Source organism: Petromyzon marinus, chromosome 53, assembly GCF_048934315.1.
Source record: "Petromyzon marinus isolate PM22_M1 ecotype Great Lakes invasive population chromosome 53, UKy_Petmar_22M1.pri1.0, whole genome shotgun sequence".
NCBI lineage: Eukaryota > Metazoa > Chordata > Hyperoartia > Petromyzontiformes > Petromyzontidae > Petromyzon > Petromyzon marinus.
In genome coordinates this window covers 3,152,866-3,388,732 of record NC_133719.1, presented here as the reverse complement: position 1 = coordinate 3,388,732, position 235,867 = coordinate 3,152,866, and the positions used below count along the sequence as shown (strand labels likewise).

General features: G+C 47.6%; 6 protein-coding genes across 13 annotated transcripts; 2 read left to right on the top strand and 4 right to left on the bottom strand.

Annotated features, from left to right (window-relative positions):
* The first annotated feature begins 19,481 nt into the window (after window positions 1-19,481).
* Window positions 19,482-35,174, top strand: LOC142905372 (uncharacterized). Its single transcript, XM_076051877.1, has 7 exons — window positions 19,482-20,056; window positions 23,463-23,571; window positions 26,780-26,982; window positions 29,761-29,848; window positions 30,633-30,702; window positions 32,561-34,774; window positions 34,866-35,174. Exons 1-7 carry the CDS (start codon window positions 19,597-19,599, stop codon window positions 35,172-35,174), a joined length of 3,453 nt encoding a protein of 1,150 aa, XP_075907992.1. The 5' UTR covers window positions 19,482-19,596.
* Window positions 34,750-54,110, top strand: LOC116953958 (synaptotagmin-like protein 2). 2 transcript variants are annotated; one of them, XM_032974300.2, is made up of 12 exons: window positions 34,750-35,217; window positions 36,783-36,886; window positions 39,051-39,155; window positions 39,633-39,709; window positions 40,335-40,454; window positions 40,779-40,954; window positions 41,528-41,630; window positions 42,451-42,612; window positions 43,681-43,759; window positions 48,273-48,372; window positions 49,120-49,328; window positions 50,730-54,110. In XM_032974300.2, exons 2-12 carry the CDS (start codon window positions 36,844-36,846, stop codon window positions 50,876-50,878), a joined length of 1,323 nt encoding a protein of 440 aa, XP_032830191.2. In that variant the 5' UTR covers window positions 34,750-35,217; window positions 36,783-36,843; the 3' UTR covers window positions 50,879-54,110. The 2 variants fall into 2 exon arrangements, with proteins under 2 accessions (XP_032830191.2, XP_075908039.1); XM_076051924.1 differs by lacking the exon at window positions 34,750-35,217 and having other exon boundaries at window positions 36,176-36,886.
* Window positions 54,111-55,733: 1,623 nt separating this feature from the next.
* LOC116953956 (centrosomal protein of 85 kDa-like) lies at window positions 55,734-69,429 on the bottom strand. Of its 3 annotated transcripts, none has more exons than XM_032974295.2 (10): window positions 68,817-69,427; window positions 66,300-67,211; window positions 64,697-64,825; window positions 63,502-63,654; window positions 62,614-62,747; window positions 62,067-62,163; window positions 61,108-61,170; window positions 59,977-60,084; window positions 57,739-57,964; window positions 55,734-56,479 (listed from the first exon to the last, which is right to left on the bottom strand). In XM_032974295.2, exons 2-10 carry the CDS (start codon window positions 67,137-67,139, stop codon window positions 56,289-56,291), a joined length of 1,941 nt encoding a protein of 646 aa, XP_032830186.1. In that variant the 5' UTR covers window positions 67,140-67,211; window positions 68,817-69,427; the 3' UTR covers window positions 55,734-56,288. The 3 variants fall into 3 exon arrangements, with proteins under 3 accessions (XP_032830186.1, XP_075908038.1, XP_032830188.1); XM_076051923.1 differs by lacking the exon at window positions 68,817-69,427 and adding an exon at window positions 68,763-68,785; XM_032974297.2 differs by lacking the exons at window positions 55,734-56,479; window positions 57,739-57,964 and adding an exon at window positions 58,207-58,254 and having other exon boundaries at window positions 68,817-69,429.
* Window positions 69,430-70,448: 1,019 nt separating this feature from the next.
* LOC116953957 (carboxypeptidase inhibitor SmCI-like) lies at window positions 70,449-93,922 on the bottom strand. Of its 2 annotated transcripts, XM_032974298.2 has the most exons (8): window positions 93,757-93,922; window positions 82,856-83,032; window positions 80,025-80,069; window positions 78,338-78,505; window positions 75,618-75,671; window positions 74,882-75,055; window positions 72,664-72,708; window positions 70,449-71,984 (listed from the first exon to the last, which is right to left on the bottom strand). In XM_032974298.2, the coding sequence occupies exons 1-8, from the start codon at window positions 93,824-93,826 to the stop codon at window positions 71,809-71,811; spliced, it is 909 nt and encodes a 302-aa protein (XP_032830189.1). In that variant the 5' UTR covers window positions 93,827-93,922; the 3' UTR covers window positions 70,449-71,808. The 2 variants fall into 2 exon arrangements, with proteins under 2 accessions (XP_032830189.1, XP_032830190.1); XM_032974299.2 differs by lacking the exon at window positions 78,338-78,505.
* Window positions 93,923-100,670: 6,748 nt separating this feature from the next.
* LOC116953889 (uncharacterized) lies at window positions 100,671-123,514 on the bottom strand. Of its 4 annotated transcripts, none has more exons than XM_032974178.2 (21): window positions 123,383-123,514; window positions 120,101-120,302; window positions 119,575-119,662; window positions 118,340-118,459; window positions 117,584-117,725; window positions 116,505-116,631; window positions 115,709-115,883; window positions 113,888-114,066; window positions 113,232-113,405; window positions 112,594-112,755; window positions 111,583-111,689; window positions 110,471-110,603; window positions 109,717-109,921; window positions 108,809-108,990; window positions 107,905-108,061; window positions 106,788-106,949; window positions 106,148-106,314; window positions 105,608-105,774; window positions 105,162-105,219; window positions 104,562-104,717; window positions 100,671-104,220 (listed from the first exon to the last, which is right to left on the bottom strand). In XM_032974178.2, the coding sequence occupies exons 2-21, from the start codon at window positions 120,248-120,250 to the stop codon at window positions 104,173-104,175; spliced, it is 2,859 nt and encodes a 952-aa protein (XP_032830069.1). In that variant the 5' UTR covers window positions 120,251-120,302; window positions 123,383-123,514; the 3' UTR covers window positions 100,671-104,172. The 4 variants fall into 4 exon arrangements, with proteins under 4 accessions (XP_032830069.1, XP_032830068.1, XP_032830070.1 ...); XM_032974177.2 differs by lacking the exon at window positions 123,383-123,514 and adding an exon at window positions 122,443-123,376; XM_032974179.2 differs by lacking the exon at window positions 123,383-123,514 and adding an exon at window positions 122,443-123,376 and having other exon boundaries at window positions 113,888-114,063.
* A 4,054-nt stretch (window positions 123,515-127,568) lies between these two features.
* On the bottom strand, window positions 127,569-141,096 carry LOC116953873 (uncharacterized). Its single transcript, XM_076051876.1, has 4 exons — window positions 141,091-141,096; window positions 140,734-140,896; window positions 133,472-140,625; window positions 127,569-132,866 (listed from the first exon to the last, which is right to left on the bottom strand). Exons 1-3 carry the CDS (start codon window positions 141,094-141,096, stop codon window positions 133,514-133,516), a joined length of 7,281 nt encoding a protein of 2,426 aa, XP_075907991.1. The 3' UTR covers window positions 127,569-132,866; window positions 133,472-133,513.
* Between the last annotated feature and the right edge of the window lie 94,771 nt (window positions 141,097-235,867).

The following is a 235,867-nucleotide window of genomic DNA, read 5'->3' as shown; positions in this document are numbered from 1 at the left end:
AAGTGATCGGAGATAGGTGAGCGTTTGGTGAGTATTGGTCAGTGTCTGGTAAGCGAAAGTGATCGGAGATTGGTGAGCGTTTGGTGAGTATTGGTGCGTGTCTGGTAAGCGAGTGCTCAGAGATTGTCGAGCGAGTCTGTGCTGTTTGTGGTGTCTCCAGCTGTTGGCACAACATCACCCTTGGCTGCCAATCTCACAGATAACGCGCGCCACGGGGTGCGGCGGCCGGGTGGTGGGGGAGGAGGTTCTAGAGCCCAGCCCCCTCCCCCACTGCCGCCCCCCCCCCCCCCCCCATCAGCAGGAGAGCCACCCGGCTCGGGTCGCGACCGATCGTCGGCGGCGTTGGCTGGGCACAAATAAAAGCGAGGGCTCAAGGGGACCCCGGATTTATGGAGAGTAAAAATACATAGCGCCACAGTGGCTGAGATGTTAACTCCCTCGCATGGTATGCAGGAGGTCGTGGGTTCAATCCTGACCCTGACCGCTGCTGCTGTAAATTTGGAGTTTGCGTGTCTCTCTCATCATCATCCTCATCACGGTGGCTAGGAGATATTAACTACCTCGCCTGATACGCAGGAGGTCGTGGGATCAATCCTGGCCCTGACGCCTGCTGCTGTATATTTGGAGTTTGCGTCTCTCTGTCCCTGTGGTCGCGTGGATTATTCTCCGGGTCCACGCTGTGTTTTCCCTCCACATTCAGAATAATGCATTGAGTAGTTGGCTGCTGCTACTGTACTTTTGCCACGCGGTGATGATCAGCCAGCCACTTCGTCGAGCTCTCATTTGTGGCCAGGTCGCTTCTGAAAAAAAGCCACGTGGCTCAGTGGGGCTTTCCCTGGTCAAATAAAAACAAGTTTAGTTTTTGTTTAATTTGCTGCTGCTGCGTTGGCAGTGTGCACAATCACAACACAGACACCCAACACATTCGTCAGTAACACTGTGCCCTGAAAAAACAAATGACGTTTTAGGCAATGGCCCTTCTGTGAAACGCAATGAAGGGCCATTGCCCGAAACGTCAAATATATCAGCTCGAATTCAGACGAATAAACAACGAGCGAGACGGCGAATCTCCCTCGTCTATCTCATCCTCTACACCTCGTCTCGCCTCCCTGTCAACATCTCTGTCTCAGCAACATCTTTCACCGACCTCCCCCCGTGTCTCCTGGCTTCACCTCTCATCTCACAAACAGCTGTCTCGTGTCCACAATCATCTCACGACATCTCTCTCTTACCGTGTGTATCTCTTCTGTTATCTCACTCCGATCTTATGAATTGAAGTGGGTGGCAGATGGGGGGGGGAGGGGGGGGTGTATTTTAAGGGCCCCCCTCCAATGCACCAGCCCCCACCACACTGCCGCAATGTCCCGCGGCCCCACGCGGATACCACCACGTGGCGGCGCGCGCATCCGGAGCTGCGGAGTGGTGGAAATTCCACATTATCATGACGGGAAACTAGTTCGGAAAACGCGGCTTAAGCGCTGTGGAATTCAACGCAGTGATGTTAGTTTTTTATCCACCCCGGATGGGTGCGATGATGATTGGTGTTTGTTGGAAGCGGATCGCGCAGTTGTTCGCCCCATGCGCTTACGAACGAACCTCGGCCCACCACACCTAGGTTTGACTCACGGCCACGGCCAACAATCGGCGGTGCGTGAAAGCAGTATCAATCGTGTGCCTCCTCTAGGTCGACTCGGCCTTCGTGGAACATGTCGGGCGATGTGTCAACATTAGCGATGTTGGGGGGGACGGGGGGGGACAGAAAGGCGGGTTCCTAGCGTGGTGTTCACCCCTTCTTTGTGCGGCCGTTCCTGCCTTCCATGAGGTGCTTGCTAACAGCACTTTACTCAACTGTCCGTCGAGACTACATGGCGGATCTTTGTCTTTGTTGCGGAAGTTCTCGTTACCACGGTGGGGGGGGGGGGGGGACGACCCAAGGCGCTATCGGCGAGTTTTAATCTGAAATAAAAGCGGACACTCAGACGCAGCTTAATAGAAAACTGTAAAAAATCTTCTTTATAGGCATATCACACGTTTTTGAAATGGCGAATCAACATAGCAGTCTCGTCTAGTGTCGTAATAGACTGACTGTAAAAAAAAATCTCATTAAAAACTCCTTTAGCTCCGTGTACGGAATGTTAAATCTGAAATAAAAGCGGGACATTTTCAAGATGGCGGCTACGAGTTGACACGCCCCCCTCCCCCCCCCACTTTGACGTCACAACACCAGATCCGGGCAAAGACACGCCCACGCTCCCCGAGTGTCCGCTCACATTCCGCGTCCGCTTTTGGTCGTAGAACAGCGCGCGGAACGCCACGGACATCTCGCGGCACAAAACGAGACAGACCCGTGCAGGCTCAAGCCTCCCTTTAAACGGGACAACGGGGGATCCCGGCAGTTGTTCCTTTGATCCAGTCGGGTAAATCCGCCGTCGAAATGCCCGGGTGTCGAGCTTGTAGCCTGCACTTCCGCGAATGTGTAACTTATAGTTCAACGACGACGACAAAACCCCCCCATGCAAATGCCTGAGGCGTGGGTGGTACTGACCGCCCCGGCCGCACCTCAATAGGTGCTCAATGCAGTGCGTGGCCCGAAGCCGTGTAAATCTCCACCCCCCCCAACTCACTAACCCATACACGGAGTCACGAGTCGGCATCTTCCAAGAAACTCACCAGGCGAAAGCCACTGATGCTCGCCGTGGCCGGGAGTCGAACTGAGGGCCGATGGAGTTCCTATCTATCTATCCAGCGTCCTCTATCGTGGCTTTAATTTCGAGTGTGTGACCGTGTCGTGCGCGTGAGCGAGTTGTGGTCTCGCCGACGACTTGATACCAGCGGTGTCAAGATCGGCGTCTGTGGAGGAGGAGGCTCGTGAAGGACGCTGCTGCTGCTGGGTAGTTAGGAGGCAGTCGCCCTCCAGCACCGACGGAGGGGCAGAGGAGCGACGCTCACAACAACGAGCGGAGCGCCGGGCGTATAAAACGGGTGGTGCATCGGCCAGCCGTCTCAAGTCAGTCAGCAACGTGGTCAATAACCACACGACAAACCCCCCCCCCCCCCCCAGCGGAGCGGATTGACCCCACGGCAGAGCAGTCCCCGGTCTGAAATAGCCACACGGGCGCGCATTGCGGCCCCCCCCACCTCACCACACGAATTCGCCACCGCCTCTCCCGGTGTTGAACCTGTTCGTCCGGTCCCACAGAGGCGCGGGAGTGTCCCGCGGGCTCAGGGAGGCCGCGTGGGTGCGACCTGACGACTGCTCGGACGCTTTCGATCCCCACTCCCCACCCCACGTGACGGGGGAGGGAGCTCCTCTTCAGGCGGGGGGGGGGGGGGAGTCGGCAGCCTGAGGCTCTGGAGCCGCATGCGGCTCGATTAAGAACACTGGTTTGGTTGGCGGCCCCTGAGCATGGGAGTCCAGTTTACCATGGGAGTCCAGTCTACAATGGCAGTCCAGTTTACCATGCGAGTCCAGTTTACCGTGGAAGTCCAGTTTACCATGGGAGTCCAGTTTAACATGCGAGTCCAGTTTACCATGCGAGTCCAGTCTACAATGGCAGTCCAGTTTACCATGGCAGTCCAGTTAACCATGGCAGTCCAGTTTACCATGCGAGTCCAGTTAACCGTGGGCAGGAGTCGGCAACCCGCGGCTGCCCGCGGCTCTTGCACTGTTGACTTGTTGCCTTGTTGTGTTGGTTGCGGCTCGCCTCCCACGAGGCAACTTGAACCGCCCACGTGACGCGGCGCCCGACGGGAAGAGCTCGCGGCATTCGCCAGGACCTCGGGGAAGCTCAGCAGGTGGATTTCTTTTTTGGAGCCTGGCGAGCACTCGGATGGGTGGAGCAGAGGACGCCGCGGCTAAGGTTCACTGTTGGTCCGTACCCTCTCCCCACCAAAGACAAAGCCCCCCCGTGTAGCCTGTAACAGACTGCCGGGGCAAGTGCTGTCGTTAGCGAGTAGCGCCGACGTAGGCCCGCACGGCACACGAGGGGGTGGGTCGGTCAGCACCACGCCCGGCCGCCTTTGTCTCCCCGGGTGGCGATGTTTACACACCGCACCGGGTACTCATTTGAGGCTGAGTCGACCTAGGGGAGGATCCGGTTCAGATAATCGTCACTGGGCGTTGCCCGTGAGCGGGAATCGAACTCGGGTCGCCGGGTTCGTAGCGCCTCGCACTGACCGCTACTGCACCACCGCTCCCCACCAGCACCTTCACCGCATTGACCAGCGTGGTGAAGTATGGTCATTTAACCCCCGACGGCCCGCGCGGCCGTGGGGTGGCCCTGGTCAAGCAGTGGAGCGACAAAGCGGGCGTTTTTGACCATACTTCGCCACGCAGGTCAGTGCGGATTGGCTAATGGAGTGACGTGCCGGGCCAGGATCAGCTGGGGAGTCACTCGCCACTGGCGTTCGCCGTGGCCGGGAATCGAACTCGGGTGACCGGTTCTGAGCGCAGTGCGCTAACCATTGCGCCCACCGCTCCACCCAAGCGCCCCTATCACCGTTCCCATCGTCGTCAGCCTGGCGTCCTTTTCCCTGGTTGGTGTAAACTATAAAATATCAACACAATCATTTGCACGTTCGGTCTTAAAAGTTACAAAAATATATAATAATGGGTGACGTTTCGGGCAATGGGTCTTCTTCGGGCAATGGTCGGTCAATTCAGCCCCATCACTATCAGAATTTTTATCAGAATATTTATTTACACTGCAGGAGGAATCCGATGAGCTATAAAGCTCTTTTGTTACACGTGTCCAGTAGGGGCAAGGGGTAGGAACGTGACAACGACAAACGCAGCACGGAACCACGATAGGAGTGCAGAGTACAAGAGACGTAAACAAACCTCCCAAACACAAACAAATACAACAACTAAACCATCCCCATCCTGCCAGGCAAAGCCCACTGAGGTATTATAACTTATTGTTCAAAAGCGACCTGGCCACAACTGAATAGCTCAACAAAGTGGCTTCTCGTTTGGACATTTATAGCAGCAAAATAATACAAAAAAAGTCAAACAATCATCGCTGCCCTGCCGTTAAAAACAAATGTCACCCTACAGGAAGTCAGGCGGCGCTTGCCTTAAGGACATACCCGTCCGTGCCATACTAACGTGAAATGTCCACCACCGGTTCGGAGATAGAGATGCGCAACTGAGTTCGGGCGTCTGTGTCTAGCCGTATCTCTGACGGCCCGGCCAAATGTATCTCCCCACGTGCTGCCGTGGACCCCGTCCTGTGCCTCCCTCCCTCTCACCCTCCCCCGTGCCCTCTACCCGCACATCCCCTCGCCTGGGCTCAGGCGGACGGAGCCGGAGAGGTGGCCGGAACCGGTTCGATTCCGAGCCCTGACGAAGCCAGACCCAGACCGCTCCGCTCGGGGTTCTAATGCCTCCCACGGGGTCAGTCGGGGCTACCCAGGGCCAGGGGTCCCACGTGGTCAGTCGGGGATACGCATGGCTATGGGGTCCCACGTGGTCAGTCGGGGATACGCATGGCTATGGGGTCCCACGTGGTCAGTCGGGGCTACGCATGGCTAGGGGGTCCCACGTGGTCAGTCGGGGCTACGCATGGCTAGGGGGTCCCACGTGGTCAGTCGGGGCTACCTAGGGCCAGGGGGTCCCACGGGGACCAGGAAAGATCCTTGATCCCGGCCATGCCACTGTAGAGTGGCCAGGACACAGGGGGAATGGGTGACTGATGAAGCGTAGACATCCGTGCCCAGGCCCAAAGGCCCAGAACGTCAAACGGCCAGCAACAAACAGCACTATTCAAGTCGCAAAAAACTCAACACATTCGTCAATAACACTGTGGCCTTAATGGAGAGGTACTGTAGCGTACACGAGGTGACGTTTCGGACGTTGGTTGCGCATCACCGCACCTCCGATTAGCACGGTTGGTTACGTACGGTGCGAAAGAAGTTCCAAAACACGTACCTACTGCCAACACAGCAGCAGCGGCATCACCAGATGGAATTTTAACACGTCGGCTTTCGCGACCAATATTATTCATAATAAAGTGTTTTGGGTTAGATCGCGTTGAGTATAAATGTGTCGTCACCCTCCACCACCCAACACAGCCAGTAAGGTTTGTCACGTAAACAGGACGCGCCAATTAGTTACTACTTCAGCCCACCGGTGTGTTGGAGAGTAAAACCACAACATTTACAAGTTGTGCACCGTACGTTTCGCAGGGTAATTCCATCCAGCATCATCGGGCCGATATGCCAGAATAGTGAAGCAATCCACCTGGGTTGAAGTAGTAAACTGATTGGCGTGTTGCTTACGTGACAAACCTTACTGGCCGTGTCGGGCGGTGGAGGTGTTACGACACAACATTTATACTTACAGCGATCTAACCCAAAAACCTTGATTATCAGATGGGCTTTGTCCATCAGAGTGGATCGGAGATAGAAATGCACTCAACTATTCAGGATGGTCCTGCCGCAGCCACCGCTTGTCGCGACGTTGGGGTTTTATTTGGAGCTGTTCCCAGGCACTTGGTGACGAGCCGTGTTCACTGTTCACGTTAGGAGGCGGGGAAAACCGAGCAAGCGGAGAATGCGCAACGCCCTTGCGCGAGGGGGCAACGCGCTATTCCCCCGTGCAGATGGAATAAACAGACGGCGACGTGTCCACTTGCCGCACCGCCTGCTCGCGGCGAGCCAGGGTATGGGACCTCCAAGACAACCACGGGTAGAAGGGGAGTTTCGCAACCCATCGGCGCGTGAGCCACCAACCCTCGCCGCTACCTCTACAGCGCTGGATGTATGTTGGACTTATTTCGCACCGTGCGTAGCCAACCGTGCTGCTCACGTGCATAGCCACCGCCACCCCCGCTCACTGCCCAACTCAACCACTCATCACACTGTGAGGCCAGGCAACGTGTGTGAGTTTGAGTTCGATTCCCGGCCACGGCAGTTACATCGGTGGCGAGTGATGTACCGGAACCCGGGGGTTCTGAGCCCCCCCGCCCGCCCGCACCCTCTCCCCTAGGTCCACTCAGCCTTAAATGAGTCCCTTGTACGGTGTGTGAACATCGCTACGTGGGAGACAAAGACGGCCGGGCGTGGTGCTGGCCACCCACCCCCTCGTGTGCCGTGCCGGCCTTCATAGGTGCTGCTCGCTAACAGCACTTGCCCCTACAGTCTGTTAAGGCTACACGGGGGATCTTTGTCTTTGTGTGTCCACCCCCACTACACTACCGCTGGTGGGGAGCGGTAGTGTAGTGGTGAGCTGCGCTGCGCTACGAACCCGGCGGACCTGAGAGGTTCGATTCCGGGCCACGGCTAACATCAGTGGCGGGTAAGAGCAGAGCCAGTGCCGGGCTCGCTCGCACTCCGAGGTCTACTAGGCCTGATGTGGCGGGGAAAATCAACATCGCTACCGTGGATACAAAGGCGGCCGCACGTGCGTGCGCGCGCGCTCGTGCGTGGGATCTGCAGCCCCCCGACTCCACCGCCACCTTCCCTCACATTGGCACGCGTGCTACGCCGCCCTTAATAGATGCTCGCTAACAGCGGCGGGTGGCGGCAGCGTCCCCACGCTCATAACATTGACACGGTCACTCATTCATCCTAGGGAGCGGGGGGTGGGGGCTCTACCCCCCGCGGTGTTTGCACTTCCCCCCCTCCCCTCCCACCCACCACGGCCCGCACCCTGCAGAGAACCCAGGTGGAGAGCGCTCAGGAGTGTGGGGGGGTGGACCGGACGCAGTGATCACAGGGCCTAGGTAACCACACCTGGGGCTAGGTACCACACCTGGGGCTAGGTACCACACCTGGGCCTAGGTAACCACACCTGGGGCTAGGTACCACACCTGGGGCTAGGTACCACACCTGGGTCTAGGTACCACACCTGGGCCTAGGTAACCACACCTGGGGCTAGGTACCACACCTGGGGCTAGGCACCACACCTGGGGCTAGGTATCACACCTGGGGCTAGGTACCACACCTGGGGCTAGGTATCACACCTGGGGCTAGGTAACCACACCTGGGACTAGGCACCGCACCTGGGGCTAGGTACCACACCTGGGCCTAGGCACCTCACCTGGGGCTAGGTACCACACCTGAGGCTAGGTAACCACACCTGGGGCTAGGTACCACACCTGGGGCTAGGTACCACACCTGGGGCTAGGTATCACACCTGGGCCTAGGTAACCACACCTGGGCCTAGGTAACCACACCTGGAACTAGGTACCACACCTGGGGCTAGGCACCACACCTGGGGCTAGGCACCACACCTGGGGCTAGGTACCACACCTGGGGCTAGGCACCACACCTGGAACTAGGCACCGCACCTGGGGCTTGGCACCTCACCTGGGACTAGGTACAACACCTGGGGCTAAATACCTCCCCTGGGTCTAGGTTCTACACCTGGAACTAGGCACCGCACCTGGGTCTAGGTTCCACACCTGGGACTAGGCACCACACCTGGGGCTAGGCACCTCACCTGGGACTAGGTACCACACCTGGGGCTAAATACCTCCCCTGGATTTAGGTTCCACACCTGGGACTAGGCACCGCACCTGGGGCTAGGCACCACACCTGGGGCTAGGCACCACACCTGGGGCTAGGCACCACACCTGGCCGTGCCAATCACGCACATTGAAAAGTGTCAACCAGGTAAGGTACAGGTGAGGTGCATGTGAGGTGCAGGTGAGGTACGAGGTGATATGTCAGCGAGGTGAGATGAGGTGAGTTACCGGTCAATGAGGTGAGGTGCAGGTGAAATGTAGTGCAGGAGGGGTGAGGTTGCAAGTCAAAGAGGTGAGGTGCAGGTTAAACAGGTGAGATGATATGCAGGTTAGATGAGGTGCAGATGAGGTACAGGTAAGGTGCAGGTGAGGAGCGAGCCAGGCCTGGGAGGATCCGGCCGCTACCGTCAGCTCCGGGTGGGAGGAGGCGGCGCCTCACCCCCCGCCTCACCTCTCTCACCTGGTGAAGCTGCACCGCGTGTTGTGACAACCCGCATGGCGAGGGGGAGGAGGAAGAGGAGGAGGAGGGAGATATAAGGTGCGATGTCTGGAGACACGGACAGCGCGGCGACTTGCAGCAGCAGTGGCCGCAACAGGTGAGTGGGTTGGGACAGGTGAGCGGGACAGGTGAGCGGGACAGGTGAGCGGGACAGGTGAGCGGGACAGGTGAGTGGGACAGGTGAGTGAGATAGATGAGTTGGGACAGGTGAGTAGGACAGGTGAGTAGAACAGGTGAGTGAGACAGGTGAGTGAGATAGATGAGTTGGGACAGGTGAGTAGAACAGGTGAGTGAGACAGGTGAGTGGGTTGGGACAGGTGAGTGGGACAGGTGAGTGAGACAGGTGAGTGAGATAGATGAGTTGGAACAGGTGAGTGGGACAGGTCAGTGGGTTGGGACAGGTGAGTGGGACAGGTGAGTTGGGACAGGTGAGTGGGACAGGTGAGTGAGATAGATGAGTTGGGACAGGTGAGTGGGACAGGTGAGTGGGACAGGTGAGTGAGATAGATGAGTTGGGACAGGTGAGTGAGATAGATGAGTTGGGAAAGGTGAGTGAGATAGATGAGTTGGGACAGGTGAGTGAGATAGGTGAGTTTGGACAGGTGAGTGGGATAGCTCATCTGCCTGGTTGGTCTGTGCGTGCGTGCACAGGTGTGCGCGCGCGTGTGTATTAATAGATGCTGCTCGCTAACAGCACTTGCCTCAACAGTCTGTTAAGGCTATACGGGTGATCTGTCTCTTTGTGTGTAGTACGTGTGTTGCACATCGTGTTGTGTGTTGGCTGTGTTATGTGTGCAGTAAGTGTTGCGTGTTTCTTTGTGTATGTATAGGTGCGTATGTGTGTTGCATGTGTGTGGTGTATGCATATTATGTGTGTGTGTTGTATGCGTGCGCGCTGTGTATAAAAGTGTATATGTGTGTACGTCTATGTTCTGGGTGTATGATTGCATGTGTGCGCACAAGTATGTGTTGTGTGACTGTGTGTGAGTGTTGTGTGTCTATGTTTGTGTGTATCTGTGTGTTTGTTTGTGTATGTGTGTAGGTGTATGCATATGTATCTGTGTGAGTGTTTCTGCGAGTGATTCCGTGCACACGTGTCGTGTGACTGTGAATGAGTGTTGCGTATGTGTGTGTGGGGAGCGGTAGTGCAGTGGTCAGTCAGTATGCCGCGCTACGAACCTGACGTATCGAGTTCGATTCCTACTCACGACCAATAACAGTGGCAGCGAATATTTGAACCGGTCCTGGGCATCCCTTAGGTGGGCTCAGCCTCAAATGAGTACCTGGCGCGATGTGCAAACATACTCACTATTGAGCTAAAGACGACCGGGCGTGGTGCTGGCCACCCACCCCCTCGTGTGCCGTGCCGGCATTCATAGGTGCTCACAAACAGCACTTGCCCATAAAGTATGGTAAGGTTATACGGGGGATCTTTGACTTTGTGTGTACCTGTATTCACACTGACTCACGCGTCTGTTGTGGGGTGACACGGTGAACGGTGCCATGGTATTTGTTATGGTATTTGACATCATAATATACACACACACCATTCAAACAAAAACACACAAACACAGAACATCGGTGTAGCCATGTAATAGACTGCTGGGGTAAGACAGCATAAGTAACGAATATCTCTGAACCGCACTTGGGCTTACCCCTCGGTCGACTCAAACTAGTAGTTGGTGCAGTGTTTAAAGCATCAGCAGGCGAGAGACAAAGGCGGCCGGGCGTGGTGCTGGCCACCCACCCCCTCGTGTGCCGTGCCGGCATGAATAGGTGCTACTCGCGAACAGCACTTGCCCCAAGTCTTTCAAAAGGCTATACGGGGGATCTTTGTCTTTGGCACTGGTCAACCCACCCCCACGTGTTCCGTGCCGGCCTTCATATGTACTCGCTTACAGCACTTGCCCCGAAAGTCTGTTATGCCCGTATTTTGTAATGTATTTGTTGGTTGAGCAGTGCTTAGCGCGATGGATTACAAAACCGGCGAACCCAAGTTCGGTTCCCGCCCACGACAAATAAAAGTGGCGTACATTTTAACCGGGGTTGGTGGGCCTAGCCCCCCACCCTAGGTCGACTCAGCCTTAAATGAGCACTGTATCTGGTACGTTGTGTAAAGATGAGCACTTGGGGATACAAAGGCGGCCACCCCATCACTCCGTGAGCCGTGCCGGCCTTCATAAATGCTACTCGCTTACAGCACTTGACCCAACAGTCTGTTAAAGGCTATGCGTGTGTGTGGGGTGTCTTTGTCTTTGATGTTGTTGAATCAGGTGGGTGAGGTGTGCACAGATGGACACGGAGGAGCTCGCCTCTGATCGCCGGCAGGTTAAGTGGTTCTGAATACTTCAACAGTTCTAAAGCGAAATTGTGAAATGTTCAGGACCACTTGACCTGGCGCGCGCAATGACCTTCGATTTCAAGACCGGCGAGCCAGACCCCCAGCGAGAGAGCCTCCGAGATTTATCCACGGTAACTCCACGTTCCCATGACCAGGTCCAGTTCGTTTCGTAAGGCGACAATTGTGATTTGAAGTCGAGTTCACGCGTTTGACTCGCGATGCTAACACCAATGAAGGAAGCGCTATGAAGAAGGGTCATTGTTTTTTTATAGTCACCTGTTATTTACAGGGGCGGAGCCAGGATTTTCAGCCCGGGGTGACATTCAACAAATGTTAATTTCAAGAATGATTAGAGAGTCAGGCTGTTGAACTAGACGCCATCGGTTGGCGACACACTCTGACAATGCAGTTGCACGAAGTCCGCCAGACCGAGTGTCGTACACTTATACGCAGAATGTTTCAGATTTTCGATTTTTTATTTTTTTCGGGGGTGACAATTGTCTACCCTGTCACCCTCCTGGCTCCGCCCCTGGTTATTTACATAGTATTTTCCTTTTAAGGCCACAGTCCTAATTGAGCAATGCGTTGAGATGATTTTTGTTGTTGTAAGGGAAGTGGGGGAAAGCAAGTGTGGTCGTCCTAATAACGCACTGCCCCCAGCATGCGAACGTGGAATCTTTACCGCTGGCCCGAATCATGTTTGACGCCACGGGGGGGCGGAGATGAGGGGAGGGAGGCAGGGACACGTGGCTCCGTCCACCTTCACCAAGCCGGCCAATCACTCGCGTCCGTCGAGCCCACTGCCCTGCACGTGCGCGCCAGCCAACCAACCGGCGCGGCGGTCGTGGCCGCGAATGAGGAGGGAGAGCGCGCGGCCATCGGATTGGCCGAGTTCCCAACTGGAGACACGTGTAACATTAGTCAACGTCTCCGTCGATTGCAGTCTCATTGAAGACTTTTCGGCCGAAACCTTGACTAACTTTGTACGTGTTTTCACCAGCATGTTGTGCGTGCGCATTTTTCGTTACATTTATTTATTCTATACGCGGATTAAAGCAAAACAAACATTCAGCCTTAAGTTGTGTTTGACAAGAATGACCCCGCGGAGGAAGCTTGGTGAACGAAAGGCAGCTTACGGAAACGAATGAATCAGAAGATTGCAGATACCGAGGAGCAAACACACATTCAAGTCGTGCAACATTCAAGTAACACTGGCAGGAGGTAACACAAAGATAACGCAAACTCGCGGCCGGCCGAGTCGAGCCCTGCACTCCACACTCCCTGCTACCGCGGTCTCCACTGCAGCAGTCTGTCTTCGAACTCCACGCTACGGCAGTCTCTATTGCTGTATCGACGAGTACAGAACTACAGCAGTATTCACTGTTGTAGCTACAGTAGTCTTACAGCGGTCTCCACTGCTGTACCTTCAGCCGTTTCCACTGCTGTAGTTCCGCGAGGTGGAGACGCGATTGGAGCGATGCTTCCTTATTGAGCTTCGGGAGCGAGACTTTCCTGTTTTATTGCAAGTCCCCCAAACCGCCACCGCGTTATAAGTGGGACACGCTATATAATTATCGGTCCACGCTATTTCAAACGTCTAACGGCATTGTTCTGCTTTCCGCTCCCGGTGTTGTGGCATTCCCTCCGACGCGTAACGTCTCCCCAAAACTCGACGACCGTGACTTTCTGTTGCGCGTGATTTGGACCAGTGCATGAGGTGGGGTTGGGGCGGCGGGGTCATAATAAAACTGTTATACTGGAAGACGAACAAAAAGGGTCCCGTGTCTCCCTCCGCATGCACCGAGATACACTCAAACCCCGGCATTATGCATCGCAACGGAAGGCATGCCGTCAGCTATTCGCGGCGGTGACGATACACGAAGATGGGTGCCTACTACAGTAACTACTACTTCCACCATACAGCGGGGGGGTCCATGATTATCGTGAATGAGCCCCGACCCAGCTGAACTGAGTCCACGGCTTGATGACCCAAGGTATCAGAAGCTACGTGGGTTTTTAAGAGACCTGGATAATAAACAATAACTTCAACGTGGAACGCGCCCGATGACCCCTCGCTGTCTTGGAGAGAGGATGACGACCCACGAGGGGACCACAGATGAGGAGCGGGCGGGCAGCAGCAGCCACCAACAAATTGCCCAAGCTCTGCGATCCTCTAGGCAATAAGCCAGACCCTCTTGTACGATAGGCATTTTCCGCATCATCGAACGTGATGACCCGTAGGGCAAAAGTATGCCTACGGACACTTGTTAGTCGTGGTTGCTAAGCAATGAACGGAGACGTCGCCATATCGAATGTTCCTCCGGATGCTGCGATCCCATTGCCCATCGCCAGGCCCAGAGCCGGATTAAGGTTCTTGTAGGCCCCGGAAGACCCAGAGAAAAACTCCACGCGACCACGGCGAGAGTGAGACAGGCAAACTCCAAATATACAGCAGGCGTCGGGATCGGGATCAAACCCCCGACCTCCCGCATACCAGGCGAGGGAGTTAACATCACACCACAGTTGCGCCCCTTAAATAAACAAAGTATACAAGTTCAAATTGCATTATCAATTCCCAAGCTTTGGAAAGGGCAGTAAAACCACAGCAGTCACAGACCACACCAAGACAAACACAGTAGTCCCTCAATATAAAGTGCACATTCAAATATAAATCTCAGTACGTTGTGTTAGGGATTGCCGACCATTTCACGTTCCACCTGGCCAGCAGTGCGCGTTTCAGATATTTTTTTCGAGCAAAAAAAACTTTATTTCAGCTGCGTCTGTCTGCGGCGTCACCGGCTCGGAATATACCTGGTCGTCGCTTTGGGCTGTGGGCTGCCCGTAACGTGCCACCGTCTACTGCCGTGTATAAACTACAGCAGATTATCGGTTATCTGGCTGCTTCCAAAGTTACCCTGCGGTCCCGGGGCCGATCCGGCGAAATCGGCATAACCGCTCCAAAGGCTGTAAACAGGTCCGGCGATCGGCACCACGTGCGTGACAAATAATAAGTAGCTACGCTTGATTTCAGGGTCTAATATAATATACACTACATTATACACTACATACAACTTAATGCAAATACTTCACGTGTATACACATCACCCCATGCAGAGTCTTCGTGCTTGGAGTGGTAAGAACGGTGCAGTAAATAGTCACTTTTTAAAGTAGGATATTTTTGTTTGTCCATTTGTCTGTTTATTTATGCCAATTTCATATCGTAAACAAAACAAAAACATAAACACAACACCTCCAAACATAATTTCATACAAGAATGTGCAAAAATAATCTATTTTAATTATTGATGATTCGCGATTATCCGGCGCCCCATCCCCGCCGGATAATCGATTATCTAGGGGCACTCATTTATGGAGTTGACCCAATATTACAATTGCAAGACCACGGAGCTTGGGCAATTGTTTGGTTTGTGTATTTAACCCGTGGCTTTTTTTGGTTTTATGAGCACCCTACAAATCATTGTCCCGAGGGTAGTTAGACCTGATCAGCTCGCGTGACGAATCCAGTGGAAGGAACCCAGGTGCCACACAAAGCGACCAGCGCCTGCTTTGTCCACGTCCGAGCCAGCCAATTGCCCAACGAGGCCATTGAACGGCGCCTCCGGAGTGATCGTAACAAACCAATCGCACGGCTGGACAAATGCGCCACGTGGCGAAGAAGTACGTCACTTACGAGCCGTTGAGCCGACCACCTGAAGGTAGAATTACAAAGTAGAGACCTGTATTACCACGCCCGGCCGCCTTTGTCTCCCCAGCGGCGATGGTTACACGTCACGCCGGCTACTCATTTGAGCACGAATGTCGACCTCGGGGAGGTCATTTGAGATCATCGTCACCGGTGTCTGTGGCCGAGAACAGGAATCGAACTCTGGTCTCGGGCAGGTTCCGCAGCGCTAACCGCTCCACTAGCGCTCCCCACAAAGACAAAGGAGCCCCTTCTCCCCCGTATAGCATTAACAGACTGTTGGGGCAAGTGGTGTTAGCAAGCACCGCTGCACACACGCACACACCAACACGCGACACACACACACCGACAAGCACACACCGACACACGACACGCACACACCGACACGCACACACTGACACACGACACGCACACACCGACACGCACACACCGACACAGGACACGCACACACCGACACGCGACACGTACACACCGACACACACAACAACAACCGCCATTCGCCACTAAGTGGCGGTGACGTCACCACGACGCTTGTGCCAGGCTATGTGCACCTTGAGGCCACGTGAAGTGTCGAACGCCCGGGGGCAGGAGGTCACGGGGCAGACCCAGGTGCCACGGGTCGACTGACTGAGATGACTGGCTGGTGCACCACCTGTGCCCCCTACTGTGCCAACCTGCTGTGCTTTAGCCACCCGGCGCTCCGCTCGTTGTTGTGAGCGTCGCTCCTCCGCCTTCCGTTGTTGTTGGAGGGCGACTGCCTCCAACTGCCCAGTAGCGTCCTTCACGAGCCTCCTCCACAGAGGCCGATCTTGACACCGCTGGTACCAGTCATCGGCAAGTCCACTCAGCTCCACGTCCTCCTGTACCACGTCACTCCATCTCTTCTCTAGCCCGTGCCGCGCCCGTTTAGCCCCCTCTATCCGGCCGAACAAAAGCTGTTTAGGCATGCGGTGGCTGGGCATGCGGGCTACATGACCCAGCCAACGCAGACTTGCCTGCCGGAGGAGCTCACCGATGGGACCTTGCCCAGATCTTTCAAAGATTTGTGAGCTCCTCACACAATCCAGCCTGGTTAAACACAGGATGGATCGTAGGCAGGCTAGCCTAAATGTTTCTAACCGGCGAAGATGTTCCATTAGGGGGGGTCCACGTTTCACATGCGTAGAGAAGGGAGGGAATGACCGTGGCCGAGAAGATTGGAAGCTTAGTGCGGAGCGACAGACCAGGTAGCTTTCACACAGCGTTATGCAACCGATGAAAAGATATTGCCGCTCTACTGATTCGGAGTGAGACCTCTGCTGTTAAACTGGAGCCGGTCATAAGCACACTGCCCAGGTATGGGAAACTCTCCACTGTCTCCACAACTACCCCATCACCGATTGGGAGTTGTGGGGGTGGAGTGTCCGATGATACAAAATACCCAGGCAGGTGCTTAGTTTTGGTGGGGCTGATGGTAAGGTCCCATCTCTTAGTGGCACGCTCCAGTCTCAGCAGCAGCGTCTCCAACTCCTCCTCTGAATGAGCAGCTATTACCAAATCATCGGCATACATAACGTGGTTGAACAATAGGGAGCTATCTCTTGACCGCACCCGGGCATCGATCAGCCTCCCATAATATCTATACCATATGGAGATTCCCCCGGTACAGCTATTGAAGGCTTCACGAACTACGTGGTCAAAATAGATGTTAAATAATGTGGGAGCCAGAGGACAACCCTGTCGCACCCCAAGGTGTACAGGGAATGGCTCTGACTCCCGGCCACGTAGTTTTACCCGGGCCCGCTCACCATCATGAAGGTCCTTAATGATCGTGAGCAGAGGGTCAGGTACTCCAAAAGCACGAAGAGCAACCCAGAGCCCAGGCCTACTGATGGTATCATAGGCCTTGACCAGGTCAATAAAGCAGAGATGTAGGTCTTGCTGGAATTCCCTACACCTCTGCTGTAGCAGACGGACTGAAAATATGGCATCTGTGCAGGACCGCCCTTTCCTGAAACCGCATTGGGGCTCCGTAAGCCTCTCCTCAGCGTGCCTGGCAAGGCGATGTTGAATAATCCTTGCCAGGACCTTTCCCGGCACACTGAGGAGTGAGATGCTCCTGTAGTTGTTACAGTCTGTGCGGTCCCCCTTCTTAAAGAGGGGGACCACCAGGGCATCCTTCCAATCCTGCGGAACCCGTCCAGTGGTCCAGACTGTTGTTATGATGTCATATAGGGTAGTCTGCACAAACGCCACCCTCCCTCAGCATTTCGCTTGGGAGATCATCTCTGCCCGCTGCCTTTCCTGGTCTCAGACTCCGGATCGCCTTCAGTACTTCCTCAACAGATGGCACTTCAGCCAGCCACTCACAGGGGGTGACTTCTTCCAATATTTGAGGCACCACAGCCTCAGCAGGGTCATCCTCACTTTGTGCCACGATGTTTTCCTGGCTGAGGGTTTTTCCCTCCCCCAGGACTTCACAGAAATGCTCAGCAAATCTGTAAACCTGTTCCTGGAGGTCGGAGATTGGATCACCGTTTTTTCCCTAATGATGGTAATAGGTGTGGTGCTGCAGGTTACTTTTTTGATGGAGTTAAATTGAGATTTGTGATCGCGGGCCACTGCGGCAGACTCCATCACTTCAGCAACCCGCGACCACCACCCATCCTTGCAGCGCCTCACGGCTCGCCGAACCTCCGAGCGAAGGCTGCGACACACGACACGCACACACCGACACACGACACACACACACCGACACACGACACGCACACACCGACACACGACACGCACACACCGACACGCGACACGCACACACTGACACGCGACACGCACACACCGACACGCGACACGCACACACCGACACACGACAAGCACACACCGACACACGACACGCACACACTGATACGCGACGCGCATACACCGACACGTGACACGCACACACCGACACGCACACACCGACACGCACACACGACACGCACACACCGACACGCACACACCGACACGCACACACCGACACACAACACGCACACACTGACACACACACACACCGACACTCGACACACACACACCGACACACAACACGCACACACTGACACACACACACCGACACGCGACACGCACACACCGACACGCACACACCGACACACAACACGCACACACTGACACACACACACCGACACTCGACACACACACACCGACACACAACACGCACACACTGACACACACACACCGACACGCGACACGCACACACCGACACGCACACACCGACACACAACACGCACACACTGACACACACACACCGACACTCGACACACACACACCGACACACAACACGCACACACTGACACACACACCGACACGCGACACACACACACTGACACGTGACACGCACACACTGACACGCACACACCGACACGCACACACCGACACGCGACACGCACACACCGACACACACCGACACGCGACACACCGACACGCAAATACCAACACGCACAGGGGCAGCAATCAGTTCCAGCTGACGTGGTAACAGATACCAATCGTCATCCCATAGTCTGTCAACGCCTTGTCAGTGCCCTACCTTATTACAGACCAATTCAGACCTTACTGGTCACCCCGTGCTCTTTATAAATCTCAACGTTCATCCTACAAAGTCCCATCACAAGGAATAAAACACGATCACATAGACAAAACAATCAAATCGTTGCCGGTATTGAAACATACTCTTTGGTTCTTTCGGTAAAGTCACGTAGGCATCAAATAAAATAAATCACGACGTTTCGGGCGCTTATGTTGCGCCCGAAACGTCGTGATTTAATTTATTTTATTTTCTACCCACGTGAATTTACCGAAAGAACCAAGGAGTATAGATCCCTGCAGTCACGAAAACTCCAAATTTTCGATTGATATTGAAACGGCTGCACGCCGTATGGACCTGAACACTCAATTTCCCTGCATAAGAATACGGCGTTAAGCCGCATGGGTTGTTGCCACGGTATGAAGTCGTGACGGACGCAGTCACTCGGCTCAATACTTGTCAACTACACACAGCCCTCGAAAAACCCGGCCTCATCACGGGAGTGCCTCTCGCCATCATCATCGTTACAACTTCTATCGCTGTTATCAGTGTCGGATGACCCTAGCAGCAAAAGTAGCTACATATGTAGTAGCTAAGGGCCCCGCGCTAAATGCTTCCAAGCCATCAATTCCGGTTCAGTGATTCTGCACTTGCTCTATTACCATAGTACTATACTGCCTTCAATTTTTATGAACGACTGACTGGGTGTTTAAGGTTAGCGATTTGTCGTATTATCTTGCTCTGTAGCAAATGGAAAAAAAAAACAATGGCTTTAATACGCAAGTTAAAAATGTTGTTTTAATATTTATGTTTAAAACTAAAAAATAAAAATTGGGCCCCTTTATAACAACATATGCTCCAGGCCCCGCACTCGCTTCATCCGGCACTGGCTGTTATCGGCCACCTAAAGAGAGTCCGGGGGGAGCGAGCGCAGAAGCCTCCGTCGCGTTTGAGTCGAAGCCACTTGCGAGGCGCAGTCACCTGGGAAGAGGGCGCAGCCGCGGGGCGTCGTCCTCGGCCGTTGTCGTCGCCGATGACGTCCGCGGCAGAGGCGCGCACCTGGACGGGGCGAGGCCGTGACGTCATCGCTCACCTGTCCCCGCCCCCTCCGACACCGCCACCAGCGCACGGCTGCGCAGATTTCTTCCTGTCGCACAGGTGCGCGGCGCCTCCTCCGCCAGAAGCCATCACCCCGTCTCTCTCTCCCCTACCCCCTCCGTCTCCCCCCGTGTGTCCGTGTCTGTGTGTGTGTGTGTCTCACCCTGTGTGTGTGTCTCACCCTGTGTCTCTATCTCCGTGTGTGTGTCCGTGTCTCTCTCGCTCTCTCTGTGTGCCCGTGTCTCTCTGTGTGTGTGTCACCGTGCGTCTTACCGTGTGTTGTCAGTGTTCTCCCTCTGTGTCCGTGTCTCTGTGTGTGTGTGTCTCACCCTGTGTGCGTGTCTCACCCTGTGTGTCTGCGTCTCGTCTCCGCGTCTCCATGTCTAAACGCCGAGGTGAGACATTGTTACGCAGCCAGGGCCACTCACGAGATGTAAATGTTTGATGATGATGGTGTTGACGAGGTTGATGTTTGCCGTTCACGTCTCGTCAGAGCTAATTCCGGGCTGTCATCATCGTCAACATCATACGCAGCATTACCTTGTTCACTGTCTAACATTATCATTACCTTGTTCCCTGGCTAAAATCATGATTACATTGTTCACTGTCTAATATCGTCATTACCTTGTTCACTGTCTAACATCAACATTACCTTGTTCACTGTCTAAAATCATCATTACCTTGTTCACTGTCTAAAATCATCATTACCTTGTTCACTGTCTAACATCATCGTTACCTTGTTCACTGTCTAACATCATTACCTTGTTCACTGTCTAACATCATCATTACCTTGTTCACTATCTAACATCGTCATTACCTTGTTCACTGTCTAAAATCATCATTACCTTGTTCACTGTCTAACATCATCATTACCTTGTTCACTATCTAACATCATCATTACCATGTTCACTGTCTCACATCGTCATTACCTTGTTCACTGTCTAACATCATCATTACCATGTTCACTGTCTAACATCATCATTACCTTGTTCACTGTCTAACATCGTCATTACCTTGTTCACTGTCTAAAATCGTCATTACCTTGTTCACTGGCTAACATCATCATTACCTTGTTCACTGTCTAACATCATCATTACCTTGTTCACTGGCTAACATCATTACTTTGTTCACTGTCTAAGATTGGCATTACCTTGTTCACTGGCTAACATCATCATTACCTTGTTCACTGGCTAACATCGTCATTACCATGTTCACTGTCTAACATCGTCATTACCATGTTCACTGTATAACATCATCATTACCTTGTTCACTGGCTAACATCATCATTACCTTGTTCACTGGCTAAAATCATCATTACCTTGTTCACTGTCTAACATCGTCATTACCTTGTTCACTGTCTAACATCATCATTACCTTGTTCACTGTCTAACATCATCATTACCTTGTTCACTGTCTAACATCATCATTACCTTGTTCACTGTCTAACATCATCGTTACCTTGTTCACTGTCTAACATCATCATTACCTTGTTCACTGTCTAACATCGTCATTACTTTGTTCACTGTCTAACATCGTTATTACCTTGTTCACTGTCTAACATCATTACGTTGTTCACTGGCTAACATCATCATTACGTTGTTCACTGTCTAACATCATCATTACCATGTTGACTGGCTAATAACATCAACATCAACTGTATTACCATGTTGACTGACTAATAACATCAACATCAGTTGCATTACCACGTTGACTGGCTAATAACATCAACATCAGTTGCATTACCATGTTGACTGGCTAATAACATTAACATCAGCTGCATTACCATGTTGACTGTCTAATAATATCAACATCAGCTGCATTACCATGTTGACTGGCTAATAACATCAACATCAACTGTATTACCATGTTGACTGCCTAATAACATCAACATCAGCTGCATTACCATGTTGACTGGCTAATAACATCAACATCAGCTGCATTACCATGTTTACTGGCTAATAACATCAACATCAGCTGCATTACCATGTTGACTGGCTAATAACATCAACATCAGCTGCATTACCATGTTTACTGGCTAATAACATCAACATCAGCTGCATTACCATGTTGACTGGCTAATAACATCAACATCAGCTGCATTACCATGTTTACTGGATAATAACATCAACATCAGCTGCATTACCATGTTGACTGGATAATAACATCAACATCAGCTGCATTACCATGTTGACTGTCTAATAACATCAACATCAACTGTATTACCATGTTGACTGGCTAATAACGTCAACATCAGCTGCATTACCATGTTGACTGGATAATAACATCAACATCACCTGCATTACCATGTTGACTGGCTAATAACATCAACATCAGCTGCATTACCATGTTTACTGGCTAATAACATCAACATCAGCTGCATTACCATGTTGACTGCCTAATAACATCAACATCAGCTGCATTACCATGTTGACTGGCTAATAACATCAACATCAGCTGCATTACCATGTTTACTGGCTAATAACATCAACATCAGCTGCATTACCATGTTGACTGGCTAATAACATCAACATCAGCTGCACTACCATGTTTACTGGCTAATAACATCAACATCAGCTGCATTACCATGTTGACTGGCTAATAACATCAACATCAGCTGCATTACCATGTTGACTGGATAATAACATCAACATCAGCTGCATTACCATGTTGACTGGATAATAACATCAACATCAGCTGCATTACCATGTTGACTGGCCAATAACATCAACATCAGCTGCATTACCATGTTAACTGGATAATAACATCAACATCAGCTGCATTACCATGTTGACTGGATAATAACATCAACATCAGCTGCATTACCATGTTGACTGGCTAATAACATCAACATCAGCTGCATTACCATGTTTACTGACTAATAACATCAACATCAGCTGCATTACCATGTTGACTGGCTAATAACATCAACATCAGCTGCATTACCATGTTTACTGACTAATAACACCAACATCAGCTGCATTACCATGTTGACTGGCTAATAACATCAACATCAGCTGCATTACCATGTTGACTGGCTAATAGCATCAACATCAGCTGCATTACCATGTTGACTGTCTAATAACATCAACATCAGCTGCATTACCATGTTGACTGGCTAATAGCATCAACATCAGCTGCATTACCATGTTGACTGGCTAATAGCATCAACATCAGCTGCATTACCATGTTGACTGGCTAATAACATCAACATCAGCTGCATTACCATGTTGACTGGCTAATAACATCAACATCAGCTGCATTACCATGTTGACTGGCTAATAGCATCAACATCAGCTGCATTACCATGTTGACTGGCTAATAACATCAACATCAGCTGCATTACCATGTTGACTGGCTAACAACATCAACATCAGCTGCATTACCATGTTTACTGGATAATAACATCATCAGCACCACGCACGAGCGCCTTTGTCTCCCCAGTGGCAATATTTTTACACCGCCCCGCAGTGCGGTGGTGTCGGGCGGAAACGCAGACGCCAGCCCGCCGTTGTCATCCGCGCTGTGGATGATGTTTCTTGTTGTTGTGGTGGTGGTTATGGTGGGTGATGGTGGTGGCAGTGGTAGATGGTGGTGATCTCAGTGGTGATGGTGGCCTATCCAGAAGAGGACAACCAAATATATATTTTATTATTTTGTTGTTTCTCTTCAACGTGACTTTACCGAAAAAACTAAGAATATGAATAGGACAACCACTGTTAACGTCCTCACAAAGTGGTGATCATTTGATCTTGTAAACCCCTAATACCAGGATTCTGGTGTGCCCCCCCTCCCCCATTGCAGGCTCAGCGATGCTCGACCTGAGCTTCCTGTCGGAAGAGGAGCGGGCGGTCATCCTGGAGGTGCTCCATCGCGACGCGGAGCTCAGGAAACGGGAGGAGGAGAGGGTCCGGTGTGTAACCGCGTCGACGGTGCCGGCCGTGATCTATCCACTGCTGAATGAAGGACCCCCTTCCCTCCTCCACCCCCCCCTTCCCGATTCGTCGCTGTGTTCCGTGGCTCCATCTCCGTGCTGTTCCCCCTCCTTTGGCCGCCCTCCACCGTCGCCGGTGGTCTCGACTGCTGCCACCCTTCCAAGCCGTGCTGCGTCCTGCCCAAGGCCCATTTTTAGTTTTGCTCACACGCAGTGCGGTTGTCCCGAAGATGGCGTACGGCCTCTAAATCCACGCGCACTCCTCCCTCTCTCTTACTCCAGTCTCAATTCCCAGCGTGCGCCTCTCCTCCCGTTCCACTTCTGCAACCTTCTTCAGCTTTTGATCCACCTTCCTTGTCGGCGCCTCGTGTTTCCTGCGTCCATATCCCAGCGAACGTTACGCCGACGTCGGAGCAACATTGCCGCGCCCACTGGAAGAAGTCGCCACGGGGAACGACTCTGCACGGATAATTAAAAAACCCTCTTGTTTAGGCCCGTTGGCAGGTCACCAATGTAATTCCGAGCAGCGGCGACGTTTTGATAGTTTGCGCAACGTCACGAATAAAACTGCGTTAATCATTACAGAAATGTATTGCGCGAGAGGGGCAATGAATGAAGCGCTTGAAGAGCGAGTTCACGGGGAAGGTAATAGAGAAAGTTCATGGGGAAGGTGAGAGTTCATGGGGAAGGTGAGAAAGAGAGAGTTAATGAGTAAGGTGATGGGGAGTTCACGAGGAAGGTGAGAGAGTGAGTTCATAGGGAAGGTGAGAGAGAGAGTTCATGGGGAAGGTGAGAGAGAGAGTTCATGGGGAAGGTGAGAGAAAATTCGTGTGGAAGGTGAGAGAGTTCATAGGGAAGGTGAGAGAGAGAGTTCATGGGGAAGGTGAGAGAGAGTTCATGGGGAAGGTGAGAGAGAGAGTTCATGGGGAAGGTGAGAGAGAGTTCATGGGGAATGTGAGGGAGTTCACGGGGATGGTGAGAGAGAGAGTTCATGGGGGAAGGTGAGAGAGAGTTCACGGGGAAGGTGAGAGAGAGTTCATGGGGATGGTGAGAGATGGAGAAAGAGTTCATGGGGAAGGTGAGAAAGATCACAGGGAAAGTGAGAGAGAGTTCATGGGGATGGTGAGAGAGAGTTCACGGGGAAGGTGAGAGAGAGTTCATGGGGATGGTGAGAGATGGAGAAAGAGTTCATGGGGAAGGTGAGAAAGATCACAGGGAAAGTGAGAGAGAGTTCATGGGGATGGTGAGAGAGAGTTCACGGGGAAGATGAGAGAGAGTTCATGGGGAAGGTGAGAAAGATCACAGGGAAAGTGAGAGAGAGTTATTTGGGAAGTTGAGAGAGAGAGAAAGTTCACGGGGAAGGTCTTCTTCTTCGTGTCTCCTGTCCAACCTATATCGTCTTTTCCCAATAGTCTGCACAGGCCACCGCTCCTGGTGTTGGCATTGCCAAATTTTGACGAGTGTATTGTGGGTACTGCAGCGCATCTCAGGAGATGATCCACGGTTTGCGTCTCCTGACAAGTGCACATTATTCGCTTGCGAAGAATCACCCCCCCCCCGCCCGCCCATGATTTCATGAAGAGAGTTGCATCTTGCCGAAACCCACTCTCAGTCGGTGTAGGCTCTGTCACGTGAGCCATTAGGAATTGGAGCCAGGGGCGAGCTTGATGTTTCCCATTCTTTTTGTCAGAGGGAAGTTCGGGCAGATTCCGGTGATGTGGTGTCAGTGGTGCGGTGGAAACATAAGAAGCTGTTTCTCGATATGACAGACGACGACGGTGGTGGTGCTGGCCGATGACCACCACGTAGCGGATGACGATCGTGGTCACCTGCTACCCTCCTGCTGATGCTAGGGGGCGCTGTGCCAGATAGTTGCCAGATAGGCAGGGAACAGGGGTTGCTCTCGGGCACCCTGACACGATTCTGCACGTGTCGATTAGGGCGGTGTCGACACGTTTACTGTGGGTTGAGCGTCCCCAGGTGGAGCATGCATATTCAGACACAGATATACAACGTGCTAATGCCGTGGTGTGTAGAGTGGATAGATATGCTCCCCACTTGGGATTTTTGTGAGCTTTCGCAGAATGTTGTTTCATGTATTCACCTTGGCTTTGGGGTTTAAAGTGTGCCTTTTGTCGCCGAGTATACAAACCAGTGTTTACCCCGAGGTACACTGCGTGACGGGGAAGGTGACAGAGAGTGTTCACGGGGAAGGCCAGTGATAGAGAGTTCACAGGGAAGGTGAGAGAGAGTTCACGGCGAAGATGTGAGAGAGTTCATAGGGAAGGTGGGAGAGAGACTTCATGGGCACGGTGAGCGAGAGAGAGTTAATGGGGAAGATGTGAGAGAGTTCATGGGGAAGGTGGGAGAGAGACTTCATGGGGAAGGTGAGCGAGAGAGAGTTAATGGGGAAGATGAGAGAGAGTTAATGGTGAAGGTGAGCGAGAGAGACTTCATGGGGAAGGTGAGCGAGAGAGAGTTAATGGGGAAGGTAAGCGAGAGAGAGTTAATGGGGAAGATGAGAGAGAGTTCATGGGGAAGGTGAGCGAGAGAGAGTTCACGGCGAAGATGTGAGAGAGTTCATGGGGAAGGTGAGAGAGATACTTAATGGGGAAGGAGAGCGAGAGAGAGTTCATGGGGAAGATGAGAGAGAGTCCATGGGGAAGGAGAGCGATAGAGAGAGAGTCCACAGCCACTTAGCAAGGTTTGTCACGTCAACAAAATGTAACAGTTAGTTGCCAACAACATTTACAATTCAAGCACCGCGTTTCGCCAGTGATTACAACAACCACCAGCTTCGTCAGGCGATTTGCCAGAATATTTAAATGGAGCAAGCTGGTGGCATCACTGTGTGCTGATCGGGTGCGAAGATCAGAGGCGGGCGGGGGTTGATGTAATGATATAAATTGGTCCATAAGAGATTTTTTGGGTTCGATCGCGTAAATATAAATGTGTTCGTTAAACCCGCCACCACCCGGCACAGCCAATTAGTAATGGTTTGTTACCTAAACAGAACTTACCAATTCGTTCCTAGTACAGCACTCTCGGAGCTAAATTGGTGTTGCTGCTGCCACTGCTACCCCTGCCGCTGCCACCGCTGCTGCCACCGCTGCCACCACTGCCGCCGCTGCTGCCACCGCTGCTGCCGCCGCTGTTGCCGCTGTCGCTACCGCCGTCGCTGCTGCAGGCAACAGCAAGGGCGGCTTGCCAGCTGGAAAGAGCGATGGAAGGTGAGCGGCGACTGGTTCAGTGTCACCAAGTCCCGGCACCACCCCCTCGACCAGACGCCCTCCACGGACCTCGTCCAGGTCTCTCTGCAGCATGACGCCGCCGCCACCACTGCCGCCACCGCCGCCACCACTGCCGCCACCGCCGCCGCCTCCTCACCCGGTGAGAGAGTGTGGACTGCAAGGGGGGAGCCGCACATTTTCACCTTTTGGCAAAAAAATCGGTGGTGGTGGGGGGGGGGAGAGGGAACTGGGGGGTTGACGGGAGAATGCATGTGTGTGTGCGCGCGTGCGTGTGCGCGTGTGCATGTGTGTGCGTGTGTGCGCATGTATGCACGTGTGTGTATGCATGCATATGTGCGCATGTGCGTGCGTGTGCATGTGTGCGCATATGCGTTTGTGTGTGCGCGTGTCTGGAAAAAATAACCCCCTACCTCCTCGTGGTGCCGGATGGCAACGCTGTGGTGGGCAGTGCCATGGGAGGAGGGCCAATTTAGATTGACCATTCCCCTCATGGCGTTTGTAACCACCACAAAGGCCACATGGAGGCTCTGGATGGGTGCCAGGGGCTGGTAACCCCTCCACCTTCAATTCATTACCACAAAACCACGTATAAAATATCTAATTAATAAGCTTGTGCCGGAGGCTCTGGGGGGACAGGCGTCTATGACGTTTGCTGGCCAAACCCCATTTGGCGGAGCCAGGAGATTGAATCTTTACCCTCGGGGTTCCTCCAGAAACAACAAAAAGCCATTTCGGATGGCCACGTGGAATGTTCGAATGCTCACTGCAGAGGAGAGGCTGCCACTCCTCTGTCGGGAGCTGGACCAGTACCGCCTGAAACTCTCTGTGGTATTCAGGAGGTCTGGTGGACCGGCTCTGGCTCCTGCCACCATGAGGGGTGGATAGTCCTCTACTCGGGGCAGGAGACTGCCAAACAACAGGGTGTGACTCTTCTGAACAAAAGAATGAAGGGGGTGTGGGAGCATGGCGGTGAGGTGTGGGAAGCGGTGAGCCCAGACTACTTTGGGCTCGCCTTCCCATCAACCGGAGGCGAGGAGTTGTGGTCGTGGTTACTTATGCCCCCACCAAAGACGAACATCTGTGTAGGGATGCAGGCAAGGCCGATGAGTCAGATGGCTTCTATGACCCCCTGTCACAGGTGCTAGCTAAAGTGGCCCCTCGGGATAGAGTCATCTTGTTGGGCGACTTCAATACCTGAGTTGGTCATGATGCTGGCACCTGGGCTGGAGTGATTGGAAGGCATGGGCCAGATCAGCTTAATAACAACGGAAGGAGGCTGCTAGATTTTTGTGCAGCCCATGGGCTTATAATTAGCAACACGCTGTTCTGGCATCGGCACATCCGGGTCCAAGCAAGAACATCTGCTGGACTACGTAGTGATGGAACAGCAGATGCAGGCCCATGTCCTTGACACCAGGACCTACCGTGGAGCTGATCTGCCCACTGAACATCAACTTGTTATCTGTAAGATGCACCTGCCATTCTTCCACTCTGGTGGTGGGTATACACACAGGACCCCATTCAAACCCAAGGTGGCCTGGTCTCAGCTAGCTGATGAAAGTTGCACGCGAGAAATGTAGTCATCGCTTGTGGCTGGGATTGGCTTTGTCCCCCATTCCTCCAGATGTCGAGGGGAAATGGGCGAGGTTTAGGACTGTGGCTCATGCAGCTGCAATGGCTGCTTTGGGTACACGGTCCAGACCTCCCCAGAGACCCTGGCTGATGGAGGAGGTGTTTAGGCTGGCTGAGAAAAAGCGAAAGGCCCACTCTCATCATCAGACCCAATTGGTGTTGGGACAGTTGTGGAGAGAGTGGAGAGTTTCCCATACCTGGGCAGTGTGCTCATGACGGGCTCCGGTTTGACAGCAGAGGTCTCACTCCGAATCAGTCGAGCGGCATTATTTATTCATTGGTTGCGTAACGCTGTGTGGAAGCTTCCTGGGCTGTAGCTCCGCACGAAGCTTCAGGTCTTCTCGGCCACCTCTTCGCTGGTTAGAAACATTTAGGCTGGCCTGCCTATGATCCATCCTGGGTTCAACTCGGCTGGGTTGTGTGAGGAGCTCACAAATCCTTGAAAGATCTGGGCAAAGTCCCATCGGGGAGCTCCTCCAGCAGGCAAGGCTGCGTTGGCTGGGTCATGTCGCCCGCATGCCCAGTCACCACATGCCTAAACAGCTTTTGTTTGGCCGGATAGAGGGGGCTAAACGGGCTTGGCATGAGCTAGAGAAGAGATGGAGTGATGTGGTCCAGGAGGATGTGGAGCTGAGTGGACTTGCCAGCGGTGTCAAGATCGGTCTCTGTGAAGGAGGCTCGTGAAGGACGCTACTAGGCAGTTGGAGGTAGTCGCCCTCCAACAACAACGGAGGGCGGAGGAGCAACGCTCACAACAACGAGCGGAGCGCCGGGTGGCTAAAGCACAGCAGGTTGGCACACGTGACGAAGGGTGACGATGTGTGATGATGATGCATGACGATGCGTGGTTACGTGTGGTGACACATGACGATGCGTGGTGACACATGACGACGCGTGGTGACACGTGGCCTTAGGGTGCACATAGCCTGGCACAAGCGTCGTGGTGACATCACCGCCACTTAGTGGTGAATGGCGGTTGTTGTTGTTGCCCCCCCTTGTGGGAGACCGGTAGTGTAGTAGTGGTTAGCGCGCTGCGCTATGAACCCAGTTACCCGAGTTCGATTCCTGCTCACGGCCAACACCGGTGACGATTGTCTGAACCGGTCATGGGCCTCCCCTAGGTCGACTCGGCCTCAAACGAGTGCCTGGTGCGGTGTGTAAAAACATCGCCACTTGGAAGACAAAGGCGGTCGGGCCTGGTGCTGGCACTTGCCCCAACAGTCTGTTAAGGCAACACGGGGGATCTTTGCCTTGTGTGTGTGCGCGTGCCTCCTCGTGTCCCCAGGAGGAGCCCAGCGTCGTGGAGACGGAACGGCAGTCAGTGACGTTCCACGACACAGGAAGCCGGCTCCTCGCAAGGCTGCCGATGGACCGTAAGCTCCCCGCCCAATCATAGAGATCTATTGTAATTTATGACTACTCACAAGTGACGACATCACATTTATCCCCCACAAATATTTGAGGCCTGAAACAAAGGAGAAGAATTTACCCACAACCCTGGCTGTCGCCCGATGATGCTGGTGGTTTTGGTTGATGTAATTACCGGCGAAACGTCACGGTACTCGAAATGTAAATGTTGTAAAGGGTTTACTCTCAAACACAACAACTGGTTAGTGCTGAACTAGTAACGAATCGGCATGTTTTGTTTGCTTGGCAAACCTCACTAATTTCCGGTGGTGGCGGGTTTAATGACACATTTATATGTTATGCAATCTAACCCGAAAACAAACATCTTATGGATAATATTGGTCGTGAAACCCTCCTACTGCTACTAAACTTGGCGCTAGCGTTGTTATCCCGTCGGTTGCCGTGGTGGCGGTGTCGTGGCCTCCGCTCCGCACCGGTTGTCAACCGGCGAGCAACTCGCTCGGCCTCACCAGGGTCATGCAAGCTTGGCGGAGCTGAACCTGGGTGGTCGTGCACTGGGCAGGTGGCCAGAATTGAACGCATGTGTGTGTGTGTGCGTGCGTGTGTGTGTGCGTGTGTGCGTGCGTGTGTGTGTGTGTGTGGGTGTGTGTGTGTGTGGGTGTGCGTGCGTGTGTGTGTGTGCATGCGTGTGTGCGTGCGTTTGTGCGTTTGTGCGTGTGTGCGTGTGTGTGTGCGTGTGTGTGCATGCGTGCGTATGTGTGTGACGAGCTGTGCTGCGTTTCCCAACAGATCCATCGCGACAAAAACAAAGCGGGATGCGGGGCATCCCATCATCGTGAGCGATCCCATTGCCGTACAGGTAAACGCGTGGCGACGACACGCGGTGGTGACACGTGACGAACCTGTGACGACGCGTGACGACGCGTGGCGACGTGACGACGGGTGACGATGTGTGATGATGATGCATGACGATGCGTGGTTACGTGTGGTGACACATGACGACGCGTGGTGACACGTGTGACGACGTGTGACGACGTGTGGTGACACGTGACGACGCGTGGTGACACGTGATGACGTGTGACGGCGCATGACGATGCTTGACGATGACGCGTGGTGACACGTGACAATGTGTGATGACGTGGGGTGACACGTGATGACGCGGGGTGACACGTGATGATGCGTGGTGACACGTGACGAACGTGTGGCGACGTGTGGCAATGTGTGACGATGTGTGACGACGTTTGACGATGTGTGGTGACACGTGACGAACGTGTGGCGATGCGTGACGATGCGTGACGATGCGTGACGTCGTGTGACGATGCGTGACGACGCGTGACGATGTGTGGTGACACGTGACTGACGTGTGTTGACACGTGACGAACGTGTGGCGACGCGTAGTGACACGTGACGAACGTGTGCTGACGCGGGACGACGCGTGACGACGACGCGTGACGACACCTGATAATGTGTGACGATGCGTGGCGACGTGTGACGACGGGTGACGATGTGTGGCGATGATGCATGACGACGTGTGGTGACATGTGGTGACGCGTGGTGATGCGTAGTGACACGTGACAATGCATGACGATGCGTGGTGACACGTGACGACATGTGACGACGCGTGACGATGTGTGATGACGCGTGACAATAACGCATGATGACGCGTGGTGACATGTGATGACGTGTGGTGACACGTGACAACGCGTGGTGACACGTGACGACCTATGACGACCTTTAACTACGTGTGACGACATGTGGCGACGCGTGACGACGTGTGACGACGGCGCATGACAATGACGCGAGATGACGACGAGATAGCGACACGTGACGGCTACGCGTGACGGCGACGCGTGGCGAAGCGCGTCTGCGCCCCGGTGGCCACAGCGTGACGACGTTACACATGTCCCCTCTCACAAAACCAACGGCCGTTTTCCGCCAAGTGGCGGTGACAACACCGCAGTGCTTTTGTGGCCAGGTCGCTTTTAAAAGAGAGCTACAATAGCTTAGTGAGTGTGGGGCCTTACCTGGTAAAATAAAAAAAATAACAAATTTGTATTCATCACATTAGGGTGAGGAGGTGAGGTGTTGAGGTGGGGTGATGGTGACGAGGCGTGGGGAGCGATCGGAAGGCTGCTGGTATAGAGGAGCAACACGGAGTCCGTGCAGAAAACAGGTTCCCTGAACAGACGGAAATAATCGAGGGTGGACGCCCCCTGGGCACCTGTTGAGCAGGTGAGGTGAGAGTAGGGCAAGAGGGGGGGGGGGAAAGGAGGTTTTGGGGAGAATTAAATTTGATAATGAGCAGCAGCATTCCGGTGATCGTGCCACGTTGGCCGCACGTCGCCGAGAGAAGCGTGCTGACAACCGCGGCCGATGGCGGGAGGGACACGCATGCGGCCACAGAACCGGCGTGGAGCGGGAGTATCTCATCGGCTTGAGGACGAGCTACACCTGGGCAGGGCCGCATCATCGGAAGCGATGGTGGTTTTTTCGTCCACTCCAGAGATGGAGCGGCGGAATCAGCTCGTGTAGCATTGAGAGGCCTTCATCTAGCAGTGGATTTGCAAATGCAAATTATCGCCTTCGCATATTTACATTTTCTTTCCCGACCACGTTGATGTGTCAGTCGAGTAGCGGGGCTGCCGTTTGGTTGAGCAACAATGACCTTGAGGTTGGTCTGTCCTGCGTGCGTGGTGACTGCGACGTCTGGCGTGTAGATGAGAAGCAATCCGTTTGATGGAATTGTAGCGTCCAGTTTCTCGGAAGATGACGCCGGCGAGGTCCCGCCACCATCACGGCCTTCGTCAGAAGCATCCAGGACGTCGGAACCATCGCCGCGGGCCGCCACCGCCGCCGCCAAACTTCCGGAGAGCAACGACGGGAAGACTCCGCAAAAACATCGGACAGGGGCGAGCCGCAAAGAGGGAGAAAATACTCAGCCGAGTCGACCACCTTCTGGCGGGCAGCTTCCTGTCAGAGACAAACATCCACCACTCGCACAGGCGGCAGCAAAGTCGGAGGCGTTCAAGAAACGCGAAACCGGTCTGGGCGAATCGTCACCCGGTCGTTCCGATGAGCGAGGCTTTACCGCCGCCTCTGATCCTTCAGCAAATGCCACAGGCGACGGAGCCGGCGACTCCGAGCGCAATCACCTGCGAGCCGCCAGTAAGCCGTCGGCAGATCGCGAGGATGCCAGCATGGGGAGCGTCATCCCCAGCGTTCCCACGCGCCGAGAACGCGGGAAGTCTCCCCATGAAGCTGCGGGGACTTCCTTCAGTCGTGGAGGTTTGACGGAGGAGGAGGAGGGTGGGCACTCGCCAGCAGAGCCGGCATTGCCAGATCTGCGCCACCGCGAGCGAACCAGACAAACATCAAGCGAGAAGCATCGATCCTCTCCGAGACAACAGCGGGACCATTCTCGCTCGGACGAGCCTTGCCGCGTCGAAAGCAAAACGCGTGCGCAAGATATAGTCGGACATCCTGACGAAGCCGACGCTGCACATCGGTTCCCTGATGCGACGCCCCATTTGAACAAATCTCTGCCGTCGCCGCCCAGCGGCACAATGGACGACGCCGCCGCGCGGCCGAAGCCGACGGCCCCGGTGCCGCGGCCTCGTCGGCCTCGCGATGAAGTGTCGGGAGGAGACGTCTCCAGCGGTCAACTGAGATCACCGGCGGCGACGGAGAGCGGGGAGCCCGATGCCACAGACGACGGCCGAGTGGAGGGTGTGACGCGACCGCAGGTCGACTGTCATCGAGAGGCGCGTGCAGTGCGGGCAGCGGCGGAGGAGGATGAACATCGCTCCGAGGCTCCGCAGGCGGCGCCAAAAGGTGGCGTCGCCGGTGTTTCGCTGGCGCGGCAGAGGCACGGAGATTATTACAATGGAGAAACGAAACGCGCTGACGACAGGCGTCAGGAAGGTGGGTCACGTTGGGCTTCCACCGCTAACGAAGAGGTGGAAGAAGAACAAGGAGATGGGGAAAATTATCCGAAAGAAATGCAGGTGGTGGTGGCCGATGATGATGATCATTCCGGAAAGTATCCACGAAAGGAGCCTTTGAAAGCAGAACGAAAATCCAAACTGCCAGCACGAGGTGATTCCGGGGGAATAAAGGAGAGCGAGACAACGACTGATATCATGGGTTCTAAAGCAAGATCATCGCAGTCCCGTGCCAAGACGCTTGTAGAAAGCGACTTGAGGGTTGAGGCGATATCACCTGCAGTCGAGTACGAGGTGGAGCGCAGGTCACGCCAAAGCAATGATGACGTGCATCCCGCCAGTGACGCGCGTCCCACCAGCGACGCGCGTCCCGCCAGCGACGCGCGTCCCACCAGCGACGCGCGTCCCGCCAGCGACGCGCGTCCCACCAGCGACGCGCGTCCCGCCAGCGACGCGCGTCCATCCAGCGTCGCGCGTCCCACCAGTGACGCGCGTCCATCCAGCGACGCGCGTCCATCCAGCGACGTGCGTCCCACCAGCGACGCGCGTCCGTCCAGCGACGCGCGTCCCATCAGTGACGCGCGTCCCGCCAGCGGGAGCATCCGGAGCGATGCCTTCGGTGGGAATTCTCATTCCGGCTCCCTGAGGAAGGGCGCGCTCGGGCAAGACGGGGAGCCGGTCGCTCGGAACGTTAAACGCAGGACAGCGGCGGCTCCGGCTCCGCTCGTGCCCAAGATGATTTCCAAAAACGTCGAATCTCTCCTGGACAAGGTGGAAGTGATGATGGCGAAGGCGATTCTGGACGCGCCGAGCATCGGGAGCGGGAATTCTCCAAAAGGCAAGCGTGCCATGTCTCCAGACGACGGAGGAGTTTTCGTCTTGGAGGAGGAGGTGGAGGAGGAGGTGGAAGAGGTGGAGAAGGAGGTGGAGGAGGTGGAGGAGGAGGTGGAGGATGAGGAGGAGGGGGTGGAGGAGGAGGTGGATGGTACGGTGAGGGGCGGCGGCGCGACGAGGACGAGCGATGCAGCGAGGAGCACCGTCTTGCGGCAGGCCCACGACCCTCGTCGAGCGCCCTCACCAGGTGGCAGTGTTGAGGAGCACGACGCGACAATTAACACTCGGGGGAAGAGATCAGAACGTCGTGACGACGTCGAGGTCGCCCGTTACGACCAAGATGGCGGCGGTGATCACGACGATCGCGGTGATCACGATGGCGGCGGTGATCACGATGGCGGCGGTGATCACGATGGCGGCGGTGATCACGATGGCGGCGGTGATCACGATGACGGCGGTGATCACGATGGCGGCGGTGATCACGATGGCGGCGGTGATCACGATGGCGGCGGTGATCACGGCGATCGCCGCTGTCGTGTGCCGGAAATCACGGTGAGCAGCGCCAAGGAGACTCCTCCGCAGGCTTCTCCTGCGTCCAGGTAAAGAGCGGCCACGTTGAGACCGCCGACACCGACAGCGCCCGTCACCACTCCGCTGCCACGAACGCCACCGCTGCTGCTGCTGTTGTCACTGCTGCTGATGCTGCTGCCGCCGCTGGTGCCGCCGCTGCTGCTCACATCAGCCACATTGAGGCAGTGCCATCGCTCATCCCAGATTTATCTCATTTGCAGCCCCTCTACAGCCAATTAGTGGAAATTCCACATTCCTATTGTGGGATCTAGTTACTACGCCACTGATAATGTAGTGACTACGCCACTGATAATGTAGTTACTACGCCACTGGTAATGTAGTTACTATGCCGCTGATAATGTAGTGACTACGCCACTGATAATGTAGTTACTACGCCACCGGTAATGTAGTTACTATGCCACTGATAATGTAGTGACTACGCCACTGGTAATGTAGTTACTATACCACTGATAATGTAGTGACTACGCCACTGATAATGTAGTTACTACGCCACTGGTAATGTAGTTACTACGCCACTGATAATGTAGTGACTACGCCACTGATAATGTAGTTACTACACCACTGATAATGTAGTTACTACGCCACTGGTAATGTAGTGACTGCGCCACTGATAATGCAGTTACTACGCCACTGATAATGTAGTCACTACACCACTGATAATGTAGTCACTACACCACTGATAATGTAGTTACTACGCCACTAATAATGCAGTTACTACACCACTGATAATGTAGTGACTACGCCACTGATAATGTAGTCACTACACCACTGATAATGTAGTTACAGCACCACTGATAATGTAGTCACTACACCACTGATAATGTAGTGACTACGCCACTAATAATGCAGTTACTACACCACTGATAATGTAGTGACTACGCCACTGATAATGTAGTCACTACACCACTGATAATGTAGTTACTACACCACTGATAGTGTAGTTAGTACACCACTGATAATGTAGTTACTACACCACTGATAATGTAGTGACTACGCCACTGATAATGTAGTTGCTACGCCACTGATAATGTAGTTACTAAGCCACTGATAATGTAGTTACTAAGCCACTGATAATATAGTTACTACGCCACTGATAATGTAGTTACTACGCCACTGATAATGCAGTCACTACGCCACTGATAATGTAGTTACTAAGCCACTGATAATATAGTTACTACGCCACTGATAATGTAGTTACTACACCACTGATAATGTAGTTACTAAGCCACTGATAATGTAGTTACTACGCCACTGATAATGTAGTTACTACACCACTGATAATGTAGTTACTACACCACTGATAATGTAGTTATTACACCACTGATAATGTAGTTACTACACCACTGATAATGTAGTTACTAAGCCACTGATAATGTAGTTACTACACCACTGATAATGTAGTTACTATGCCACTGATAATCTAGTTACTATGCCACTGATAATGTAGTTGCCACGCCACTGATAATATAGCGACTATGCCACAGATGATTTTCTTACGACACTACTGGCGCAGCCCCCTCGCTCATGCCAAGAGAAATGTGATGCTTTTTGAAGAAACTGTCAACCACCACAGATTGCCTGGAGATGCGTCGGACAATGACGACGACCTGGCAGCGCCGGGGAGGCCGGGATGTATGCCAGGAGCGGGCGCCCTGGACATTGGCAGCGCCGTCATGGGTGAGTGGACCGGTCGAGATGTCCGGTGAGGCTGACCGAGCGAATGAGTCTGTGACTGTGGCGATACTGTGGCGACACTGTGGCATGACCGGGGTGGCAGGGTGGCACTGAACGAGACGGTGACCCAGGTGGCACCATGGCACCGAGTGAATCGGTGACCGGGGCGGCACCGTGGCATGACCGGGGTGGCAGGGTGGCACCGAATGAGTCTGTGACCCCGGGTGGCACTGTGGCACTGAATGAGATGGTGACCGGGGTGGCACCGTCGCATGACCAGGGCAGCAGGGTGGCATCATGGTACTGAATGAGTCGGTGACCAGGGCGGCACTGTGGCATGACCGGGGCGGCAGGGTGGCACCGAATGAGACGGTGACCCGGGTTTCAATCCCAACTCCCGCGACCTTCCTGTGTGGTGCGTGCACGTTCTCCGCCAGTTCTCCGCCAGTTCTCCGCCAGTTCACCGGTTCTGCAGAGTGAGTGCGAGGGACCCAAGTTTAATTCCCACTCTCATCTAACACCGGTGACAAATGTCTGACCCGATCCTGCGCCTAGCCCTAGGTCGGACTCAGCCTGGTTCATCCACCCCCTCGTGTGCCGTGCCAGCAGGCTTCATACAGTAGGTGCTCACTATAACAGCACTTGTCCCAACAGTCTGTGAAAAGGATTGTTGACTCCACTCTCTCCTTACCCCCTGTTCTCCAGTATGAATGAGGTGTGTGTGTGCGCGCGATTGAGTGAGGTGTAAGAGTGTGGAGTTTGTATTCTCTTCCCCCTGTTCAGCATAGGTTTTCCTCCGGATTCTCCAGTTTCATCCTATCATGAACAAAAAATCCCCCCTCAAAAGCATTTGACTAAACCATTTGTTTTTTTTACCAGGTAAGGCCCTATTGAGCGGTGTAGCTCTTTTTCAGAAGTGACCTGGCTATCACAAATGATAGCACAATGAAGCGGCTTATCACGGGAAAATGTATAGCAGCCAAACACTCTAAATGCATGTTGACTCTAAATGTGGAGGGGAAAACTGGAGGGCCCGGAAAAAAATCCACGTGACCACGGGGGGAGAGACACCGCAAACTCCAAATACAAAGCAGGCATCAGAGTCGGGATCGAACCCACAACCTCCTGTATACCAGGCGAGGTAGTTACATCTCCTAGCCACCGTGGTGCCCCAAACCACATCGCAACGCCGAGAGATGATCTGCAAACTTGCGCAACTGGGATCGCACTAGCGCAGCAGCAAACAGGATATCTCGATAACGAAGAGTCTTTGAGACTGGCCGAGGCTTTGCCGGGCAGGGCGAGCGTCGGTAAGAAACAGCGCTGCCGGCCGAAATAACCGTTAGACGGAGTTAACGGAACGTCGTTATTACACTGCCCCCCTCCCCCCCCAAATATCGGCTGGGGGCCCGCGGAGTGTCCCGGTGTCTCCACGGAGGCCTTGTTGCGCTTTAGTATGTACCATGTATGTTGAACTTCTTTCGCACCGTATGTAGCCAACCGTGTTAATTGGAAGTTTGGGGGAAGGACAACAAACTATGGGTCTCTGTGTGAGTATGGGTCTGTGTGAGTATGGGTCTGTGTGAGTCTATGGGTCTCTGTGTGAGTCTATGGGTCTGTGTGAGTCTATGGGTCTCTGTGTGAGTCTATGGGTCTGTTTATGTTTGTGTGTGTTGAACTTTTTTCGCACCATACGTAGCCAACCGTGCTAATTGGAGGTGCGCGGAAAGGACAACAAACTAAACAAAAAAAGCAGTTCTAAAGAAATGAGTTTGTAAATCCCGATTATTTAAAAGTACATGGCCCTCAAGTGGCTTCCCAACATTCGGAAGGGAAGAGCGTTCCAGACCGCCGCGGAAGCGCATCCGAAAGCGCTCGCGACGCGGTGACCACTGTCTTCGTTCGGTGGTCAGCCAAAAGCCGCCGCATTTCTCGACGGCCATTCACGCCGCCGCTGTGTCCGCTGCGCCGGCGTCTCGGTGGAGCTGAGAGCTTCCCGACATGCACAATCCCGGATCGCGCAAGGCACCCTACGGCTTCGTGGCTGTGCTCCGGCGGCGACCCTTATCGCCGTTGAGACACGTCCGCTTGCCACAGCCTGTGTTGAGGATCTGTGCGAGCTTAGCCTCGAGTTGATGCCGCGTCCGTTGTGTGCGCTACGCCGCAGGGAACGGCATGAGCCCCGTCGCGAGGATGCTCGCTCGGGCGAACAAGAGCAACAACAACAAGCAGATGCTGTCGCATAGCGTGGAGGAGCTGTCGGCCGCCACGGGTGAGCACGGCGCTGGGCGCGCCACGATCAGCGCGGTTGGCTACGTGCGGTGCGAAAGAAGTTCAACGCGTATGCGCGCACACACGCAGATACGTCGACAGCCGTGCGAGGAACGTGGCCGTGCGCGAAACAGAGCGGAACGAAAGCTGAAACGAGATGCACTGCCTTCATCCAGCAGTGGATTGACCATGGCCAAAAATGATGATGACGATGATGACGGCAGCGATGATGATGATGACGATCATGATGACTATGACAACGAAGACACTGATGATGATAATGATAATGACAGCGACGATGATGATGACGATGATGAAAGCAACGATGATGACGATGATAACGATGATGACAATGATAACGACGATGATGATGATGATGACAGCGACGATGATGATGATGACTATGATAACGATGACGATGACGCCAGTGACCATGATGATGACGGTAATATAAGTGTCTCGTTATTTCGCATTTCAGGTAACGGCCAAGACCCGGAGCCTGCGGAATCGGTGAATTTGAGCCGATCTGTGCCAGATCTGTTGGCATCGGACGAGGTAAGACTCGTTGGGAACGGCTGAAACTTGTCTTCCCAAATGACAACTCGCGGACAAATGCCCAGCGTGCAATGTGGAAAACGAATATTGGGATGTGCTAAATGTCGCCAAGCGGTTCTTGCGGCAGCTCCGTTAACCGCAAACCCCTACATCCACCATCTGCTGTGCAGCGGCGGACGTCAGTGTCCCAGCAAAGCCGTTGGAAAAGAGTCGGCGATCGTGCATCGGCATCTTGGTGCTGGGTTGGACCCTGAGTGGCACGGGGGAGAGATCGTACGTCCGTCCATCTTTCTGTCTGTCCGAGTGAGCAGCGAGATTTCTGCCTTGCCTGTAACTCCCAAAATGTCGCGGCACACCGGGTACTTTGCCACGGCAGCACACCGGTGTGAAGTCACCGCGGTGTATGCCGGTCACGAAGCTCGTGGACGAGACAACGCACCCAGGTTTAAAACAACCGGACGCGCGCCGCTGGCCGCGATGACGGAGTGGCGGCCTAGCGGACGCCCCCCGCGGAGGTAGAGTGATGAAGATGGGAGGTGGCGACGGCGGCGTGGGGGAGGCCTTCACCCAGCAGTGGATTAACCATGGCTGATGGTGACGGCGGTGATTGTGTGTTCGTTCCCAGAGTGAAAAGGAGGACGAGACTGACTCCATGACGGAGAACTACAACTTCCGACTTCACCGGAAGACCGGCAGCACCGTGACGAGCCACACCGTGTCCAGCTTCACGTCGTCGTCAGCGTCGGTGAGACGCACGCAGTGTGGCACGGGCTGTGACGCGGGCTGTGACGCGGGGTGTGACGCGGGGTGTGACGCGCGGTGTGACGCGCGGTGTGACGCGCGGTGTGACGCGCGGTGTGAATGAGGTCGCCGCCTTCTCTGAACCGGCAGTAGCGCGATCGGCCGCTCGTCGCAGAGGTTCGTGGTTCGAATCTGGCAGGGCTCCCAGGTTCATACTGCGGTGTCAATATCATCATCACACATCATTAACCGCAGCATAAAAATAACGAATCATAATTCATAATTACGATGAAGCTGAGATCGTGTGCGGTGCGCTCGCGGTGTGCAGGTGAGCAGCAGCATGATGAGCCTGTACAGCGAGGCGGGCGACTTTGGGAGCGTGAGCGTGACGGGCGAGGTGGAGTTCTCGCTCTCCTACGAGGACCGCCGCGGTGAGCTGCTTGTCCACGTGAACCGCTGCCGTGGCCTGGCAGCCGCACACGGCAAGAAGAACCGCTCCGACCCGTGAGCACCAACACCACCACCTACGTGACCGCCACTGCCACCGCCACCACTGTCACAGCCACCACCACTACCACCACCGCCACTGCCACCACAACTACCACCACTGTAACTGCCGCTGCCACGACCACTGCCACCACCGCCACTGCCACCACCACCGCTGCCGCCACCACCGTCACCACAACCAAATGAGCAAAATCACAATAACGGTACTCACTGCTGAATAAAATAAACATTCACTTCATAGGAGCAGTGAATAAATATAATTATTACACTCTTCTCCAAACATTGGCTGGGGCAGGGTGCCCTGGTGTTTTCATGGAGTCAGCGTGGCTACGGTCGTGTGGTTAATGTGAGCCAATCCACGGCATCCGTGGTGGTGGCTGAGTGGAGCAGTCCGCTTGTTCCACCAGAACATGCGTGGTTGTATTGGGGTAGCTGAGTGGAGTAGTCCGCTTACTAGAATCACGTTTGGCTGGACCCTCGTGAAAAAGAGTCTTGAGACTCGGCGAGACTTGGTAAGCCACAACAAGAGGAACAATGAGATGCCTCTTCCCTCTCCCCCCTTGCCAACAGCTACGTGAAGATTTACCTCCTGCCAGACAAATCCCGGCAGAGCAAACGCAAGACGATGGTGAAAAAGAAAACCCTGGAGCCCATGTACAGCGAAGTTCTGCGCGTGCGTAACCACCGCCACCACCACAACAACCTCTACCACCACCACAACAGCCACCTCTACCACTACAACCACCACATTTCCCCCCGTATTCTACAGTAAAAGTTTGGGATGTGTCTTACAATCAATAGCGATGTGCATGCGTGCATGCATGCGTGTGTGTGCATGTGTGTGCGTGTATGTGTCCGTGCGTGTGTGTGTGCGTGTGTGTGTGCGTGCATCCTGGGTTTAACTAGGCTGGATTGTGTGAGGAGCTTACAAATCCTTGAAAAATCTGAACACATTCCCATCAGTGAGCTCCTCCAGCAGGCAAGGCCTCATTTGGCTGGGTCACGTAGCCCGCATGCCCAGCCACCGCAAGCCCAAGCAGCTTCTGTTTGGCCGCATAGAGGGGGCTAAACAGGCACGACACGGGCTGGAGAAGATGTGGAGTGATGTGGGACGGGAGGATGTGGAGCTGAGTGGACTTGCCGACGACTAGTTCCAGTGGTGTCAACATCGGCCTCTGTGGAGGAGGCTCGTGAAGGACGCTACTGGGAAGTTGGAGGCAGTCACCCTCCAGCAACAACGGAGGGCAGAGAAGTGATGCTCACAACAACGTGTGGAGCGCCGAGCGGAAAAAATACAACAAGTTGGCACAGTACAGATAACCCGCTGCGTGGCTGCTGCTGCTGCTGCATCTCCGCTCGTCTGTGGGTGGTTGGGTGAGTGAATGAGTGGGTGGGTGACTGAATGAGTGGGTGGGTGGGTGAGGTTCCGCCTCCTGGCGCAGGAGGTCGCGGGTTTGATCCCGACCCTGCCACTGTGCGTGACCCTGTGCCAGTACAAGGTGGACAGAACGGAGCTGAGGAAGCGGGTGCTGAACCTGTCGGTGTGGCACAACGACACGTTCGGCAGGAACATCTTCCTGGGGGAGGTCAACCTCATCCTCAACAGCTGGGACTGGGCCAACCACGTAATGAACTGGTACACGCTGCAGCCAAAGGTGAGGCGTGGTGGCGCGGGTGTGTGTGCATGCATGTGTGCGTGCGTGTGCGTGCGTGCGCCACCACGAGACATAAGCGGCCCTCCGGGTTTTTGCGCGCATTTCATCCTCTCCGTGGCATCTGGCTGACCACCGAACAAAGATGGTCACCGCATCGCAAGCACTTTCGGATGCGCTTCCGCGGCCGTCTGGAACGCGCTCTACCTTCCCGATGTTAGAACTGCATTTAGTGTTTAGTTTGTCATCCTTCCCCTCCCTGCACACCTCTAATTAGCACGGTTGGCTATGTACAGTGCGAAAGAAGTTCAACGTACATACACACACACGTGCTATGGTCAAAGGTCGAGTCGGTGATGCCCTGCCATTCAAATGAGCCACATCGAGGCATTGGTTTACAACCCTGCTGCAGAGCCAGTGATGGAAATTCCACATTCCTATGGTGGGGGGGGGGGGGTGAGCCTATCTTCCTCACCCTGGAGGGATGATGTGGGCTGAGTCAACCCACCTCCCCTAACCAGGGTTGGTAAGATGAATATGTAGAGGGCATTGATGAGGATGGTCGGCTCTGCCTCAACCGAGTACCTGGTAAAGTGTGTAAACATTTCCACTCGGGATACAAAGGCGGCCAGGCGTGGTGGTGCTGGCCACCCACCATTTCGTGTGGCGCGCCAGCCTTGTGAGTACGTATGTTGAACTTCTTTCGCACCCTACGTAGCCAACCGTACTCATCGGAGGTTCGGCCCTTCATGGAGGCCGCTCCCTCAACAGCACATACCCAAAACAGTCCGTTTTAGGCCGCACGGTGGATCTTTGTCTTCCTTCGATGATGACAGTGAGCAGAGCGATGTTCCCGCAAGAGGTTTTTGGGGTTTGATCACGTAAAAAAAAAGTGTCGTTAAACCCGCCACACACCCGACACAGCCAATTAGTAAGGGTTTGTCACGTAAACAAAACGTGCCGATTCGTTACTAGTGCAGCACTAAACTGGTTATGTTTTGGAGAGTAAAACCCACTACAACATTTACAAAGCCTACATGTTAAACAGTGACGTTGCCTTGTCCATTTCAGGACTTCACAAGCACAGAGCCGGCACAGACCAGGGGCCAGATCCTCATTGGGCTCAAGTTCATTCCGGCAAATTCTATCGGTGAGCACTCAATCCGCGACCCGCACTGAAACCATTCCAACGGAGAATCGACAGCAGCAGCACCAGGTGGCGGACGGCTCGGGCAGGCCTTTGTCCAGCAGTGGATAGATCATGGCTGACGACGACGATGATGATGATGACGCCTCTCCAGTGTTACCGCTTATTTGAAGTAGAGAGACCAAGTACTACGAAAGCACTTGCAAATGGCAACATCACCCCTCGCACTCTCCTGTTTTTTCGCCAGCCAGCCCAGGCCTTCCAGCATACTGGAGCTGGCTTCTCATTATTGCTGGGGACGTCGAATTTAATCCAGGCCCGTTTTTCCTTGTGGGGGCTGCGGCAAGAACGTCAATGCAAATTCTATCAAATGCAACGGTTGTAAAGCTTGGTAACCACAAACGCTGCACTACTTTAGCCCGCATCCCCAGTTCAAATTCCAGCTGGTTCTGCAAATATTGTACATCATCCACTCCAACAACTCCTACTTGCACAACCACACTAGCACCACCACCTCATCCACTGCAACCACCGTTTCAACCACAATAAAACGTCCACATCTAAAACGACATACAAATCCTTCAACTAAACATCAACGGCATCAACAACAAATATCTTGAACTCAGCACCTTCCTACAACAAAACTCCATTAAAATAGCCGCCATCCAAGAAACAAACTTAAAATCCACTTCTCACCCACCCAACTTTCAAAATTTCACTTTCCTCCATCGAGACCGACCTGGTGGCGGTCTAGCTTTCCTCATCTATAACAGCATTACATTTGAAGAAATTAAAATCCCAATGCCTCCTTCTGATATCACTACAGAAGTCTTAAGCATCCGTATCAAATCCCATCTAGGCCCATTCACTATAACCAACGTCTACATCCCACCGACCAGGTATTGCCCTCACAACTATCAGTTCAATATAAATCGACCAAACAACGACTCAATTGTTATTGGAGATTTCAATGCCCACAACAAACTTTGGAACTCTTCCCTTTCAAATACACGTGGCGACCTCTTTGCCGATATCTTGAACGGCTCCCCCTATGGGGTGCTCAATGAAAAGAATCAAACCAGAGTTCCGTCATCTGGCCTTTCATATTCACCAGATATCTCAATAGCGTCAGGAAACCTCCTTTCATCAATCGACTGGCAAGTCATTACGGCCCTTGGATCCGACCAATGCCGCCAAGCCTTCACAAACTCCTAAAAACCGCTTGTATTATAACTTTAAAAAGCCAATTGGCCACTTTTTACTTCAGAATTAGAAGCATTATTCGCCGACAACATCAACCATATCCACACATCCGCAAATAACTGAAAAGATTTTCAGAAACATCATCGCGACTACCACCAAGCACACCATCCCGGCGGGTTGCTACAAGCAACACCTTCCCTGCTTCCCTAAAGAAGCTTCAACGCTAATAAACCAAACTGTAAATGTTGTGGATTCACTCTTCAACACACCGGTGGGCTAAAGTAGTGAACTAATTGTCCTTTGTCAGCGTGACACTTTTTTGCAGATTGGCCGTGTCGGGTGGTGGAGGGTTACGACACATTTATAAATAACGCGATCTAACCCAAAAACCTTTATTTTGAAACCAAAGAAACACTATTAGGAATAAAAATCCTACATCACCACAAATCCCAGCCTTCAATATTGACATCACAAAGCTAATCAATCAAGCTAAAATAGAACGCTGGCATGAGTTTGAATATTTTGACCACCGCCAAAACTCATCAAAACTTTGGAAGACTATCAAAGCCTTAGACGGACACTCCAAACCGCCACCCAATTGTGCAATCACTTTCAACAACAAATCCGTCATAAACAACTTCAACAAAGTTTTCTCATCAGTCGTCCCACACTCTTCCAATAAATCCACCCGTCAAAAAATCCGTCAAATCAAGGAACTACCTCTAAACGACGCCCCCCAATTTAGCCTTGAAGAGGTGAAACTAGCTATCAAAAAAAGCCAAAAATTATTCCGCAATTGGCCCGATGGCATAGCTATGCCCCACCTCAAACACCTCGGCCCCCTTGACATAAAGTTTCTCGCCTCCACCGTTAATGCCTCACTCCAATGCAACCTCATTCCGGCCATCTGTAAATCATCGACAATCATTCTACTTCCAAACCCAGCAAAGACCTAAATCAAGCAACGTCCTACAAGCCAATTTCCCTACTTTGCCCATCAATCAAGATTTTAGAGGCCCTTATCCTTCCAATCATCACCACCAACTTACCTCCATCATTCCACCAACATGGCTTTCGCCCTGCACACTCAACAACAACAGCTCTTCTCAACCTAACCACCCAAATTCCAAACGGTTTCAATGAGAAAAAGCCCCCATCCCACACTATCGTCGCTTCCCTTGCCCTTACAAAGGCTTTCGACACCGTTAACCACCTCACGCTCATTGAAATCATCCAGGGTTCTACGCTACCATCAGGCCTTGTTTGCTGGCTTACAAATTACCTAAGGGGCCGCCAATCACGCACTCTCTTTCGTGATATTCAATCCTCCTCACGAAACATTCATGCAGGAGTACCACAAGGTTCCATAATATCCCCAGCCTTGTTCAACGCCTACCTCCATGATCTACCAACTCCTCCAAAAGGCGTACAAGTAGTCAGCTATGCCGACGACACCACAGTTTACACTACTAATCAAACTATACCCAAAATGGAAAACTCCATCAACTCCTATCTAAATCGGCTTAGCACTTTCCTAGCCAATTGATCGCTTCAACTCTCAACATCCAAATAAATAGTCGTCACCCTTTTGACACCTGATCCTCATCAAGCCAACTTACATCCCAACGTCATACTAAACAACCAACGCCTCCCACTAGCAAGAACCCCGAAAATTCTAGGTGTAATCTTTGACACAATGTTCAGCTTCGCTCACACGGCAGAAACGTCCATGCAAAAGTTAACAAACGAAATTACATTTTACAAGCTTTAGCCAGCACATCTTGGAGTCAACAAAAGGATACTTTACTCCTAACCTACAAAGCCATTGGATGTCCCAATCTCAATTATGCCAGTCCCATTTGGTGCCCAAACCTCTCCTCAACAGGTTACCAAAAGCTCCAAACCGCCCAAAACCAAGCACTTCGCCTAGCCACAGGATGCCACCTCATGGCGCCCATTGACCATCTCCACCAAGAAACCAAACTTCTTCCTATTCAAGAACACTGCAAGCTTCTCACCGATCAATATCTGGCTTCATGCCACTCGACAACGCATCCTTGCACAAAGCTACTCAAAGCCCCCCTGCACCTGCTAGGAAAATGAAATCCACCTTGCTTTCCCCTTCAGCTCTGCCGACGTGCAATCGACTTTAAACGCTCTTCCACCAAATCGCACCAAATCAATTTTGAACCACTTGCACACCACTGCTACCATGCACTGCCTGAACGTGCTAGGGGGTTGGCCCCCACCCATAGCAGATGACGAAAAATCCCAGACCCGGGCAACTCGCACAAAACTGGCTCAACTCCGTTCAGGTTACTGCTGCTCCATGCTAGCCGATTACCAAAATCGAATCGACCCAAACGCCCCAAACTGCTGCTGCGCTTTGTGCCAAGCAAGGCCAGAAGACTTCTTCCATTTTCTCAGTTGCCCAAAACGCAGACCTAAAATTAAATCTATTGATCTCTGGCTAAACCCTTCCAAAGTGGTGACACAATGCCACCTATAAACAGAAAGTGCGAGGAAAACAACAACAACAACATGATGACGCATTAGCTCTACACTCTGGGGACTGTTGTCGATTTGCCCATTGTTCAACCGGTGACGGTCTTAACGTGTCTGGGAGCAGGGACCGTGGCATTTGCCGTGCTTCGAAAGACCCGACGAGGTTTAAGAGGGAGAGACACGTGGTTGAGCTCGTGTGCCGATGGAATTACAATTCCATACCATTTCTTGTTTGGGGAAAAGAAAAAAAACAATCGCACTCCTGAGGGGAAAATAAAAAAATAATTTATAAAGTGCCCTCAAACAATCGTTCTCAGAGCGCTGAGAACGATACAATTAAGCGACGGTCCAGGCAATCGTCTGGGCCCTTCTTAAGAGGGCACATGTTGCGAAGGAGGTCTGGGAAATCCGTACCCCCAGCCACCCCCCCAACCTACTCTTGTTTCCCCTTTGTTGTATGGCAGCTGCCACCGCACCGTGTAACCGTCAGCAGCGCTGCTTTCACTCCCATCTCCCAGCGTGGCAGTCGAGACAACAGCGGCGAGTTTCTTAAATCCCCCCCCCTGCCCCAACGCCTTTGTCCACCCAGCAGTGTCAAAACAAATGGGTTCATTGTAGTTAGGTCGACAGGCAGCTCGCGCGTGGTGGGGTGAAGTGTGGGAACTCCCACCTCTTCTTCCAAGAAGGTACTGACCAGCGTGGCAGACTAGGCCCAAAAAATATCCTCTGCCGGCCAGCAGCGGCGTGAGCCGGGATAATTGCAGGGCCCTGGCGCCTTCACTTTTAACCGTTCCTCCCTCGGCGACAGGTGGCCAGAGTCCACCCACGGGCGAGATCCACATCTGGATCAAGCAGGCCAACAACGTGCTCCCCCACCGAGCGCAGGGGGTCGACTCGTTCGTCAAGTGGTGAGTCCCGACGCGCACGGCCGGTTAGTGCGCCGACATTACGCCCTCCGCCCTCACCCGCCCCGTGCCCTCCGCCCCAGCCGTGTGTCCACACACAATTGTGCTGGATATTCCTAGCGTGTTTATCGCATCAAATGGCACACTGCCGTACATCCTAATTTTGTAAGACGAGGGAAAGCAGAGCACCCAAAGAAAACCCGTACAGATGGAAACAGATGGCGATTATATTCATATTCTTAGCTCTTTCGGTAAAGTCACGTTGAAGGGAAACAATAAAATAATAAAATATATATAAAACAATAAAAATTCTCACGACGTTTCGACCATAACACAAACGGTTGTCATCAGGTGTGTCGGTTTGCATAAATTTATGTGGGTTTGCATATGAGAATTTTTATTGTTTTATATATATTTTATTATTTTATTGTTTCCCTTCAACGTGACTTTACCGAAAGAGCTAAGAATATGAATTACTGCAGTCACGAAAGCTTTAAATCAAAAGATGGCGATTAATCCGCTTGCGGTACCACCTTCTCCTAGTGAGCCAGGGGTATGGGCATCTCCTAAGACCCTCACGGGGAGTTTCACGTCATTGGTGTGGCGATCTGGCAACCCCCTCGCCTCCAGACTTGCCGACCCAACGACGGACGCGTATTTTTCACTTGTTGATTTTAAGCTTCGAATCTTCAACAACAACAAAAAGTTGAATTTACCCTAACGTGCGCTCTCTCTCTTGCTGACGTTCAGCTACATCCTTCCGGACACGAGCCGGAAGAGCCGCCAGAAGACGCGGGTGATCCGCAAGTCGATAAACCCGGAGTACAACCACACGATGGTGTACGACGGCTTCCGCGACCAGGACGTGCTGCAGGCGTGCGTGGAGCTCACCGTCTGGGACCACGAGAGGTTCTCCACCAACCAGTTCCTGGGCGGCGTGCGGCTCGGCAACGGAACCGGTGAGCGCCGGGCCCTCCCTCCCTCCCTCCCGCCCGCCCGCACACCCATCCTTTTAAGGGTGGGGGGGGGTCACGCTCGCAAATAACAATAATACAGTTGAAGGAGCGAAACAGGGGGACTTCTCCACAAATGTGGCTGTCGCCTGATGAAGCTAGTTGTAATTACTGGCGAAACGTCGTACTCTGATTGTGAATGTTGTGGCTTGGCTCTCCAACACACCAGTGTGCTGTACCAGTGACGACTTGGCACGTTCTGTTTACGTGACAAACCTTACTAATTGGCTGTCAGGTGGTGGCAGGTTTAACGGCACATTTATATATTTATATAAATCCGGCGCCTCCTCCCCCACCCCCCGAAGCCGCAAGATGAATCGACGATTGACTGTAGTAGTAATATTGTCCGCTTGTGACGCACTTGTTACGTATGCGTGTATGCTGAACCTCTTTCGCACCGTGCGTTGGCTACCGTGCTATTTTGGAGGTGCGGGGGAAGGATCGACAAACTAAACACAGAGAAGTTCTAAAGACATTCGTTTTACATCCTAGAGGGGCGGGGGGGGGGAACCACAGACAAGCGGGAAGGTGGCAGCCACTCGGTGATCCGGCGTCAATAATCGCCAAGGCTCTGTGGCCCTCCCTATAGAGGGTGCTTCAAAGCAATGTTAACACTTACATGGGACTATCGTTTGTAATGGAAAAAGAATGGATAATAATACACTGCAACGTGATAATAAATGTAACGTTAATAGCTTAAAAAAGTCAGTCTCTACTTGTTGGCCATCATTGTCAACACATTGCCTGGAATCTTCTCCAGGTGGTTTCCAGAGCCCGGAAGCACATTTCTCGTGGTATTGTTGCAAATTCTCGGAAGTGAGGAAATCGGAGCGGCCCGGAGGAGGAGCCATTTCATCCCACACAGATGCAACGTTTGTGCGATCCACCAACTCTCGCTTGCCTCCACAGCGCTGGGTGACCGGCGTGCGTAGCCAGCGGGTTACCAATGAATGGCGTCGCTCCGGCACATGCCACAGCGGTGTCACGGGTAACACGCCGGACTTCGCCGGTTCAATTCCATCTCCTGACGCGGCAGTTGCCGCAAGGGCACGGGACTCCAAATTCCCCAGTGGGTACGTGGCAGCCGATCGGGGAGGTCGCGTGCTCTAGGCTGTAGTGTGGGGGTACTCTTGCGAGAGACATCCGGCCGGCGTGGAAAGAGAGGAGTAGGCCTCTTGAGCGGGGCTGGGGCCTTTCCCTGTTCACCCGCGAGCCACCGATACCGATGGCTGCGTGGCCGGCCGATGACCGCGTGGTTGTGCGTTGACCACGTGGTTGTGCGTTGACCACGTGGTTGTGCAATCACATCGTGGTTGTGCGGTTGTCGCCTGTGCCGACGCTTGGCAGGCATGAGCTACGGGCAGCTCGTGGAGTGGATGGACTCGCGCGGGGAGGAGAGGCGCCTCTTCGAGGAGATGGTGTCTCGGCCCGGCGAGTGGGTGGAGGGCGTCCTTCCCCTGCGCACCAACATGGCCACCACCCAGGACTTGAAGTGATTCTCGGGAGGCGAGACTCTGCAATCCACGGAGGCCGGCGACGTCCGACTCCGCTTGCCACGTTGGCACGGGACGGGCGCTTCGGATGCGTCGCAAGCGTTTCAGATTTCATTTTTTGTCAGACAATTGGATTGTTGAGGACCATTCTTGTTTGGGGGAAACTTAAAATTGGTGAAGAACGCGCGCTCGAACAAAGGCGGCGCCGCCCCCCAATGGTGTGTCGCTTTCGGGTGGAAAAGTGTGCGGAAGCAACGCCAACAACAACAACGACGTTGTTTTCTGGGCCCGGTTCTCAGATCAATCTAAGAATCAGATCTCGAATCCAGTCTTTGTAAAAAAAAAAAACACTTACTTTTTTAAAAAGACACTTATTTTTTGACAATTTTCTAACCATCCTCTAAGGCTGCAATAACACGTCACAGGCTTCTTACGGTGCACTTATGAACAGAACGCCGCTGAAAGTTTTAAAAAAGTTTTTAAAAGCACATATGGCTACGTACGGTGCAAAAGAAGTCCATCGAACAAAGATGGCGACTGCATCGCGCACTTTGAGATGTGCTTCTGCGGCCGTCTGGAATGCTCTTCCTTCCGATTTTAGGAAGCCGCTGGGGCTTATGCACTTTTAAATAATCGTCATTTAGATTGACAAACTCATTTCTTGATAACTGATTTTCGTGTTTACTTTGTCCTTCCGCCGCACCTTCGATTAGCATGGTTGGCTACCTATGGTGCGAGAGAAGTTCAACATGCGTACAACATGCATACGTGATTATCTTGTTTAACACGTAGGCTTTCGCGACCAGTATCATCCATGATGCAGGTTCATATGTATTCATGAATCCCCCCCCTCCTCCCACTTGACGCAGGAAGGGCACACACGTGATAATCATCACATCTCTTCCTCTATTTCAGGAACGAAACAGGAGGATCTCTCCACAAATTTGGCTTGTTGCCTGATGAAGCTAGTTGTAATTACTGGCAAAACGTCGAACTCGGATTATAAATGTTGTGGCTTTGCTCTCGAACAGACCGGTGTGCTGTACTTGTAACGAATTGGCACGTTCTGTTTACGTGACAAACCTCACTAATTGGCTGTGTCGGGTGGTGGTGGGTTTAAAGGCACATTTATATGTTTACGCGATCGAACACAAAAAAACAACCTGTATTATGGATAATTATCTTCTGCTCTTGAGATATCGTGTACAGCTGTCAGTACGCCGCACGCTTCATGTGGTCACGTTCATGGTACTTGGCATTTCGACATCGGCCGGTCACGTTCGGGGTGAATCCACCAACCGCCACCGCCTCTTCCAATTGGCATATATTGCTCCTGCTGTTGCTATTATCAGAAACTGGAAAACTTAACAACAAACCTTTCTTAACATTCAATATTTTAATGTAAAAAAACTTTTCATCGAAGTAGGATAAATGCATTTTGCAGATGTCCAAGGGATCCCTTTAATGAAAAAATAATACCATTGTTTATAGGATAAGCATAGGAATTGTTATTTAACATGGAATGTAATGTTTATTACGCAGTTACGTCGTCTTAACTGAACGCCACACACAGTTGGATCTTATTTGCAAACAGTCTGAAATTGAAGAATAACAATCATATTTACGGCCCTTTGTCAATCCACTGCCAGACGAAGGCCTCCCCACACAGTCTGTCACAGGGATCGTTTAACCATACTTCCCCACGCTGGTCAGTGTGGATTTATTCAAGTCTGGTTGTCATCCCCTAACGGGTTCACAGGTCCCACTCGCCCTACCCATACTGGCCGCGGCTTGGAGTCGAACGCAGGTCGCCGGGTTCGTGGCGCCCTGTGGCTGCCCCACCTATGGGACCTTTCTTGCCAGTATCAAAATTACCTTTTAACATGTCAACACCTACAGAGTTTTAATATTTTTCTCGTAATTTTGATTCCGGCAAAAAAGGGACCCATCGATTTAACTGCTCAAGTTTGTAGGGAATAATGGCCATTTTCTATACTTTTTAGGCATAAGCATTTAGGAAATAACACTTACTACCCAGGAACAAAAATTGTGTTACATAGTGTTATTATCAGAGCATGTTTGTTTTGTTTTTGCCACAAGTAATGTGTGGTTAATGTAGACTTGATGCCATGCAGTCTGTATCCATTTGGCGTTTGAACATCTTAACACCTGTTTCATTGCCAGAAAGGGTAAAACCTATTATTTTTTTCATCACTGTGCCACCGCTCCCCACCCGGCCGGACTCTGAGTGCCGTGAGGTTCATCTTTGGCGCGACTCAAGAGGATTCCTACCGTGACGGTTTATGCTCGCGGCCACCTGCACTACGGAATACCAACCGCACAGCAATGTACTCAACCGGGCACACACCACATCCAGTATACCCCACCCGTTTGCCACGGTCGTGGCTACTAAGAGCACTCCGAGCGGGCACGACCCAGCAAACATTTCGGCCCGGAAAACATTTCTGCGACGCAGACGATGCCAATTTTCGGCCAGGAACGGGGGGCGTTTCATCCTCCTCCAGGGATGCCCTCTTGCTTGCTGCTCACGAGCAGGGCTCTCCCTCCTGCCACGGGATGTTGATGCTGTGTCTGCACTTATCTGCTCCGCTTGTGACCACGTGGACTTAAAAGTGTCTTTCTTAAATAAGGTCACAAAGTGACTACAATTTGTTCTTTTTTAAAATCTTCTTTTGAATGTTTTTTTTTAACGTGACATTGTGTAAAGATTTGTAATGTATCGGTTGTAATTTGTTGTGTGTAAATACGTTTACAACTCCCAAAACATTTACACTCGCAATCTGTAACCATACACGGTGCGTCGTCAGGTCACAGGGCCCATTCCACGGACCCGTGATGGAATTCACTCCTCCACATGACAGTGGTTCCTGCTCGCGGGCACACCGGGAACCGGTGCGTGCGAGAATCTGTGATTAAGAGTTGCGCAAGTGAGTTGTGTTTGACATTTCGAGGTCAACGGAACAAACGGAAACGCCGAGACAAAAATGAGAACACGGTGCGACGGTGAAAAAGGTCGCCGATTTAGAAGAAAAAGAAAACTGGCGGTCCAGGCGACTGTGCCGACACCGGAGTAGCCGCACAGGGAGCTCGCTGCGGCTGGACAAATCTGTTATCGTCTCTCTTTCTATCCTCTATTGGTTGTAAATCTACGGTTCAGTTTTTGCACCACATTTACAGAGTATATACACAAATTAAAACAACTGCGGAGACGACGGATGTTTGTTTCGCTGGGTTATTGTAACGACTTGGCAAAAAAAAACCCTCCTTTGACGGTCGGTAACGCTGTGATGGCTGTGAGCGATCCCATTGGGGAGGAGGCCGATCCCAACCAGCAGTGACCCTCACGGCCACCACAGTGGCCAATAGGGGCTCTGGAAGGGTGTGAAGGTGGGGTGGTGACCCCTTCACCTGCAACTCAATTGCTGGACCTCTGTGAAAAAAGGCTTTACAGCTCATTGGATTCCTCCAGTATGAATATTCAGATTCTGAATTGCAATAATACCTCGATTTGTTTTTCCCCCTTTTACGTCGTTTCACAGATACGTGGTCAGTTCATTAATAAGTACCACTACCAGGTATGCGTCGTATTAACCCACGCTCACGTTGCCGATGGTGGGCAGACCCGGGTAAAGCTGCGTGATCCGGGAGTGAACAGCCATTCCCTGTTCACCTTCGGTACAAACAGAGATGTCCTCTGACTCCTACATTATTGAACATCTTTTTTTGACCGCGCAGTTCCAGAAGCCTTCCATGGGTGTACCAGAGGTATTTCCATCTGGTACCAATACAGTGGGAGGGCTGATCGATGCCTGGGGTGAATCGAAAGCGTGCCATGAAGAGGTGGGGAGCAGGGGGCTACCATCAGCCCTACCAAAAATGAAACACCTTCCCCTAAATATTTTACGTAATAGAAAAAAACTCCACCCCCTCAACTCGCCACAAGCGATGGGGGCAGTCGTGGAGAGAGCGGAGAAGTTTCCATGGCTGGGGGCAGTGTGCTTACGAGCAGCTCGAAGTGCAGCGAGTCGGCAAGAGAGGGGGGGGGTATCCCCCCCCCACCGCGGCTGGTGCTGGACTACCAGGAGAGACACCTCCAGGCGGACCAGAGCCAGATGAAGGTTCTTGTCGGCCCGAGGCATTTCTGCTTCGTCGGCCTTCAGTGATAAACTTTATACAGTTGGTACTGCCGCTCTTAATCCGCTTGTTTCTGACGCGGTACTTTGTCCAGCCACTGGACGTCATCACTGCTATGTTCCTTATTTAGTCTGTGCCCTAATTAGATGGGAGCGCGCTGTGACCCGCAGACAAGGATATTTAATTTAAAATTATTGAAAAAAAGAAAGCCTAAACATTTAAGCGAAAATGTCAACTTTTTTTACTATAATTGGATGACAGCTTTAAAAGGATGGCGTTCATTTTCACTGATTACATTCAACAACAAAAAACACGGGCAAAATTAGCTTTCGTAGGCCCCTTTAGTTTCCGTAGGCCCAAGGCAGTACCGGGGCTTATTGGATAATACGGCCCTGGGGTAGCCACAAACGCAAGCGCGTCCACCGCTGGGATGGCGTCAACACGGGCGACGTGGGCAGAAGCTAGGATGTAAGTCACCCATCCCGACTGGACGTCTGTGGAAAAAAAGCTCCATCGCTCATGGGATTCCGTCCGGTATCAATGAACATTCCGATTCTTAAGCTGCACGTGGTGCCGTCGCCGTCACCATATCAACCCGGGGCACGGCCGTTCGCAGCCACCGGAGGGTTGGGGCCCCTCCCCAAATATTGGCGGCAAATTATGAGTCGCAGATGCATTCAGTGACGGTGCAGCACTCCAGCAACAGTGTTAAATCGTACGAACGCACTTCTTTATTGTCGATATTCTGCAAAAGCAGTTACTTAAATACGCAACGCAAAACGTCAGCGACTTCCCGCTACTCAAACGAGCACCGGTGCTCACCTGCTTATTGCCCTGTAGAGCCAGTGACGTTGGAAATTCCACACTCCTATAGCAGGGGCTATGTTGATCCAGAGGACACATACACTTAACTTCGCCACATTGTGCTACTCATTTTGATGACCCCAGAGGGATGATGATGGGCTGCGTCAGACCCCCAACCAGGAGTCGAACCCGCAGCCTTTCCGCTGACGAGCGGCTCGCTTGACCGCTGAGCTTCCACCGGGGCAGGATGAAATGCAGGGTGAAATCTTAGTAAGGAAATCGGGGGATTATTAAATCACTAAAATAAGGTGCAAACAAAGACTAAAACACAATATTTTTTAATCCAAATGATAATTTCTCCAAACGTTCTTAATTAAAAGCACCCCTTCGCTCGTCCCAACGCCCGTCTGGCAGGCGTTGGGACGCACCGGCATGGTGGCACCGGCGTTGGTGCCTACTGCACGGCGCAGTTCTCCCCCACGTCCTCGGCGTAGCGCTCCGACAGCACGGCTCGCGCTTCGTCCAGTTCGCACCGCAGCTGCCGCACGCCGTCCAGCGTGGACGCGAGCGGCATGGGCGGGGAGCTCGCCGAGCGACGGTTGGCGCCACCGTCACCGCCAGCGTCCCTCTCATCGTGCGCGAGGCCTGGGAGGGGAGGGTGAGAGAACACGCACGTCCCGTGAAGAGGAGCCGCCAATCGCAAACCACGATGGCCACATGTAACGAGGTCCCCCAGTTCCAGGACCGACGACAAACTGGGGGCGCTGCCACAGTGGAGGAACGGGAGTTCCAAGCCCACCGTGCTGCTAGCCAGCAGCACACCGGGCTTGCAACTCAGAGGTCACCGGTTCGATCCCATCTCCCGGCGTGGCAGCCGAGACAACGGTGCCAAGTTTCTTAAATCTCCCCCCCCTCCGCCTCCAACTCCCCCTCACTGCCGCCTCTGTCCACCCAGCGGTGTACACGGGTTCATCGCTGTTAGCCGATCCGCAGGTCGCATCTCGGTGGGCTAAAGTGTGGGTATACTCCCTCCTCTTCTGAGACGTCCGGCCCAGCGTGCAACAGCAGGCCCGGCTAACTACCTCCAGCTAAACGCCGCCTCAACTGAAGTCCTCCCATATCGCCACAACCGTCTACATTTGGCGAAATCGCCGGTTTTAGTGTTCACCGCCGCAGACGTCACACGCCGGCACGGAGCAACCGCCACCTCGAAGCGGCCACTGGTGCAGAGCTCCCGTGCTCTCTGCAAGCGTCTTGACTCCGCAGGTCCTGGGTACATAAAGACCCCTCCTCCCCACTCCCCTGTAGCCGTAACAGACTGTTGGGGCAAGTGTTGTTAGCGAGCACCTGTTAAGGCCGGCACAGGACACGAGGGGGTGGGTGGCCAGCACCATGCCCGGCCGCTTTTGTCTCCCCAGTGGCGATGTTTTTTACAAAGTGCACCAGGTACTCATTTGAGGCTGAGTCGATCTAGGGTGGGCCCAGGACTGGTTCAGATAATCGTCAACGGTGTTGGCTGTGAGCAGGAATCGAACTCGGGTCGCCGGCTTTGTAGCGCAGCTAACCACTACCGCTCCCCTACACTGCTGCTCCCGGGTACAAAGACAGACAAAGACAAAGATCCCCCGTATAGCCTTAACAGGTTGTAGCAGCAAGTGCTTTTAGCAAGCACCTATGAAGGCCGACCAATGCACGCGAAGGGGGGTGGATGGCCAGCACCAACAAAAAAAGACAAAGATCCTCCATATAGCCTGAACAGACTAAAGGAGCAAGTGCTCTTAGCGAGCAACCGATGAAGGCCAGCACGGCACACAAGGGGGTGGGGGGTGACCAGCCACCTACCACACACACAGACACACGGACGGGCCCCCCGCCGCTGCGTACGCTCCCCTCCGGGCACTCACTCTGAATCCCGAGCAGCAGCGACAGGTTTGGATCGTGCCCGTGGACTCGCTGGCACACCACCCGGCACAGCGACCGCAGCTCGCCAAAGCAGTGGCTCAGCTGCACTTGGAGTTCGCTGCCGACTTGGCTCAGCCGATCGTGATCGCGCGACGCATCCATCGTCTCCTGCAGCTCTTCCTTCAGGCTTAAGTGCCCGTCCAGCAGCTTCTGGTTTTGAGCCGCGAGCTGGCAACGCACACGCGTGTGGTGACGACGACGACGACGACAACACAACACCACCAACAATAACTACGACAAAAGCTTCTGGTTTTGAGCCGCGAGCTGACAACACACACGCGTGAGATGATGACAACAACGACAACACAAACAACACCACCAACAATAACTACGACAAAAGCTTCTGGTTTTGAGCCGCGAGCTGACAACACACACGCGTGAGATGATGACAACAACGACAACACAAACAACACCACCAACAATAACTACGACAAAAGCTTCTGGTTTTGAGCCGCGAGCTGGCAACGCACACGCGTGAGATGACGACAACGACGACGACAACACAAACAACACCACCAACAATAACTATGACAAAAGCACGTGGGTTTTCACAGCCAAGACTACGATTCGCTGTTGAGTCCTTTGGGGGTTAGGCCAAACATGAGGAAGTCATAACGGGAATCCTGGAGAAGCTGTCCTGACGATGCCCGGGCAGAGTGGCAAGTGAAACGTCTTGTATCTAAACGAGTGGTTCTTCTTAACCTTTACTGCAGCCTGCACCCCCTTTGGTTCTCAACAGGAAGAAAAATGTATAATGTCAATACATAGGTTCGATGAAACAAAGTACAGTAAAACCTTGGATTGCGAGTAACTTGGTCTGCGAGTGTTTTGCAAGACGAGCAAATTTTTTGTAAATAAATATTAATTTGATAAACGAGCGAGGTCTTGCAATACGAGTAGTATGTATACGCTTTGTCTGCCGAGCGTCACGTGATCACAACTGATATACGAGTGCTTTGATATACGAGTGCTTTGGATTACAAACACGTTTCCGGAACGAATTATGCTCGCAATCCAAGGTTTTACTGTAGTTGAAACTTACGTGCCTGTGCTTAATTTGTGTTTTCGATTATTTACCTTGTCTCGCACCCCTAGAAAGGGCATCTGGCACCACCAGGGGGTGCATGCACCCCAAGTTAAGAACCACCGATCTAAACGGAGCTAAATCTGGCTCGTGAGAACTGCTCTTCAACTCACCAGTGAGGGAGCTGAAGCAATAATAATTAGCGCGTTGTTAAACTCTTTGTACACGCGCGCCCATTTAATTTGTTTGGCAGTGTCGGGTGGTCAAGGGGTCTAAACGACACAAAACTGATCCAGATCATGAACGTGGCCTAATCCAAAATTTCGTTACAAATCAAAAACACGAACATCATGAAGAGGAAAGCAGGCCATGTGTGCTGCCGTCACCGGTCCAAATAAAAAAAAAATCACTTTCAAATTACTCAACGGAGAAACACCAGGTAGCAACATCAGGTAGCAACATCAGGTAGCAACATCGCCTTCCTTCTGGCCGAAGATACCCATCTGTGAAACACAGCGCATTCGTTCGTAGCAGCCCAGCGATATGTGAGTGGAACGAATACCGAATGTACTAAAGACCTAGAATTATTAAGCAACGCATCTCCAAAGGCATCGTCCCTCGGTGGCGGAGAAAGTTGATATTTATTCACTGGAACAGGACTGCCAACTGAGCAGAGAGACACTCCCAGTTGTTTGACTTGCAGCTGGCCTAGGTGAGTTCACTGACCCAGCGTAGCACGGTGGAAATATTTTGAAAGGGATTGAGAGCAAGCGAAGCAATTTGATGCAAAACAACAACAACAACAACACAACGGCAATCACGAGGCCTCCCATCTCGACTACCACTGTGGCTACGTGGCCTGCGGATGCTTCAAGGCGCAGCGGATCGTCACATGCGTGCGACGATGACACCGCTGGCACGATGGCACGATGACACGACACGATGGGCCGACGCCAACGATGACACGACAGCGCGATAGAACAATGGAATGGCGGCACAATGGAAAATGACAAGATGGAAAAAGAGCACGATGGAACGATAGCACGATGGAACGATAGCATAATGGCACAATGGAGAGATGACAGCGGCACGATGCAACGGCGGAACAACGACACGACGGCACGACGACGCGACGGCGAGCTGTAAATTCACGCACCTCCTTGACGGCGCTCTGCAGGGCCTGCAGGCCGCTGTCTCTCTCCCCGAGCGCATCTCTTAGAGCCGCATTCTCCTCCTCCTCGTGCACCACTTGCTCTTCTAAGAGCTAGAGAGCGCGCACACAAGGCCGCAGCAGTGAATAATTATCGGTCGGGCCGACGTGACCCGCCGCACTCATTCGTAGTGGTTCATATCTGGCTTAAATCCGATTGGTTGTTCCTACGTGTTAAACAAGTTGCTCTTGTAAAATTATGGCACCAATTTTAAAAAGCCGGGTCAGGTGAGATGGCTATTCCGACTTTTTGGATTCTATCCTGATGACGCTTGAAGTAAAGTCGTATATTCAAGTGCTAAATGTGGCCATGAGAATCACTATGTAAATCACCGGTCGGGGAGGGTCTTACAAACCACATTTGACCAGATCATTTTAGCCCAAACCCAAAGGGCAATATGAATCGTATTGGCTGCTAAATCATTGCGCGTTAAGTTGACTGTCACTGAGCATCCGCCGATGTCCAACGTTTCGCCCCACGAGCCGGGAGCTTCTTTAGCGATGGCGACCTCAATGCCAACAAGGGAGTTCCAATAAAGTGTGTGTGTGATCCACCAACGCTCACCTCTATAGAGCCTGGCTTTATTTCCATTAGCATTGCGGTTAACACTAGCATTTGCATGCCACTGCAGAACAAAGACAGACCCAAAGATCCCCCATATCACCTGAAAAAGACTGTTGGGGCAAGTGCTGTTTGTGAGCACCTATGAAGGCCGGCACAGCACACGAGGGGGTGGGTGGCCAGCACCACGCCCAGTCAACTTTGTTGTCTCCCCAGTGGCGATGTTTACACACCGCACCCGGTACTCATTTGAGGCTGAGTCGACCTGGGGGAGGCCCAGGACCAGTTCACATAATCGTCACCGGTATTGACCGTGAGCCGGAATCGAACTCGGATCGCTGGGTTTGTAGCGCAGCTCACTAACCTCTCCAGTACAAGCAAAGACAAAGATCCCCCCCATATAGCCTTAACAGAGTGTTGGGGCAAGTGCTGTTAGTGAGCAAACTACAGTACACACACACGCACTCTGAACACACGCACTTGCAGGGTAAAGCCACGAGGTGGAAAACACGCACCCTGATTTTATCTCCATGCTCTTCGGTGAGGGCTTCGAGCTTCTTCTTTAAAATGTTTATGATCTGGCAAACAAAACACGGCGGGTTAGCGCGTAGCAGCATCCACCGCCGCCACGGCAACACAGCTGCATCGCGCCGCAGGTGCCAGCGGCCGCACGCTGCGCACGCACGGCGCCACCGCCAATTCGCTGCCGGATGAGGGCCGTACTCCACCACGGAAGTCGGCGCGGTTTGCCGTTGGCGGGGGATTGTAGAGGCGAGGGCTGTAGGGAGTGCAGCGCTGTCCACAGAGTGTCGCCTCCCAGCAGCGGACACAATATGGGGCCACCCATCCACCCGCTATCCAGGCTCAAAATCCCGCTCAGCTTCCGGCAGAGCTGAGAGTGGTCGGAGGAGGCCAGCCTTGACCAACGTTTTCCATTCTCACTCGCTTACAAACAACCAAGACGATTGCAAACACAGCCGTCACACACGACAATCTCCTGCCAGGGAACGTGGCACTGGCGTTGTACTTTCACCTGAATATCCACACCACGCGTGACGGCACCGACCCTTTTGCGAAAGGGCCAGGTCCAACATCGGAGCCATCAGCTGGTTGCATGCAAATCGGTTGATGCAACTGAACCGCTCGTGTGTGGACGTCTGTCTCTGTAACCGGTTGCGAGCAGTTGCACGCAACCGGTTGCTGCTCGCAGTGGAGACAGACTCTGCTGTCAAGCCTCCATCTGCTCGGCGACGCTTGTGCGTCATCATGTGACACATTCGCGTGCGCTGCGATTGGCCGATTAATTTCCTTGTCGCCCCGCTGGCTCGGACGTGGACAAAGCGCTTGCGGGCGACGATTGAACTGCGCGATTGCGCGGGAGATGCGGTCACGTGACCCAGAATCAGGCCGCAGGCTTCGATCGCGTCCACGACGTGAGAGACGCACGAAGGTGACGTACAAGGGGAACACGAACCTTCTTTAAGTTGCAGTTCTCCTGCCGTAGCTGCGTCACGTCCACCCCAGACGGGGGACTCTTTGACTGCTCGAGTGAGTCCAGCTTGTGCTGAAGGCTGCAGGTTTGCAAAACACACATGTGAAGCGCAAAGCACTCATCGTGTTACTTAAAGAACTGTAACAGCAAACAGACCTTCGTCAATAAACTGCTACGCACCACCCCTCTTCACCAACCCGTACTGACCGGCATGGTGCAGTATCGTCAAATAACCCCCCCCACGAAGCGCACTTCATGGGGAGGCCCTCATCCAGCAGCTGATTAATGAGCTTTGGCGAGGACTATTTTCTGCCAAACGAAATCATCATCAGCCATGGTCAATCCACTGCTGGACGGAAGGCCTCTCCCAAGCCGCTGCCAGTACCACCCCTACGCGATACTGTGGCGCAACGGCCCACCCAGGCGCCTGCGGCCGAGCCAACTTCTGACCGTTGTGGCTCTTTCTCTGCTCCTCGGTGGCGGACGGACGAACGTCCTCTCTCTCTCTCTCTCTCCGAGCGGCGCGTACCTTTGCACTGTGGCCATGAGCTCCTCCTCCTTGGTTTTTCGGTCCAGGATTTCGCGATCCCTGTCGCGCAGCCTTCCCTCCAGGGCCTCCACCCTGTGTTGCAAACTCGACCTCAACGTTTCCAGCTCCGTCATCTGTTTGGCGATGAAAACGAACGCGACGCCGAGGGGGGCACGTTCAAAACGTCGGCGACGCAAGCCGAGCGGGCGGCTTTTGCGTAACTGCCGCCGACGCGTGGCTACGCACGGTGACCCCCCTCCTCTCTCTCCCTCTCTCTCTCCAGGCACAGGCGCAGCCTACGCAGGCGCTATCACACGCAGATGCTAGCTCACGCCACTGCTGGCAGAAATTTCTCCCTCCAGAGGGTATTTTTGCCGACTCTTCCACGCTTGGAAGAGGTGGGGAGTTACCCGCACTTCACCCCCACCGTACGACACCTCCGATGAGCGTGGTTGAAAACCCTTCTGCCGTTTGCCCCTAGAGAGGAGTTTTAAGTAGCAGGGTGGAGGCGGCGAAGAGGAATCAACTCGCCGACCAAGGGGCCCTGGGTTCGATTCCAAAGTTCGAGTGCCTTTCCAGGTGTCGTTTCCATGTTCTCCCCCTGTTCTGAATGGGCTTCCTCCGGGTTCTGGAATTTCCTGTTATAGCTTGCTAAAAATATATATAAATATATACAAACCCGTACAATGTAACTGGTATGGCCGAGACATCCCAATGCTGAAAAGTAAACCTACAAATGGCTCAATTGGTATCACACAGGGCACGAACATATCCCCCTACTGCTGCGAAGACTTGGCCGAAATAGTCTTGCGAGGTTTCCATGGGTAAACGAGCAAATAAGCGACGATAGCTCTGATCGTTTTAAACATCCCTAATTGTCCAGCTGACCTGCTGAAGGTTTCGCTGGTGATCCTCCATGGTGGGCAACGCCGAGAGGTATCTGTCCATGCTCTGGAGTTTCCGCTCCTTCTCGTCACGCTCCTCCGTGCTCTTCTGGCAGCGCTTCTTCAGGGACTCCATGTGCTTGTCTCTGTTCTTAATCTGTTGGGAGCACATGCACTTGTTCACGCGGGCCAAGCAAGGCCTAAGCTGCACACAGAAAACCAGTGAGGTTTAGCGTTTGCCGCGAAGAGCCCTCCAAGTGAAAAACAGATAAAATTGCATTGTGGGCGCATTTGGGTATCGATTCATAATCGATTGGTTAGGCCACTGCGGTCATCCAGAACAGACCGTACAATGTATAATGATGCAATACCCGATCCACAAATACAAAGGAGACATTAGAGCAGTGGTTCTTAACCTGAGGTGCATGCACTCCCTGGGGGTGCGATATGCCCTTCCTGGAGGTGCGATATGCCCTTCCTGGAGTTGCGAGACATGGCCAGATTTCTTGAGAAGGTAAATCATCAAAACACAAATTAAGCACGGGCACGTAAGTTACAACTACTTTTTTTAACCAAACCCTATGTATTTATTAACATATATTTTTTTTAAGATTGAGAACCAAAGGGGTGCAAGGCTGCAGTACAAGTTAAGAACCACTACACTAAAGGTACACTCAGGCTGCTCCTGCTGACGCGGTTGTCTGTGGCTTGACCAACTGAATGTGAAATTGCAGTCGTTGTCTCTGCATCTACGTCAGCAGCCGTACGACAAGAAGAAGGTGAGGACCACGTAATAATCTGACCACATTCGTGTCGTTAGGAACTGCTTTTGGCCAACACGGTCAAACGAATCAAGCGCCACGTGTACGAGTGTTTAAAACGCGGCAGTTATTATAGCTTAAGCTTCCCTCGCCGGTGAGTTGAATGGAAATTCTCAAAGCCAAATTCAGCCGATCGCATACGGCGTGTCGCTTGAAGCTGCGTCGAGCACCTTCAGGCACGACTAAGTGGGTGCGATGGACACAAAGTGATTGAATGAATTGGAAGGAGAATCCAGGAAGTGAGCATAACCCAAAATAAATCAATCATAGTAACCCTGGCTGCTGAAAACAAAAAAACCCGCCGGGCGTTAACTTTAAACAAAAACCCGACGCCACTAAAATCGCTCTGCAAACGTTTCCTCGGTAAATGCGCGCCACCTTCTCCTCCATCTTCTTGAGCTGCGCCGAGTGATCGTTCTGGACCTTCAGGAGGGAATCTCTGAGGGTCCTGACCTCCAGCTCCGCGGCGCCCAATTTTCTCTTGAGGTCCGCAGTCGCTTCGTCGCCCTACGAAGAGCAACGAAGGGTATTTCACACAAACTGCGAAGGAGTTTACCCTGTGCCTTTGTTTCCGGCGACAACCCAGCCACCAACCGACACCTCAACAACGTCATCTCGCCGCCGCTCGACTCAATTCCCCAATCCCCCTTTCTGGGATCGTGCTTTTCCAACCCCCCCCCCCCCCCCCCCAGAATCTCGCCCAGCTCCGGAAGAACGCTGGAGAACAGTGGAACGCGGGAGTCCGGAATCAACGCCTCGTTCGACACACAAACATCGTTTAACCTCCTGGCTTTGACGTTCCTCCTCGAAGGCACTGGTGGAATCCACAACCGCATCGGAAAATGTACAAACCGGTGTGCACACCTCCTTAACGAATGGAAAATTCAAGACAAGCCAATAGCAGTGCGCTTGTGGCCATGCAACCCAAGCTGTGGACCATACACGAAACCCACTGGAGTCTGCGCTTGTTCAACGGAGGAGCAAACCTACAGGAACTCTCTCCTGAAGCCATCTCGTGGCCAGTAGGCTTCGACTTTTGTCATTAAGCTCCCGAACACGCTGATGCTGCTGCTGCTACTATCGCCATGGCAAAGAGTAGCACTCGGTTCTACTTTTCACAATTACTGTAGTATGCATGCTTGTGAGCATGCACCCTCAGATAAACACCGTTTCAACATGCACAGACTGTTCATCACGAGGGCCAACATTCACTCACATTTTCCGTGTCATAAACTGGTGCAGTTTTATTTCTATCCCGATTGTCCGATAGCGGCATCGCTAGACCAAGAACCCGTTCGGATCTGTCACGCAGCGGTGCGTGTCACTTCATGTTAAGAGAACGGCCCACGGAAGCGGACATCACAGAGCTACCTCTGAGATCCCTCCTTCAAGTGACCTCTATTCCACACACTATAACGGGCAGCACTTTCCCACCAGCTCTGCCATATGAGAGTAATGCTCGTCACATGACACCCGAACGAATACTGTACAGTATTTTAATTCTCAGAGATGGAATTTAGCCAAATAAGTACAGAACACCTCCGATTAGCACCTTTGCTTAGCACGGTTGGCTATGGACGGTGCGAAATAAATTCAACATACATATGTACAACAAAAGGTAATGACTCCGGTTATCACAGTTGACTACGTATGGTGCAAAAGAAGTTCAACATATATATACGTAAAACAAAATGTAATGAAAGTTTGTATCTTTTGAACAGTCATTGGTGACCAGATTGAGACCATCAACTCGCGACGCTTGAGAACCCGGGTTGACCACAGGCAGCGGCTGAACCCCTGAATGAAACCGAGGGTCTCAGCTGTGCCGCCTCAACGCTCTGACCTCTGAGCCACCGGGCCTCCTCTGCGCTTTTGGATTCTGAAATTCACGTAATTCTGCCCCCAGTAAAACTCATCACCGACAGGAACCAACAACGTAAGGGCTGCGGGAAGGCGATCACACAACCACGGTTACTCTCACCTTCGGGTACATCAACAGCTGATGACCGGCACTCTGAAGCGGATGACTTTGCCACATCTCCAAGTCACACGACCGGCTGCCGCTACCCGCCGCCCTCGCTTTCGGCTCGTAGTGTGAAAAGGGCGGCACGTTGGTCGCCCTGCTGGCATGCGAGGTGAAGCCGGCGCTCCCGGGGTATGCCGGCACGTTCTCACGGTTCTCTACGCTCGTGCCGTAGGCGTTCGGGAAGACCAGGCGATTCGTGCCATGCGGGTGCAAGCCGAATGGAAAACCGGCAATGACCTGCTGGCCGCCGGGAAAACCGCACGTCATCCTGGCGGCGCCGTTGGATATCGCTCTCAGGGGTTCGGCGTTGTAGCCGGTGACATAGCCCCGAGCATCGTACGGAGCTTGAGCAGCTTTGTAATTTATATCGGCGGAGCGCATAACGGCCAGGTAATCGGCTGCGTCGGCATTGGCCGACTTGGGGACGCGATGCAGGCCAGGAATATTATCGGCGACGTTTGAGCCATGGGGCAAAGCCACGTAGGTGACATCTTCACCCGGGCCGGCCGTGTCAACGTGATGGTTGGCGGTGCTCGAGAGGCAGCCGCCGATGTCGTTGTCCTTCATGCCGCGGAGGATGTTGGTCTGGTTGAGCGTCGGCTCGATCCCAGGGTAGTCGAACGTCTTCGTGTCGTCGAGAGGAAAAGACGTCCCGAGTTTGGCGAACGTGGGCGGGCAGGCGGAGGCGTTGCGATGCGGCGGTGGCGGCTCAGCATTCGCATCCTGCTCGCGCTCTCGCCTCACGAGGGTCGAGTCGGACACCGTGGGATGATCGCCGCGCATAGCCAGCTCCATGCTCGCGGCGACGACGCGCCACTCTCAGCAGGGACGGGGAGAACACGGCACGCGCGAGGGTCACCCAAATGCCTGCGAGAAACAACAACATGCATTTGCGTTAAGACTGCAGCTGCAACATTCGGAATCAGAATATTTATTTGCACTGGAGGAGGAATCCGCTTGGGCTATGAAGCTCTTTTTACACAGATGTCCCAGTAGGGGGCGGGTCAGAATGTTACAACGAATAAACAGCAAAAACACGACAGGGGTGCAAAGTGTAGGAAAGGTGAACAAATAACTTTAAAAAATATACAAATAAAATTAAACCATTTTGGTATCTTACCAGGTAAAGCCCACTGAGCTAAGAGCTTATTTTTCAGAAGCAATCTGGTCACAAGTGATAGCTCAACGGAGGCGGTAATCACGTGGAAATGTATAGCTAAATAATCTCAATGCAAGCTTCTAAATGTACACAGTGTGCTGGGAGATGTTGGTGACTCACACAATCTGCGTGCAGAATTTTAAGACTTTTTGATGGGAGTCGGGAGGATTAAGTGGAGTGATTATTCAATACGGGCAACACAAAAAGTGTGGATTTTTTCATCTATTTGCTTGTGTTTCTCTCCTTGTAATGAGACTCTGTAGGATGAACGTTGAGATTTATAAGAACACGAGGTAACCAATAAGGTCTAAATTAGTCTGTAATAAGATAGGGCACTGCTGATAAGGGGTTAACAGCTATTGAAACGCAATGAAGAAAGGATGAAGCAGCCTTTTCTTCAATGTGCCATGAAGAAGGGCCGTTGCTCGAAACGTCGCCAGTTCTACGATTCGCCTTTTAATGCCGGTGTTATTGACAAATGTGTTCCGAGTGGTGTTGTTAACCGATGTCAGCTGTGCGCCAATGCACCTGCAGTAGCTCATTTGCCCGAAACGTCGCCTATTACAGTACATGGACCCTGCTGAAGGTCCCGGCACCATGCTGTTGACGCGTGTGTTGGGAGGTGGCTGTTGTTGTAGCTGTTGTTGCTGTTGTTGTAGCTGTTGTTGTACCTGTTGTAGCTGTTGTTGTAGCTGCTGTTGTACCTGTTGTAGCTGTTGTTGTACCTGTTGTAGCTGTTGTTGTACCTGTTGTAGCTGTTGTTGTAGCTGCTGTTGTACCTGTTGTAGCTGTTGTTGTACCTGTTGTAGCTGTTGCTGTCGTAGCTGTTGTTGTTGTTGTAGCTGTTGTTGTACCTGTTGTAGCTGTTGTTGTACCTGTTGTAGCTGTTGTTGTATCTGTTGTAGCTGTTGTTGCTGCTGTTGTTGTTGTAGCTGTTGTACCTGTTGTAGCTGTTGCTGCTGTTGTTGTTGTACCTGTTGTTGTACCTGTTGTAGCTGTTGTTGTACCTGTTGCTGCAGCTTTTGTTGTTATAGCTGTTGTTGTACCTGTAGCTGTTGTTGCAGCTGTTGTTGTAGCTGTTGTTGTACCTGTTGCTGTTGTAGCTGTTATAGCTGTTGTTGTAGCTTTTGTTGTACCTGTTGTAGCTGTTGTTGTACCTGTTGCTGCAGCTTTTGTTGTTGTACCTGTTGCTGTTGTAGCTGTTATAGCTGTTGTTGTTGTTGTTGCTGCTGTTGTTGTACCTGTACCTGTTGTTGTACCTGTTGTTGTTGCTGCTGCTGCTGTTGTACCTGTACCTGTTGTTGTTGTTGTACCTGTTGTTGTTGCTGCTGCTGCTTGTAGACACCGCGCACGGGGGGAGCGAAGCCGCGCAGGGAGCGCGCGGGGCGAGCGACACGGAGCCAGCCCTCACCGACTTCACCCTCGCCCCGTGTGTTTGTGTTAACTCTCCCCGTGTGTGTTAACTCTCCCCTTGTCAACTCTCACCCTCCATGTGTGTGTTAACTCTCACCCTCCGTGTTGGACTCTCACCCTCCGTGTTTGACTCTCTCCCCGTGTGTGTTAACTCTCTCCGTGTGTCTCTCCCCGTGTGTTTGACTCTCCCCTCGTCAACTCTCACCCTCCGTGTTTAACTCTCCCCGTGTGTGTGTTTGACTCTCCCCGTGTCTCTCCCCTTGTCAACTCTCACCCTCCGTGTTTAACTCTCCCCGTGTGTGTGTTTGACCCTCCCCTTGTCAACTCTCACCCTCCGTGTTTAACTCTCCCCGTGTCTCTAACTCTCGCCCTCCGTGTTTAACTCTGGCGCTCAACGGTCGCGGGAAAGGCGGCACGTGACAGGAAGTTCCGGGCACGTTTGGAGCACGTGACCGGATCTCGCCAATCGCGGGGTATCCCTACGCCATGCAGCGGGGGTCGAGCGTGCGGTGACGCCATCTTGCCTGGGGGTTAAGGGTCACGTGGAACGCGTGTCACGTGGCCTTAATACATCACGTGGACGTTAAATTCACTCATTCGGCCAGTGCAAACGTAACGACTGAAACGTGTTACAGTATTTATAATTGCAACCGGCAAGTTTGCAAAATAAAGCCCCGTTTGCAGCCGAATCTCGGAACGCGTGTTTAGCGTTAATTTTATTAAACGCCGCTGTTTTTAAAAGGGCATCATACTCACTGCAGGCAACTGGAGCGACACAACCGCACTCTATGGCAGCTGGGCGCCAAACTGTGCCACTCGCCCAATTTAAAGGAAAAACCGATGAAGTATGTCGTCAGAATGGGAAAGGGCTAAAAGTAGAGGTGACACGTGGACCACTTATTACAGTTTCGCAGCTCGGTTCTGGTGGGCCGCCCTGGTTAACACTGCGATGCGCATTTACCATACTACAACACGCAGTCCGCTTCGCTCAGTGGACGTCAAAGATTCAGTGACGTGTTTTTAAAACCGTCGAGTTGGCAGCACCGTTCCTGTTAAACCCAGGCACACACCTCGAGAGGACCATCTGCACCCAGCCTCTTCGCCGTGCCTCTCTCCATCGCAGGCGTTGAATCACTGCTGCCGCGCGTTCATCTGGGCATGATGCGCACGTGTCGGAGGCCCAGAACAGATTCTGATTCAGTTGAAGTGCGCAGGCTTTCGTATGCCATCACATTCGTTGCCGCTCGATTCTTCCAACAGGTTTAATTTTCGACAATATCTTTCAATCTTATTTAGTACACCGTAGCTTAAATCATAAGGTTCGTGTTAAAGGGACCCCTTCAAGGATAAGAATGGAGTGGCGGGCCAAGGAAAGGAAAGTGTCCTAGAGGACATCCGCCAATGAGATGGAGCGATTAAATGAGTGCGTATTCAGGGAGCGAGATGGATCATTGCAGCGCAAGATTGTTAGATGGCAGCTGCTTGGGGAAGCCTTTATCCAGCAGTGGATTGATCACAGCCCCGGGCACACATTTTCCCATTTTAATTCCAATTTTATTAAACATTTGACGCACAAGAAAGTAGAAAATACTCGACCCATGACAGCTAATAAAATCCTTATTCGATACCCAACAGAAAGTTTTAATTCAATTTAACAATAACATTCATTGTCCTCTCTCGCGCTCTCCCGCTCTCCCCCCTTGCCAAATACGCTTAGAAAACATACAAAACAAGGTGCAGGCCCTTGGTCCAAAACATCAACAAAGGTTCTACAAAAAGCTTTAAAAATGAGCATCGATATGCATTGCTTAAAGGGCGACGACAACGACAGCTCAACACACCTCTTCTACACCAGTGATCGCTAGCGAGTAAGTCGCATTTTAAAACGTGCCGGACATTCCGCTTGTGCCGGTTTGCTTTCGGATTGCACCGCGGGCGGCTTGCGTGCCGTTCGGTCGGATGTCCCGAAGTTTTCCGCATTCCAGTTCCTGAAGAAGCTCCCAAGCTCACGGGAGCGAAACGTCGGATGTCGTGCCGAATGGCACGCGGCACAACGCGAAAACGCAGCGCGGAGCGAAAGACATTACAAACATAATTTCCTGGTGGTATCCAGAAAAAGCATTTTCGTGCAAATATCTTTCCAGCATCATTTTAAACGAGATGCGTACAGACCTGATTATACCCATCTTGGTGTGCATTAGGATCAACTTCATAACCAAAACACTAAGTCCCTTGTACCAAATAAGCTAAATATTTTATTGCAATTATACCACAAATGAGAAAGGTTTGTCTGTGAAAATTCAATCAATAAAAAAAATCAACAGTTTATATAGCAGTATAGGCCACAATCAACATTGAAAACGAAACGACTTGATATTCATTAATTACCGTTCCGTGCGAAAACTCACTGGACGTGCCAGGAGGATAGAGCGACGCCTCTAGTGGTGTTCGTTAAGAAGGCACGAGGGGGGAAGCGCCCAGCGGCTGGGGTTATTCGCACCCTGCGCTCTACTGGACATTGTGAAAAAGAGCTTTATAGCTCATCGGATTCCTCCAGTATGTAGACTCTGATTCTGTTACCATTGGGGGCTGTGCACGGGTGGGGGGGGGGGAACCTCAAGCTCGTTCAGAACAACACGCGCGTTTTAAAGCAGGGTTTCTCAAATTCCAATCTTCCAAGCTTAACCAATTCACCCAAAATAAAGTGCACAATAGAACCAAATGGAATGATGCGATGGGTTGCTTTTTGGTTCAGTAACTGGTGACCGGTGGGGGGTTTCCACGTGAACCGGAAGGGCGGTCCCTGCTTTAGAGGGGGAGAGCGCGCCACGGTGCGATGCCGGTCGAGTGGCTGACGAGAGACACCGCCACCCGCCACCACCAGCGACACGCTCAGGAAGCGATGTTGGGGATCAGGTACTCGGTGTCGTCCTGCTTGGGGTTGTTGGGCCGCACCACCGTGAACACCTCGGGGAGGTGGGTCTGCCGCTGGCGGAGGCGTTGCATCCACAGGAACAGCAGCACGAGCACCACGAGCGAGGCCAGCACAGCGACCAGCACGCCCAGCACTGTCGTGGGGAAGCACCAGGAGACCGCACAAGTGCCAGGAGTCAACACATACGCAACGGTGAAAGCGGACGCGTACGGCGCGTTAGTTTCGTACTCCCGATAGTGCAGGGCGATCGTCACGCGGTGAAGTGGGAAAAAAAATAATGCTGTGGTTTTCCCACCTGATGATGATTGCGTGTGTTGCAATCAAAACATCGTGATTTATTTTTATTTCATTTTATTCACCGCCCCACCCCCCCCCCCCCTAAACATCAAGCAACGAAACTCGAGTAAAGGGGAGACGCTGCCACAGTGGGGACCGATGGCCTCGCTACGCTAGACTCGCAATGCAGAGGCCGTGCCGGTTTGAAGTTTATTAAATTCCCGTGCCGAGATCTGCCCAACCCGGCAGTGTTAACGGATGCAACCAGCACAGGCAGGCGAGCGGCAGGCCGCGTGCGGTGGGGGTGGTAGCGCAAGTCACTAGCGGCCAAGCCTGTGGCCACCACCCCGCGGCATCCGAGAACGCGGTTTCACCGCGAGCGGCTGCCGGGAGTCGAGCGCAGAGCCTCGGCGCTGTCGGCTCGGCGCCCGGCACCCCATGGGTGAACCGAGAGGGGGCTCGTCGGACTCGAACTACACGCAGGAAACGTTCTGCTGGACGACGCGAGAGAGGACCGGAGGAGCTCTTGACCTCACCGTGCACGAACAAGTCGTTATGACGTTCCTCGTGGGGCTGGTTTTCTGAAAAACACGACACGGGACAATTCTCAAAATCAAACCGACACACACACCACAACACGCGCCCCGCCCCCCCCCCCCTGCCATCACCGCCGACCGTAACATTACCTGCTCACGGTCACATCAGGTCAATAGCACGACTTCTGGAGGGGGGCTGTCGGAGCTCCTCTACCGTGCTCCACAGCCTCCAGGTGGAGTCAATGGGCGGCTGCCATCGGCCGGGTTCATGTTGTGGGGCAGCAGAGTGCCATACTTCATCTATTTAATTTATTTATTTTACCAGGTAAGGTCCACTGAACTACAAAGCTATTTTTCAGTTTAAGAAGCGACCAGGCCACAAATGATAGCTCAACAAAGTGGATTATCGTCCTCGTGTGGAAATTGATAACAGCTAAATACCCTAAAGGCGTGGATGCCGATTCTTAACGTGGAGGGGAAAAACCGGAGGATACAGAGAAAAATCCACACGACCATGGGGAAATAAACACGCAAACTCTAAATATATAGCAGGCGTAATGGTTGGGATTGAACCCAAGACCTCTTGTATAGCAGGCGAGGGAGATAACATCTCCCTTAGCCACCGTGGTAGCCCACTCAGTGCCTTCAACAAACCAGTGGGGTGGGAGGGGACAAACACCCTTGACGACCCGCACAGCCGCCGGGGAGGGCCCTTATCCAGCGGTGAACTCACGGAAGCCCGTGCGGTTATTCTTGTTTCTCCCGCTTGCTCTCCCAGAAAAGCGTCACAGGATCTCGAGACTCTCTTTTTGCCTACCAAGTTGTGCGCAGTAGAGGTCGCCATTGCCATGTGTATGTGTGTGTCATCCCGTTTTTGTATTATTTTGTTGTTGTTGACCCGCCAGCTCTCAGTGCTGTGGGTCAGCTCGAGAGAGAGGGGACCCCCCCGGTGGTGCTGGGCTGACCTCCACGAGACGCCTCCAAGGCGGCGAGCCGGGCGGACCAGGGCCTGATTCAGGTTTTTGCAGGCCCTAGGCATTTATTCCGTAGGCCTTCAGTGATAACTTTGTATAGTTGCTACTGCTGCCCCATGGTACTACCGCCACCGTCACTCTGCTTGTTGCTGACGCGGGACTTCGTCCAGCTGCTGGACAGATGCTGTGACTGATACATTCATTATACTGGTAGGAACCTCCTCGTTACACCAGCCCACAGGGGATTATTGTGTCTGTCCGTCCGTCGTGCATCCAAAAATGGGAGGGGTGGGGCTGGGTGGAGAGGGGAGGGTGGGGAGGGGCTGGGTGGAGAGGGGAGGGACTGGGTGGGGAGGGGCTGGGTGGAGAGGGGAGGGTGGAGAGGGGCTGGGTGGGGAGGGGCTGGGTGGAGAGGGGAGGGTGGGGAGGGGCTGGGTGGGGCTGGGTGGGGCTGGGTGGGGAGGGGCTGGTCACCCCGTGGTGCCCTTATGAAACTCAACGTTTAACCTACTCACGCCGGCTTGTGCCCGCCCTCACAGTCGGGCATATTTGCGGAATACACCACGTCACCGTTGACCCTGGCCATTGACCGAGCAACCCAACGTTCCTACCACCTCCCTCCGCAGGAATGTGTTAGTCTGTGCCCTAATTCGATGGGGAGCATGCTGTGTGCTGCAGATAGTCAGATTTAATTTGAAATGATAAAAAAACAAGGTAAGCCAAAAAATATTATAAGCAAAAATGTCTTCAACTTTTTCTTACTATTATATCGGATGAAGGCAGCTTTAAAAAGATAAAATTCATTTTCATCGATAACATTCAACAAAAATAACATTGTCAAAATGAGTTTTCGTAGGCACCTTTAGTTTTCGTAGGACTGAGGCACAGTGCCTACTGTGGCCTTTTGGATAATACGGCCCTGGGGCGGCCACAAACGCAAGCGCTTCGACAGCTGGGATGGCGCCAACACGGGCGACGTAGGCAGAGGGTAGGATGTTAGTTACCCGCCCCGACTGGGTTACACCGCCATTTTTTTCTATTTAGCTCTGGAGAGGAAAGCCTGGAGAGCCTCGGATGGAACACATGCAGACAGAACAGTGGGGGAGAAAACTCCTCACAGAGAGGCGCCCAAATCGGGAATCGAACTTTGGCTCTTCTTGCCGCGAGAGTCACCGCTGTACTGCCGCCACCAACCACCAACCACCGTCGCTCTACGTATGGGCACGGATGCAGGGACCGGTTACCTCCAGCGGGTGCGGAGCAGACGGCCGCGCAATCCTGCTGGCTCTCGAAGTTGTTGCCGTTGGCATGGCAGCCGCCGTAGATGAACTCCTTGCAGGTGGCGTCGTCCGGACTGTAGAACCACCGTCGCAGCGAGGCGCGGCACGGGCCCTCGAACGGCGGAGCGGTGCACACGCCTGCTCACACCGCACGACACCCACCCACGGCACCCACGCACGCACGCACCAGAGCAACGAAGGAGTTCACTCCCACGAATGAGACTCTTATCCTGCCCTCACCTGGTTCTCACCTCGTTACACAAATAACACTCGAGCTTGAACTGAACGGGACCCGTCAGGCGTGTCGTCGCCCAAGTCTTTGACTTTTGCATCGGCAAAAAAGACAAACCTCTTCGTTCTTGGGAGTCTCTCGTGCCCGAGTACGATGGTCACTCCAGCATGGCACAGGGCCTCCAGGATTGACGGCGGACGCCGAGTTGGAGAATCAGGCTCTCCAGTCCCAGTGGAGACGCGCCGTAGATTACGAGTCTAGCACTGGAGATTGGTGCTGCTACTGCTGCAGTAGTTGCCGTCTGCCGCCGTACACTACCCGAGCCCGATCCGTCGACGCAAGTGGGAAACGGCAGCAGCTGCGCCCCGCTATGATTCTGCTCGCAGTTTTGTATCGCCAAGCCTACTTGCATAAAACGCGAATGACGGAAACGTAAAGAGAAAAAGAAGTGAAGGCTGCGTCCAGCACCTTGCAGTGGTTGCTCAAACTGAATGGGCATCCTCTGGCTCTTGACGGCACGATCTGCACGCACGCACGGACAGACGCAACGCGCGCGCATTCACACACGGGCAGCAGCAACGGTTACAACACCACGTCTCGGGTCTCGTGGTCCATCGATTTTGCTTTCACAAGGTCAGAACGACAAGATTAAAAACTAAACTATTTTTTATTCCTATTCTTTGGGTCTTTCGGTAAAGTCACGTAGATAGGTTCAAAGAAAATAACAAAAAAAACTACGACGTTTCGATCGCAACACAAGCAGTCGTGTGACTTTACCGAAAGACCCAAAGAATATGAATTCCTGCGGTTACGAAAGCTTTAGGTCAAGATTTAAACTATTTTTTTATTTCACCAGGTAAGGCCCCACTGAGCTACGTAGCTCTTTTATCAGACGTGACCTGGCTATCAACTAAGCGGCTAATCACGTGGAAATTTATAGCAGCCAAATATTCTAAACGCGCGACGCCGATTCTAACTGTGGAGGCGGAAAAGGAGGACCTGGAGAAAAAATAAAAATCACGTGACCATAGGGAGAGAGACGAAAACTCCAAACATACAGCAAGCGTCAGAGTCGGGATTGAATCCACGACCTCCTACATACCAGGCGAGGGAGATAACATTTCGCCCCCGCAGTGCCCTACTCTCGTTTCCAAGAGTGACTGAACTCAAGTCACCAAAATGACAAAAGCGAAAACATGAAAACCCAGTACAACAAATAATCAAACCCAAAATCAGAGCAAAAACAACCATGGTACACATTGATTGAGCACAGTGTAAAATCGGATTCGAACTGTTGTTCTCGTTGCTCAAGAGCTGAAGAGACGTTACCCACTACACTACAACGTCGTAGTGGTAAACAAATTCTGCATTGGCGATGCAGCTACGCTTCGCAGCGGTGCAAAAGTACAACTAAACAAAATGTGTGGGCGTAATAAATGTATGGTGGGGCAATGGCCCTTTCTTCACGTAGCGCGGGAAATCAACTTCAAAACGGGACGTGTTTAGAAAATTCCTTCCAGCTCGTCTCTACAATTGTTGTCGCCCCCCCCACAGATTGCCTGCACGACGGCCCCAAATTATTCACCCCCTTCCACCCACCCACTCCGCCGACTGGTCAACACGAGCCGACAAGGTGAAGCCGCAGGTGCTCGTTTGAATCCCGTGGCCTTTCCGGCCTATGCCGCTAATCCTGCCCGTCGTTCACGTGGGGGTGGGGGCTTCGGCTCGTCACGTTCGAGAAGTCTGCGGTGTGCGGTCGTGACAATTATCGAGCTTTACACCATAAACTAGGCCACGTCACCCGTGACAAAACAGCTGGCCGCGACAAAACAGGTTTTTTTATTTTGACACCGAACCAAAAGTTCGGGGCACGTCCCATAATTCAGAGAACACGGTCCCCACACGCACGCGTGGCCGAGTTGCAAGCTGCCATGGTGAGGGCGCCCCAACTTCACAACCACGATTTCCTCCGGTTCAATTCCGTGCCCCAGCACGGTGGCCCTTACACTAAAGACGCATTACCTAAATTATCAACAGAAGGTGTATATCGGATTAATTGTTTATGTGGCAGATGCTATATTGGACAGACGGGACGTAACATCAGCATAAGACTAAAAGAACATCAAAGAAATATTAAATTATCTCAAACACAACTGCCGGCAGTGGCAGAACATGCTTGTCAACAAGGACACTCAATTGATTTTGATAACGTTGAAGTGTTGTGTAAAACTAATTATTACTGGCAAAGACTAATTAGAGAATCCATTGAAATTGAGAGGAATGGAAATAACTTTAATTGCTCTGACAGCTACAGGCTTAGTGCGGCTTGGAAGCGTATTATTAAATAATACATATTACAATTCCTTATAGGGGAAACATACTAATTAACGGATTATTAACGAAGCATACAATCACAATAACACACATTACAACTAATTACTAATCTACAACTCATTACTAATCATAACCATTGCCATTGACTGATTACCAATCGATTACATAATTACAATACCCCCCCTCCGCCTCAAATCACTGCACCTGAATGAGTTAAATGATGACGTCACCCTGCTGCTCTATTTAAGACCGGGAGCAAGCGAGGGCTTTACCATTCTGGCGAATTGCCCGATGATGCTGGATGTAATTACCAGCTAAACGTCGTACTCAAACTGTAAATGTTGTGGATTCACTCTTCAACACACCGGTGGGCTAAAGTAGTGAACTATTTGTCTTTTGTCAACGTGGCACTTTTTTTGCTGATTGGCCGTGTCGGGTGGTGGAGGGTTACGACACATTTATAAATAACGCGATCTAACCCAAAAACCTTTATGAATAATATTGGTCGCGAAAGCCTACGTGTTAAACTGACAGTGGCCCAAACAACGGTGACAAAGTTTATTTCAATCCACCAGCCCAGCGGCGTATAAACGGGCGTGATCGCGGTTAATCTGATCGGCAAGTCGCATGCAGCGAGTTAAAGTGCGCGTAGTCCCACCTCTTCTGTGTCCGGTCAACGTGGGAAAAGTAGGCCAAAATACCCTTTCAAAATCAGCTTTGGCACAGGCCCTTCCGGCCAGCAGTGGTGCGCGATTGGTGTAAGGCACCGGCAACGAGCCAACGATGCCCGAGGCGCTCAAAACGAGCGTGGAGGAGCGAGCGCAGAGCGAGCGCAGAGCAAGCGCCAAGCGTACCGGTGGAACAGGCCTTCATGCATTCCGCGCTGCTCTCAAAGTTGTTCTTGTTGCCATGGCAGCCTCCGTACGTGAACTCTCGGCACGCCTGGCTCTCCGCATCGTAGAACCACCGCAGGAAGGCGGCCAAGCAAGGGCCCTCGACCATCGGCGCCGTGCACGTGTCGTCTTTGGACAGCGGCCCACACACGCACCGCACCGTCAGAGACGGTGACCCGGGCCATCGTCCGGCGACGGGGGCAATCGCCGCCACCTCCCCTCCCCAAAAAAAAAAAAAACATCCAGCTCCCCTCCAGACCCCGATAATCGGGGCTGGCACTCGGGGAGTTGCTAGTGGGTTCTACACAATCCAAACCTCCCCTTAGTGTCCTGCTCTAGGCCACGTCCACGCTCCCCTTTAGCAGTGAATCATTGTGGTGGGCCCCCCCACCAGTGCTGGATTATCCTAGTAGCAAAAGTAGTTACATATGCTACGGGTTCCGCACTCAAGGGCCCGGTGCGAAATGCCTTCAAGCTATCAATTCCGGTTCAGTGATTCTGCACTTGCTCTATTGCTATAGTACTATACTGCCTTCAACTTTTATGAACGACTGGGTGTTTAAGTTTAGAGATTTGTCGTATTATCTGGCTGTATAGCAAACGAAAACATACAATAACCTTACTATGCAAGTTAAAATGTGTTTTAATATTTGTGTTTTTTATTTTTATTTAGAGCACTTTTATAACATGTTACAGGCCCCGCACTAGCTTAATCAGGTACTGCCCCCCACACGACAGCGGGTATCGTAGAACTACCACCGAGTTTCCTTCAAGTGACCTTCGGTCGACACAGCAGGAGGCAGCGCTTTTCGTATAGGCCCCGCGAACAGACAGCCACGTTTATTGGACAGGCAAATCGATACTTGTTTTCAGTCCTTGAATGAGCGAGATTAAGTACAGAACACCAAGTTGAACGTTGGGAAGACACTGGTGACCAGGCCAAGACCACCGAATCACTTGAGAATGCGGTTTAATCATGGGCGGAGATGAAACCTGGATTCGAACCGACGACCACAGCGGTGCCCGGGTCGTGCTCTACCCCCCCTGCCCCTCCGAGAGCCGCCTGCTAAAGCTTGGTTTAATTTGACGTCCAGCTCTGGCCACAAACGATGCGGTGTTTGTGCACCTTGGCGATGAACAGGTTACGCAGGACTGCCCCTTTTACACGCGTACGAAATGCAAGCATTAAGGGAGGCTTTACATTTTCCGTGAGATGATGGTAATGAACGTGACACGGCTGCCTGTGATCCAGCGCTGTGGAGACGAGCAGCGAGGGTTGGTGGATTTGCTCCGTAAACGTGGCTGAAAAACTCCCTTGTCGCGAGCGTCGAAGAGGCGCCTGCACCCTGGCTCGCCAGGCGAAGGCCGGAAGAGGAAAAGGGTCCGTCCATATGGGGCCAAGCGTTTCCCCCCCGTCGCACGGGTAGGTTTTTCTCGGGGAGCTTCCGTTTCTTCACGCATGTAAAAAAAAAACTCGATTGGTTGAAAACACCTTCATATTTAGGGGGCCACAGAACTTGCCCAATTTCCTGACGCCGATTGATGGCGCGGCTGCCTTTCGGACCTCAGTTGTTTGTTCTCTACGGGAGTGAATACCGTGCGGCACATTATTGCTTTTATTGTTGTTGTTGTTGTCGAGCGTCATTACCTGTTGGACCTTCCATCCTTGCTTCCTGGGTGATGTTATTCTCGCCTGGAAGACAAAAACGATGCAAAATGAAAAACAAATCCTCGCACACGGTACCAAACAAAACAAGGGTTCCTCGTCGCGACAACACGAAACGCCCAGGGGCAATCGTGTGGCCCTGCCTACCATCTTGAAGCAAAGTACAAATACTCCTATAAGTGTTGGCAAACAAATCAGTCTACAGTTATCTGTATAATATTTTTAGCGTAAGAGTGATAGTAATAATACGTTTAACACGTAGACTTTCGCGACCAATATTATTCATAATAAAGGTTTATGGGTTAGATCGCGTTATTTATATGTGTCGTAACCCTCCACCACCCGACACGGCCAAACAGTAAAAAATGTGTCACGTTTACAAAAGACAAATAGTTCACTACGTTAGACCACCGGTGTGTTGAGTGAATCAACATCATTTACAATTTTGAATACGACGTTTCGCTGGTAATTACATTCAGCATCATCAGGCAATTTGCCAGAATGGTGAAGCCTTCCACTTGCTCCCGGTCTTAAATAGAGCTATTACTCAAACCATGAAGAAGGACCCTCTTGAGGAGCCTTTCAAAACCATCACTTTACCCTACATTGCAGGGATCACAAAAAAGATCTCCAAAATCTTGAATAAACACAAGATCCAGGTCCGTTTCAACACATTACATAAAATCCGTGATCTGGTTCCGTCTGTAAAAGATGTGATTCCGGACATACAGTACCCTGGTGTCTACAAACTAAGTTGTCTCTGTGGTAGTAGTTACATTGGAGAAACCAAACGACATGTCTCGGACCGCATTCGTGAACACAAAGCAGACCTTAAACACGGTAGGACCAACACCTCGGCCGTGGCAAATCACTGTTATAATTCAGTAGGCTCACATGACATTAACTTCTCCAAGACAGAGGTTCTTTGCAAGCCATCTGGCTACCATGAGAGATTTGTTCATGAGGCTATCCACATATACAAACAGACAATTTCAACCGAGAAGATGGATTCTGGCTTAGCAATCATTGGAAGGATTTGATAAACCATTTCGGGTCTTAATTGATTGTTCACGCTTACAGTGGCTTTCAGACGGCATACATTAATTTTTCGTCTCCCCCCTCCTCTTTTCCGAACATAGATGGACTCGTCCATATAAACAAATTGTCAAATCGCTATCCGTGGTGCTAACGTTTAAAAACAAATAAATACAAACCGCCACTTATTTCAAATGTTCTTGCCGTTGGTTTTCACACCTGATGATGACTGCTTGTGTTGCAGTCGAAACGTCGCGAGAATTTTATTGTTTTATATACATTTTATTATTTTATTGTTTCCCTTCAACGTTACTTTACCGAAAGAACCAAGAATACTATTCTTATTTTTTTAATCGAATTTTTAAACTTACATTATCATAAGATCCCTGCGCCACCCGTTCCAAGTCTAGGCTCAAGGCCTTCCCGTTGTCCTCTCTGCCTACGACCGAATGCTCCCGTAACCAATAAAACCGTGCCCACTGCTCCCGTCCGTACAGCGCGTTGGCAAGGATGCAGTTGCATTTCGCTGTCGCTATAAAATCCAAATTGCATTGTATCGCACACCCCAATCATCGCCGATGAGCCTCCACCTCCCCGATCATAACTCATCGCTACCCATTTTTCTGCATCGCCGCCGGGATACAACAGCTGCTTCCGACAGTAAAGGACAGTTCCAACGTGATTATACTAATTACACCAGACCACAGCAGCGACGTCGACACTACTCGCCAATTTACATCCTGCAGCGGAACGGGATGGCGGGGAGGGGACGCTACTATAGCGGGGCAGAGACGCGTCTCGCGTGTTCCTCAACGTCAGAGATTTCCCTGCTGCTCAGATGAGCCACATTGAAGCATAGAGTCCTGACCTCTCGTTCACGGCCCTGCACGGCAAATGGTGGAAACAATTTGGGGGGGGGGGAAGGGGAAAGTCTATAGAGAACAATCAATGTTGACTTAATTCAAAAAGTGGTACCCTATTTCAACCAACCCAACCAGGATTTGAACTCCTCACGACCTTCCAATTAATAATGAAAATATATAATGCGCATTCCATCCTAGAATCCCAGTACGCAATGAATAAAAAGCAGGAAACAAAACGTGAACCAGGGGCAACCGACCAAACTGAAGAGGGAAGGATCAGTCAATGAAGTCGCCCACCGATGCTGTTGTGTACAGGCAGAGCTGTTCTGTTATTCCACTAAGGACGGAGGAGGCCTTGCGGGTCCTGGGGGGGGTTCTCATTAGCCAACCCCAACCTCCCCCCCCACTCTGTTTCACACTGTGCCCCCGTGTAAAAACCCCACTGCAAGATTATACCGATTACCCACATCGCTCATCATCATCATCATCCTGCCACGGTCAGTCCACTGCTGGTCGAAGGCCTCCCCAAAGTTGCCACAACCCGTAACACGGTTCGCGACGCAATGACCCGTCCAAGCAAGCAACCCCACGCACGAGCCGCCGACTTCCGTCGACTTCCTCTCTCCCCTCCCCCCCGCCCGGCAGATGTCCTATCAAGCCGATGTTTCGGGCAACAGGCCCTTCTTATTGTTCTCCCCTCCGCCAACGAAAGAGGGGGGGGGGGGGCCGCGTTTCCGAAACGTCACCGATTAACGTGCCGCACGTTTGACCCTCGGGGCCACGGGTGCCGTCGGCGAACGGCGCGCCCCGGTTTTGTTGTCGGGACTTTTTAATAAAAATGACAAAACAAAAATCGCTACGACGAGCGCTCCCCCCCCCCCCCCCCCCCCAGGAGTGCGCCCACCCCCCCCTCACCCGCGTCGGCGAGGCACCGTTCCTCGCACTCCTGCTGCGTGGAGAACTTGTTGTCGTTCCCTCCGCAGCCACCGTAGTTGAAGGACCTGCACTCGGAGGCGGCCGCGTCGTAGTACCACTTGGGGATCAGCGCCCGGCACAAGCCCACCTCCGGCGGCGCCAGGCACAGCTCGGGAACTGCCAAAGGAGACGAATGCCGCACCCGAACCCATTTAGCTGAGCATAACACGGGGGGGCTCAAACAACGTCCACTCGGATGACAATCGACATGCAGATGTATTAGTGTGATTATTATTTTCGTTGTGTAATCCGGTGCTCTAACCGTGTAAACTTCAATAATAAAAAGGGGAAATTTCGATTTAAAGCTTTCGTGACTGCAATGATTCATCTTCTTTGGTTCTTTCGGTAAAGTCACGTAGAATGAGAATAAAATAATAAATTGATAAAATAAAATAACACAATAATATTCTCACGACGTTTCGGCCACAACACAAGCGGGGTTTTAACCTTTTTTCTGGTAACAAAACTGAAAACGTTTCACAAGGAATCATGTGTGCATTGAGATGAGGCTCAAAAGAAAGCTGTCTCTGGTGTGGACCAATCAGTTTCAAGGACAATGCATACATTAGTGTTTTTTGTTTGCATTTTGACCACAAGCAGTGGTTAACGCACACATGATTCCTTGTAAAAAGGTTTAAGTTTTGTTGCCAGCAAAAAGGGGAAAAACCCTATTATTATATCTTGGTACTGGCAGAGGAGATCTAATGACGTGTAAAAAAAAATCATTCGTATAATATAAGTAAAACAAAAAAGTTGAGAATCTTAAAGTAAACAAAAATTCCATCAATTAAATTCACTTGGCCACCAATAGTATTAATAATGGAGCAGCCACTATGGCAGCGTAGGTCAGCAATGCACTGGACTTGCAACCAAGAGGTCGCAGGTTGAATTCCATCTCCTGGCGCGGCAGGTGAAACGGCGGTTCAAGTTTCTTACTCCCTCCCCACCTCCCACACGCTGCCTCTGTCCACTCAGCAGAATAAAGGGGGTGAATCGCAGTGAGCTAATGGGCAGGTGGCGTGTGGTGGTGGGGTAAAAGTCTGGGTGGGTACTCCCACCTCTATCCAAAACGCGTGGCTCTGCCTGGAAGAGCAGACCAAGACACACTGTCGCTGCTCCCTCTAATGGAGGCCCCCCTTTCGCTAGCATTAGTAGTGAATTAATAATACCACAAAGCAATCGACGGGCCGCAACCCTCTGTCTCGCACGTGCTGTTCCCGCTCTACGCGAACAATGTTTCCCGCATCCAAGTTCGCATTCTCAACCAAACACGATCTTATTTTTCCTCTTTCAAAAAGACTAATTTAACAAAAGTCATTCGGTTTGTTCTGGGTATCATTCAGATTTTCCCACAAATTTTGTCCTTGGCCATTGTAGGCGCCTAACCCCCCCCCCACCCCACCACAACAAACGTTTGAAGGTTCGGAACAAAACGTTCGATTTCTCGACTGGCAGAATATTTATTTCAGATAACAAAAAAGTGTTATTACCCGGGGAGAACGCGCACTCGAGATGGCAGCAGCTTTCCGCTTCACACCGCACAAAACACGGGAATTACCGCCGCCACCGCTTCTTCCTTTGAGGAGTTTCCCAGCATTCATTGGCGCTGGGGTGAGCCTCACCCACCCCCCCCAATAGCTTACATCATACCACTCCTCCGACCAGCAACGGTTGGCTACGTGCGGCGCGAAAGAAGTCCAACATACGTACATTCGTTAATACGCACACCACGAGCGCGGGAATTAACCGTCACACGATGGATGTATCGTTTGGCGCATTTGGTTTCAACGCTATCATTTGTAGGGCGCGAGGCTGTGGTCGCGAAGGCAGAGGAACTAGCACCGGCACAGGGACTCGTCTAAACGAGTTAGGTTCCAGGTCTGCGTTCGCAAGTCGCTTGACTTAAGTAAATTCCAAAGGTGTTGAACTTTGGAATTTGTGTACACTGAACACGGGGAATAGCTTTCTTGGCATAAAGAGTACGCACTCAAGGAATAACCAAAAACTTTTGAAGTATCATTGTGCCCACTACCACATTTCGACGCAGTATAAGTCACACTGCACGCATGACCGTGGTATAATATGAGGGCGGTAGCTTTTAAGGTCAGAAGCTATTTAAAAAAAAAAGGCGTACCAACTGAATATTGTGTTTATTTTAAAGTCTATGTAATAATAATTTCAACTTGTAATGCTGTTACAGACAAAGGCCAAAGTAAAAAAAGTATATCTTCTTTGGTTCTTTCGGTAAAGTCACGTAGAATGAGAATAAAATAATAAAATAAAACAATAAAATTCTCGCGATGTTTCGGCCACAACACAAGTGGCCTTCTTCAGGCGAAAGGAAAAAAAGTATATATTATATATTATAATCAGTAAATTTTAGGGAAAAACACCATGCTATTTACAAAAAATGAAGCGGCTACGCTGAATTTGTACTGCAAAAGTAACAAAAATACATATTGGTACAGAAACCAGCCAAGGGGACACTTTCAACAAAAAATTAGTGAAGAGCTTAATAAAGAGGGCGGTAAATTTACAAATGATCTCCTGTAGATGTAAATGCCACTGGTTCTTCATGTTCTGCAGATGTAGATGCCACTGGTTCTACATGTGGCATCTACATGACATACGGACGGGTTTGTTCGCATCTCTAAACGTCCGTAAGTCGAATGTTCGTTAGTAGGAGTCCCTGTATATAGACATAGGTATGTAGACAAAGATCCCCCGTTTAGCCTTAACAGACAATTGGGGCAAATGTCGTGAGAGTAGCACCTACGACGGCCGGAACGGCATGAGGTGTGTGGTCACACCGCACCAGAAGCCCAGTCGACCTAGGGGAGGCCCGGGACCGGTTCAGATAATCGTCACTGGTGTTGGCCGTGAGCGGGAATCGAACCCGGGTCGCCAGGTTCATAGCGCAGCGCGCTAACCGCTGCACTACCGCTCCCCACACACAGGTAATATAAACACTGGTAATATAAACACAGGCAATATAGACACGGGTAATATAAACACAGGCAAAGCAACCGCTTTGCGGAGTCATCTGGTGCGTTTCCCAACGGTCAAGAGGCGAGTTTCTTTAAAACGTTCATTTCATTGCGTCGGGCAAATACAAAACCTACAAAAAGAGCACAGCACAGACGGCTGCGTTACGAAACGCCGTACAGTCGAAAACATTGTCACCGCACCCCCAAGACGCGGTCTAACCGGCCTGACCCCAGCCCGTTGTTGCCGCACCCCGGCCACGTTCTGGTTTTTCCAGATTCTTCTCTGCTCTCGTACGCAAAACATTCAAACAAACGCCACCACGCTTCCCGAGCTCACCAACCACGGTACAGTTGGGGCACCCAGGGCAAACGCGCACCCGCGCCCTGGAGCACCTTGGGGCCACAAAGACAAAGATCTCCCGTGTAGCCTTAACACAAGACTGTTGGGGGCAAGTGGTGTTAGAGAGCACCTGTGAAGGCTGGCACGGCACGCGAGGGGGTGGGTGTCTAGCACCACGACCGGCCGCCTTTGTCTCCCGAGTCGCGATGTTTTTACACACCGCACCAGGTACTCATTTGAGGCCGAGTCAACCTAGGGGAGGCCCAGGACCGGTTCAGATAACCGTCACTGCGTGTTGGTGGCCGTGAGCGATAACCAAACTCGGGTTACTGCTGGGTTCGTAGCGCAGCGGCGCTAACCGCTGCACCACCGCTCCCCACAATCCCCCCCCCTCCAATGCCTGCAACCACTGAACGAAAAATATCAGCAGATGCGGACACCTGAAACTGATGTTGATGCACAAATAGGAGATGTACAAACTCGGGGAGCGTGCGCCGGAGACTGTTGTCGCCCACCCATCACAGAACCACGGTGGACGTAGAGAGCGACTCCCACGTCTCCGATTCACAATTCACAGACACGGAGGATGAAGAGGCGGACATCATCACAGCGATTCGCCACTCCCGAGGCCATCGTCACGTCTCAGGGGGCACCTCAACATAACATCACGGGGATGCTGCCCCACGCCTACCTCGGCAGCGCAGCACTAAATCATAATAGCGAACTCCAGCCGTTCTCAATCTACCGCTGGATGAAATGCTCCCCACAACGGTGTCCGTCACGGGGCGGGCAGGCGGGGTCTGTGACCATACTTCACCACGCTCGTCAGTGTGGTTTGGTGAATTGGAAGCGGGAGGGCAGGACCGCTCCCGATATCACTCACCACCGTGTGCTAACCGCTCGGGGCCAATGCCACAGTCGAAACCAGTGGTTCTTAACCTTTACCACTGCCTTGCCACCCCAACCCCCCCTTTGGTTCTCAATTGTAAAAAAAAACTAATTATGTTAATAAATACATCGATTTAATTATGCAAAGTAGTTGTAACTTACGTGCCCGTGCGTAATTGGTGTTTTCAATGATTTATCTTCGAGAAAAATCTGGCCATGTCTCGCACCCCCAGAAAGGCCCAGATGGTGCGTGCATTCCAGGTTAAGAAGAACCACCCATCTCGACACCAACCGCCCAGTCAATGAACAACCCACATGGAACGTCAATGAGGCTAAGCGGCAGCTTCTGCTTGCTCAAGCGTGTCATGGCCGAAGGACCACTAATAACACCTACACAGCCCATTGGTAATCCACTGTTGGATGAAAGCCTCCCCACGGCATGTCGGGTGAGAATGGAGGTCACGTGACTATACTTCACATTGGTCACTGGCTAGGAGTCGGGTGGGGGGTGCGCGTCCTGTGACCGGTTCAGATGTCACTCGTCATTGACGTTAGCCGTGGGTTCATAGTCGCAGTGTGTGCCAACCATTGTGCCACCGCTCCACTCTTAAAACGAACGTGCCAGCAGCACATGGGGCGCTAATTAATTGTCCATCGAACCGTGGTGGCAACTCGGGCTGGTTTCTAGGGCTTGGCCGTTTAGATGGGGGTCAGACCCGCAAAAAACAACCCAACCCACGTCCCGTCCGGCTCTGCCAGCGTGGCCATCTGCAGGGGAACATTTGGCAAATGTTAGCCACGTTATCAAAATACTGTTCACAGGGCCCCTTGGTGTGGAGCGCAATCTACGGTAAAACTATTACCCACTCTCTCTCTCTGGCCTCTACGTGCTATGAAGAAGGGCCATTGCCCGTAACGTGACCCTGTATATATATTTTTTCCCCTGCAAGGCCACAGTGCGACTGGACGAACGTGTTCAGTTTTTTGTCGAAGTTTGTCCGTCACTGCCAACGCAGCAACGGCAAGCAACATCACCGTTCGTCATTTGTCAAAATTGGACCGCCCTCAGGTGAGCCAGCGAATACTCAACAACGCTGCAATACAAACATGACCAGGCCATAAAATGCCGGTGTGTGGGCCACTTCTAAGACGCATAACAACACAAGTTCCGATGCGATTAAGATTTATAGGGCTATGCAAGGTTTCCTGGATAAACAAATTACTTAACTGTTATTGTCCCTGTCATAAGGTGGCGGTGGTGGGGGCATTAAAATTACTTCCGTCACAAACCCCAGCAGGAGTGACAGTGTCACGCTGGCCGTGCCATACCACGCCGGACGTGTCCGTGTCACACCAGGTGTGCCGCACCTGACGTGTCCGTGCCACACCAGGTGTGCCACACCAGACGTGTCCGTGCCACACCAGGTGTGCCACACCAGACGTGTCCGTGCCACACCAGGTGTGCCACACCAGACGTGTCCGTGCCACACCAGGTGTGCCACACCAGACGTGTCCGTGCCACACCAGGTGTGCCACACCAGACGTGTCCGTGCCACACCAGGTGTGCCACACCGGACGTTTCCGTGCCACACCAGGTGTGCCGTACCGGACGTGTCCGTGGCACACCAGGTGTGCCGCACCTTGACAGTATTGCGACAGCGTGACATTTTTCAAGATGATGTCACCACCACCACCACCAACCATCCACCAACCACCCGTAGACCCCCGATTGTCTGAAGCTGCCCCAAAAGCTTATCATCTCTCAACGCATCTGCCATTCTACTTTTAAAAATCAGCTACGTGGAAATGTACAGAACGGCCTTGGGATAACATCCCATTCACTTACACCGGATTTCATTCCGACCTGCCAGATATCTACGGCAAAAGGTGAAAGCTCGCAGAATCGTAGCCACCGATAAACACAAGACGAGCGGTGGATCACCGGCACTCATGCGACTGTGGTCATACAGAACAGCTCATATAACCAATGCCCGATCCGCAAATACGACGGAGACATCACAGCCATATATATTCTGCTACTCCTGACGAGGTTATCTGCTGGCTTTATGTACGCCGGATTTAATTTCGACCTTACTCTTTGGTTCTATTGGGTAAAGTCACGTAGGTAAAAAATAAAAGAACAAAAATCACGTTTCGGCCACAACACAAGCGGCCTTCATCAGGTGAAGGGACGAGACTGTCTGGAGGACAGCGCTGTCCTCCAGACAGTCTTGTCCCTTCACCTGATGAAGGCCGCTTGTGTTGTGGCCGAAACGTCGTGATTTTTGTCATTTTATTTTTTTACCTACGTGACTTTACCCAATAGAACCAAAGAATATGGATCCTTGCAGTCACGAAAGCTTTAAATCACTAATTTCGACCTGCCAGATATCTGCGGCAAAAGGTGTCAATGAAGTTCGCCGAATCGTTGCCACCGATGAACACAAATCGAGCGGTGGATCACCGGAAAACTAGTGCAACTGTGGTCATCCAGAACATACGCAATGATGCCCGATCCACAAATACGAAGAAGAATAAGACATCATCACGGCGATACACTCCGCTACTGTTCCTGCTGACGCGGCCATCTGCTGGCTTGCCCATCCTGAATGTGCGACTGTAAAGTTGTTGTCTCTCTGCATCCACATCAGCGGCCGCACGAGAAGTAGAAGACCGACCCGGTGGCCAAGTTGACGGCAGCCCAACCGCTGGCCCGGTGGGACAACCGAGGCAGCGGAGGCGAAGCCACAGACAAATGGCCAACGATTAAAAACATTACGGCCATCAACACCGCAAAGGCGAGGGGCTCGGTCCTCAAGTTGACGCGGCGACTGAAGTTGGGGGCAGCTTGTGTTAGTGTCGTTATTACACAGAGCCAGCCCGTGTGGGCCGATTATTCCGGGTTGTGGATTTACACCGTGCTCGTGAAAAAAAAATAAACTGTAAATATCTCTCGTGTTACAGAGTATCTCTTTGGTGAGATCGTGCAAGCATATTGGCGAATCATTTTTTCGTTTTACATTCTAGATGCGCTACGATTCTCTCAGCCAGCTGGCTCTTAACCAGGGGGGTGGGAGATGCCCTTTCTGGGGGTGCTAAATATGCCCAGATTTGTTTAGAAAGTACATAATCGAAAACACAAATTAATCAAACGGGCACGTTAAGTAACCACTGTTTCATCAAACCCCTATGTATTTATTAACATATATATTTAACGAGTGAACACAAAAAAGAGGGTGCAAGGCTGCAGTCGACGTGAAGAACCACTTGCTCTAACCCAACAGAGGGGGGGTCATAATGCAGCTACGTCATCACCATGTCCCCAGCTAGTGCCCAGTCATGTTTTCGTTACACGGGGTCACAAAAAGTCAGACCCCCCCTCAAATGACGTCACAAAGCTCTGCCCCCCCCCCCCCAAAAAAAAATGCTTCAAATCGCTTTAAACTATTGTCATTGTAGTGCGTATTTAATGTGGCGCTGCACTCTGATGTTGTAGGAGAAAACATTTATTAAAAAGTCTATTTAAGTAGAACGTGTTGTCTATATTTAAAGTTGCGCATTTTTATGCGACGTCACATTTCTCAACCCCCCCCCCCACCTCGTCACACATCGTCACAATTGTCTGACACCCCCCCCTCCCCCTAGGTGCGTGACGTCATTTATGGACGGCCCCAAAAGTGACTACAGTCACACCAGTTTTGTTTTAAATCCGATTGTATTGACCGTGGGAAGTGGCGTGACATCGCATTCGCTAAACAAAATAAACCAATTATGAATGTTTACTATTGGCCGTTTTACACCAGCACCACCACCCATGATATAAAATGTTTTACTCACTCTGCAGCTCGGCTCTTCTTGTGGGAGGCCACCACACTCAAGTCAGCTGTGGAACTACAAGCGGCAGGGATTGCGGGGACAACTGGGAGTGGGGTAGCCCGCGACTTCACCACAACAACAATCGCCACGTCAGCACGGCGGCTCGTGCCAGGCTACGTGCACCTCCAAGGAGAGATGGAGGCTCGCTCACTGGCTCGGGCTGCCCGGCTTGTTACGGCCTTGTAAGAATGCTCACATCTCCGAGGCTGCTGCTGCTGCTACAATCACTACGGTGCTGATGTGTTCAATGATACCACCGCTGCTGCTGCTGTTGTTGTTGTCGACAAGAGCTGGCGTCGCTGTGCTCCTGTGCGACAAGTTATTACGGCGGGGAGCCGTGGCGCAGCAGTTAGCGCAGAGTTCCAATTTCAACAAACATAAACCCCACCACCTGTATCCGAACCCGGTCCTGGGCCTCTCCCTAGGCAGGACTCCGACTTAACTCCAGTAGCTGGTGTAGCGGTGTGTAGTAAACATCGCCACTGGGGAGACAAAGGCGGCCGGGCGTGGTGTGAACCACCCACCCCTTCATGTGCCGTCCCGGCCTTCGTAGGTGCTCGCTAACAGCACTTGCCCCTACAGTCTGTTATAGGCTACACGGGGGACCTTTGTGTGTGTCAGGGTCGGTGTGTGTCAGGGTCGGTGTGTGTGTGTGTGTCAGGGTCGGTGTGTGTGTCAGGGTCGGTGTGTGTGTCAGGTTGTGTCACGGTGTGTGTGTGTCAGTGTGTGTGTGTCAGTGTGTGTGTCAGTGTGTGTGTGTGTGTGGGTGTCAGTGTGTGTGTGTGGGTGTCAGTGTGTGTGTGTGGGTGTCAGTGTGTGTGTGTGGGTGTCAGTGTGTGTGTGGGTGTCAGTGTGTGTGTGGGTGTGTGGGTGTCAGTGTGTGTGTCAGTGTGTGTGTCAGTGTGGGTGTCAGTGTGGGTGTCAGTGTGTGTGTCAGTGTGTGTGTCAGTGTGTGTGTGTCAGTGTGTGTGTGTGGGTGTGTGGGTGTCAGTGTGTGTGTGTGGGTGTCAGTGTGTGTGTGTGGGTGTCAGTGTGTGTGTGGGTGTGTGGGTGTCAGTGTGTGTGTGGGTGTGTGGGTGTCAGTGTGTGTGTGGGTGTCAGTGTGTGTGTGGGTGTGTGGGTGTCAGTGTGTGTGTGGGTGTGTGTGTGTCAGTGTGTGTGTGTGTCAGTGTGTGTGTCAGTGTGTGTCAGTGTCAGTGTGTGTCAGTGTCAGTGTGTGTGTCAGTGTCAGTGTGTGTGTCAGTGTGTGTGTCAGTGTCAGTGTGTGTCAGTGTCAGTGTGTGTGTGTGTCAGTGTGTGTGTCAGTGTGTGTGCCAGTGTGTGTGTGTCAGTGTGTGTGTGTCAGTGTGTGTGTGTCAGTGTGTGTGTGTGTCAGTGTGTGTGTGTCAGTGTGTGTCAGTGTGTGTGTGTCAGTGTGTGTGTGTCAGTGTGTGTGTCAGTGTGTGTGTGTGTCAGTGTGTGTGTGTGTCAGTGTGTGTGTGTCAGTGTGTGTCAGTGTGTGTGTCAGTGTGTGTGTCAGTGTGTGTGTGTCAGTGTGTGTGTGTCAGTGTGTGTGTGTGTGTCAGTGTGTGTGTGTCAGTGTGTGTGTGTGTCAGTGTGTGTGTGTGTCAGTGTGTGTGTGTGTCAGTGTGTGTGTGTGTCAGTGTGTGTGTGTGTCAGTGTGTGTGTGTGTCAGTGTGTGTGTGTGTCAGTGTGTGTGTGTGTCAGTGTGTGTGTGTCAGTGTGTGTGTGTCAGTGTGTGTGTGTCAGTGTGTGTGTGTCAGTGTGTGTGTGTGTCAGTGTGTGTGTGTCAGTGTGTGTGTGTCAGTGTGTGTGTGTCAGTGTGTGTGTGTGTCAGTGTGTGTGTGTGTGTGTCAGTGTGTGTGTGTCAGTGTGTGTGTGTGTCAGTGTGTGTGTGTCAGTGTGTGTGTGTGTCAGTGTGTGTGTGTGTCAGTGTGTGTGTCAGTGTGTGTGTCAGTGTGTGTGTGTGTCAGTGTGTGTGTGTCAGTGTGTGTGTGTGTCAGTGTGTGTGTCAGTGTGTGTGTCAGTGTGTGTGTGTGTCAGTGTGTGTGTCAGTGTGTGTGTCAGTGTGTGTGTGTGTCAGTGTGTGTGTGTGTCAGTGTGTGTGTGTCAGTGTGTGTGTGTCAGTGTGTGTGTGTCTCCCACACGGCACTCGTGTGCCGCTCCCGGGGCCTTAACGACGGGGCGCGCTGCCCGCTCGCTGCCCCTGGGGCTCCCGATAGTCTGTGGGAGGCTCCGGCGGGCGATCTTCGTTGTGATACGAAGAGGAGGAAGGTGGAAGGAGGAGTGGAGATCCCAGTGTTGTTACAAATCATTGGGTCCTGGCGGGGATGTTGGTTCAAGGCGAACTAACGATGGGGGTTGTTGTTGTTCGGTCATGGTGGTGCTGGTTATTGTGATTGTGTTGATATCCACCCCGCGAGGTGAGCGACTGATGATGATGAGACGAGAGCGAGGCGTGGAGACGAGGTAGGGGGAGACGAGGTGGGGGGAGACGAGAGCTGGAGGGAGACGAGAGCTGGAGGGAGACGAGAGCTGGAGGGAGACGAGGTGGGGGGAGACGAGAGCTGAAGGGAGACGAGGTGGGGGGAGAGGAGAGCTGAAGGGAGACGAGGTGGGGGGAGAGGAGAGCTGGAAGGAGACGAGGTGGGGGGAGAGGAGAGCTGGAAGGAGACGAGGTGGGGGAGACGAGGTGGGGGGAGAGGAGAGCTGGAAGGAGACGAGGTGTGGAGGGACGTCGCGCCTCTCACCTCGTCGCTCCCCGCTCGCCGCCGCTACCGTAATGGCGGCGCACATCAAGACGAGGATCTCCATCTTCATGGTGGCGATGATGGCGATGCTGCTGCTGCTGCTGCTGCTCCTCACTGCTCCTCAATCCGCGTCTCGCGACTACAATCACCGCCGCCCCCTCCGCCGTCGCTATTTCTGGCCCCGCTCGGCCACCCCCGCCCCCTGCGTCCCCTCCCCCTGCGTCTCCGCCCCCTGCGCCCCCGCCCCCTCCCCCTGCGCCCCCTCCCCCTGTGCCCCCGCCCCCTCCCCCTGCGTCTCCGCCCCCTCCCCCTGCGTCTCCGCCCCCTCCCCTGCCTCTCCGCCCCCTGCGCCCCCGCCCCCCCTCCCCCTGCGCCCCCTCCCTCTGCGTCTCCGCCCCATCGCCACGGCGACCCGCGGGGGGAGGAGCTGGGGACGAGGAGGAGGGCAGAAGCAGTGGCCCGGCCGCCCGCCGCTGCTGTCCCGATTATAAGACCCCCCCCCACCACATCGGAAAGTAAGATGCACCCCCCCCCACCACATCGGAAAGTAAGACGCACCCCACCCACCACATCGGAAAGTAAGACGCACCCCACCCACCACATCGGAAAGTAAGACGCACCCCCCCCACACACACACCGGAAAGTAAGATGCACGCACCCCCCCCCCCACACACACTGGAAAGTAAGACGCACGCACCCCCCCCCGCACACACACCGGAAAGTAAGACGCACCCCCCACACACGCACCGGAAAGTAAGACGCACCCCCCCCCCCCCCCCACAAAGCATCGGAAAGCAAGACGCACCCCACACACACCGGAAAGTAAGACGGACCCCACCCATACACACACCGGAAAGTAAGACACACCCCCCCTACACACACCGGAAAGTAAGACGCACCCCCCACACACACCGGAAAGTAAGACGCACCCCGCACCCCACCCACACACACCGAAAAGTAAGACGCACGCCCCCACACACACACCGGAGAGTAAGGCGAACCCCCCCACCCACACGCCGGAAAGTAAGACGCACCCCCCCCCCCCCCACGCTCGTGTTCGGTTTCCGCAAAATTATTCAAATCCGGTCTCGCACATCCCTACCGGATTATAAGCCGCGCACCGAATGAAGTTGTGCACATCTCTCGTCACAATGCGGACCATGAGACGCGCAACAAATCACGTCATTACCGGATTATAAGACGCAGCCAGAAGAGGACAAGTCTGGTCACACGCGTTCCGTATTATAAGACGCGCGGTCTGAAGTTTTTTTTTTATTATTACACGCTTTCTTTTAACTCACTGTTGTTGTCATTGTTGTATCCTCAAATCTTGGAACTCAATTTTAACCCACTTCCCAAATGTGGTATCGACTGCAAACTTGGTATACTTATGTATTACTGATGACAATACTATATTCTTTTCTAGATTTGAAGCTTTCCTGACTGCAAGGATCCATACTCTTTGGTTTTATTCGGTAAAGTCACGTAGGTAAAAAAATAGAACAAAAAATCACGACGTTTTCTGCCACAACACAAGTGGCCTTCATCAGGTGAAGGGACCGGACTGTCCAGAGGACAGCACTGGAGTGAACACAGCCAAGCCCAGACCGCGTCCTCTGGACAGTCCGGTCCCTTCACCTGATGAAGGCCACTTGTGTTGTGGCCGAAACGTGGTGATTTTTTGTAATTTTATTTTTTACCTACGTGACTTTACCGAATAAAACCAAAGATTATGAATACTATATTCTAAAAAATATATATAAAACATTTTTTAAACATTCTTTTTTATATGTTATGTTTCGGCTTGGGTCTAATTGTCCACGCTCAACTGACGTTGGCTGTAATTGCCCACGGCCCCTTACGTCGTGGCAAGCTTCGGGGCCACTTCCTAGAGTCGTGGAGCTCTGCCATTACTAGTACATTTAATAAAAGCGTGTTTAAAAAAAAGTTGTTTTAAATATTACTTATTTAAGTGGCGCTCGCATTCACCATAGCAAGTGCCGTTCCTGGGTTGGTGGCATCAGTGAGCGTGAGTTGTAACCGCACGCCAAAACCGGCAAGAAAACCGGTTAGTACGGACAATTTTGTGTGTGTGTGCAGAAAACCAGTGCATACAGAATTGCCAGGAGCAACAAACACAACTTTGTGCAGTTTTAAAACTTGAACAATGAAGGTGGTGCGATGATGGTGTGACGGGTGAGATGTCTCGCTGGACTTTTCAAGCCATACGGTCGCTGTTGAGTCGATCTGCAGGGCGCGTGCGGTGGGGTAAAATGTGGGTAACGCCCGCTTCGTCAACGTGTAAGAGTGTCCAGGGACTCCTCTACTTACGAACGAGTTAGGTTCCAGAGGTCTGTCCGTAAGTCGATTTGTTCGTAAGTCCATCTTTACTCCTGTCGATTCCAAACATGTTGCACGGCGTGTACACTAAACACGGGGAATAGCTTTACAAGTTTAATCATCTGTAGATGTAGATGCCACTGGGTCTTCATATTCTGCAGATGTAGATGTCACTGGTTCTTCATGTTCTGCAAATGTAGATAACACTGGTTCTTAGTGTTCTACAGATGTAGAAGCCACTAGTTCCTCACGTTCTGCAGATGTAGGTGCTACTGGTTCATGGTCTGCAGATGTACAGTGAGGGAAAAAAGTATTTGATCCCCTGCTGATTTTGTACGTTTGCCCACTGACAAAGAAATGATCAGTCTATAATTTTAATGGTATGTTTATTTGAACAGTGAGAGACAGAATAACAACAACAAAATCCAGAAAAACGCATGTCAAAAATGTTATAAATTGATTTGCATTTTAATGAGGGAAATAAGTATTTGACCCCTCTGCAAAACATGACTTAGTACTTGGTGGCAAAACCCTTGTTGGCAATCACAAAGGTCAGACGTTTCTTGTAGTTGGCCACTGGGTTTGTACACATCTCAGGAGGGATTTTGTCCCACTCCTCTTTGCAAATCTTCTCTAAGTCATTAAGGTTTCGAGGCTGACGTTTGGCAACTCGAACCTTCAGCTCCCTCTACAGATTTTCTATGGGATTAAGGTCTGGAGACTGGCTAGGCCACTCCAGGACCTTAATGTGCTTCTTCTTGAGCCACTCCTTTGTTGCCTTGGCCGTGTGTTTTGGGTCATTGTCATGCTGGAATACCCATCCACGACCCATTTTCAATGCCCTGGCTGAGGGAAGGAGGTTCTCACCCAAGATTTGATGGTACATTGCCCCGTCCATCGTCCCTTTGATGCGGTGAAGTTGTCCTGTCCCCTTAGCAGAAAAACACCCCCAAAGCATAATGTTTCCACCTCCATGTTTGACGGTGGGGATGGTGTTCTCGGGGTCATAGGCAGCATTCCTCCTCCTCCAAACACGGCGAGTTGAGTTGATGCCAAAGAGCTCCATTTTGGTCTCATCTGACCACAACACTTTCATCCAATTGTCCTCTGAATCATTCAGATGTTCATTAGCCAACTTCAGACGGGCATGTATATGTGCTTTTTTGAGCAGGGGGACCTTGCGGGCACTGCAGGATTTCAGTCCTTCACGGCGTAGTGTGTTATCAATTGTTTTCTTGGTGACTATGATCCCGGCTGCCTTGAGATTATTGACAAGATCCTCCCGTGTAGTTCTGGGCTGATTCCTCACCGTTCTCATGATCATTGCAACTCCACGAGGTGAGATCTTGCATGGAGCCCCAGGCCGAGGGAGATTTACAGTTCTTTTGTGTTTCTTCCATTTGTGAATAATCGCACCAACTGTTGTCACCTTCTCACTAAGCTGCTTGGCAATGGTCTTGTAGCCCATTCCAGCCTTGTGTAGGTCTACAATCTTGTCCTTGACATTCTTGGAGAGCTCTTTGGTCTTGGCCATGGTGGAGAGTTTGGAATCTGATTGATTGCTTCTGTGGACACGTGGGAGCCATAAATCTTTATGATTGAGAGGGGGTCAAATACGTATTTCCCTCATTAAAATGCAAATCAATTTATAAAATGTTTTACATGCGTTTTTCTGGATTTTTTTGTTGTTATTCTGTCTCTCACTGTTCAAATAAACCTACCATTAAAATTATAGACTGATAATTTCTTTGTCAGTGGACAAACGTACAAAATCAGCAGGGGATCAAATACTTTTTTCCCTCACTGTAGATGCCACTGGTTCTTCACGTTCTGCAGATGTAGATGCCACTGGTTCTTCAGGTTCTGCAGATGTAGATGCCACTGGTTCTTCACGCTCTACAGATGTAGATGCCACTGGTTCTTCACGTTCTGCAGATGTAGATGCAACCACCGCCATCTATTGCACGGCGGTTGAACTTATGACTCTTGGTCCGAACAGGCAACTGGACATACGGACAGGTTTGTTCGTTACTCTGAAAGTTCCTAAGTCCCTGTAGATTAAATACCCGACTACTCTAGTTACCCCCTCTTGTGAAGGCCCCATTGGTTAGCAGTGGCTCGAACAAGTAATTTGCACGGCCGTATCATTTATACATTTAAACCGAGACGCGAGGGCGATCGGTGAATTAATTCAATAAAAAAAACACCGCGGGAATTTGGTTACCGGTTCATGATTTCCCGATCCGGTAACCGACTCTAAAAACCGGTTAGCGGTTTCCCGGTTAACAAATCCTGGTAATAAGTCGGTAAGCACGTGTGACCATAAACCTGCCGCACGACGAAACCACCAGCCGTTGTCACGCGCGCCGCCCCATGACCGCCGACCCGCCGGTCACTGACCCCCACCACCCAGTGTGTCCTCCCGATGACGCATTCACAATGATGACAAAACAAAGACAAACATCCCCCGTATAGCCTTGAACAGACTTGCTGCAAGTGCTGTTAGCGAGTAGCAACTATGAAGGCCGGAACGGCACACGAGGGGGTGGGTGGCCAGCACCACGCTCGACCGCCTTTGTCTCCCCAGTGGCGATGTTTACACACCGCACCAAGTACTCATTTGAGGCTGAGTCGACCTAGGGGAGGTCCAGGACCGGTTCCTTTAATCGTCACTGGTGCTAGTGGCCGTGAGCGGGACTCGAATTCGGGTGGCCGGGTTCGTAGCGCTGCGTAGTGCTAACTGCTGCACCACAACTCCCGACTGATCCACTGCGCACTCACACACACGCTGCGATTCTGTTCGGCCACCACCAGTCCGGAACCCCGGCTCCGAGCCAGGTGACTCAGCGGTCACGAGTTCAAATTCTGGTAGGGGTGGGTTGACTCCGCACATCATTATTGTCATCATCTCCACCCCAGGGCTCGATAACATGAGTGCCACTTTGTGGGGAAGTCAACACTGATGGTTGTCCTCTGGGGAGACTCGCCTCCTGTTATAGGAATGTGGAATTTCCACCACTGGCTCAGGGGCTGTGAACGGGAGATAGCACCGATGCTTCAGCAGCCACTTGAGCAGGAAAAAATCATTTTGACTTTTCTGTTCTGGATAGGCGTCGCCTTGTGCTGTCGTGGCAGTGCCTTATGCCGATAAAGCCTTGCTACAATAAAGCCTTGCTACAATAAAGCCTTGCTACAATTCCAGCCTAGCAGGGTTCCTGAAAATATCGAGTGAGAGATGAAGCTCTGAGTGTATATATGGCCTGATTTGACAAGATAAAAACATCGTAGACAGGATCACCAGTTCACTCGATCACATGTTCATTGTGAATGAACAAATTGGTTAGTGTTATACACCAGTGAGTAGGCCTCGGCAAGGTAAGGTAAAAGCAACGAGCCTACCTTTACCCTACCTTTTACACTTACCCCATACAAATTACCCGATTACCGGGTAATAACTAACCCTAACTCGTTTAATTTTTTCATGGTAGGGCTATCCACTATGCAACACTTACCTTTGACTAAAGCACTGCTGAATAAACCACTCACACTAAAATTGTACATGTTATCACGTTCTAAATGATTATAATTGTTTGTACAATGAAACGACAATGTTTGAAGTGGGCGCACTTTGTTTACCGTAATACTTTCAGTGGCTGTAGGGGGGTGCGAAAGTTTCAGCTGAGGCTATGGATTGCACAATGGGAAGGGCCTTAACAAGCGTCTACAAGACGCGGAATCATAATTTCTGAGTCCCTTAGGCCGCTGCTATTGGCTGAGCACTATACAGTCGCGACCATGAGCTTTGTTTCAAACTTCCAATGCCTTTGTTGCCAGGAGGCAATGGCGTTACCGTAGTGCCGTTATTGTCTGCGCAGTGCGCAATCTATCAGTGCTAAAACTGTACAGGGGTAACTACCGGTCCAGTAGCTGTAATATGATGAGGTAGAATGCTGGTAAGCCAAACAGTACGCTTACTTATCTACCAGTTATGTTATTTATTTATTGGATATTTACTTTTGTTACTTATTTACTGTTATAAGTTCACTCGTTTCCGGTTAGTTTGTTTTCTTTGTGCACGTTATGATTTTAATGTTAACAATTGATAGGGGGCCGTCCATAAATGACGTCACGCACCTGGGGGGGGGGGCAGAGCTTTGTGACGTCATATTTGAGGGGAGGGGTCTGACTTTTTGAGACGCTGTATGACGAGGGGGGGGGGGGGTCAAAAATCGTCCAAAATCGCGTGACGTCATTTATGGACGGCCCCTAGTGAATGTATTACAAATGTAAACTTTGTATTAATATGATGGAATTAAGCTGCGGTAACGACGTTCAAGATATGAATGCATGTGGGATATATGGAGGTGCGGGCTATCTGAAATTTGTTTTACACAAAACGCTATTTTTGCGGGGTATATGCGTATGCGGGCTACAGTGAGGGAAAAAAGTATTTGATCCCCTGCTGATTTTGTACGGTTGCCCACTGACGAAGAAATGATCAGTCTATAATTTTAATGGTAGGTTTATTTGAACAGTGAGAGACAGAATAACAACAACAAATCCAGAAAAACGCATGTCAAAATTGTTATAAATTTATTTGCATTTTAATGAGGGAAATAAGTATTTGACCCCCTCTCAATCAGAAAGATTTCTGGCTCCCAGGTGTCTTTGATACAGGTAACGAGCTGAGATTAGGAGCACACTCTTAAAGGGAGTGCTCCTAATCTCAGTTTGTTACCTGTATAAAAGACACCTATCCACAGAAGCAATCAATCAATCAGATTCCAAACTCTCCACCATGGCCAAGACCAAAGAGCTCTCCAAGGATGTCAGGGACAAGATTGTAGACCTACACAAGGCTGGAATGGGCTACAAGACCATTGCCAAGCAGCTTGGTGAGAAGGTGACAACGGTTGGTGCGATTATTCGCAAATGGAAGAAACACAAAAGAACTGTCAACCTCCCTCGGCCTGGGGCTCCATGCAAGATCTCACCTCGTGGAGTTGCAATGATCATGAGAACGGTGAGGAATCAGCCCAGAACTACACGGGAGGATCTTGGCAATGATCTCAAGGCAGCTGAGACCAGAGTCACCAAGAAAACAATTGGTAACACACTACGCCGTGAAGGACTGAAATCCTGCAGCACCCGCAAGGTTCCCCTGCTCAAGAAAGCACATATACATGCCCGTCTGAAGTTTGCCAATGAACATCTGAATGCTTCAGAGGACAACTGGGTGAAAGTGTTGTGGTCAGATGAGACCAAAATGGAGCTCTTTGGCATCAACTCAACTCGCCGTGTTTGGAGGAGAAGGAATGCTGCCTATGACCCCAAGAACACCATCCCCACCGTCAAACATGGAGGTGGAAACATGCTTTGGGGGTGTTTTTCTGCTAAGGGGACAGAACAACTTCACAGCATCAAAGGGACGATGAACGGGGCAATGTACCATCAAATCTTGGGTGAGAACCTCCTTCCCTCAGCCAGGCCATTGAAAATGGGTAGTGGATGGGTATTCCAGCATGACAATGACCCAAAACACACGGCCAAGGCAACAAAGGAGTGGCTCAAGAAGAAGCACATTAAGGTCCTGGAGTGGCCTAGTCAGTCTCCAGACCTTAATCCCATAGAAAATCTGTGGAGGGAGCTGAAGGTTCGAGTTGCCAAACGTCAGCCTCGAAACCTTAATGACTTGGAGAAGATCTGCAAAGAGGAGTGGGACAAAATCCCTCCTGAGATGTGTGCAAACCTGGTGGCCAACTACAAGAAACGTCTGACCTCTGTGATTGCCAACAAGGGTTTTGCCACCAAGTACTAAGTCATGTTTTGCAGAGGGGTCAAATACTTATTTCCCTCATTAAAATGCAAATCAATTTATAACATTTTTGACTGCGTTTTTCTGGATTTTTTTGTTGTTATTCTGTCTCTCACTTCAAATAAACCTACCATTAAAATGATAGACTGATCATTTCTTTGTCAGTGGGCAAACGTACAAAATCAGCAGGGGATCAAATACTTTTTTCCCTCACTGTCTATGCAGGAAAATACGGTGTTTACCGGGTAATACTTCGCGCGACCTTTACCCTACTGGGTAATTCTTTCGAGCTACCTTAACCCTACCCGTTACCTTACCCCTTGGCATGTCGACACCTTTACCCTTTACCTTTACCCTTTTACCCTGTAAAAAGGGTAAATTACTTTACCTTGCCGAGGCCTACCAGTGAGACTGCAGAAGAGTCTGAATTTGTGTTCATTATAACTGAAGGTGACCAGGGTGAAATTTGTAAGGTAACAAAGCGGTGCGGTAACAAACGTTGGACATTGAGCAGCAGGACCTGAACGCATGTGGGAGAGCTGTACGGCAGCACAACCACGATAGCATACGCATACTCCAAACCCAGACTCCAAACCCAGACTCCAAACCCAGACTCCAAACTCAGACTCCAAACCCAGAGTCCAAACCCAGACTCCAAACTCAGACTCCAAACCCAGACTCCAAACCCAGAGTCCAAACTCTGACTCCAAACCCAGACTCCAAACTCTGACTCCAAACCCAGACTCCAAACCCAGACTCCAAACCCAGACTCCAAACTCAGACTCCAAACCCAGAGTCCAAACCCAGACTCCAAACTTAGACTCCAAACCCAGACTCCAAACCCAGACTCCAAACTCAGACTCCAAACCCAGACTCCAAACCCAGACTCCAAATGCAGACTTCAAACCCAGACTCCAAACCCAGACTCCAATCCCAGACTCCAAGTGCAGACTTCAAACCCAGAGTCCAAACCCAGAGTCCAAACCCAGACTCCCAATCGCAGCCAAAACTGGCAGTAGCATTAACTTAAAGCATTATCATCCAAGCTTGAGACTTCAACAAATGTATTGCCAAACATTTCATGGTTTTTACATGTATTTAAGAGAAAGTTAAATTTTAGTCAAAGCAAAACCTCCTCTTAGCACGGTTGGCTACGTACGGGGCGAAATAAGTTCAACATACATACGTACAAAACAATTACACAATGCTAAAACTCCACAAAATCAGCTTCATCGTCATCATCACGATCATCAGCCATGGCCAAGACATTGTCGGATGAAGGCCTCCCCAAGCCCCTGCCGGCTCTCACGACCCTGCGACGTAAGAATCCACTCAGCACAAAAAAGTAACAAAAATCTGGCCGGGTGGCTCACCTGCAGAGCGAGAGGCTCGCAATCCGAAGTTCAAATCCTGGTCAGTGGGTTGACAATCTGTAATTACTCCCTCCGAGGTGGATTAAATGAGTTCCACTTTGTGGGGAAGTCAACAGCGGCTATACTATGGGTAGACTCGCTCCCCGCCATCGGAATGAGGAATTTCCACCACTGGCACTTTCACACGAACCGATGATCAGCATATAAAATGGTAGTGAAAAACAGTAATACACTGAATTAATTTTAAGACAGCAGATGCACGGAGTGAACGTTGCGCTTGGGTTTTAGATGCGACCAATGAAGGCTTGGAGTGATTGTGCATCAGCCGCTCTTGACACAGGAATCGTGAGCAGTCTGGGCATCTTTAACACAGCCACGGGCAGAAGGCTGCAGTGGTAGAGCCACGGCCCTGGGACTATTTTCTCACGCCACTGCTGACAGAAGGGCCTCCACTGAGGCAGCTTTAGAGGGCCCATCTCTCGAGTGAATTTTGGCCCACTCGTCCATGCTGGCCCAGTAACGTCTTGGGAGATGAGTTAGGAGTACCCACACCCAATACCCACCGATCGACTAACTGCGGTAGTTCCCATTTATGCCCCTGGGCGGACAAAGGCGGTGGGAGGAATCCAATTTAACGAGAGCCATCGCTGACATCCGTCATGAGGTCTGCCCTGTTGAGCGTTCTTAACCGGAGCACGAGCTGGCATCATCAAGTCGGCCGAGTAGCGGACACCAAGCAGACTGCCGCAGTGTCCGCGTGCCGTCGATGCCTACGGTCACCGTCGCGGATTCGGCGAGGGGGAGCCGGCCGGCCGGCCGAGGGTGTGACGCGTCCAAGTCTCCGTCGTCTCACGAGCGGAGCCTCGCGTACGGCGACAAACAGGAAGGCTACGGTCGCTCTTCTCCGTGTTCCGCCTGATACTTGGAGGCCCAGTTCTGTTGGCGGACAGACAATCTACCGTTTACAGCCCAGTCACGAAGACCAAGATTCCCCATCTAGCCTTAACAGACTGTTGGGGCAAGAGGTGTTCACGTGCACGTCTGAAGGCCAGCACCACACCCGGTGATAATACCTCCCCAGTGATAATGTTTACTATCGCACCAGGTACTTAATCGACCTAGGGGAGCCCCAGGACTGGTTCAGATATCGCTGGTGTTGGCCGTGAACGGGAATCGAACCCAGGTGCTTCCTGCTGTGAGCCTCGAGCGTTACCACTGCGCCACCTGCCACCCCCGCCGCCTGACAAGGGACGTTGTTTTGGAATCGTTAAAGTTACCATGAGCGACTCCCTCTCGGACTCCAGGTAATGTCCGTCCCACAGCTCCATGGTGAGGCCAGTGCAGAGCTTCGCTCGCCGAGTCCACTGCTTCTCCTCTGCCTCCCGCAGGGCGGAGGCGACGTCCCCACCCCGGGTCAGCAGTGCCGCGACGTTCTGACGACAATCGAAGGCGCGAGTCAGGGAGGGGCGGACGCTCCGCGCGCTTCACCGGCCGACCCCCGCGCACGTGAAATCCCCTCGCGTGAGAAGTGCATCCACTGCTTGCCTCGCCGGCGATCTACACATCTGGGAGGGTCGACCCAGAACGCACGGTGAGCTTCCAGCCCCAGGCGCCACTTTTTTTTTGCATAGCAGTGCCCACACCAAACCGCTAGCGCCACTGCGCACAGCGAGTGGCCTCCTATTTGTTCCTCCCGGCGACAAATCCTGGTTCTCATAAAAGCTTCAGGCATGTTGGACGGCCGTAGATTCGGTGATCGACGAGCGGTGGACTAGGTGAAAGGTTTGAGTGTGGGGTCGGAGCTGAGTAATAACTACAACAACTTGCACAGTGTGCTGATACGTGCGGTGTGTGTGGAGTGAATCGGTCAGCGTTACCTCATCTGGAGCCCCTTCAAACAGCAGAATGTGATGTTTTCCTGTCCTCACATATGGCCTGGAACATAGAATAATTCAAACAAAGAATGTCAATTTTTCCAAAGATCTAATTACTAAAGACACACAAAACCCACTTTCCAGCTCAGTGGACCATCTTTAGGCAGAAAATTAAATGTATACCAATGCCCTCAATAATTCAGTTGAATTCAGAAACCCACATCTTGATGGATAAAATCCTTTTAAGAGTTTTATAGACTGTAGGATAATAATGTGCAATGCTTATATTTGATAAATGGTCACAGAGAAACTGTTATGGATAGGCGGCAGCTGTGGGATAGGGAATTCTGTGATTACAGGACCCTCGTTCCGCTGAGTTAGAGATCGACTATGGGACAGGGAACTCCATGATCACAGGGCCCAGGACACCCCTAACACTTCTGGGTTACCCGTGGAAAAGGGGCAGCACTCCCCAGCCCAGCTGCGGCGACGAGCTGCTCCCTTTGGAGTCCGCGCCGCTCACGTCGGCAAATTCCGAATTTTCACCGTCGTCGTCGTGCCGGCCGAACACCCTGAGCAGCAGCGAGTTCGCCCGATCCGGCTGCAGATTCAGAATCTGGCAAGAGAGATCGAGACGTCGCCGTGGCCAGATCCGCCGATGCCATCGCGCGTCGCTGACGCGTCGGCGGCTTAAGACGCATCCGGCACCCGCGGCATACGCAGCACAACACGAATCACGCACGCAGCACACGTCAAGAGGATGATTCATCGAGTCTATGGGTCATTATGCGAGTCTGTGGGTCTCTATGCGAGTTTGTGGGTCTCTATGTGAGTCTATGGGTCTCTTACATGAGTCACTCGTGACCAGGCTGAGACCATCAACTCATTGCACTTGAGATTTAATCACAGGCAGCGGCTGAGGGACCTCAGCGGTGCCGGCTCAGCGCTCTGAACCCTCGGGCCACCCGGCCTCCACTCGCATCACGCACCTTACAGTTTTCCAGCTCCCCGCTCAGAGTGCCGCAGTTGACGAGGTTCAAACGGCTCGCGATCACGATCTCCTTGACGGCGTCGCGCACCTCATCGGCGCGCGTGTCCAGTTCGGCACCCGGCAATATGTTTGCCAACACCCGTACGTAATGGTACGGGCAGCCGCCTGGCTCGCGAGCAATGCAACAACACGCAGGGGTGAGATGTGTGCAGCGATAAAATCATTGCCCTGTTCGAACCGGCCAACAGTTGTTACCGATGGGGGCCGGTGAGTAGGACGAGACCGAGTCCTGACGGACGCCATCGCAAGGCAAAGGGATGATATGACAGGTGGTTGTGGCCAGTTCAAAAGTAATCGACCAGGCGAACTGCGATTGTTGTTGTTGTTCGCATGTGCGTGTGTGCGTGTGTGCGCGTGTGCGTCTTTGTGCACGGGGAGCGGTAGTTCAGCGGTCGGCGTACTGCGCTACAAACTCGGCGACCCAAGCTCGTGACCCAGTAACAGTGGCGAATATGTGAACCAGTCCTGGGCCTCCGCTAGGTCGGCTCAACCTCAAACGAGCACCCGGTGCGGCGTACAAAAAACAGCACTAAAGGTTACACGGGCGGGCTTTGTGTCTGCACGTGTGCGCCGGGTACGTGATGTGACGCTGGCGTCCGTGACGCTGACGCAAACGCCGGTGCGCTGCCGGTACCGCACGGCCCTCAGCGGGCTCAGGTGCGGCGCCGGGCATCCCGGGGGCAGCGCCCGCCGTGCGTCCAGCAGCTCCAGGTAGATGCTGCGCCAGTCCGTAGGCAGCTCTGCAACGCACACACACACACACACAGATTCCCCGTGTAGTCTCCGCAAGGTGTTGGTGTTCGTTAGCGAGCACCTGCGGAGGCCCGGCATGGCACACGATGTGGTGGAGCAGTCACCACGCCCCGGCCAGCCGCTTTTGTCTCTCCATTGCTCCTATTTACACACTGAAATCAGGTACTCATTTAATGCTGAGTTGACCTAGGGGAGGCACAGGACCGGTTCTGATATTTGTCATTGATGTTGGCGGTGAGCGGGAATCGAACTTAGGTTGCCGGGTTCGTAGCGCAGTGCAGCTACGAACAAATTCACTTCCTGAAGTTTTCAGCCTGTGGAGCGAAACGTCCGACATTGTGCCAAACACCACACGGGAAAACCCAAACACGTGGTGGCGTGACAGCCTGGTGGTGTGGTGGCGTGGCAGGATGGTGATGTGACGGCGTGGTGACGTGATGATGTGACGGTGTGATGATGTAATGGTGTCACCATGTAACGATGTGACGGTGTGACGGTGTGACGGCGTGACGATGTGATGATGTGACGGTGTGATGGCGTGACGATGTGATGATGTGACGGTGTAACGGCGTGACGATGTGATGATGTGACGGTGTAACGGCGTGACGATGTGATGATGTGACGACGTGACGGTGTGACGGCGTGACGGTGTGATGGTGAAACGGCGTGACGATGTGATGATGTGACGACGTGACGGTGTGACGGCGTGACGGTGTGATGGTGAAACGGCGTGACGATATGATGATGTGATGACGTGACGGTGTGATGGTGAAACGGCGTGACGATGTGATGACGTGACGGTGTGACGGCGTGACAGCATGACGATGTGATGGTGAAACGGCGTGACGATGTGATGACGTGATGACGTGACGGTGTGACGGCGTGACGGCGTGACGGCATGACAGTGTGATGGTGTGATGACGTGACAATGTGACGGCGTACCACCGGGGTGCAGCACGGAGAGCCAGTCCCGCACGGTGCGGGGGGAGCCCGCGTCGTCTCTGCTGTAGGAGCCTATGATGTTGATCTCCGAGGGGGAGGGGCGGGCCCCCTCCGTCAAGTAGAACCCTGTCTCGTATGAGGGCCGGGGCCTCGGCTCCTGATGAGGGGTGGGGGGGGGCGTTTGGCGGGGGGCAGGAGACATTGCCGAGTTTGCAGATCTCTCTCTCCCCGTGGTCGCGTGCATTTTTCTCGGGGACCTCCGGTTTTCCCCTCCATATTTAGAATCAACACGCTCTTATTTGGCTGAAATAACTTTCCACGTGATAAGACACTTCGTCGTCGAGCTATCATTTGTGGCCAGGTCTCCTTTTAAAAAAGAAATACATAGCTCAGTAGGCTTTACCTGGTAAAATAAAAAGTTTCGTTTAGTTTTTATTACACACTTTTTATTAACTCACTCTGTCTGTTGTTGTATCCTCAAATCTTGTAACTCAATGTTAACCCACTTCCCAATGTGGCATCGACTGCAAACTTGGTATACTTATGTCATACTGATGACAATACTATATTCTATCATTAAACATAAAAAATATATATTTTCAAACATTTTTTATATGTTATGTTTCGGCTTGGGTCTAATTGTCCACGCTCAACTGACGTTGGCTATAAATCACCATGGTCTCTTACGTTATGGCAAGCTTTGGGGCGACTTCCTGGAGTCTTGGAGTTCTTCCATTACTAGTACGGTACATTTAATTAAAGCGTGTTTTTAAAACATAAAAAAATACTTATATAGTTTTAGCTCTCAGCCACTTTGCACAAAATCAACTCAACTCTGCCGCTACGTAGCCTAAACCTGGCAAGCGGCCACGCCGTGCAGAAGCCGCTTGCTGAGGACCCCTACCAGAGTGAGCGGCAGCAAGCGGATGAGGATGGTGCACGCCGGCACTAGTGGGTGATGGACGAGCGAGTGCTCGTTCAGCGGAGCCGAGTCCCCGGGATCGGGCATCCCCGCCCACAGCCTCAGCTGGTGCCCGCCGCTCTTGAGACATCCGTCGCTCCGGAACAGCCTGAATAGAACGTTACCTGGAGACGACGCGGACACGCAGATGCACGGGAGCACGCGCCACACCGTCCGGATGTTTGTTAAAGTGCTTAAACTATTATCACCAGGTAAGGCTCACTGAGCTATGTAGCTCTTTTTCAAAAGTGACCTGGCCACAAATGATAGCTCAACGACGTGGCTCATCACGTGTAAATGTATAGCGGCCAAATAATCAGCGGAGGGAAAAATCGGTAGACCAGGAGAAATATCCACACAACCTTGGGGTTGTAGGAATTGAACCCACAACCTCCTGTACACCAGACGAGGTGGAATCCTCATTTTCAGAGTGTTGCGGGTGAGCGGCTGCTCTCAGTACTCAGCTCCTACCCTCATGAACGAAATATCCGTGGCTTTTTTGAAAGATGGAATTTCACCTTGAAAAACTGCGCCGCCGCCACTGTCACCACTGCACTGCTGTCGCTCGCTCTCGGAGACAGAGAACGGCTCAGAGGTGCCAAGAGGTGGAACCACAGATGGTCGGGAAGGCAGCAGCAGCCACGCTGTGAACAATTGCCCAAGCTCTGCAGTCCCATATAAATCAAGATGTTTTCAGTCAATTAATGAGTGCTTACAGGCAGCAGGAAACCGGCGCACTGGGGGAAAACCCGCACGTGCAAGGGGGAAACGCGCTATCCCATAAAGGTGGACGAGGCGGAGCCCTCATTTCGCTCATGAAGGGATCTCGGGCCACGGTTCGGGCTGCGCACCGATGACGACGGCGCGCCGCGAGTCCCTCTCCAGCGTGTAGACGCGCAGCAGCAGCAGCGCGTCGTCGTGCACGCGCGCGTCGCTCCCCGCGGGGACCGGGACGCGCTCCGAGAAGTGCGGGCTCCGCGCCAGGCTGTCCAACTCTGGCACGGCCATGATGTCCTCCAGTCCCTCCAAGCCCGACTTCACCACGCGGCCCGTCACCTGCGCGCTCGCGGAGCGCACGCGAGGCTAGCGCTCGACGTTGTGCGGAGCGCTGCTGGGCTCTCCGAGGCGAGCGAGCGCGATCGCGGCGAAGGTGGCGGCGCTCGGCGACAAAGCGAGTTCACCCGATGCGGCTGCAGATTCAGAATCTGGCGAAAGAGAGGTCGAGACGCCGCCGTGGCCAGATCCGCCGATGCCATCGCGGGGGGTGCGCTCTCGCCACGTTCGCATTCACCCGAGAGGATCTGAAGATCGGGCCTCGGCATTGTGTTTCAGGCGATCCCAAAATATTTCGTTTCGGATCGAAAGAAACCTCCGTCTCAGCCCCCCCCCACCAAAACACAACGGACCCCCGTGTAGCCTTTAGCAAACTGTTCGGATAAGTGCTGTTAGCGAGCACCTATTGAGGCTTGCAGAAATCATCATGCACGATCGTCATCCCAACCCTGCTGACGTTTCTACGTCAATTCTCTCCGTCGTGGCAGCACCTCCTCTTCCCCTGCACGCATGTGACACACTTCCTCTGCTCGGGGCAGGCCCTCGCCGCACCTTGATGATGGTGGCGCAATCGGGCAGGTAGCGGACGGCGTCGATGTGGAGGACGAACGGCTCAGAGGGCCGGCACGGGGTGGGCGGCGCCACACTCGGGTCATGGGCCACCCACGGGGAGAGGGCGCCGTGCCTGCCAGGGTCACGCATGTGTGGCGGATGCGTGCGTGCGCGTGCATGTGTGCGTGGGCAGGGGGGGGGGAGAGGTGGTGCAGCGGTTAGCGTGCTGCTCTACAACCCTGACGACCCGAGTTCAATTCCGGCTAATTACAACGAGCGGAGTGCCAGGTGGCTAAAACACAGAAAGTTGGAACAGTAGGGGGCATCAGCCAGTGATCTCGGTCAATCCATGGCACCTGGATCTCTCCCGTGACCTCCTGCCAGCGAGCGTTGGACACTTTGCGTGGCCTTAACGTGCACATAGCCTGGCACAAGCGCCGTGGTGACGTCACCGCCACTTAGTGGCGAATGGCGGTTGTTGTTGTGAGAGGGAGGAGAGAGGTGGTGCAGCAGTTAGTGTACTGCTCTACAAAGCCTGGCGATCCGAGTTCAATTCCGACTCAGCCTTAAATGAGTAGTCAGTATGGTTGTATGAACGTCAGCATTGGGGAGACAAAGGTGGGCGGGCATGATACGATAACTTAATAGTTGCTAGCTTACAGCTTTTGTGCAGGAGTCTTTTTAAGGCTGTCCAGGGGATCTTTGTCTTCGTAATGCATACTCATGCAGTGATGACACGACTCCCACTCTGCTAGGTTCGGGCAGCAGAAGGCAGTACAACAAAAACCTTCGCTGTACTGTATTTGTATGCCCCCATGTCTATGCTCACCCCCTTCGTCCACCTGCACTGACCAGCGTGATAAAGTATGGTCAAACAACCCCCCAGGCCTGCACGGTGTGGGGAGGCCCTCATCCAGCAGTGGACTGATCAAAGCGGCTATGCAGACGCGTGTGCGTGGGTACAGGACACGGCTTGTGCCACGCGGCAGCTCCCCCGCGTGCCCTCGGGCTGCCGCACTCCGTTTCTCTCCGCGGCACTGAAGGAGCTCATGGAGCGAAACGTCAGGCGCCATGCCGAAACGGCACGCGGCAGCCCGGTGCCCATTACGCACCAGCGGTTGAGCACTGGCACGGCCAGCGCGGCGCCGTCTCCTCGCAGGTGCGCCAACGCCCGCGCCACGTCCACCGTGTAGAGACGCTGCGTCTCCTCCAGCAGCACCTATGGCAAGAGCAGCGGCAGCACAGAGCCAGCTCCAACAAACGCGCAGCCGGGGCGGTGGTGACGGTGATGCTGCACAGCAATACGCGGGCTCATATGATATGTCCCACTTCTGTACGGAAAAGGGTGTTGGGCCTATCGCACGCACGGTGGATTGTTCTCCGGGTGTTCCGGTTTGCTCCCGCATGTAAATGCACCACTCATTCATTGGCTGAAAACATCTTACTATGTAGAGGGCTGTGGATCTTGGGCAATCGTGGGTAGCGTCGGCTCACCGCCTGGCAACTGCTGCCTTCCCCCGCTCGACTGTGGTTCTTCCACGACTGTGAGCGACGCAATTTGCATGATCGAGAAAACTAAAACTATCATGAATACATCATGGAAGTAGGTAAAGTCACGGCCTTGCAATTGCCTACAAAGACAAAGATCCCCCGTATAGCCTTAGCAGACTGTTGGGGCACGTGCTGTTTGCGAGTACCTATAAAGGCAAACACGGCGCACGATGGGGTGGGCGGCCAACACCACGCCCGGCCGCCTTTTCCGCCCCAGTGGCGATATACACACATGGCACCAGGTACTCATTTGAGGCTGAGTGGACCTAGGGTAGGCCCAGGACCGCTTCGAATAATAGTCACTGGTGTTGGCCGAGCTCCACTCCTCACACGAACATACAAAGACAAAATCCCTGTTTAGCCTTAACAGACTGTTTGAGCCAGTGCTGTTAGCGAGCACTTATGAAGGCCGGAATGGCAGATGAGGGATGGGGTTGGCCAGCACCACGCCCGGCCGCCACTGTGTGTGTACACAAAGGTACACAGGCACGTTAATACACACACATGCGCGGCGGTACACACGCAGGTACACGTGCGCACGCACGCACGCACGCGTGCGCCATCCCTCGGACCTGGATGAGCGAGCTCCAGTCGGCGCACGCCATGATCTGGTCCCTGAGCAGCAACAGCAGCGCGAGGCACGAATCCACAAACACACGCTCATCCCACGCGCTCAGGAACAGCTGGTCCCACAGAAGCAGCACGGCCGGTGCCGACAGGACGCTCACGAACGCCTGCAAAAAAGACAAAGGTCCCCCGCACGGCCTTTTACAGACTGTCGGAGCAAATTATGTTAGTGAGCGCCTATTGAGGCTGGCACTGTGCACAAGGGGGTGTGTTGTGGCCAACGCCACACCCAGGCCACATTTGTCTCCTTGGTACTGTCGTTTGTAGGCCACACCAGGTACGTACTCATTTGAGGCCGAGTCGATCTAGGGGAGGCCCAGGACTGGCCACTGTGAGCGTAGTGCAGCGTGTGCGGCGCAGTCGGGTACTGTCCACCAGCCGTGAGACTTAACGCGCCGTCTGTCGCCTGCCCTTGCAGGGGCACTCTCGCCTGTTCCCACCTTACTTGGAGGTTCAGAAGAGAACCTGGCAGGTGAGTGTCGTAGGCACGAATTGGCACAGGCAATATGCGCTGGGTGCGACGCGTGCGCGAGCCACCGCTCCACACGCGGCAGGCGCGGAGAGAGGGGCTCATTGGGCGTACCTCTCCGATCCACTTGCGCAAGACGAGCAGGATGCTGGGCAGGGGGCCGTGCGGGTCTCTGCGCTCCACCGCGTCTCCTCCAGAGTCTCCGCGCTCCCCGTCGCCCGTGTGCGGATGGTTCTCCTTCTGCTTCTCCTCGTCGTCGCCCCACTCCAGGAGGCTCCGGAATTCCTTCTGTCGGAGTAGCACGTCGTCCGCGCCAGCCTCGCAAGCGGTTTGTGGCTCGGGCGACGTCACCGCAGCCGTGCGGCCGGCACCACGCTTGGCTGCTTTTGCACCGGGGACCCCATTTAAGGCCGAGTAGACCTAGAGGGAACTCCAAGACCGGTTTAGATGATAACTGCTGATGCTTGCCACGGGACGTCGGGTCCGATTTTTGCCGGCGTCACGGTCCAAATTTTCCACATTTTGAAAAACTCGCAAATCGCTTATTTTGAAACAACAACAACCAATGACAACGTCTCCCCGTGAAGCCCACTCCACTGGGCGCTGCGTTTCAGCTTGCGCCTCAAAAGGGACAGCTGCCAACCCCAAACCCGTGCCCCTGAGACGTTTCGTTTTCGTTACGACCGCGGTGCGGGTGCAGCGTGCCGTCCGCCGCGCCACCGGTTCCCACGACCCAGCGGCGTAGTGCGCACCCGGGGCACCGCTCCCACCTGCGTGTGTGGCGCCCCCACGTCGCGCGTCAGCCTCAGCAGCCGCGCGTGCAGGTGCGGGTCGCCCTCCTGCAGCCGCGCGACCACTTTCTGCGCGATGTCCGCGATGCGTCGCCACTCCGGGAAGTGCTTCTGAAGGAGGGCGTTGAGGTGGAAGGCGAGCTGCAGTGTGGCCTCTGCTGCGGTGGGGGGGGACGAGCCGGGGGGGGGGGGGAGGTGAACATGTGGCGGTTACAACTCGGGGACGGATTGATTTGCATGGGAGTGCAGAACGAACAGCTGCGAGAATATCCAAAGATGGACCGCGTTTAGGCATGCAAGGCGGCGGTAGTGCAGTGGTAACGCTCGTGCCTCGCAGCATGAAGGGCCTGGGTTCGATTTTGCCGACGCGGGCGCCTTTCTGCGCGCGGTGTGTGTATGTTCACCCCCTGTTCTGCACGAGTTTGCTCCGGGGTTCTCCGGTTTCCTCCCATAGCCAAAAAATCCCTCCATACAATGTAACCGGCATTGGAAAAACAACAGCCTAATGGCCATTTGGTTTAACACGTAGGCTTTCGCGACCAATATTATTCATAATAACGGTTTTTGGGTTAGATCGCGTTTATTTATAAATGTGTCGTAACCCTCCACCACCCGACACGGCCAATTTTGATTTAAATAATTACTAATCTACAACTCATTACTAATCATAACCAATGACTGATTACTAATCGATTATATAATTACATTACCCCTCCGCCTCTAATCTCTGCACCTGATATGAGTTAAGTGATGACGTCACCCTGCTGCTCTATATAAAACCGGGAGCAAGCGAGGGCTTCACCATTCTGGCGAATTGCCCGATGATGCTGGAAGTACTTACCAGCGAAACGTCGTACTCAAACTGTAAATGTGGATTCACTCTTCAACACACCGGTGGGCTAAAGTAGTGAATTATTTGTCTTTTGTCAACGTGACACTTTTTTGCTGATTGGCCGTGTCGGGTGGTGGAGGGTTACGACACATTTATAAATAAACGCGATCTAACCCAAAAACCGTTATTATGAAGGCCATTTGCTGCGTTCACTTTGTGTTGCATCAAGACAGCTGCCACTGAAATGTCCTCTAGGCTAAAATAACCCCTCGATACTGTGCCCTGAAGCTTTTCGTTTTGGGGCACGATATAAATTCCGATATAATTCTCGGGGCCTTATTACAGGATCACCGAGAGGCGTATACCTATTATTAAATTTAACTATGCCGCAGCCAAATAGCAGATTTGATGGCCGCATCGTTCAAAATACAATCAGTCAGGAACGCCGCCGGTCATCGCGCACCAGCCAGACAAGCCGATTAACCGGCCATGGAGCGGGCGTCCGATTGGGAAACCGCGGGAGGTGTTGGCAGAGAGGATTTTAAGGAGTTCCTTCAGGGCGGTTGGTGGCGGCTGGGATAGGACTGCGCGCTTAAAGTGGAGAACGTGTGGGAAGGATCGAGAGGGACCCAAAAGGGGATAAAGGGACGGGCTAACAGTCGCTCGGGTCACTGTGGTGTTAGCTCCCCACGACTGCGTGTGGCTTGTGCGTAGGCTGAATAAAGAGCCCACTGTGAATGTACACTTCTTACAGGCAAACCTCCTCATCGCTTTCATTTCTTTGAAACAGCTTTTTGTGTTTCATTTGTTGTCCTTCCCCGGCACCTCCGATTAGCATGGTTGATGACGTACGGTGACGAAAGAAGTTCAACGTACATACGTACACACATATCATTGTCATTATTGATCGGTACGATGTCGACGCCCAGCGCTCAGGGCCGTCGGGCTCCCAGCGCTCCCTCACGCACCGTGCGGGTGCCCGGATGCGAAGGCGAGGTGCAGCGGCACGAGGCGGTACACGAGGTGGGGCGCGTACACGCGGCCGTGCGTGTACAGCACGTTGAGGACGTCGCACACGAGCGTGAATGCCAGCCCATCGCCCGAGATGTACGTGCGCTGCAGCCAGCCGCTCCCGCGCAGCTTCTGCGCAGATGGGGGGTGGGGGGGCGACACGGAGGCACAGGCGAGCACGCGGCGAGTGAACGTTCGTCGGCGAACGTTCGCTCGACGATGCATCACCTGTGTACTGTTTGACTTGCAGTCTGCTGACTCGCCAGACGAACGAATTGCGATCGATGACATGCGGCCGCTGCCTCCTCCACACCCCAACAGCCCCGCTCTCGATTAAGCTCCGGCTGGCTCATTAATTATGCATACTCTCCGGTGTTTTGATCCAGGCCATTTGATTTTCGTGTGTCCATGTGTGTGTGCACCATGTGCACCTTGAGGCTACTGGGCAGTTGTGGCCAGTCGCCCTCCAGCAACGGCGGAGGTAGGAGGAGCGGCACTCGCAACAACGAGCGGAGCGCCGGGCAGGTAAAACGCAGCGAGTTGGCACAGTGGGGAGCACGAGTTGAGCATCTGTCAATAATCTCAGTCAGTCAACCCATGGCACCTGGGTCTGTCCCATGACCTTCCACACTTTACGTCATGGCCTGAAACTGCACCTAGCCTGGCACAAGTGCCACGGTGCCGTTCCCACCACATATTGGCGAATGGCGGCTGCTGCTGTTGATTTTGCAGCGTCGGTGCGCACCCACTCACCTCCGTCACCGTGTTGCGGATGAGGTGCGCGACGGGAGATTGCGTGGCGTGCGTCATCCCCATCTGATCCACGCCGCGCCACACTTTCCGCCGGAACTGCTCCCACGCCTCCCCCTCGCACGCACCCCTGTGGAACAGCCGGGCTTGTTAACCGGTAACTGGTTACCATTTCATTATTATTATTAACTGGTTCAGTTAATAATAATAAAATGACATTTATAACACGGCACATTGTGCAGACAAGTGCACAACTCAGAGACGCGGAGACCAAATAGATAGAGGCCTGGAGATGTTTCTTAAAAATCAGAGTGCATTTGATGTTGCGGATCTGCAAAGGGATATAGAGAGTTCCACACCAAGGGGCGACAGCAGAGAACCGATGTGAGGCTTAACATTGACTGGTGTGTGGTGGTTGAACACAGGATGGATGAGAAAACAACAGTCAGAGTCTGTTAGAGATCGCATCGTCTTAAAACTATTGAGCTATATAGCTCTTTTTCAGAAGCGACCTGGCCACAAATGATAGCTCAACGAAGTGGCTTATGTGGAAATTTATAACAGCCAAATACTCAAAGCACAGGTTTCTAAATGTGGAGGGAAAGACCGGCGGACCTGGAGAAAAATCCATGCCACCACGGGGAGAACATGCAAACTCCAAATATACAGCAAGTGTCAGTGTCAGGATCGAACCCACAACCTCCTGTATACCAGGCAAGGTATATAACAGCTCGCCACCGTGACACCCCTCAACATAGGTTGAAGAAGCAATGGGCAAAGTTCACGGGAACAGTATCCATGGCCATATTACAACATGAGTGAGTGAGCGGGTGACTGGATGAGCGAGTGAATGAGTGGGTGAATGTATCCTTGCGACCTGCAGTGTGGTGGCAGTTGACCACAGTACGGATGAGATGAAACAATGCCTGCTAGAGACCGCGTCCCTCAACGCGGGTGGAGGAATCAATTAGCGAGATTCTTGGGAACAGCAACGACGGTAGCGCACGGCGACAGACAAGCGACGAGGAGGCGAGCGAGCAACCCCGGGGTGAAAATGGGTGATGGGCCTGCGCGTCACAAACCCAAGAGACCGGCACCATATTTCTCTACGGAGCTGTGCCGGGAGGAGTTTTCCCGTGAGTCGCGAGCACACTCGGTCCAGGCACTCAGGCCCGACCCCCAGCACGGCGCACATAGACTCTCCCAGCAGCTCGCTCCTGGAGCCTGGCAGAGGGAGGGGGGTCCCAGTTTCACAACACGAGGCCACTGCACAGCACTGCCTGGTACGCACGGAGGAAGTCGCACATAAGCACACCTTACGTAAGCAACGGACACTGCTGCCACAGCGGTTGGTGTGATTAGGGGGTAAAGCCGGTGCATCTGGCAGTCATCTCAGTCGGCCAATCCATAGCACCTAGGTCTGTTCCATGACCCCCTGTCAGCAAGCCTTCGACACTTCACAATGGCTGTGAATCTTAATAATGGCTGTGAATCATAACAATGGCTGTGAATCGTAACAATGGCCATGAATTGTATCAATGGTGGCAAATCATAACAATGGCCGTGAATCGTAACAATGGCTGTGAATCGTAACAATGGCTGCAAATCGTAACAATGGCTGCGAATCATAATAATGGCTGAGAATTGTAACAATGGCTGTGAATCGTAATAATGGCCACGAATCGTAACCATGGCCATGAATCGTAACAATGGCTGCGAATCGTAACAATGGCCACAAATCGTAACAATGGCCGCGAATCGTAACAATGGCCGCGAATCGTAACAATGGCCGCAAATCGTAACAATGGCCACGAATCCCTCCTTGCGAAATCCCTCACCTTGCAGCCCAACCGAGCGGCGCGCCAGCTCCCCTTGGCGCGCCGCTTCCTGCGCCATCGCCCTTCTGGCCGCGGCGGCGACCGCAACGCGGGTGCCGTCCACGAACGCCGCCACGGAGTCTGGGAGGGGATAAGAGATGAGGCAGACGGCTCCTCATCCTCATCAACGGGGAGCTCACGCGACGCGGGCAGTTCCACACAATCAGGAGACCTCGTACTCACACGTGTCACGGTCTCGTAAATACACACGGGGCGTCGGTTTTGGAGGTACACTTCTACAGTTTGAGAAGATGTGGCTCATGTCAATGGGACTGACTGTTCCGTCTCATCCACGTCTCATCCACGAGTGCCACCACACCGCAGGTCACAACAACACAATCACCCACTCACCACACTGTAGGTCACTACAACCCACTAACCCACTCACCCACTCATCACTTACTTACTCACCACATTGCAGGATACAGCAACACACTAACCCACTTACTCATCCACCCACTCACCACACTGCAGGTCACAACAACACAATCACCCACTCACCCACTCATCACTTACCACACTGCAGGTCGCTCATCCACTCACCCACCCACTCACCACACTGCAAGTCACCTCAATTCTCTCTCTGCTTCTTTCCTCGCACTACTCTGCTTTGGAATTCCCTCCTTCCATCATCATTGTCTTTTCTCTCACCACGCTCTTATAACAATAATAATAATAACCTTGCTCGATTCAAGACACATGTTAATCTTATCCTAAAATAAATTATATAGCACCTTATCCAAGGCACATTACACAAAATTAACAATGGTACAGCATGTGAATGTAATTGTGAATAAAATAGATGACAGGAAGCAATGGTGGCAAATCTGTGGTGCGTGAATTACGTGAAAGCCAAACTGATGACAGCAAATGACAATGAAGGGACTAAATGAATGAGGTTCATGAGTGATAGCCATGCAATGGTAAAGGTGGCGGTTATGAGCGGGAGATTAAGGGGGCGTGGGGTGAGCTGGGAAAATAAGTGAGTTTAATAATGCCTTGATCTCTTATAACATGGACAGTGCCGCTTGTTGCTGGCTGCTTGGCATTTTGGGCCTGTGCCCAGCAGCCGTATTTAATGAAAGACGGCGAGTAATAAGTCGACGGCTTTACGAGCGCACAGAACTCATCGCACAGTCGCCTTCACGGCGAGGTTCGCTATCTCAGAGGTGGCAGCCGTGATGACGTGCACTAACCTTCATTCGGTGACCTCTGACCGTGGTGCTCTTGACCCGGTGACCTTTTCCTCGTGTCGAGGGCTTCTGATGAGACCTCCGTTGAGATCTGCACAAACCAAATCGAGGAATGGCTGTCGGCCAAACCGGCATCACCAACAGCTTCCGATGGAACGGAATCAACAAACTGAGCGGGAAATCACTTCGCCTTTTTGAACGGTCACCGAGCTCGGGAGAGAAAACAAAGATCCCCCATAAAGCCTGAACAGACTGTTGGGGCAAGTGCTGTTAGGAGAGCACCTATAAAAGATGACACGTCACACGAGGTGGTTGGTGGCCAACACCACACCCGGCCGCCATTTTCTTTGGTACTCATTTGACGCTGAGTCGATCTAGGGGAGGCCCAGGGCCGGTGCAGACAATCATCACCAATGATTCACGCAAGCGGCAATCGAACTCGGGTCGCCGGGTTCGTAGCGCAGTGCGTTACCCGCTCCACTATCGCTCGCGCACACATACGCACACATCCACCCAGATCCACGCTGACCTTGTGCCAGGACGCGCCTGGCAGGAGAGTCTCTTGCAGACACGCGTCCAGCCACCGCACTCCGTACACGGGGCTCTTGCCAAGTGACCGGGCGTCCTCGGGCGCGAGTTTGCCTCGCTGCTCTGCGCGCATCGCTCCAACGTTCGCCATGTGGCAAGCGCAGAGGCCACCAAACCACGTTTGGCACAAACGGCGAAGTTCCCTGCCGCGAATTCAGACGCACGTTTCACACGTCAAAGATTGTGGGCCGGCAGAGGGAAATTGCAGCAAGACATATCCCATTGCTGTACTGCATTTCAACGTACGTGCATTTGTACGCTCACTGCTTTCAGGGCACGTATGCGAATCTTCTCACAGACATCCGTTTCTGTCTTTACACACTGATATCATACTATGAAAAATAAGAATAGGTTTTACCCTTTATGACAATAAAACAGACATGAAAAATTAGAATAGTACACTTTGGTTCTTTCGGTAAAGAAACAGTAGGTAGAAAAATAAATAATAAATCACGACGTTTCGATCGCAACACAAGCACTCGTCATCAGATAGAAAGAGGTTATATAAGGGCTGCTCTTGTTGCAGCAGCCCTTTCTTGTTCAGAAGTTCTACTGCTGTATCTTTCTACCTGATGACGATTGCTTGTGTTGCGATCGCAACGTCGTGATTTAGTATTTATTTTTCTACCCACGTGACTTTACCAAAATAACCAAAGAGTATGGATTCCTGCAGTCACAAAAACTTCAAATCAAAATTAGAATAGGTTTAACCCTGTCTGGCAATAAAACAGGTGTTAATATGTTCAAACATTTTGCAATGAATCAAGTGTGCATTAAGCACACGTACTTGTGGTGAACATGCAAACAAACGTGTTCTGATAATATAATGATCTATACATTGTCTATGAAACTGATTCCTACAGCAGAGACAGCCTTCTTTAGTGTCGAGTCTCACCAGTGTCAAGACCATAGAACGCTGAAAGGCGAACAGCACAAAAACAGGAAGGGTAAACCCTCTTATTTATCATACTTAATACTGGCAAAAAAGGTCCCATGATATCATACTCATGGCAATGAGTTCCTGGGTTCGATTTCCGACTCAGGAGCCTTCCTGTGCGCAGTTTGTATGTGCTTCCTCTGTTCTGCAAAGGGAGCGAGTGTGAGTGTAGGTTACGTAGTCCGCATGCCACTTGCCCAAAGTAGTTTCTATTTGGTCTGATGGAAGGGGCTAAATGGGCTGGAGGAAGAGATGGGCTGGAAGAAGAGATGGGCTGGAGTAAGAGATGGGGGAAGAGATGGGCTGATACGGTGCAAGAGGATGTGGAGCTGAGTAGAATTGCCGATGACCGGTACCAGCGGTATCAAGATCGACCTCTGTGGAGGAGGCTCGTGAGGACGCTGTGGGCAGCAGCAGCTCGACTCCCGTGCCACTCCTCCACGTTCTCTGCCCATGCTGCCCATCTTCATTAACCCGCATTGACCAGCGCGGTGAAGTATGGTCAAACAGTTCTAGATTTGAAGCTTTCGTGACTGCAAGGATTCATACTCTTTGGTTTTTTTCGGTAAAGTCACGTAGGTAAAATAAAATAAATGAAAACTAAATTAAATCACGACGTTTCGGAGGCAACACAAGCTTCCGTCTTCAGGTGGAAACCGTCACAGCAAAATAGCTGCATCAAGTGAAGAGCTCTAAGAGACCCGAGATTATATACAGGTTAAGGGGGGGGGGGAGGAGCCAGGAAGGGCCGTGGGGGGGGGGGCTAAGTTAAGCCGCATTTTGTTATGCTGCAGGGCGTTAGGGGGACGGAGAGGCGATGGCGAGCGGTTGTCAAAAATGAGAGAAACCAACTGGAAGAAATGGAAATGGCTGTACAATTACAAGGCAGCTAAAGTTTGACTTGGTTGATGACATCTTTCCAATGACTGCTTAATTAAAAAAACATCCTCTCGGTGGAAGTTGTATCTATGTTTGTATATCTGGATGGCTTCATGGACAAATCTTTGGTCGCTCGACTTATTCGGAGTGAGACCTCTGCTGTTAAACTGGAGCCGGTCATAAGCGCCTCTGCCCAGGTATGGGAAACTCTCCACTCTCTCCACAACTGCCCCATCACCGATTGGGAGTTGTGGGGGTTGAGTGTCCGATGGTACAAAATACCCAGGCAGGTGCTTAGTTTTGGTGGGGCTGATGGTAAGGCCCCACCTCTTAGACACACCACACGCACACTGACACACACGCACACACCACACACACACAGACACGCGGCGATAAGGGAAAGGATTCGGAGGCGGCCCTCATCCAACAGTGGAGTGATCATGGTGGACGACACAATAGCAGCTCACAAGTCCTTGATCGATCCGCTGCTGGATGAGGGTCCCGGCGCTGCCGATCGGTGGCGGCTCACAGCGGCGAGCTGGGCTGGCACGGCGACAACAGCGACCACTGTAGACGTTTAAAAGCCCTCGCCTCGCTCACCCACGCACCGCACAAAGGCAGCTAGCGGGGAGGGGGGGCAGGATCGCACTCACCATGACATTCGCCACAACACTCTCCTAGCTCACCACGACACTCACCACAACACTCACCACGGCACTCGCCACAACGCTCACCACGGCGCTCACCACGGCGCTCACCACCACACTCGCCACAACACTCACCACAATACTCGCCTAGCTCACTACAACACCACAACACTCACCACGACACTCACCACAACACTCACCTATCTCACCACAACACTCACCTAGCTCACCACAACACTCACCACAACACTCACCTAGCTCACCACAACACTCACCACGACACTCACCACGGCACTCACCACGACACTCACCACAACACTCACCACGACACTCACCACGGCACTCACCACGACACTCGCCACCTCACTCACCACAACACTCACCACGAGACTCACCACGGCACTCGCCTAGCTCACCACGGCACTCACCACAACACTCACCACGGCACTCGCCTAGTTCACCACAACTCACCACAACACTCGCCTAGCTCACCACGACACTCACCACAACACTCACCACAACACTCACCACAACACTCACCACAAGTCACCACGACACTCGCCACGACACTCACCACGACACTCACCACGACACTCACCACAACTCACCACGACACTCGCCACGACTCTCGCCACGACACTCACCACGGCACTCACCACGACACTCACCACGACACTCACCACGACTCACCACAACACTCACCACAACTCTCACCACAACACTCACCACAACTCGCCACGACACTCACCACAACACTCACCACGACACTCGCCACGACACTCGTCGAGCTCAGCGCGGCCCTAGCAACGGCGGCGCCTGGCAACGGGTGACGCCCACGGTCATGGCCGCCGCCGTCTCCACTGTTTATGTTTAGAGATGAACAATGAGTGAACACTTCTCGTGCTGCGTCTGCTTGGTGCTGGTGGTCTTCACGGGTCCCTCGGCTCCAGTGCTGCTGCTGCTCGACCACTGTGGGGAGGGCCCCTTTGGACGCCGCGGTGGCTAGGAGATGTTAACTACCTCGCCTGGTGTACAGGAGGTCGTGGGTTCCATCAAGTCCCTGACGCCTGCTGCTGTATATTTGGAGTTTGTGTCTCTCTCTCTCATCATCATCACGGTGGCTACGAGATGTTAACCACCTCGCCTGGTATTCAGGAGGTCTGTGTCTCTCTGTAATCATCATCACGGTGGCTATGAGATGTTAACTACCTCGCCTGGTATACACAAGGTCGTGGGTTCTATCCCGACCCTGACGCCTGCTGCTGTATATTTGGAGTTTGTGTGTCTCTCTCGCTCATCATCACGGTGGCTAGGAGATGTTAACTACCTCGCCTGGTATGCAGGAGGTCGTGGGTCGATTCCGACCCAGACGCCTGCTGCTGCTGTATATTTGGAGTTTGTGTCTCTCTCTCGCTCTCCCCACGTGGTCGCGTGGATTTTTCCCTGGGTCCTCCGGTTTTTCCCTCCACATTTAGAACCAAGAAGCGTTTGGAGTATTTGGCTGATGTACATTCCCACGCAATGATGAGCCACTTCTTCGGGCTATCGTTTGTGATAGCCAGGCAGGTTGCTTCTGAAAAAAACCCGACATAGCTCAATGGGCCTTACCTGGTAAAATAGAATAGTTATAATAGTAATAGGCATTTGTTGGTGGGTTGGGGGGGGGGCGAGTACCCCCTTGAGATCTGCGGAACGCCTTCTTATAACCACTGCGAGGTCGTGGCTCTGTTCCTGGGCTGATCGGGGTTCTTGTCACAGTGCAGATTCCAGGCTTTGGAACAACGCATTTGCCTTGGCTCGCAAGACAATCAGGCACGTTTACAGTAACGTTTATCAGTCTGTCTTGAGAATTCGCCCCTGTAGATGGGCCTCGAATATAACCACCCAATGGACCTTGCCCAGGAAGAATCATACGACTCGGTGTGGCTCTCCTGGTTAAATAAGTAAATTTTAATTATATAATAAACAAGTACATTCTGTTTATACTCTTTGGTTCTATTCGGTAAAGTCACGTAGGTAAAAAATAAAACAACAAAAATCACGACGTTTCGGCCACAACACAAGCGGCCTTCATCAGGTCAAGGGATCAGGCTGTCCCGAGGACAGCGCTGGAGTGAAACACAGCCACGCTCAGACCGCGGACCTTTAAGCTGTGTGCGAGGAAACAAGGTGCCTTGACAAAGAAATTAGCATAAAAAATAGCATTTGATTGGCCGACTTAGCATAGAGGTGGTGTACGTTCGGGTGCACTTGCCGTTTGGCGCGGGGGGGGGGAGTTTACCTATTGATGGTGTGAAAAGGGAATTTTTAAGCGCTGCGAAAGTTTGGGGTACCACTACTTGAAAAATATACTGTACCATTGAAAATTAGTTTAATGTTTAGTTCGATTTAGAACATCTTTCCAATGGTTGCTTAATTTGAAACCATCTTCTCGGTTGAAATTGTGTCTGTGTTTGTAGATCTGAATTGCCTCGTGAACAAATCTCTGATAAAAACCCGTGGGTTTGCAAAGAACCTTGGTATCGGAGAAAATTATATCGTGATCACCCACAGCGTTGTAACAGTGATCAGCTACGGAAGAAGAATTCCTTTTTGCCGTGTTTCAAATCTGATTTGTGCTCGCGAATTCGGTCAGAGATATGTCGCAATTATGGATAAAGATTCATACAACAACAAAATCCAGAATCTGCTCAACGATGGAAGTTACTCAAAAATTAAAAATGACCCTACCAATAGCCTAGTGATAAAAACCAACAAGATCATCACAAGTTCGACCTCCCTAATCGAACCAACTAAACGTCCCTCCCTAAAACCTTCTAATGCAAGACCCCCTAGATTCTATGGTCTTCCCAAGATTCATAAAGAAGGCACCCCACTACGACCCATCGTATCCACGATCAACTCCCCTACCTATAGACTAGCCCGTTTTCTGTCAGATACCTTGCTGCCTTTCACTGGCAAGACCGCATCAGCAGTACTTAACTCAGCCCAATTGGTCTTTATGGTCAAAGACGTTGTACTGTCCCCTGACGATATCCTTGTCAGCTTCGATGTGGTCTCTTTGTTTACCAAGGTCCCAGTACCTGATACCATTGAAATAATTGAAAATTTGGTCCAACATGGACTAGACCCCGACACACCTGCACTGGTTAGGCACTGCCTCAACAATACCTACTTTACTTGGAATGGCTCCTTCTACAAACAAAATGAGGGTACCCCCATGGGATCCCCCTTGTCACCAGTGATAGCCAATATTTTCATGGAGAAATTTGAATCAGACGCCATCCAGACTTCCACCCTCAGACCTTCTCTGTGGAAGAGATATGTGGATGACACTTTCGTCATTTGCCAACATGGCCTCCCAGCTCTGAACCTTTTCCTACACCACATCAATTCCAGACATCCCGCCATAGAATTCACCATGGAAGTGGAGAAAGATGGCAAGCTACCATCTTAGATGTTCTGTTTGAGAGGAGACCTGATGGCTCATTGGGGCATTCTGTCTACAGGAAACCCACCCACACAGATTCCTACTTGAAACCTGATTCCCACCACCACCCAGCCCAAAATAATTCATCAAAACTTTATACCATAGGGCTCATTGCATTTCGGACCAACACCACCTGACAAGTGAATTAAAACATTACACCTGGCCCTCAAAAGGAATGGATACTCTGACCGTACCATCCGCCAAGCTGTTTCTCCCTCCATACAGAAACAACCACTTGATACTCCGGTCAAAACCATCACACTACCATATATAGCAGGCGTTACTAAAAAGATTTCCAAAATTCTAAACAAACACAAGATCCAGGTCCGGTTCAATACAGTACACAAAATTCGTGATCTGATCCCATCCGTGAAGGATGTCATTCCTGACTTACAGTACCCCGGGGTTTACAAATTGAGTTGTACCTGCGGTGATTGCTATATCGGGGAGACAAAGCGACATATCTCTGACTGAATTCGCGAGCACAAATCAGATTTGAAACACGGCAAAACGAATTCTTCTGCCGTAGCTGATCACTGTTACAATGCTGTGGGTGATCACGATATAATTTTCTCCGATACCAAGGTTATTTGCAAACCCACGGGTTTTTATCAGAGATTTGTTCACGAGGCAATTCAGATCTACAAACACAGACACAATTTCAACCGAGAAGATGGTTTCAAATTAAGAAACCATTGGAAAGATGTTCTAAATCGAACTAAACATTAAACTAATTTTCAATGGTACAGTATATTTTTCAAGTAGTGGTACCCCAAACTTTCGCAGCTCTTAAAAATTCCCTTTTCACACCATCAATAGGTAAACTCCCCCCCCCCCCCGCGCCAACCGGCAAGTGCACCCGCACGTACACCGCCTCTATGCTAAGTCGGCCAATCAAATGCTAATTTTTATGCTAATTCCTTTGTCAAGGCACCTTGTTTCCTCGCACACAGCTTAAAGGTCCGTGGTCTGAGCGTGGCTGTGTTTCACTCCAGCGCTGTCCTCGAGACAGCCTGATCCCTTCACCTGATGAAGGCCGCTTGTGTTGTGGCCGAAACGTCGTGATTTTTGTTGTTTTATTTTTTTACCTACGTGACTTTACCGAATAGAACCAAAGAGTATGGATCCTTGCAGTCTCGAAAGCTTTAAATCTAGAATATATTCTGTTTCTCTGTGTGCCTATGTGTGCGTCTCTCTCTGTGTTATCTCTCTCTGCTTGTGTGTCTGTCTGTGTGTCTCAGTGTCTGTGTTTTTTTGTCTCTCAAATTTAGCAATCTTTGGAAGAACGTCATCAACCAGGTAGGGTGTTGACTGTTATGTCAGCCGACTCTCTGTGTTGTATTGCATTGTATTCCTAAGTTTACTAGGTTTGATTTCTCTTTCATTTGTACCTGATGATGATGATTACTTATGTTGCAATCGAAACGTCGTATGCAATTATTTAATTTATTTTTCATTTCTACGCGACTTTACCGAAAGAACCACAGAGAGTATTCCTGTAGTCCCGAAAGCTCCAAATCAAGTTTGAAGTATATTATAATTTAACACGTAGGCTTTCGCGACCAATATCATCAATAATAGAGGGGGAGTTTATTGGGTTAGATCAGGTTAGATGCACAGGAGCATTTCGTCACAATTCCGGCTGTCGCCTGATGATGCTGGTTGTAATTATCGACGAAACGTCACGGCGCTCTGATTGAAAAATGTTGTGGTGGGTTTACTCGCCCAAAACACGCAACCCGTTAGTGCTAAACTAGTAACTAATTGGCATGCTTTGTTCACGTGACAAACCTACGCCAAGTTGGCCGTGCCGGGTGGTGGCGGGTTTAACGACACATTTATATTTAGGCGATCTAACCCAACAAAGTCGCCCCCCCCCTCTATTATAGATTATGATTGTTATATAAAGGACGCACACAGAGTCCGGGTAAGGAGGCACACAGAGCACGACGTGTATTACACGCACACACGGCGGATACAACACAGAGGCTGCGAGGAGTCCGCTGTTGCTCTCCTCACTGTCAGTGACAGCCGTGGGTGGCCCAGTCGTCACGGTGGCTATGAGATGTTAACTACCTCGCCTTTAGGCAGGAGGTCGTGAGTTCGATCCCAACACTGACGCCTGCTGTATATTTGGAGTTTGCATGGTGGCGAGATGTTAACTACCTCGCCTGGTAGACATGACGTGGGTTCGATCCCGACACTGACACCTGCTGTATATTTGGAGTTTGCATGGTGACGAGATGTTAACTACCTCGCCGGATATACAGGAGGTCGTGGGTTCGATCCCAACACTGACGCCTGCTGTATATTTGGAGTTTGCGGCGTCTCTCTCCGCGTTTTCGCCGAGATTTTTTTTTCTCCGGATCCTCCGGTTTTTGCCTCCACATTTAGAAACATGCATTTAGATAATTTTGCTTCAACACATTTCCACATGATAAGCCACTTTGGTGAGGCTATCATTTGTGGCCAGGTCGCTTCTGAAAAACAAGTTATTATCTCAGTGGGGTTTACCTGGTAAGATAAAAAAATGTTTATTATTTGTATTTATTTTTAGGTGGTTTATTTACCTTTATTCTTTGCATTCCTATCGTGTTGTTATAGTTTGCTGTAGTAGTAACCTTCTGACCCCGTGCCCCTACTGGACATCTGTGAAAAAGAGCTTTATAGCTCATCGGATTCCTCCTCGAGTATAAATAAACTAGCCTGCAGCCCATCCAAGGACGGGCGTATCGCAGTACATCTGAAATATTCAAGCGAAAAGCAGACAGTGACGTCACATTCAGTGCATCCATAAGTGTGCAATTTGTAAGACCGGTAACACAGACTTATTTTATTTGACGGCTATATCCCTTGTTCATCATGACGTCGTTTTTTCCTTCTCTGTCTCAGGAGCGTTACGGAGTTCGCGTGACTTGAGGGTTCTGGTTTTTTAACGAGGGTTAAGTTCTTGGTGAGGAGGGAGGAGGCTCCCCCACCCATGTAGAGTTACGTCATCCGACCATGATTATTAAAGAGGGGGGTGCTCCATTTGGAGTGACGTCACCCACTCATTATTATTGAGGGGATTGCTCTATGTGGAGTGACGTCACCCACTCATGAGTATTAATGAGGGGGGGGTTCTCCATGTGGTGTGACGTTTCCTCCTCATGATTATTAATGAAGGGGTGCTCCATGTGGAGTAACGTCACCCTCATTATTAAAGAAGGGGGTGCTCCATGTGGAGTGACGTCACCCGCTCATGATTATTAATGAGGGGATTGCTCCATGTGGAGTGACGTCACCCGCTCATGAGTATTAATGGGGGGGGTGCTCCATGTAGAGTGACGTCACCCTCTCATTATGAATGAGGGGGGTGCTCCATGTGGAGTGACGTCACCCGCTCATGATTATTAATGATAGCGTTACGGAGTTAGCGTGACACCAGGATTCTCGCTTTTTATATGTTAAAATATATTTCGATTTAAAGCTTTCGTGACTGCAATGATTCATCTTCTTTGGTTATTTCGGTAAAGTCACGTAGAATGAGAATAAAATAATAAATTGATAAATAAAATAACATAACTCCTAAGACGGAGGTTCTTTGCAAACCAACCGGCTACCATGAGAGATTCGTTCATGAGGCCATTCACATATACAAGCACAGAGACAATTTCAACCGAGAAGATGGATTCTGGCTTAGTAACCACTGGAAAAATGTTTTAAATCATTTCTGTTCTTAATTAATTGTATTTTTACGATGACCTTCAGACCGCAGCCCCTTCGCCAGCATTGACTCTTAATACCTCTCACACCACGGTTAATGGTATGGTTTTACAACATGGAGTATGAGTAGCGCCTCGCAGCTGTCTCTCTCCCCCTCCTCTGTTCCGACCATGGACGAACTCGTCCGTCTGAACGGGGCCCATAGCTATCCGTGGTGCTAAAGTTGAGGGTAAGAATCCACCCATTTTTTCGCCATATAGCATTGTGATATATAACGACTTATTGTTGGTAGCTTAGCTGATTGGAGAATATAGAGTTTATTGATAACATTAAGGTAATTTATATTTTAGTTTTTTTATTGGTTCACTATATAGTACTGTGAATAGCTCAGATGTGTAGTCATTTCTGTGACCAGTCACTAGCTGGTCACTCAGTTATTTCAATGCTAAATTCGCCTAGTTATTTCAATGCTAGATTCTCCTGTTTGATTTGTACTAGGTGCCTCGGTGAATGTGTATGCTCTGACTTTGGCGTAGCTATTTCTGTGAGCAGTTACAGGCTGATCACTCAGCTATTTCAATGCTAAATTCTATGCTAATTCCATTGTCAAGGGGTGCCTCTGCGGATGTGTATGCCTTAACTTAGCCATTTCAATGCTAAATTCTATGCTAATTCCTTTAACAATGGGTGCCTCTGCGGATGTGTATGCTTTAACTTTTAACATAGCTATTTCTGTGACCAGTCACAAGCTAATCATTCAGCCATTTCAATGCTAAATTATATGCTAATTCCTTTGTCAAGGCGCTTTGTTCCTCTCACACAGCTTAAAGGCCGTGATCTGAACGTGGCTCTTTCACTCCAGTGCTGTCCTACCAGACAGTCTCGTCCCTTCACCTGATGAAGGCCGCTTGTGTTGTGGCCGAAACGTCGTGAGAATATTATTGTGTTATTTTATTTTATCAATTTATTATTTTATTCTCATTCTACGTGACTTTACCGAAAGAACCAAAGAAGTTAAAATATATTCTTATTCTGATTCACGCGTGACCACGGGCATCTTGGGGGTGCCCGTGGGTCAGCTAGGCGGTGCGCAGAGTAGGGCCAGCATGTCAACCTCCCTTGTTGTATTACACTCCTATGCTCGGATGTTTTATGCCGCCCACCTTCGAGAAGAAACGCACTGACCGGCGTGGTGAAGTATGACGAGGCGCGCGTTGTGGGGAGGACTTCATCCAGCAGTGGATTACAAAGGAGCCGTACATGGCTTAATCTCTCACGCCATATTTTTCGGAACACTGATGCTAGGTCAGCTTGAGAGGAGGGATTAGTGGGCGTAAGGCACTACCACTAAGACTTAAAGGTACTGCCTGTCCATAATAATGCATTAATTATTGTACACTACATTGCATCAATCCTATTCTGTTTTTGTGTATGATGGCAGAAGCGGTACGGCCAGGAGCTCCATGCCAATGTCGAGGTCCTGCTGGTGCTGGCCACGACGAGAGGGCTTCCTACCTCCTCCGTTGAAGGAGCGCAGACTGCGGTAGTTTACCGTGTAGTCCACAGTGTGGGTTGTATGACTACAACCACAGTGGTTTGTCTTTAATGTATCTCTCTGTGTCTCTCCGTGTATATCTGTATTTTTCTCGATGGGTCTATATGTATCTGTATGGGCTGTCTGTGTGCCTCTTGTGTATCTCTATGAGTCTCTATGGGTTTACTCTGTGGTCCATAGTTTGGGTTGCATGGCCACAATCGTACGAGCGGGGCGCATCAAACAAACGAGATGCGTGGACTCATAAGGACAGAAAAAGGCGGGCAAATGGATGTATCAGCATGGCCCGAATAATTCCTGACACAGTGCCGTTCCGGCTAACCCGGAAACAACGAGTAAACGTGTCACACGCACATACACGGCAACACGGGGTCATGGATCCCGCATCCTAAATGGCCTGACGTGGTCTCACGTCAGCAGGCATCGCATGCAGGCTGCAGCAGTCTTAGCAATGCGGGTTCCCCCAAAACCTCGTCCTTTTGAGAATCTGAAGCCTAATTGGCAGGCCACTCGTGGAGGTGAGGAGGGGGGGGGTGAAACGGGTTTGGGGTTTAACCCTTCAAATATATAGTGAACAAAACAAGATAGGAGTTGGAAAAGAAAAGAAAATACAAAGGTTACGGTGCCTTGGCGACGATGGCGACGCGAGCCGGCTTTAATCACCGCGTCTCGGGCCCCATGGTTAAAAGCCGCAAGAGCGGGTATCACTTGGTGGGGAGGTAAACGCTACCAATTGGCAGTGTCCACCATGAGCAGTGTCCACCCTGGGCAGTGCCCACTACGGGCAGTGTCCACCATGGGCAGTGCTTACCGGTGTACACGCCGTCTAAGTTCGAGACGCGCTCCGTGTTGATTTTCCGCGGATAATTCACGTTAGATTACGATTCCATTTTTGTTTTCTTTCAATATTACCACCGCCGCCATCCTGTCTCTAACGGCACGTCTCGAGCGAAGCTGGCGCGGCAATTTCGCTTGGTGAATGTTTTCCGATCTGGAGGTGAAATGCTATTCCGTAAAATCATCGGTATCATTTGCCACCCCAAGTGGTACGGACGAGCCATCGTTAGGCCAAGGGACCACAGTTCTAGAATTCCGACTGCCGAGTCAAAAACGTGGTGGTTACAACATATACACATGTGGCATGGGAGAAGGCACGAGAGACAACAAGCAGATCGCGTCGGTACTCCTTGTGTTTAGCGTTCAACGTGTAAAGTTTGCTTAGCATTGGCTGCATCATGCACCCGCCCCAGCCGAATGTTTATGCACCCCACTCTCAAAGCAAGGTCATACCGCAGGGCCCGAGTGCAAGTTGAGCGAGTCACGCATCCCACGTTCAGCTTGGAAGACGCATGCGCGCGCGTGTGTGTCCCCGTGTGTACGGCCTTCGTAAGTGCTAGCCAACAGCATTTGCCCCAAAAGTCTGTTAAAGGCTACACGGGCGATCTTTTTATTTGCATCACCGAGCTCTGTCCAGGAATCTCAGCGGCCACTCAGCTGTGGATACACGCGAGCACACGCACACACACACATGAATGCACACAGGGCACAATGTAACATGTGTGTGGGTAGCTGCAGGTGTCCGTCATCGTATAGAGCTGAGCTGCCCTCCACTCTGGTCCTCACGAACCCCCCACCCCACGCTGCACCTCTCTGTTCATACTCGTCGCCTTCATCGATTCAAATCAATCGGCGCGGTTGAAGTATGGTCGTGCAGCAGATTATCAGAAAGGCCGGAAAGCGTCACATGGTCGCGACGTCCCCCTGAGAAAAATGCGAATTGGAGAGAACCTGAAAATTTCAGAAAGTGAGACGTGGTGCAGTGCAACGGCATGCCTCACTCTGAGCTGCGTCTCCAATGCCACGCAGTATGTTTGTATGTTGAACTTCTTTCGCACTATACATAACCAACCATGCTATCACGACCCATGCCATGCCGGTCTAGTTTTGTCCTCTGCTGTCGCTACTCCTGTAGAGTGCAGTACAGAGCTAGAGTGGACTAGCCCGTTCTAGCTTTGTACTCCACTCATTTTCCAAAACAATCACCGTACCAAAACCATAGCCATAAGCGGTAGGGGGACATGCGCCAGAGAGAAACTCACCGGTGCTCCCTCTCTCTCTCGGTCCTTCCCCGTGCTACCCGTTCACCTGTGCTCCACCACGAAGCTCATCATCGTGCCGTCGAATAGGGGCGGCGCCACAATGCGCGGGCCCTGCGTCGGTGGCGACTCGGAGGCGACGCCGCTGCCCTTGGGCAGGTTGGCGTCTACGCCCGCGCCCGGCTGACCGCCGGCCGAGGTCGCCGGGAGCGTGTACACGGCCTGGGGTTGGGCCAGCACCATGCCCGATGGGAGGAAGTACGGCCGGTCGTTGGCAGCACTGACTTCGTCTGGAGCGGCCTTGAAGAGCGGTTTGTCCAAAGGGCTCTGCGGTTCTGAAGAGATGCCGTGCACACTTTGGCTGAGATAGTGCTGCTGCTGCTGCTGGCTTTTGTGCATCATATGCAGCTGCATCATCTGCATCTGCTGCTGGGAATACTCACAGCCGGGCGACGCCGTTGCCGCCATCTGCGTGGGCATGACGCTCTGGTACATTACAAACGCCGACCCGTATGGCACGTGTGGCGATGCCGCCAGCATGAGCTGTGGTGGCGCAGCGTACATTGCACCCCCACCCGCGCTGGGGGGCATCGCCAGGCCGTGCGGGGGGATCGCCACCTCCACGTACTGCTGCGTATCGGGGTCGTAAAGCCTCTTGCGCTGAGGCTGCGGCGGCGTCTCCACCCAGTAGCACTGCCCCGTCTCTGGGTCGATCAGCATCTTGTGTTGCGCCTGCACGGCGGGCAGCTGCACGTAGGATATTTGCGCCGGCATCTCTGAGCCCTCACACGATGGCACACCGTGGTTTTGCGCCAGCATTGGCGCCGGCACGGCACCAGGGAAACCAGGGCACTGCATGGGCTGCAGGATCATTGGCGATGGAGGGCACATCAGCGGTTGCATGACCGCCGGCTTCTGAGTTTTTCCGAAATCGAAGACGGGGCTCGGGCTCGGGGTGCTTTTGCCGCTCGCGCTCGCCCCACTGCTATCGATCGAGCCACGCTTCACTCTCTCGTCGCTCGAGGAGGATCTCGGTGGCTGGCGCCGGTGTTGGAGGTGATGGTGCAGTGGGTGCGGCCTGACGCCGCTGCCGGCCAAGGCACCTGCCTGACTGAAATCCTTGTACGTCTTTGGCGGTACTTTGGGCGGCGTAGTCACCAGCGGCTCTTCCTTGTCCAGGCACGTCTGGGAGTTGGCTGCTCCGCCGTTCTCCAACATAGTTGGCAGCGTCAGGTAGTATTCGCTATCTGCCGCCGCTTGGCCTGGTGTCTCTGGCTGCTGCTGCTGTTGGAGAGAATTTTCCTGTGCCAGGTTCCCCATTTTGGCTTCGTCCATGCGTACGGCGCACGGCGGCCTCACCGATCGGATCACCATCTTCTGGCCCTGGTCTCCCGCATGCGCGCCGAGCACCGTAGTGCCACTGAGGCCCGAGAGCACCGCGGAGGCCGACGTCGTTCGCATGGTGGAGAACGGCTGCGGAACCTTGTTGGTGATCTTCTGGCTCTGCCAGGAGGACCGGACCCTGCACGCTGGTGAGGGAGAGCTTGCAAATAGAGCCCTCGTCTGGGTCACTACCGGCCTCGGCGCAAACTGCGCCTTGAGATTTTCCACCGCTTTCTCTCCATCGGCGTGCGGGAGCTCTGCTCTGCCGTCGTTCGGTGGAAACACGTCGGGCGGTTTTTCGTCTTGCTTATTCCCGTCTTTACAAGAATCTGCTTCCTCTGGCACATCTCGGCTTGTGGCGTCGAAAATTTCACTTGGCTGCTGTGGTTTTGGCAGCTCTTGTGTCGGTTGCGGCCGCGCCTGCAGCTGCTCCCGTTGCTCAGGCCGCTGCTGGCGACTCGACCTTTCTAGCGCGGAACTCGGTCTCCCGTCGCACTCCGCCGCGCTATCTTCCACCACTGGAGCAGATCTGAGCTTCCCCTTGGCACCCTCCTCGAGGGACGCGATGAGCGACTGGACGTGGCTGCCCTGCGCGGGGCCCTGGGCACCTTGCTGCTGTCTCTTCCCCTCATTCTGCTCACGCGGCAAGCACGTGTTGCCCGTGGAGCACGCCGCTGCTGATGGCATCTCCGCTGCCTGCCGGCTTTTGGGAGCGTGCCGCGCGCCTTCCAGCGAGTGGCCTCCTTGGGGCCCATCACCGTCAGCGAGCACGTCAGCCTCAGCGACTGTTGCCGGCCTCTTGACCTCTTCCAGCTTCGGTGTCCGTAGCAGGGAGCACGGCGGCCACGCCGGGTGGTCCAGCTGAACAGACGGCGACGTGTCTGAAGACTTGGCCATGAGACGGTAGGGTGGCGGCTCGCTCTCCCGCTTACACTCCTTCTCCACCTCCCTCACTGCCGCCACCACCGCCGCCGCCGGTATCACCACCGGCCTGACGCTGCTGCTGCTGCAATTGCTCCCTCCGTCATTACTGTTAGCGTCTTGGCCCTCACCACCTTCCTTCCTCGTGATCGACTTGCAGTTGATGACGAGCGGCAGTATGGCCCCGATTTCACGGCCCGCGTTGGACTGCAAGTTCACGGGCTGTAGCTGGCTCGTCCGCTCTCGTTCCGCCAGTCCCGAGACCGCCACCGCCACTGCGGCTGCCCCTCCCATTTGCATCACCGTCTGCATCGCCGGCCCGCGGTGGGAGCCCACAACTTCGCTCGGCTCGACACGGGCAGTCGGGTACGTGCTCTTGACGAGCTTGCGGACGTCACGCACCTGGTGGAGCGGTGCCTGGAACTTTGGTTTCTCCTCCACTCTCACCGGCATTGCCATCTCCACTGGCTCGATTTTGAAAATGGCCGGGAGCGTGTAGCTCGCCGTGGGCCTTGTCTCGCCCGTCTGAGCCTCCTCCGCTCCGGGGGCTTTTTGGGCGGCTGGCTCCACGGCGATGTTGGGCGTCAAGAGCTTGGCAATGCTGAACGGGCTTGTCTTGGCATCGCTGCCTGTCTTCCGCAGGCTGATCTTGATCTCGGGGGAGCAGGACATCACCACGGCCTTGGTCGTGTCGCCGATGTAAAGCGTGTTGTTGCTCTTGTAGGTGGCGTATGCGGGAGGAGGTCGGCGGTCGCCGGAGTCTCGATTGTCGTCCTGAGATGCGCTTCTCGGCCGCTTGGCGCAATCGTCATCGGCGCGTTCGACGCGCACCTCGGCCCGCAGCGTGGCACATGCGCTGCCGCCGTCCGCGCGTTTCCCACCATTGTCGCCACTGCCCGTGCCAACATCGCGCTCAGGCGATGCGGCGGAGCAAGCGCCGCTGCCGCCATGCCGAACGCGTGGAGCCGCGGGCGCTGCCTTCTCTTCAGGGCCAGCGAAGGAGCAGTATTCATTCTTCCCGTGCAGATCTTCTGGTGGGAGGGCGATTTCATTCCTTCTCCCGGTGCCGCGGTGCGGAATGTCGATTTGGATCGTTTGCTGCCGCGCGTCTTGCACCACGACCTGTGCCAGCGATACAGTCTGCTCCTTGCCGTGCCGCTGTTCCCCGCGTCGTTGCCTCCACGAGCGAAACGCGCTGTGCTCGCTGTGCAGGAAGATGTTCCTCGACACCGTCGCTTTTCCAGAGGCGCCTCTCTTAGATTTCCCTGTGCTGCGCGTCTGTCCTTCTGAAGCTTTAGTTTTACCCCGAACATTCGTATCCATGCTCAATTCGCCTCCCAGCATCCTCTTATTTCCCTGCCCAGTCCCCTGTTCATTTCCCTGTTTATTTCCCTGTCCATTTCCCTGTTCATTACCTTGTTTATTCCCCTGTCCATTCCCCTGCCCATTCCCCTGTCCATTCCCCTGTTCATTTCCCTGTTCATTTCCCTGTTCATTCCCCTGTTTATTTCGCTGTTCATTACCCTGTTCATTACCCTGTTTATTCCTCTTTTCATTCCCCTTTTCATTCCCCTTTTCATTCCCCTGTCCATTCCCCTGTCCATTCCCCTGTCCATTCCCCTGTCCATTCCCCTGTTCATTTCCCTGTTCATTCCCTTGTCTATTCCCCTGTCCATTCCCCTGTTCATTTGCCTGTTCATTCCCCTGTCTATTTCCCTGTCCATACCCCTGCCCATTCTCCTGTCCATTCTCCTGTCCATTCCCCTGTCCATTCTCCTGTCCATTCCCCTGGCCATTCCCCTTTTTCTCAACCCTGTTCATCTTAGCACTGTCATCTTTTCCATCCTCGACCTCCGCTGTGTGACGATGATGACGATGACGATGACGATGATGAGGATGATGACGGCTCGCCGGCTCCACTTGCGTCTCATCGTGCGGCGCAGAACCGGAACACACATCCGCTCCTGCAGAGTTGGCAAACCCACCGCAATCTTGTCCCTCGCCTGGGTCGCCTCCATCACCATTTACAGCCGTGGCGTCGATTCCTGCAACTCTGCCGGTGAATCGCAACTCCGCGCATTCCACCGTCATGCTCGTGTCTCTCAACTCCCCCCTCTCCATCCTCAGCTCCTGCTCCAGCTGCATCTTCTTTGAGATGACGTTCTTCAGGATGCTGGATGCCTGCTTGGCGTGACCGGCTGGCTTGCCGTTGGTCGTGCGCGCCGCCGCGTCCGCGTCGCTGTCGTCCGGGGCGTGCGCGGCGTTGACTTCGCTCGCATCATTGCTGCTCCACGTTTGTCGGCTCTGTGAGAAATGCTGATGGTGCACTTGCAGCTGCACCTGCTCCTGCTCCTGCTGCTGCCCGCTGTAGCAGGCACTTCTCTTCTCCTGCGTGTGCGAGTGCATGCTGCACGAGAACGTCACGTTGTCCTCGATGTGCATCTTCACTGTGTCCTCTTGTGAATTCTCAAACTCCCTCTCCAACGTCACCACAGCCGCCTGCTGCTGCTGATGCCGCTGATGCAACTCCTGTTTCTGTCTCAACACCACGGAGCGTTTCATCACGGTGCCCGTCACTTGGGTCTGCTCCGAGCCACCGCCGCCGCCCCTGACGTTCTCCCTCCCGCTCGACGCAGACCTGCCGCTGCACCGCGCAAACGTCCCATCGGCCCGCGTCACCGTCGTGATGATTCTCCCATTAGCCACGCGAGCACCGGCATCCGATGCGACGTTGACCATTACCTCGTCGCGCCGCCCCAAGTCGACGTATGTCGGCCAGCGGTTGAGTGAAATGTCGTCATCTGGAAACCAGATGGCGCCCGGATTGGCGTCGATGGGTGAGCCGGGCGCCGGCACGGCCTTCTCCGGGTATGGCTCATAGGGGCACGACAGGCTCCGGAAGGCCTTCGCGGTCAGGCTGCGCACCTCGTTGTCCACGTCATCCACCCCGCCGCTGGAAGCGTCACTCGCGTAGCCGTTCACGCCACTGTGCGTGACGTCTCCCACACATGGGGGATTCGGCCCGCTACCCTCGTCATCGTCGCGGCCCCCGCGAGCATTTTCTTTTCGATCATCAGCGGCGGTGGCGAACATTTCTCCGCTGCCACGAGTGGGGTCACAGCAGATGACGTCCGTGGGAATTTTGCCGAAACCTCCGAATTGGTCGGCACCATCGTCGTCGTCATCGAGTTCTTCGATGGTGACGCCTGGCGGTGTGACCGACACAAACTCTGACACCAACAGCTTCCCGCAACCGGCGTCGCCAACCATCCATGCGTCTTCATCTAGGCCGCCCACAGTTGGTGAGCTGGCGGCGGTGCTGGCCTCGCTGGATGAATCGGCGCTCATGCTCAGCTTCTGTTCCTCTGCCCTCCACTCAAATCCGTCCGTCGCCAGAAGCGCCGAGCGACATCCCTTCTCGGCCCCGTCGCCGCCGTAGCCGGGGCTGACCACCTCTATGGGGCCGCCTGCCGCCTCCTCAAGCTCCCCCGTGCTGCCTCTCCCGCCCCCTACACAATTCTCAATCTTCTCTGCCCCTCCGCTGCGCGTCTCCTCCGCCAGGCGACGGCATTCCACGGTGATGTAATAATCCCGTGGCTCTTCGGCCGACAGCGGCGAGGTGGGCACCCACGTTACGGAGCTCTCGTGCACGGACTCGCCCCCCGCTGCCCCCGCCACCGAGTCCCGTGCCGGCACCGGCGACGCACCAGTGCCGGCGCCGCCCACCGTCGTCTCTGGGGTTCGGGTTGCATCGCGGCTCGTCCTGCAGCGCTCGCCGCTCGCGAAGCGCCACACGTCCTGGCTTCCGAGGCGCCGCTCTGGGTCGCCGATGTTGATCTCGTGCGTGGTGATGAAGTTCACCTCGCTCGCGTCGCCTGCCTCTCCGCGCGCGGGATTCGGCTCGTGCTCCGCCGAGCTGGTGGGCGAGGGTGAGTCGGGCGAGTCAGGCGAAGGTGAGTCGAGCGAGGGTGAGTCGGGCGAGTCAGGCGAGACATCCTGCACTGCCACTGCTTCCCCGCTTGAGTTTCTGTCACTGACTCCATCTTCTGCTGGAGCATCGCCATCACTCGCACGGGCAGCACCGCTCAAGTGCTCATTGAAGGCATCTGCCGTTTCACTCTGTTCCAGTTCCTCACCGCTGTCCCACCGATCCGCCATCCCATCTGGAGTGTGCTCACTGCCATCCCGCTGATCTGCCGTTTCGTCTGGCATGCAGTCACCACCGTTCTGCCGGTCCGCTATCTGATCTGGCGTGCACTCACCACCGTCCCATCGATCCGCTGTCCCATTTGACACGCGCTCGCCGCTGTCTCGCCGATCCGCCATCCCATCCGGGACTCGCTCGCCACTGTCCCGCCGATCCGCCGTCTCATCCGGCAAGCGTTCGCCATTGTCCCGCCGATCCGCCGTCTCATCCGGCAAGCGCTCGCTGCCATCCCGCCAATCCGCTGTCCCGTCTGGCGCATCTTCTTCACCGTAGCGACCGGCAGCTAGCTGCGCCTCCTCAGGCGTGAGCGTGTCGTGATAGACGATGGACTCGTCGTCCGTGGAGCTTGCCACGATGCCCATGTCCCCGCCGCGGCTCGTTGCCACTTCTGCCGCGGGCTTGACCTCGCCGCCTTCACTCGTGAGCGCCGCCCCCCATCCTACATCGCCACCGCTTCCCGAGCCGCACGCCGCATCGCCGCCCCGCGCGCCCGCCCACACCGAGCGATCGGGGGATGCCTCTCTGATCTCCACGTAGGCCCACTCGGGTGGCGTGGCCCTGGAACCGTCCGATGGACCATGGATTTCGGAGACGCTGGGTTCCTTGCTCGGTCCCACCGGGTGCTCGGCGGAGTCTCCGACCGCCACTGAGGACATGTCACCCACAGTGTTGGCCTTTAGTCGGAGCGACAGACAAGGCGGCTGGTGAGGGGTGACAATAACGGAGGGGGGGGGGAGGGATTGAGAAGCCTTACCCGAAGCTCCGTAGCGAATCCTAGGCAGCAATGCGCTGCAGCCACCGCCGCCGTCGCTGCAGCAGCGTGGCACCAAGTCACAACTCTCAATCCGCACGTACGTTCGCTGCAGCTCGCCGGATATCTCGTGCACAGATTCGCATGCAGTCGTGCAAAGGTTTCCCTGAAAAATGAATAAACATGCAGAGGCCAAAATATCCAGCGGCCACTCCGATTCCCCCCCCCCCACCCCCATCGTGAAAGCTTTGCGCCCGCCTGCAACTCAATATCACCGCTCGTACAGTGCCCGAGAGTTTTGGTAACGGCGACGCGGGTATGCGCGCAGCCGCCCGGCTCACTCGGAGTATTTATAGCAACCGCCATGAGCCGCCAAATGCGCGAAAGCACCACGATGGCGAGCCCGAGCGGGTTGAGTCATTTATCGTCGGGCTCACGGTTTTATTCAGACGGTCGGTTATCTTGTCATTATCGCCGACGAAATTGGAGTCACGCTTGGTCAACGCCACGGCTGCGAGTTTAACCAAATCCTGACGGCATATCAAATATAAAAGAATAACGCGTGTAACAACACTTGTGTATTTTGCAGCCGATGTCACGATTCATCGGCGACCCTCGGGTGGAGCAGCATAATGACAATCTCGTCAAATTGGTGTCGGAAAACCCTCCACCACTACCCCCCGACACAGCCAAGCGATTTTAATTTCCACACGGCGATGCACCGGTGAGCTGCAAGAGAGTTCCCAAATTCCTCGCGATTACAATCCGGCGATGTAAGTTCGATGCCCGGCCACAGCGAGTGATGTCTGAAACAGTCCTGAGCCCCATTCATCAACCCCACACTGACCAGCGCGGTGAAGTATGGTCAAACAACTCCAGTGACCAACACGGCAGTGGATTGACAAAGAGGCTGTAAAATAATAATAACAATATATTTCTTCACATTACACTATGGGTACTCGCAGGGCTGAATTTTCGGCTGAATATTTTCCAGGTCACTTTGTAGACTGGAGTATGTGGCACGTGACTCGTGGCAGGCTAGAGCCACAGTAAAGGGTATACTGGATGTGGTGTGCCTGGTGCCAAAATATGTCATGGGACTCCGACCGAGACAGACCCCGGCTGAGATGAATCCCCAGGTGCCGTGTCTCACGATGAGATGAGCGGGCGCGAGCAGGCCGCAGAGGCACGGTCACAGCCTGGAGCGTGACCTTGTTTAAAGAAAGGGGGGGGGGGGGCACACACGAATTCGGTGTGTGGGGAGGGAGGATGGAGGCCGGGCAGGAAGGACACTAACAGCGTTGATGCGGTCGGCTTTGGTCGAGCGCTCACCCCTTGCTGTGGGACGGCCAAATAATAACGGCAACCGGTATTGAATATTGAGGAAATATAGAAGGAGAGCTGATTCTTCAGCAAGTTGGCGGGGGCAGGGGAAGGGCTCGGCCCCCCTTCAGCCCCCCACGACAGTACAGGACCAGATTGTCACGATGTCCCCACATCACTCACACATCATTGTCTACCAGACACTGTTTCATCTCATCAAACTCACCCCACTGCATGTCACCACAACACACTCACCCACCCACACACCACACGACAGGTCACAACACACTCACTCAACAACACACTCACCACACTGCGAGTCATCCACTCACTCAACCACACACTCGCTCACCACACTGCAGGTCACAACAACACTCGCTCACCCACTCACTCACTCACCCACTCACCACACTGCAGGTCACAACAAAAAAGACAAAGATCCCCCGTATAGCCTTAACAGATTGTGGAGGCAGGTTCTTTTAGCGAGGACCTATGAAGGCCGGAACGGCACACGAGGGGGTAGGTGGCCAGCACCACGCCCAACCACCTTTATCTCCCCAGTGGCGATGTTTACACACCGCACCAGGTACTCATTTGAGGCTGAGTCGACCTAGGGGAGGCCCTAGACCGGTTCAGATAATCGTCACTGGTGTTGACCGTGAGCGCGAATCGAACCCGGATCGCCGGGTTCATAGCGCAGCGCGCTAACCGCTACACTACTGCTGCCCACAACAACACACCCACTCACTCACCCACCCACTCACCCACACACTCACTCACCACACTGCAGGTCACAACAACACACTCACTCACCCACTCACTCACCCTCACCACACTACAGGTCACAACACACTCACCCACACACTCACCACACTGCAGGTCACAACAACACACCACACTGCAGGTCACAATAACTCACTCTCACCACACTACAGGACACCTCACTTCTCTCTCTGCTTCTTCCCTCGCACTGCTCCACTGTGGAATTCCTACCGACTCCCATCGTCTCTGTCGCCCCCCCCCCCCCCAAAGCTCCTCCAATAATAACCTCACTCAATGCAAGAAACGCGTTCCATACACTCGTATTCGTTACAACGTATTATTATTAATCGTGCAGCTTGTTGCTGGCCGCTCGACGTTTTGAGCCTGTGCTCGGCAAACTCCTAAAAAAAGAAGTCACTGACATCATCACCCACCTTCTATCACAACCACCAGCAGCATCTGACACAGGAGTTGCTATCTCGCCTTGTTACACGCTCCACCGCTCCGCCAACGTTCCATCTCCGCGGCGATGGTCCCTCGCAACACAAAAAAGGTGTGGGACACACAGGGAGGCCAGGAGAGAGGGGAGGGAGGACGTGGCGACTGCCTCGTCGTCCGCGGAGCGAATGACTCCGGCTCCCACACCCACCGCCACCTCCATAAGTCCCGGGCTAATTATATCGGCTGGCGTTTGTCTCTCGCGCGCGCATTGCCCCCTACGAGAGAAACTTGATTCATTACAGAACTGCGATCCAAAGCGTTCACGTTCAATGTGTGCATAGTCCAGGAGTGCGCGCTGACAGCACACCGTGTCAACCCATACGGTTTACCCCGTATTCTTGTGCAGGGAAATTGAGTGTCCAGGTTCAAACGGTGGTACAGCCGTTTCAATACGGGCAAACTAAAAAAAAAATGTGTCTGTGTTTCTCCCTTGTCATGGGACTTTGTTGGATGAACGTTGATAAGAGATTGACAGGTTTGTGATATGCATACAAGCACATCTTAGATGCAAGCTCGGTTATTATGGTATTAACCAGTGGTTAGTAACCGGTGTGTGCTGTAGTAACTATTTCACTAACGATTTTTTTTATGTTACCAGGTAAGGCCCACTGGGCTATATCGCAACTTTTCAGAAGCGACCTGGCCACAAATGACAGCTCAACGAATCAGCTTATCATGTGGACATTTATTGCTGACAAATACTCTAAGCGCGTGATGTTGATTCTAAATGTGGAGGACAAAACGGAGGACCCGAAGAAAAATCCACGCGACCACGGGGAGGGAGAGAGACACGCAAACTCCAAATATACAGCAGGCGTCAGGGTCGGGATCAAACCCACGCCTCCTTATATCAGGCGAGGTAGTTAACATCTCACCACCATGCACACTCCAAATACACCGCAGGCGTCAGGGTCGAGATAAAACCCACGACCTCCTTAATACCAGGCTATGTATATCTTAGCTCTTTCGGTAAAGTCACGTTGAAGGGAAACAATAAAATAATAAAATATATAAAACAATACAAATTCTCACGACGTTTCGACCATAACACAAACGGTCGTCATCAGGTGTGTCGGTTTGTGTGTCGGTTTGCACAATGCAAACCGACACACCTGATGACGACCGTTTGTGTTATGGTCGAAACGTCGTGAGAATTTTTATTGTTTTATATATATTTTATTATTTAATTGTTTCTCTTCAACGTGACTTTACCGAAAGAGCTAAGAATATGAATTACTGCAGTCACAAAAGCTTTAAATCAAAATTTACCAGGCTATGTAGTTAACATCTCCTAGCCACCGTGCAAACTCCAAATATACAGCAGGTGTCAGGGTCGGAATCGAACCCACGTCTTCCTGCATACCAGGCGAGGGAATTGACATATCCTAGCCACCGTGGCGCCCCTAAATCATTATAAATACCTGACAGCAAAGATTCCCGGCTAGCAAAGAAAGTGACCAGAAAGGGGAATTGGCAGGGGTGGGGTGGAGGTTGTCTGAGTGTGGGGTCAGTGCCACGGCCCGAACCCCTCCGCGCAGCTGTTGGCGAAGTGACGCGGGCCCCCTCGCTGCCTGCCTGGGCTGCGTAGCAAGCACCGTGACCGACACTGAACGCTTTGCGCAACGATGCCACGTCGAGGCTTGAGAGTCGAAACCTATCGCAGCCGGCAGCAGCAGGCGCATTCAAATTCAAGTTTCACAGCCAGCCTCTAGTACAGCGGCCCCTTGACCTTTACTGCAGCCTTTGGTTGTCAGTCGTAAAAAAAAAGTATAATGTTCATAAATACGTAGGGATTTGATGAAACACAAAGTGGTAACTTACGGTGCCCATGCTTCATTTGTTTTTTCGATTATTTACCGTCTAAAAAGAAAAATCTGTCCATGTCTCGCTACCCCCCAGAAAGGGCATCTTGCACCCCCAGAAAGGGCATCTTGCACCCCCAGGGGGTTGTGAGATACACCCCAGGTTGAGAGCCACTGCCCTAGCCGATGACCCCGGCGGCAGGGCGAGGGGCTCGCAGTCGGAAAGTCGCGAGTTCGGATTCTGGTTGTGGAAGGAGGGGGGGGGGTTGACTTGGCCCATCATCCCTGCAGAGTCAATAAAATCAGTACCATGTTGTGGGGAAGTTAACTAGTTGTTTTGTGGATAGGCTCGCCACCAACATATTTTCATGTGGAAATGCCACATTGGCTAAGGGCTATAAACGGGAGTTGAGCACCAATGCCTTAATGTGGCTCATTTTATTAGAAAATCACTTCGGTTTTAATAAAATGTTCAACGTTGGATCGGCGTAACAACACATTTTTGAAATACAATCGACCGAGAGTGCAATTATCTTTCGATTTTCCGTGGGCAGACATCCATATTGTGACTTAACCGTGCTTGTGAAATGAATATTTAAAAAAATATCTCTTTGCGTGCACTGCTTTAATCATCAGCTGCTCCTCACTCGTCGTGGGTCACTATTACTCATTGCCCCCACGTGACCGCAAACACGAAGGGGGCGGGTGAATCCGATGACATCATCCACCACCAAGGTCTCAGTAACGTCCCTCGCCTCCACCACATTGCACCACTGTGCCCCCCCCCCCCCCACGTTGTCGCGATGCTGACGAGACCCAGAAAGTGAAAACCCGAATACTGCTGCTGGATAACGTTGGTCTGGAAGGCCACACAGCCGCTGAACTCGACATACCTCACGGTTTATGCGTGGATACAGAGAAGGCGAGTTCTGCTTACATTCGCTCTCACCGGTGCATCTCGAGTCAAACAACCCTGATGCTGCTGCATGGAAAGCTGCATGGAGTTGATGAGGAGTCACAAACACCTCCTCGTGAAAGACCCGAAGACGCAGAAGATCTCTGGCTTAGACCTTCTACCCCAGAAGCTTCTGAGGCTACAACCCCTGAGCCACATCCACTGCACAAGCCATGGTAGCAGCAGACGCAGATACCTGATGATGACGACGACGACGTGGTTGATGCACTAATGGGAGATGTACAAACTCTCCCGCAGCGTGCGTGGAGACTGTGGTCAGCCCACCCACCACAGAACCGTGGGGGACGTCTCGCGACTCGATGTCTCCGGTTCACAGACACGGGAGGAGGAGGAGGAATAGGCGGCATCAACACAGCGATGCGCCCACACCCGACGCCATCAGCTGTCTCGTCAACCACCTCAATGTAACATTAAAAAGGGCTGTTGCTCGAGGCCTAAATATCAACATCGACACGAACATGGAAACGTCTTTGCCGTCGTGCCGTGTATGTGCATGCAGGATTCACGCTTTGCATGATAATGTTGAAATCAAGTAGAAAGACAAAGATCCCCCCGTATAGCCTGCACAGACTGTTGTGGCAAGTGCTGTTAGCGCGTGGCACCAATGACATCATGTACACACCGGCTATGCCCGTCCGTCTGCGATGCGGGGTCACGGTAACTCTTGTAAAGATCATCCGATACGAACCAAACTCCAGGGTAGAGCTGCGTTGCCCTGAGGGGCCCGGCCGAGAGAAATCCTGCCCCGTGGCTGTCTCTCTGTGTGTCGCCCTGTGTGTAATGTGAGCTCAGCGAATTCACTCTCGGTGCGTGTGTGTGTGTGTAACGTGGAGTCACAGCGAAGTGACTGTGTGTCTGTGTGTAACGTGGAGTCACAGCGAAGTGACTGTGTGTCTGTGTGTAACGTGGGGTCACAGTGGAGTGACTGTGTGTCTGTGTGTAACGTGGGGTCACAGTGAAGTGTCTGTGTGTCTGTGTGTAACGTGGGGTCACAGTGGAGTGACTGTGTGTCTGTGTGTAACGTGGGGTCACAGTGAAGTGACTGTGTGTCTGTGTGTAACGTGGGGTCACAGTGAAGTGTCTGTGTATAATGTGGAGTCACGGTGAAGTGTCTGTGTGTAACGTGGGGTCACAGTGAGGTGACTGTGTGTAACGTGGGGTAACGTGGGGTCACAGTGAAGTGACTGTGTGTAACGTGGGGTCACAGCGAAGTGACTGTGTGTCTGTGTGTAACGTGGGGTCACAGTGAAGTGTCTGTGTATCTGTGTGTAACGTGGGGTCACGGTGAAGTGACTGTCTGTGTGTAACGTGGGGTCACAGTCAAGTGTCTGTGAGTAACGTGGAGTCACAGTCAAGTGTCTGTGTGTAACGTGGGGTCACGGTGAAGTGTCTGTGTGTAACGTAGGGTCACAGTGAAGTGTCTGTGTGTAACGTGGAGTCACAGTCAAGTGTCTGTGTGTAGCGTGGGGTCACGGTAAAGTGACTGTGTCTGTGTGTAACGTGGGGTCACGGTGAAGTGTCTGTGTGTAACGTGGGGTCACAGTGAAGTATCTGTGTGTAACGTGGAGTCACAGTCAAGTGTCTGTGTGTAGCGTGGGGTCACGGTGAAGTGACTGTGTCTGTGTGTAACGTGGGGTCACGGTGAAGTGTCTGTGTGTAACGTGGGGCCACGGTGAAGTGACTGTGTGTAACGTGGGGTCACGGTGACGTGTCTGTGTGTAACGTAGGGTCACAGTGAAGTTACTGTGTATCATGTGGGGTCACAGTGAAGTGACTGTTTGTGTAACGTGGGGTCAGTGAAGTGGCTGTGTGTAACGTGGGGTCACTGAGCAGTGTGTGTATAAAGTGGGGTCACAGTGAAGTGTCTGTGTATAATGTGGGGTCACGGTGAAGTGTCTGTGTGTAACGTGGGGTCACAGTGAAGTGACTGTGTATAATGTGAGGTCACGGTGAAGTGACTGTGTGTGTAACGTGGGGTCAGTGAAGTGTCTGTGTGTAACGTGGGGTTATAGTGAAGTGTCCGCGTATAATGTGAGGTCACGGTGAAGTGACTGTGTGTGTAACGTGAGGTCAGTGAAGTGCCTGTGTGTAACGTGGGGTCACGGTGAAGTGTATGTGTGTAACGTGGGGTTACAGTGAAGTGTCTGTGTATAATGTGGGGTCACGATGAAGTGACTGTGTGTGTGTAACGTGGGGTCACGGTGAAGTGACTGTGGGTAATGTGAGGTCAGTCAAGTGTCTGTGTGTAACGTGGGGTCACTGTGAAGTGTCTGTGTATAATGTGGGGTAACAGTCAAGTGTCTATGTGTAACGTGGAGTCACAGCGAAGTGACTGTGTGCCTGTGTGTAACGTGGGGTCACAGCGAAGTGACTGTGTGTCTGTGTGTAACGTGGGGTCACAGCGAAGTGACTGTGTGTGTGTGTAACGTGGGGTCACAGTCAAGTGTCTGTGTGTAACGTGGGGTCAAAGCGAAGCGACTGTGTGTCTGTGTGTAATGTGGGGTCACAATGAAGTGACTGTGTCACTGTGTGTAACGTGGGGTCACGGTGAAGTGCTGGGTTTGTGTAACGTGGGGTCACTGTGAAGTGTCTGTGTATAATGTGGAGTCACGGTGAAGTGTCTGTGTGTAACGTGGGGTCACAGTAAAATGATTGTGTGTAACGTGGGGTAACGATGAATTAACCCGGCGTGTATGTAATGTGGGGTAACAATAGATTGACTTTGTATCTAAGTGTAACGTGGGGTCACAGTGAATTAACTGTGTGTATGTGTGTAACGTGAGGTCACAGTGAAGTGACTGTGTGTCTGTATGTAACGTGGGGTCACAGTGAAGCGTCTGTGTGTAACGTGGGGTCACGGTCAAGTGTGTGTGTAACGTGGGGTCACGGTGAAGTGTCTGTAACGTGGGGTCACGGTGAAGTGGCTGTGTATCATGTGGGGTCACGGTGAAGTGTTTGTGTAACGTGGGGTCAGTGAAGTGTCTGTGTATAACGTGGGGTCAACTGAGCAGTGTGTGTATAATGTGGGGTCACAGTGAAGTGTCTGTGTATAATGTGGGGTCACGGTGAAGTGTCTGTGTGTAACGTGGGGTCACAGTGAAGTGACTGTGTATAATGTGAGGTCACGGTGAAATGACTGTGTGTGTGTAACGTGGGGTCAGTGAAGTGTCTGTGTGTAACGTGGGGTCACAGTGAAGGGACTGTGTCTGTGTGTAACGTGGGGTCACGGTGAAGTGGCTGTGTGTAACGTGGGGTCAGTGAACTGTCTGTGTATAATGTGGGGTCACGGTGAAGTGTCTGTGTGTAACGTTGAGTCACAGCGAAGTGACTGTGTGTCTGTGTGTAACGTGGGGTCACAGCGAAGTGACTGTGTGTCTGTGTGTAACGTGGGGTCACAGTCAAGTGTCTGTGTGTAACGTGGAGTCACAGCGATGTGACTGTGTGTCTGTGTGTAACGTGGGGTCACAGTGAAGTGTCTGTGTGTAAGGTGGGGTCACGGTATCTCTCGTGAATCTGGTCCAATACGAGTGGAACTTCAGTGGGTCGAGGCTGAGTCGCTATTCGGAGCTCGCCCGAGAGAGACCCGGCCACGTCGATCATCACAGCGAATTAATCGGCAAATCACCTCAACAATATTTCGACTCTATCATCTTAATCTTAGTCGAGGGCACTGCTTGATAACTCCTCCTGCCAACGCCATTCGTCCAGCTCATGTGTGACTGGAGCTTGAGAGTGCCACTTTTGGAAAGACTTAATTTAAAAGAGGAAACGCAGTTGTAATCCCCACTGTTGTGAATGTCATTTTATAAATGCAGCATGTGAGTTCATTTTGCTGGCGCCATGCAAAGTGTTATTGTGGATTGCTGACTAGAGTTCCATTGTGCACAGTTTGTGGATGTTGATTATTTATCTGTCAAGTTTATTTTTTAAATGTTCTATATGTTATTCTACACTACTGCTGTAATCCCTCCCTTCCCCATGTAACGTGCTTGTTTCAGCCCTGATGGCCGGGTCGCCATTAAAGTGACGAAGATCACATTTACCCACTCTATTTAAGACCGAAACAGGAGGAGGATTTCTCCACAACTCTGGTTGTCGCATGATGATGTTGGTTGTTGCAATTACCGGCGAAACGTCACAGTACTCGAAATGTAAATGCTGTGGGTTTTAACTCTCCAACACACAACCGATTAGTGCTGAGCTAGTAACTAATTTACCTTTTTTAGAATGATAAACGTTACAATTTGGCTGCGTCAGGAGGTGGTAGGTTTAACGACACATTTATTATCACGTGATCTAACCCAAAAACCTCTATTATTGATTGTAACAGAGCTTAGGTTAATGGGCCTTACCCCTATATCCTGACTGCTTTAGTATGTACTTTGTATGTTGAACTTTTTTCGCACCGCACGTAGCCAACCACGCTAATCGGAGTGTGTGGGGGAAAGGACAACAAACTACGGGTCTCTGTGTGAGTCTATGGGTCTCTGTCCGAGTTTGTGGGTCTGTGTGAGTTTATGGGTCTCAGTGTGAGTTTATGGGTCTCTGTGTGGGTCTATGGGTCTCTGTGTGAGTTTATGGGTCTCAGTGTGAGTTTATGGGTCTCTGTGTGGGTCTATGGGTCTCTGTGTGAGTCTATGGGTCTCTGTGTGAGTCTGTGGGTCTCTGTGTGAGTCTATGGGTCTCTGTGTAAGTTTATGGGTCTCTGTGTGAGTCTATGGGTCTTTGTGTGAGTCTATGGGTCTCTGTGTGAGTCTATGGGTCTCTGTGTGAGTCTATGGGTCTCTGTGTGAGTATATGGGTCTCGTGTGAGTATATGGGTCTCGTGTGAGTCTACAGGTGTCTGTGTGAGTCTATGGGTCTCTGTGTGAGTCTATTGGTCTCTGTGTAAGTCTATGGGTCTCTGTGTGAGTCTACGGGTCTCTGTGTGAGTCTAAGGGCCTCTGTGTGAGTCTACGGGCCTCTGTGTGAGTCTACGGGTCTCTGTGTGAATCTACGGGTCTCTGTGTGAGTCTATGGGTCTCTGAGTCTATGGGTCTCTGTGTGAGTCTATGGGTCTCTGTGCGAGTTTATGGGTCTGTGTGAGTTTATGGGCCTCTGTGTGAGTCTATGGGTCTCTGTGTGAGTCTATGGATTTCGTGTGAGTCTGCGGGTCTCTGTGTGAGTATATGGGTCTCTTTGTGAGTTTATGGGTCTGTGAGTTTATTGGTCTGCGTGAGTCTATGGGTCTCTGTGTGAGTCTGTAGGTCTCTGTGTGAGTCTATGGGTCTCTGTGTGAGTCTACGGGCCTCTGTGTGAGTCTATGTATGTATGTATGAACGTTGAACTTCTTTCACACCGTACGTAGCCAACCGTGCTCATCGGAGATGCGTTTAGGTGCGTCGGTCATAGCGGGACAGCCGGCGCGGGTTGGGGGGTGGGTGGCGTTGACCATACTTCACCACGCTGGTCAGTGCAGGTTGGTGAAGGGGGTTTATTTTATAGTAATAGGTTTAACCCTTTTAACTGGCACAAAAACTGACACCTTTATTCAAGGCATCATGTTTGCAATAACCACAACACAAGCAGTCAAAATGCAAACAAAAGAGACAACTCTGATAATAATATGCACTGTCCTTGAATTTGATTGGTCCACACCTGAGACGGCTTTTCTTAGTCTAGTCTCCACTGGTGTTGGACCAGAAGACGCCCAAAGGCGTACAACTCAAAAACAGCGCACTATCAGAGTATTGCATTGTTTTTGAGTTGTACGCCTTTTGGTGTCTTCTGGTCCAACACCAGTGGAGACTAGGCTCTAAGAAAAGCCGTCTCGGGTGTGGACCAATCAAATTCAAGGACAGTGCCAATATTATTATCAGAGTTGTCTTTTTTGTTTGCATTTTGACTGCTTGTGTTGTGGTTTTTGCAAACACGATGCCTTGAATAAAGGTGTCAGTTTTTTGTGCCAGTTAAAAGGGTTAAACCCTATTTACTATATCTTGTTACCGGCAAAGGGGGTCTCATAATGGGGTTTATTTAGTCGTACTTATCGCCACCCAGGATGTTTCCGACAGCAGCACGGCTAACCAGGCCCACCACACACGGCGTCTCTTCGCACTGGCACGGTGGGGGTGTCTGTATCCGGACCGTCTACATTTACTTCTTCCATCGCCCCCCCCCCCGGAATAATTGAGAGCTGACTCGATCGATCTATAAAGGGGGACGTGACAAATCCGCCCACGATTGATTTTACAAGGATCTCAGCGGGGGGGGGGGGCGCAGCTACCGCGGCGATCGCGAAACGGAAAAACCCAGAGGGCTCGCGGACTGCGGTGACGACATTCACAGGGCCCCCCCCCAGCTGGGGTGGGGGTGCAACACGACCCCGCCCCCGCACGACCCCCCGCTGGACACCCCCTCCACCCTGCTCCACCCCCCCCGCTCCCCACACGCGGGGCATCGCCACTGCCACCCCCAACACTTGCACCTGTTCTGGAGGAGGACATTTAGGACAGTCGCGCGCAGGCAAAGTTCCCCCGTGTAGCCTGTAACAGGCTGCTGGGGCAAGTGCCGTGAGCGAGTTAGCGCCTATGAAGGTCGGCAACGGCACACGAGGGGGTGTGGGTGGCCAGCACCACGCCCGACCGCCTTTGTCTCCCCAAGTGGCGATGTTTACACGTCGCACCATCTACTCATTCGGGGCTGAGCCGATTTATGGGAGGTCGATGGTCGGTTCGGATAATCGTCACCGGGTATTGGTGGCCGTGAGCGGAAATCGAACTCGGGTCGCCGGGTTACGTAGCGCAGCAGCGCGCTAACCGCGACTACACTACCGCTCCCCACAGTAGCACACACAGGAACACAGCCACATACAAACACACACACAGAGAGACACACAGAGAGAGACACAGAGAGAGACACACACAGAGAGACACACACAGAGAGAGACAGAGACACACACACAGAGAGAGACACAGAGACACACACACAAACACACACAGAGAGACACACAGGAACACAGACACACACACACCCAGAGACACAGAGAGAGACACAGAGAGACACACACACAAACACACACAGAGAGAGACACACAGGAACACAGACACACACAAACACACACAGAGAGACACACACACAGAGAGACACACACAGAGACACAGAGAGAGACACACAGAGACACACAAAGAGACACACAGAGAGACACACACAGAGACACACGCAGAGAGACACACAGAGAGACACACACAAACACACACAGAGAGAGACACACACAGGAACACAGACACACAAACACACACACACAGAGACACACACAGAGACACACACAGAGAGAGACACACACAGAGACACACACAGAGAGACACACAGAGAAACACACAGAGAGACACACAGAGAGACACACACAGAGAGACACACACACATAGACACACACAGAGAGACACGCGTGCGCTCCAGCACTCTCGCTCACTCTCTCTGTTGCTAACAACACCGACATCAACACCCGAGGCAGGGCAAACAGAACTCAGAGGCTACCGGTCCCCGCCCCCCGCGTTTAGCAATGCGTGCACTTTCAAAACACAACATCATTGTTATTGTGTAGTAGTTGTAGTGGTTGTTTTATTGTTCATGATATTTTATTTTGGTGATGTCGAAAACGTTTTTTGGTTTGGACATGTTTGTTTTGTTGTAGTACGGAGTTAGACTGATGGCCTTAATCTAAGTTATCTTGTGGTTGTTGTTTGACTTGCATCCCACTGGGATTTTTGCACACAGCGTTGGTGTGCGGTGCTTTTTCAGGAATAGTTTTGCTGTCTTTTCTTGGATTTTCTGTTTGCACAGTCACATAGTCACTTTAAGATGTTTTCTTGTTCGTGTTTTTGTTTTTTTGTTTGTTGCAGTTGCACCCGATTCAAGAGCCGAATGGCTCACAGGGCTATACCAAATAAATGAAACTGAGACTGATATTAAGCTAGCATGTGTCATCATGGATTATTTGTTTAGCCCTTGGGCCTACTTGCTTTTCCGGACAAATATCACCTGGCAGAAATTGTTTAAGCCGGAAAACTCTGAACCAGCTTTGACCTTGTGGATCTTGTTTTTAGATACTGTGTGTCTGGTTCCTTGTTTAATAATAATAAAATGATTGTTTACATACAAAAAGTTCACTTAATTTGTTTTATTCCAAGTGTACCATTGGCACCGTTTTGTAAGAAGATGCGAAGCCCCTTGAGTGAAGGTGCTCTATGAATATATTTAGAATGAGATGCGAACCAATTTGGATATCTCGTGGACCATTGCAGAACCCCCCCCCACCTCCCGGGGTAGAAAACGGCCCGCGGAAATGGATATCCAGAGCCACCTCTGAGATCCATGCAATGTCCTCTAATAATAATTTGAATTTGTAAGGTGCATTTCATCCGTAGATCCCAATGTGCCACCGTGAATGGAAAGCAAGAAATAAAACAGATCCTGTAGGGCAGACAGCCGGAACTTAGCACGGGGAGTCCAATTTAAAGAGGTGAGATTTCAAGACAGATTTAAATAAAAACTCGAATGATCATCCGCTCTGCACGAGAGTGAGGTTCGTTACGTGAGAGTCAAACCGATATTATGGAAACCCGGAGATGAAATTTGGGTAACGTATGTATGTCGACCATCTTTCGCGCCTTACGGAGCCAAGCGGTGCGGAGTGAAACGCAGAACCACATTCAATGTGACGCTTCCTTTTGAGGTAATTCGTGACCAAACATCATTCGACAAGGCTTGAGAACTCGGCTTAATCACAGGCAGTGGCCGAATCCCAAATTAAATCCCACTATCACAGCGATGACCCCGTGAATATCCAACCTCCTTCTCTGACGATGACAGTCTAAGTACATTGTCTACTGTACACACAACCATGACAGTCTAAATGCATTGTCTACTGTACATACAGCCATGACAGTCTAAGTGCATTGTCTACTGTACATACAACCATGACAGTCTAAATGCATTGTCTACTGTACATACAACCATCACAGTCTAAATGCATTGTCTACTGTACATACAACCATCACAGTCTAAATGCATTGTCTACTGTACATACAACCATGACACCAAGTACATTGTCTAATGTACATACAACCATGACAGTCGAAATGTATTGTCTACTGTACATACAACCCTGACAGTCTAAATGCATTGTCTACTGTACATACAACCATGACAGTCTAAATGCATTGTCTACTGTATATACAGCCATGACAGTCTAAGTGCATTGTCTACTGTACGTACAAGCATGACAGTCTAAGTGCATTGTCTACTGTACATACAACCATCACAGTCTAAATGCATTGTCTACTGTACATACAACCATGACAGTCTAAGTGCATTGTCTACTGTACATACAACCATGACAGTCTAAGTGCATTGTCGACTGTACATACAACCATGACAGTCTAAATGCATTGTCTAGTGTACATACAACCATCACAGTCTAAGTACATTGTCTACTGTACATACAACCATGACAGTCTAAATGCATTGTCTAGTGTACACACAACCATCACAGTCTAAATGCATTGTTTACTGTACATACAACCATTCCAGTCTAAATGCATTGGCTACTGTACTTAAAACCATGACAGTCTAAATGCATTGTCTACTGTACACACAACCATCACAGTCTAAATTCATTGTCTACTGTACATACAACCATGCCAGTCTAAATGCATTGTCTACTGTAGTTACAACCACGACAGTCTAAGTGCATTGTCTACTGTACATACAACCATGACAGTCTAAATGCTTTGTCTACTGTACATACAACCATGACAGTCTAAATGCATTGTCTACTGTACATACAACCATGACAGTCTAAATGCATTGTCTACTGTACATACAACCATGACAGTCTAAATGCATTGTCTACTGTACATACAACCATGACAGTCTAAGTGCATTGTCTACTGTACATACAACCATGACAGTCTAAATGCATTGTCTACTGTAGTTACAACCACGACAGTCTAAGTGCATTGTCTACTGTACATACAACCATGACAGTCTAAATGCTTTGTCTACTGTACATACAACCATGATAGTCTAAATGCATTGTCTACTGTACATACAGCCATGACAGTCTAAATGCATTGTCTACTGTACATACAACCATGACAGTCTAAGTGCATTGTCCACTGTACATACAACCATGACAGTCTAAGTGCATTGTCTACTGTAGTTACAACCACGACAGTCTAAGTGCATTGTCTACTGTACATACAACCATGACAGTCTAAATGCTTTTTCTACTGTACATACAACTATGACAGTCTAAATGCATTGTCTACTGTACACATAACCATGACAGTCTAAATAGATTGTCTACTGTACGTACAACCATGACAGTCTAAATGCTTTTTCTACTGTACATACAACTATGACAGTCTAAATGCATTGTCTACTGTACACATAACCATGACAGTCTAAATAGATTGTCTACTGTACGTACGGCCATGACAGTCTAAATGCATTGTCTACTGTACATACAACCATCACAGTCTAAATGCATTGTCTACTGTACATACAACCATGACACTAAGTACATTGTCTAATGTACATACAACCATGACAGTCGAAATGTATTGTCTACTGTACATACAACCCTGACAGTCTAAATGCATTGTCTACTGTACATACAACCATGACAGTCTAAATGCATTGTCTACTGTATATACAGCCATGACAGTCTAAGTGCATTGTCTACTGTACGTACAAGCATGACAGTCTAAGTGCATTGTCTACTGTACATACAACCATCACAGTCTAAATGCATTGTCTACTGTACATACAACCATGACAGTCTAAGTGCATTGTCTACTGTACATACAACCATGACAGTCTAAGTGCATTGTCTACTGTACATACAACCATGACAGTCTAAATGCATTGTCTAGTGTACATACAACCATCACAGTCTAAGTACATTGTCTACTGTACATACAACCATGACAGTCTAAATGCATTGTCTAGTGTACACACAACCATCACAGTCTAAATGCATTGTTTACTGTACATACAACCATTCCAGTCTAAATGCATTGGCTACTGTACATACAACCATGACAGTCTAAGTGCATTGTCTACTGTACATACAACCATGACAGTCTAAATGCATTGTCTAGTGTACATACAACCATGCCAGTCTAAATGCATTGTCTACTGTAGTTACAACCACGACAGTCTAAGTGCATTGTCTACTGTACACACATCCATGACAGTCTAAATACATTGTCTACTGTACGTACGGCCATGACAGTCGAAATGTACTGTCTACTGTACATACAACCATGACAGTCTAAATGCATTGTCTACTGTACATACAACCATGACAGTCTAAGTTCATTGTCTACTGTACGTACAACCATGACAGTCTAAGTGCATTGTCTACTGTACATACAACCATGACAGTCTAAATGCATTGTCTACTGTACATACAACCCTGACAGTCTAAGTGCATTGTCTACTGTAATACAACCATCACAGTCTAAATGCATTGTCGACTGTACATACAACCATGACAGTCTAAGTACATTGTCTACTGTACATACAACCACGACAGTCTAAATGCATTGTCTACTGTACATACAACCATGACAGTCTAAATGCATTGTCTACTGTACATACAACCATGACAGTCTAAGTGCATTGTCTACTGTACATACAACCATGACAGTCTAAATGCATTGTCTACTGTAGTTACAACCACGACAGTCTAAGTGCATTGTCTACTGTACATACAACCATGACAGTCTAAATGCTTTGTCTACTGTACATACAACCATGACAGTCTAAATGCATTGTCTACTGTACATACAGCCATGACAGTCTAAATGCATTGTCTACTGTACATACAACCATGACAGTCTAAGTGCATTGTCCACTGTACATACAACCATGACAGTCTAAGTGCATTGTCTACTGTAGTTACAACCACGACAGTCTAAGTGCATTGTCTACTGTACATACAACCATGACAGTCTAAATGCTTTTTCTACTGTACATACAACTATGACAGTCTAAATGCATTGTCTACTGTACACATAACCATGACAGTCTAAATAGATTGTCTACTGTACGTACGGCCATGACAGTCGAAATGTATTGTCTACTGTACATACAACCATGACAGTCTAAATGCATTGTCTACTGTACATACAGCCATGACAGTCTAAGTGCATTGTCTACTGTACATGCAACCATGACAGTCTAAATGCATTGTCTACTGTACATACAACCATGACAGTCTAAGTGCATTGTCTACTGTACATACAACCATGACAGTCTAAATGCATTGTCTACTGTAGTTACAACCACGACAGTCTAAGTGCATTGTCTACTGTACATACAACCATGACAGTCTAAATGCTTTGTCTACTGTACATACAACCATGACAGTCTAAATGCATTGTCTACTGTACATACAGCCATGACAGTCTAAATGCATTGTCTACTGTACATACAACCATGACAGTCTAAGTGCATTGTCCACTGTACATACAACCATGACAGTCTAAGTGCATTGTCTACTGTAGTTACAACCACGACAGTCTAAGTGCATTGTCTACTGTACATACAACCATGACAGTCTAAATGCTTTTTCTACTGTACATACAACTATGACAGTCTAAATGCATTGTCTACTGTACACATAACCATGACAGTCTAAATAGATTGTCTACTGTACGTACGGCCATGACAGTCGAAATGTATTGTCTACTGTACATACAACCATGACAGTCTAAATGCATTGTCTACTGTACATACAGCCATGACAGTCTAAGTGCATTGTCTACTGTACATACAACCATGACAGTCTAAATGCATTGTCTACTGTACATACAACCATCACAGTCTAAATGCATTGTCTACTGTACATACAACCATGACACTAAGTACATTGTCTAATGTACATACAACCATGACAGTCGAAATGTATTGTCTACTGTACATACAACCCTGACAGTCTAAATGCATTGTCTACTGTACATACAACCATGACAGTCTAAATGCATTGTCTACTGTATATACAGCCATGACAGTCTAAGTGCATTGTCTACTGTACGTACAAGCATGACAGTCTAAGTGCATTGTCTACTGTACATACAACCATCACAGTCTAAATGCATTGTCTACTGTACATACAACCATGACAGTCTAAGTGCATTGTCTACTGTACATACAACCATGACAGTCTAAGTGCATTGTCTACTGTACATACAACCATGACAGTCTAAATGCATTGTCTAGTGTACATACAACCATCACAGTCTAAGTACATTGTCTACTGTACATACAACCATGACAGTCTAAATGCATTGTCTAGTGTACACACAACCATCACAGTCTAAATGCATTGTTTACTGTACATACAACCATTCCAGTCTAAATGCATTGGCTACTGTACATACAACCATGACAGTCTAAGTGCATTGTCTACTGTACATACAACCATGACAGTCTAAATGCATTGTCTAGTGTACATACAACCATGCCAGTCTAAATGCATTGTCTACTGTAGTTACAACCACGACAGTCTAAGTGCACTGTCTACTGTACATACAACCATGACAGTCTAAATGCTTTGTCTACTGTACATACAACCATGACAGTCTAAATGCATTGTCTACTGTACCTACAGCCATGACAGTCTAAATGCATTGTCTACTGTACACACATCCATGACAGTCTAAATACATTGTCTACTGTACGTACGGCCATGACAGTCGAAATGTACTGTCTACTGTACATACAACCATGACAGTCTAAATGCATTGTCTACTGTACATACAACCATGACAGTCTAAGTTCATTGTCTACTGTACGTACAACCATGACAGTCTAAGTGCATTGTCTACTGTACATACAACCATGACAGTCTAAATGCATTGTCTACTGTACATACAACCCTGACAGTCTAAGTGCATTGTCTACTGTAATACAACCATCACAGTCTAAATGCATTGTCGACTGTACATACAACCATGACAGTCTAAGTACACTGTCTACTGTACATACAACCACGACAGTCTAAATGCATTGTCTACTGTACATACAACCATGACAGTCTAAATGCATTGTCTACTGTACATACAACCATGACAGTCTAAGTGCATTGTCTACTGTACATACAACCATGACAGTCTAAATGCATTGTCTACTGTAGTTACAACCACGACAGTCTAAGTGCATTGTCTACTGTACATACAACCATGACAGTCTAAATGCTTTGTCTACTGTACATACAACCATGACAGTCTAAATGCATTGTCTACTGTACATACAGCCATGACAGTCTAAATGCATTGTCTACTGTACATACAACCATGACAGTCTAAGTGCATTGTCCACTGTACATACAACCATGACAGTCTAAGTGCATTGTCTACTGTAGTTACAACCACGACAGTCTAAGTGCATTGTCTACTGTACATACAACCATGACAGTCTAAATGCTTTTTCTACTGTACATACAACTATGACAGTCTAAATGCATTGTCTACTGTACACATAACCATGACAGTCTAAATAGATTGTCTACTGTACGTACGGCCATGACAGTCGAAATGTATTGTCTACTGTACATACAACCATGACAGTCTAAATGCATTGTCTACTGTACATACAGCCATGACAGTCTAAGTGCATTGTCTACTGTACATACAACCATGACAGTCTAAATGCATTGTCTACTGTACATACAACCATCACAGTCTAAATGCATTGTCTACTGTACATACAACCATGACACCAAGTACATTGTCTAATGTACATACAACCATGACAGTCGAAATGTATTGTCTACTGTACATACAACCCTGACAGTCTAAATGCATTGTCTACTGTACATACAACCATGACAGTCTAAATGCATTGTCTACTGTATATACAGCCATGACAGTCTAAGTGCATTGTCTACTGTACGTACAAGCATGACAGTCTAAGTGCATTGTCTACTGTACATACAACCATCACAGTCTAAATGCATTGTCTACTGTACATACAACCATGACAGTCTAAGTGCATTGTCTACTGTACATACAACCATGACAGTCTAAGTGCATTGTCTACTGTACATACAACCATGACAGTCTAAATGCATTGTCTAGTGTACATACAACCATCACAGTCTAAGTACATTGTCTACTGTACATACAACCATGACAGTCTAAATGCATTGTCTAGTGTACACACAACCATCACAGTCTAAATGCATTGTTTACTGTACATACAACCATTCCAGTCTAAATGCATTGGCTACTGTACTTAAAACCATGACAGTCTAAATGCATTGTCTACTGTACACACAACCATCACAGTCTAAATGCATTGTCTACTGTACATACAACCATGCCAGTCTAAATGCATTGTCTACTGTAGTTACAACCACGACAGTCTAAGTGCATTGTCTACTGTACATACAACCATGACATTCTAAATGCTTTGTCTACTGTACATACAACCATGACAGTCTAAATGCATTGTCTACTGTACATACAACCATGACAGTCTAAATGCATTGTCTACTGTACATACAACCATGACAGTCTAAGTGCATTGTCCACTGTACATACAACCATGACAGTCTAAGTGCATTGTCTACTGTAGTTACAACCACGACAGTCTAAGTGCATTGTCTACTGTACATACAACCATGACAGTCTAAATGCTTTTTCTACTGTACATACAACTATGACAGTCTAAATGCATTGTCTACTGTACACATAACCATGACAGTCTAAATAGATTGTCTACTGTACGTACGGCCATGACAGTCGAAATGTATTGTCTACTGTACATACAACCATGACAGTCTAAATGCATTGTCTACTGTACATACAGCCATGACAGTCTAAGTGCATTGTCTACTGTACATACAACAATGACAGTCTAAATGCATTGTCTACTGTACATACAATCATCACAGTCTAAATGCATTGTCTACTGTACATACAACCATGACAGTCTAAGTGCATTGTCTACTGTACATACAACCATGACAGTCTAAATGCTTTTCTACTGTACATACAACTATGACAGTCTAAATGCATTGTCTACTGTACACATAACCATGACAGTCTAAATAGATTGTCTACTGTACGTACGGCCATGACAGTCGAAATGTATTGTCTACTGTACATACAACCATGACAGTCTGAATGCATTGTCTACTGTACATACAGCCATGACAGTCTAAGTGCATTGTCTACTGTACATACAACCATGACAGTCTAAATGCATTGTCTACTGTACATACAACCATCACAGTCTAAATGCATTGTCTACTGTACATACAACCATGACACTAAGTACATTGTCTAATGTACATACAACCATGACAGTCGAAATGTATTGTCTACTGTACATACAACCCTGACAGTCTAAATGCATTGTCTACTGTACATACAACCATGACAGTCTAAATGCATTGTCTACTGTATATACAGCCATGACAGTCTAAGTGCATTGTCTACTGTACGTACAAGCATGACAGTCTAAGTGCATTGTCTACTGTACATACAACCATCACAGTCTAAATGCATTGTCTACTGTACATACAACCATGACAGTCTAAGTGCATTGTCTACTGTACATACAACCATGACAGTCTAAGTGCATTGTCTACTGTACATACAACCATGACAGTCTAAATGCATTGTCTAGTGTACATACAACCATCACAGTCTAAGTACATTGTCTACTGTACATACAACCATGACAGTCTAAATGCATTGTCTAGTGTACACACAACCATCACAGTCTAAATGCATTGTTTACTGTACATACAACCATTCCAGTCTAAATGCATTGGCTACTGTACATACAACCATGACAGTCTAAGTGCATTGTCTACTGTACATACAACCATGACAGTCTAAATGCATTGTCTAGTGTACATACAACCATGCCAGTCTAAATGCATTGTCTACTGTAGTTACAACCACGACAGTCTAAGTGCATTGTCTACTGTACATACAACCATGACAGTCTAAATGCTTTGTCTACTGTACATACAACCTTGACAGTCTAAATGCATTGTCTACTGTACACACATCCATGACAGTCTAAATACATTGTCTACTGTACGTACGGCCATGACAGTCGAAATGTACTGTCTACTGTACATACAACCATGACAGTCTAAATGCATTGTCTACTGTACATACAACCATGACAGTCTAAATGCATTGTCTACTGTACATACAACCCTGACAGTCTAAATGCATTGTCTACTGTACATACAACCCTGACAGTCTAAGTGCATTGTCTACTGTAATACAACCATGACAGTCTAAATGCATTGTCGACTGTACATACAACCATGACAGTCTAAGTACACTGTCTACTGTACATACAACCACGACAGTCTAAATGCATTGTCTACTGTACATACAACCATGACAGTCTAAATGCATTGTCTACTGTACATACAACCATGACAGTCTAAGTGCATTGTCTACTGTACATACAACCATGACAGTCTAAATGCATTGTCTACTGTAGTTACAACCACGACAGTCTAAGTGCATTGTCTACTGTACATACAACCATGACAGTCTAAATGCTTTGTCTACTGTACATACAACCATGACAGTCTAAATGCATTGTCTACTGTACATACAGCCATGACAGTCTAAATGCATTGTCTACTGTACATACAACCATGACAGTCTAAGTGCATTGTCCACTGTACATACAACCATGACAGTCTAAGTGCATTGTCTACTGTAGTTACAACCACGACAGTCTAAGTGCATTGTCTACTGTACATACAACCATGACAGTCTAAATGCTTTTTCTACTGTACATACAACTATGACAGTCTAAATGCATTGTCTACTGTACACATAACCATGACAGTCTAAATAGATTGTCTACTGTACGTACGGCCATGACAGTCGAAATGTATTGTCTACTGTACATACAACCATGACAGTCTAAATGCATTGTCTACTGTACATACAACCATCACAGTCTAAATGCATTGTCTACTGTACATACAACCATGACACCAAGTACATTGTCTAATGTACATACAACCATGACAGTCGAAATGTATTGTCTACTGTACATACAACCCTGACAGTCTAAATGCATTGTCTACTGTACATACAACCATGACAGTCTAAATGCATTGTCTACTGTATATACAGCCATGACAGTCAAAGTGCATTGTCTACTGTACGTACAAGCATGACAGTCTAAGTGCATTGTCTACTGTACATACAACCACGACAGTCTAAGTGCATTGTCTACTGTACATACAACCATGACAGTCTAAATGCTTTTTCTACTGTACATACAACTATGACAGTCTAAATGCATTGTCTACTGTACACATAACCATGACAGTCTAAATAGATTGTCTACTGTACGTACGGCCATGACAGTCGAAATGTATTGTCTACTGTACATACAACCATGACAGTCTAAATGCATTATCTACTGTACATACAACCATCACAGTCTAAATGCATTGTCTACTGTACATACAACCATGACACCAAGTACATTGTCTAATGTACATACAACCATGACAGTCGAAATGTATTGTCTACTGTACATACAACCCTGACAGTCTAAATGCATTGTCTACTGTACATACAACCATGACAGTCTAAATGCATTGTCTACTGTATATACAGCCATGACAGTCAAAGTGCATTGTCTACTGTACGTACAAGCATGACAGTCTAAGTGCATTGTCTACTGTACATACAACCATCACAGTCTAAATGCATTGTCTACCGTACATACAACCATGACAGTCTAAGTGCATTGTCTACTGTACATACAACCATGACAGTCTAAGTGCATTGTCTACTGTACGTACAACCATGACAGTCTAAATGCATTGTCTACTGTATATACAGCCATGACAGTCTAAGTGCATTGTCTACTGTACGTACAAGCATGACAGTCTAAGTGCATTGTCTACTGTACATACAACCATCACAGTCTAAATGCATTGTCTACTGTACATACAACCATGACAGTCTAAGTGCATTGTCTACTGTACATACAACCATGACAGTCTAAGTGCATTGTCTACTGTACATACAACCATGACAGTCTAAATGCATTGTCTAGTGTACATACAACCATCACAGTCTAAGTACATTGTCTACTGTACATACAACCATGACAGTCTAAATGCATTGTCTAGTGTACACACAACCATCACAGTCTAAATGCATTGTTTGCTGTACATACAACCATTCCAGTCTAAATGCATTGGCTACTGTACTTAAAACCATGACAGTCTAAATGCATTGTCTACTGTACACACAACCATCACAGTCTAAATGCATTGTCTACTGTACATACAACCATGCCAGTCTAAATGCATTGTCTACTGTAGTTACAACCACGACAGTCTAAGTGCATTGTCTACTGTACATACAACCATGACAGTCTAAATGCTTTGTCTACTGTACATACAACCATGACAGTCGAAATGTATTGTCTACTGTACATACAACCATGACAGTCTAAATGCATTGTCTACTGTACATACAGCCATGACAGTCTAAGTGCATTGTCTACTGTACATACAACCATGACAGTCTAAATGCATTGTCTACTGTACATACAACCATCACAGTCTAAATGCATTGTCTACTGTACATACAACCATGACACCAAGTACATTGTCTAATGTACATACAACCATGACAGTCGAAATGTATTGTCTACTGTACATACAACCCTGACAGTCTAAATGCATTGTCTACTGTACATACAACCATGACAGTCTAAATGCATTGTCTACTGTATATACAGCCATGACAGTCTAAGTGCATTGTCTACTGTACGTACAAGCATGACAGTCTAAGTGCATTGTCTACTGTACATACAACCATCACAGTCTAAATGCATTGTCTACTGTACATACAACCATGACAGTCTAAGTGCATTGTCTACTGTACATACAACCATGACAGTCTAAGTGCATTGTCTACTGTACATACAACCATGACAGTCTAAATGCATTGTCTAGTGTACATACAACCATCACAGTCTAAGTACATTGTCTACTGTACATACAACCATGACAGTCTAAATGCATTGTCTAGTGTACACACAACCATCACAGTCTAAATGCATTGTTTACTGTACATACAACCATTCCAGTCTAAATGCATTGGCTACTGTACTTAAAACCATGACAGTCTAAATGCATTGTCTACTGTACACACAACCATCACAGTCTAAATGCATTGTCTACTGTACATACAACCATGCCAGTCTAAATGCATTGTCTACTGTAGTTACAACCACGACAGTCTAAGTGCATTGTCTACTGTACATACAACCATGACATTCTAAATGCTTTGTCTACTGTACATACAACCATGACAGTCTAAATGCATTGTCTACTGTACATACAACCATGACAGTCTAAATGCATTGTCTACTGTACATACAACCATGACAGTCTAAGTGCATTGTCCACTGTACATACAACCATGACAGTCTAAGTGCATTGTCTACTGTAGTTACAACCACGACAGTCTAAGTGCATTGTCTACTGTACATACAACCATGACAGTCTAAATGCTTTTTCTACTGTACATACAACTATGACAGTCTAAATGCATTGTCTACTGTACACATAACCATGACAGTCTAAATAGATTGTCTACTGTACGTACGGCCATGACAGTCGAAATGTATTGTCTACTGTACATACAACCATGACAGTCTAAATGCATTGTCTACTGTACATACAGCCATGACAGTCTAAGTGCATTGTCTACTGTACATACAACAATGACAGTCTAAATGCATTGTCTACTGTACATACAATCATCACAGTCTAAATGCATTGTCTACTGTACATACAACCATGACAGTCTAAGTGCATTGTCTACTGTACATACAACCATGACAGTCTAAATGCTTTTCTACTGTACATACAACTATGACAGTCTAAATGCATTGTCTACTGTACACATAACCATGACAGTCTAAATAGATTGTCTACTGTACGTACGGCCATGACAGTCGAAATGTATTGTCTACTGTACATACAACCATGACAGTCTGAATGCATTGTCTACTGTACATACAGCCATGACAGTCTAAGTGCATTGTCTACTGTACATACAACCATGACAGTCTAAATGCATTGTCTACTGTACATACAACCATCACAGTCTAAATGCATTGTCTACTGTACATACAACCATGACACTAAGTACATTGTCTAATGTACATACAACCATGACAGTCGAAATGTATTGTCTACTGTACATACAACCCTGACAGTCTAAATGCATTGTCTACTGTACATACAACCATGACAGTCTAAATGCATTGTCTACTGTATATACAGCCATGACAGTCTAAGTGCATTGTCTACTGTACGTACAAGCATGACAGTCTAAGTGCATTGTCTACTGTACATACAACCATCACAGTCTAAATGCATTGTCTACTGTACATACAACCATGACAGTCTAAGTGCATTGTCTACTGTACATACAACCATGACAGTCTAAGTGCATTGTCTACTGTACATACAACCATGACAGTCTAAATGCATTGTCTAGTGTACATACAACCATCACAGTCTAAGTACATTGTCTACTGTACATACAACCATGACAGTCTAAATGCATTGTCTAGTGTACACACAACCATCACAGTCTAAATGCATTGTTTACTGTACATACAACCATTCCAGTCTAAATGCATTGGCTACTGTACATACAACCATGACAGTCTAAGTGCATTGTCTACTGTACATACAACCATGACAGTCTAAATGCATTGTCTAGTGTACATACAACCATGCCAGTCTAAATGCATTGTCTACTGTAGTTACAACCACGACAGTCTAAGTGCATTGTCTACTGTACATACAACCATGACAGTCTAAATGCTTTGTCTACTGTACATACAACCTTGACAGTCTAAATGCATTGTCTACTGTACACACATCCATGACAGTCTAAATACATTGTCTACTGTACGTACGGCCATGACAGTCGAAATGTACTGTCTACTGTACATACAACCATGACAGTCTAAATGCATTGTCTACTGTACATACAACCATGACAGTCTAAATGCATTGTCTACTGTACATACAACCCTGACAGTCTAAATGCATTGTCTACTGTACATACAACCCTGACAGTCTAAGTGCATTGTCTACTGTAATACAACCATGACAGTCTAAATGCATTGTCGACTGTACATACAACCATGACAGTCTAAGTACACTGTCTACTGTACATACAACCACGACAGTCTAAATGCATTGTCTACTGTACATACAACCATGACAGTCTAAATGCATTGTCTACTGTACATACAACCATGACAGTCTAAGTGCATTGTCTACTGTACATACAACCATGACAGTCTAAATGCATTGTCTACTGTAGTTACAACCACGACAGTCTAAGTGCATTGTCTACTGTACATACAACCATGACAGTCTAAATGCTTTGTCTACTGTACATACAACCATGACAGTCTAAATGCATTGTCTACTGTACATACAGCCATGACAGTCTAAATGCATTGTCTACTGTACATACAACCATGACAGTCTAAGTGCATTGTCCACTGTACATACAACCATGACAGTCTAAGTGCATTGTCTACTGTAGTTACAACCACGACAGTCTAAGTGCATTGTCTACTGTACATACAACCATGACAGTCTAAATGCTTTTTCTACTGTACATACAACTATGACAGTCTAAATGCATTGTCTACTGTACACATAACCATGACAGTCTAAATAGATTGTCTACTGTACGTACGGCCATGACAGTCGAAATGTATTGTCTACTGTACATACAACCATGACAGTCTAAATGCATTGTCTACTGTACATACAACCATCACAGTCTAAATGCATTGTCTACTGTACATACAACCATGACACCAAGTACATTGTCTAATGTACATACAACCATGACAGTCGAAATGTATTGTCTACTGTACATACAACCCTGACAGTCTAAATGCATTGTCTACTGTACATACAACCATGACAGTCTAAATGCATTGTCTACTGTATATACAGCCATGACAGTCAAAGTGCATTGTCTACTGTACGTACAAGCATGACAGTCTAAGTGCATTGTCTACTGTACATACAACCACGACAGTCTAAGTGCATTGTCTACTGTACATACAACAATGACAGTCTAAATGCTTTTTCTACTGTACATACAACTATGACAGTCTAAATGCATTGTCTACTGTACACATAACCATGACAGTCTAAATAGATTGTCTACTGTACGTACGGCCATGACAGTCGAAATGTATTGTCTACTGTACATACAACCATGACAGTCTAAATGCATTATCTACTGTACATACAACCATCACAGTCTAAATGCATTGTCTACTGTACATACAACCATGACACCAAGTACATTGTCTAATGTACATACAACCATGACAGTCGAAATGTATTGTCTACTGTACATACAACCCTGACAGTCTAAATGCATTGTCTACTGTACATACAACCATGACAGTCTAAATGCATTGTCTACTGTATATACAGCCATGACAGTCAAAGTGCATTGTCTACTGTACGTACAAGCATGACAGTCTAAGTGCATTGTCTACTGTACATACAACCATCACAGTCTAAATGCATTGTCTACCGTACATACAACCATGACAGTCTAAGTGCATTGTCTACTGTACATACAACCATGACAGTCTAAGTGCATTGTCTACTGTACGTACAACCATGACAGTCTAAATGCATTGTCTACTGTATATACAGCCATGACAGTCTAAGTGCATTGTCTACTGTACGTACAAGCATGACAGTCTAAGTGCATTGTCTACTGTACATACAACCATCACAGTCTAAATGCATTGTCTACTGTACATACAACCATGACAGTCTAAGTGCATTGTCTACTGTACATACAACCATGACAGTCTAAGTGCATTGTCTACTGTACATACAACCATGACAGTCTAAATGCATTGTCTAGTGTACATACAACCATCACAGTCTAAGTACATTGTCTACTGTACATACAACCATGACAGTCTAAATGCATTGTCTAGTGTACACACAACCATCACAGTCTAAATGCATTGTTTGCTGTACATACAACCATTCCAGTCTAAATGCATTGGCTACTGTACTTAAAACCATGACAGTCTAAATGCATTGTCTACTGTACACACAACCATCACAGTCTAAATGCATTGTCTACTGTACATACAACCATGCCAGTCTAAATGCATTGTCTACTGTAGTTACAACCACGACAGTCTAAGTGCATTGTCTACTGTACATACAACCATGACAGTCTAAATGCTTTGTCTACTGTACATACAACCATGACAGTCTAAATGCATTGTCTACTGTACATACAACCATGACAGTCTAAATGCATTGTCTACTGTACATACAACCATGACAGTCTAAATGCATTGTCTACTGTACATACAACCATGACAGTCTAAGTGCATTGTCTACTGTACATACAACCATCACAGTCTAAATGCATTGTCTACTGTACATACAACCATGACACTAAGTACATTGTCTAATGTACATACAACCATGACAGTCGAAATGTATTGTCTACTGTACATACAACCCTGACAGTCTAAATGCATTGTCTACTGTACATACAACCATGCCAGTCTAAATGCATTGTCTACTGTAGTTACAACCACGACAGTCTAAGTGCATTGTCTACTGTACATACAACCATGACAGTCTAAATGCTTTGTCTACTGTACATACAACCATGACAGTCTAAATGCATTGTCTACTGTACATACAACCATGACAGTCTAAATGCATTGTCTACTGTACATACAACCATGACAGTCTAAATGCATTGTCTACTGTACATACAACCATGACAGTCTAAGTGCATTGTCTACTGTACATACAACCATCACAGTCTAAATGCATTGTCTACTGTACATACAACCATGACACTAAGTACATTGTCTAATGTACATACAACCATGACAGTCGAAATGTATTGTCTACTGTACATACAACCCTGACAGTCTAAATGCATTGTCTACTGTACATACAACCATGACAGTCTAAATGCATTGTCTACTGTATATACAGCCATGACAGTCTAAGTGCATTGTCTACTGTACGTACAAGCATGACAGTCTAAGTGCATTGTCTACTGTACATACAACCATCACAGTCTAAATGCATTGTCTACTGTACATACAACCATGACAGTCTAAGTGCATTGTCTACTGTACATACAACCATGACAGTCTAAGTGCATTGTCTACTGTACATACAACCATGACAGTCTAAATGCATTGTCTAGTGTACATACAACCATCACAGTCTAAGTACATTGTCTACTGTACATACAAGCATGACAGTCTAAATGCATTGTCTAGTGTACACACAACCATCACAGTCTAAATGCATTGTTTACTGTACATACAACCATTCCAGTCTAAATGCATTGGCTACTGTACATACAACCATGACAGTCTAAGTGCATTGTCTACTGTACATACAACCATGACAGTCTAAATGCATTGTCTAGTGTACATACAACCATGCCAGTCTAAATGCATTGTCTACTGTAGTTACAACCACGACAGTCTAAGTGCATTGTCTACTGTACATACAACCATGACAGTCTAAATGCTTTGTCTACTGTACATACAACCATGACAGTCTAAATGCATTGTCTACTGTACATACAACCATGACAGTCTAAATGCATTGTCTACTGTACATACAGCCATGACAGTCTAAATGCATTGTCTACTGTACACACATCCATGACAGTCTAAATACATTGTCTACTGTACATACGGCCATGACAGACGAAATGTACTGTCTACTGTACATACAACCATTACAGTCTAAATGCATTGTGTACTGTACATACAACCATGACAGTCTAAGTGCATTGTCTACTGTACATACAACCATCACAGTCTAAATGCATTGTCTACTGTACATACAACCATGACAGTATAAGTGCATTGCCTACTGTACATACAACCATGACAGTCTAAATGCATTGTCAACTGTACATACAACCATGGCAGTCTAAATGCATTGTCTACTGTACATACAGCCATGACAGTCTAAATGCATTGTCTACTGTACATACAAGCATGACAATCTAAGTGCATTGTCTACTGTACATACAACCATCACGGTCTAAATGCATTGTATACTGTACATACAACCATGACAGTCTAAGTACATTGTCTACTGTACATACAACCATGACAGTCTAAATACATTGTCTACTGTACATACAACCATGACAGTATAAGTACATTGCCTACTGTACATACAACCATGACAGTCTAAATGCATTGTCAACTGTACATACAACCATGGCAGTCTAAGTGCATTGTCTACTGTACATACAGCCATGACAGTCTAAGTGCATTGTCTACTGTACGTACAAGCATGACAGTCTAAGTGCATTGTCTACTGTACATACAACCATCACGGTCTAAATGCATTGTATACTGTACATACAACCATGACAGTCTAAGTACATTGTCTACTGTACATACAACCATGACAGTCTAAATACATTGTCTACTGTACATACAACCATGACAGTCTAAGTGCATTGTCTACTGTACATACAACCATGACAGTCTAAATGCTTTGTCTAGTGTACATACAACCATCACAGTCTAAGTACATTGTCTACTGCACATACAACTATGACAGTCTAAATGCATTGTCTACTGTACATACAACCATCACAATCTAAATGCATTGTTTACTGTACATACAACCATGCCAGTCTAAATGCATTGGCTACTGTACTTAAAACCATGACAGTCTAAATGCATTGTCTACTGTACATACAACCATGACAGTCTAAGTGCATTGTCTACTGTACATACAACCATGACAGTCTAAGTGCATTGTCTACTGTACATGCAACCATCACAGTCTAAGTGCATTGTCTACTGTACATACAGCCATGACAGTCTAAGTGCATTGTCTACTGTACGTACAAGCATGACAGTCTAAGTGCATTGTCTACTGTACATACAACCATCACGGTCTAAATGCATTGTATACTGTACATACAACCATGACAGTCTAAGTACATTGTCTACTGTACATACAACCATGACAGTCTAAATGCTTTGTCTACTGTACATACAACCATGACAGTCTAAATGCATTGTCTACTGTACATACAACCATGACAGTCTAAGTGCATTGTCTACTGTACATACAACCATGACAGTCTAAATGCATTGTCTACTGTAGTTACAACCACGACAGTCTAAGTGCATTGTCTACTGTACATACAACCATGACAGTCTAAATGCTTTGTCTACTGTACATACAACCATGACAGTCTAAATGCATTGTCTACTGTACATACAGCCATGACAGTCTAAATGCATTGTCTACTGTACATACAACCATGACAGTCTAAGTGCATTGTCCACTGTACATACAACCATGACAGTCTAAGTGCATTGTCTACTGTAGTTACAACCACGACAGTCTAAGTGCATTGTCTACTGTACATACAACCATGACAGTCTAAATGCTTTTTCTACTGTACATACAACTATGACAGTCTAAATGCATTGTCTACTGTACACATAACCATGACAGTCTAAATAGATTGTCTACTGTACGTACGGCCATGACAGTCGAAATGTATTGTCTACTGTACATACAACCATGACAGTCTAAATGCATTGTCTACTGTACATACTCCCATGACAGTCTAAGTGCATTGTCTACTGTACATACAACCATGACAGTCTAAATGCATTGTCTACTGTACATACAACCATCACAGTCTAAATGCATTGTCTACTGTACATACAACCATGACACCAAGTACATTGTCTAATGTACATACAACCATGACAGTCGAAATGTATTGTCTACTGTACATACAACCCTGACAGTCTAAATGCATTGTCTACTGTACATACAACCATGACAGTCTAAATGCATTGTCTACTGTATATACAGCCATGACAGTCTAAGTGCATTGTCTACTGTACGTACAAGCATGACAGTCTAAGTGCATTGTCTACTGTACATACAACCATCACAGTCTAAATGCATTGTCTACTGTACATACAACCATGACAGTCTAAGTGCATTGTCTACTGTACATACAACCATGACAGTCTAAGTGCATTGTCTACTGTACATACAACCATGACAGTCTAAATGCATTGTCTAGTGTACATACAACCATCACAGTCTAAGTACATTGTCTACTGTACATACAACCATGACAGTCTAAATGCATTGTCTAGTGTACACACAACCATCACAGTCTAAATGCATTGTTTACTGTACATACAACCATTCCAGTCTAAATGCATTGGCTACTGTACTTAAAACCATGACAGTCTAAATGCATTGTCTACTGTACACACAACCATCACAGTCTAAATGCATTGTCTACTGTACATACAACCATGCCAGTCTAAATGCATTGTCTACTGTAGTTACAACCACGACAGTCTAAGTGCATTGTCTACTGTACATACAACCATGACATTCTAAATGCTTTGTCTACTGTACATACAACCATGACAGTCTAAATGCATTGTCTACTGTACATACAACCATGACAGTCTAAATGCATTGTCTACTGTACATACAACCATGACAGTCTAAGTGCATTGTCCACTGTACATACAACCATGACAGTCTAAGTGCATTGTCTACTGTAGTTACAACCACGACAGTCTAAGTGCATTGTCTACTGTACATACAACCATGACAGTCTAAATGCTTTTTCTACTGTACATACAACTATGACAGTCTAAATGCATTGTCTACTGTACACATAACCATGACAGTCTAAATAGATTGTCTACTGTACGTACGGCCATGACAGTCGAAATGTATTGTCTACTGTACATACAACCATGACAGTCTAAATGCATTGTCTACTGTACATACAGCCATGACAGTCTAAGTGCATTGTCTACTGTACATACAACCATGACAGTCTAAATGCATTGTCTACTGTACATACAATCATCACAGTCTAAATGCATTGTCTACTGTACATACAACCATGACAGTCTAAGTGCATTGTCTACTGTACATACAACCATGACAGTCTAAATGCTTTTCTACTGTACATACAACTATGACAGTCTAAATGCATTGTCTACTGTACACATAACCATGACAGTCTAAATAGATTGTCTACTGTACGTACGGCCATGACAGTCGAAATGTATTGTCTACTGTACATACAACCATGACAGTCTGAATGCATTGTCTACTGTACATACAGCCATGACAGTCTAAGTGCATTGTCTACTGTACATACAACCATGACAGTCTAAATGCATTGTCTACTGTACATACAACCATCACAGTCTAAATGCATTGTCTACTGTACATACAACCATGACACTAAGTACATTGTCTAATGTACATACAACCATGACAGTCGAAATGTATTGTCTACTGTACATACAACCCTGACAGTCTAAATGCATTGTCTACTGTACATACAACCATGACAGTCTAAATGCATTGTCTACTGTATATACAGCCATGACAGTCTAAGTGCATTGTCTACTGTACGTACAAGCATGACAGTCTAAGTGCATTGTCTACTGTACATACAACCATCACAGTCTAAATGCATTGTCTACTGTACATACAACCATGACAGTCTAAGTGCATTGTCTACTGTACATACAACCATGACAGTCTAAGTGCATTGTCTACTGTACATACAACCATGACAGTCTAAATGCATTGTCTAGTGTACATACAACCATCACAGTCTAAGTACATTGTCTACTGTACATACAACCATGACAGTCTAAATGCATTGTCTAGTGTACACACAACCATCACAGTCTAAATGCATTGTTTACTGTACATACAACCATTCCAGTCTAAATGCATTGGCTACTGTACATACAACCATGACAGTCTAAGTGCATTGTCTACTGTACATACAACCATGACAGTCTAAATGCATTGTCTAGTGTACATACAACCATGCCAGTCTAAATGCATTGTCTACTGTAGTTACAACCACGACAGTCTAAGTGCATTGTCTACTGTACATACAACCATGACAGTCTAAATGCTTTGTCTACTGTACATACAACCTTGACAGTCTAAATGCATTGTCTACTGTACACACATCCATGACAGTCTAAATACATTGTCTACTGTACGTACGGCCATGACAGTCGAAATGTACTGTCTACTGTACATACAACCATGACAGTCTAAATGCATTGTCTACTGTACATACAACCATGACAGTCTAAATGCATTGTCTACTGTACATACAACCCTGACAGTCTAAATGCATTGTCTACTGTACATACAACCCTGACAGTCTAAGTGCATTGTCTACTGTAATACAACCATGACAGTCTAAATGCATTGTCGACTGTACATACAACCATGACAGTCTAAGTACACTGTCTACTGTACATACAACCACGACAGTCTAAATGCATTGTCTACTGTACATACAACCATGACAGTCTAAATGCATTGTCTACTGTACATACAACCATGACAGTCTAAGTGCATTGTCTACTGTACATACAACCATGACAGTCTAAATGCATTGTCTACTGTAGTTACAACCACGACAGTCTAAGTGCATTGTCTACTGTACATACAACCATGACAGTCTAAATGCTTTGTCTACTGTACATACAACCATGACAGTCTAAATGCATTGTCTACTGTACATACAGCCATGACAGTCTAAATGCATTGTCTACTGTACATACAACCATGACAGTCTAAGTGCATTGTCCACTGTACATACAACCATGACAGTCTAAGTGCATTGTCTACTGTAGTTACAACCACGACAGTCTAAGTGCATTGTCTACTGTACATACAACCATGACAGTCTAAATGCTTTTTCTACTGTACATACAACTATGACAGTCTAAATGCATTGTCTACTGTACACATAACCATGACAGTCTAAATAGATTGTCTACTGTACGTACGGCCATGACAGTCGAAATGTATTGTCTACTGTACATACAACCATGACAGTCTAAATGCATTGTCTACTGTACATACAACCATCACAGTCTAAATGCATTGTCTACTGTACATACAACCATGACACCAAGTACATTGTCTAATGTACATACAACCATGACAGTCGAAATGTATTGTCTACTGTACATACAACCCTGACAGTCTAAATGCATTGTCTACTGTACATACAACCATGACAGTCTAAATGCATTGTCTACTGTATATACAGCCATGACAGTCAAAGTGCATTGTCTACTGTACGTACAAGCATGACAGTCTAAGTGCATTGTCTACTGTACATACAACCACGACAGTCTAAGTGCATTGTCTACTGTACATACAACCATGACAGTCTAAATGCTTTTTCTACTGTACATACAACTATGACAGTCTAAATGCATTGTCTACTGTACACATAACCATGACAGTCTAAATAGATTGTCTACTGTACGTACGGCCATGACAGTCGAAATGTATTGTCTACTGTACATACAACCATGACAGTCTAAATGCATTATCTACTGTACATACAACCATCACAGTCTAAATGCATTGTCTACTGTACATACAACCATGACACCAAGTACATTGTCTAATGTACATACAACCATGACAGTCGAAATGTATTGTCTACTGTACATACAACCCTGACAGTCTAAATGCATTGTCTACTGTACATACAACCATGACAGTCTAAATGCATTGTCTACTGTATATACAGCCATGACAGTCAAAGTGCATTGTCTACTGTACGTACAAGCATGACAGTCTAAGTGCATTGTCTACTGTACATACAACCATCACAGTCTAAATGCATTGTCTACCGTACATACAACCATGACAGTCTAAGTGCATTGTCTACTGTACATACAACCATGACAGTCTAAGTGCATTGTCTACTGTACGTACAACCATGACAGTCTAAATGCATTGTCTACTGTATATACAGCCATGACAGTCTAAGTGCATTGTCTACTGTACGTACAAGCATGACAGTCTAAGTGCATTGTCTACTGTACATACAACCATCACAGTCTAAATGCATTGTCTACTGTACATACAACCATGACAGTCTAAGTGCATTGTCTACTGTACATACAACCATGACAGTCTAAGTGCATTGTCTACTGTACATACAACCATGACAGTCTAAATGCATTGTCTAGTGTACATACAACCATCACAGTCTAAGTACATTGTCTACTGTACATACAACCATGACAGTCTAAATGCATTGTCTAGTGTACACACAACCATCACAGTCTAAATGCATTGTTTGCTGTACATACAACCATTCCAGTCTAAATGCATTGGCTACTGTACTTAAAACCATGACAGTCTAAATGCATTGTCTACTGTACACACAACCATCACAGTCTAAATGCATTGTCTACTGTACATACAACCATGCCAGTCTAAATGCATTGTCTACTGTAGTTACAACCACGACAGTCTAAGTGCATTGTCTACTGTACATACAACCATGACAGTCTAAATGCTTTGTCTACTGTACATACAACCATGACAGTCTAAATGCATTGTCTACTGTACATACAACCATGACAGTCTAAATGCATTGTCTACTGTACATACAACCATGACAGTCTAAATGCATTGTCTACTGTACATACAACCATGACAGTCTAAGTGCATTGTCTACTGTACATACAACCATCACAGTCTAAATGCATTGTCTACTGTACATACAACCATGACACTAAGTACATTGTCTAATGTACATACAACCATGACAGTCGAAATGTATTGTCTACTGTACATACAACCCTGACAGTCTAAATGCATTGTCTACTGTACATACAACCATGCCAGTCTAAATGCATTGTCTACTGTAGTTACAACCACGACAGTCTAAGTGCATTGTCTACTGTACATACAACCATGACAGTCTAAATGCTTTGTCTACTGTACATACAACCATGACAGTCTAAATGCATTGTCTACTGTACATACAACCATGACAGTCTAAATGCATTGTCTACTGTACATACAACCATGACAGTCTAAATGCATTGTCTACTGTACATACAACCATGACAGTCTAAGTGCATTGTCTACTGTACATACAACCATCACAGTCTAAATGCATTGTCTACTGTACATACAACCATGACACTAAGTACATTGTCTAATGTACATACAACCATGACAGTCGAAATGTATTGTCTACTGTACATACAACCCTGACAGTCTAAATGCATTGTCTACTGTACATACAACCATGACAGTCTAAATGCATTGTCTACTGTATATACAGCCATGACAGTCTAAGTGCATTGTCTACTGTACGTACAAGCATGACAGTCTAAGTGCATTGTCTACTGTACATACAACCATCACAGTCTAAATGCATTGTCTACTGTACATACAACCATGACAGTCTAAGTGCATTGTCTACTGTACATACAACCATGACAGTCTAAGTGCATTGTCTACTGTACATACAACCATGACAGTCTAAATGCATTGTCTAGTGTACATACAACCATCACAGTCTAAGTACATTGTCTACTGTACATACAAGCATGACAGTCTAAATGCATTGTCTAGTGTACACACAACCATCACAGTCTAAATGCATTGTTTACTGTACATACAACCATTCCAGTCTAAATGCATTGGCTACTGTACATACAACCATGACAGTCTAAGTGCATTGTCTACTGTACATACAACCATGACAGTCTAAATGCATTGTCTAGTGTACATACAACCATGCCAGTCTAAATGCATTGTCTACTGTAGTTACAACCACGACAGTCTAAGTGCATTGTCTACTGTACATACAACCATGACAGTCTAAATGCTTTGTCTACTGTACATACAACCATGACAGTCTAAATGCATTGTCTACTGTACATACAACCATGACAGTCTAAATGCATTGTCTACTGTACATACAGCCATGACAGTCTAAATGCATTGTCTACTGTACACACATCCATGACAGTCTAAATACATTGTCTACTGTACATACGGCCATGACAGACGAAATGTACTGTCTACTGTACATACAACCATTACAGTCTAAATGCATTGTGTACTGTACATACAACCATGACAGTCTAAGTGCATTGTCTACTGTACATACAACCATCACAGTCTAAATGCATTGTCTACTGTACATACAACCATGACAGTATAAGTGCATTGCCTACTGTACATACAACCATGACAGTCTAAATGCATTGTCAACTGTACATACAACCATGGCAGTCTAAATGCATTGTCTACTGTACATACAACCATGACACCAAGTACATTGTCTAATGTACATACAACCATGACAGTCGAAATGTATTGTCTACTGTACATACAACCCTGACAGTCTAAATGCATTGTCTACTGTACATACAACCATGACAGTCTAAATGCATTGTCTACTGTATATACAGCCATGACAGTCAAAGTGCATTGTCTACTGTACGTACAAGCATGACAGTCTAAGTGCATTGTCTACTGTACATACAACCACGACAGTCTAAGTGCATTGTCTACTGTACATACAACCATGACAGTCTAAATGCTTTTTCTACTGTACATACAACTATGACAGTCTAAATGCATTGTCTACTGTACACATAACCATGACAGTCTAAATAGATTGTCTACTGTACGTACGGCCATGACAGTCGAAATGTATTGTCTACTGTACATACAACCATGACAGTCTAAATGCATTATCTACTGTACATACAACCATCACAGTCTAAATGCATTGTCTACTGTACATACAACCATGACACCAAGTACATTGTCTAATGTACATACAACCATGACAGTCGAAATGTATTGTCTACTGTACATACAACCCTGACAGTCTAAATGCATTGTCTACTGTACATACAACCATGACAGTCTAAATGCATTGTCTACTGTATATACAGCCATGACAGTCAAAGTGCATTGTCTACTGTACGTACAAGCATGACAGTCTAAGTGCATTGTCTACTGTACATACAACCATCACAGTCTAAATGCATTGTCTACCGTACATACAACCATGACAGTCTAAGTGCATTGTCTACTGTACATACAACCATGACAGTCTAAGTGCATTGTCTACTGTACGTACAACCATGACAGTCTAAATGCATTGTCTACTGTATATACAGCCATGACAGTCTAAGTGCATTGTCTACTGTACGTACAAGCATGACAGTCTAAGTGCATTGTCTACTGTACATACAACCATCACAGTCTAAATGCATTGTCTACTGTACATACAACCATGACAGTCTAAGTGCATTGTCTACTGTACATACAACCATGACAGTCTAAGTGCATTGTCTACTGTACATACAACCATGACAGTCTAAATGCATTGTCTAGTGTACATACAACCATCACAGTCTAAGTACATTGTCTACTGTACATACAACCATGACAGTCTAAATGCATTGTCTAGTGTACACACAACCATCACAGTCTAAATGCATTGTTTGCTGTACATACAACCATTCCAGTCTAAATGCATTGGCTACTGTACTTAAAACCATGACAGTCTAAATGCATTGTCTACTGTACACACAACCATCACAGTCTAAATGCATTGTCTACTGTACATACAACCATGCCAGTCTAAATGCATTGTCTACTGTAGTTACAACCACGACAGTCTAAGTGCATTGTCTACTGTACATACAACCATGACAGTCTAAATGCTTTGTCTACTGTACATACAACCATGACAGTCTAAATGCATTGTCTACTGTACATACAACCATGACAGTCTAAATGCATTGTCTACTGTACATACAACCATGACAGTCTAAATGCATTGTCTACTGTACATACAACCATGACAGTCTAAGTGCATTGTCTACTGTACATACAACCATCACAGTCTAAATGCATTGTCTACTGTACATACAACCATGACACTAAGTACATTGTCTAATGTACATACAACCATGACAGTCGAAATGTATTGTCTACTGTACATACAACCCTGACAGTCTAAATGCATTGTCTACTGTACATACAACCATGCCAGTCTAAATGCATTGTCTACTGTAGTTACAACCACGACAGTCTAAGTGCATTGTCTACTGTACATACAACCATGACAGTCTAAATGCTTTGTCTACTGTACATACAACCATGACAGTCTAAATGCATTGTCTACTGTACATACAACCATGACAGTCTAAATGCATTGTCTACTGTACATACAACCATGACAGTCTAAATGCATTGTCTACTGTACATACAACCATGACAGTCTAAGTGCATTGTCTACTGTACATACAACCATCACAGTCTAAATGCATTGTCTACTGTACATACAACCATGACACTAAGTACATTGTCTAATGTACATACAACCATGACAGTCGAAATGTATTGTCTACTGTACATACAACCCTGACAGTCTAAATGCATTGTCTACTGTACATACAACCATGACAGTCTAAATGCATTGTCTACTGTATATACAGCCATGACAGTCTAAGTGCATTGTCTACTGTACGTACAAGCATGACAGTCTAAGTGCATTGTCTACTGTACATACAACCATCACAGTCTAAATGCATTGTCTACTGTACATACAACCATGACAGTCTAAGTGCATTGTCTACTGTACATACAACCATGACAGTCTAAGTGCATTGTCTACTGTACATACAACCATGACAGTCTAAATGCATTGTCTAGTGTACATACAACCATCACAGTCTAAGTACATTGTCTACTGTACATACAAGCATGACAGTCTAAATGCATTGTCTAGTGTACACACAACCATCACAGTCTAAATGCATTGTTTACTGTACATACAACCATTCCAGTCTAAATGCATTGGCTACTGTACATACAACCATGACAGTCTAAGTGCATTGTCTACTGTACATACAACCATGACAGTCTAAATGCATTGTCTAGTGTACATACAACCATGCCAGTCTAAATGCATTGTCTACTGTAGTTACAACCACGACAGTCTAAGTGCATTGTCTACTGTACATACAACCATGACAGTCTAAATGCTTTGTCTACTGTACATACAACCATGACAGTCTAAATGCATTGTCTACTGTACATACAACCATGACAGTCTAAATGCATTGTCTACTGTACATACAGCCATGACAGTCTAAATGCATTGTCTACTGTACACACATCCATGACAGTCTAAATACATTGTCTACTGTACATACGGCCATGACAGACGAAATGTACTGTCTACTGTACATACAACCATTACAGTCTAAATGCATTGTGTACTGTACATACAACCATGACAGTCTAAGTGCATTGTCTACTGTACATACAACCATCACAGTCTAAATGCATTGTCTACTGTACATACAACCATGACAGTATAAGTGCATTGCCTACTGTACATACAACCATGACAGTCTAAATGCATTGTCAACTGTACATACAACCATGGCAGTCTAAATGCATTGTCTACTGTACATACAGCCATGACAGTCTAAATGCATTGTCTACTGTACATACAAGCATGACAATCTAAGTGCATTGTCTACTGTACATACAACCATCACGGTCTAAATGCATTGTATACTGTACATACAACCATGACAGTCTAAGTACATTGTCTACTGTACATACAACCATGACAGTCTAAATACATTGTCTACTGTACATACAACCATGACAGTATAAGTACATTGCCTACTGTACATACAACCATGACAGTCTAAATGCATTGTCAACTGTACATACAACCATGGCAGTCTAAGTGCATTGTCTACTGTACATACAGCCATGACAGTCTAAGTGCATTGTCTACTGTACGTACAAGCATGACAGTCTAAGTGCATTGTCTACTGTACATACAACCATCACGGTCTAAATGCATTGTATACTGTACATACAACCATGACAGTCTAAGTACATTGTCTACTGTACATACAACCATGACAGTCTAAATACATTGTCTACTGTACATACAACCATGACAGTCTAAGTGCATTGTCTACTGTACATACAACCATGACAGTCTAAATGCTTTGTCTAGTGTACATACAACCATCACAGTCTAAGTACATTGTCTACTGCACATACAACTATGACAGTCTAAATGCATTGTCTACTGTACATACAACCATCACAATCTAAATGCATTGTTTACTGTACATACAACCATGCCAGTCTAAATGCATTGGCTACTGTACTTAAAACCATGACAGTCTAAATGCATTGTCTACTGTACATACAACCATGACAGTCTAAGTGCATTGTCTACTGTACATACAACCATGACAGTCTAAGTGCATTGTCTACTGTACATGCAACCATCACAGTCTAAGTGCATTGTCTACTGTACATACAGCCATGACAGTCTAAGTGCATTGTCTACTGTACGTACAAGCATGACAGTCTAAGTGCATTGTCTACTGTACATACAACCATCACGGTCTAAATGCATTGTATACTGTACATACAACCATGACAGTCTAAGTACATTGTCTACTGTACATACAACCATGACAGTCTAAATGCAGTGTCTACTGTACATACAACCATGACAGTCTAAGTGCATTGTCTCCTGTACATACAACCATGACAGTCTAAATGCTTTGTCTAGTGTACATACAACCATCACAGTCTAAGTACATTGTCTACTGTACATACAACTATGACAGTCTAAATGCATTGTCTACTGTACATACAACCATCACAGTCTAAATGCATTGTTTACTGTACATACAACCATGCCAGTCTAAATGCATTGGCTACTGTACTTAAAACCATGACAGTCTAAATGCATTGTCTACTGTACATACAACCATGACAGTCTAAGTGCATTGTCTACTGTACATACAACCATGACAGTCTAAGTGCATTGTCTACTGTACATGCAACCATCACAGTCTAAGTGCATTGTCTACTGTACATACAACCATGCCAGTCTAAATGCATTGGCTACTGTAGTTACAACCATGACAGTCTAAATGCATTGTCGACTGTACATACAACCATCACAGTATAAATGCATTGTCTACTGTACATACAACCATGACAGTCTAAACGCATTGCCTACTGTACATACAACCATGACAGTCTAAATGCATTGTCTACTGTACATACAACCATGACAATCTAAGTGCATTGTCTACTGTACATACAACCATCACAGTCTAAATGCATTGTCTACTGTACATACAACCATGACAGTCTAAGTACATTGCCTACTGTACATACAACCATGACAGTCTAAATGCATTGTCAACTGTACATACAACCATGGCAGTCTAAATGCAATGTCTACTGTACATACAGCCATGACAGTCTAAATGCATTGTCTACTGTACATACAACCATGACAGTCTAAATGCTTTTTCTACTGTACATACAACTATGACAGTCTAAATGCATTGTCTACTGTACACATAACCATGACAGTCTAAATAGATTGTCTACTGTACGTACGGCCATGACAGTCGAAATGTATTGTCTACTGTACATACAGCCATGACAGTCTAAGTGCATTGTCTACTGTACATACAACCATGACAGTTTAAATGCATTGTCTACTGTACATACAACCATCACAGTCTAAATGCATTGTCTACTGTACATACAACCATGACACTAAGTACATTGTCTAATGTACATACAACCATGACAGTCGAAATGTATTGTCTACTGTACATACAACCCTGACAGTCTAAATGCATTGTCTACTGTACATACAACCATGACAGTCTAAATGCATTGTCTACTGTACATACAGCCATGACAGTCTAAGTGCATTGCCTACTGTAGTTACAACCACGACAGTCTAAGTGCATTGTCTACTGTACATACAACCATGACAGTCTAAGTGCATTGTCTACTGTACATACAGCCATGACAGTCTAAGTGCATTGTCTACTGTACATGCAACCATCACAGTCTAAGTGCATTGTCTACTGTACATACAACCATGCCAGTCTAAATGCATTGGCTACTGTAGTTACAACCATGACAGTCTAAATGCATTGTCGACTGTACATACAACCATGCCCGTCTAAGTGCATTGCCTACTGTACATACAATCATGACAGTCTAAATGCATTGTCTACTGTACATACAACCATGACAGTCTAAGTGCATTGTCTACTGTACATACAACCATCAGTCTAAATGCATTGTCTACTGTACATACAACCATGACAGTCTAAGTACATTGCCTACTGTACATACAACCATGACAGTCTAAATGTATTGTCAACTGTACATACAACCATGGCAGTCTAAATGCATTGTCTACTGTACATACAGCCATGACAGTCTAAATGCATTGTCTACTGTACATACAACCATGACAGTCTAAGTGCATTATCTACTGTACATACAACCATGACAGTCTAAGTGCATTGTCTACTGTACATACAACCATCACAGTCTAAATGCATTGTCTACTGTACATACAACCATGACAGTCTAAGTACATTGCCTAATGTACATACAACCATGACAGTCTAAATGCATTGTCAACTGTACATACAACCATGGCAGTCTAAATGCATTGTCTACTGTACATACAGCCATGACAGTCTAAATGCATTGTCTACTGTACATACAACCATGACAGTCTAAGTGCATTGTCGACTGTACATACAGCCATGACAGTCTAAGTGCATTGTCTACTGTACATACAACCATCACAGTCTAAATGCATTGTCTACTGTACATACAACCATGACAGTCTAAGTACATTGCCTAATGTACATACAACCATGACAGTCTAAATGCATTGTCAACTGTACATACAACCATGGCAGTCTAAATGCATTGTCTAGTGTACATACAACCATCACAGTCTAAATGCATTGTCTAGTGTACACACAACCATCACAGTCTAAATGCATTGTTTACTGTACATACAACCATGCCAGTCTAAATGCATTGGCTACTGTACTTAAAACCATGACAGTCTAAGTGCATTGTCTACTGTACATACAACCATGACAGTTTAAATGCATTGTCTACTGTACATACAACCATCACAGTCTAAATGCATTGTCTACTGTACATACAACCATGACACTAAGTACATTGTCTAATGTGCATACAACCATGACAATCGAAATGTATTGTCTACTGTACATACAACCCTGACAGTCTAAATGCATTGTCTACTGTACATACAACCATGACAGTCTAAATGCATTGTCTACTGTACATACAGCCATGACAGTCTAAGTGCATTGTCTACTGTACGTACAAGCATGACAGTCTAAGTGCATTGTCTACTGTACATACAACCATCACAGTCTAAATGAATTGTCGACTGTACATACAACCATGACAGTCTAAGTGCATTGTCTACTGTACATACAACCATGACAGTCTAAGTGCATTGTCTACTGTACATACAACCATGACAGTCTAAATGCATTGTCTAGTGTACGTACAAGCATGACAGTCTAAGTGCATTGTCTACTGTACATACAACCATCACGGTCTAAATGCATTGTATACTGTACATACAACAATGACAGTCTAAGTGCATTGTCTACTGTACATACAGCCATGACAGTCTAAGTGCATTGTCTACTGTACATACAACCATAACAGTCTAAGTGCATTGTCTACTGTACATACAACCATGACAGTCTAAGTGCATTGTCTACTGTACATACAGCCATGACAGTCTAAATGCATTGTCTAGTGTACATACAACCATCACAGTCTAAGTACATTGTCTACTGTACATACAACCATGACAGTCTAAATGCATTGTCTAGTGTACACACAACCATCACAGTCTAAATGCATTGTTTACTGTACATACAACCATGCCAGTCTAAATGCATTGGCTACTGTACTTAAAACCATGACAGTCTAAGTGCATTGTCTACTGTACATACAACCATGACAGTTTAAATGCATTGTCTACTGTACATACAACCATCACAGTCTAAATGCATTGTCTACTGTACATACAACCATGACAGTCTAAGTACATTGCCTAATGTACATACAACCATGACAGTCTAAATGCATTGTCAACTGTACATACAACCATGGCAGTCTAAATGCATTGTCTACTGTACATACAGCCATGACAGTCTAAATGCATTGTCTACTGTACATACAACCATGACAGTCTAAGTGCATTGTCGACTGTACATACAGCCATGACAGTCTAAGTGCATTGTCTACTGTACATACAACCATCACAGTCTAAATGCATTGTCTACTGTACATACAACCATGACAGTCTAAGTACATTGCCTAATGTACATACAACCATGACAGTCTAAATGCATTGTCAACTGTACATACAACCATGGCAGTCTAAATGCATTGTCTAGTGTACATACAACCATCACAGTCTAAGTACATTGTCTACTGTACATACAACCATGACAGTCTAAATGCATTGTCTAGTGTACACACAACCATCACAGTCTAAATGCATTGTTTACTGTACATACAACCATGCCAGTCTAAATGCATTGGCTACTGTACTTAAAACCATGACAGTCTAAGTGCATTGTCTACTGTACATACAACCATGACAGTTTAAATGCATTGTCTACTGTACATACAACCATCACAGTCTAAATGCATTGTCTACTGTACATACAACCATGACACTAAGTACATTGTCTAATGTGCATACAACCATGACAATCGAAATGTATTGTCTACTGTACATACAACCCTGACAGTCTAAATGCATTGTCTACTGTACATACAACCATGACAGTCTAAATGCATTGTCTACTGTACATACAGCCATGACAGTCTAAGTGCATTGTCTACTGTACGTACAAGCATGACAGTCTAAGTGCATTGTCTACTGTACATACAACCATCACAGTCTAAATGAATTGTCGACTGTACATACAACCATGACAGTCTAAGTGCATTGTCTACTGTACATACAACCATGACAGTCTAAGTGCATTGTCTACTGTACATACAACCATGACAGTCTAAATGCATTGTCTAGTGTACGTACAAGCATGACAGTCTAAGTGCATTGTCTACTGTACATACAACCATCACGGTCTAAATGCATTGTATACTGTACATACAGCCATGACAGTCTAAGTGCATTGTCTACTGTACATACAACCATAACAGTCTAAGTGCATTGTCTACTGTACATACAACCATGACAGTCTAAGTGCATTGTATACTGTACATACAGCCATGACAGTCTAAATGCATTGTCTAGTGTACATACAACCATCACAGTCTAAGTACATTGTCTACTGTACATACAACCATGACAGTCTAAATGCATTGTCTAGTGTACACACAACCATCACAGTCTAAATGCATTGTTTACTGTACATACAACCATGCCAGTCTAAATGCATTGGCTACTGTACTTAAAACCATGACAGTCTAAGTGCATTGTCTACTGTACATACAACCATGACAGTTTAAATGCATTGTCTACTGTACATACAACCATCACAGTCTAAATGCATTGTCTACTGTACATACAACCATGACACTAAGTACATTGTCTAATGTGCATACAACCATGACAATCGAAATGTATTGTCTACTGTACATACAACCCTGACAGTCTAAATGCATTGTCTACTGTACATACAACCATGACAGTCTAAATGCATTGTCTACTGTACATACAGCCATGACAGTCTAAGTGCATTGTCTACTGTACGTACAAGCATGACAGTCTAAGTGCATTGTCTACTGTACATACAACCATCACAGTCTAAATGAATTGTCGACTGTACATACAACCATGACAGTCTAAGTGCATTGTCTACTGTACATACAACCATGACAGTCTAAGTGCATTGTCTACTGTACATACAACCATGACAGTCTAAATGCATTGTCTAGTGTACGTACAAGCATGACAGTCTAAGTGCATTGTCTACTGTACATACAACCATCACGGTCTAAATGCATTGTATACTGTACATACAACAATGACAGTCTAAGTGCATTGTCTACTGTACATACAGCCATGACAGTCTAAGTGCATTGTCTACTGTACATACAACCATAACAGTCTAAGTGCATTGTCTACTGTACATACAACCATGACAGTCTAAGTGCATTGTCTACTGTACATACAGCCATGACAGTCTAAATGCATTGTCTAGTGTACATACAACCATCACAGTCTAAGTACATTGTCTACTGTACATACAACCATGACAGTCTAAATGCATTGTCTAGTGTACACACAACCATCACAGTCTAAATGCATTGTTTACTGTACATACAACCATGCCAGTCTAAATGCATTGGCTACTGTACGTACAAGCATGACAGTCTAATGCATTGTCTACTGTACATACAACCATCACAGTCTAAATGAATTGTCGACTGTACATACAACCATGACAGTCTAAGTGCATTGTCTACTGTACATACAACCATGACAGTCTAAGTGCATTGTCTACTGTACATACAACCATGACAGTCTAAATGCATTGTCTAGTGTACATACAACCATCACAGTCTAAGTACATTGTCTACTGTACATACAACCATGACAGTCTAAATGCATTGTCTAGTGTACACACAACCATCACAGTCTAAATGCATTGTTTACTGTACATACAACCATTCCAGTCTAAATGTATTGGCTACTGTACTTAAAACCATGACAGTCTAAATGCATTGTCTACTGTACACACAACCATCACAGTCTAAATGCATTGTCTACTGTACATACAACCATGCCAGTCTAAATGCATTGTCTACTGTAGTTACAACCACGACAGTCTAAGTGCATTGTCTACTGTACATACAACCATGACAGTCTAAATGCTTTGTCTACTGTACATACAACCATGACAGTCTAAATGCATTGTCTACTGTACATACAGCCATGACAGTCTAAATGCAATGTCTACTGTACACACATCCATGACAGTCTAAATACATTGTCTACTGTACGTACGGCCATGACAGTCTAAGTGCATTGTCTACTGTACATACAACCATGACAGTCTAAGTGCATTGTCTACTGTACATACAACCATCACAGTCTAAATGCATTGTCTACTGTACATACAACCATGACAGTATAAGTACATTGCCTACTGTACATACAACCATGACAGTCTAAATGCATTGTCAACTGTACATACAACCATGGCAGTCTAAATGCATTGTCTACTGTACATACAGCCATGCCAGTCTAAATGCATTGTCTACTGTACTTAAAACCATGACAGTCTAAATGCATTGTCTACTGTACATACAACCATGACTGTCTAAGTGCATTGTCTACTGTACATACAACCATGACAGTCTAAGTGCATTGTCTACTGTACATGCAACCATCACAGTCTAAGTGCATTGTCTACTGTACATACAACCATGCCAGTCTAAATGCATTGGCTACTGTAGTTACAACCATGACAGTCTAAATGCATTGTCGACTGTACATACAACCATGCCCGTCTAAGTGCATTGCCTACTGTACATACAATCATGACAGTCTAAATGCATTGTCTACTGTACATACAACCATGACAGTCTAAATGAATTGTCGACTGTACATACAACCATGACAGTCTAAGTGCATTGTCTACTGTACATACAACCATGACAGTCTAAGTGCATTGTCTACTGTACATACAACCATGACAGTCTAAATGCATTGTCTAGTGTACGTACAAGCATGACAGTCTAAGTGCATTGTCTACTGTACATACAACCATCACGGTCTAAATGCATTGTATACTGTACATACAACAATGACAGTCTAAGTGCATTGTCTACTGTACATACAGCCATGACAGTCTAAGTGCATTGTCTACTGTACATACAACCATAACAGTCTAAGTGCATTGTCTACTGTACATACAACCATGACAGTCTAAGTGCATTGTCTACTGTACATACAGCCATGACAGTCTAAATGCATTGTCTAGTGTACATACAACCATCACAGTCTAAGTACATTGTCTACTGTACATACAACCATGACAGTCTAAATGCATTGTCTAGTGTACACACAACCATCACAGTCTAAATGCATTGTTTACTGTACATACAACCATGCCAGTCTAAATGCATTGGCTACTGTACTTAAAACCATGACAGTCTAAGTGCATTGTCTACTGTACATACAACCATGACAGTTTAAATGCATTGTCTACTGTACATACAACCATCACAGTCTAAATGCATTGTCTACTGTACATACAACCATGACAGTCTAAGTACATTGCCTAATGTACATACAACCATGACAGTCTAAATGCATTGTCAACTGTACATACAACCATGGCAGTCTAAATGCATTGTCTACTGTACATACAGCCATGACAGTCTAAATGCATTGTCTACTGTACATACAACCATGACAGTCTAAGTGCATTGTCGACTGTACATACAGCCATGACAGTCTAAGTGCATTGTCTACTGTACATACAACCATCACAGTCTAAATGCATTGTCTACTGTACATACAACCATGACAGTCTAAGTACATTGCCTAATGTACATACAACCATGACAGTCTAAATGCATTGTCAACTGTACATACAACCATGGCAGTCTAAATGCATTGTCTAGTGTACATACAACCATCACAGTCTAAGTACATTGTCTACTGTACATACAACCATGACAGTCTAAATGCATTGTCTAGTGTACACACAACCATCACAGTCTAAATGCATTGTTTACTGTACATACAACCATGCCAGTCTAAATGCATTGGCTACTGTACTTAAAACCATGACAGTCTAAGTGCATTGTCTACTGTACATACAACCATGACAGTTTAAATGCATTGTCTACTGTACATACAACCATCACAGTCTAAATGCATTGTCTACTGTACATACAACCATGACACTAAGTACATTGTCTAATGTGCATACAACCATGACAATCGAAATGTATTGTCTACTGTACATACAACCCTGACAGTCTAAATGCATTGTCTACTGTACATACAACCATGACAGTCTAAATGCATTGTCTACTGTACATACAGCCATGACAGTCTAAGTGCATTGTCTACTGTACGTACAAGCATGACAGTCTAAGTGCATTGTCTACTGTACATACAACCATCACAGTCTAAATGAATTGTCGACTGTACATACAACCATGACAGTCTAAGTGCATTGTCTACTGTACATACAACCATGACAGTCTAAGTGCATTGTCTACTGTACATACAACCATGACAGTCTAAATGCATTGTCTAGTGTACGTACAAGCATGACAGTCTAAGTGCATTGTCTACTGTACATACAACCATCACGGTCTAAATGCATTGTATACTGTACATACAGCCATGACAGTCTAAGTGCATTGTCTACTGTACATACAACCATAACAGTCTAAGTGCATTGTCTACTGTACATACAACCATGACAGTCTAAGTGCATTGTATACTGTACATACAGCCATGACAGTCTAAATGCATTGTCTAGTGTACATACAACCATCACAGTCTAAGTACATTGTCTACTGTACATACAACCATGACAGTCTAAATGCATTGTCTAGTGTACACACAACCATCACAGTCTAAATGCATTGTTTACTGTACATACAACCATGCCAGTCTAAATGCATTGGCTACTGTACTTAAAACCATGACAGTCTAAGTGCATTGTCTACTGTACATACAACCATGACAGTTTAAATGCATTGTCTACTGTACATACAACCATCACAGTCTAAATGCATTGTCTACTGTACATACAACCATGACACTAAGTACATTGTCTAATGTGCATACAACCATGACAATCGAAATGTATTGTCTACTGTACATACAACCCTGACAGTCTAAATGCATTGTCTACTGTACATACAACCATGACAGTCTAAATGCATTGTCTACTGTACATACAGCCATGACAGTCTAAGTGCATTGTCTACTGTACGTACAAGCATGACAGTCTAAGTGCATTGTCTACTGTACATACAACCATCACAGTCTAAATGAATTGTCGACTGTACATACAACCATGACAGTCTAAGTGCATTGTCTACTGTACATACAACCATGACAGTCTAAGTGCATTGTCTACTGTACATACAACCATGACAGTCTAAATGCATTGTCTAGTGTACGTACAAGCATGACAGTCTAAGTGCATTGTCTACTGTACATACAACCATCACGGTCTAAATGCATTGTATACTGTACATACAACAATGACAGTCTAAGTGCATTGTCTACTGTACATACAGCCATGACAGTCTAAGTGCATTGTCTACTGTACATACAACCATAACAGTCTAAGTGCATTGTCTACTGTACATACAACCATGACAGTCTAAGTGCATTGTCTACTGTACATACAGCCATGACAGTCTAAATGCATTGTCTAGTGTACATACAACCATCACAGTCTAAGTACATTGTCTACTGTACATACAACCATGACAGTCTAAATGCATTGTCTAGTGTACACACAACCATCACAGTCTAAATGCATTGTTTACTGTACATACAACCATGCCAGTCTAAATGCATTGGCTACTGTACGTACAAGCATGACAGTCTAATGCATTGTCTACTGTACATACAACCATCACAGTCTAAATGAATTGTCGACTGTACATACAACCATGACAGTCTAAGTGCATTGTCTACTGTACATACAACCATGACAGTCTAAGTGCATTGTCTACTGTACATACAACCATGACAGTCTAAATGCATTGTCTAGTGTACATACAACCATCACAGTCTAAGTACATTGTCTACTGTACATACAACCATGACAGTCTAAATGCATTGTCTAGTGTACACACAACCATCACAGTCTAAATGCATTGTTTACTGTACATACAACCATTCCAGTCTAAATGTATTGGCTACTGTACTTAAAACCATGACAGTCTAAATGCATTGTCTACTGTACACACAACCATCACAGTCTAAATGCATTGTCTACTGTACATACAACCATGCCAGTCTAAATGCATTGTCTACTGTAGTTACAACCACGACAGTCTAAGTGCATTGTCTACTGTACATACAACCATGACAGTCTAAATGCTTTGTCTACTGTACATACAACCATGACAGTCTAAATGCATTGTCTACTGTACATACAGCCATGACAGTCTAAATGCAATGTCTACTGTACACACATCCATGACAGTCTAAATACATTGTCTACTGTACGTACGGCCATGACAGTCTAAGTGCATTGTCTACTGTACATACAACCATGACAGTCTAAGTGCATTGTCTACTGTACATACAACCATCACAGTCTAAATGCATTGTCTACTGTACATACAACCATGACAGTATAAGTACATTGCCTACTGTACATACAACCATGACAGTCTAAATGCATTGTCAACTGTACATACAACCATGGCAGTCTAAATGCATTGTCTACTGTACATACAGCCATGCCAGTCTAAATGCATTGTCTACTGTACTTAAAACCATGACAGTCTAAATGCATTGTCTACTGTACATACAACCATGACTGTCTAAGTGCATTGTCTACTGTACATACAACCATGACAGTCTAAGTGCATTGTCTACTGTACATGCAACCATCACAGTCTAAGTGCATTGTCTACTGTACATACAACCATGCCAGTCTAAATGCATTGGCTACTGTAGTTACAACCATGACAGTCTAAATGCATTGTCGACTGTACATACAACCATGCCCGTCTAAGTGCATTGCCTACTGTACATACAATCATGACAGTCTAAATGCATTGTCTACTGTACATACAACCATGACAGTCTAAGTGCATTGTCTACTGTACATACAACCATCACAGTCTAAATGCATTGTCTACTGTACATACAACCATGACAGTCTAAGTACATTGCCTACTGTACATAAAACCATGACAGTCTAAATGCATTGTCAACTGTACATACAACCATGGCAGTCTAAATGCATTGTCTACTGTACATACAACCATGACAGTCTAAGTGCATTGTCTACTGTACATACAACCATGACAGTCTAAGTGCATTGTCTACTGTACATACAACCATCACAGTCTAAATGCATTGTCTACTGTACATACAACCATGACAGTCTAAGTACATTGCCTAATGTACATACAACCATGACAGTCTAAATGCATTGTCAACTGTACATACAACCATGGCTGTCTAAATGCATTGTCTACTGTACATACAGCCATGACAGTCTAAATGCATTGTCTACTGTACATACAACCATGACAGTCTAAGTGCATTGTCTACTGTACATACAGCCATGACAGTCTAAACGCATTGCCTACTGTACATACAACCATGACAGTCTAAATGCATTGTCTACTGTAGTTACAACCATGACAGTCTAAATGCATTGTCGACTGTACATACAACCATCACGGTCTAAATGCATTGTATACTGTACATACAACAATGACAGTCTAAGTACATTGTCTACTGTACATACAACCATGAGTCTAAATGCATTGTCTACTGTATATACAACCATGACAGTCTAAGTGCATTGTCTACTGTACATACAGCCATGACAGTCTAAGTGCATTGTCTACTGTACATACAACCATAACAGTCTAAGTGCATTGTCTACTGTACATACAACCATGACAGTCTAAGTGCATTGTCTACTGTACATACAGCCATGACAGTCTAAATGCATTGTCTAGTGTACATACAACCATCACAGTCTAAGTACATTGTCTACTGTACATACAACCATGACAGTCTAAATGCATTGTCTAGTGTACACACAACCATCACAGTCTAAATGCATTGTTTACTGTACATACAACCATGCCAGTCTAAATGCATTGGCTACTGTACTTAAAACCATGACAGTCTAAATGCATTGTCTACTGTACATACAACCATGACAGTCTAAGTGCATTGTCTACTGTACATACAACCATGACAGTCTAAATGCATTGTCTACTGTACATACAACCATGACAGTCTAAATGCATTGTCTACTGTATATACAGCCATGACAGTCTAAGTGCATTGTCTACTGTACGTACAAGCATGACAGTCTAAGTGCATTGTCTACTGTACATACAACCATCACAGTCTAAATGCATTGTCTACTGTACATACAACCATGACAATCGAAATGTATTGTCTACTGTACATACAACCCTGACAGTCTAAATGCATTGTCTACTGTACATACAACCATGACAGTCTAAATGCATTGTCTACTGTATATACAGCCATGACAGTCTAAGTGCATTGTCTACTGTACGTACAAGCATGACAGTCTAAGTGCATTGTCTACTGTACATACAACCATCACAGTCTAAATGCATTGTCTACTGTACATACAACCATGACAGTCTAAGTGCATTGTCTACTGTACATACAACCATGCCAGTCTAAATGCATTGGCTACTGTACTTAAAACCATGACAGTCTAAATGCATTGTCTACTGTACATACAACCATGACAGTCTAAGTGCATTGTCTACTGTACATACAACCATGACAGTCTAAATGCATTGTCTACTGTACATACAACCATGACAGTCTAAATGCATTGTCTACTGTATATACAGCCATGACAGTCTAAGTGCATTGTCTACTGTACGTACAAGCATGACAGTCTAAGTGCATTGTCTACTGTACATACAACCATCACAGTCTAAATGCATTGTCTACTGTACATACAACCATGACAATCGAAATGTATTGTCTACTGTACATACAACCCTGACAGTCTAAATGCATTGTCTACTGTACATACAACCATGACAGTCTAAATGCATTGTCTACTGTATATACAGCCATGACAGTCTAAGTGCATTGTCTACTGTACGTACAAGCATGACAGTCTAAGTGCATTGTCTACTGTACATACAACCATCACAGTCTAAATGCATTGTCTACTGTACATACAACCATGACAGTCTAAGTGCATTGTCTACTGTACATACAACCATGACAGTCTAAGTGCATTGTCTACTGTACATACAACCATGACAGTCTAAATGCATTGTCTAGTGTACATACAACCATCACAGTCTAAGTACATTGTCTACTGTACATACAACCATGACAGTCTAAATGCATTGTCTAGTGTACACACAACCATCACAGTCTAAATGAATTGTTTACTGTACATACAACCATTCCAGTCTAAATGCATTGGCTACTGTACTTAAAACCATGACAGTCTAAATGCATTGTCTACTGTACACACAACCATCACAATCTAAATGCATTGCCTACTGTACATACAACCATGCCAGTCTAAATGCATTGTCTACTGTAGTTACAACCACGACAGTCTAAGTGCATTGTCTACTGTACATACAACCATGACAGTCTAAGTGCATTGTCTACTGTACATACAACCATGACAGTCTAAATGCATTGTCTACTGTAGTTACAACCACGACAGTCTAAGTGCATTGTCTACTGTACATACAACCATGACAGTCTAAATGCATTGTCTACTGTAGTTACAACCACGACAGTCTAAGTGCATTGTCTACTGTACATACAACCATGACAGTCTAAATGCTTTGTCTACTGTACATACAACCATGACAGTCTAAATGCATTGTCTACTGTACATACAGCCATGACAGTCTAAATGCATTGTCTACTGTACATACAACCATGACAGTCTAAGTGCATTGTCTACTGTACATACAACCATCACAGTCTAAATGCATTGTCTACTGTACATACAACCATGACACTAAGTACATTGTCTAATGTACATACAACCATGACAGTCGAAATGTATTGTCTACTGTACATACAACCCTGACAGTCTAAATGCATTGTCTACTGTACATACAACCATGACAGTCTAAATGCATTGTCTACTGTATATACAGCCATGACAGTCTAAGTGCATTGTCTACTGTACGTACAAGCATGACAGTCTAAGTGCATTGTCTACTGTACATACAACCATCACAGTCTAAATGCATTGTCTACTGTACATACAACCATGACAGTCTAAGTGCATTGTCTACTGTACATACAACCATGACAGTCTAAGTGCATTGTCTACTGTACATACAACCATGACAGTCTAAATGCATTGTCTAGTGTACATACAACCATCACAGTCTAAGTACATTGTCTACTGTACATACAACCATGACAGTCTAAATGCATTGTCTAGTGTACACACAACCATCACAGTCTAAATGCATTGTTTACTGTACATACAACCATTCCAGTCTAAATGCATTGGCTACTGTACATACAACCATGACAGTCTAAGTGCATTGTCTACTGTACATACAACCATGACAGTCTAAATGCATTGTCTAGTGTACATACAACCATGCCAGTCTAAACGCATTGTCTACTGTAGTTACAACCACGACAGTCTAAGTGCATTGTCTACTGTACATACAACCATGACAGTCTAAATGCTTTGTCTACTGTACATACAACCATGACAGTCTAAATGCATTGTCTACTTTACATACAGCCATGACAGTCTAAATGCATTGTCTACTGTACATACAACCATGACAGTCTAAGTGCATTGTCTACTGTACATACAACCATCACAGTCTAAATGCATTGTCTACTGTACATACAACCATGACACTAAGTACATTGTCTAATGTACATACAACCATGACAGTCGAAATGTATTGTCTACTGTACATACAACCCTGACAGTCTAAATGCATTGTCTACTGTACATACAACCATGACAGTCTAAATGCATTGTCTACTGTATATACAGCCATGACAGTCTAAGTGCATTGTCTACTGTACGTACAAGCATGACAGTCTAAGTGCATTGTCTACTGTACATACAACCATCACAGTCTAAATGCATTGTCTACTGTACATACAACCATGACAGTCTAAGTGCATTGTCTACTGTACATACAACCATGACAGTCTAAGTGCATTGTCTACTGTACATACAACCATGACAGTCTAAATGCATTGTCTAGTGTACATACAACCATCGCAGTCTAAGTACATTGTCTACTGTACATACAACCATGACAGTCTAAATGCATTGTCTAGTGTACACACAACCATCACAGTCTAAATGCATTGTTTACTGTACATACAACCATTCCAGTCTAAATGCATTGGCTACTGTACATACAACCATGACAGTCTAAGTGCATTGTCTACTGTACATACAACCATGACAGTCTAAATGCATTGTCTAGTGTACATACAACCATGCCAGTCTAAACGCATTGTCTACTGTAGTTACAACCACGACAGTCTAAGTGCATTGTCTACTGTACATACAACCATGACAGTCTAAATGCTTTGTCTACTGTACATACAACCATGACAGTCTAAATGCATTGTCTACTGTACATACAACCATGACAGTCTAAATGCATTGTCTACTGTACATACAGCCATGACAGTCTAAATGCATTGTCTACTGTACACACATCCATGACAGTCTAAATACATTGTCTACTGTACGTACGGCCATGACAGACGAAATGTACTGTCTACTGTACATACAACCATGACAGTCTAAATGCATTGTGTACTGTACATACAACCATGACAGTCTAAGTGCATTGTCTACTGTACATACAACCATCACAGTCTAAATGCATTGTCTACTGTACATACAACCATGACAGTATAAGTACATTGCCTACTGTACATACAACCATGACAGTCTAAATGCATTGTCAACTGTACATACAACCATGGCAGTCTAAATGCATTGTCTACTGTACATACAGCCATGACGGTCTAAATGCATTGTCTACTGTACATACAACCATGACAGTCTAAGTGCATTGTCTACTGTACATACAGCCATGACAGTCTAAGTGCATTGTCTACTGTACGTACAAGCATGACAGTCTAAGTGCATTGTCTACTGTACATACAACCATCACGGTCTAAATGCATTGTATACTGTACATACAACCATGACAGTCTAAGTACATTGTCTACTGTACATACAACCATGACAGTCTAAATGCATTGTCTACTGTACATACAACCATGACAGTCTAAGTGCATTGTCTACTGTACATACAACCATGACAGTCTAAATGCTTTGTCTAGTGTACATACAACCATCACAGTCTAAGTACATTGTCTACTGCACATACAACTATGACAGTCTAAATGCATTGTCTACTGTACATACAACCATCACAATCTAAATGCATTGTTTACTGTACATACAACCATGCCAGTCTAAATGCATTGGCTACTGTACTTAAAACCATGACAGTCTAAATGCATTGTCTACTGTACATACAACCATGACAGTCTAAGTGCATTGTCTACTGTACATACAACCATGACAGTCTAAGTGCATTGTCTACTGTACATGCAACCATCACAGTCTAAGTGCATTGTCTACTGTACATACAGCCATGACAGTCTAAGTGCATTGTCTACTGTACGTACAAGCATGACAGTCTAAGTGCATTGTCTACTGTACATACAAGCATCACGGTCTAAATGCATTGTATACTGTACATACAACCATGACAGTCTAAGTACATTGTCTACTGTACATACAACCATGACAGTCTAAATGCATTGTCTACTGTACATACAACCATGACAGTCTAAGTGCATTGTCTACTGTACATACAACCATGACAGTCTAAATGCTTTGTCTAGTGTACATACAACCATCACAGTCTAAGTACATTGTCTACTGTACATACAACTATGACAGTCTAAATGCATTGTCTACTGTACATACAACCATCACAGTCTAAATGCATTGTTTACTGTACATACAACCATGCCAGTCTAAATGCATTGGCTACTGTACTTAAAACCATGACAGTCTAAATGCATTGTCTACTGTACATACAACCATGACAGTCTAAGTGCATTGTCTACTGTACATACAACCATGACAGTCTAAGTGCATTGTCTACTGTACATGCAACCATCACAGTCTAAGTGCATTGTCTACTGTACATACAACCATGCCAGTCTAAATGCATTGGCTACTGTAGTTACAACCATGACAGTCTAAATGCATTGTCGACTGTACATACAACCATCACAGTCTAAATGCATTGTCTACTGTACATACAACCATGACAGTCTAAACGCATTGCCTACTGTACATACAACCATGACAGTCTAAATGCATTGTCTACTGTACATACAACCATGACAATCTAAGTGCATTGTCTACTGTACATACAACCATCACAGTCTAAATGCATTGTCTACTGTACATACAACCATGACAGTCTAAGTACATTGCCTACTGTACATACAACCATGACAGTCTAAATGCATTGTCAACTGTACATACAACCATGGCAGTCTAAATGCATTGTCTACTGTACATACAGCCATGACAGTCTAAATGCATTGTCTACTGTACATACAACCATGACAGTCTAAATGCTTTTTCTACTGTACATACAACTATGACAGTCTAAATGCATTGTCTACCGTACACATAACCATGACAGTCTCAATAGATTGTCTACTGTACGTACGGCCATGACAGTCGAAATGTATTGTCTACTGTACATACAACCATGACAGTCTAAATGCATTGTCTACTGTACATACAGCCATGACAGTCTAAGTGCATTGTCTACTGTACATACAACCATGACAGTTTAAATGCATTGTCTACTGTACATACAACCATCACAGTCTGAATGCATTGTCTACTGTACATACAACCATGACACTAAGTACATTGTCTAATGTACATACAACCATGACAGTCGGAATGTATTGTCTACTGTACATACAACCCTGACAGTCTAAATGCATTGTCTACTGTACATACAACCATGACAGTCTAAATGCATTGTCTACTGTACATACAGCCATGACAGTCTAAGTGCATTGCCTACTGTAGTTACAACCACGACAGTCTAAGTGCATTGTCTACTGTACATACAACCATGACAGTCTAAGTGCATTGTCTACTGTACATACAGCCATGACAGTCTAAGTGCATTGTCTACTGTACATGCAACCATCACAGTCTAAGTGCATTGTCTACTGTACATACAACCATGCCAGTCTAAATGCATTGGCTACTGTAGTTACAACCATGACAGTCTAAATGCATTGTCGACTGTACATACAACCATGCCCGTCTAAGTGCATTGCCTACTGTACATACAATCATGACAGTCTAAATGCATTGTCTACTGTACATACAACCACGACAGTCTAAGTGCATTGTCTACTGTACATACAACCATCAGTCTAAATGCATTGTCTACTGTACATACAACCATGACAGTCTAAATGTATTGTCAACTGTACATACAACCATGGCAGTCTAAATGCATTGTCTACTGTACATACAGCCATGACAGTCTAAATGCATTGTCTACTGTACATACAACCATGACAGTCTAAGTGCATTGTCTACTGTACATACAACCATCACAGTCTAAATGCATTGTCTACTGTACATACAACCATGACAGTCTAAGTACATTGCCTAATGTACATACAACCATGACAGTCTAAATGCATTGTCAACTGTACATACAACCATGGCAGTCTAAATGCATTGTCTACTGTACATACAGCCATGACAGTCTAAATGCATTGTCTACTGTACATACAACCATGACAGTCTAAGTGCATTTTCGACTGTACATACAGCCATGACAGTCTAAGTGCATTGTCTACTGTACGTACAAGCATGACAGTCTAAGTGCATTGTCTACTCTACATACAACCATCACGGTCTAAATGCATTGTATACTGTACATACAACAATGACAGTCTAAGTACATTGTCTACTGTACATACAACCATGACAGTCTAAATGCATTGTCTACTGTACATACAACCATGACAGTCTAAGTGCATTGTCTACTGTACATACAGCCATGACAGTCTAAGTGCATTGTCTACTGTACATACAACCATAACAGTCTAAGTGCATTGTCGACTGTACATACAGCCATGACAGTCTAAGTGCATTGTCTACTGTACGTACAAGCATGACAGTCTAAGTGCATTGTCTACTGTACATACAACCATCACGGTCTAAATGCATTGTATACTGTACATACAACAATGACAGTCTAAGTACATTGTCTACTGTACATACAACCATGACAGTCTAAATGCATTGTCTACTGTACATACAACCATGACAGTCTAAGTGCATTGTCTACTGTACATACAGCCATGACAGTCTAAGTGCATTGTCTACTGTACATACAACCATAACAGTCTAAGTGCATTGTCTACTGTACATACAACCATGACAGTCTAAGTGCATTGTCTACTGTACATACAACCATGACAGTCTAAATGCATTGTCTAGTGTACACACAACCATCACAGTCTAAATGCATTGTTTACTGTACATACAACCATGCCAGTCTAAATGCATTGGCTACTGTACTTAAAACCATGACAGTCTAAGTGCATTGTCTACTGTACATACAACCATGACAGTTTAAATGCAGTGTCTACTGTACATACAACCATCACAGTCTAAATGCATTGTCTACTGTACATACAACCATGACACTAAGTACATTGTCTAATGTACATACAACCATGACAATCGAAATGTATTGTCTACTGTACATACAACCCTGACAGTCTAAATGCATTGTCTACTGTACATACAACCATGACAGTCTAAATGCATTGTCTACTGTACATACAGCCATGACAGTCTAAGTGCATTGTCTACTGTACGTACAAGCATGACAGTCTAAGTGCATTGTCTACTGTACATACAACCATCACAGTCTAAATGAATTGTCGACTGTACATACAACCATGACAGTCTAAGTGCATTGTCTACTGTACATACAACCATGACAGTCTAAGTGCATTGTCTACTGTACATACAACCATGACAGTCTAAATGCATTGTCTAGTGTACATACAACCATCACAGTCTAAGTACATTGTCTACTGTACATACAACCATGACAGTCTAAATGCATTGTCTAGTGTACACACAACCATCACAGTCTAAATGCATTGTTTACTGTACATACAACCATTCCAGTCTAAATGTATGGGCTACTGTACTTAAAACCATGACAGTCTAAATGCATTGTCTACTGTACACACAACCATCACAGTCTAAATGCATTGTCTACTGTACATACAACCATGCCAGTCTAAATGCATTGTCTACTGTAGTTACAACCACGACAGTCTAAGTGCATTGTCTACTCTACATACAGCCATGACAGTCTAAGTGCATTGTCTACTGTACATACAACCATAACAGTCTAAGTGCATTGTCTACTGTACATACAACCATGACAGTCTAAGTGCATTGTCTACTGTACATACAGCCATGACAGTCTAAATGCATTGTCTAGTGTACACACAACCATCACAGTCTAAATGCATTGTTTACTGTACATACAACCATGCCAGTCTAAATGCATTGGCTACTGTACTTAAAACCATGACAGTCTAAGTGCATTGTCTACTGTACATACAACCATGACAGTTTAAATGCAGTGTCTACTGTACATACAACCATCACAGTCTAAATGCATTGTCTACTGTACATACAACCATGACACTAAGTACATTGTCTAATGTACATACAACCATGACAATCGAAATGTATTGTCTACTGTACATACAACCCTGACAGTCTAAATGCATTGTCTACTGTACATACAACCATGACAGTCTAAATGCATTGTCTACTGTACATACAGCCATGACAGTCTAAGTGCATTGTCTACTGTACGTACAAGCATGACAGTCTAAGTGCATTGTCTACTGTACATACAACCATCACAGTCTAAATTAATTGTCGACTGTACATACAACCATGACAGTCTAAGTGCATTGTCTACTGTACATACAACCATGACAGTCTAAGTGCATTGTCTACTGTACATACAACCATGACAGTCAAAATGCATTGTCTAGTGTACATACAACCATCACAGTCTAAGTACATTGTCTACTGTACATACAACCATGACAGTCTAAATGCATTGTCTAGTGTACACACAACCATCACAGTCTAAATGCATTGTTTACTGTACATACAACCATTCCAGTCTAAATGTATTGGCTACTGTACTTAAAACCATGACAGTCTAAATGCATTGTCTACTGTACACACAACCATCACAGTCTAAATGCATTGTCTACTGTACATACAACCATGCCAGTCTAAATGCATTGTCTACTGTAGTTACAACCACGACAGTCTAAGTGCATTGTCTACTGTACATACAACCATGACGGTCTAAATGCTTTGTCTACTGTACATACAACCATGACAGTCTAAATGCATTGTCTACTGTACATACAACCATGACAGTCTAAATGCATTGTCTACTGTACATACAGCCATGACAGTCTAAATGCATTGTCTACTGTACACACATCCATGACAGTCTAAATACATTGTCTACTGTACGTACGGCCATGACAGTCGAAATGTATTGTCTACTGTACATACAACCATGACAGTCTAAATGCATTGTCTACTGTACATATAACCATGACAGTCTAAGTGCATTGTCTACTGTACATACAACCATCACAGTCTAAACGCATTGTCTACTGTACATACAACCATGACAGTATAAGTACATTGCCTACTGTACATACAACCATGACAGTATAAGTACATTGCCTACTGTACATACAACCATGACAGTCTAAATGCATTGTCAACTGTACATACAACCATGGCAGTCTAAATGCATTGTCTACTGTACATACAGCCATGACAGTCTAAATGCATTGTCTACTGTACTTAAAACCATGACAGTCTAAATGCATTGTCTACTGTACATACAACCATGACTGTCTAAGTGCATTGTCTACTGTACATACAACCATGACAGTCTAAGTGCATTGTCTACTGTACATGCAACCATCACAGTCTAAGTGCATTGTCTACTGTACATACAACCATGCCAGTCTAAATGCATTGGCTACTGTAGTTACAACCATGACAGTCTAAATGCATTGTCGACTGTACATACAACCATGCCCGTCTAAGTGCATTGCCTACTGTACATACAATCATGACAGTCTAAATGCATTGTCTACTGTACATACAACCATGACAGTGTAAGTGCATTGTCTACTGTACATACAACCATCACAGTCTAAATGCATTGTCTACTGTACATACAACCATGACAGTCTAAGTACATTGCCTACTGTACATACAACCATGACAGTCTAAATGCATTGTCAACTGTACATACAACCATGGCAGTCTAAATGCATTGTCTACTGTACATACAACCATGACAGTCTAAGTGCATTGTCTACTGTACATACAACCATGACAGTCTAAGTGCATTGTCTACTGTACATACAACCATCACAGTCTAAATGCATTGTCTACTGTACATACAACCATGACAGTCTAAGTACATTGCCTAATGTACATACAACCATGACTGTCTAAATGCATTGTCAACTGTACATACAACCATGGCAGTCTAAATGCATTGTCTACTGTACATACAGCCATGACAGTCTAAATGCATTGTCTACTGTACATACAACCATGACAGTCTAAGTGCATTGTCTACTGTACATACAGCCATGACAGTCTAAACGCATTGCCTACTGTACATACAACCATGACAGTCTAAATGCATTGTCTACTGTAGTTACAACCATGACAGTCTAAATGCATTGTCGACTGTACATACAACCATCACGGTCTAAATGCATTGTATACTGTACATACAACAATGACAGTCTAAGTACATTGTCTACTGTAGTTACAACCACGACAGTCTAAGTGCATTGTCTACTGTACATACAACCATGACAGTCTAAATGCTTTTTCTACTGTAATACAACTATGACAGTCTAAATGCATTGTCTACTGTACACATAACCATGACAGTCTAAATAGATTGTCTACTGTACGTACGGCCATGACAGTCGAAATGTATTGTCTACTGTACATACAACCTTGACAGTCTAAATGCATTGTCTACTGTACATACAGCCATGACAGTCTAAGTGCATTGTCTACTGTACGTACAACCATGACAGTCTAAATGCATTGTCTACTGTACAAACAACCATCACAGTCTAAATGCATTGTCTACTGTACATACAACCATGACACTAAGTACATTGTCTAATGTACATACAACCATGACAGTCGAAATGTATTGTCTACTGTACATACAACCCTGACAGTCTAAATGCATTGTCTACTGTACATACAACCATGACAGTCTAAATGCATTGTCTACTGTATATACAGCCATGACAGTCTAAGTGCATTGTCTACTGTACGTACAAGCATGACAGTCTAAGTGCATTGTCTACTGTACATACAACCATCACAGTCTAAATGCATTGTCTACTGTACATACAACCATGACAGTCTAAGTGCATTGTCTACTGTACATACAACCATGACAGTCTAAGTGCATTGTCTACTGTACATACAACCATGACAGTCTAAATGCATTGTCTAGTGTACATACAACCATCACAGTCTAAGTACATTGTCTACTGTACATACAACCATGACAGTCTAAATGCATTGTCTAGTGTACACACAACCATCACAGTCTAAATGCATTGTTTACTGTACATACAACCATTCCAGTCTAAATGCATTGGCTACTGTACATACAACCATGACAGTCTAAGTGCATTGTCTACTGTACATACAACCATGACAGTCTAAATGCATTGTCTAGTGTACATACAACCATGCCAGTCTAAATGCATTGTCTACTGTAGTTACAACCACGACAGTCTAAGTGCATTGTCTACTGTACATACAACCATGACAGTCTAAATGCTTTGTCTACTGTACATACAACCATGACAGTCTAAATGCATTGTCTACTGTACATACAACCATGACAGTCTAAATGCATTGTCTACTGTACATACAGCCATGACAGTCTAAATGCATTGTCTACTGTACACACATCCATGACAGTCTAAGTGCATTGTCTACTGTACATACAACCATCACAGTCTAAATGCATTGTCTACTGTACATACAACCATGACAGTATAAGTACATTGCCTACTGTACATACAACCATGACAGTCTAAATGCATTGTCAACTGTACATACAACCATGGCAGTCTAAATGCATTGTCTACTGTACATACAGCCATGACGGTCTAAATGCATTGTCTACTGTACATACAACCATGACAGTCTAAGGGCATTGTCTACTGTACATACAGCCATGACAGTCTAAGTGCATTGTCTACTGTACGTACAAGCATGACAGTCTAAGTGCATTGTCTACTGTACATACAACCATCACGGTCTAAATGCATTGTATACTGTACATACAACCATGACAGTCTAAGTACATTGTCTACTGTACATACAACCATGACAGTCTAAATGCATTGTCTACTGTACATACAACCATGACAGTCTAAGTGCATTGTCTACTGTACATACAACCATGACAGTCTAAATGCTTTGTCTAGTGTACATACAACCATCACAGTCTAAGTACATTGTCTACTGCACATACAACTATGACAGTCTAAATGCATTGTCTACTGTACATACAACCATCACAATCTAAATGCATTGTTTACTGTACATACAACCATGCCAGTCTAAATGCATTGGCTACTGTACTTAAAACCATGACAGTCTAAATGCATTGTCTACTGTACATACAACCATGACAGTCTAAGTGCATTGTCTACTGTACATACAACCATGACAGTCTAAGTGCATTGTCTACTGTACATGCAACCATCACAGTCTAAGTGCATTGTCTACTGTACATACAGCCATGACAGTCTAAGTGCATTGTCTACTGTACATACAAGCATCACGGTCTAAATTCATTGTATACTGTACATACAACCATGACAGTCTAAGTGCATTGTCTACTGTACATACAACCATGACAGTCTAAGTGCATTGTCTACTGTACATGCAACCATCACAGTCTAAGTGCATTGTCTACTGTACATACAACCATGCCAGTCTAAATGCATTGGCTACTGTAGTTACAACCATGACAGTCTAAATGCATTGTCGACTGTACATACAACCATCACAGTCTAAATGCATTGTCTACTGTACATACAACCATGACAGTCTAAACGCATTGCCTACTGTACATACAACCATGACAGTCTAAATGCATTGTCTACTGTACATACAACCATGACAATCTAAGTGCATTGTCTACTGTACATACAACCATCACAGTCTAAATGCATTGTCTACTGTACATACAACCATGACAGTCTAAGTACATTGTCTACTGTACATACAACCATGACAGTCTAAATGCATTGTCAACTGTACATACAACCATGGCAGTCTAAATGCATTGTCTACTGTACATACAGCCATGACAGTCTAAATGCATTGTCTACTGTACATACAACCATGACAGTCTAAATGCTTTTTCTACTGTACATACAACTATGACAGTCTAAATGCATTGTCTACCGTACACATAACCATGACAGTCTAAATAGATTGTCTACTGTACGTACGGCCATGACAGTCGAAATGTATTGTCTACTGTACATACAACCATGACAGTCTAAATGCATTGTCTACTGTACATACAGCCATGACAGTCTAAGTGCATTGTCTACTGTACATACAACCATGACAGTTTAAATGCATTGTCTACTGTACATACAACCATCACAGTCTAAATGCATTGTCTACTGTACATACAACCATGACACTAAGTACATTGTCTAATGTACATACAACCATGACAGTCGAAATGTATTGTCTACTGTACATACAACCCTGACAGTCTAAATGCATTGGCTACTGTAGTTACAACCATGACAGTCTAAATGCATTGTCGACTGTACATACAACCATGCCCGTCTAAGTGCATTGCCTACTGTACATACAATCATGACAGTCTAAATGCATTGTCTACTGTACATACAACCATGACAGTCTAAGTGCATTGTCTACTGTACATACAACCATCAGTCTAAATGCATTGTCTACTGTACATACAACCATGACAGTCTAAGTACATTGCCTACTGTACATACAACCATGACAGTCTAAATGTATTGTCAACTGTACATACAACCATAGCAGTCTAAATGCATTGTCTACTGTACATACAGCCATGACAGTTTAAATGCATTGTCTACTGTACATACAACCATGACAGTCTAAGTGCATTATCTACTGTACATACAACCATGACAGTCTAAGTGCATTGTCTACTGTACATACAACCATCACAGTCTAAATGCATTGTCTACTGTACATACAACCATGACAGTCTAAGTACATTGCCTAATGTACATACAACCATGACAGTCTAAATGCATTGTCAACTGTACATACAACCATGGCAGTCTAAATGCATTGTCTACTGTACATACAGCCATGACAGTCTAAATGCATTGTCTACTGTACATACAACCATGACAGTCTAAGTGCATTGTCGACTGTACATACAGCCATGACAGTCTAAGTGCATTGTCTACTGTACGTACAAGCATGACAGTCTAAGTGCATTGTCTACTGTACATACAACCATCACGGTCTAAATGCATTGTATACTGTACATACAACAATGACAGTCTAAGTACATTGTCTACTGTACATACAACCATGACAGTCTAAATGCATTGTCTACTGTACATACAACCATGACAGTCTAAGTGCATTGTCTACTGTACATACAGCCATGACAGTCTAAGTGCATTGTCTACTGTACATACAACCATAACAGTCTAAGTGCATTGTCTACTGTACATACAACCATGACAGTCTAAGTGCATTGTCTACTGTACATACAGCCATGACAGTCTAAATGCATTGTCTAGTGTACATACAACCATCACAGTCTAAGTGCATTGTCTACTGTACATACAACCATGCCAGTCTAAATGCATTGGCTACTGTAGTTACAACCATGACAGTCTAAATGCATTGTCGACTGTACATACAACCATGCCCGTCTAAGTGCATTGCCTACTGTACATACAATCATGACAGTCTAAATGCATTGTCTACTGTACATACAACCATGACAGTCTAAGTGCATTGTCTACTGTACATACAACCATCACAGTCTAAATGCATTGTCTACTGTACATACAACCATGACAGTCTAAGTACATTGCCTACTGTACATACAACCATGACAGTCTAAATGCATTGTCAACTGTACATACAACCATGGCAGTCTAAATGCATTGTCTACTGTACATACAACCATGACAGTCTAAGTGCATTGTCTACTGTACATACAACCATGACAGTCTAAGTGCATTGTCTACTGTACATACAACCATCACAGTCTAAATGCATTGTCTACTGTACATACAACCATGACAGTCTAAGTACATTGCCTAATGTACATACAACCATGACAGTCTAAATGCATTGTCAACTGTACATACAACCATGGCAGTCTAAATGCATTGTCTACTGTACATACAGCCATGACAGTCTAAATGCATTGTCTACTGTACATACAACCATGACAGTCTAAGTGCATTGTCTACTGTACATACAGCCATGACAGTCTAAACGCATTGCCTACTGTGCATACAACCATGACAGTCTAAATGCATTGTCTACTGTAGTTACAACCATGACAGTCTAAATGCATTGTCGACTGTACATACAACCATCACGGTCTAAATGCATTGTATACTGTACATACAACAATGACAGTCTAAGTACATTGTCTACTGTAGTTACAACCACGACAGTCTAAGTACATTGTCTACTGTACATACAACCATGACAGTCTAAATGCTTTTTCTACTGTACATACAACTATGACAGTCTAAATGCATTGTCTACTGTACACATAACCATGACAGTCTAAATAGATTGTCTACTGTACGTACGGCCATGACAGTCGAAATGTATTGTCTACTGTACATACAACCTTGACAGTCTAAATGCATTGTCTACTGTACATACAGCCATGACAGTCTAAGTGCATTGTCTACTGTACGCACAACCATGACAGTCTAAATGCATTGTCTACTGTACATACAACCATCACAGTCTAAATGCATTGTCTACTGTACATACAACCATGACACTAAGTACATTGTCTAATGTACATACAACCATGACAGTCGAAATGTATTGTCTACTGTACATACAACCCTGACAGTCTAAATGCATTGTCTACTGTACATACAACCATGACAGTCTAAATGCATTGTCTACTGTATATACAGCCATGACAGTCTAAGTGCATTGTCTACTGTACGTACAAGCATGACAGTCTAAGTGCATTGTCTACTGTACATACAACCATCACAGTCTAAATGCATTGTCTACTGTACATACAACCATGACAGTCTAAGTGCATTGTCTACTGTACATACAACCATGACAGTCTAAGTGCATTGTCTACTGTACATACAACCATGACAGTCTAAATGCATTGTCTAGTGTACATACAACCATCACAGTCTAAGTACATTGTCTACTGTACATACAACCATGACAGTCTAAATGCATTGTCTAGTGTACACACAACCATCACAGTCTAAATGCATTGTTTACTGTACATACAACCATTCCAGTCTAAATGCATTGGCTACTGTACATACAACCATGACAGACTAAGTGCATTGTCTACTGTACATACAACCATGACAGTCTAAATGCATTGTCTAGTGTACATACAACCATGCCAGTCTAAATGCATTGTCTACTGTAGTTACAACCACGACAGTCTAAGTGCATTGTCTACTGTACATACAACCATGACAGTCTAAATGCTTTGTCTACTGTACATACAACCATGACAGTCTAAATGCATTGTCTACTGTACATACAACCATGACAGTCTAAATGCATTGTCTACTGTACATACAGCCATGACAGTCTAAATGCATTGTCTACTGTACACACATCCATGACAGTCTAAATACATTGTCTACTGTACGTACGGCCATGACAGACGAAATGTACTGTCTACTGTACATACAACCATGACAGTCTAAATGCATTGTGTACTGTACATACAACCATGACAGTCTAAGTGCATTGTCTACTGTACATACAACCATCACAGTCTAAATGCATTGTCTACTGTACATACAACCATGACAGTATAAGTACATTGCCTACTGTACATACAACCATGACAGTCTAAATGCATTGTCAACTGTACATACAACCATGGCAGTCTAAATGCATTGTCTACTGTACATACAGCCATGACGGTCTAAATGCATTGTCTACTGTACATACAACCATGACAGTCTAAGTGCATTGTCTACTGTACATACAGCCATGACAGTCTAAGTGCATTGTCTACTGTACGTACAAGCATGACAGTCTAAGTGCATTGTCTACTGTACATACAACCATCACGGTCTAAATGCATTGTATACTGTACATACAACCATGACAGTCTAAGTACATTGTCTACTGTACATACAACCATGACAGTCTAAATGCATTGTCTACTGTACATACAACCATGACAGTCTAAGTGCATTGTCTACTGTACATACAACCATGACAGTCTAAATGCTTTGTCTAGTCTACATACAACCATCACAGTCTAAGTACATTGTCTACTGCACATACAACTATGACAGTCTAAATGCATTGTCTACTGTACATACAACCATCACAATCTAAATGCATTGTTTACTGTACATACAACCATGCCAGTCTAAATGCATTGGCTACTGTACTTAAAACCATGACAGTCTAAATGCATTGTCTACTGTACATACAACCATGACAGTCTAAGTGCATTGTCTACTGTACATACAACCATGACAGTCTAAGTGCATTGTCTACTGTACATGCAACCATCACAGTCTAAGTGCATTGTCTACTGTACATACAGCCATGACAGTCTAAGTGCATTGTCTACTGTACGTACAAGCATGACAGTCTAAGTGCATTGTCTACTGTACATACAAGCATCACGGTCTAAATGCATTGTATACTGTACATACAACCATGACAGTCTAAGTGCATTGTCTACTGTACATACAACCATGACAGTCTAAGTGCATTGTCTACTGTACATGCAACCATCACAGTCTAAGTGCATTGTCTACTGTACATACAACCATGCCAGTCTAAATGCATTGGCTACTGTAGTTACAACCATGACAGTCTAAATGCATTGTCGACTGTACATACAACCATCACAGTCTAAATGCATTGTCTACTGTACATACAACCATGACAGTCTAAACGCATTGCCTACTGTACATACAACCATGACAGTCTAAATGCATTGTCTACTGTACATACAACCATGACAATCTAAGTGCATTGTCTACTGTACATACAACCATCACAGTCTAAATGCATTGTCTACTGTACATACAACCATGACAGTCTAAGTACATTGCCTACTGTACATACAACCATGACAGTCTAAATGCATTGTCAACTGTACATACAACCATGGCAGTCTAAATGCATTGTCTACTGTACATACAGCCATGACAGTCTAAATGCATTGTCTACTGTACATACAACCATGACAGTCTAAATGCTTTTTCTACTGTACATACAACTATGACAGTCTAAATGCATTGTCTACCGTACACATAACCATGACAGTCTAAATAGATTGTCTACTGTACGTACGGCCGTGACAGTCGAAATGTATTGTCTACTGTACATACAACCATGACAGTCTAAATGCATTGTCTACTGTACATACAGCCATGACAGTCTAAGTGCATTGTCTACTGTACATACAACCATGACAGTTTAAATGCATTGTCTACTGTACATACAACCATCACAGTCTAAATGCATTGTCTACTGTACATACAACCATGACACTAAGTACATTGTCTAATGTACATACAACCATGACAGTCGAAATGTATTGTCTACTGTACATACAACCCTGACAGTCTAAATGCATTGTCTACTGTACATACAACCATGACAGTCTAAATGCATTGTCTACTGTACATACAGCCATGACAGTCTAAGTGCATTGCCTACTGTAGTTACAACCACGACAGTCTAAGTGCATTGTCTACTGTACATACAACCATGACAGTATAAGTGCATTGTCTACTGTACATACAGCCATGACAGTCTAAGTGCATTGTCTACTGTACATGCAACCATCACAGTCTAAGTGCATTGTCTACTGTACATACAACCATGCCAGTCTAAATGCATTGGCTACTGTAGTTACAACCATGACAGTCTAAATGCATTGTCGACTGTACATACAACCATGCCCGTCTAAGTGCATTGCCTACTGTACATACAATCATGACAGTCTAAATGCATTGTCTACTGTACATACAACCATGACAGTCTAAGTGCATTGTCTACTGTACATACAACCATCACAGTCTAAATGCATTGTCTACTGTACATACAACCATGACAGTCTAAGTACATTGCCTACTGTACATACAACCATGACAGTCTAAATGTATTGTCAACTGTACATACAACCATGGCAGTCTAAATGCATTGTCTACTGTACATACAGCCATGACAGTCTAAATGCATTGTCTACTGTACATACAACCATGACAGTCTAAGTGCATTATCTACTGTACATACAACCATGACAGTCTAAGTGCATTGTCTACTGTACATACAACCATCACAGTCTAAATGCATTGTCTACTGTACATACAACCATGACAGTCTAAGTACATTGCCTAATGTACATACAACCATGACAGTCTAAATGCATTGTCAACTGTACATACAACCATGGCAGTCTAAATGCATTGTCTACTGTACATACAGCCATGACAGTCTAAATTCATTGTCTACTGTACATACAACCATGACAGTCTAAGTGCATTGTCGACTGTACATACAGCCATGACAGTCTAAGTGCATTGTCTACTGTACGTACAAGCATGACAGTCTAAGTGCATTGTCTACTGTACATACAACCATCACGGTCTAAATGCATTGTATACTGTACATACAACAATGACAGTCTAAGTACATTGTCTACTGTACATACAACCATGACAATCTAAATGCATTGTCTACTGTACATACAACCATGACAGTCTAAGTGCATTGTCTACTGTACATACAGCCATGACAGTCTAAGTGCATTGTCTACTGTACATACAACCATAACAGTCTAAGTGCATTGTCTACTGTACATACAACCATGACAGTCTAAGTGCATTGTCTACTGTACATACAGCCATGACAGTCTAAATGCATTGTCTAGTGTACATACAACCATCACAGTCTAAGTACATTGTCTACTGTACATACAACCATGACAGTCTAAATGCATTGTCTAGTGTACACACAACCATCACAGTCTAAATGCATTGTTTACTGTACATACAACCATGCCAGTCTAAATGCATTGGCTACTGTACTTAAAACCATGACAGTCTAAGTGCATTGTCTACTGTACATACAACCATGACAGTTTAAATGCAGTGTCTACTGTACATACAACCATCACAGTCTAAATGCATTGTCTACTGTACATACAACCATGACACTAAGTACATTGTCTAATGTACATACAACCATGACAATCGAAATGTATTGTCTACTGTACATACAACCCTGACAGTCTAAATGCATTGTCTACTGTACATACAACCATGACAGTCTAAATGCATTGTCTACTGTACATACAGCCATGACAGTCTAAGTGCATTGTCTACTGTACGTACAAGCATGACAGTCTAAGTGCATTGTCTACTGTACATACAACCATCACAGTCTAAATGAATTGTCGACTGTACATACAACCATGACAGTCTAAGTGCATTGTCTACTGTACATACAACCATGACAGTCTAAGTGCATTGTCTACTGTACATACAACCATGACAGTCTAAATGCATTGTCTAGTGTACATACAACCATCACAGTCTAAGTACATTGTCTACTGTACATACAACCATGACAGTCTAAATGCATTGTCTAGTGTACACACAACCATCACAGTCTAAATGCATTGTTTACTGTACATACAACCATTCCAGTCTAAATGTATTGGCTACTGTACTTAAAACCATGACAGTCTAAATGCATTGTCTACTGTACACACAACCATCACAGTCTAAATGCATTGTCTACTGTACATACAACCATGCCAGTCTAAATGCATTGTCTACTGTAGTTACAACCACGACAGTCTAAGTGCATTGTCTACTGTAATACAACCATGACAGTCTAAATGCTTTGTCTACTGTACATACAACCATGACAGTCTAAATGCATTGTCTACTGTACATACAACCATGACAGTCTAAATGCATTGTCTACTGTACATACAGCCATGACAGTCTAAATGCATTGTCTACTGTACACACATCCATGACAGTCTAAATACATTGTCTACTGTACGTACGGCCATGACAGTCGAAATGTATTGTCTACTGTACATACAACCATGACAGTCTAAATGCATTGTCTACTGTACATACAACCATGACAGTCTAAGTGCATTGTCTACTGTACATACAACCATCACAGTCTAAATGCATTGTCTACTGTACATACAACCATGACAGTATAAGTACATTGCCTACTGTACATACAACCATGACAGTATAAGTACATTGCCTACTGTACATACAACCATGACAGTCTAAATGCATTGTCAACTGTACATACAACCATGGCAGTCTAAATGCATTGTCTACTGTACATACAGCCATGACAGTCTAAATGCATTGTCTACTGTACTTAAAACCATGACAGTCTAAATGCATTGTCTACTGTACATACAACCATGACTGTCTAAGTGCATTGTCTACTGTACATACAACCATGACAGTCTAAGTGCATTGTCTACTGTACATGCAACCATCATAGTCTAAGTGCATTGTCTACTGTACATACAACCATGCCAGTCTAAATGCATTGGCTACTGTAGTTACAACCATGACAGTCTAAATGCCTTGTCGACTGTACATACAACCATGCCCGTCTAAGTGCATTGCCTACTGTACATACAATCATGACAGTCTAAATGCATTGTCTACTGTACATACAACCATGACAGTCTAAGTGCATTGTCTACTGTACATACAACCATCACAGTCTAAATGCATTGTCTACTGTACATACAACCATGACAGTCTAAGTACATTGCCTACTGTACATACAACCATGACAGTCTAAATGCATTGTCAACTGTACATACAACCATGGCAGTCTAAATGCATTGTCTACTGTACATACAACCATGACAGTCTAAGTGCATTGTCTACTGTACATACAACCATGACAGTCTAAGTGCATTGTCTACTGTACATACAACCATCACAGTCTAAATGCATTGTCTACTGTACATACAACCATGACAGTCTAAGTACATTGCCTAATGTACATACAACCATGACAGTCTAAATGCATTGTCAACTGTACATACAACCATGGCAGTCTAAATGCATTGTCTACTGTACATACAGCCATGACAGTCTAAATGCATTGTCTACTGTACATACAACCATGACAGTCTAAGTGCATTGTCTACTGTACATACAGCCATGACAGTCTAAACGCATTGCCTACTGTACATACAACCATGACAGTCTAAATGCATTGTCTACTGTAGTTACAACCATGACATTCTAAATGCATTGTCGACTGTACATACAACCATCACGGTCTAAATGCATTGTATACTGTACATACAACAATGACAGTCTAAGTACATTGTCTACTGTACATACAACCATGACAGTCTAAATGCATTGTCTACTGTACATACAACCATGACAGTCTAAGTGCATTGTCTACTGTACATACAGCCATGACAGTCTAAGTGCATTGTCTACTGTACATACAACCATAACAGTCTAAGTGCATTGTCTACTGTACATACAACCATGACAGTCTAAGTGCATTGTCTACTGTACATACAGCCATGACAGTCTAAATGCATTGTCTAGTGTACATACAACCATCACAGTCTAAGTACATTGTCTACTGTACATACAACCATGACAGTCTAAATGCATTGTCTAGTGTACACACAACCATCACAGTCTAAATGCATTGTTTACTGTACATACAACCATGCCAGTCTAAATGCATTGGCTACTGTACTTAAAACCATGACAGTCTAAATGCATTGTCTACTGTACATACAACCATGACAGTCTAAGTGCATTGTCTACTGTACATACAACCATGACAGTCTAAGTGCATTGTCTACTGTACATGCAACCATCACAGTCTAAGTGCATTGTCTACTGTACATACAACCATGACAGTCTAAATGCATTGTCTACTGTACATACAACCATGACAGTCTAAGTGCATTGTCTACTGTACATACAACCATCACAGTCTAAATGCATTGTCTACTGTACATACAACCATGACAGTCTAAGTACATTGCCTACTGTACATACAACCATGACAGTCTAAATGCATTGTCAACTGTACATACAACCATGGCAGTCTAAATGCATTGTCTACTGTACATACAGCCATGACAGTCTAAATGCATTGTCTACTGTACATACAACCATGACAGTCTAAGTGCATTGTCTACTGTACATACAGCCATGACAGTCTAAGTGCATTGTCTACTGTACATACAACCATGACAGTCTAAATGCTTTGTCTAGTCTACATACAACCATCACAGTCTAAGTACATTGTCTACTGCACATACAACTATGACAGTCTAAATGCATTGTCTACTGTACATACAACCATCACAATCTAAATGCATTGTTTACTGTACATACAACCATGCCAGTCTAAATGCATTGGCTACTGTACTTAAAACCATGACAGTCTAAATGCATTGTCTACTGTACATACAACCATGACAGTCTAAGTGCATTGTCTACTGTACATACAACCATGACAGTCTAAGTGCATTGTCTACTGTACATGCAACCATCACAGTCTAAGTGCATTGTCTACTGTACATACAGCCATGACAGTCTAAGTGCATTGTCTACTGTACGTACAAGCATGACAGTCTAAGTGCATTGTCTACTGTACATACAAGCATCACGGTCTAAATGCATTGTATACTGTACATACAACCATGACAGTCTAAGTGCATTGTCTACTGTACATACAACCATGACAGTCTAAGTGCATTGTCTACTGTACATGCAACCATCACAGTCTAAGTGCATTGTCTACTGTACATACAACCATGCCAGTCTAAATGCATTGGCTACTGTAGTTACAACCATGACAGTCTAAATGCATTGTCGACTGTACATACAACCATCACAGTCTAAATGCATTGTCTACTGTACATACAACCATGACAGTCTAAACGCATTGCCTACTGTACATACAACCATGACAGTCTAAATGCATTGTCTACTGTACATACAACCATGACAATCTAAGTGCATTGTCTACTGTACATACAACCATCACAGTCTAAATGCATTGTCTACTGTACATACAACCATGACAGTCTAAGTACATTGCCTACTGTACATACAACCATGACAGTCTAAATGCATTGTCAACTGTACATACAACCATGGCAGTCTAAATGCATTGTCTACTGTACATACAGCCATGACAGTCTAAATGCATTGTCTACTGTACATACAACCATGACAGTCTAAATGCTTTTTCTACTGTACATACAACTATGACAGTCTAAATGCATTGTCTACCGTACACATAACCATGACAGTCTAAATAGATTGTCTACTGTACGTACGGCCGTGACAGTCGAAATGTATTGTCTACTGTACATACAACCATGACAGTCTAAATGCATTGTCTACTGTACATACAGCCATGACAGTCTAAGTGCATTGTCTACTGTACATACAACCATGACAGTTTAAATGCATTGTCTACTGTACATACAACCATCACAGTCTAAATGCATTGTCTACTGTACATACAACCATGACACTAAGTACATTGTCTAATGTACATACAACCATGACAGTCGAAATGTATTGTCTACTGTACATACAACCCTGACAGTCTAAATGCATTGTCTACTGTACATACAACCATGACAGTCTAAATGCATTGTCTACTGTACATACAGCCATGACAGTCTAAGTGCATTGCCTACTGTAGTTACAACCACGACAGTCTAAGTGCATTGTCTACTGTACATACAACCATGACAGTATAAGTGCATTGTCTACTGTACATACAGCCATGACAGTCTAAGTGCATTGTCTACTGTACATGCAACCATCACAGTCTAAGTGCATTGTCTACTGTACATACAACCATGCCAGTCTAAATGCATTGGCTACTGTAGTTACAACCATGACAGTCTAAATGCATTGTCGACTGTACATACAACCATGCCCGTCTAAGTGCATTGCCTACTGTACATACAATCATGACAGTCTAAATGCATTGTCTACTGTACATACAACCATGACAGTCTAAGTGCATTGTCTACTGTACATACAACCATCACAGTCTAAATGCATTGTCTACTGTACATACAACCATGACAGTCTAAGTACATTGCCTACTGTACATACAACCATGACAGTCTAAATGTATTGTCAACTGTACATACAACCATGGCAGTCTAAATGCATTGTCTACTGTACATACAGCCATGACAGTCTAAATGCATTGTCTACTGTACATACAACCATGACAGTCTAAGTGCATTATCTACTGTACATACAACCATGACAGTCTAAGTGCATTGTCTACTGTACATACAACCATCACAGTCTAAATGCATTGTCTACTGTACATACAACCATGACAGTCTAAGTACATTGCCTAATGTACATACAACCATGACAGTCTAAATGCATTGTCAACTGTACATACAACCATGGCAGTCTAAATGCATTGTCTACTGTACATACAGCCATGACAGTCTAAATTCATTGTCTACTGTACATACAACCATGACAGTCTAAGTGCATTGTCGACTGTACATACAGCCATGACAGTCTAAGTGCATTGTCTACTGTACGTACAAGCATGACAGTCTAAGTGCATTGTCTACTGTACATACAACCATCACGGTCTAAATGCATTGTATACTGTACATACAACAATGACAGTCTAAGTACATTGTCTACTGTACATACAACCATGACAATCTAAATGCATTGTCTACTGTACATACAACCATGACAGTCTAAGTGCATTGTCTACTGTACATACAGCCATGACAGTCTAAGTGCATTGTCTACTGTACATACAACCATAACAGTCTAAGTGCATTGTCTACTGTACATACAACCATGACAGTCTAAGTGCATTGTCTACTGTACATACAGCCATGACAGTCTAAATGCATTGTCTAGTGTACATACAACCATCACAGTCTAAGTACATTGTCTACTGTACATACAACCATGACAGTCTAAATGCATTGTCTAGTGTACACACAACCATCACAGTCTAAATGCATTGTTTACTGTACATACAACCATGCCAGTCTAAATGCATTGGCTACTGTACTTAAAACCATGACAGTCTAAGTGCATTGTCTACTGTACATACAACCATGACAGTTTAAATGCAGTGTCTACTGTACATACAACCATCACAGTCTAAATGCATTGTCTACTGTACATACAACCATGACACTAAGTACATTGTCTAATGTACATACAACCATGACAATCGAAATGTATTGTCTACTGTACATACAACCCTGACAGTCTAAATGCATTGTCTACTGTACATACAACCATGACAGTCTAAATGCATTGTCTACTGTACATACAGCCATGACAGTCTAAGTGCATTGTCTACTGTACGTACAAGCATGACAGTCTAAGTGCATTGTCTACTGTACATACAACCATCACAGTCTAAATGAATTGTCGACTGTACATACAACCATGACAGTCTAAGTGCATTGTCTACTGTACATACAACCATGACAGTCTAAGTGCATTGTCTACTGTACATACAACCATGACAGTCTAAATGCATTGTCTAGTGTACATACAACCATCACAGTCTAAGTACATTGTCTACTGTACATACAACCATGACAGTCTAAATGCATTGTCTAGTGTACACACAACCATCACAGTCTAAATGCATTGTTTACTGTACATACAACCATTCCAGTCTAAATGTATTGGCTACTGTACTTAAAACCATGACAGTCTAAATGCATTGTCTACTGTACACACAACCATCACAGTCTAAATGCATTGTCTACTGTACATACAACCATGCCAGTCTAAATGCATTGTCTACTGTAGTTACAACCACGACAGTCTAAGTGCATTGTCTACTGTAATACAACCATGACAGTCTAAATGCTTTGTCTACTGTACATACAACCATGACAGTCTAAATGCATTGTCTACTGTACATACAACCATGACAGTCTAAATGCATTGTCTACTGTACATACAGCCATGACAGTCTAAATGCATTGTCTACTGTACACACATCCATGACAGTCTAAATACATTGTCTACTGTACGTACGGCCATGACAGTCGAAATGTATTGTCTACTGTACATACAACCATGACAGTCTAAATGCATTGTCTACTGTACATACAACCATGACAGTCTAAGTGCATTGTCTACTGTACATACAACCATCACAGTCTAAATGCATTGTCTACTGTACATACAACCATGACAGTATAAGTACATTGCCTACTGTACATACAACCATGACAGTATAAGTACATTGCCTACTGTACATACAACCATGACAGTCTAAATGCATTGTCAACTGTACATACAACCATGGCAGTCTAAATGCATTGTCTACTGTACATACAGCCATGACAGTCTAAATGCATTGTCTACTGTACTTAAAACCATGACAGTCTAAATGCATTGTCTACTGTACATACAACCATGACTGTCTAAGTGCATTGTCTACTGTACATACAACCATGACAGTCTAAGTGCATTGTCTACTGTACATGCAACCATCATAGTCTAAGTGCATTGTCTACTGTACATACAACCATGCCAGTCTAAATGCATTGGCTACTGTAGTTACAACCATGACAGTCTAAATGCCTTGTCGACTGTACATACAACCATGCCCGTCTAAGTGCATTGCCTACTGTACATACAATCATGACAGTCTAAATGCATTGTCTACTGTACATACAACCATGACAGTCTAAGTGCATTGTCTACTGTACATACAACCATCACAGTCTAAATGCATTGTCTACTGTACATACAACCATGACAGTCTAAGTACATTGCCTACTGTACATACAACCATGACAGTCTAAATGCATTGTCAACTGTACATACAACCATGGCAGTCTAAATGCATTGTCTACTGTACATACAACCATGACAGTCTAAGTGCATTGTCTACTGTACATACAACCATGACAGTCTAAGTGCATTGTCTACTGTACATACAACCATCACAGTCTAAATGCATTGTCTACTGTACATACAACCATGACAGTCTAAGTACATTGCCTAATGTACATACAACCATGACAGTCTAAATGCATTGTCAACTGTACATACAACCATGGCAGTCTAAATGCATTGTCTACTGTACATACAGCCATGACAGTCTAAATGCATTGTCTACTGTACATACAACCATGACAGTCTAAGTGCATTGTCTACTGTACATACAGCCATGACAGTCTAAACGCATTGCCTACTGTACATACAACCATGACAGTCTAAATGCATTGTCTACTGTAGTTACAACCATGACATTCTAAATGCATTGTCGACTGTACATACAACCATCACGGTCTAAATGCATTGTATACTGTACATACAACAATGACAGTCTAAGTACATTGTCTACTGTACATACAACCATGACAGTCTAAATGCATTGTCTACTGTACATACAACCATGACAGTCTAAGTGCATTGTCTACTGTACATACAGCCATGACAGTCTAAGTGCATTGTCTACTGTACATACAACCATAACAGTCTAAGTGCATTGTCTACTGTACATACAACCATGACAGTCTAAGTGCATTGTCTACTGTACATACAGCCATGACAGTCTAAATGCATTGTCTAGTGTACATACAACCATCACAGTCTAAGTACATTGTCTACTGTACATACAACCATGACAGTCTAAATGCATTGTCTAGTGTACACACAACCATCACAGTCTAAATGCATTGTTTACTGTACATACAACCATGCCAGTCTAAATGCATTGGCTACTGTACTTAAAACCATGACAGTCTAAATGCATTGTCTACTGTACATACAACCATGACAGTCTAAGTGCATTGTCTACTGTACATACAACCATGACAGTCTAAGTGCATTGTCTACTGTACATGCAACCATCACAGTCTAAGTGCATTGTCTACTGTACATACAACCATGACAGTCTAAATGCATTGTCTACTGTACATACAACCATGACAGTCTAAGTGCATTGTCTACTGTACATACAACCATCACAGTCTAAATGCATTGTCTACTGTACATACAACCATGACAGTCTAAGTACATTGCCTACTGTACATACAACCATGACAGTCTAAATGCATTGTCAACTGTACATACAACCATGGCAGTCTAAATGCATTGTCTACTGTACATACAGCCATGACAGTCTAAATGCATTGTCTACTGTACATACAACCATGACAGTCTAAGTGCATTGTCTACTGTACATACAGCCATGACAGTCTAAGTGCATTGTCTACTGTACGTACAGGCATGACAGTCTAAGTGCATCGTCTACTGTACATACAACCATCACGGGCTAAATGCATTCTATACTGTACATACAACCATGACAGTCTAAGTACATTGCCTACTGTACATACAACCATGACAGTCTAAATGCATTGTCAACTGTACATACAACCATGGCAGTCTAAATGCATTGTCTACTGTACATACAACCATGACAGTCTAAGTGCATTGTCTACTGTACATACAACCATGACAGTCTAAGTGCATTGTCTACTGTACATACAACCATCACAGTCTAAATGCATTGTCTACTGTACATACAACCATGACAGTCTAAGTACATTGCCTAATGTACATACAACCATGGCAGTCTAATTGCATTGTCAACTGTACATACAACCATGGCAGTCTAAATGCATTGTCTACTGTACATACAGCCATGACAGTCTAAGTGCATTGTCTACTGTACATACAACCATCACAGTCTAAATGCATTGTCTACTGTACATACAACCATGACAGTCTAAGTACATTGCCTACTGTACATACAACCATGACAGTCTAAATGCATTGTCAACTGTACATACAACCATGGCAGTCTAAATGCATTGTCTACTGTACATACAGCCATGACAGTCTAAATGCATTGTCTACTGTACATACAACCATGACAGTCTAAGTGCATTGTCTACTGTACATACAGCCATGACAGTCTAAGTGCATTGTCTACTGTACGTACAGGCATGACAGTCTAAGTGCGTCGTCTACTGTACATACAACCATCACGGGCTAAATGCATTCTATACTGTACATACAACCATGACAGTCTAAGTACATTGCCTACTGTACATACAACCATGACAGTCTAAATGCATTGTCAACTGTACATACAACCATGGCAGTCTAAATGCATTGTCTACTGTACATACAACCATGACAGTCTAAGTGCATTGTCTACTGTACATACAACCATGACAGTCTAAGTGCATTGTCTACTGTACATACAACCATCACAGTCTAAATGCATTGTCTACTGTACATACAACCATGACAGTCTAAGTACATTGCCTAATGTACATACAACCATGACAGTCTAAATGCATTGTCAACTGTACATACAACCATGGCAGTCTAAATGCATTGTCTACTGTACATACAGCCATGACAGTCTAAATGCATTGTCTACTGTACATACAACCATGACAGTCTAAGTGCATTGTCTACTGTACATACAGCCATGACAGTCTAAACGCATTGCCTACTGTACATACAACCATGACAGTCTAAATGCATTGTCTACTGTAGTTACAACCATGACAGTCTAAATGCATTGTCGACTGTACATACAACCATCACGGTCTAAATGCATTGTATACTGTACATACAACAATGACAGTCTAAGTACATTGTCTACTGTACATACAACCATGACAGTCTAAATGCATTGTCTACTGTACATACAACCATGACAGTCTAAGTGCATTGTCTACTGTACATACAGCCATGACAGTCTAAGTGCATTGTCTACTGTACATACAACCATAACAGTCTAAGTGCATTGTCTACTGTACATACAACCATGACAGTCTAAGTGCATTGTCTACTGTACATACAGCCATGACAGTCTAAATGCATTGTCTAGTGTACATACAACCATCACAGTCTAAGTACATTGTCTACTGTACATACAACCATGACAGTCTAAATGCATTGTCTAGTGTACACACAACCATCACAGTCTAAATGCATTGTTTACTGTACATACAACCATGCCAGTCTAAATGCATTGGCTACTGTACTTAAAACCATGACAGTCTAAATGCATTGTCTACTGTACATACAACCATGACAGTCTAAGTGCATTGTCTACTGTACATACAACCATGACAGTCTAAGTGCATTGTCTACTGTACATGCAACCATCACAGTCTAAGTGCATTGTCTACTGTACATACAACCATGACAGTCTAAATGCATTGTCTACTGTACATACAACCATGACAGTCTAAGTGCATTGTCTACTGTACATACAACCATCACAGTCTAAATGCATTGTCTACTGTACATACAACCATGACAGTCTAAGTACATTGCCTACTGTACATACAACCATGACAGTCTAAATGCATTGTCAACTGTACATACAACCATGGCAGTCTAAATGCATTGTCTACTGTACATACAGCCATGACAGTCTAAATGCATTGTCTACTGTACATACAACCATGACAGTCTAAGTGCATTGTCTACTGTACATACAGCCATGACAGTCTAAGTGCATTGTCTACTGTACGTACAGGCATGACAGTCTAAGTGCATCGTCTACTGTACATACAACCATCACGGGCTAAATGCATTCTATACTGTACATACAACCATGACAGTCTAAGTACATTGCCTACTGTACATACAACCATGACAGTCTAAATGCATTGTCAACTGTACATACAACCATGGCAGTCTAAATGCATTGTCTACTGTACATACAACCATGACAGTCTAAGTGCATTGTCTACTGTACATACAACCATGACAGTCTAAGTGCATTGTCTACTGTACATACAACCATCACAGTCTAAATGCATTGTCTACTGTACATACAACCATGACAGTCTAAGTACATTGCCTAATGTACATACAACCATGGCAGTCTAATTGCATTGTCAACTGTACATACAACCATGGCAGTCTAAATGCATTGTCTACTGTACATACAGCCATGACAGTCTAAGTGCATTGTCTACTGTACATACAACCATCACAGTCTAAATGCATTGTCTACTGTACATACAACCATGACAGTCTAAGTACATTGCCTACTGTACATACAACCATGACAGTCTAAATGCATTGTCAACTGTACATACAACCATGGCAGTCTAAATGCATTGTCTACTGTACATACAGCCATGACAGTCTAAATGCATTGTCTACTGTACATACAACCATGACAGTCTAAGTGCATTGTCTACTGTACATACAGCCATGACAGTCTAAGTGCATTGTCTACTGTACGTACAGGCATGACAGTCTAAGTGCGTCGTCTACTGTACATACAACCATCACGGGCTAAATGCATTCTATACTGTACATACAACCATGACAGTCTAAGTACATTGCCTACTGTACATACAACCATGACAGTCTAAATGCATTGTCAACTGTACATACAACCATGGCAGTCTAAATGCATTGTCTACTGTACATACAACCATGACAGTCTAAGTGCATTGTCTACTGTACATACAACCATGACAGTCTAAGTGCATTGTCTACTGTACATACAACCATCACAGTCTAAATGCATTGTCTACTGTACATACAACCATGACAGTCTAAGTACATTGCCTAATGTACATACAACCATGACAGTCTAAATGCATTGTCAACTGTACATACAACCATGGCAGTCTAAATGCATTGTCTACTGTACATACAGCCATGACAGTCTAAATGCATTGTCTACTGTACATACAACCATGACAGTCTAAGTGCATTGTCTACTGTACATACAGCCATGACAGTCTAAACGCATTGCCTACTGTACATACAACCATGACAGTCTAAATGCATTGTCTACTGTAGTTACAACCATGACAGTCTAAATGCATTGTCGACTGTACATACAACCATCACGGTCTAAATGCATTGTATACTGTACATACAACAATGACAGTCTAAGTACATTGTCTACTGTACATACAACCATGACAGTCTAAATGCATTGTCTACTGTACATACAACCATGACAGTCTAAGTGCATTGTCTACTGTACATACAGCCATGACAGTCTAAGTGCATTGTCTACTGTACATACAACCATAACAGTCTAAGTGCATTGTCTACTGTACATACAACCATGACAGTCTAAGTGCATTGTCTACTGTACATACAGCCATGACAGTCTAAATGCATTGTCTAGTGTACATACAACCATCACAGTCTAAGTACATTGTCTACTGTACATACAACCATGACAGTCTAAATGCATTGTCTAGTGTACACACAACCATCACAGTCTAAATGCATTGTTTACTGTACATACAACCATGCCAGTCTAAATGCATTGGCTACTGTACTTAAAACCATGACAGTCTAAATGCATTGTCTACTGTACATACAACCATGACAGTCTAAGTGCATTGTCTACTGTACATACAACCATGACAGTCTAAGTGCATTGTCTACTGTACATGCAACCATCACAGTCTAAGTGCATTGTCTACTGTACATACAACCATGGCAGTCTAAATGCATTGTCTACTGTACATACAACCATGACAGTCTAAGTGCATTGTCTACTGTACATACAACCATCACAGTCTAAATGCATTGTCTACTGTACATACAACCATGACAGTCTAAGTACATTGCCTACTGTACATACAACCATGACAGTCTAAATGCATTGTCAACTGTACATACAACCATGGCAGTCTAAATGCATTGTCTACTGTACATACAGCCATGACAGTCTAAATGCATTGTCTACTGTACATACAACCATGACAGTCTAAGTGCATTGTCTACTGTACATACAGCCATGACAGTCTAAGTGCATTGTCTACTGTACGTACAGGCATGACAGTCTAAGTGCATCGTCTACTGTACATACAACCATCACGGGCTAAATGCATTCTATACTGTACATACAACCATGACAGTCTAAGTACATTGTCTACTGTACATACAACCATCACAGTCTAAATGCATTGTCTACTGTACATACAATCATGACAGTCTAAATGCATTGTCTTCTGTAGTTACAACCACGACGGTCTAAGTGCATTTGTCTACTGTACATACAACCATGACAGTCTAAATGCTTTGTCTACTGTACATACAACCATGACAGTCTAAGTACATTGCCTAATGTACATACAACCATGACAGTCTAAATGCATTGTCAACTGTACATACAACCATGGCAGTCTAAATGCATTGTCTACTGTACATACAGCCATGACAGTCTAAGTGCATTGTCTACTGTACATACAGCCATGACAGTCTAAATGCATTGTCTACTGTACATACAACCATGACAGTCTAAGTGCATTGTCGACTGTACATACAGCCATGACAGTCTAAGTGCATTGTCTACTGTACATACAACCATAACAGTCTAAGTGCATTGTCTACTGTACATACAACCATGACAGTCTAAGTGCATTGTCTACTGTACATACAGCCATGACAGTCTAAATGCATTGTCTAGTGTACATACAACCATCACAGTCTAAGTACATTGTCTACTGTACATACAACCATGACAGTCTAAATGCATTGTCTAGTGTACACACAACCATCACAGTCTAAATGCATTGTTTACTGTACATACAACCATGCCAGTCTAAATGCATTGGCTACTGTACTTAAAACCATGACAGTCTAAGTGCATTGTCTACTGTACATACAACCATGACACTAAGTACATTGTCTAATGTACATACAACCATGACAATCGAAATGTATTGTCTACTGTACATACAACCCTGACAGTCTAAATGCATTGTCTACTGTACATACAACCATGACAGTCTAAATGCATTGTCTACTGTACATACAGCCATGACAGTCCAAGTGCATTGTCTACTGTACGTACAAGCATGACAGTCTAAGTGCATTGTCTACTGTACATACAACCATCACAGTCTAAATGAATTGTCGACTGTACATACAACCATGACAGTCTAAGTGCATTGTCTACTGTACATACAACCATGACAGTCTAAGTGCATTGTCTACTGTACATACAACCATGACAGTCTAAATGCATTGTCTAGTGTACATACAACCATCACAGTCTAAGTACATTGTCTACTGTACATACAACCATGACAGTCTAAATGCATTGTCTAGTGTACACACAACCATCACAGTCTAAATGCATTGTTTACTGTACATACAACCATTCCAGTCTAAATGTATTGGCTACTGTACTTAAAACCATGACAGTCTAAATGCATTGTCTACTGTACACACAACCATCACAGTCTAAATGCATTGTCTACTGTACATACAACCATGCCAGTCTAAATGCATTGTCTACTGTAGTTACAACCACGACAGTCTAAGTGCATTGTCTACTGTACATACAACCATCACAGTCTAAATGCATTGTCTACTGTACATACAACCATGACAGTCTAAGTACATTGCCTACTGTACATACAACCATGACAGTCTAAATGCATTGTCAACTGTACATACAACCATGGCAGTCTAAATGCATTGTCTACTGTACATACAGCCATGACAGTCTAAATGCATTGTCTACTGTACATACAACCATGACAGTCTAAGTGCATTGTCTACTGTACATACAGCCATGACAGTCTAAGTGCATTGTCTACTGTACGTACAGGCATGACAGTCTAAGTGCGTCGTCTACTGTACATACAACCATCACGGGCTAAATGCATTCTATACTGTACATACAACCATGACAGTCTAAGTACATTGCCTACTGTACATACAACCATGACAGTCTAAATGCATTGTCAACTGTACATACAACCATGGCAGTCTAAATGCATTGTCTACTGTACATACAACCATGACAGTCTAAGTGCATTGTCTACTGTACATACAACCATGACAGTCTAAGTGCATTGTCTACTGTACATACAACCATCACAGTCTAAATGCATTGTCTACTGTACATACAACCATGACAGTCTAAGTACATTGCCTAATGTACATACAACCATGACAGTCTAAATGCATTGTCAACTGTACATACAACCATGGCAGTCTAAATGCATTGTCTACTGTACATACAGCCATGACAGTCTAAATGCATTGTCTACTGTACATACAACCATGACAGTCTAAGTGCATTGTCTACTGTACATACAGCCATGACAGTCTAAACGCATTGCCTACTGTACATACAACCATGACAGTCTAAATGCATTGTCTACTGTAGTTACAACCATGACAGTCTAAATGCATTGTCGACTGTACATACAACCATCACGGTCTAAATGCATTGTATACTGTACATACAACAATGACAGTCTAAGTACATTGTCTACTGTACATACAACCATGACAGTCTAAATGCATTGTCTACTGTACATACAACCATGACAGTCTAAGTGCATTGTCTACTGTACATACAGCCATGACAGTCTAAGTGCATTGTCTACTGTACATACAACCATAACAGTCTAAGTGCATTGTCTACTGTACATACAACCATGACAGTCTAAGTGCATTGTCTACTGTACATACAGCCATGACAGTCTAAATGCATTGTCTAGTGTACATACAACCATCACAGTCTAAGTACATTGTCTACTGTACATACAACCATGACAGTCTAAATGCATTGTCTAGTGTACACACAACCATCACAGTCTAAATGCATTGTTTACTGTACATACAACCATGCCAGTCTAAATGCATTGGCTACTGTACTTAAAACCATGACAGTCTAAATGCATTGTCTACTGTACATACAACCATGACAGTCTAAGTGCATTGTCTACTGTACATACAACCATGACAGTCTAAGTGCATTGTCTACTGTACATGCAACCATCACAGTCTAAGTGCATTGTCTACTGTACATACAACCATGGCAGTCTAAATGCATTGTCTACTGTACATACAACCATGACAGTCTAAGTGCATTGTCTACTGTACATACAACCATCACAGTCTAAATGCATTGTCTACTGTACATACAACCATGACAGTCTAAGTACATTGCCTACTGTACATACAACCATGACAGTCTAAATGCATTGTCAACTGTACATACAACCATGGCAGTCTAAATGCATTGTCTACTGTACATACAGCCATGACAGTCTAAATGCATTGTCTACTGTACATACAACCATGACAGTCTAAGTGCATTGTCTACTGTACATACAGCCATGACAGTCTAAGTGCATTGTCTACTGTACGTACAGGCATGACAGTCTAAGTGCATCGTCTACTGTACATACAACCATCACGGGCTAAATGCATTCTATACTGTACATACAACCATGACAGTCTAAGTACATTGTCTACTGTACATACAACCATCACAGTCTAAATGCATTGTCTACTGTACATACAATCATGACAGTCTAAATGCATTGTCTTCTGTAGTTACAACCACGACGGTCTAAGTGCATTTGTCTACTGTACATACAACCATGACAGTCTAAATGCTTTGTCTACTGTACATACAACCATGACAGTCTAAGTACATTGCCTAATGTACATACAACCATGACAGTCTAAATGCATTGTCAACTGTACATACAACCATGGCAGTCTAAATGCATTGTCTACTGTACATACAGCCATGACAGTCTAAGTGCATTGTCTACTGTACATACAGCCATGACAGTCTAAATGCATTGTCTACTGTACATACAACCATGACAGTCTAAGTGCATTGTCGACTGTACATACAGCCATGACAGTCTAAGTGCATTGTCTACTGTACATACAACCATAACAGTCTAAGTGCATTGTCTACTGTACATACAACCATGACAGTCTAAGTGCATTGTCTACTGTACATACAGCCATGACAGTCTAAATGCATTGTCTAGTGTACATACAACCATCACAGTCTAAGTACATTGTCTACTGTACATACAACCATGACAGTCTAAATGCATTGTCTAGTGTACACACAACCATCACAGTCTAAATGCATTGTTTACTGTACATACAACCATGCCAGTCTAAATGCATTGGCTACTGTACTTAAAACCATGACAGTCTAAGTGCATTGTCTACTGTACATACAACCATGACACTAAGTACATTGTCTAATGTACATACAACCATGACAATCGAAATGTATTGTCTACTGTACATACAACCCTGACAGTCTAAATGCATTGTCTACTGTACATACAACCATGACAGTCTAAATGCATTGTCTACTGTACATACAGCCATGACAGTCCAAGTGCATTGTCTACTGTACGTACAAGCATGACAGTCTAAGTGCATTGTCTACTGTACATACAACCATCACAGTCTAAATGAATTGTCGACTGTACATACAACCATGACAGTCTAAGTGCATTGTCTACTGTACATACAACCATGACAGTCTAAGTGCATTGTCTACTGTACATACAACCATGACAGTCTAAATGCATTGTCTAGTGTACATACAACCATCACAGTCTAAGTACATTGTCTACTGTACATACAACCATGACAGTCTAAATGCATTGTCTAGTGTACACACAACCATCACAGTCTAAATGCATTGTTTACTGTACATACAACCATTCCAGTCTAAATGTATTGGCTACTGTACTTAAAACCATGACAGTCTAAATGCATTGTCTACTGTACACACAACCATCACAGTCTAAATGCATTGTCTACTGTACATACAACCATGCCAGTCTAAATGCATT

Bases quoted from the DNA above. Each gene is read 5' to 3' on its own strand.
- LOC116953957 (XM_032974298.2), bottom strand. From the start codon at position 93,826: ATGAAGATGGAGATCCTCGTCTTGATGTGCGCCGCCATTACGGTAGCG. The intron at 78,506-80,024 runs GTAATGACGCTC...CGCTGTCCAAAG, and splicing joins AAGGATGGAAGGTCCAACAG to ACGACACGTGCACGGCGCCG. The intron at 75,672-78,337 runs GTACGCTTGGCG...GCGTGCGTGCAG, and splicing joins CATGAAGGCCTGTTCCACCG to ATCGTGCCGTCAAGAGCCAG.
- LOC142905372 (XM_076051877.1), top strand. From the start codon at position 19,597: ATGACGTCCGCGGCAGAGGCGCGCACCTGGACGGGGCGAGGCCGTGAC. The intron at 29,849-30,632 runs GTAAGCTCCCCG...GTTTCCCAACAG, and splicing joins CGCAAGGCTGCCGATGGACC to ATCCATCGCGACAAAAACAA. The intron at 34,775-34,865 runs GTGAGGGGCGGC...CGCCCTCACCAG, and splicing joins AGGAGGAGGTGGATGGTACG to GTGGCAGTGTTGAGGAGCAC.
- LOC116953889 (XM_032974178.2), bottom strand. From the start codon at position 120,250: ATGGCGAACGTTGGAGCGATGCGCGCAGAGCAGCGAGGCAAACTCGCG. The intron at 106,315-106,787 runs GTACCCGGCGCA...CTCGCGAGCCAG, and splicing joins GGACGCCAGCGTCACATCAC to GCGGCTGCCCGTACCATTAC. The intron at 105,775-106,147 runs GTGCGTGATGCG...CTCTCTTGCCAG, and splicing joins GGGAGCTGGAAAACTGTAAG to ATTCTGAATCTGCAGCCGGA.
- LOC116953873 (XM_076051876.1), bottom strand. The intron at 140,626-140,733 runs GTAAGGCTTCTC...ACATGTCCTCAG, and splicing joins GATTCGCTACGGAGCTTCGG to TGGCGGTCGGAGACTCCGCC.
- LOC116953956 (XM_032974295.2), bottom strand. From the start codon at position 67,139: ATGGAGCTGGCTATGCGCGGCGATCATCCCACGGTGTCCGACTCGACC. The intron at 63,655-64,696 runs GTGGCGCGCATT...TGCTCCCAACAG, and splicing joins TCAAGAAGATGGAGGAGAAG to ATTAAGAACAGAGACAAGCA. The intron at 62,748-63,501 runs GTCAGCTGGACA...ATCGCCAAACAG, and splicing joins ACCAGCGAAACCTTCAGCAG to ATGACGGAGCTGGAAACGTT.
- LOC116953958 (XM_076051924.1), top strand. From the start codon at position 36,685: ATGCCACAGATGATTTTCTTACGACACTACTGGCGCAGCCCCCTCGCT. The intron at 36,887-39,050 runs GTGAGTGGACCG...GCTACGCCGCAG, and splicing joins CATTGGCAGCGCCGTCATGG to GGAACGGCATGAGCCCCGTC. The intron at 39,156-39,632 runs GTGAGCACGGCG...TTCGCATTTCAG, and splicing joins GGAGCTGTCGGCCGCCACGG to GTAACGGCCAAGACCCGGAG.